A 288,358-nucleotide genomic window follows, 5' to 3' on the forward strand; every position below is an offset into this window, starting at 1 on the left:
TACACCTCTATAAGATCACCCCTCATCCTCCTGTGCTCCAAGGAATAGAGTTCCAGCCTACTCAACTTCTCCGTTTAGCTCAGTCCCTCGAGTCCTGGCAACACCCTCATAAATCTTCTCTGTATCGTTTCCAGCTTGACAACAGTAAAAGTGCGTAATTCCATGAAAGCGGCACCAGAGATAGACAGGGTGGTGAAGAAGGCACATGGCACACTTCATTGGTTAGGACATTGAGTACAAGAGCCGGAACATATTACAACTGTTTGAGACACAGATGAGACCACACCTGGAATTTGTGTGCATTTCTGGTCACTCAGCTGTGGGAAGAATGCCATTAAATTAGAAAAGGTGTGGAAAAGATTAACCAGGATGTTACCAGGACTGAAGAGTTTCAGTTATAAGGGGAGACTGTATAGGCATGGGCTTTCTTCCCTGGAGTGCAGGAGGCTGAGGGCTGACCTTGTCAAGGTAAATAAAATGATGACGGGCATAGTGTTTTGTAATCAATCCATTACGAAATATTCGGTGAACCATAAAACATTTATTAAACCCATGCCGAGTGAACAGCACACCTGTGCGTTTCTTGCTTCAGCTAACAGACTAACCAAACAAGCAACAAACTAACTATGTCAGTGACACCAGTCCTACCTAAATCGTGGACTGGATTACAACGTGGAATGTGTACCATGCATAGGATATGTGGTGAAGGTTATATAGACAGAGATAAATATGATTGATCTACACATAGACACGGTAAATGATCATAGACATTTCCCCCAGGGTAGGGGAGTCTAAAAATAGGGGGCATAGGTTTAACGTGAGAGGGAAAAGATTTAAAGAGTACCTGAGCAGCAACTCTTTCACACTGATTGTGGTGGGTACATGGAATAAGTTGACAGGTAGAATTAGTTTATTGCTTTGTACACTTGGGTGCAATGAAATACCTTGTTCACTTCCAGTCAGAGCAAGTGGGAGAAGGTGGCTACAATTATATCTAGATGATGTTTGGACAGATACAGGGATAGGAAAGGTCCAGAGGGAGTTGGCCATACGCAGGCAAAGTGGTCTAGCTCAGATAGGCAACTTGGTTGGCATGGATGAATTGGGCTTGGGGTTGTTACCTTGCTGTACATCTGACTCTTTAATTTCACAGATGTCCTGAAGTGATAACGGAGTGTACTATAATTGAAGATAGACACAAAAAGCTGGAGTAACTCAGTGGGACTGGCAGCACCTCATGAGAGAAGGAATGGGTGACGTTTTGGGTTGAGACCCTTTTTCAGACTATAATTGAATATCGTTTGTATACATTCACATGGAGTTGTACAGTGTTAATCATATGATGTTAGACATTAAGCTGTCCTGTTGCAGGCAAAAGGGATTTTGTATCTTTTGGCAGCTTCCATTGACTTCAATTTAAACTGTCTTGTTGAATGATTACTCTTCACTTCATAGAATTCTGTATTTAAGAGTATTTAATGATGATTAAAATTATTCATGCAGTGATAGTGTATACAGCATTCAAAGAATATTTAAAAAATATTGCAATTCATGCCATGTTCTCTATGTCATTAATACTTGTAATGGAAGGTAAATATAATGCAAGGGTCCAGGATACCAAAAATGCTGCTCTGAATCTATTTTTTAAATTCTGTTATCCCCTCGACTGTTTGCATTAATAAACATGTATCATCAATACATTTTCACATGCTGAAGTGATTATTCTCCCCAGAGAGTCTTAGAAGATGTATAGCACAAAACAGGCCATTTGGGCCACCTTGTTTATGCCAATCAGGTAGGCATATTGGTCGTCCTATTTGTATGCATTTGATCCAAAGTCCTCTAATCCTTCCTATCCATATATCGGTCAAAAAGTCGTAATTGTATCCACTTAAAACGTTTCCTCTCGCAGTTTTCTTCTTATAAGGGACAACACAGAGAGTGGTGAGTCTGTGGGATTCTCTGCCACAGAAGGTAGTTGAGGCCAGTTCATTGGCTATATTTAAGAGGGAGTTAGATGTGGCCCTTTTTGCTAAAGGGATCAGGGGGTATGGAGAGAAGGCAGGTACAGGTTACTGAGCTGGATGATCAGCCATGATCATATTGAATGGCTGTGCAGGCTCGAAGGGCCGAATGGCCTACTCCTGCACCTATTTTCTATGTTTCTATGAACCTCTAAGTGAAAAAGTTGCCCCGGAGGTTAGTTTTAAATCTCTCTCCTCACATCCGAAACCTATGACATCCAGACTTAGAGTCCTCTATCATGGACAAACGACTGAGCGTTCAGTTCATCCATGTCCATGATCTTGTACGCCGCAATCAGGCCACTTCTCATCCTCCTATACTCCAAAGAAAGTAGTCCCAACCTAGCCACCCTCTCCCTATAATTCAAGCCCCCAAGCCCAGTTAACATCCTGGTGAATCTTCTTCACCCGTTCCAACTTACTAACATCCTTCCTGCAGCTGGGTGATCAGAACTGTCAGTACACGGTACACCAGTGGCTGAGGCACCAACCATTTATACAGCTTTATCATGATGTCCCAACTTGTTTACTTGACACCCTTTCTGATGAAGGCAAGAATGCCAGAGGCCACCTTCACTGCACTCAGAGCCTTGGGAATTGATCCTTTTTCTGATCTCGACTTAATGTTAGCTCACCCTCAGCCCTTTTATTTGTATAGTGAACTATGCAGCTTTCACATCGTGGTTCCACAAATGTCCTGAAGTGACACGATAGTGCCCATAACGATTGAAATACTGAATATCAAATAACATGCATCGAATGTAGGTTTCATCCATTCACAAAGTTGTGCAACATTAATCATACATTGTTAAGGGTTAAGTTGTCAAGTATTACAGTTAAATATCTTTGACTCAGGATATGCATTTTTTATTTATTTCACCATGCTCGAGTTATTCTGTAACTCAATCATCTTTCAATATTGTCAAAACCTTGGCAAAATGTCATCATCTTCCACGTGTCTATGTTGCACATCATTTCACGTGTTCAAGATTTGGAATGATTCTTAAAATTAACTGAGAAAGGTGCATATAATAAATAGAATTCATGGAGTAACTCAGCAGGTCAGGCTGCATCTCTGCAGTAAAGGAATAGGTTGAGACCCTTCTTCAGACTTAAGATGGAACTTAATTTCCAAACTTTTGAGCCCTGCTACATCTATCATATTAACTACGGATGTCTCTGCTGCATATCCTGCTCCCACTATCTTTGTTTGGGTTCTACATTTTTTTTGTCCCCTTTCCAAATAACAGCTCCCATAACAGATGTTGGAATAATTCCTTCATAGATTTATAACATCATTCTGGGATATCAAACTCTGTCAGGTTAAGCACCACCTGAAAGTGATGGTAATAGGGAGCAAGTGTTGCTTTTTCTTCAGTCACGGTCAATACTAGCCTTTGACCACCCACTGCCTTAATATCCTCATGGAGGAGGGAGAGATAGATCAGCCACGATTGAATGATGGAGTAGACTTGATGGGCCGAATGGCCTGATTCTGCTATCACTTATGACTTATGACCTCATTGCAGAGGGTCGAGCTCTCGATATTGGTGGCTAGAGGTGTTTAAGTTGGACACATTTAACTGGCCTATAAGAAAGCTAATGGCATGTTGGCCTTCAGAAAGCTAATGGCATGTTGGCCTTCATGACAAGAGGAGTTGAATATAGAAGCAAAGAGGTCCTTCTGCAGTTGTACAGGGCCCTAGTGAGACCACACCTGGAGTACTGTGCAGTTTTGGTCTCCAAATTTGAGGAAGGACATTCTTGCTATTGAGGGAGTGCAGCAGAGGTTCACTAGGTTAATTCCCTAAATGGTGGAACTGTCGTATGTTGAAAGACTGGAGCGACTGGGCTTGTATACACTGGAATTTAGAAGGATGAGAGGGGATCTTATTGAAACATACAAGATTATTAAGGGATTGGACACGCTAGAGGCAGGAAACATGTCCCCAATTTTGGGGGAGTCCAGAACCAGGGGCCACAGTTTAAGAATAAGGGGTAGGCCATTTGGAACGGAGATGAGGAAAAACCTTTTCACTCAGAGAGTTGTAAATCTGTGGAATTCTCTGCCTCAGAAGGCAGTGGAGGCCAATTCTCTGGATGCTTTCAAGAGAGAGTTAGATAGAGCTCTTAATGATAGTGGAATCAGGAGGTATTGGGAGAAGGCAGGAATGGGGTACTGATTGAGAGTGATCAGCCATGATCGCATTGAATGGCGGTGCTGGCTCGAAGGGCTGAATGGCCTACTCCTGCACCTATTGTCTATTGTCTATTGTCTATTATCTATTGTCTATTGCCAATACAATGTTGATTTCCAGATATTACCATGATGGGGTCTCTGGACTGACCACAATACACATCAAACCATTGGTGTCTCCCCCTTTAGAGCTTCCGACACCACAAACTCTACAACTCCGAAATGTCCAAGTAACATTTTCCCCTTCGCACTGTACCATTTGTCCTGTTGCTAATGTAGCCGCATTGGTGCAGGTAGTTGCATTTCTGCCATCATCTACAATTGAATTTAGTCCTGTTCCTTATTCCATTTAGAATGTCTGATGATTACATGTGGTCTCATTGGAGCACTAGTGATTCGAGTTTGAAGCATATATATATATAATAAATCTTCAGAGACAGGGGAATCTGAATCTTTTGTGAGCACTTACCTTTATCACAGCCATCTCCTCAGGGAGGCTGGATGGTGCCTCGATTTTAACATATTCCTCGTGTTGTCTGTGCCCTCCAGGTTCATCCTCTGTTCACCCTGTCATCAGACAATCCTATATGAGCCCAAAAGTCCATCTGCTGTCGGAAAAACATTTATTGTCTTTCCTATTCCTAACTTGAGGGTCTCCAACAAGGCTATTAATTCTGCCAAAACAAAAACAAAGAGCTAGAGTAGCTCAAAATGTGTAAGAAGGAACTGCAGATACTGGTTTAATCCGAAGATAGACAAAGTCTGAAGAAGGGTCTCGACCCGTTCCTTCTCTCCAGAGATGCTGCCTGTCCTGCCGAGTTACTCCAGCTTTTTGTGTCTAGCTAGAGTAAGTAACTCAGTGGGTCAGCTAACATCTTGTGTGGACATGGATAGGCGATGAAATGGGTTGGGACCCTTCTTCAGACTGCCATTAATTATGCCCCTTGTACACATCCAGCACCTGGGGTTTGTTGGCCTTTCAGCATTTCTCCTTCTCTGTCAACCACAACCTTTAAGGTTCTAGAGGACCCATTATAATATTTCCTTTATCCATCCCCATAAGATTCCTGCAGACCCAGCCTTCCTGACACACTTCGATAATCTTGCTGCTTGCACCTCTGTCTAAGCCCTCGATCCACTCATATTATTTTTCTTCCTTCCTTCATCATTTTGGCCAGATTGACTACACTGCCCTTGACTGTGTATAAGTGCTTGTCAACAGGCAATAACATACTCTCCTGTTTTGCTGTTCGACTATCTGATACTGCTCTTGACTTCCCTGCTTCTATTAGTTGCACCATACTGTGGGGAGAATGTACAACTGTGGTTCCCATCAGTGTAATAGGTCCTAAGACTTCCACTGCCCATATTGCAGTCGAGTGTTTGAGCACATCGGTGCAGCTCAGTTTCCACTGGGCTTTGTTTAGTCGAATAGTGTGTAACTGGCCTCATTATTTCCCCATGCTTTTGTAGCGTCTCATATAGTTACTATGCTGCTCTATGGTAACGTCTCTCATTATCACAGTGCAACTGGAAAGTTTCAGCCAAATCTTGGAGTCCCGGAGATGGGAAGGAGGTCAGGGTCTGCATGATTTTGGCAAATGTCTTACATTTGTTCTCTCCTCTCCCCAACATTTCTCCCTTGAATATTTGCCCCTCACCCCCTCGTGAGGTCCTGTGGAGGTTCGGCCAATTCAGATTTTTTTCCCCAACCATAATTAAATAAATCTTTCTGCATGTCTCACATCTTGCACTGTTATCTGTTGGGGCTAGCTTAGAGTCACCAGTCTGCCCCCCCCCCCCCAAAATGTTTATTTCCCCAATCTTGTTGCCAGTTCCACTTTCAGGTGACTTCAGTCCCATTTCACCACTTCCTAATGCAGTGGTCATTAACTTGGTTTGCTTCTTATGTGGAGAATATAATCTCCACGTTTCCATGGTGGATGAGTAAATGGCGCAGGACTATACATTGGCCCATAGGGTCATTTGCCATCCACACAGAACTCTTTCAGTTTTCTCTTTTTTGTTATTTCAAAATAAAAAAAGAACAATTCCCTCAAACCCCTTTCTTTAAAGTGGTCTGAGGTGATTTGACAGGCAAAGTATTCCATGGACCCTTATTTACATTTGATGTGGTATAGGCTGAATTTCGAGTACATTAGTAGTGTCCGTCGGGGAATGTTGCCGACTGGCCAGCTGCAGACTGCAGGAGTATGTGCTGAGGGACGCACTGAAGCTTGTTGCAGCCTACGCCAAGGCTCTGGGGAGGAGGACCACAGTCCTTCCGCTGCTGGACATGGGGGGCAGGGTGTGGTGGAGACGCCCTTCAAATGAGGGATTCTGTGTAAAATTGGAAATGAATATCTGCATTGAATGTGTAACCTCCGGAAATGTCGGATGGAGTTGTTGAAAAGAAGATGTTTTGTAAATATTTATTACTTGAATAAAGTATTTTTTGAATTGTTCCAATCTCTCTCCCGAAATAAGTGTCAAATTCTCAATTTAAATATACACTGATCACTAATTTCCCCGAATGGCTATTTCTTTCTGAAATGTTGGCAGATAGAACATGGAATATTACAGCACATGCCCTTTGGTCCACAATATCTGTGTCGAACATAATGCCAAGACCAGCCTTTATCTATCAGCACACAATTCAAATCCCTCTCTTCCCTGCCTATGCATATGCCTGGCCTCTTCATGCTGGTGGACCTGACTTTGTGCCTGGCACCTTGCGTAGCACACCGATGTGACTAAGCAAAATCACCACATGTCCTTTTTCCTCCTATTTGTTATTTGAGTACTGCAATTCTCAGTTGCCAGACAACAATAGGGGAACTTCTTCAACAATAGGCGGTAAACTTAAACATACGTGATTAGGAGCCACATCGTTGATGGTCCTTTGTGCAGCACGCTGCTCACATTGCCAATTGGTGGAAGTGATTTGTGTGTTTGATCTTCACCCTGAATACGGCTTTCATATGGGGTCCAGTCACCCTCTTAATCCCGGCTCATCATGACAATGTACAAAGAAAATCTTGTGCACCAGGTGAGTTCTTCAAGCAATTTGGTTTATTCAGGCTGTGACAGTATATATTGGGAAGCACACTAAGAGTGCCCAAAGTGCACCATTGACTGAAAGCATTTATAACATTTTATTATACTACTCTTGTTACAATGGTTATATGTAGATTTACATTTTTGCAGTCATTCACCAAGGCCCACTGATCACAATTGGAGTGGAACCAATTAATTCTCTACCCTGAGCAACGGCTTATGAAGAAAACATATATAATAGTGGCTAATGTGACCTATGTCATTCATGCCCAGCTGTGTTTACTTGAGATTAGACCTATTATTGAAGAGATTGGGCTAGGTTTGCAGCTGATCAAATATTGGTGCTTCAGAAACAACGCTGCTCTTTGTTGACAGTGTCGATCTGATCAAAGTCTTTACAAAATTATTGCAAAATTGTGAAACAATGGGCATAGGTTCCACAATAAGGAATAATTTTGTTTTATTTTAACATTTTATGATCTCTGGATGTTCCGAAGTGTCAGTTGCTTTGATAATGAAAGGGATTATAGCAGGAAATTTACACCAAACTACGTTCTACCAACAGGAATGAAATATTTAACCAATTAATATTTTTGTTGATGTTGACTTAGTGAAAGAGAGAAAAACTAACCTTTCCACTTGAATTGACTGAATAGGATTTCTTGCACCCATTTGATGTGGCAATCCCAGTCATCACTAAGAAGTTGGCCTATATGACACTGTAGCACTCTTACAGTATTGTACTGGGGAATTGGCATATGACATGGATGACCTATTCTGGAATGTGTATTGAATCTAGATCCGAACCTGGGATAGATTACTGTAACTGAACCTAGCTTGACCACCAAGTTGAAGATAAGAATGTTGCTTTCTAAAACCACGTCTATCGTGAGCTCTCCTCAAAGCCGTTGATAATATGTTGATTAATGTGCTTAGAAACACAGAAAAAAAGGTGCAGAAGAGCCATTCGACCCTTTGAGCCAGCATCGTCATTCAATATGATCATGGCTGATCATCCAAAATTGGTACCCTATTCCTGCTTTTTCCCCATATCCCTTGATTCCGTTTCTCTTGAAAACATCCAGTGAATTGGCCTCCACTGCCTTCTGTGGCAGAGAATTCCACAGATTCACAACAGTCTGGGGTGAAAACGTTTTTCTTCATCTCAGTCCTAAAATGGCCTACCTCTTATTCTTAAATTGTGACCCCTGCCCCTTTTGTGTTGGGAGTGGATGAGAAAGTGGGATGACATAGAACTTAGTGTGAATGGGTGGTCGGTGGTCAGCATGGACTTAGTGGACCGAAGGGCATGGTCCCATACTGTATCTCTAAGCTAAAGTAAGTCCACAAAACCAAATAATCTGTTTTGGTGGTTATTTGAGCGATTGATAAAAAAAAACGACTTGTTTTTCTTTGTGTCGTGCCTTGAGATCTTTTGCTTCCATAAGAGAGGACAGATGGGGCCATTGTTTAATATCTTATCTAAAAGATGTTTTCTCTGATGCAGTTTTCCCTCAGTGTAACAATGTAGAGTTGACCTAGTTAATGTGCTCATGCCCCGAGTGTGAATTGTGTCATTCAGATTTGATGACAAAGTTATGAATGCGTGACAGATAGTGGATTCCAAAAAGGAAAATGTCACAATTTCTGTTTGAAAAGTATGAATATATCCCATTAGCAGTGATTGTTCCATAAGGTGTCTCCATTTATTGTCTTTGCTAATAGTTTATTTTGTTAAATCCTTACCTGGGTAATTAGAGATGTAATATCCCCAGGTAAATTGGCCAAAATTCATCTCTGAATCGATGCTGTAAATATAACATGGGCTTCAATTGTGCATAAGTAAGGTAGTTACCTTATAATCCACCTCAGAAGTAATTGATTTACTGTAAGGGAATCTGGAATGTGCTGACAGAGTGTGTATTGAAACTGCTGTAATTCAATGAGTAGCACTGATCATCAGCCAGTGAATTGGGGTCGGAATAGGATTAATAGCAGGATTTGTAGATAACATAGTCTATTTACTTGTCAAACAGGGAATTAAGCAAAGTCTCTTTACAAAGTCCATTTTTTTTAAAACGACGCTGAGAGCTACAGCAAATAGACCTCGGCAACTTCTCTAGCTTAAAGCACTCATTTGCTCAGAAACAGGCAGTGATTGGAAAGTATACCACTTAGCACGATATTATGTGCATAAAATTAGTCCCAGGCAATTACAGCACCAGCACCTTGAAAGAGATGGTTGAATGGGTGAGAGCTGGAATTATCCAGTCATTTTTAGCTGTGAATATGTATCCCATGCACCAAGGATTTGAAAGTTATATCATTGCAAGTTTAGTTTTCTTCTTTCCTACATGTTTTTATTTCTCATTTATCTCCTAAACTAGGCACATGGTATCAATATCACGATGGAAGGGATTGAATTGAATCAGTTTTATTAACATAATTGGTAATCTGTATTAGTTTTTAGTCCAGTTTAAAAAAATAAGTTATTCTTGATCTGTTTTGATAAGATTTTGTTGTGGTATGTCCAGGCCTCAAGGCCACAGACTGCTCTGCCAAATACAAAGTTGGTTTTGCATTGAACCTTTCAAAACCATTTGCAATTTTCCTTCCCCAATCTCACTGAAATTGGCTTTTGAGTGAGCTGAATTGGTGACAGTAAAAGTTGCACTTTTTTTTGCTTCAGTGTAATGTGGATTAGAGGTAGTTAAATGAACGGGGGAAACACAAGAAACAGCAGATGCTGGAATCTTAAGCAAAGTGAATTGGAATTGGTGATTTTCGGCTCTCTCTGATGATGATCATTCAGGTGACAACACAGTTAAAAGGAAAATCTATTTTCCCCCTCTCCCAAAAGACAAGTTGCATATTTTAATGCAGTCCAATAGTGATACTGTCTTTCTCTTCCCCGCCCCCTCTTTTCCCCCACCTTCATTGCTCCTGTTTAAAATATTGGAATGGTTTAATGAGTGCACCATTTTCATTTCACAGGTAGTACATGGACTGTGACGGGATCCTTGGAAGACGAGCTAATGTACTGAAGATAGACACAAGAAGCCGGAGTAAATCAGCGGGACAGGAAGCATCTTTGGACAAGCTAATGTACTCCGCTTATGTGCTGTGTACGGAAAATGACCAGACTGATGTTGGGGAAGAATTTGGAAAGAATATGCAAAGCCGTGCTCTTGCTGTGTCTGGTGCACTTTATCATAATGACGATCTTCTACTTGGATGTCTACACCCAAAGGTTCGACATATTCAGCCGCTTTAACAGTAGGAATTATTCCAAGATGCATCAGTACTTTAATATCTCAAAACCCAATGGAACCTCACTGACCATCCTGGGTGGCGAAGATCATTTTGTGTCGAGCAGGAAGTTGGAGAGTAATCTTACAGTCACAAAGAAGCCTTTACCATTATGTCCTGATGTCCCACAGGGGTTAGGTAGGATGCTGAATTCAACTTTCTTTTCTTTTGAAAGAAAAGGCTTGACATGTGTTGATCTGGAAAAATGTATTATGATTCTGGTTGCCATGGTTATCTGAGTTAGTGGTGTGGCTAATGCTGAGATTTTGTGCCAATAATTTATCGATTTCTCTTTATTACATTCTGGTACCTTGCTGCTGCATTGGTTTGAAAAGAATGTGAAGCAGACTGAGTTTCCCTTTCTGTTTTATTATTTTGTGCTTGATTGTAGAATGACTCGTTTCATTCCAATTGAACATCTGGAAGGCATGACTTAAGCTGAGTTCAAAATGTATTTCACTTGTTCTCACTGCATACTTTATTTCTTTAAAAGAAAACAAGGGTTGCGGAAACAATGTGTCATTTTAAAGGGCAGAAATTGTATAAAGGATCTATAGCAGATTACTGTGTCAAAGATTAGTAGTCAGAAAAACTCTCAATTATATTTCTGTCATTTTAATAACTTTGCTGTAATAATATGCGTTGTTAAAATTTATGTTGTTGGGTCGAAGTCTGCCATTTAAAACGAAATCTTATTGTCTGCACTTGGAATCAGGGGCACCGTCTTTGATCATGTGCAGCCAATGTGATGATGTGAACAGAACTATAATTCAGGATTATTTGGTACTTTTGTAGAGGATATTTAAAGTAAAGAAAAACTTCAAATGGAAATCTTTAAAGAAACACTCAGCACGCCAGACTGTATCAGTGGAGAGAAAAACAGTCAACATTTTGGGTTAAAGATACAAGTGCCAGAGTAACTCAGTGGGTCAGGCAGCATCTCTGGAAAACATGGATAGGCGACGTTTCCATCCAAGTGAAAGGCTTGGATAGAGTGGATGTGGAGAGGATGTTTCCACTCGGAATTTCTTTCGTCAGAGGGTGGTGAATCTGTGGAATTCATTGCCACAGAAGGCTATGGAGGCCAAGTCAATGGATATTTTTAAGGCAGAGATAGATTTCTTGATAAGCACGGGTGTCTGGGTTATGGGGAGAAGGCAAAGGAATAGGGTTAGGAGGGAGAGATAGATCAACCATGATTGAATGGTGGAGTAGACTTCATGGGCTGAATGGCCTAATTCTGCTCCTGTTACTTATGACATTATGTTTTCTTCAGACTGAAGAAGGGTCCTGACCTGAAACGTCATCCATCCATGTTATACAGAGATGATGCCTGTATCCGCTGAGTTACTCCAGAACTTTGTGACTTTTTTATGAACCAGCAGTTCCTTGTGTCAATATCGATTTTGTTGCTGCTAACAATGTCAGAAAACATTAAATACAAATTATAAATTAATGTAGAGAAAAGTTGTGACACAATGTCATTGCAGAAGAGTTTTTGAGGCAAACTATTTACAGACACTGCTTACCTGAAAGCTTTGGTAGAGTAATTCTTAGTTGACATTCAAACAAAGCTGTGTGCAAAAAAACAGTGCTATCTTTAATCAGACTTTATCTTATACTAAATGTTGTACCGTTCATCCTTTACCGATGCACTATGGGCAGCTGATTGTTAACATATATAGTATTTTGTTTGACTGTATAGCATGCAGACAAAAGCTTTTCACTGCACCTTGGTACACATGACAATAGTAAACTAAACTAAAATTAAACTAAACTCTTCAGATTTTATATTGTTGTGATACCAAAGACTTGTTCCTTTTGTGTTATTTCTATAAGTGAAAATTTAAGTGAAAATAAATATTATTGACTTGAAGCCTTAATTTAGTTTCCTCCCTGCAGATGCTGCCTGGCCTACTGAGTATTTCCAGCAATTTCTATTTTTATTTCATTCAAACTGAATATCTTCACCACATCAAGCAGGAAACAGTGCAAGGCAGTACAATTTTTTTTAAAGCTTCTGATTTTTTATAGCCTCATGGTTGAATGTATAGCCTCAACTAAGAGGCTATAAAAATTCAGAAGCTTTTTAAAAAAAAAGTACTGCCTTGCACTGTTTCATCATCATCATATCATATATCTACAGCCGGAAACAGGCCTTTTTCGGCCCTCCAAGTCCGTGCCGCCCAGTGATCCCCGTACATTAACACTATCCTACACCCACTAGGGACAATTTTTACATTTACCCAGCCAATTAACCTACATACCTGTACGTCTTTGGAGTGTGGGAGGAAACCGAAGATCTCGGAGAAAACCCACGTGGTGAAGATATTCAGTGGGAATGAAATAAAAATAGATAATGCTGGAAATACTCAGTAGGCCAGGCAGCATCTGCAGGGAGGAAACAAAATTAAGGCTTCAAGTCAATAATATTTAAATGAAAGAAACACCATCCTTTTTGTTGCCCTTAAACTATCACGATCTAGCTTTCATTGTGCAATGATTCGTCAATGGTATGGGATTGTTGACTGGTTGAAAAAAGGACGTCATGATGTGAGCGATATATTCCACTCTGTATTGTCTTGGGTCTTTTGCGCCATTGTACTATTTTTCACACAAAGATTCCTTATCATAGCTCTGCTCCTGTTAAAATCAATTACTTTTGCGATTTGACTGGATTAACACTATTTTTCACACCACTACCTTTTGGACAGAAATAACGGTGTTTGAGACTTGGCAGCAGAATGATTTATTGCTCCGAGAATAGTTTCCTTTGTCTCAACTTGGTGGAGCTAAAATAAATTTGCAAATATCACCACTTGAATTTTCAGAGAAAGCTGACCTAATATTTCAACAGGCCAAGAAGAAATTGCATTTTGCTTCCTTGAGAATGTTCACAGTTTAATGAGGACCAAAGAATTAAGTTTAATCCACGTAAAAGTGGGAAGAGAAGGGTTTGTTAGGCAAGAAACGGGAAGTGTTCAGGGCTCCAGAAGAAAGTCAGTATTTCATTTTTCGTAAAATATTTACAAAATGTGAAATGCAAAAAGGCTAGTGTCTACACTGGTGGTTTTAATTGAATGCTGAGACAATTGCCTGTTCAAACATATGAAATGGATTATCGGTGAATTGCTTACAATCTTTGGTTACTTGGAGACTCTTAATCCTAACTATACAATATCTGCTATCAATTTTATTCTTGTATCATTATCTATAAGATATTTTGTTCAAAACAAACAGAATGGTGATGGATTTAAAGTGATGTATCCAAAACCAATAGGAAAGCAAATTGGGCAGCACGGTGGCACAGGGGTAGAGTTGCTGCCTTACAGCGCAGAAGATCCGGGTTCTATCCTGACTATGGGTGCTGTCTGTGTGGAGTTTGTACATACTCCCCGTGACTGCATGGGTTTTTCTCCGGGTGCTCAGGATTCCTCCCACACTCTAAACACGTACAGGTTTGTAGGTTAATTGGCTTTGGTAAAAATTGTAAATTGTTCCTCGTGTAAAGGATAGTGCGAATGTATTGGGATTGCTGGTCGGCATGGACTTGGTGGGCCGAAGGGCCTGTTTTCATGTTGTATCTCTAAAACGAAATCTAAGGCTAGATTATGTTGTGCTAAATGTATGTCAATATGCACATTTTCTCAGTAGTTATAATAGCAAATATTCTTGCTGCATTAGCATTAATTTAAGGTGACTGCTAATGGATGGACAATGATTCAGTAACAATGCATATCTTGGATTTTTATTTATGTCATTGGCTTTATTTGAATCATTCCTGTATATTCTCACTAAAAACAGCAAGCGTTGCAATTTTGTGAGATTGACGTAATAAATAACAAAATATATATTCAGCAGGCATCTTGAGCAACTGAACCAAATAGGTATGATGACAGGTGAATGAAACAAACAGTGGATAGACACAAAATGCTGGAGTAACTCAGCGGGACAGGCAGCATCTCTGGAGAGAATGAATGGGTGACATATCGGGTCAAGACCTGAAGAAGGGTCACGACCTGAAACGCCACCCATTCCTTCGCTCCAAAGATGCTGCCTGTCCCGCTGAGTTACTCTAGCTTTTTGTGTCTATCTTCGGTTTAAACCAGCATCTGCAGTTCCTTCCTGCACGAAACAAACAGTGGTCTTTACAAAGTGACCGTATGCAGGGATGTGAGTGATGAAAACCTTAAAGTAAAAACGCTAAAGTTTACCTTTGGTGGCACAGTAAAGTAATTACAATCTTAATGGTGTGAGATGTCTCATGCCAGATTGCCCTGACCATCTTTCACTCGTCTGCAGTTCTCCAAGGGATCCTCCCTTGGTCAGCTCCTGAAGAAAAATATGTAAATTTAGAAATCTGCCAACACCATAATCTGGCATCCTTAAAGCGGGAAGCTTTATGGTGTGGAATGGCACATCAGAAAACTAGCTGCCTGCAAAGCGATGTTTGATGTCATGGGGCTCTCCAGTCTGTATTTTGCCTTTGGAGATCTACAAATTATTTGCTGCTTCGTATTGAATTCTGAGGTGCTTTGAAACCTCAACGAGAATATTATGTTCGACCAGACCTGAAAAAAAAAAACAGGTAGTGTGCAAGTGCCACTGCACCACAGGAAGCCATATCCACCACCTTCAGCGCAACTGTGCCACGGTGGAAAATCCAACCCAGTGTGCCTGCAATGGACATGATTAATTTATCCTGACAGCGTATTTATTTTTGGAGCCTAACTGTCAGCATTAATATTGATGGCTGGCAGCTGCATCTGAAATGTAATTTCTCGTTGAAATATGATTTGAGCCAAGTTTTTGCACAGCAGGTTTCTACCCACTCCAGACACGCGATATATCCCAGTAACACTTACAGCTGTTTTGGGGACTCTGCTGACCGTGAAAGGAATGGGCAGCTCTGTTCTGCAGCGGTCTATGTTGTACAGTAAATTATATGAAAGCAGAGCGAAAAGAAATGAATGAGTGAGGTGACTTCCAATAAGGACTGATGTACATGGGTTTATGTGACATGGCGAGATGGTTTTGTTGATTGCTGTTTTCTTCTGGTTTCATGGTGATTGCCTTGAGACAGTGAAATGACTTCAGGGAGGGAAATTGTTCAGGGTTTTGGATCACTGAGCTGTAAAGAGATATATAAGAACATTTCCTCATTGGAAAAATAATCAAGCGGGGGAATGTTTTTAAATCATGAGATTGATACAGACATTTTGAATTGTGCCAAAAAAGATCAAGAACGTAATAATATGACATGGGATGAGGCACCTGACCAATTGGCTCTAATCATTCACCCATCCTTGTCATAGATTCAATCAGTTTAATCTAATAAGGCACAAGAAAAATAAAATAAAAATCCAGTACGGCCTATTTTCTTGACATGCTGAGGAAATCGATTATAGTTGATCACTTACATTATTCAGCTTCAATAAGCAGTGTTCAACAGATACATTCACATTTCTAACTGCAGAGGAATCATGGAATTATCTCGGAGTGCTTGTTATTCATAAGGTGCACCTCCTATCTGGCTTCACCATTAGCTGATATTGCTGCCTGTTCAAATCTGCCATTATTATCTCTCCTCTTTTAAAAAAAACATAGTTGCTGCATCTCCAACCCCTATTTCCTCTCTCTCCAGTTCTTCAACATTGCATATCGCATCCCATCTTTACTGACTATTCTTGTTTGAATCCAGTCAGCAAAGGTTTTATAAGGTCACAAGAATAGGAGTAGAATTACGCCATTTGGCCCATCAAGTCTACTCTGCCATTCAATCTTGGCTAATCTATCTCTCCCTCCTAACCCCATTCTCCTGCCTTCTGACACCTGTACTAATCAAGAATCTATCTATCTCTGCCTTAAAAATATCCTCTGACTTGGCCTCTACAGCCTTCTGTGGCAAATAATTCCACAGATTCACCACCCTCTGACTAAAGAAATTTCTCCTCATCTCCTTCCTAAAATTACATCCTTTAATTCTGAGGCTATGACTCTCCCACTAGTGGAAGCTTTAGACTCTCCCACTAGTGGAAGCATCCTCTCCGCATCCACTCTCTCCAAGCCTTTCACTATTCTGTACGTTTCAATGAGGTCCCCCTCATTCTTCTAAACTCCAGCGAGTACAGGCCCAGTGCCGACAAACGCTCATCATAGGTTAACCTACTCATTCCTGGGATCATTCTTATAAACCTCCTCTGGACCCTCTCCAGAGCCAGCACATCCTCAGATATGGTGCCCAGAATTTCTCACAATATTCCAACTGCCTTGCCAGCGCCTTATAGAGCCTTAACATTACATCCCTGTTTTTGTATACAAGCCCTCTTGAAATAAATGCTAGATGAACTTTTTGGGAAACCTGCATCAGCACTCCCAAGTCCCTTTGCACCTCTGATGTGTGGACTCTCACCCCATTTAGAAAATTGTCAACGTCTTTATTCCTAATATCAAAATTCATGACTCCAAACTTTGCTACACTATATTGTAACAACTGTTAACATTTTTCCATTTACATCAGACTTAATTTCTGACTGTTATTATCCAACATTCCTCCATCTCCTTAATCTGTTTGGTTTGCTGCGTGAGACTATCCTCATTTGTTTCTATTCTTATCCTTTGAGGGATGGCTAGAGATTCACATGCACCCACATTGCTTCTTGCTTCAGCACCATTACCTCTGTAGTCTTGTAACCATCCACCCATGATCTACCAACATTTCTCTTCCACATGCTGCTTCTCAGTGGGTTCTTCAAAATTGGTCAGGATTCTAATGTACACTGAAACACCCAGGAGTAGCTCACCATGAGGTCTTTAAGACTCTGGCTTGCGTGGTGTCCAATACTGGATGGCAGACATTTCCTCCAAGTCATTTTTTGTGCGGCATGGTGGCGCAGTGGTGGAGTTGCTGCTTTGTAGTGCCAGAGACCCGGGTTCGATCCTGATTACAGGTGCTGTCTGTACAGAGTTTGTACGTTCTGCCCGTGAACGTGTGCGTTTTCCCTGGGTGTTCCGGTTTCCTCCCACACTCCAATGGCATACAGGTTTGTAGGTTAATTTGCTTTGGTAAAAATGGTAAATTGTCCCTAGCATGTAGGACAGTGCAAGTGCATGGGGATTGCTGGTCGGTGTGGACTCGGTGGGCTGTTTCTGCGCTGTATCACTGAACTAGAGCTAAACTATTAGATTGTGATAATGTTCCCCATTGGAAAAAGCTGAGTGTAATTTCTGAGAATTGATGTTTTTTCCAATCAGATTGTGAATTTTGGTGTGGGCAGTCGATCTCTAAGTAGGACATATTCACAAAATGCTGGAGTAACTCAGCAGGTCAGGCAGCATCTCAGGAGAGAAGGAATGGGCGACGTTTCGGGTCGAGACCCTTCTTCAGACTGAACTGAGATGCTGCCTGACCTGCTGAGTTACTCCAGCATTTTGTGAATAAATACCTTCGATTTGTACCAGCATCTGCAGTTATTTTCTTACTCTAAGTAGGACATGCAGTTTTCACATTTCATTTGATTTAAGCAAAAAAAGATTATTGTGTTACTTTATACGAATAGAATGCTATTTTTCATGTCGAGTGATCTTCTGAAATGTAAATGTGCATTCTGTTCACATGGCTTTGTAATGCACTGATTATACACATGCATTCTCTTTTTTAATCAAGGATATGAAAGGTTTCAGTGATAAGCAAACAGGTGCATTATTCTCGGTGAAAAATTGGCAACACGGTGAAATGCAAACTGTTATGATGCGAGTCTTCATTCAGGCATGATTGTTTATCTCCTCGCCTTCAGGAGATAATTTAAAATTGCAAATCAAATTTAAATGCGAAGAATTCTGAAGTAACTACATATTTGGGAAAATAACGTTAATAGTTGGTGGCTTTGATGTCTTTTTCAATTTTCTTTCCTCTTTAAGTTTTGCTTCATCAATGCAGCAGTAGCTGGTGAAAGCCAGTAATTGTAATGCATGAAGGGAATTGATCAGGTGAATGCACAGAAACTTTTACTCAGGGTGGGGGGAATCAAGAACCCGAGGACAAAGGTTTAAGGTGAGAGGGGAAAGATTTAATAGGAGCTAGTGTGGTGACCTCTTCACTCACTGGGCGGTGGGTATATGGAACGAGCTGAAAGAGGAGGTAGTTGAGACAGGTACTAGAACAGCATTTAAAACCTTTGGACAGATTCATGGAGATGAAAGGTTTAGAGGGATATGGGCTAAATGCAGGTAAATTGGACTAGCTAAGATGGGGCATCTTTGTCATCATGGACAAGTTGGGTCTTGGTGCAGCCTTGGGGTATGCTGAATACGGTGGAAGTTTGCAGGATTTTCTTAAGTGGACTAAATGGGTTCAACTCCCATTAGAATTCAACGTTGTTAAGAAAACAAAGAATGACCGGGGTGCTTCCCAGCCTAGCAACCACATTTGTTTCCCCATTTTCAGCAGTGGAACACCCAAACACTGCAAAATAATTGGTCACAGAGCTGGCACAGGAAGTCGTAGAGTGTGGAAACATGGCTTTTGGCTAATTGACCATGCCGATCAAAATGTCGATCTGAGCTGGTCCAATTTATCTGTGTCTGACCCATATCCAACTATATAGTGTAAGACAATAACTGCAGATGCTGGTGCGAATCGAAGGTATTTATTCACAAAATGCTGGAGTAACTCAGCAGGTCAGGCAGCATCTCGGGAGAGAAGGAATGGGCGACGTTTCGGGTCGAGACCCTTCTTCAGACTGATGTCCATCTGATCCTTTTTTATCCATGTACCTATCAAAATGTTTTTTTTACATAGTAATTGTACCATTGTTTACAGGGTTCCTCTGGCACCTCATTCCATATGCCCCCCCCCCCCCCCTCCCCCGTGTGAAAGATTTGCCCCACAGGAGTGTTTTAGTTCCTAATTCATTCCTCTTCCAACTTACCTGTGGAAAATAACTGTGAACACCTTGTCTGTGGTGCTCATGGGGTTGTAAGGTCACCCCTCAGCATCCCATGCTCCAGGAGGGAAAAGGTCCAGCCTCTCATTTGTTCGTCAATCCATCCTCCTGAATCCTCTCTGCATTCTTTCCAGCTTAATGCTATCCTTCATAAAGAAGGACAGGAAGAACTGTACACAATACTCCGTGAGATCTCACCGATGACATTTAAGGGTGATTTATGGAGAGCCAATCTGGTAGGTATTTTGTCACTCAGAAATTCATTCTGACAATTGGAGGTTTTCCCATCCTCCTCTTGAATTATGCCTTTAGATGATGAAAAGCTTTGTGGAGTTAGGATGATTACAACAGGATACTCAGTCTCCGAACAGTGGTGACCTGCCCCGATGTTGATGGTGACGGTCTCAGTGAATGTAATGTCATTGAACAGTAGATGCTGGTGGTTAGAATCTGTTTCAGAAATAGCATTGTGTGGTTCTTGTGTTACTTGCCAGATTAAGCCTGCATGTGTCCCCAAGAGCTGCATCATGTTCTGAAGCGTTACTGATACAGAGTTAGCACAGCTAGGCTCAAGATATGCTGAGCTATTGTTTGGAATGTGCACCTACTTCACTCAATAGTGGGCAGGTCTTATTTTGGTAGTGTTGGCCTGGGGAATTTGCAAGGCTGGACAGGACCATTTCACTCATCTACTACAAACATACTGACTCCCATAGTTATCTAGGCTACACTTCTTCCCACCCTGCTTCCGGTAAAGACTCTATTTTTCTACTCCCAATTCCTCTGTCTACGCCGCATCTGCGTCCAGGATGAGGTTTTCCATACCAGATCTTCGGAGATGTCCTCTTTCTTTAGGAAATGGGGGTTCTCTGCTTCCATTATAGATGAGGCTCTCACTAGTGTCTCCTCGATATCCCGCAGCTCCGCTCGCCCCCCCTCTCCCCATTCGTAACAAGGACAGAGTCCCCCTTGTCCTCACCTTCCACCCCATCAGCCCTCGCATGCAGCATATAATCCTCCAACACTTTTGCCACCTCCAACGGGATCTCACTACCAGCCACATCTTCCCATCTCCACCCCTTTCTGCTTTCCGCAGAGACCGTTCCCTCCGCAACTCCCTGGTCAACTTGTCCCTTCCCATCCAAACCACCCCCTCCCCAGGTACTTTCCCCTGCAACCGCAGGAGATACAACACCTGTCCAATTACCTCCGCCCTCGATTCCATCCAAGGACCCCAACAGTCTTTTCAGGTGAGGCAGAGATTCACTTGCACCTCCTCCAATCTCACCTACTGTATCCGCTGTTTCAGGTGTCAACATCTGTACATCCGCGAGACCAAGCGCAGGCTCAGCGATCGTTTCGCTTCACACCTCCACTCAGTCCGCCGTAATGTACCTGATCTCCCGATTGCTCAGCAATTTAACTCCCACTCCCATTCCCAATCTGACCTTTCTGTCCTGGGCCTCCTCCATTGTCAGAGGCCCAGCGCAAATTGGAGGAACAGCACCTCATATTTCGCTTGGGTAGTTTACACCCCAGCGGGGGTATGAACATTGACTTCTCTAACTTCAAATAGCCTTTGCATTTCCTGTCTCTCCATCCCCTCCCCCTTCCCAGTTCTCCCACCAGTCTTACTGTCTCTGACTACATTGTATCTCTGTCCCACCCACTCCCCTGACATCAGTCTGAAGAAGGGTCACGACCCGAAACGTCACCCATTCCTTCTCTCCTGAGATGCTGCCTGGCCCCCCGCTGAGTTACTCCAGCATTTTGTATCTACCGACCATTTTAGTCATGCTGGCCATTAGATAGCCAAAACATATAAGAGTGGGCATAATGGCTTTGTTTTTATCTTAGCACGCCTGCTTCATGTTTATACAGCCATGCATTCCATGGCTTTATAATGTTAGCAACTGAGATCCTTCTCATTTTAAACATGGGCACTGATATATGCTGTATTTAATTTCCTTCTCTGCTTCACCGATGATATTTTCTTATTGTTCTGTTCATACTTTTTTTAAGGATCTTGACTATCTCATGAAAGTAATAAAAAACACATTTGGTGGAAGTCTGATAAGTTTGGAAGTTCAGGCAGCATTTTGTGCAAATAGATACAAAATTAGCCTTTTATATCAGACCCTTTGTCAGGACTGGCAAGGAGAGAAAACAAGGTTTAAATTGCAGAAGGGCATGGATAGGACAGCAAATATATGTGGTAGGATGAGGCTAGGATTGCCATGGGCATAAGTCGTAGAGAGGTCATAGTTGGTTGAAGGATTAATGATGACAGTTTGAGAAAGTAAATGAACAGACGTAATGCAATGCGGGAGCACTAAGGATTTCAGTTGTCTTTTGCCCCGCAATTTATACAGAGCCCTCCATAATGTTTGGGACAAAGATCCATCATTTATTTATTTGCCTCTCTACTCCACAATTTGAGATTTGTAATAGAAAAAAATCCCGTGGTTAAAGTGCACATTGTCAGATTTTAATAAAGCCCATTTTTATACATTTTGGTTTAACCATATAGAAATTACAGCAGTTACAATAGTGTTTATTGCAGAATTCTCTCTACAATAAAGAAAAATCCCCAAACACCTGTCCGACAGATCAGAAACACTCTTCAGGAGTCAGGTGTGGATTTGTCAATGACCACTGTCTGCAGAAGACTTCATGAACAGAAATACAGAGGCTACACTGCAAGATGCAAACCACTGGTGAGCCGCAAAAATAGGATGGCCAGGTTACAGTTTGCCAAAAAGTACTTAAAAGAGCAACCACAGTTCTGGAAACAGCTCTTATGGACAGATGAGACGACAACGAGTGATGGCAAGAGCAAAGTATGTAGGGCACTGTGTGTAGTGTACTGTATATGGTCTAATATAGGTTTTGACGTCATCTTCCATGTCCAAGAAGAAAATATATATTGTATTAAATCTAAGGAAAAAATTATTAATATTGTAAGAAAAAGCAGTAAATCTGAGAATTGTGGATGTTACAGGCTCGGATAACCAAGAAAGTGAAGAAGAAAGGGGAAATAGAACTTGTGTATAGGACTTTTACTGCCATTATATGGGACCTCGATATGACCACAGAGTATGTATTGTGTAGAATTTTTGTCTTGTTACCTTGGGGTAAAGGAGATACTTAGTAATAGAAGGAGTGTAATAAAATGTTATTAAACTTGTTTGTGGGATGGTAGGTGTGTCATATCGGAGAGATTGAATAGTGTAGGCCTCTGTTCTCTGGAATTTAAAAGAATGAGGGACGTCCTCATTGAAATATCCAAAATATTAGGTGAAAATTGGCTTAGATCTGTGGAGGATGTTTCTCTGCACTTAGCTGTCATGGGGTAGGCCATTATGGACAGACATGAGGAAGCATTTCCTTATTAATGTGATAATGAATTTTTGTAAATCTCTACCCTGGATATCATTGGGGGCTCGACACAATAAACTGAAGTAACTCAGCGGGACAGGGAGCATCTCTGGAGAGAAGGAATGAGTGATGTTTTGGGTTGAGACCCTTCTTCAGACTGGTTAGGGATAAGGGAAACGAGAGATGTAGACGGTGATGTGGAGATAAAGATCAATGGAGGCAGTCATTGATTTCAAGGATCAACAGATATTTGGATATTCAAGGAATCAAGGAATATAGGATAAGTGAAGAAAAGTAGTGTTGAGATACAAGGCTAGCTGTGAGCTTGTTGAATGGTGGAATGGGCTGGAAAGGCCATATGGCCTCCACTGGTCCTACACTGTATATTTTAGCATGTTTACCAAATCTGATGTTTGATTTTTTGTTTGTTTGAAGCCAGCAATCAAAGTTAAGATCACCATTGAGAACCATTGCGCCAGGCAGCATCTCTGGAGAAAAGGAACAGGTGGCGTTTTGGGATCGAGACCTTTCTTTAGACTGCAGAAGGGTTCTGATCCAACACGTCACCTATTCCTTTTCTCCAGAGATGCTGCCTGACCTGCTGAGTTACTCCAACATTTTGTGTCTATTTTCGGTCTAAATCAGCATCTGCTGTTCCTTTCTGCACATTGAGAACCATTTCCTTGCTGACATAACCAAACTCTCCCACCTCTGTGTAACGCCTTGTAAGAGATTATAAATCTAAACTCAATGAGTTTATAATTTCTAGGATTAAACGAATTGCAGCATTTTACTTTAAGTTGCCTCCCATATTGTATTTAAAGTCAAAGTGATGTGTCAAGCAGCATCTAGATGCAAATTATTCTAAACCCTATAACCTTTTCAGTTTTTAAATGGAAAAGTTTTAAAAGGGCAAAATAGACAAGTTGACCTTCCAGTTACTGCTAATAAATTCTCATCAGTTAATTCAACAGTGCCCTGGTCAAATTCACTGAGCTCTTCCTCACTATCCCTTTTTTGAATTGAGATGGCCACCTCGCATATCTATAATCTTTTGCACATCAAGACACACTCGAGGTTGACTAATCCTTGGATTTTTGTTCCATGTCCCTGTGCTTTACTATTTTTTTTGCATGAGATAAGGCACATTTGGAAGATCAACTAATTTTTACTAATTGGCTTTTAACATTATGTTCCAGATATTTTGTCACTTTAGAGTAAAATAGCTCAAAAATGCAGTAATTTGCTTTGCATTCCTAGGTACTTTAAAATGGGTAGATTTGTCACACAGAGGGTGGTGGGTATATGGAATGAGCTGCCAGAGGAGGTAAGTTGAGGCAAATGCTATAGCAACATATAGGACGTTTGGATAGGTACATGAGGGATATGGGCCAAAGACAGATAGGTGGGACTAGTGTAGATATGTTGGGCTAGTTGGGCTGAAGGGCCTGTTTCCATGCTGTATGATTCTATGACTCTAAATTATGCCATTTGACCCATCCTATTAATGATCTTTTGCATTTTCCTTTGGCAGAATATAAAAAACAGTGCTGCTAATAGTTATAGAGTCATATAATCAAAAGTGTGGAAACAGGCCCTTTGGCTCAACTTGCCCATGCCGATCAACATGTCCCATCTACACTGGTCCCATCTGTCTGTGTTTGGTCCATATCCCTCAAAATCTATCCTATCCATGTCTAAATGTCTAAATGTTTCTTAAATGTTGTGATAGTACCAGCCTCCTCTACCTCTTCTGGCAGCTTGTTCCATATACCCACCACGCTTCTTGTGTAAAAAAAAGTTACTCCTCAGGTTCCTATTAAATTCTTCCCTCCCTCACCTTATGGTTCTTGATTCCCCCGCTCTGGGCAAAGGACTCTATGCATTTACTCTATCTATTCCTTGCATGATTTTGTACACCTTTATAAGAATACTCCTCAGCCTCCCTGCACTTGTAAAGCTTAAAGATATCTATATAATAAAACTCTCGTTTGTTTGTTCCTGAACTACAGCCAAAATGGTACATGATAGCGCAACAATTTTAGGCCCACCTCACTCACCGTTGTCCCTTTCTGCTAATGGAAGAAGTTTAATTGAAATCGGTGTTATGTTTTAAAAGTTATTCACATTTTAAAGTTTAAATCTATCTCCTAGGAAGGTAGGGGGGACGGAGGGAGAGAGGGGGTGGAGGGAGGGGGAGGAGGGAGGATAAGGGGGGTTGAGGGTGATGGAGTGGGGGGGAGGGAGTGGGGGGAGGGAGAGGGGGGAAGGGAGAGGGGGGAAGGGAGAGGGGGGAGGGAGAGGGGGGAACGAGGGGGAGGAGAAGGTGCTGCACCAATGCAGGAGAGGCTTGGGCCCAATGGGTCCATTTGGTCTAGTTTTTACTAAAGTGCAAGTCAGCCAAACTATCAAATTCATTTTTGCCAGAGTTATCATTGTTTCTTATCAGATTATGTTCTGACCATATTCGGGTCACACCCAGCATTCGTTGCCTCAATCCTATTTCTTCAGCAATAATTAATCTCCATTATTTTTTTAATTCAATTGGCTTCTGGAAGGATTATTGTTTGAATGCCTCCTTGAAAGCACAAAACCTGGTGTATTGTCAAATACTCCCCAGAATCCCAAAAGTTACGTTGTGAACTTTTTAATCTCTTTAGAATAAAAACTTTTTAATGGGAATCAATTTTTCTGATGGGTTCATGCCACTGTAGGAATGACTGATAGATGCTCTATATAATAAAAGAGTATGTAACACTGTGGAAGATAAGGTTCCCCATGAGGATAATACTTTTGTGCAGTGATTCAATGCATTTTCTCTTTTTTCCTCACAAAGTGCCTGTTAGTGTTGCAGTAAATGTAAAAATAAATTTAAGACATGGTTTTGAAGAATATTTGAGGTTCAAACAAAGCATTTAAGCAAATATATTTCTCCTATTTTCATATCTTCAAGGATGCCGCACATGGGTAACAACTACAAGCATTCCTCAGTTTACAAAGGTTCTGTTTACAAATTTTAAATGTTAACTTTTTAGGATGGGTGGCTTTGATTTATTCATCTATTTATTGGTAAAGTGAACAGCGGTCAACTCTCTGCCACCTTAAATACAATATACCTCCCTACCGTGGATTTCTCCCAGTCTTTCCATTTTGCAAAATTTTGCTGGACATTTTCAAGCAATGCATCCCGAAAATAATTTGTGAATTAGCAGTTATAAATAAAGCAGCCAATCTGAATAGAGAAAGGGTACGAGGAAATCAAATGAAATAAAATGAACTGTCAATTTATTTGGCTGAGGAATAGTTTTGCATTTAGATTGGACCAGGGGATCTTTCATACCCATCTAATTGACAAGGTTCTATTTGAATACACACATCAAATGTAGACATGTTTCTAAAGGAAAATGATGTTGGAATAACATTAACTTAGCAGAAGTTCTGAGTGTCTGAGGATTAAAACTATTTTGCCCTTTCCGTATTTGAGCAGCATATGTGACACAATTGAATAGATTTTGTCCTAATGAGCCGCCCTAAAAAAACATTTTCTTGAATGGAAGTTTTTCTTTGGGACATTTGTGTGGAGGAAATCACATTTTGAAGAATTTGTTGCCATTTTTGTTCTTCTTGGGACATGTCCTGCTTTCTCTCCTTTCCTTATTAGGCGGATCACAAGTTACTTCCAGTTTTAGGGAGTTTTACCTTTTCCTGTCCAATGAAAATGAACCAGTTTTTGGGATGGGAAGGGGTGAAGCAGTTAATAATCCCTGGTCGGCTTGCTCATTGATTTGCCTCGTGCTTTGTGCCAGTTATGATGTTATTCAGCAGTCGTCACCGACTGGAACTGCCAGATGCCCTCTTTAAATATTTAAAAAAATTGAGGTCTTATGACAGAAACAATATTCTTGATCTGAGCTCTGAGTTATCTGGAAAGCCCAGCTTTCTGTTACATCACATGCTAGGGGCCGGTGCAATGCAATCTGATGGGTCTTATGCCAAGAACACAAAATCCTTCTTGATATCCCACAGAGTACCATAGCGTGCAGCTCACTTTTCATTGCCTTCAAATCAAAATAGGAAGCACGTTTGAAGAATAGCAAGAAATTTCATTGGCAACAGTCATCAGGCCGATGTGAATAAGCACATATTATAGATAAAAGAGCCAGAAAGTGGCCAACTTGAAAATTACGCTTTTACCTCTCATGTTCACCAGTGCTTCTTTGGAAGCATGCTCTCACTGTTCATCAAGAGATGGTTGGCGTTTAAAACTGAAGCCTTTTCTTCAGATTTGCTTTGTAACTTCAAAATGCTCAAATAATATATTTAATTGTAATTTGTATTTGTTGCATTGTGGAATGTATACTCAAAGCAAGTTTTGGGTTGGGCATCATGGTATTATCTACTGTTGTGATAGCTTGAAGGTTCATTCTCATAACATTAGGATTAAAGGGAAGATATAGATTCCGAACCAAGCCACAAAAAGTTGGCAGCATCTCTGGAGAGTCTGTCTCTGTCTACCCCATGACAGAAGGGGGAGGAGTTGTAAAGTTTGATAGCTACAGGGAAGAAGGATCTCCTGTTGCATTCTCCCCTGCATCTTGGTGGAACCAGTCTGATTTTTGGCTTCATGTGAGCTTTTGTTTTTTGAGCCTTGGGACTTTACCCCTGGCACTCTGTGCTATCTCCACCCGGTGTAGTATGGCTATCTTGCCTTCTGATTTCTTTTGGAACCCTCTAGGAAGAGGTCCTTCTGTCCAACTTCTTTACGTAAACTTCTGGAATCAGTTGGATAGGTTCTTGATGTTTCCGTTTCACGTAGTCACTTTAACACCTGGCTTGTAAATTGAAAATCTGTTCCCATGTATATTTAATCTGGCATCCTCTTGTGCCGTGCCAAATGATGGAGTTCCCCCAGAAACTGATCAGGTTTAATTAAAAATTGATGAAACAGTTTTTCCTTTAAAAAAAACTATTATTTGTGCATATGAAGGCACTTGAAGGAAATATTTTAGTTTAAAACATGATTTATTGGCAGATAAGAAGAATAATTCAGTGCAGTCCAAGTTTATCAGATCTATCATTTTGCCATGAAGCAAAACAAACTATGTGAAAGGAAGATGTCCTCCCATCAGTACTAGGAAAGCTTCTGTTTTGTCAAGTGGGCTGGTAATGTACCAAATCTGAACCAAAGAAAGCCCCCCAGGTATATGTGTAAGAACACAAAATGCTGGAGTAACTCAGCGGGACAGGCAGCATCTCTGGAGAGAAGGAAGGGTGATGTTTCGGGTCGGGACCCTTCTTCACCCCAGAGATGCTGCCTGTCTCGCTGAGTTCCCCCAGGTATATGTTCAGTCTTTCTTCTTACCTTGAAGTTTCGACCAGTTTGTTGTTTATTGCAGCACTACACTTTGTAATCAATTGAATAATCAGATAATGTCTCAACCTAAAGATGGCAAATGTGGCTCTACCACACTCCTTCAGTATTACACAAGTTTTAATTTGGAATGTAATTTGACATGATCAAGTGGGGAGAGAGTTATGCCTAAGCTTAAATTGGCACACAAACTCACGGAAGTCCTTAGCACTGTATAACGTCCTATATATATTGCATGTGCAGTTCTGATCAGGCGACTTGAATCCAAGGACTCATTTTGGAGATAAACCAGAGTGACACGGTGGTGCGACCGGTAGAGTTGCTGCCTCACAGCACCAGCCACTCGGGTTCAATCCTCACCTCGGGTGCTGTCTGCGTGGAGTTAGTACAGCACTGCATGGGTTTCCTCCGGGTGCTCTGGCTTCCTCCCACATCTCAAAGGTGTGCGGGTTTGTAGGTTAACTGACCCCTGTAAATTGCCCCTTGTGTGTAGGGAGCAGACGGGAATGTGGGATAACATGGAACTAGTGCGAATGGGTGATTGATGGTTGGCCTGTTTCCATGCTGTATCTCTGCACTTTAATTCAGCTGTGAACACCTACCAAGACCTAATACATCCGACTTGCTTCTTGAGCTGCCCCGCTGTGTCTCAAACACCTGCTCATTGTTTTGTCCTTATTCCACAAAGATCCCTCTCCTGTCCATTCAGGTTAATTAACACAACCGGCTTGCCCACTGAAAGACTCTGCCTGCTGATTGTAGAACACCTATCCACATTACTGACTATGTGAGCCTCCTTGCGTTTTCTCGTTGACTTGCTCAAAAGCTGGCAAATTTCGCCAAATCCCATTTCACAGAAATCCTCTGCAAATAAAGTGCCACAGCATGCTCCACATGAGACCCATCCAGTTAGACCCACTTAATATCCACCATTTACAGCTCAATTCTTTGCTACTTTGCTTCCCATTAAGATTTTACAAAATAAATTAATATATTTAATAATTTTATTTTTATCACACTGTGACTCCATCATACTTCAGGATTAAAAATATATCATATATCATATCATATCATATATATACAGCGCGGAAACAGGCCTTTTCGGCCCACCAAGTCCGCGCCGCCCAGCGATCCCCGCACATTAACATTATCCTACACCCACTAGGGACAATTTTTACATTTACCCAGCCAATTAACCTACATACCTGTACAATTTTAATAAGTATGTGGAATCTTTCGAGCTGTGCAGCAGAGGCCCCTGCCTGTGTTACAACTTTTTACCAGCTGGCTACAAGTGCAGGAGCTGGCATAGACTGACTGAAGAGCATTACTGTAACAATGGTGAGTAAAATATCAACTCCTTCGCAGTACAGGAATAAGGAAAATAACATTATTTTTTCAATGAAGCTTGGGGTGAGCCCCTTGATATTACTAGTTTGTTCGATGTAATTGGTACTCGGTACTTCTGTTTGGTAATGCATGAATGTACCTTGGCATGAATAATCTTTGATAAAGTTGTACACTGGTGACTGGCAAGTTAGACCTCTTTCCATTATGGGAGATCTAGGGGATTATTGTCCATGTTGGCACAGTGCAGGAACTGGGTGGTCTATTGTGAGTAGGCGTTGGAGTTTGTGGTTTGTCTTTTATCTGGCAACTGTGCACGATTTATCCTTTATCAACGATCATCATCTTAAAGTAAGGGATTGCTGTATGTTACAGTCAGAGATGCAGCCTGGAAACGGGTCCTTTGGCTTACCAAGTCCATGCAAACCATCGATCACCCGTTCAAACAAGTTCTATGTTATCCCTATTTTTGCAACCACTTCCCGGGGCAATTTACAGAAGCCAATTAACCTACAAACCCACAAGTCTCTGGGATGTGGGAGAAAACCAGTGCTCCTGGAGGAACCCACATAACCACAGGGAAAACATGTAAAACTCCACACAGACAGCATCCGAGGTCAGGATCGAACCCGGGTCTCTGGGGATGTGAGACAGCAGCTCTCTATGCTATGTCTCTGTTCCGCGTCTTGGAATGGTTCAAATATTAATCTAATTGTCTGAATGTCTCAGGACTTCTAAATTTAGCGATGTTAACCCTGAACAGGAAATAAAATGAGAAATGAAGCAGACTGAAGGGAAAATTTTGAGATATGCAGAGGAAAAGACAACAAGAAATAACCAAATGGATCTGCTGCAGGAGAAAACCTTTCTGATATTTCTCGCTCTGATCTAATATGGGTCTCAGGAAGGATTGATTGACTCCTTTTCTGAATCACAAGCAAAATAAACCTGGACATTTCTCAATTTGTTGTACATTTTAGTAGTTTTGTGAAGACATCGCTCAATTAAACAATGATTTCAAAAAGCAGTAAAACTGATTTTCCAAGAACCACTTTCATTGTTTTGTAAATGACTCTATATCAAGTTTTAACTTTTATAGTGGCCATGTTCATTGTAATTATTTCATCCTGGCTATTTCCCATGTGGTTCTCTCCTGCAGTAGATCCATTTGGTTATTTCTTGTTGTCTTTTCCTCTGTATATCTCAGAATTTTCCCTTCAGTGCACCATCTCTGAAGTATACAGGCTTCAGAGTTTCTGTCAAAGGTAACGTGACTAAAGGCGGCACATCGATGCAGCTGCCTTATGGCTCTAGGTTCGATTCTGACTGTGGGTGCTGTTGGTACATTCTCCCTGTGACCACGTGGGTTTTCTCTGGGTGCTGTGGTTTCCTTCCACACTCCAAAGATGTATATATTTGTAGGTTAATTGGCTTGTGTAAATTGTCCCTGGTATGTTGGGTAGTGTTAGTGTATAGGCTGATTGCTGGTTGGTGCGGACTCAGTGGGCCGATGGGCCTGTTTCCACGCTGTATCTCTAAAGTATAAAGACTGCTGAACCATAACCCAAACCAAAGCATTGGTTATATTGATTAAATATTTCAAAGGAATTGAACATTACAGCTTCAGAAGCCTTACCATCCATAACCCAGTCTATTTATTTTGAAAGTGAGTGGGATGAGGTAAAACGGGGGACTTTAGATTAGCCTCCTTCATTAATATGCTTCTAAATTGAATTCCTATTTAAAGGCGATCTTTTGATTCATCGACTTGTTTGTCTAACCTGTATAAGGCAGAAATGATGATCGACACAAAAAGCTGGATTAACTCAGCGGGTCAGACAGCATCTCTGGAGAAAAGGAATAGGTGACGTTTCGGGTCAAGACCCTTCTTCAGCCTGACAGGGAAAGGGGATTGAGAGATATAGATGGTGATATAGAGAGATATAAAACAAATGAATGAAAGATATGCATAAAAGTAACAATGATATAGGAGAGATGAGAGTCTGTCAGATCTTGATTATTGTTCCTATGTGATTTATTTTTCCTTCTGGTGAAAAAATGGTTCATAATTTATTAATAGTCATTTAAATTGATGCTCAGTGTACAAATTTTGTTGTCATTTGGCAATTGTATTGTTTCTATTAGCATATGTAATTTGCCATGACAAAGTTCCATCTTTTAAAAATCTGCACAAATATTCAGGTTTATGCTTATTTGTCTTTCAATGGAAAAGTTAATAAATGTATAATGTTTTGTGGCTTAAACTGAATGGATTTTGTGTAATAATTCGAAGTCCAATTATAAAGCAGTGTTAGCTCCTTTTTAATTTACTTTGGCTTCTCTCCTTTACGATGTTTCTCTGTCTCTTATCTCACCCTTTGTTCCTGCCAGCCATTTTTCCTGCCTTTGAGGCAATACTGTAATTTTATCCCTTTTCTAGAGGACTAAAAGTGAATTGATCCCCTTTTAAAATCTTGTACCAATTTCTTCTCCACAGGCACTCATGAAATTTTAAATGACCCCCCCTGCGTGTAAATAGAGAGTAGAGGCTGAATGTTTTTTAACCTTGCCAAAAGGCACTTCACCTTGAAGCGTTGATTCACAAGTGATGAGTGGCCAACAATTGATTGTAATTGAATTTTGGTTGTGTTGTGTGATGCTGTGCCTAATAGTCCACAGCTGTCTACAAGTAGCAAAGTGAGTGGGAAATGATTACATTGATTAATGTATACCTTAATGAGAGTGTGCTTTGAAATATTGTTGGTCACAACATTGATAAATTTTGCCAAGTGAGGCTTTTTGAAAAAATAGTATTGCCACAAGCAAATGATAGCCAGATTAAAGCCTAATCAGGATTGTGGTGGATATGGAATTCTATTAACTGTGTGTGACTTGCTTGTTGTAATTGTTTAATTAAAAAAAAAATTTAAATAATACATTAGGCACAATTAATGTCAGCATGTTGACATTATTCCATAATTCAGAATTTGCAAATGCAAATATGTCATTAGGTGGATGGTCTCTTATTAAGAGGGGAGATGCTTGCAGTGGAGACCTGTACATTGGCATAGCAGTTGAAGCTGCTTCCACACAGTTCCACCAAACCATGTCCGAACTTAACCCTCTGTTTCCTCAGCTGCTGAGATATCATCTTATGTATCAAAGATGGACACGTTGATAAGTTGTTGTAAAGTATCCCAACTATAGGCAGGTGGCAGGAGAATGGGGAGAAGGAAAGGGGGAGGAAAGGAATTGATGAGCCTGTGAGAGAAAGTAGATTACCCCAGGAGAAAATTGTGGGGAAATGGGATTGACGGGAGCTGGTATGGACCAGGTGAGTTGAGCGGCCTCTTCATGTTGTGAGGAAATATGAGGAGTGAAGGCACGGCAACATTAGGCTCTTCACCAGCATCAAGTCCGAATTGCAGCAATGATGGAGCAGCAAGTAATGGTTATTGTGAGAAACGTGGAACTGCAGATGCTGGCTTACAAAAAGGCACAAAGTGCTGGAGTAACTCAGCAGTTCAGGCAGCATTTCTGGAGAACATGGATAGGGGACGTTTTGGGTCGGAACCTTTTCTGAGACTGTGTTATGAATACTACTGTGCTTCTTCATACACACAAGTCTTGTTCTCAGCAACAATTCATTAGGGAATACGTTTGATGATCAGACTACTTCCTACGAAGTTTCACCGGAATGAGGGAATCTGCCACTGTTTGAATGTAAATATTTCGCAGTAAAATGATGCGAGGTAGAAATCTCAAGAAAAGTTATAAATTCTAAAATGCCTTTTCTTGCATTTGTCCCATTTATAGGTGAAATGCAACTGTACAACCAGGCTATTTGTCACTGTAGAGAGGTTGCAAAACTTGCTGAGAATATTTGGGTCAGCAACCTTCTAATTCATCTTTCTGGACACATTCATTGTATTTTTTTTTGTCAGTTGTGAAGATCATTTACATCATTTACTTTGTCCAATTCCATTTTTCTGCCTTTCATTTTCTCTTTGCCATTCACTCAAAAGGAACAGCATTGATCACTATTGATGGCAATTCACCACCTCATTGTAAATATACTTGACCAAAAGCATGATAGATCGATCCTGTGCGGCTATACAATAAATAGATGTGACCATTTACCAGAACACCGTGTTCATAACCAAAATGTTTCTGTCTCTGTTTTAGAGTTTGTACCAAGTCGTTGAGCTAGTTACAAGCTTGTAACAAACTGCCATGTTGCAAGATTAAGGAGCGGTCAGTTTGTCATAGAGAAGGGAAACAGGCCCTTATGTCCTGATTTGTCTGTGCTGACTGAGATGTCAACCTGACCTAGTCCCATTTGCTTGCTTGCTTGCTCTTGGCCCTTTATCTCTTTAAACCTTTGCTCTCCACAATCTTGTCCAAATATCTTTTAAACATTCAGGCATGTGGGAACTACTGTTCACAGAGGGTGGTGAATCTCTGGAATTCTGTACTCCAGTGGAGACAACATCAGTTAGTGTATTTGGAGATCGGGGAATTGAGGGCTTTGAGGAACTGGCATGGAAGAACCAATGAGTCCTAGGGTGGAGGAGTCAAGTACAGAGGGAATAGTGGGCCAGGCCTAAAGTGTCAAATTGCCTGTTCCTGCTTCTATTTACTTGTATCAAAAATTGTTAAAATTTACATGTTTGAGTTTAAAAAACAAAAAAATCAAAAAATAACAAGCCACTGATTGAATACAAGACATGAAGACGTCTTAATTCCTTGAAAAGTGCGAATCGGGTTTTGTTTTAACATTAATCTGTTGAAGTCATCAGCAGATCTTTTCGATTGTGCAGGTTGGAGTCTGGCAAATACAGCACACAGAATTAATTAATCAAGGAAACCAATTAGGAGTGGGAGGGGAAGGAAAACTGTAACTGGGAATGACTATTCCTAATTAGTAAGTGTATCAATGTATTTGACCAGATCGAAGTCCAATTTAAACCATAAATGTAAAAGCATTAAAATCAGTGCCTGGTAAATGTAGCATGTCGTGCACAGCCATTAGTTATTACTACAATCTTGCAACAAAGGTAAAATGGTCAGATATTAATGTGGTAAGAAGTTAGTGAAATTTATTTTGTGTTGATGTTCCTGCTTTCATTGTGCCAGTTCAGTTGCCATCTTTCTCAGGACTTTCACTCATGAATGGAGCATATGAATTTAGCCCAGAAACAGCTGCTAATGATGAATCAACAATATCTGCCATTATTCTTTTGTAAAATAATACAGCGATATATCAGTCCAAAATGGGTGGCCACGGTGGCGCAGCGGTAGAGTTGCTGCCTTACAGCGCTTGCAGCGCCAGAGACCCTGGTTTGATCCTGACAATGGGTGCTGTCTGTATGGAGTTTGTACGTTCTCTCCGTGACCGTGTGGGTTTTCTCCGAGATCTTTGGTTTCCTCCCACACTCCAAAGACGTACAGGTATGTAGGTTAATTGGCTTGGTATATGCAAATTGTCCTTGGTGTGTGTAGGATAGTGTTAATGTGCGGGGATCGATGGTCGGTGCAGACTCGGTGGGCCGAAGGGCCTATTTCCACACTGTATCTCTAAACTAAAGTAGTTAACTTCTAATTTTTAGACTGTGACTCCTGTTTCTATACACACCGGGCAGGAACGTGTCCATATAGCAGCCACCATCACAACCCCATTGTATGTTTGATGTTTTTACGAACTTTTGTGCGTTTCAGCTGCTCCCTCTCACTCTCAAATCCAGACCGCACCATATTGGCACCTGTATTATTTTAAATACCGTGATTTGATGACCTTCAATCTCCTAAGTGGATCAGCTATGATCTAGTTAATTGCCACGAATCTTATCTGACATGGCTCGTGACTGCAGTGTGCCTTGAAAGCTGTTACTGGCGATCACACTCAATATTTGTTGTCAATAACATCGAGGCCTCGAATCTGTGGCTATCCTGCAAAGCAGAGTGATTCCTGAAGATATGGTGTCTGCAAATGAATGCCATGCTACAGTTGTAGCGTAACCAGTGTTTAACAGGTTCATTATAACTTCCCCTCCCTCTGTACTCTTGCACGGCTGCAATCCATAAGAAATTGCAGTGAATTGTGGATGCATCCCAGGCCATCACACAAACCAACCTCCCTCTGTTGACTCCATTTATACCTCATGCTGCTTCGGCAAGGCCAGCAGCATAATCAAGGAGGGGTCGCACCTTGGCCACTCCCTCTTCTCCCCTCTCCCATCAGGCAAAAGGTGTAGAAGTGTGAAAACGCACACTACCAGATTCGGGGCAGTTTCCTCCCAGCTGTTATCAGGCAACTGAACCATCCTCCCACAACCAGAGAGCAGTGGTGAACCACTATCGACCTCTGATGCCCCTTGGACTATCCTTGACCAGAATGATATATTCATATATTGACCTTCTGCTGACTGGTTAGCACGCAACAAAACGTTTTTCACTGTACTTCGGTACATGGGACAATAAACTAAACTAAACTGAAACACGGCTGTTCATGATACATCGCACTCCCAATGCTTTGCCAACCTGTCCCCAAACATCCCAGACTACTTGTAACAATGCATGCATGTACAAAGCAACATCCCCCTGTTCCTATATTCCTTTTAGAATGGCCTATATTATTTCTCTTTATTCCTGCAGCCAAACTGGAGTGCTGTCACTACATTGTAAACGATCTTTAAAGTAGACTTGTTGAGGGATAATCATTTCTTTTTAATCCTTGAACCTCATCCTCAATTCCTGACACTTTCCATGTAACCTTTAGTTTTGTTGTTTTTATCTAAGTAGCCACACACATATTTTGCTGCCATTCTCTTTCTGGTTATCTTATGTGCTCCCCAAAATCTCTCTCCTTTCCCTCACCAGATCAGAAGTGATAGGAGTATTCAGCCCATCAAGTCTACTCAGTCATTCAATCATGGCTGATCTATCTCTCCCTCCTAACCCTTGCCTTCTCCCCATAACCTCTGACACCTGTGCTAATCAAGAATCTATATATCTCTGCCTTAAATATATCCACTGACTTTGCCTCCACAGCCTTCTATGGCAAAGAATTCCACAGATTCACCACCCTCTGATTAAAGAAATGCCTCCTCATCTCCTTCCTAAAAGAACGTCCTTTATTTCCGAGGCTATGACCTCTCGCCCTAGACTCTCCCACGAGTGGAAATTTCCTCTCCACATCCACTCTATCCAAGCCTTTCACTATTCTGTATGTTTCAAGAATGAGGCCCCCCCTCATTCTTCTGAACTCCAGCGAATATAGGCTCACTGCTGTCAAATGTTATATTTCTCATGAGACATTATATTTCTCTAAATTTCTCAACTCTCATTGTTTTTATAATCACTACCAATTTTCCCATATCTATGAACTATTCCCTCCCATGCCCTGTTGTGTCTCTGTTTTACCACGATTTATCTTACGTCCTTGTGTTTAGCTGTTTGACTGCAATTGTTATTTTTCCATCTGTAAATGTAAAAGGCCGTTTTAAGGAGCGAGAGGTAAAGTGGATTTTTTTCTGTCTAACCTTTAACCCTGCTCAAGTCTTCAATGTTGACGTGATGTTTAGGCCTTTACTCACTGAATACTGATCACTCCCTCGCCTCAGTGCTTCTGGTAAGAGATCATGTGATGTCGCATCTTTGACGGAAGATATTAGGTTGGCGTTGAGATCGATCTTTTTTCTTTCCTTTGTGCATTTGATCCAAACTCTGAAGATTAGACAATTCCCTTTCTCTTCGATGCCTTCCACGAAGGTTTGTGCCCCTCAGTAAATTAAAATCCAGTAACTTAATAAAAAAATGACCATGGGCACCTATTACATGTCTTCTGTCACAATCAGCCATGATCACATTGAATGGTGGTGCTGACTCGAAGGGCCGAATGGCCTACTCCTGCACCTATTGTCTATTGTCTATTGATCAGCCAATCTCCCACAGATCAGGAAGTGGAAAAAGATTATGGAGGTTCTTGCGTAGTGATGGGCAAATCATGCAACTAACTCATGGATGCTTTTTCTTTGGTGGATGTAGTTAGAAAAAAAACTAAGTGAGGGGTTTTCTTCAGAAGTAACAAGGAACTGTAGATGCTAGTTTACCCCAAAAATAAGAATAGAAAGCTCAGTCATTCAGGTTATTCAAGGCAAGCATAAACACATTTTGAATGCCAAGAGATGTAGGAACAGTGCAGAAAGCTGGAGTTGCAATTAAAGATTAGTCAAAATCATACTGAATGGCAGTGGATCGATTTATTGATACTTTATTGTCACATTTACTTGGCACAGTGAAATTCTTTCTTTTGTATGCAGTACACTTTGTAGTAAGTAATACAGTAAACTTAACAAGCAAAGTCAGCACCCTTACTTTGTTTGCTACATGGCTCAATTCTGACTGGATCTCCTGTTCGTGTTAAGTTGGATAGTCTGTGTTGTGCTGATCAAAATCTTTATTTTTGTGTAAATGATTAGTATGAATGCATATGCTCCTCCATCTTGGCCAATATCAGTGTGTGCCTCTTGGCTGGTTTGTGTCAAATTGTGTATTGAAATAATTATTTCATGTACTGGGGATTAGATTGCCATCCAGCAGTTTGGCGATGTTGGGCTGTTCAATCTGACCAAACCTCTATTCCTGTTGTGTAGGAAGGAACTGCAGATGCAATTTTATTCAGAGGATAGGCGCGAAAGGCTGGAGTAACTCAGCAGGACAGGCAGCAACTCTGGAGAAAAGGAACAGGCAAAATGTGCAGGCAGGAAGAGCAGGTGCTGGTTTAAACCGAAGATAGAAGGGTGTCGACCTGAAGGAAAAGGAATTCACCTATTCCTTTTCTCCAGAGCTGCTGCCTGACCCGCTGAGTTACTCCAGCTTTTTGGGTCCATCTCTATGCCTGTTCCTCTTTTTAAATGTTAGGTTGGGCCGTACAGACTTTATCTGATGAGAGATATTCGGCACATATTTCACGAATGATAGATTGGCCTTGGAAGTTCTGTAGTACAATTCTGGTGATCAATGGCTGAAATAAATCATTAATAACAGCATTGCAGAAACGTGGATAGCATATACGTGTGTTTAGGAGTGTAGGGGTCATGAAAGGGCCAGATTTTGAGCACGGGGAAATGGCATATTTGTCCTTGAGTGAGGTCCACAGGTACAGAATGTACTGGAGGTCAAGTGCCAGGGCACGTGGCTCTCACACTGCCCCTGGACTCCCTACCGAATCCTTGCCAATTGACCCGAGCTGATAGACACAATATGCTGGAGTAACTCAGCGGGGACAGGCAACATCTCTGGAGAGAAGAAATGGGTGACGTTTCGGGTCGAGACCCTTCTTCAGACTGACGTCAGGGGAGTGGGTGGTACATAGATAAAATGTAGTCGGAGACAGTAAGACTGTAAGGTGAACTGTGAAGGGGAGGGGATGGAGAGAGAGGGAAAACAAGGGCTACTTGAAGTTAGAGGTCAATGTTCATACCACTGGGGTGTAAGCTACCCAAGCAAGCTGATAGACTGATGCACTTTATGCCTTGACTCTCAGCTTTACATCAGCCATTATTGATGTTCTCGGTGCTGTCCCATATCCAACCTTCACAGAAAGTAAATCAATTTTTTAAATGTTGATTTTGATTGCGTTTTTAATTTGTTTGTTAAATAATTAGTTGTTTTTAACTACATTTATGTGAATTGTTTTATTTTGTTGCATTATAACTTGTTTACTTTGTTTTAATTCAGCTGTTTTTAAAAGTCTGTGATTGTCATCTGAGACATTTAGAAGGTGGAGGGAAGGTTTTGACAGCAAGAGCTGCCAAATCACCATCAGGAGTTATAAGTGGGAATTAGATACACTTTGAGGGAAAATCATGTGGACAATGAGGAAAGAACTAAGGGGAATTGAATTGCCCTCCCCCACCCAAGTCGTACTAGCTTCTCGTTTTCACCCGACAAACAGCTAACAATGGCCTGTTTCCTTTATCATTGTTACTTTTTTTGCATATCTTTTATTCATATTTCTTTATCTCTCCACATCATCGTCTATATCTCTTGTTTCACTTATCCCTAACCAGTCTGAATAAGGGTCTCGACCCAAAACATCACCCATTCCTTCTCTCCAGAGATGCTGCCTGTCCCGCTGAGTTACTCCAGCTTATTGTGTCTATCACTGGAATTGAATAGATGGCTTTCAAGAGAGCAAGCAGAAACCTGATGTGACTTCCTTCTGTGGTCGATCACTTTTATAATTCTATGAAAATGTTAAATGCCAAAAGGTTTGAGTCTAATTATGTCACACATATTTTTTAAATTACATTTTAGGAGGGTCATCTGTCATAATGTTATAAATGGCATTCTTAAATATGTGATATTTTCACTTAGTTTCACAACCTTTCCAAATTTATGATTTTAAGATAAGATAAATCTCTGACAGTAGCATAGATGTTTGCTCCCGTGAGGTCAAGAAGCATTGATTTGCATTTAACTGATGTGACTTTTGTTTTTGAACGGGAAAGTCTCGATGGTGTATTAACTGGAACTAATGACCTTAAAGCGATTAATTTCATTCCCTGTAAGGCTTCTGAGAAGCTTTGCTTAAACTTTGCTTAAACAGTTTATAGAAGGTCAGTCAGGACTATTTTAAAGGTGTAAGTATTAGGTTGGTGCTTAAAGCTCAGGTCTTAAAGACATAAGTATGGCCCTTTGCCCAGCAAGTAGGAGGATCAGAGGAACTAACTTTTGGCCAAATTATGTTTTACTTTTAAGATAATGGGGTAAGCAATTGCTCCCCTTCCTGAGCACCTCCTCAGTGCCTCCCTAGAGCCCCTCCCTTCTTAGAGCCCCACTCCCCTTCTTCGAGCCCCCCCCCCCACCCCCCCGATACTTTGCCCATACCATACCATTGGTTTTATTGAGCTTTAACCTTGGAAGTGGGGAGATAACGACTGATGGTTGAAGCTAATCCCTGACTTCACCTGGTTTCCACACGTGCAATTTTCCAAAGGTGTTGCTCATCAACTACCAGAAGCAGAAGTCCTGGTTCGATTTTCATATCTCGAAAGCAAAGCTAAACCTATAGGAAATGTGCATTACAATAAGGGACCTAGTTTTGATACTGCATGTGTGAAAATTTGCTGAACCGATCGATAAAGTGGCTTGACAATGAAGGAAATGCTTGTTCAAATTAAGCCTGGGGCCCTTCAGTAACCTTTTTCTCTAATTTTGAGTCAATCCATTTGGTTTAATTAGTTATGGGCTGGCATTTTGTTATTGTTACTCAGCCAGTGGTGAGAGGATGCTGATTCTAAATGTTTTGTTTAATTTATGACCATCAATTAATGTCGATTCAGTTCTGTGGCATCATCATTTAGATTTTCTTTTTAGATTTAGAGATACAGCGCTGAAGCAGGCCCTTCGGCCCACCGAGTTCGCGCCGCCCAGCGATCCCCGCACATTAACACTATCCTACACACAATAGGGACAATTTTATTTATTTTTACAATTTACCCAGTCAATTAACCTACACACCTGTACGTCCTTGGCGTGTGGGAGGAAACCGAAGATCTCGGAAAAAACCCACGCAGGTCACGGGGAGAACGTACAAACTCCGTACAGACGGCGCCCGTAGTCAGGATCGAACCTGAGTCTCAGGCGCTGCATTCGCTGTAAGGCAGCAACTCTACCGCTGCGCCACCGTACAGCCACGTCATAACAGTCGTCAGGTGGATTACCCTGGTAAAGCCATCAGCAATTACTGCCACAATGCATTTCTGGGAAAATAAATGATACTGCTGCAATTTAGTTCACTCTTGGTGATTTTGTTGGAGGGACAAGAGTTACGGGGCCACATGCAATCATTCAAAATCGCCAACACTGATGAGAAAATATTTGGATTTATGCTGTGAGTTTAACATCTTGAATATTTTCCAAATCCCGTCACTAAGTTATGTTTCAAGCATAGTGATCAATTAAGGAATTCCATTTGGATCGAGTATCGAGGTCTGAAGAAGGGTCTTGACCCAAAAGGTCACCTTTTCCTTTTCTCCAGAGATGCTGTGTGACCCGCTGAGTTACTCCAGCTTTTTGCGTCCATCTTCGATTTAAACCAGCAACTGCAGTTCCTTCCCACCCAAACTCTTACCCTTTTAAAAATTACTCTGATTTCTGTTCTGCGCAGTGGAGTGGATACTTTCACATTCTATGTTGCATCCACTGTTCCTTATCCACTCACACAGCTTGTCCACAGGCATTTGAAGCCTCTGGAAATCCTCCTCTGTACTCTCCATCTCGCCAATCATTGTATCGCATCATAGAAATACGACATTTAGCCTCTCTGCAAAACTATTGATGGAGATCTTGAATAACTGGGGCACAAGCATTAATCACTGCAGTACTCCACTAGTCACCACCTGCCAACCTGTGAATGATGCATTTGTTCCCACTCTTTGCTTTCCCATCCAACAAACCAATTTTCTCATCAATATTTGTCCATGACTGTCCACTCCATTTATCTGGTCTTATTGACCAACCTCCTGTTTGCAACCTTATTGAAAGCTTTCTGAAAATCCAAACATGCCACATTCACTGCTTCCCATTCACCTATTTTATTAAATGCATTCTCAAAGAACTTCAGGGATTAGTCAATCATCAGTTTATTTTTATAAATAGTGAGTTATATAGAACGAGCTGCCGGAAGAGGTAGTTGAGGCAGGTATTATAACATTTAAAAGACATTTGGACAGGTATACGGATAGCAACAATTTGGAGGGATATGGGACTAGCGTAGGTAGGGCAGGTTGGTCAGCTTGGACAAGTTGGGCTGAAGGGTCTGTGTTTAAGTGCTGTATGACTCTGTCTCTAAATCCATGCTGACTCTACTCAATCTTATTATTCTATTCAAGGAGCTCTGTTATCATATCCTTCACTGCAAATAGATCCCTATTTTCTCTCTGTCTTTCTTAAATATTTGCTCCAGTCCAATTCTCAGTAATATAGAATTTTGGAAGATTATAACCAAAGTGTTTACTATCTCTTTCATCATTATTTACAAACTCTGGAATGTAGATCATTGGGTCTTTAGGATTTGTTGAGTGTGCACTCTTTTCAACTTCTCTATTTACCTTTTTTTTTACTATATTTTCTTTCGCTAATTTCAGTGAAACCATTGGTTCTTTGGTATTTCTGGTTGATTTGTGACAGTCTGCATGAAAGTAGATGCAAAGGAGCTGTTTAATTCCTTTTATGTTTTCTTATTCCCCATTATAAGTTCTCCTTTCTCTCAGGGACCTATGATTGCCATTGATTGCCTTTTCATTTATCCATACTGTAGAAATTCTTCTGATTCAATAAAAAAAATATTTTTTACAGCCTGTTTTTATATTTCCATTAAAAACTATTCCTGACCTAAGTTTGGAATATTTTAAAAAGTTGTTAATATCCAGCGTTTCTTGTCAGGGGTTTTATATTGCCAGTTCCTAAGTTACATCTATGAAGTTTAGTTGAGTTTCGGGATACAGCGTAGAAACAGGGCCTTTGGCCCTCCGAATCTGTGCTGACCAGCTATCTCCACACACTCGCACTATCCTACACACTAGGGGCAAATTATAGCGCCAGAGACCCGGGTTAATTACCCTGGAAACCTGTACGTCTTTGGAGTGTGGGAGGATCTGGGAAAAAGCCAGGCAATTACAGGGAGAACGTACAAACTCCATACAGACATACAGACAGCACCCGTAGTCAGGATCAAGCCCGTTCTCTGGCACTGTAAGGCAGCACTTCGACCGCTGCACCACCATGCTGCCCACAAATTATTCAACTAATGTTGAATTGTAGATTCTCTAACATTGTCCATTCCCAAGATCAACCTGTGTTTTGTTTGGAGATGCAATCATCGATGTAAACTTTTGGTTTTGTTAAACATCAAAATTGAAGATTAATCATTTGCTGGGGGCTGAGTTTAATGATGCATTCTCTCTCTTTTTCTCGCAGAAATTAGAATACATTAAACATGTCGACAGTGGCTTTTCACAGACCTTCGTAAGAGAACTGCTTCTTTCCAGCTGAAACAAATTGTTATCATCATGTCTCTAAAATTAGATGCAAGTGCAGTCACTATAAATGCAAGAATAATTCCAGTTCTCTTCTAAAAGTCTGTGGAAAATCATTATTACCAATATGAACTACTGACTGGTTTAATATTTGCCATTTTCTGGGAAAGAAAACTAAAATCTGTGCAACATCTAACTCGGCCCTAACAAACTGGTCTGAATGCTCTCTCTGTGACTGAAGAAGGGTCTCGACCCAAAACGTCACCTATTCCTTTTCTTCAGAGATGCTGCCTGACCTGCTCCAGCGTTTTGTGTTGATCTCCCTGTGACCAAATGGGTTTCCTCGCACTTCTCAAAGATATGTTGGTAGGTAAATTGGCCGCAATAAATTTTCCTGAGTGTGTAGTTGAGTGGTAGTATCCAGTGGGAGTTGGTGAGAATTGAAGAGTGTCGCACATTAGTTTTTAAAAGATTCCTCCTTCATCTTCCTTTAAAGCAGTGACTTTTAAAATGTAGTACCCTGAGGAAATTATTTTCTTAACTTTTAATCCTACCACCTGTTGACTTAAATACAACCCCTCTAGTTAATGACACATTGGAATGTGAGCCATTATTTGATGATGTACAGGTCACCATTACTGGGGATTTGTATTGAGCCACCTGATATTATTTTAACACTGAAGACATATAAGGTTGATAATTGTTTTCATGAAGTTCCCAGGATTCAATGGAGGGTATTTTTGGCACAGTTAGTGGTTTAACTGAGTATTACTTGAAAACAGCGGAGTTAATGGGGGCCAAGGACGAGGAGCACAAATAATTCCCAACTGGCCAGATTATCTTTTGTAGGAAAGGATATGTGGAGGAGCTTGGGTTTAGATTAAATGTGGTCAAATTGAATAGGCACAGCGGAGTAGATAAGAAAATAAGCACTGGTGAAAGATCGAATAAGGCCTAATTGTCATGTGTAGGAAGGAACTGCAGTTGCTGGTTTAAACCGAAGATAAACACAAAAAGCTGGAGCAACTCAGCGGGACAGGCAGCACCTCTGGAGAGAAGGAATGGGTGATGTTTCGGGTCGAGACCCTTCTTCAAGAATTGTCATGTGCCAGCAATGGAGCAATGAAATTCTTTCTTGCTGCAGCTTTACAGGCACATTAACGCAATTATACACAAATAAATATGCAATAATCAATGATACAATAAACTAATGATCAGTAATACTAGGTAACCAGCCCATAATAGTGCAATCTAAAGTCTCTGGTGCAACCAAAATAAAGTCTATAATATGTCATATTTGCTGAGGTGGGGTTGTTGTCAGTGTTGTGCAGTGTTCATAAGTTTGATGTTTGCTGGGAAGAAATTGTTCTGAACCTGGAGGTCAGGGTTTCAAGGCTCCTGAGGCACCTTTCCGATGGTAGGAGATAGTGATCAACTTCACTTTGCATTTACGGTGCCGAAGTAAAGAGGGTTGAAAACTTTAAATCCCTAGGAGTCAATATCACCAACTACTTCTCCTGGACTACCCATATTGAAGCAATGACCAAGAAAACACACAACTACCTCCACTTCTTTAGAAGGCTGAGTAAGTTTGGCATGTTTACAACTCTCACCGACTTGTAAAGCATTTTATCAGGATGCATTGCAGCTTGGTTTGGGAACAGCTCCATCCAAGACCGCAAGAAATTGCAACGAATTGTAGACGCAGCCCAGACCATCACACAAACCAACCTCCCTTCTATTGACTCCATTTATACCTCACGCTGCCTCGGCAAGGCCAGCAGCATAATCAAGGATGAGTCGCACCCTGGCCACTCCCTCTGGGGAGCTTTGAAGTGCTCCTGTGTTGATGCTCAGTGAGGAGGAAGTGTTGGTGTCACTTCGTACTGATTGTGGTCTGCTGATCAGGATGTTGAAGGTTCAATTATTATGTAGGGACCAGCAGTGCTCCAATTAGAGTCATCGAGTCACACAGAGATGAAACAGGCCCCTTGTGCCAACTGGCCCACACTGACCAATGTGCACTGTCTGATCTAGCTGCCCCATCTACACTAGAATTCTCTGAGTTGAATAAAGGTTTAGGATGATGGTGTTCAATGTCGAACTGTAGTCGATGAACAACAGTCGGGTGTAAGAGTGGAGAGCCAGCAAGGTCACATCCCCTATTGATCTGTGGTGGCAATAGGTGAATTGTAGTGGGTTGAGGTCCTTACAAAGACCGGATTAACTAAATGCAGGAAAAGAATGGAAGTATTTCACTTGGTCTCCTAATTTGAGGAAGGACATCTTTGTAATTGAGGCAGTGCAGCGTAGGTTCACTACGAGATTGATCCCTGGGATGGCGGGACTGTCATATGAGGAAAGATTGAAAAGACTAGGCTTGTATTCACTGGAGTTTAGAAGGATGAGAGGGGATCTTACGGAGACATATAAAATTATAAAAGGACTGGACAAGCTAGATGCAGGAAAAATGATCCCAATGTTGGGGGAGTCCAGAACCAGGGGCCACAGTCTTAGAGTAAAGGGAAGACCATTTAAAACTGAGGTGAGAAAGAACATTTGCACCCAGAGAGTTTTGAATTTATGGAATTCTCTGCCACAGAGGGCAGTGGAGGCCAAATCACTGGATGAATTTAAGAGAGTTAGATAGAGCTCTAGGGGCTAGAGGAATCAAGGGATATGGGGAGAAGGCAGTGTGGGGACTCAACACAGACAGTGGAGCGCATAGTCACCAGTTGCCCCAAATACCGGCCACCGAATGGTGAACGAGGTCTGATTGACCTGGACGATGACACGTTGGCCTGGCTCGCCTCAACGGAGCTGCAGGTCTAAAAGACATACGACAGAAGAAGAAGGGAGAAGGCAGGCACAGGTTACTGATTGTGGATGATCAGCCATGATCACAATGAATGGCAGTGCTGGCTCGAAAGGCCGAATGGCCCCCTCCTGCACCTATTTTCTATGTTTCTATGTTTCTATTAAAGGTATTACGGTTGGGATTAGGACCAGTGTTTAATGATCATTCATAATCATGAAATAATGAATATTTCTTTGTCATTTTGTTCCATACCGTCATTATTTGGACAGGTACAGGCCAGGTGAGGGATGACTGTGAGACATGAACCTTGTACAACTGAGCCTTGATGGTCACCCCACTATCCCAATATTTATCCCGTTCCCGATACTTAATTTCTAGAAGTAACATTCGGATAAGTCCCAACTTATTTAAATTTAGTACAGCAGAACCTTGCAAGCCATGAAAACTAAATTCTGACTTTTCCATTTAGGAATGAATACATTTAGATTGGTTGTATGCACTATGACAATGTAACAATGGAGTGAAAGTCATATTTATTGACAGCAGAATGATTCCCAATTATAAATGGGCCTGCTATCAGAATGATTAATGCTTTCTATCTGACCCAGAAGTGCCACAGTAAATCATTGTGTCAGTGGGTTGAAATTGCCTTGCTTCAGACCTCACTGTCAGATACTCTTCTGCACAATCTCTTTAAATCTATCTCAGTATTTCCGGGTTAGATCGGGAATTAAATCTCTCGAATGGACCTTGCTGCTCCTCTGCCTCCCCTTCCCCGAAGCTTTGAAACTTTGCGATCTAAAGTTGTATCAGGCTTAATTTACTGGCTGAGATTAGTTTACTTGTAACTGATCCAATGTTACGTGATCTGATGCTCAAATTGGCTATTTAAATCTCTAGCCTGGCCAATGTGCAAAGATCTCGTATGTTGAAAGGCTGGAGCGATTGGGCTTGTATACACTGGAATTTAGAAGGATGAGGGGGGATCTTATTGAAACATATAAGATAATTAGGGGATTGGACACATTAGAGGCAGGAAACATGTTCCCAATGTTGGGGGAGTCCAGAACAAGGGGCCACAGTTTAAGAATAAGGGGTAGGCCATTTAGAACGGAGATGAGGAAGAACTTTTTCAGTCAGAGAGTGGTGAAGGTGTGGAATTCTGCCTCAGAAGGCAGTGGAGGCCAGTTCGTTGGATGCTTTCAAGAGAGAGCTGAATAGAGCTCTTAAGGATAGCGGAGTGAGGGGGTATGGGGAGAAAGCAGGAACGGGGTACTGATTGAGAGTGATCAGCCATGATCGCATTGAATGGCGGTGCTGGCTCGAAGGGCTGAATGGCCTACTCCTGCACCTATTGTCTATTGTCTATTGTCTATTGTCTATCTCTGGTTTTATTAAAGCCATACTACTGGCAATAACCCAGCAGCCCCATACTACTGACAATATCTCGGATCTTTTTTTCTCAAGGTACCTTTGCCATCATAAATGAAGCAGGAGAAGTGTTTTAATTGATTCAATACTGGCACTAGACAAGGTTTTTGGATTTAAATTAATCATGCCATGCTCAGTTTGTTTTCTGAATCTGATTGCAAAGGATTTTGCTTCTGCCAGGTTGTAATGTCTCTTACCATCAATGAACACTTTGGAGAAAGCATTGATCTTCAGTTACGTGCTGTAAATCAGTGAAGACTATTGTCTGCCTATTACACTTGTTCCTCTGGGTACAATTGCCTCCTTTTATTCTCATCTTGTTGAGGTTTTTTCTCAAGTGTAAGCTCCTCCAGCAAACCACAGAGTCTAGAACACACATTTGAATGTAGCGCACAGCACCTCAGAATGATCCAAACACCTGATCCCATTTGTAAACGCTATGGTAACTGTTTTTTAGATTTAGAGATACAGCGCGGAAACAGGCCCTTCGGCCCACCGAGTCTGTGCCGCCCAGCGATCCCCGCACATTAACACTATCCTACACACACTAGGGACAATTTTTACATTTACCCAGTCAATTAAACTACAAACCTGTACGTCTTTGGAGTGAGGGAGGAAACCGAAGATCTCGGAGAAAACCCACGCAGGTCACGGGGAGAACGTACAAACTCCGTACAGATGGCGCCCGTAGTCAGGATCGAACCTGAGTCTCCGGCACTGCATTCGCTGTAAGGCCGCACCTCTACCGCTGCGCCACTGTGCCGCCTAGAGAACTATCCGCTATCTATCCGCTATCCGTGTTCTAGAGAACTATCCTCTATCCTCGTAATGAAAGTTCAGATCTAATTAGCATGGCTGCTAATCACTTTCACAGGTTTATAGGAGTAGAATTAGGCTATTTGGTCCATCAAGTCTACTCCGCCATTCAATCATGGCTGATCTCTGCTTCCTAATCCCATTTTCCTGCGTTCTCCCCATAACCCTTAACACCGTTCTAATCAAGAACTTGTCTATCTCTGCCTTACAAATATCCATTGACTTGGCTTCCACAGCCCTATGTGGCAATGAGTTCCACAGATTAACTACCCTCTGACTAAAGAAGTTCCTCCTCACCTCCTTTCTAAAAGAGCACCCTTTAATTCTGAGGCTATGATTGCTGGTCCTAGATTCTCCCACCAGTGGAAACATCCTTTCCACATCCACTGTATCTATGCCTTTCATTATTCTGTAAGTTTCAATGAGGTCCCCCCCTCAACCTTCTAAACTCCAGCGAGTAGAGGCCCAGTGCTGTCAAACGCTCATCGTATATGCTAACCCACTCATTCCTGGAATCATTCTTGTTAACCTCCTCTGCCACCGCATCTTTCCTCGGATATGGGGCCCAAATTTGCTCACAGTACTCCAAATACGTCCTGACCAGCGCCTGAGAGAACCTCAGCATTACATCTCTGTTTTTGTATCACAATCCTCTTGATGTAAATTTACCTTCCTTACTACTGATTCGATTTGCAAATCAACTTTTTGGGAGTCCTGCACCAGCACTCCCAAGTGCTTTTACAACTCTGATTTCTGGATTGTCTCTCCATTTAGAAAATAATCAACGCCTTTAACCTTATTACCAAAATGCATGATTCTGCACTTTGCTATACTGAATTTCACCGCCACTTCTCTGCCCACTCTCCTAACCTGTCCAAGTCCTTCTGCAGAGTCCTTGCTTCCTCTACACTGCCTGCCCCTCCACCTATCTTAGCTTCATCTGCAAACTTAGCCACAAAGCCTTCAATCCCCTTATCCAAATCATTAATATACAATGTGAAGAGAAGCGGCCCCAGCACTGCCCTTTGCGGAACTCCTCTAGTCATTGGCAGCCAGCCTGAAAAAGTGCCTTTTATTGCAACTCTTTGCCTTCTGCCATCCAGCCAACCCGCTATCCATGCTAGTACTCCCCCCTTTAATGCCATGGGCTCTCATCTTCCCTAATAGCAGCCTGGCATGCGGCACCTTATCGAAGGCCTTCTGAAAATCATGGAGGGCGTGCAGCGTAGGTTCACTAGGTTAATTCCCGGAATGGCGGGACTGTCGTATGTTGAAAGGCTGGAGCGATTGGGCTTGTATACACTGGAATTTAGAAGGATGAGGGGGGATCTTATTGAAACATATAAGATAATTAGGGGATTGGACACATTAGAGGCAGATAACATGTTCCCAATGTTGGGGGAGTCCAGAACAAGGGGCCACAGTTTGAGAATAAGGGGTAGGCCATTTAGAACGGAGATGAGGAAGAACTTTTTCAGTCAGAGGGTGGTGAAGGTGTGGAATTCTCTGCCTCAGAAGGCAGTGGAGGCCAGTTCGTTGGATGCTTTCAAGAGAGAGCTGGATAGAGCTCTTAAGGATAGCGGAGTAAGGGGGTATGGGGAGAAGGCAGGAACGGGGTACTGATTGAGAGTGATCAGCCATGATCGCATTGAATGGCGGTGCTGGCTCGAAGGGCTGAATGGCCTACTCCTGCACCTATTGTCTATTGTCTATTGTCATGATCTGAAAAGATTCATAAGTGGTTTGACTTGATCAGAAAAAGATATTGTGTTCGCTGAGAGGGTGATGAGAATTCATTTGTATTTGTGGCAACTGGCGGAATGAGCAAATATGTGGCAGATAAAACTGAGCACCCCAGGAAATTTGAGAAAGGACAACCTTGCTATTGAGGCAGTGCAGCGTAGGTTCACGAGGTTAATCTCCGGGATGGGTGGGACTGTCATATGAGGAAAGATTGGAAAGACTGGGCTTGTATTCACTGGAATTTAGAAGGATGAGAGGGGATCTGAAAGAAACGGATAAAATTATAAAAGGACAGGACAAGCTAGATGCAGGAAAAATGTTCCCAATGTTGGGGGAAGTCCAGAACCAGGGACCACTGTCTAAGAATAAAGGGGAGGCCATTTAAAACTGAGATGAGGAAAAAAAAATCACCCAGAGAGTTGTGAATTTGTGGAATTCTGCCACAGACGGCAGTAGAGGCCAATTCACTGGATGAATTAAAAAGATAGTTAGATAGAGCTCTAGGGGCTAGCGGAATCAAGGGATATGGGGAGAAGGCAGGCATGAATGAATGAATGAATAGGTTTATTGGCCAAGTATGCATATACAAGGAATGTGCCTTGGTGCTCTGCTCACAAATGACAACACAAACATACAGTTTACAATTAAGAATAAAGCATAACCACATCAAAACAATAAGGATACAACATCACGGTCTAAACATGTGGGTGAAAATAAACCAGAACAAAAAAGAGACTTTGGTTATTAAGTAGAACTATCACTCGTGGAAAAAAGCTGTTTTTATGTCTGGCTGTGGCTGCTTTGACAGTCCGGAGTCGCCTTCCAGAGGGAAGTGCTTCGAAGAGTTTGTGGCCAGGGTGAGAGGGCTCAGAGATGATCTTACCTGCTCGCTTCCTGGCCCTTGCAGTGTACAGTACGTCAATGGGGGGAAGGTTGCAGCCAACAACCTTCTCAGCTGGGCGTACGATCCGCTGCAGCCTCCGGATGTCGTGCTTGGTGGCTGAGCCAAACCAGACCATGATGGAGAAGGTGAGGACGGACTCAATGATAGTAGTATAGAATTGGACCATCATTGCCTGTGGCAGATTGTGTTTCTTCAGTTGTCGCAGGAAATGCATCCTCTGTTGGGCCTTTTTGATTGTGGAGTCGATGGTGGCCCCCCATTTAAGGTCCCTGGAGATGATGGTTCCAAGGAACTTAAATGACCACAGATGTGACTATGGTGTTGTTGATGGTGAGTGGGGGGAGGGGAGGGGGATCTCTTCGAAAGTCTACTGATTGTTACTGATTGTGGATGATCAGCCATGATCACAATGAATGATGGTGCTGGCTTGGGGCCAAATGGCCTCCTCCAGCACCTATTTTCTATGTTTCTATGTTTCTATGAAATGTAGAATGAACATTTAGCTGCCAATTGGGGAGAAGTAATGTTGTGAGGTTCAAGTGCTGTATCTGGGGGTAAGTGTTAAGGCTTTGGCGGGAAAGGCTTTGGCCAGCAGGCTGGGCAGAGGGTGACGGCATAAAAATATGAAGTGTTATTTTTGGACGTTCTTCTTTAGTCCAAGTGCAGGCCTGAATAAAGTGAACACCCTTCATTTTTTTTCCCCAGAGTAGAGAATTCTAGAACTACAGCGCCCAGACTAAAGGTGAAAGATATTTAAGAGGGATCTCAGGAGCAATTTCTTCCCCTCAGATGGTCGTCTGTTTCTGGAATGAACTGCCATAGGAATTCTATATATGTGAATACAATTAGGCCTTTTAACAGATACATGGATAGAAAAAGTTTTGAGTGGTATGGGACAAATGCAGACAAATGAGACTAATCCAATATGCCAACTTGGTCAGAATGAACAAGGTGGGTCGAAGGGCCTGTTTCCGTGCTGTACAGCTATATGGATCCAGGACATGCAAGATTTCAAGACATGTGCTACTCAGAGAACTTGGCTGGGTACTTCCTGGTGTAAGATACTCTTGCAACCCCCACACACGTTCTAGCATGTGATGATAAAGTTAATTTGAAGATGCTATTTTGAAACCTAATAAACTTTTTTTTCTCAGCACTCTGTATAAAAATATTTGATATCTGGAGTGAAACATGATCGTGACGAGTTTCACGTACAGCCATCTGAAAATCAACTTCTCCCAACATTGCTGGTTGGACAAAATGCTGGAACTCTTGCCCTCATCGCACTGTGTATTTCAGAGCATTGACTGCTGTGATTCAAAAGGCAGCTCACTCACTGCAGATTCTAAAGGTGGCTCACTACCACCGTCTCAAGGGCAATTAGCGAATAGGCCATAAATGCCAACCTTGCCAACGGTGTCTATGTCTACACTGTGTCTAAAGTTTATTCCTAAACAAAAATCAACTGGTCTGTCATCTCATGTGTCTTAATTGTGACCTTTCTAAAGTTCCACTTATCAGATGTTAAGAAAACTGGGTTGCCGGTCGGGGGAGGAGGCAATAAAGAGTTTATTACAGGATCAAGAACAGAAGTGCTGGAATAATCCTTTACAGAGAGATTTACATGTATATGTGTATATATATTAAACACATATGCACACATTTACTTATACACGCAAGCATGTATATTTTTTGTGTGTGCATATGTATATATACCAATTAAACGTACATAAGGACTGAAATGTGTCAGCGATGTTAACTTTAGGTGGTTGTATATAAATAGCTTGGCCTTTCTTCACTGAACTGTATTATTGGAATTGATGATAAAAGCTGCCGTGGAGCTTTGAGTGCTGAACCCATGAGATACCAGACTGCGCTTCTGTGATTGTTCCTGTTTTATAAACCCTGGCAAACTGACAAAACAAAACACCATCCTCGTGCCATTGAAGCATTTTGCATTTCAGTGAAGTTCTCAACAAGGATGTGGACAGGCATGCGCAAAATGTGCCAGTCCGTGGTGCCATTAGGCTGTGGCCTCTCGGAGGCCAAGCTCGTATTTGCTGGGCAAGTGCTTATAAATATCTCAGTGTGCGATGTTCAGAATTTTCACATCACTTGGCTCCGTTTCATGACAATTCATGTGAGTGCTTCACATTGTGCAGGCAAGCAGCTGTGAGAAAGAGAAGGTGATGTTGCTGATAACTAAGTCTTGGTGGAAGTTTATTTTAGTCCAACTGATTTCAGAACCTGCATGCTAAAAAATTTAATTGGTGCCAAATATCTCTCATAGCTTAGAATAATTACGTCACATGCTTAATTCTGATATAGTTCTCTGGAGAACTATAGGCTTTTGGTAAGTAGTGCCAATTTATAAAAATCTGGCATAACAAACCAGTTATTTGTACCATTATATGCAAGGGCGTTTACCGAAGAGGAATAAATGTGGGAATTGTCCTGAAAATTAATTTTAAAAAAATATCCTTGACTATTTTGCTTTTCTTAAAACTCTGTTGACTGTCATGGTGACAAGCTACACCAGGCCAAAAGTTTGGTTGTGATGCTTCAACAGGAAGATGATGAAGGGGTGATTGTGTACGGGGGCAGTGCACTATTGCTCTGGACTTTAGTTTAGTTTGGAGATCCAGTGTGGAAACAGGCCCTTCGATCCACTGAGTCCACGCCGACCAGCCTTCTGCACATATTAACACTATCCTACACACACTTTACAATTACAATTATACCAAGTCATTTAACCTACAAACTTGTATGCGTTTGGAGTGTGGGATGACACCGGATATCCTGGAGAAAAACCACGTAGGTCACGGGGAGAACGTACAATCTCCGTACAGACAAGCACCTGTGGTCAGGATCGAACCCAGGTCTCTGGTGCTGTAAGGTCACAACTCTACCACTTGTGTTGTTAAAGGAGTGAACAGTGAGGACTCTAATACTTCAACATTTGTTTCTCCAGATTTTTCTGTAAAAATAAAATTACTTTCATAAAATGAACTAAATTGTGTATACATTTTTTTTCTCCAAAGGGAAAATTGAATGGGAAGTATGAGGAGGTATTATTGTTTGTAAGATCCACATTCCCAACTGAAAACCATATTGGTTTGAGGAGAGTGAGATGTGATAACTATAAGTAGATTCTGGGGACTCTGATATCAGTGGGAGTGATGGTGTAGAGGTTAAATTACTAGATTTGACACTTAAGACCTGGAGAGGTTTATAGCACATGGGAAATTGAAATTATTTGAATAATTTTGACAAGTAAAAAAAAATCTGTCTCGTTAACAGTAAACATGAAACCACTGGGATTGTCATTAAAAATCCCTCTGATTCACTAATCCATTTTAGCACACATGCTAACCTGCTTTGACCTACATGTGACTCCAGATCCACAATTTAAGTCTGGATTGTTAACTGCCCTCTGAAATAAACCCTGTACAATCCTGTTACAATCTTAAGACCATAGCGAGACACACAAAATGTTCCTGCCTTAAGGTACCATTCAAGAATGAAGAGAACTTTGCACTAGCTCGAACAATAATTTTCCAATTTTTCACCTCATTAGTCCCTGGAATCCTAGGAATTTTGTCCTGGGGTTTTGTCATTCTGCACTAGCATTATTTTATCCATTAAATGTTATTTTGCTCATGTTATTTTGCTCATGTTATTTTGACATGTTCCAGTCCCTGATTCAATAATATTTTTTTCTGTGTGTCTAGGATGTTATTCTCTTCTTCGATTATGAATTGAACTGTTCTGTAGTTGGTCTGATGCTCATCTTGAGCATCATACCACTGGAACTGAAAAAAATCAGTTTTTTTTTTAGTTTGGAGATACAGTGCAGAAACAGGCCCTTCGGCCCACCGAGTCCGCACCCACCAGCAATCCCGCACACTTGCACTATCCTACACACACTAGGGACAATTTACATTTATAGAAAGTTAATTAATTAGCCTACAAACCTGTACGTCTTTGGGGTGTGGGAGGTAACCGAAGATCTCGGAGAAAACCCACGTGGTCTCAGGGCAAACGTACAGACAGCGCCCGTCGTCGGGATTAAAACCGGGTCTCTGCTGTAAGGCAGCAACTCTACTGTTGTGCCATTGTGCTGCCCCATCAGAGCGGAATCATTAGCTTTTATGAAAATTAAGGCTGATTAGCACATCTCTTGCTCGTCATTGTTCTTCACATGAGTTGAGATTCATGAAATGCATCTGCATGGCAAATGCTTTTTTAATGTCGTTGCTTTGAATCATTAACATGGGAGATTTTTGGTGCTCCTTTCTGTTTGTATGTTCCCCTAGTTCTGTGTGGGGTAATTGAGAGGCGAGATTGGGAAGGTCCAATAGCAATGGTGGGACTAAACCACTCGCAAATTCGAGGCTCCGGCCATAATTTTAGATTTGTCCTTTTAATGCAGGAGAGGAATATCATGTGGGCTTCCACTTTCCTTTCCTCTTGTTATGAGGAGCTATGTGTTATGGATATTTTATTGTGATTTGTTGGAATATTGAACACCATTCTGTGGAATAAACATTCAAGTCATTGATATTTTGGAAAGGTTTCAGGAAATAACACCAATGATAACTGAATGTCAAAACAAACCCAGTGAAATTCGAGAGGGTATAAAAATTAAACTTGATCGGGGAAAAGAGGTGTGAGTGAGAATACAATGAGGATATTGTGAGTGGTTCCCTCGTGCCACGCTGCAGAATCCCAGCAAGATTATGCTCTGCAAAATACAATTAGTTGTTCTTTGTTTAGTTTAGTTTGGAGATACAAGGTGAAAACGGGCCCTTCAACCCACAGAGTCCACACCGAGCAGCGATCCCCGTGCACTATCTGTAATGTCCCGTCAGATCTGTTAGTCTTGTGTCATGTTCTGTGTTTAGATTCTCATTTCAGGTCCTTTGACTTCCTGCCATTGTAATTGTTAGCCCCGCCTTGATTGTTTCCACCTGTGTGCCCTTACCTCATGTATATATAGTCCACGCCTCCCTTTGTCCTGTGCCAGTTCGTATTGTGATTCATGTGCTCTGATTCATGTGCTCTCGGTCGTAGTATAGCTAGTAAGTAATTTTTGTAACTAATGTTTTTGTAGCTGAGTAAGTTTAGAGTTTTTGGTTCGAATCGCAGTGTTCTTTAATGTGAAAATTAAAGAACGCCTTTATTTTCTCCAAATTGACTCTTGTGTGTGAGTCGTGCGTTTGAGTCCAGTTCCTGTGTGCCCCAGAGCATAACAGAACGAACTGGCCTCTGTTATGCTCTGGGGCACACAGGAACTGGACTCAAACGCACGACTCACACACAAGAGTCAATTTGGAGAAAATAAAGGCGTTCTTTAATTTTCACATTAAAGAACACTGCGATTCGAACCAAAAACTCTAAACTTACTCAGCTACAAAAACATTAGTTACAAAAATTACTTACTAGCTATACTACGACCGAGAGCACATGAATCACAATACGAACTGGCACAGGACAAAGGGAGGCGTGGACTATATATACATGAGGTAAGGGCACACAGGTGGAAACAATCAAGGCGGGGCTAACAATTACAATGGCAGGAAGTCAAAGGACCTGAAATGAGAATCTAAACACAGAACATGACACAAGACTAACAGATCTGACGGGACATTACACTATCCTCCGCACTAGGGACAATTTACAATCTTTACCGAAGCCAATTAATCTACAAACCTGTATGTCTTTGGAGTGTGGAAGGAAACCGGGGCACTAGGAGAATACCCATGCGGTCACGGAGAGAACGTACAAGCTCCATACAGACAGCACCCATAGTCAGAATTGAACCCGGGTCTCTGGTGCTGTAAGGCAGCAACTCTATTGCTGTGCCATCGTGCCATCCCATATTTCTCATGTTTTGCTCTCCTGCATGCACATTTGACTCTGTTCAACTAACCTCGGCACCCATGTGGAGTCCAACATCGTAGGTAAACTAGCAAGGTTCGATCCTTGAAACTCAGCTCACTACACTGTTTGATGTTACAATTAAAACTCAGTATAAGCTGTTCTTTATGCTTCATGCCAGATTCCTCCCATCTCGATTCATGCCACCTGACCAACACATATATCTTTTCTTTCCCCTGTAGCTCCAGAGCCTTTCTTTGATATACCGATGTATCATGAGAGAAAAACATTCAGAAATATATCAATAGATGTCAATTTGGTTACCCTTATAATTTGAGAGGAGAATTAATTGGTTGGTGTTCAGAAGGATTGTTATAGACACAGTTGACTAATAATGACAACTGATAGATTTTTCTTTATTTTCAATTTGTATTTCAAGTTCATACTAATTTCAGCTCTGAGCGTTCTTAAAGAAAATCGATACCAGTTTTGACAGTATTCCAACTGTAAAACGTCTTCACTGCAGTCGAAAGGAGCACCAAAAAAAGCATCTCCAAATTAAATCACAAAATTTTGCTGCCGATACTGTTAAGAAATCAGAGGAGAAAAAAATCACCAAAAGAAATTGCAGTACAACAACTGAGCCAATCTCCATTTATACAGCACATTTAATGGAAGACATCAGGGTAATTTGAAGGGGCATTTTTAGGGCAGCGCAGTGGTAGAGTTGCTGCCTTACAGCGCCAGAGAACAGAGTTTGATCGTGCCTGTATAGAGTTTGTTCGTTTTCCCTGTGAATGTGACCGCGTGGGTTTGCTCCGCCCACATTTCAAAGACGTGCAGGTTTGAAGGTTAATTGACTTCTGCAAATTGCCTCTGGCAAGTAGGATAGAACAGGCCCTTTGGCCCACCGGCTAAAGATTAATGGATAATCTTTGGCCAATGTGGATGGTGGGCCAAAGGGCCTGTTTCCACTTGTATCTCTAAATCTAAAAGTAAAACCAGACTAAATTATCTAACAACATTCTGCTTGGGCAGCTTACAGCCCAACGGTATGAACATTCACTTCTTCAACTTTAGATAGCTCCTCTGTCCCTCTCTTCCCCTTCCAAGTTCTACCACTGTCTTCCTGTCTCCACCTATATCCTTTCTTTGTCCTGCCCCCTCCGACATCAGTCTGAAGAAGGGTCTCGACCCGAAACGTCACCCATTCCTTCTCTCCCGAGATGCTGCCTGACCCGCTGAGTTACTCCAGCATTTTGTGATAACAACATTTGAAGTATTGTTGGAATGGCATTTAGTCAGGAGGTAAGAGGTTGTCATTGAAATGTTCAGTGAGACACTGCTTCATTGTTTGAGTTATATTAATCTGGGATTGGACAGAAGGGGAGAAACAATTATCAGTAACATTTAGAGTGGGGGGGAATTTAGGTTAGTTGTGAAATTTATTAATGGTTTATTTAAATTGAAATTGATTTGATTTCTATAGCATTATCCAGACCAAGTTAACATTAAATTACAAAAGTAATACTGCCTCATACTTGGACTCTCCATTATCTGTGAAATATTATTTAGTCCCCAACTCTCATTTTGTGCTGTCTTTCACAAACACGTGACTCTGCCCGTCAGCTCTTCGCCAGCTCAATTCAGCTCATTAACAATAGACAGCTGTAAACTTTAAATAGAAAGCGGTCCAAGCGATTTAAAAAAATAGCTTCCATACTCTTAATTTCTCGTTTCCTTATCCATTCACAGGATTGTGCATAACATGCATTTAAGAACGAAAAGCATTGATATTCATTTGTGATAGTCCAAATTAATTGAATCCAAACTTGTTGGCCTTGAACAGAAAACAGGAAATACATGGGAGTTTTCACCCTTCATCTATTTAGCTTCCCGTCGTAGTTTGCCTTGCTACTCCTGAGAGGGAGTTCTATAATCTAAGGTTATATAATTAGGTTTTGACCTAAATCGTCACCTATTCCTTTTCTCCAAAGATGTTGCCTGTCCCAGTGAGTTACTCCAGCATTTTGTGTCTATCTTCTGTGTAAACCAGCATTCTGCAGTTCCTTCCTACACTCTTTATTCTAACCACTCGCTGCAATAGGTTCCTCCTCAATTGCCTGTTGGATAGGAATAAACTGCAGATGCTGGTTTAGACTAAAGATGGACACAAAAAGCTGGATTAACTCAGTGGGTCTGAAGAGGAACTCCAGTGTGAAGAAGGATCTCGACTGAAACGTCACCTATTCCTTCTCTCTCCAGAGATGCTGCCTGACCCGCTGAGTTACTCCGGCTTCTTGTGCCTGTTGGATACATTGTTTCACACAAGTGGAATTTTTTTCCCAATTATATACCCCATCAAATGTGTTATAATATCAGATTTCAGTCCACCCCTAGGTTGGGTGACACATGTGCTCTTGGTAGTGCTCTTGCCCCACAGTTCCTGAGGCCTGGGTTTATCCCGCTGCAGGTACTGCTTGTGTAGTTTGCATGTTTTCTCTGTGCATCTGGATTTCATCTGGTTTCAATTTTAATTCTATATTCATAAAACGTGTAGATTGTTTACTCTGGTGTAGAGATGCAGCGCAGAAACAGGCCCTTTGGCCCACCGAGTCTGCGTCGACCAGCGATTCTTGTACACTAGCACTATCCTGCACACTTGGGACAATTTGCAATTTCACCAAAGCCAATTAACTGACAAACCTGTACATCTTTGGAGTGTGGGAGAAAACCAATGCAGTCACAGGGAGAACATACATATTCCGAATAGACAGCATCCATAGTCAAGATCGAACCAGTGTCTGTGGCGCTGTAAGGCAGCAACTCTACCACTGCACCACCGTGCAGAAGGCTAATCAGGTAAAGGGTGGAAACGTCCATGCATCCCTGTTCACAATTTTGGACTTTCAAAATTGCAAATCAATGCTTTTAGTTCTTAAATGCATTTTATGTACAATCCTGTGAATGGATTGCTAGAACATCGAACATAAAACCTAGAACAGTGTAGGTCTGGAAGAGTTTTTAGCCTGCCATGTGTGCATGACACTGGTGCCAATCTAACAAGTCCTGTCTATGGTCTGTATCCCTCCTTACCCTGCTTGCTCATATGTGTATCTAAATGTCTTTTAAACATTGCTTCCTTATCTGCAAGGTCACTCTACTGAATGAAATTGGGATAAAGGAATCCTGAGTTGTTGGAATGGTATGTCTTTGTCTTTCCAGTTGGGATTGTTATCCAGGATTGGATTTTTATCCTGGCAAGCATATCCAGTAAGGACTTCAGTCAAATCCTGAAACCATCCTTCTTTGACCCTCATGAAGGAATAGTTTGGAATTTATCACCCGCATACGCCTAATAATTAACGATACTGAAAATGGGCTAACCAAAGTGCATTGCAACAACTACTTGGGAATAAATTATTTTAACCACTCTCTCCGATCAGTAAACATCACACCATTGAGTGATTGATCTTCTGGCAATTATCCATTGTCTACCAAAAAAGCCATGAGCTAACAGTTGTTTATTCATTAGAGAATTATGGTTGGCAGCAGTTAAAATAGTGCGTGTAAATAATTAGAAGGTAAATGCCAGAAGTTCCAAATTTAATCCACTTGCAAGCAGTAGGAAAATATTAGAAGATTTTGTTAAAACGATAACCGAATATCAAAATAATGATTGGATTGGATTAGGCAGAATTGACATGCATTTATGAAAGAGAAATCATGGGTGACGTGTCTATTTGCATTTATGAGGTTATAACCATCACAATAGATTATGGGGATCCAGTAGATGTTTGACAAGACCTTGGACAAATTAAGGCGCTTTGATGAATGGTTTTCAAAATTAAATAACTGTTTTTCATTCCCCATTTGGTAGCTGGTCTGCATTTTCTGTTTTTGTTTCACTTAATGCAATGTTCTCCCAGAATATAACCCTCTCATAAATTGAGAGGTGCTGTGTACACAAATCACTGACCTGATGCAAACAATTAATAAAGCAAACGTTATGCTGACCTTTATCACAAGAGGATTTGAGTTTGAATGTAAAAAACATTCAGCACCAATTATGTTTAGTTTTAGTTTTAGAGATACTCCATGCAAACCAGCCCTTCGGCCCGCCGAGTCCAGGCTGCCCAGCAGTCACCCATTCACTAGTTCTATTCTACGCTTTAGGGACTATTTACAGTAGCCAATTAACCTACAAACCCGCAAGTCTTTGGAAAGTGGGAAGATACTGTAGCACTCAGAGAAGTACCACCCCGTAGCACTAATGGGAAAATTAATGGTCACAGGGAGAACGTGCATACTCCATACAGCCAGCACCCATAGTCGGGATTGAACCTGTGTCTCTAGCACTGTAAGGTAGTAACTCTACCGCTGCGCCACTGTTGAATTGAATACTTTATTGTCATGTGACAAGTCACAGTGAAATTCCTTGCTTCCATACCCAAGGTATGCAAATAGTCGCCCATGAAGGGCGTTTACAAAGTTACAAATCCCCCCCTCCCCCCGCAAGGTCCCCCTTTGTTCTTCACCCCACCTCCGTTCTCCCCCTCCCCCCCTCCCTCATGCTGTTCCCACAAGCCGGGTCCTCCATTGTTCTTTCCCTTCCCTCATGGCGCCCCCCCTCCTCCACACCTTGCTGTCCTGGTTAGGTCCAAGTGAGATTATACCTGAAATATTGTTGGCTGGTCTGGTCTCCCTACCTCACGAAAGATGTACTCGGAATAGAGGAAGGGATGGCTGGCTGGTATTTATAACATATAACATATAACAACTACAGCATGGAAACAGGCCTGTCCGGCCCTACCAGTCCACGCCGACCATTCTCCCTGACCTAGTCTCATCTACCTGCACTCAGACCATAACCCTCCAATCCCCTCCTATCCATATACCTATCCAATTTACTCTTAAATAATAAAATCGAGCCAGCCTCCACCACTTCCACCGGAAGCCCATTCCATACAGCCACAACCCTCTGAGTAAAGAAGTTCCCCCTCATGTTACCCCTAAACCTTTGTCCCTCAATTCTGAAGCTATGTCCCCTTGTTGGAATCTTCCCCACTCTCAAAGGGAAAAGCCTACCCACGTCAACTCTGTCCGTCCCTCTCAAAATTTTAAAAACCTCTATCAAGTCCCCCCTCAACCTTCTACGCTCCAAAGAATAAAGACCCAACCTATTCAACCTCTCTCTGTAGCCTAAGTGCTGAAACCCAGGCAACATTCTAGTGAATCTCCTCTGTACCCTCTCCATTTTGTCGACATCCTTCCTATAATTTGGCGACCAGAACTGCACACCATACTCCAGATTCGGCCTCACCAATGCCCTGTACAATTTCAACATTACATCCCAACTTCTATACTCGATGCTCTGATTTATAAAGGCAAGCATACCAAACGCCTTCTTCACCACCCTATCCACATGAGATTCCACCTTCAGGGAACAATGCACAGTTATTCCCAGATCCCTCTGTTCCACTGCATTCCTCAATTCCCTACCATTTACCCTGTACGTCCTATTTTGATTTGTCCTACCAAAATGCAGCACCTCACACTTATCAGCATTAAACTCCATCTGCCATCTTTCAGCCCACCCTTCCAAAAGGCCCAAGTCTCTCTGTAGACTTTGAAAATCTACCTCACTATCAACTACTCCACCTATCTTAGTATCATCTGCATATTTACTAATCCAATTTGCCACACCATCATCCAGATCATTAATGTAAATGACAAAAAACAGTGGACCCAACACAGATCCTTGGGGCACTCCACTAGACACTGGCCTCCAACCTGACATACAATTGTCAACCATTACCCTCTGGTATCTCCCATTCAGCCATTGTTGAATCCATCTTGCAACCTCACTATTAATACCCAACGATTTAACCTTCTTAATCAACCTTCCATGTGGAACCTTGTCAAATGCCTTACTGAAGTCCATATAGACAACATCCACAGCCTTGCCCTTATCAATTTCCCTGGTAACCTCTTCAAAAAATTCAAGAAGATTAGTCAAACATGACCTTCCAGGCACAAATCCATGTTGACTGTTTCTAATCAGGCCTTGATTATCCAAATAATTATATATATTGTCCCTAAGTATCTTTTCCATTAATTTTCCCACCACAGACGTCAAACTAATAGGTCTATAATTGCTAGGTTTACTTTTAGAACCTTTTTTAAACAAAGGCACAACATGCGCAATGCGCCAATCTTCCGGCACCATCCCTGTTTCTAATGACGTTTGAAATATTTCCGTCATAGCCCATGCTATTTCTGCACTAACTTCCCTCAATGTCCTAGGGAATATCCTATCAGGACCTGGAGACTTATCCACTTTTATATTCTTCAAAAGTGTCCGTACCTCCTCTTCTTTAATCCTCCTAATTTCCATCACTACTCTACTTGTTTCGCTTACCTCACATAATTCAATATCCTTCTCCTCGGTAAATACCGAAGAAAAGAAATTGTTTAATATCTCCCCCATTTCTTCCGGCTCAGCACATAGCTGTCCACTCTGACTCTCTAATGGACCAATTTTATCCCTCACTATCCGTTTGCTATTGACATATCTGTAGAACCCCTTGGGGTTTACTTTTACATTACTTGCCAAAGCAGCCTCATATCTTTTTTTCGCTTTTCTAATTTCCTTTTTAAGATTCCTTTTACATTCTTTATATTCCTCAAAAACCTCATTTACTCCCTGCCGCTTATATTTATTGTATATCTCCCTCTTTTTCCGAACCAAGTGTCCAATTTCCCTGGAAAACCACGGCTCTTTCAAATTATTATTCTTTCCTTTCCACCGAACAGGGACATAAAGACTCTGTACTCTCAAAATTTCACCTTTAAATATCCTCCATTTCTCTATTATATCCTTTTCATAAAACAACAATTTCCATTTCACTCCTTTTAAATCCTTTCTCATCTCCTCAAAATTAGCCTTTCTCCAATCCAAAATCTCAACCCTTGGTCCAGATTTGACCTTCTCCATAATGATATTGAAACTAATGGCATTATGATCACTAGACCCAAAGTGCTCCTCAACACATACCTCCGTCACCTGACCCATCTCATTTCCTAAGAGATTAGAAAGACTGGATCTATCATTAGAAATTGACAGATGATCTCACTGAAACATGTTGGGATGATCTTTCCCGTGGCTAGCGTGGGTGGACTCCTGGAGTCAAAGTTTCGAAATAGCCAATATTTCAGGAGTGAAATGAGAAGAAATTTCTTCAGCCAAAAGGTAATAAATTCAATGGATTCATTCCTTGAGGGATTGATGGCTCATTTTCTGAGTACACTCAAGACAGATTGAAACCACTTTTTGATATTAAGGGAATAGAGGGATATAGATTAGTCTGGCAAAGTGGCATTGAGAGGAAAGATAATTTATAATCTTATTAAAGGGAGAACAGGCAATGACCTACTTCAGCTTCTATTTTTCATACCCTTACATTCTTATATTCTCACTTTCTATAAATTTACATTCTGCATTTATATCTGATGTTTCCAAAGATTTCGACTTTACTTTAGAATTTAGCGATACAGTGTGGAAACAGGCCCTTCATCCCACCTTGTCCACGCCGACCAGTGATCACCGCATGGATTAACACTATCCTACGTACCAGGGATAATTATACAATTTACCCAATTAACTTATAAACTTGCATGCCTTTGTATGTGGGAGGAAACCGGAGCTCCCCGAGAAAACCCACGCTGTCACAGGGAGAATGTGCAAACTCGATACAGACACCACCCATAGTCAGGATCGAACCAAGGACTCTGGCACTGTAAGGCAGCAACTCTACCGCTGTGCCACTGTACCGCTCCTTTACATAGTTCCCTGAAAGTGGCGCCACAGGTAGACTTTACTTTCAACTACCTCAAATCTTTTCAGCAACGAGTGACAGAAATTAGAAATGACAAGTATTTGTTACTGAAGATAGACACAAAAAGCTGGAGTAACTCAGCGGGGCAGGCAGCATCCCTGGAGAGAATAAAAATGGGTGACCAGAAACGTCAACCATTCCTTCTCTCTGGAGATGCTGCCTGACCCACTGAGTTACTCCAGCTTTTTGTGTCTATCTTTGGTGCAAATCAGCATCTGCAGTTCCTTCCTACACATTTTGTCTGTCCTAACCATTGTATTTCGTTAGCTCTTTGCATTTATTGCATGAAGACTGCCTGACTGTTTTAGTAACAAATGTTAAAGCAGATGTTAATACATTTGTGTGACTATACACTCATGCTCCAAGCATTACCGAGTACATACGGCCTGACGTCAAATTTTAATTTACCTTAGGATGAATGTCTTTGAGTTGGTACTTTAGAGAAATTGCTTAACTAACTGAGTGTGTTGTTCAATGTATTATGCACTTTGCTCCGACACACTGAGATTAGAATAGCTTTCTGAACAGCAGAGTCTTTGGTAAATTTCAATAGAAGGAATGGTATTCAGCTTTGACTTGTTTTGCTGATAGTTAATGCGTTATCATGGAATGAAGAGTAGGAGTAGCAGGATTGTAATGAATGTGCCTCTTTGCAATGACATGCTACACGAGTTTTATGTCTCCACATGCTCTCAAAGTGGGTGAAAGGCGAGAGGTTTGAATGCTGATACCTGTTATCTTTTTCTTTTAGATGTTACATGTAGTCTTCTCCATAAAAGTGAATATATAAAAAATGACTATTACCTTTCTGGTGGCATGTATTTGATTAGTTTGGACATAAAGCATGGAAATGCACGGATTCCATACCGACCACTAATCAACAGTTCACACTAGTTCTATGTTACCCCATTTTTTCATGCACTCCCTGCACAATGGGGGCAATCCACAGAGGTCAATTAACCTGGAAACTAGCTGGAAAGGAGCAGAGAATATTTACGAGGATGATGTCAGGACTTGAGGGACTGAGCTATAGGGAGAGGTTGAGCAGGCTACAACTCTATTCCTTGCAGCACAGGAGGATAAAGGGTGATCTTACTGAGGTGCACAAAATCATGAGAGGAATAGATCGGGTAAACGCACGGAGACTATTGCCCAGAGTAGGGGAATAGAGAACCAGAGGACATAGGTTTAAGGTGAGGGGGGAAAGATTTAATTGGAACCTGACTTGTTTGCACAAAAAAGGTAGAGGGTGTATGGAACGAGTTGCTGGGGGAGGTAGTTGAGGCAGGGACTATTGCGACACCTAAGAAGCAATTAGACAGGTACACGGATAGGACAGATTTAGAGAGATATATGGGTCGAACGCAGGCAAGTGGGATGAGTGTAGATGCAGTTGGTCGGCGTGGGCAAGTTGGGATGAAGGGCCTGTTTCCACGCTGTATGACTCTATGACACTCTCAGCTGCATAACTGTGGTGCCTTATGTGGCAATAAAGGCACTGGCAGGGGTGTGACTCATGGTGTCCCTGTTATGGTGCTCAGCGAGGTGAAGGCATCCAAAGATGGGCATGAAGAAATACTCCCTGCTGAAGATTGGAGCTGTGCCCCTTGGTTATTTAGAGAAAACAATTAAAATATTTTTGCTATGTGGAGGAAGGTTATTATAAGTGGCAGATTGACAAAGAGGTGCATTTTTAGAAAGCTTATCTTTGTCGGCTCTGAACGCCGAATGCATTCTATTCCCTGTATGGTATGTTGCAGTTGTCCTTGTGCAACACTTCTTCACCTCTGGCCACACTCTGTGCCAAATGGGTTTATTTATGTTCCTCGGACTAACTTCTCTGTCTCCTTATCTCTTCTGAAACATTGACGAATGTGGGAGGAAAGTGAGGCACCGAGGGATAACTGGGGTACAACCAGTCGTTCTCTATTCCCCAGAGTATTTTTCTTAAATCAAATTCTGTAGCAACATGATGCTTTCCACTTAACTATTCTCGATACTACAAGTTTGAAATCTGTTCCGTTCCCATACTTGGTATACGACTATAAATTTGAGGCCAATTGGAAAATCCAGACTGAAGTGTGTATTTTTATTATAAGAGAGGATTATCCTTTTAAGACTCGGCAGTTTGCTCAATTGATTACCCATCTGTTCCTTAGACAAAGTGGGGGTGGTGTAAAGAGGATGAAAGCATAAGGTTTTGCTGTTCATAGCAGTCAAATGAAATGGGAATAATCTCCCAATATTAACATGAGAACTGTGTATGAATGATAAATGTGAACCTCCACTTTGCACACTCTGTGGTCCAACTCTAAAACATGGCGTCTTGGGTTTAAGGTGAGAGGAAAAAGATTTAATATGAACCTCAGGGGCAACTTTTTCACATAGAGGGCGGTTGGTATATGGAACGCGCTGCCAGTGGAGGTAGCTGAAGCAGGTACTTTTACAGCATTTATAAGATACTAGAACAGGGTGGACCCGTTGGGTCCAAAGCTCTCCTGCATTGGAGTAGCACCCTCCCCTCCCCCACTCCCCCCCATCCCCTCTCCTCCCCCACTCACCCACTCCCCCCCTTTTCCCCCCCTACCACCGCTTCATCCACTCCATACCCCCCCTCCTCCCCTCACCCCCTCCACTCTTAGGGGCTCTCCGGCACTATAACATACATTTTATATTCTTACATTATATTTTAAGTATTATTATATTATGTCATTATTATTTTTATAATTACCCTGGAGGTGTGTGTGTGCGCGTGCGTGTGCCGCGCAGCCTGCTGGGGGTTGTAGTCCGGTGATGGTCCGGGGCGCTGGGGCCGGGTGGGAGCGGGGACTACACCTCCTGGCGGGCAGCGCGACGGGGGGAGGCGCGCGCAAGAAGGCGGTGCGGGAGAAGTAGGAGAAAAAGGAGAGCGGCCGTGGGTGCTGGAGGAGATGGAGGCCGTCGGTTGAAACGGGCGCTGGCCTGTGCTTGGACCCCAGTTATTTACAATATATATGCTGCAGTTGTACAGGGCCCTGGTGAGACCGCACCTGGAGTATTGTGTGCAATTTTGGTCTCCTAATTTGAGGAAGGACATTATTGCTATTGAGGGAGTGCAGCGTAGGTTCACCAGGTTAATTCCCGGGATGGAGGGACTGGCATATAATGAAAGATTGGGTCAACTGGGCTTGTATTCACTGGAATCTGGAAGGATGAGAGGGGATCTTATAGAAACATATCAAATTCTTAAAGGATTGGACAGGCTAGATGCAGGAAAAATGTTCCCCATGTTGGGGGAGTCCAGAACCAGAGGTCACAAATTAAGAATAAGGGGTAGGCCATTTAGGATTGAGATGAGGAAAAACTTCTTCACCCAGAAAGTTGTGAATCTGTGGAATTCTCTGCCACAGAAGGCAGTAGAGGCCACTTCACTGAATGTTTTCAAGAGAGAGTTAAATATAGCTCTTAGGGCTAAAGGAATCAAGGGGAAAAAGCAGGAACGGGATACTGATTTTAGATGATCAGCCATGATCATATTGAATGGCTGTGCTGGCTTGATGGGCCGAATCGCCTACTTCACCTATTTTTCTATGTTTCTATGTATGCTTTTTCAAACTTCTGTACCTCCTGCCCAAGGGGAGAGGGGTGAAGAGTGAGTGAATGGGGTGAGACTGGTGCTGATGTTATGAAACATAGATGGAATCAATGGAAGGGATGCTGGTTTGTGCGATGGTCTGGGCTATGATTGGCTAGGAAAGATATAGAGGGATATGGGCCAAACACAGGCAGGTGGGACCAGTGTAGATGGGGAATCTTGGTTGGCATGGGCAAATTTGGATGAAGGGTCCGTTTCCATGCTGTATGACTCTATGACTCTAAGAATGATTCTTGAATCAGCTAAAGGATGACATCTTGTCTATAAAGTGGCCAAGCTTGCATAGGGAGGTGGCATATTAATAACGGATCTTCCTGATTTGAGAGTGGCTTCTGCATTTAGCAGTTGCTGTCGATCCCCTCCCCATTACTTTATAGTTATCCACAGTGGGGTGAACATGAACGTGTGGAGCTATTTCAATGAGATGTTGACCTGCTTCTGATGGTCAATTTAACTTGTCATTGAGCCATGAACCTGGTTCATCTAGTTTTACCTGCTGGTGTATTGCCCTTCATTTTCCATGTTGCTTGGCCCTCTGACTGGAAATATGGTGTTGAAGTCTTCCAATGCTTTATAGTTTAGCTTAGAGGTACAGAGTGGAAACAGGCCCTTCAGCCCACCGAGTCCGCGCTGACTTGCGATCATCCCATACCTAACACCATCCTACACGCAAGGGACAATTTACAATTTTACCAAAGCCAATTAACATACGATCCTGAACATCTTTGGAGTGTTGGAGGAAACCGGGGCACCCGGGGAAAACCCAGGCAGGCCACGGGGAGAACGTACAAACTCCGTACAGACTCCGTACAGACTCAGGATCGGACCCGGGTCTCTGTCACTGTAAGGCAGTAACTCTACCGCTGCTTCACCTATATTGTCCATCGGTAATTTGGTTGGGAGGAGAGAGGTTGCCAGTGACTGGCAATATTCTTCCTGACATTGATCTGGTGATCATATTTGGGAAGGAGAGAATCTTCTTATCTTGCGGTCCTGTGGTCCAGTATGTAGTTTGAGTGATGGCTCGGTTATCCCATGGTGCTTCACTTTCCTCGCACATCCCAAAGAATCACATCCCAAAGAATCTATTAAATCGATGAGTTAATAGAGTGTCTGATGGGTGGATTGAGGGGTTTATAAGAGAGAATAGGTTGCAGTAAATGTCAATGGGAATGGGACAACTTTGAGGGCAAATGTACACTTGATGGGTGGAATGGCCTTCCCCCATGAAGTATGAATATGAAACATCTGTGCAAGTTTCCTGATTATATCAATGACATGGTGAGATGGTTTGTGGGGTGAAATGCAGACAGAGTCTAGTGTTTTCACATATTTTTGTTCTTCCTTTGTAAAGTATAACAGTATAACAGTATAACAGTGTAACAACACTTTATTGTCACTCGGCACAAACACCGAACGAAATTTCAGCAGTCACAAGACACAGCAAAAAAGAAAAGAACACAGGACACCCGACCCCAACACAAACATCCATCACAGTGACTCCAAACACCCCCTCACTGTGATGGAGGCAACAAAACTTCCCCTCTCTTCCCCCCGCACCCACGGACAGGCAGCTCGACCCCTACCGAGGCAAACGACACGCACAGCCCCCGCAAGGGGATGGAAGGCCCCGTGGCCGAGCCGCCCCGGGCACCGAAACGTCCCACGGCTGAGCCACGCTGGCGATGTTAAGTCCAGCGGCCAAGTCCACACCGGGTGATGTTAAGTTCAGCGGCCGAGCCGCACCGGGCACTGAAACGTCCCGCGGCCGAGCCGCGCTGGCGATGTTAAGTCCAGCGGCCAAGTCCACACCGGGCGATGTTAAGTCCAGCGGCCGAGCAGCACCGGGCACTGAAACGTCCCGCGGCCGAGCCGCACCGGGCACTGAAACGTCCCGCGGCCGAGCCGCGCTGGCGATGTTAAGTCCAGCGGCCAAGCCGCGCCGGGCACTGAAACGTCCCGCAGCCGAGCCGCGCCGGCGATGTTAAGTCCCGCAGCCGAGCCGCGTCGGGCGATGGAAGGCCCCGCGGGCGAGCTGCGCCCCGGGGAAGAGACCTAATAAAAGAAAGGTTTCCCCCCGCCCCACCCCACCCCCCACACCCCACCCCCCTACCACACATACACAGCCAAAAACAGAAACAAAAACCATCCCAACACCGACACAAACAAAAAAAAAGAAAAAAAGACAACAGACTGCCAGAGAGCCGCAGCCGTTAGGCGCAGCCAACTCCTCCCAGCCAACAGGGGGATGGGTTGCAGCCCAATGAAAGGCGAAGCAAGCCTGGCAGCTTATTCCATGGCCGATGAACGATTTCTGGCAGGAGAGATATTAGTGAATGTTCAATCTGTGCAATGAATATGGCAGTGGCACTCTGATCAAATGATGCACAAAGTTCGTGGTACCCTGCTAAATATTCCAGCACAGAATAGCTCCAGAAATGATCTTGCCATGAAAATAATATTTTTGGCTATGTTAATGAGTATTTTTTTTAATTTGTTAAGTCAGCTAGCTTGTGCATTGATTTTCTTTAATTAGGTGCAGACTTGAAGCCCAGTCTCTGAGCCACACACTGAGGCGAGGAAGTCGTGGTTTGAGGCTTATTTCCCGCAATGCAGTTTATCTTTCCTCTGCTATAATACTCATTGGAATCTGCGGAGGAACAGTTTCATTTTAACGGAGCATATTTTTAGTTTTTGTTTGTCTTCTCTTTCCACCCTCTCTTCAACTGTATTCTGCCAGTGCAGTTTTCTCATTGAATGTTATGCCACCTCAGTACAGGTGTCACTTTATATTTCCCAACCCTCCCCAATGGCCGTGCCAATACTACCCTTCTCCGACCTCTCCACCCCTTTCACCCTTCATAGTAAAATGGACTTTTTGCCTTTGCACTCGTTTCCCTGTCTCGTCTTTCTTAGGTTCTGTGACCGATATGCCAAGGTTTCTGATGGGGATTCACTGAATTTGGAAAGTAATAATGAGGGAAGCACCAACAGAGCTAAAACTCAGCAGGTAAAATGAATTGATTTGAACATCTTTGCTCAGTCCGCCTCGGCCGAACTCCTCCGCTCAGCCCGCCAAGGCCTACACGATGTCTCGGTTGCCAAAAAAGTTTAACTCCCCTTCCCATTCCCATTCCCACTTTCTGTTCTGGACCTCAAAGTGAGGCCAAATGCAAATGGGAGGAACAGCACCTCATATTTCGCTTGGGCAGCTCACAACCCTGCGGTATGAATTTGATTTCTCTAACATCAAGTAACCCTTGCATCCCCTTTCTCTCCATCGCTTCCCTCACCCTGGTCGTCGTACTAGTTTCACTGTCGTCCTGCTGAGTTTCACTGTTTGTATTATTTATTATCACCTTTCCCACAGCCAACAATGGACCATTGTGAGCATCGTTGCTGGCTTTGATCTGTCTTTTCATAATCGTAATAATCATAATGGTAATTTGTTAGCCAAGTATGTTTTGCAACATACGAGGAATTTGGTTTGCAATGCAGTCATAACAAGACATACAACTACATAAAAATTGACATAAACAACCACCACAATGGCTCCTCCACATTTCCCACTGTGATGGAAGGCAATAAAGTCTTATCTTCTTTCCTCCTGCGGTCGGGGGAGTCGAACCATCCGTAGCTGGCGATCGAGCGCCCACGTCGGGGCGTTCTATGCTCCTGCATCGGGGCGGTCGAACTCCTGCTTGGAGTACATGAAATCGGTCCCTAACCAGGAACAGCGAGCTTCACGATGTTAGTCCGCAGCTCCCTCAGGTTGGAACACCAAAGGCCGACCCCTGGCAAAGGGATCGCCCGCTCTGAGATGTTAAAGTCCACAGGATCCACGGTTTTGAAGCTCTAGAAGTCCCAAACAAGAGGCCGTCAACTACGAGAAGTTAGGCCGCAGTGCGGACTGAGATACGACACGGAAAAAGTCGCATCTTCATCGAGGAAAGAGATTTTTGCATATCTTTAATTTGTTCTATATACCTTTTCTTATCTCTCGGTTCTCCTCCCTGGCTCTCAACCTGTAAATTTAGATTTAGATTTAGATTTAGAGATACAGCGCAGAAACAGGCCCTTCGGCCCACCGGGTCCGCGCCGCTCAGCGATCCCCGCACATTTGCCCAGCCAATTAACCTACAAACCTGCACGTCTTTGGAGTGTGGGAGGAAACCGAAGATCTCGGAGAAAACCCACGCAGGTCACGGGGAGAAGGTACAAACTCCGTACAGACAGCGCCCGCAGTCAGGATCGAACCTGAGTCTCTGGCGCTGCATTCGCTGTAAGGCAGCAACTCTACCGCTGCGCCACCGTGCGGTAGAAGGGTCTCAGCCTGAAACGTCACCTATTCCTTTTCTCCTGAGATGCTGCCTGACCCGCTGAGTTACTCCAGCTTTTTGAGTCTATCTTTGATTTACTAATTTGTCAGGTGATGGGCTTTAAATTCTTTTTTAGGCAAAAAGATTTTGTTGAACCCGGAAATGTATCCTTTCATTCTAATCTGATATCAGCCTTTGTTAAATGCAGTGTGAACTGAGCCAAATTGCTTCAGAGTAACAGCGATTGATTTGACCTTTCCCTATGTTTAGAGAGATTCACCAACACTGTCAGAAATTATTTATCTTGCTTTTCACGCATGGTTTTGCAGTAATCGGAATGTATTGATCTTTTGCAAATAGCTATTCAAGTATTCTTTTGATGACTGGATTTTTGCCCTGTAGATTAAGTGTGGTAATTTTACATGGTGATAGTTTGTAGCATCGAATGAGTAGGAGACTTCAGCTCTTATTTTTTCCAGCCAGGCACAGACTTTGCCTGAGAGAAAAAAACATCAGCAGAGGCACAAGGAACTGCAGCTGCTGGGTTACTCCACACAAAGTGCTGGGACTTTGGTTCGCTGTAGATGTTTCAGTCCTGTTTCAGCGTGGAGGTGGTTTTGACACCGTGCGCTACACAATGGAGTGGTTGTGTAGGAATAGACAATAGACAATAGGTGCAGGAGTAGGCCATTCGGCCCTTCGAGCCAGCACCGCCATTCAATAGACAATAGACAATAGACAATAGACAATAGGTGCAGGAGTAGGCCATTCAGCCCATTCAATGCGATCATGGCTGATCACTCTCAATCAGTACCCCGTTCCTGCCTTCTCCCCATACCCCCTCACTCCGCTATCCTTAAGAGCTCTATCCAGCTCTCTCTTGAAAGCATCCAACGAACTGGCCTCCACTGCCTTCTGAGGCAGAGAATTCCACACCTTCACCACCCTCTGACTGAAAAAGTTCTTCCTCATCTCCGTTCTAAATGGCCTACCCCTTATTCTCAAACTGTGGCCCCTTGTTCTGGACTCCCCCAACATTGGGAACATGTTATCTGCCTCTAATGTGTCCAATCCCCTAATTATCTTATATGTTTCAATAAGATCCCCCCTCATCCTTCTAAATTCCAGTGTATACAAGCCCAATCGCTCCAGCCTTTCAACATACGACAGTCCCGCCATTCCGGGAATTAACCTAGTGAATTCAATGTGATCATGGCCGATCATTCTCAATCAGTACCCCGTTCCTGCCTTCTCCCCATACCCCCTGACTCCGCTATCCTTCAGAGCTCTATCTAGCTCTCTCGAATGCATTCAGAGAACTGGCCTCCACTGCCTTCTGAGGCAGAGAATTCCACAGATTCACAACTCTCTGACTGAAAGAGTTTTTCCTCATCTCAGTTCTAAATGGCCTACCCCTTATTCTTAAACTGTGGCCCCTTGTTCTGGAAGGAACTGAAGATGCAGGTTTACGCCGAAGACAGTAAAAAAAATCTGGAGTAACTCAGCGGGTCAGGTAGCATCTCTGGAGAAAAGGAATAGGCGGCGTTTCAGTCGAGAACCTTGTTCAGACTGGGAATCAGGGGAGAGGGAAACGAGAAATATGAAAAGGAAGTACATAGAGGTTTGTGAGTGTGACAGATGGAGCGATATGCGGACAAGAGTTCTCTGACCTCGGCTCAGTACAGCAGAGATGTCTAACCCCTGGCTAATTTTGGAAACAGTTTGAGGCTCATTATACTTGTATCAGCCCAGGGACAGGCAGCTTTGCTGAGTAACTGACCCATGCTGTGCTGTGGGAGAATTTGAAGGAAATGTCGAAGGAGCTTTATTTTGTATCTGAAGTATACTGTACAGTATTTGCCCAGGAGTTATTGGATTGGCCTTTACAAAGAGAGCTTAACTCTATATCTAAGGAAACTGGAGCACCCTGAAAAAAACTACATGGTCACAGGAAGAATGTACAAACTCTGTAAGGACAGTACCTGTGGTCAGGATCGAACACGGGTCTCTGGCGCTGTAAGGCAGCAAATCTACAGCTGCGCCACTGTGCAACTTTCCTTAGCTCAGAGATTTTGGTGTGGCAAAAAGCTCAATTGAGAGGAATGGCAGCAATTTCCATTGTATTCAGTGGGGAAAGGCGGTGTTGTGAGGGGGGAGGGGTGAAACCTTTTATCCATTCCGTGTGGTGTATTCTCGTTCATATCAGATTGTAAGCACAGCAAGTGCCAGTAATGCATCTACCATCATATGCAGCTGTTACTGGCAGTGCTAATATGTAACACTAAACTTAATGCTCGAATGACCTCTTTTGGCACCGATTCCTGAGTAATTGATAGTTGGGAATCCATCCTAAGTGCTAACAATAACTCAAAATATTAGTAATTGTTTAATTCTAACTGAACTCCGACAGAATTCTGTTCAGTATGTTTTATCTGTAGCTTCTCTCTCTGTCTCTCCCTCATACTTTTTCCCCCTAAGCCCTCTTTAGTTGTAATTCAAACCTCACACCCGTGCCAATATGATTGATGCATCCCTCTCTTCTGATCTTGTGATTGTACCATTTCCATACTATTTGTCTGCAGCAAGATCGTGAATTGTATGATATTGAAATGTTTGATGTCCAGCCATTAGCACAACAAAGATGCTTTGATGGAGAAAAGATTGAGTTAATGGTAGCCTAACAGTTGTGAACAAGTTTTCATTTCCCCCTGACATTTACACTCATGAATGCTCATTGAGGACACACCCAGTCACATCAAACCTATCTTGATTTTCTTGTTATGACTTGCAACTTTGAAGCACTGTGAAGTACAAGGAGTCCAGATGAAAAGCCTATATATGTGGAAACAACTGTTTGCATGAGTTCATGAATCAAAGCACTGCAGGAACTAAGCAGGTCAGGCTGCAATCATAGAAGGAAGTGGACAGATATCGTTTTTGGTTGAGACTCTTCTTCAGATCTCTCTTTGGATCAGGACCCTTCTACATCTGAAGAAAAGGCCCAACCTGAAACACTGTCTGTCCATTTCCTTCCACAAATGCTGCCTGACCCCAAATTCCTGGAGCAGTTTGTCTTCTGGTTGAGATTCCAGCATCTGCAGTCTCCTGTTTCTTAATGAATTCCTGGCTACCTAACAACCCCTTTGAAAAGTTCACCACTGCCACTGGGTTCCCCCAGTGTCTTGAGTGAGAAATTACAGTCAATTTTGGTTCACTGTGAGTTACACATTGTTCCTGAAGGCATCATTGCATGTGGCCCAGTGGTGTTTGATCGGACAGTACGGAACGGCTTTCACTGAACATCTTATCCATTTTTGTTCTTAATTACTCAAGGAGCTTCTGTTGTGTCAGAACAGTGGAAGATTTACACTTCATCCTATCCATTCTCTTCTCAACCTTAATCCCCAGGCCGACACCTTTTTGTGAAACTGTCCATGAGTTTTATATTGATATTTTTACAAACTTTAAAACAAAATTTAATTTTAAATATCTTTTGATATCTTCCCTCTTGGAGTATAAAGTGAGCTTCATTTGATCTCATTTGATCTCGATCATAAGATTACCAACATTTTCATTCTTGCAGGCAAACTGGAGGTAAAGGGAAACAGTCCTTGCAAGTATAAATGAGTGACAATAGACAATAGACAATAGACAATAGGTGCAGGAGTAGGCCATTCGGCCCTTCGAGCCAGCACCGCCATTCAATGTGATCATGGCTGATCATTCTCAATCAGTACCCCGTTCCTGCTTTCTCCCCCATACCCCCTGACTCCGCTATCCTTAAGAGCTCTATCTAGCTCTCTCTTGAATGTATTCAGAGAATTGGCCTCCACTGCCACCTGAGGCAGAGAATTCCACAGATTCACAACTCTCTGACTAAATTTTTTTTCCTCATCTCTGTTCTAAATGGCCTACCCCTTATTCTTAAACTGTGGCCCCTGGTTCTGGACTCCCCCAACATTGGGAACATGTTTCCTGCCTCTAACATGTCCAACCCCTTAATAATCTTATAAGTTTCGATAAGATCCCCTCTCATCCTTCTAAATTCCAGTGTATACAAACCTAGTCGCTCCAGTCTTTCAACATAGGACAGTCCCGCCATTCCGGGAATTAACCTAGTAAACCTACGCTGCACGCCCTCAATAGCAAGAATATCCTTCCTCAAATTTGGAGACCAAAACTGCACACAGTACTCCAGGTGCGGTCTCACTAGGGCCCTGTACAACTGCAGAAGGACCTCTTTGCTCCTATCACTGTGCCGCTATCACTGAATAATATCAGGAGGAGGGGTGCAGTCAGGTGCTGAGAAAAGGTCTTCCCTCTTTTAAATTACATGCTACTAATCTTGGATGCATGTTCATTTCTAGGTTTCTTAATTGGAAGGTACAGAAGAGATTTTAATGTACTGACAGCTGGTTATTTTCCAATTGATGTATGGAAATATATAATCTTTGAACTCGAATATTATTCTCAAAGTGACACTATTTTCCAGAGATAGACACAAAATGCTGGAATAACTCAGTGGGACAGGCAGCATCTCTGGAGAGATGGGTGACATTTTGGGTTGCGACCCTTCTTTAGACAAGAGTCGGGGGAAAGGGAAATGAGAGATGCAGACGATGATGTAGAGAGATATAGAACAAATGAATGAAAGATATGCAAAAAAGTAACGATGATAAAGGAAACAGGCCATTATTAGCTGTTTGCTAGTTGAGAATGAGAAGCTGGTGCAACATGGGTGGGGGTGGGATGTAGAGAGAGGGAATGCGTTCTTTAATGTCTACTGCCGGACCCTGACGTGAGAGGACGCTGGCGTTGATTATTCGCCGCTTTTCCGTCAGGATAGTTTGTCTGTTTGTCTGTTTGTTTCTATGTTAATTGTATTTGTAAAGCGCTTTGTGCATGTGTTAAGGCGCTATATAAAATAAATATATTATTATTATTATTAATGCAGAGGTTACTTGAAGTTAGAGAGATCAATATTCATACCACTGGGTTGTAAGCAGCCCAAGCGAAATATGAGATGCTGTTCCTCCGTTTCGCGTTTAGCCTCACTTTGACAATGGTGGAGGCCTAGGACAGAAAGGTCAATGTGGGATTGGGAAGGGGAGTTAAAGTGTTTGGCAACTGGGAGATCAGGGAGGTCCAGGCGGACTGAGCGAAGGTGTTCAGCGAAATGATTGCCCAGTCTATGTTTGGTCTCGCTGGTATAAAAGTCCACAACTTGAGAGTTAGATGGAGCTCTGATGGAATCAAGGGATATGGGGAGAAGGCAGGCACAGGTTACTGATTGTGGATGTTCAGTCATGATCACTATGAATGGCGGTGCTGGCTCAAAGGGCCAAATGGCCTCCTCCTGCACCTGTTTTCCATGTTGAACAACGGATACAGTAGATGAAGTTGGAGGAGTTGCAAGTGAACCTCTGCCTAGACTGAAAGGACTGTCGGGGTAACTGGACAGAGTTGAGGCAGGAGTATTGGGACAGGTGTTGCATCTCCTGCATCTGCAGTTCCTTCCTACACTATTTTCCAGACTTGTTCCCAAATAATGTTGGAGATACAGACAGACATATATTCATTGATTAATTTTATGTTCTAGAATTCTAAAAGAGGCAATTGCCCGTTCAAACTAAATAACTTGCAGCTCCTCCAAACCTTTGGCTGTATAAACAGTCAACAGCTGAGCTGCGTAGAATTAGATGACCTGAGTACGGGTTTTGGCGAAGTGGACAACGATTAATATTGGTGCATCCAAGGAGAGATGGAGAGAATAGATAAGGCCCCCATTGTCGGCTATTGTTCTAAGACAGGGGCCTCCAAACTTTTCAGCATGAGGGCCACGTTATATATTTGGCACCTTTTTGCAGGCCATAGAAAAAAATAAAGAAATGTCAGTTTTATCAATTTAATGAGGTTTATACGGCAACAAATAAATAATATTCAATTTTTTAAAAGAGCTTGAAATATTGGAACATATATATACCGTAGGTATACAATTATTTATAAAGCAGAAAAAATACAGTGACCACCAGTGGGCATGCAGACAGTATAGAAATGTCATATGATATAATGGCGGAGTGACCACATGTGTCACCATCGCAGTGATTCACGGGTGGGCACTCCACTAAGAAATCATTAAAATTTAAAATTATTATTAAGTCGGCAGCTGCAGACAAGCCCTCAACTTGATAGCCAACCTGACAGGTAAGTTCAGAAACTGCCGAGATCGGCCCTGAAGACCGGAGAACTGAGGAGGAGGGAGCCGCTGGCGACGACGGACAAGATGAGTGGGCCAGTAGGAGAGGGGTAATGCCTCCAGCGCCTGCAAGGTCGGCTGCAGAAGGCGTTTCCCGGGACATAGAGGCGGTCGGTCGGGTGAGGAGAGGGACATCGATTGATGGGCCGAGACAGTCGAGGGCGATGGAGGAGGCCCTGCGGCAGCCTGGGGCTCGCCTGGATCGGGAGCTTCTCCAGTACATCCAGCGCGCGGACCCGACTTTGAACATTTTGTAAACGGCGCCAAAATATGGTGGTGACTCATGCATGTGTGATCGGCGCTAAAATAATTCCACTGTGCAATGCACACGTGCCAATAAACCACCATTCATATAGGCCGCTAAAAAAAAAGTTCCCGCGCTACCACCGAACCCGCAGCACGGAACGTGCTTGCTGCGGGCCGGATAAATTCCCGTGGCGGGCCGGATGTGGCCTGTGGGCCACAGTTTAGAGACCACTGTTCTAAGACTCACATTGCAAATTTATTTACAAAGCCAGACACAAAGTGCTGGAGTAACTCAGCGGGTTAGGCAGCATCTCTGGAGAAAAAGGATGGGTGACGTTTCGGGTCAGAACCCTTATAGAGAATAGACAATAGGTGCAGAAGTAGGCCATTCAGCCCTTTGAGCCAGCACCACCATTCAATGTGATCATGGCTAATCATTCACAATCAGTACCCCGTTCCTGGCTTCTCCCCAATACCCCCTGACTCCGCTATCTTTAAGAGCTCTTTCTTGAAAGCATCCAGAGAATTGGCCTCCACTGCCTTCTGAGGCAGAGAATTCCACAGATTTACAACTGACTGAAAAAGTTTTTCCTCATCTCCGTTCTAAATGGCCTACCCCTTATTCTTAAACTGTGGCCCCTGGTTCTGGACTCCCCCAACATTGCGAACATATTTCCTACCTCTAATGTGTCCAATCCCTTAATAATCTTATACCTTTCAATAAGAACTCCTCTAATCCTTCTAAATTTCAGTGTATACAAGCCTAGCCGCTCCAGTCTTTCAACATATGACAGTCCCGCCATTCCGGGAATTAACCTAGTAAACCTACGTTGCACACCCTCAATAGCAAGAATATCCTTCCTCAAATTTGGAGACCAAAACTGCACACAGTACTCCAGGTATGGTCTCACTAGGGCTCTGTACAACTGCAGAAGGACCACTTTGCTCCTATACTCAACTCCTCTTGTCATAAAGGCCAACATGCCATTAGCTTTCTTCACTGCCTGCTGTACCTGCATGCTAACTTTAAGTGACTGATGAACAAGGACACCCAGACCTCTTTGTACTTCCCCATTTCCTAACTTGACATCATTCAGATAATAATCTGCCTTCCTGTTCTTTCCAGCAAAGTGGATAACCTCACACTTATCCACATTAAACTGCATCTGCCATGCGTGTGCCCACTCACACAACCTGTCCAAGTCACCCTGCATCCTCATAGCATCCTCCTCACAGTTCACACTGCCACCCAGCTTTGTGTCATCCGCAAATTTACTAATGTTACTTTTAATCCCTTCATCTAAGTCATTAATGTATATTGTAAATAGCTACGGTCCCAGCACCGAGCCTTGCGGTACACCACTAGTCACTCCCTGCCATTCTGAAAGGGACCCTTTAATCCCTACTCTTTGTTTCCTGTCTGCCAACCAATTTTCTATCCATGTCAGCACCCTACCCCCAAAACCATGTGCTCTAATCTTGCCCATCTAACCCTTCTTCAGACATCTCCAGCATCTCTCCAGAGATGCTGCCTGAGCTGCTGAGTTACTCCAGCACTTTGTGCCTATCTCCGGTATGAACCCGCATCAGCAGTTCCTTTCTACACCTATTTACAAAGCTGTCTGAAGAGGATACCAATCGACCAGTCTGTAAATCTTCATGCAGGCCAAAAACCTAATGCCCTGCATCAATGCAGCGAGTGTGAATTTTAGCTATTTGGATAAGTTATTCAAGAATCATTTCAACAACATTTTTAATTATAACTTTGATGATTAAAATCAAAACCAAACCAAGTTAGTTAAGCAAGTTGAATAATATTTGCTCAGGTAATAGCTCAGAGCATGAAAGATTTTGAGAAATGTTGGCTGGAAGGTCATTGATGGAATGTTTTAATTTATTATTAATAAATTAATAAACATAAGTAACAGGATTGAGGCTATTTTTCCTCATTGGTAATGTTATTCATCTGTGAAGTTTCAACAGGATCAGTTTCCAGGTAGATAAAAATTCATGAAATTAAAGCAGTAGGATCACATGAATTGCCAAAGGTCTTTAATGAAACACAACTCACTGTAATGTTTGCTTTTCTTTGTTTTGTGTAATTTTGGAGTTTAATATTTTGATGTAACTAATCATTTAAGCTCTTTCAAACTCTCCGCAGATTGTACATTAATTCCTTTTCCAATTTATTGTATCCTCCTGCAGGATGTACATTTTTCATCAATGGAAAGCAATTCTCTGCTCTTGTTCAATTTGCATTTTGCCCATTCATACACTAATACACTGATGCTTTTGGCTAAATTAAATGATTAATTTTCAGAAAGACATACGGTTGGCAAACGTTGAAATCAATCTTGGCTTCGATACCACACCTCGAACCTCTTGAGTTCCCTGTGGTTCAATTATCTATCAATCTCTATATTGAATACCGCGTTCTGGGAATCATAATCAAAATCTAAGAAATCACTACCTTCATTCCTCCTCATCTCCGTCTTAAATGTGCACCTCTTTATTCTGAAGCGGTTATCCTAGTTTTAAATATTCCCATCGGGGAAACATCCTTTCAGCATTCACTCTTTTAATTCCCTCCAAATCTGGACCGTTTCAAAAGATCATCTCTCATTCTTCTTAAATCTAGATTGCTCATCGTCTCATCATACATCGATCAATTGATCCCAGTAATCAATTGAGTGTGTTGTCTCCTATGCAAGTATATACTTACTTAAAAATGATCAAAACTTGTCTGTAATACTTCAAATGTAATTTCAACAGTGCCCTGTAAATCTTCCTTCCTGTTAAACTCAATGCCCCTTGCAATCTTCCATTAGCTTTCCCAGTTAATTGCTTTATCTACATGCTAACTTTAAGTGTTTCATTTTCTAGGATTCTTAGCTCCCTGGTCCACTCATCCCTTCCCACCCAAACCACCCCCTCCCTAAGTACCTTTTCCCCCTGCAACCGCAGGAGATGCAACACCTATCCTTTTACCTCCCCCCTCGACTCCATCCAAAGACACAAACAGTCTTTCCAGGTGAGGTAGACGTTCACCTCCTCCAACCTCATCTACTGTATCCATTGTTCCAGGTGTCAACTTCTCTACATCGGCGAGACCAAGCGTAGGCTCGGCGATCGTTTCGCTGAACACCATCGATCAGTCCGTTTTAACCTACCTGATCTCCCGGTGGCTCAGCACTTCAACTCCCCATCCCATTCCCAATCTGACCTTTCTGTCCTGGGCCTCCTCCATTGTTAGAGGGAGGCCCAGCGCAAATTGGAGGAACAGCACCTTATATTTCGCTTGGGTAGTTTACACCCCAGCAGTATGAACATTGACCTCTCTAACTTCAGATGGTCCCCTGCTTTCCCTTTCTATCCCCTCCCCTTCCCAGCTCTCCCTCTAGGCTTCCTGTCTCTGACTACATTTTATCTTTGTCCCACCCCCTCTCTTGACATCAGTCTGAAGAATGGTCTCGACCCGAAATGTCACCCATTCCTTCTCTCCAGAGATGCTGCCTGACCCGCTGAGTTACTCCAGCATTTTGTGTCAATCTTCTAAGATTCTTAATCCCTTTCCATCAGAACATTTTGTATTTCAAGACACTTAAATAATAATTTCCTTTCTAGTCTTCTTTACAAAGTAGATAACCTTACAATTCCCTCTGTTAAACTCCATTTGTTAACTTTTGCCTATTCATTTAACCCATCTTTATTCCATTGCAGGTTTTTTTGTTTCCCCCCTCACAACTTGTGAATCCACCTATTGTTTCATTTGCATTGCAAATCTAGCTGCAGCACATTTCATCCGAGACTATTGTGGATATATAGAACTGGTTCAAGCTCTGGGATTGTGGATATATAGAACTGGTTCAAGCTCTGGCATTGATCCCTGTGGTTTGTGGATGTTTAATGATTGCTAATGTGAAAGTGGGCCATTTATCCCAACTTCGAAGTGGATGGATCCCTGACATTTCCGCCACCTTCAACGTGATCCCACCACCAGTCACATCTCCCCATCCTCACTGCTTTCTACATTCTGTCCACCTCTCCTCAGACTCCTGCAACTCGAGTAAGAGGCAACACCTGTTTACATGCCTTGCATCCAGGTGAGACAGAGGTTCACGGGCACCCTCTCTAACCTTATCTACTGCATATTGTGTTCCCAATGTGCCCTCCTCTACATTGGTGATGCCAGACGAATACAATAGACAATAGACAATAGACAATAGGTGCAGGAGTAGACCATTCAGCCCTTCGAGCCAGCACCGCCATTCAATGCGATCATGGCTGATCACTCTCAATCAGTACCCCGTTCCTGCCTTCTCCCCATACCCCCTCACTCCGCCTACTCCGCACGGAACACATGCACTCGTCCACCAAGTCCTGTTGGACCTCCCAGTTATTAACTATTTTATCTCCTCTTCCCATTCCTGTACTGATCTTTGTGTCCTGGGCTCCTCCATAGCCAGAGTGAGGCCACATGCGAACTGGAGGAATAGCACCTCATATTCTGCCTGGGTAGCTTACAACGTAATGGTATGAACATTGAATTCTCTGAATTCTCACATTTTTGATAACTACCCTACAAACAAGAGCACAAAATGGATCCCTGACATTTCTGCCACCTTCAACCTGATCCCACCAGTCACATCTTCCCATCCCCCCCAGCTTTCTGCATTCTGTACCTTTCTCCTCAGATCCTTCTAAATGATCAGTCTGAAGAAGGGTGTCGACCCGAAAGGTCACCCATTCCTTCTCTCCAGAGATGCTGCCTGTCACGCTGAGTTACTCCAGCAGTTTGTGTCTATCTTTGGTTTAAACCAGCATCTGCAGTTCCTTCCTATACAAACAACCTCCTCCTTTTTTGTGTCATCTGTATCTCCTCAGTTTTTGCTCTTACATTCTCCACTCCCTCCAGTCCTTATCATTTCACCTCATGGCATGCGTGACCAACACATCATTCTCCGACATTTCTGTCAGCTTCAATGTGATCCTACCACCAGTCACATCCTCCCCCCACCCCCCACTTCCTCTCTTTGGCTTTTTGCATAGCCCAGATTCATGATTCCCTGGTTTGTTCATCCGTGCTCTTTCAGGTGAGACAGAAGTATACCTGTCCATTCACCAACCTCGTTTGTTGCATTTGGTGCTCTTGATGTGGCTTTCTCTACACGCCTGAGTCTAAGCGTAGACCAGGCAAACGCTTCACCAAACACTTGCGCTCCATCTCTCAGGGCCAGCTGGCACTCCAGATGGGCAGCCATTTCAATTCCCCTTCCTATTCACATCCAACCTGTCTGTCCATGGCCTTCTCTACTGCCAGAGCGAGGCCACATGCAAACTGGAACAATAGCTTCTCATTGGGTAGTCCACAACCCAATGATATGAATATTGAATTTTCCCCTTCTGATCTTCCCAGATCTTCTCATGAAAACCTTTCCACTTTCCTCATCAACCCAATCACTCACATCCTTTCTCCTCCTCCTACTCATCATCTGCCCCTCTGGGTACCTTCCTCCCAGTTTCTATTGAACCACCCCTCCCCCTTTTGGTTCTACATTTCACTCCCCACCTTTCTTTCATATTAGATTCCATCATCTACAGCCCTTTGTCGTCTCCACTTATCACCACCAGCCTTTGTGACCATCTACATCCTTCACTTCCCCCACCAAATTCATCTGCTAAACAACCACTCTTTACTTAGACTCACCTATAACTTGTCAGCTCTTGCCTCACCCCTTCCTCCTTTTACCTGCTATCTCCCCACTATTCCACTGGTCAGAAGAAGTGTCTCAACCTGAAACATCACCTGTCCATTTCCCACCACAGATGCTCTCTGATCTGCTGTGTTTCTCCAGCAAGTTGTTATTTGTTCAAGATTCCAGCATCTGCCGTCTATTGGGTCTCAAGTAGAGAAAAAAACCCCAAATGTAAGTGAGAATTAGGTGCATAGAAACAAAGCAAATGATGGGGATAAATTCAAAACTTATCTATCATGCAGACTTTAGAAAAAAAAGCATATATTATGGAAATAGTGCTTTCAAGTTGGCCTAGCCATCGTGGACCTCTGATGGCCAAAATATTGTTTATTTGCTGCCAGAAAATATAAATGACGTTGGCAATGACCCCTTTTATTTGCTTATTTATAAAATGAACATTGCAATAATGATGCGCAACGCCATACACTGAAATAAACGACAACTTTCTCATGAAAGCAGTGCTCGGTTAAACCAGGCACACAACATTTCAAAAGAATTCCCCTCACGCTTTGCAATATTGTACAAAAGTATCTAACCAGTAAACCTGCACAGAATTACATTATATGCCATTGTTTACTGGAATATGCACATCAAATACTTCATCCAACCTCGTCCAGCATCCAAGGGAGGTCAGAATGGGAACCCATAAGTTATAGCCGTACTTACTTATGGAATAATGATGCTGTAGCACCAACTTCACAAAAGCTTTGTGTAATATATCAGGAGTACCGTGAAGAATATCAATAATGGCACAGAATGTTGTTTCATTTAGCATTCCAAAATTGGAAGTTGCTACTCCTTCCCTCCTGTAAACACTTCCTATCGCTTCCCTTTCCCATCCTACCCCAATCCAAATAATACTGTACTGCTGTCTGTATCCAATCTAGCTTTCAGGAGAGTGGGCAACTTTAACTTCCCCAGTATAGACTGGGATTTTCTCGGGGCAAGAGAGTTAAATGGGGTAGAATTTGTGAGGCACATCCAAGAAGTTTTCCTTGAACAGTATATGGATAGTCTGACTTGGATGGTGACCATACCTGTCCTTAGATTGAGAAACGAGCCTGGCCAGGTGACTGGTGTTGTGGTGGAAGATGAATTTGGGGATAGTGATCATAACTTCACAAGTTTTAAGTTTGGTTTTAATAGGGACAGGTCTGGATGTTGGGGGATGGTACTTAATTGGGGCAAGGCAGATTACAATGTCATTAGACAGGAGATAAGGAGGGTAGATTGGGATCCGTTGTTATGACATGTGGGGGGGGGTCGCATAAAGGGCAGCTGATCAAAGTGTAGGATCAGCATGTACCAGTGAGGAGGAGGAATAAGGACAGCGAGGTAAGGGAACCATGGGTGACCAAGGAGGTTGTAAACACAGTCAGGAAGAAAAAGGAAGTGTCTGTCAGGTTTACGAAGTTGCCATCAGGTGGGGCTTATGAGGAATATAAAGTGAGTCGGAAAGAAAGTAGAAAAATAGTTAAAATCTGATGTGAACCTGCACTGATTTTGAAGATTCGGCAAGATGGTTCCCTGCATTTGGGCATGTACCAAACAGGATTTGTTGTGTGTTTTCATAAGCATGTTATGGAAAGCTTAAACAAGTCGCCATGTTAAGGCCCTTATATTGATTTCCAAAGAATGGAAGGCAGTCACTTCATTGTGTATCATCCAAAATATGGAAGCATTAACAACCTGAGTAAATGTGGGAGGGGGTGGTTTGAGTGGGAAGAAATGAGTGGCTTGAGGATTTGTGGAGGGAGTAGTTCCTGTGGCTTTCCTATCCCCTATCCATATTCTCCAGAAATACTTTGTTTTTCACACTTTATGAATCTTGCGAGTTTGTAAAATTCCAGAACCACCTCACGGTGATGTCATTTCAAGTTACAGGGAAGATGGAAATGCTAGCGCAAGCGACCAATACATCCATCCAAGATTTGCAATCTTGTGCAAATATAAAGTTTGCTGCTCTATTAACCTGTTTGTTAGATGCCATCAGTATTGTTGGTTCACTGCTTACACTGTTGGTTCCACCACACAAGCCCCAAAAGGGCAGCCCAGTGGTGCTGCAGCTAGAGCTGCTGCCTCACAGCGCCAGAGTCCCAGGTTCAATCCTGAGCTCGGGTGTTGTCTGTGTGGAGTTTGCACGTTTTCCCCATGACCACGTGGGTTTCCTCTGGGTGCTCCGGTTTCCTCCCACATCCCAAAAGACGTGCGGGTTTGCGGGTTAGTTGGCCTCCATAAATTGCCACTAATGTGTCGGGAGTGGATGTAAAAGTGGAATAATATAGAACTAGTGTGAACAGATGATCATTGGTTGACATGGTTTTGATAACAGTATAACAGTATAACAGAGCTTTATTTGTCATTCGGTACCGAAGTACCGAACGAAACTACATAGCAGTCATAGAAAAAAAAAAAAAGAACACAAGACACATAACCCCAACACAAACGTCCATCACAGTGACTCCAAACACCCCCTCACTGTGATGGAGGCAACAAAACTTCCACTCTCTTCCCCACGCCCACGGACAGACAGCTCGTCCCTGACCGACCCGCACAGTCCCCGCACCGGGCGCTGAAACGTCTCGCGGCCGAACCGGGCGATGAAAGGCCCGCGACCAAGCCTTGCGCAGCTAAGTCCCGTGGTCGAGCCGCACCGGGCGATGTCAAGTCCGCAGCCGAGCCGCACCAGCGATGAAAAGCCCCGCAGCCGAGCTGCACCGGGCGATGTTAAACCCCGCAGCCGAGCTGCACCGGGCACTGTTAAGTCCAGCGGCCAAGCCGCACCGGGATGTAAAGTCCAGCGGCCAAGCCGCACCGGGTGATGTAAAGTCCAGCGGCCGAGCCGCAGCGGGCGATGTTAGGCCCCGCAGCCGAGCCGCACCCCGCGCCGTGAGGAAGAGAAAAGTCCCCCCCCCCCCCCCACCCACCCACACCACCACCCCCTCCCACACATACACAACCAAAAAAATATATATAAAAACCATCCCAACACCGACACACAACAAAAAAAGGGAAAAAAAGACGGACAGACTGCTAGTCAGCCGCTGCCGTTAGGGATCGAAGGGCCTATTTCTGTACTATATTTCTAAAGTAAACTAAACAACACAGGTCATTTTCAAAAGCTGCGAATGCTTACACAACGATGTACTTTACATTGTTGAACTGCACAGCTCATTCATCTTCGCCCCTTTAAAGCTGTAAACTCCAATTGCACTTGATCCTCGACATATAATTGCTTTCTCGTGCTTGAGGTTATTTCTGTCTCCTGTGTTGAGGAATAATATATAAACCTTAATATGTAATATATATATTCTCCAAGGCTGATTGTAGAGCAAATTTCAAATCATGCCCATCATCCAGGTGGTCGACCCGTGAGGATGTCAGCTGCCAACATCAGAACTTTGAACTTTCACCCAGAATATGGCTCCTGCTGTTACAACATATTTTCTCAGCTGTTCCATTCCTGGTGTTCAATCTGAACATGTGTTTTATGTGAATGGCGATTAGCCGTAATAATTGGTTTGTTTTATCAGCCGCAAACTTCTAATTAATCTTTCAAACGCCAAGTAATAGAATGTTAGTGACATATTGAAGAAAGATCCCTTTCTGCTCCCCATTCAGCTTTAGTTTGAGCATAAAATCAGGATGAATATCCTCCAGTATGTTTAGTGTGTGTAATGCAGCAAAGCTTTATTGCGGAGGCAATTAATGTAAATGCAATGTGTACATTTGAGATGCTCTGTAATGACCGGGTCATTTCCAAGTTATAGAGAACTGAGAACCTCTCCAGATTGACAGACTTGAAGATTAATTTATCTTTACCGCAGCCTGCTGTACGTTATTCATGCAACATTGTAGACCCAAAAACATAAATAGGTTTATGCTCTTTACATATTATATTTGTGTGATAGACATACATCTGGTCAGATAATCTATGTCTAAGGTCAATGCCTGGCTCAATAGGATTTTAAGCCATAATTTAAGAAACAAATTACTTAATTGAAAGGGAGTTTATTGGATCGGGAAAAGAGATATAATGCAGCAATGAGTGTGTACAAATCTTGTATCATTGCTATATTATTCATACAAATTATTCATTTATGGACTTTTTATTATGCTATAGCATTGACATCATGCATTAAATAATAAATGTTATTACAATGGCAAATATTCACTTATGTTGATGGGAATAATTAAATTACAAGGTTCACTGTTCAGCTGTCAAAATTTTGTTTGATATTGTACATTATTTTAGGCAACTGATTGAGATAAAGAGTGAGAGAGCCAAATACTTGCAATTTTATTCACACTTGCATGTATTGAACCAGGCAGCATTTGATGTGTCCATTCCAAACAAGGCCACAGTTTTATAAGGAGTCATCTATGATCAAGAGTGCAGTTCAAAGAAACTGAATGGTCAAAAATAGGGGAATATTCCTTCACTTTTGTACATTAACAGTAAGGCTAAGAATAACTTCACTTACCTTAGGGCTTGTTTTCTAAATGCATTCCAGAATTTATTAATAGAGTAAAATTTGGAATTATGGTGATCATAGAACTGCCAGCCTTTGCCATCATTATATGTCTTGGATGCGTATGCACAGTTGCATATACTTTAGCATGGACTTTAGAGATGACAGTGTGGAAACAGGCCCTTCAGCACACTGAGTCTGTGTCGACCAGCAATTACTATCGATCAGGCATGTGAATTTTCTGCGTTTCCGTGGATTTCTGCGTTTTTAAAATCAATTTTCTGCACTTTTTGTATGATTTCTGCATTTTTCACTTTGCCAAAATTCCACAGATTTACAACTCTCTGAGTGAAAAAGATTTTTCCTCATTAATTATCAATTAATGTGCAAATTTACTTAAAAATATTATTAGTATACAGTGACACATTCACATTATTTTGTAATGTCCATTTTTACTTTGAAATGCACGAAAAGAGGCTTGAAACTAGTAATTTTGTGTGTACATTCTCCAATTTTTTGACCCTGTTGTACCGAGTTGCGCAAGCAACTCTTTCCTCTTTTCCTCTTTTCCTCTTTTTTTTCACCTCACTCACATGCCTGATCTATACACTAGGGATAATTTTACAATTTTACTGGAGCCAATTAACCTGCAACCTGTACGTTTTAGGTATGTGGGAAGAAACTGGAACACCCGGAGAAACCCCACATAGTCACAGGGAGAACACACAAACTCCATACAGACAGCACCCGCAGTCAGGATTGAACCCAGGTGTATGGTGCTGCAAGGTAGCAACTCTACCACTGCACCATAGTGCTGCCCCTCATAGGCATACAAGGGAAATTCAAAAGTTACGGTTTTGCTGACTTGTCCATTGAATTCTTCAGAAACTAGTCAATCGTTGAAATGTTTGGCTTTTACAAATTACTATAGTCTAAAGATGTCGTGCTTGGTTACATGATGTGTAATGTTGGTTTTAATGAAATATAAATCAATGATTCTCGCCGAGCAGGTTCTCTGACTCCAATAAAACTGTTAATGGATGATCCTTTAGATAGATATTTAAAAAATCTGTGGATTTTTAATTTCCCAATGTTCTTTAGGATGATGACAGAAGCCACTGTTGGCCAGGGTAGGTACCTGGATCATAGGATTGTGGGATCATTGTGGGAGCTGTGCTTTACCACTGATCACAAAATGTAGGCCATCCTTTTTCACTTATTAATGGGCTATTTGAGTTTTCGGGTTGGGAAAAATGTCCTGTTTGACCTTCAGGATTTTGATAACGTGTTGGAGCTGAGAGCTTTCCAACAATGTTTACATTTACTTGCAGCTTTAGCATTCAGCTGAGCCCCAGAGCATATTAACCTTGTCTCCTGAGCTTTGAGACCAAATCGCTTTTGCGTTTTCAGTGCAGTAATTTGAACAAGAATCTTTGAGCCGATGTTTTCCTCCTGCAGAATAATGACTGTCAGATGTAAAGAGGAGGAGAGGATGGAGAAGGATAACCCAACCATAGGTTTTTGTCATGTCTAATTAGCTATCCAGGGAGAATGTTTTTCTTTGTTCTCCTCTTGCTCTCTCATATCATTCATATATTTTTTTAGTTTGTAATTAACAAGGATTCATGGGTATGCTAAGATAAGATTTCACGAATGGTTTTCTGAAGCTCCCTGCGCAAAAAGAATATGTGAATTCTATGTGCTTGCTTATGGCTGCAACTAATTAACTTCCATTCCCGATGAACGATATAGCAAGCTGACATTGTTTCAGTGGTATATTCAATTGGAATATTGAATATAATATCAAAGCAACTTTTCGGCTGCTCTTGTTTTCATTCTGTGCCTGAGGGGATTTTATTAGTAACGATGGTATGTAAATGCACATGTTTTTTGGCACAGTTCTGTTTCTGTGTAACTGGTGGGAGCTGTAAATTAATGGGAGGCATTGGGTAAGATAAAGTCTCCCTGCAGAACAGGCCATGTTGGGGAAACCTTCCTCAAATTCTGTCGAAGTGCTTTGCCAAGTATAAATTCTGAGCCAATGTGTATATCCATGGAGTGAAGAAATAATGTTGCAAAACTCTTTGGGATGTAGCAGTGCTCTAACCATGTTTATATATATATTTGTCACAAATCTTTGTTCAGTCATCAATTACTATATTCTCAAAAAATAACTTCTACGATAGTTTATTATAACTAAGTAACATTTTGTCTGGAAAATCTTGCTCACCATCATGCCTGTGTTTAAATAACATTTTTTTAATATCAAAAAATACTTTATTCCAGTAATAAATATTTACAAAAACATTTTCTTTTCAGAAACTCCATCCGACATTCCCGGAGGTTATACATTAAATGCAGATATTTATTGCCAAATTTACACAGAATCCCTTATTTGTAGGGGCGTCTCCACCCTAACATTTAGACAGGTCCAAGCATAGGAAAGGTTTGAAGGGATCTGGGCCAAGAACAGGCATATGGGATTAGCTCAGATAGACATGTTGGTGGGCATGGACGAGTTAGGCGAAGGCCCGATTTCCCTGCTGTACTACTAGAGAGCTGTGACAATCTTGTTGACGATCAATGTTTATTGAAAAATAGATTTATGATTCTAGCCATTGTCATCCAAAACACCTCTGTTTTGCTGACGAGTTTGCATAGGGTGTTGAAGGTTGGCAATTTGCTTGAGGTTGATAACCTGTTGAACCTATGCTGTGCTGGGCTGTTAATCAATAGAAGAGACTGCTTATTTTGAATCTGGGAAAAAAGCTGTTGGAGGAACTCAGTGGGTCAAGCAGCATTTGTGGAGAGAATACTCAGTCAAATGAAACTTAAACTTACCTCGAGACTGTTTAAATCAGTCAGTATTGTAACAAAACAAAAAATTGTTGATGTTATTAATATTGTATGAAGGCAACTTTCCCTTTCTTTCCCTTTACAACAAGAAAATGGAAGACACATAAGTTTGCATTGTCTGCAACTACTTAAGTTACTTCATGAATTGAAAATAAATGAGTTAAATCAGGAATTCTCTATCCCACAGAGTTGTGGAAGTGAAGTCATTGAATACATTTAAGACGGACATTTACATATAATTTAACCTACAAGGAAGGCAGGAAAGGAGCATTGAAGCCGAAATTAGATCAGTCGTGATCTTATTGAATGGTAGAGCAGGCTTGAGGGCCCAAATGGCCTACTTCTGCTCCTGTTTCTCATGTCCTTCTGCTCAAGGTGCTTGAATCATTTGGCTCAAAATTAGATTTAGTACATTTTAACTGCACTTATAATGTTGGCATCTATGTAAAAGGGTTCCTATTACAATGGACCATAATGACTGCACTGCAAAGCAAATTATTTGCACAAGCCGCAGATCATGATCTTTAACACCATGGTAATGAATTCTACTTCTTCCATCAAAAGCTTTGCTCGAACGTTTAGTTAGCTTTCACAGGCACGTTTCTCATCTTTTTTGCCACCACGGCAAGCTTGCAGAACATTTTGTTAAGTGTTGTTATATTGCAGTCTAACACATTTAGCTGTGTAAATGGGGAAAAAAGTAAATAATTTCAACACCAGAACAGAAGCATGAAATGGAGTGTGGAGAAAAGACATTCGAGACATCCAATTCGCTGAGATAGAAATTTGTGTTTTTGGAGCACGAGGATTAAAAAATGCCTTTGGTTGTCAGCACTAAATGAGTGCTGAGTATTGGTTACCTACTCTTCTCAACATATGATTAGAGTCATACAGCATGGAAACAGGCCCTTCGAGCCAACTTGCCCATGCCGACCAAGATATCCCATCTACACTAGTCCCACCTGGTCGTGTTTGCCACATAGACGTACAGGTATGTAGGTTAATTGACTGGGTAAATGTAAAAATTATCCCTAGTGGGTGTAGGATAGTGTTAATGTGTGGGGATCGCTGGGCGGCACGGACTTGGAGGGCCGAAAAGGCCTGTTTCTGGCTGTATATATATGATATATATGATATATATCCCTCTAAACCTTTCCTATCCATGTTCCAGTCCAAATGTCTTTTAAATGTTATATTACCTGCCTCAACAACCCCCTTTGGCAGGTAGTTCCATATACACACCACCCTCTGGGTGGTTGCCCCTCAGGTTCCTATTAAATCTTTCTCCTCTCACCTTAAACCTATGTCCTCTGGTCATTGATTCCCTGACTCTGTTAAAAGACTCTGTGCAACTACCCAATCTATTCCCCTCATGACCTTATACGCCTCTGCAAGATCATCCCACATCCTCCTGCGCTCCAAGCAATAAGGTCCAAGCCTGCTCAACCTCTCCCTCAGGCTGTCAAGTCCTGGCGACATCCACGTAAATCTTCTCTGTACAACCTCCAGCTTAACAACCTCTTTCCAGTAGGAGGGTGACCAAAACTGAACACAAGACTCCAAATGGGGCTGCATCAATGTCTTATACAACTGTAATATAACATCCCAATTTCTAAACTCGAGACCCTGACTAGTGAAGCCCAATGAGTCAATCACCGCCTTGCCCATCCTATCTCACTGTGACGTTACTTTCAAGGAACTATGTACCTACGCTCTGGGATCCCTCTGCTCTACAACACTCCCCAGAGCCCTGCCATTCACCGTATAGGTCCTGCCCTGGTTTGACTTCCCAAAATGCACCACCTTGCGCTTAACTAGATTAAACTCCGTTAACCATTCCACAGCCCACTTGCCCAACTGATCAAGATCCTGCTGTAATTTTTGATAACCTTCCTTGCTTTCTACAATACCACTTTAGTGTCATCTGTAAACTTACTAATAATGCCTTGTACATTCTCATCCAAATCATTGATGTAAACCACAAATAGCAATAGGCCCAGCACCAATCCGTGAGGCACATCACTAGTCACAGGCTTCCAGGCCGAGAAACAACCTTCCACTATCACCCTCTGCTTCCTTCCAATGCAAATGTTCTATCCAGCTGGCTCTCCCTGGATCCCATGTGATCTCAACTTCAGGATGAGAAGATCTCGTCTTGTCATTTCCAGAGAATTGCATCTATTCTCTGGCATTGATAAGGTTCCTGAGCAGCCTTCCATTTGGAACCTTATCAATTGGATAGAGTGGATGTGGGGAGGATGTTTCCACTATGGGAAGGTCTAGGAGTAAAGGTCATAGCCTCAGTATTAAAGGATGTTCTTTTAGAAAGGAGATGAGGGGGAATTTCTTTATTCAGAGGGTGATGAATCTGTGGAATTCTTTGCCACAAAAGGCCGTGTAGCCTAAGTCAGTGGATATATCTATGGCAGAGATAGATAGATTCTTGATTAGTCCAGGTGTCAGAGGTTATGGGGAGAAGGCAGGAGAATGGAGTTAGGAGGGAGAGATAGATCAACCATGATGGGCCGAATGACCTAATTCTGTTCCTATCACATGATCTTGTGAATTGCCTTGCTGAAATCATCTCTTAAAATTGTTGTAAATTTGGATATGCAGGGAATGGAGGGATATGGGTTATGTGCAGGTTGATCAGTGATGGTCTTGGCATTATCATTCAGCACAGGCATTGTGGGCCGAAGGGCCTGTTCTTGTGCAGTACTATTCTAGGTTCTATGATGTAATTAAACAGTATTTTCAGTTTAAATATGGGTATTTCATGATTTACAAAAGTTGTAGTTATAAATTTTCTTATTAATGTCATTGATAGTTGGGGTACATGTATTTGATTTATAAATCTGTTTTTTCACTGTAATGAATAATGAACTACTATCTGACAATAGGAATATAACACACCAAAATATCTACCATACATTTCACCCTGCCTTTTTCATGAAAGTTTACTTCATGAAATGTTTTGCAGGATCTTTTGTCGATTGTGGAATGGCTGCAATAGGAAGGTGCCTAACAGCACCATGAAACATCTTCAATTAATTTTATTTTCAGGGGCAACAAGGAATCTTACCTGACATTGTAACATTGGTTTTGCCCGGCCTTTATAGATACCATTTCTCTAGATATGTACGAAGGAACTGCAGATGCTGGTTTAAACCGAAGATAGACACAAAGTGCTGGAGTAACTCAGCGGGACAGGCAACATCTCCGGAGAGAAGGAATGGGTGACTTTTCGGATCGAGACTCTTGTCGACCCAAACTGTCACCCATTCCTTCTCTCCAGAGATGCTGCCTGTCCCGCTGAGTTACTCCAGCACTTTGTGTCTATCTTCCATTAGTACAGATAGACAGGCTTACTTTGATATTCTGCCTGCATTTATCAGGATGACCTTTTATTCTTTTCAAAAGGTGTATTATTTCATTACATAGTGTAGTCATGAACAAAATGTGACACCACAGATAAGAATGTTGACAGTGATCAGTGAGAGTGAAAGGAAAATTTGTATGTCAAAGCGTACTCTTTTAGGAATAAAATGTAAGGGACAGAACTTGATTGCTATTTACTGTTAACACTGCCTGCTACATTTCCCTTACTGTTGTTTAAGTTGCATGTCAAGTTCCTGTTAACAATTATTTACATAATTGTAAATGTTAAATATGCTCTTAACTTATTCACTTGGACAACAAATATACTGTGATTTTCTTTCTTTCCATTTAAAAATGACTCCTGATGCATTTAGGAATCGTGCAGCTTTATCCACTGGCTCTCCTTCATCCATTTTACATCATATTCTCAAAAAATTCCAGAAGATTAACCAAGCAGGATTTTGCCTTCATACATCCATGCTGACTTGAACCAATCCTTTTGCTGCTATCCAAATGCGCCGTTATTACTTCTTTAATAATTGACTGCAGCATCTTCCCCACCACCGATGTCAGGCAAACTGGTCTATAATTCCCCGTTTTCTCTCTGGTTTCCTTCTTGAAAAGTGGGAAAACATTAGCTACCCTCCAATCCACAGGAACTGATCCTGAATCTATAGAACATTGGAAAATGATCACCAATGCGTCCACGATTTCTAGAGCCACCTGCTTGAGCACCCTGGGATGCAGACCATCAGGCCCTGGGGATTTATCAGCCTTCAGTCCCATCAGTCTACCCAATACTATTTCTCACCTAATGCAAATTTCTTTCAGTTCCTCTGTCTCCCTAAATTCTCTGTCCTCTCAGGGAGATTGTTTGTGTCTTCCTTAGTGAAGACAGATCAGAAGTACCTGTTCAACTCTTCTGCCATTTCCTTGTTCCCCATAATAATTTCACCTGTTTCTGTCTTCAAAGGGACTCACATTTGTCTTTACTAATCCTTTTCTCTTAACATACCTAAAGAAGCTTTTACTATCCTTCTTTATATTCTTGGCGAGCTTACCTTCATACTTCATCTTCTCACCCTGTATTGCCCGTTTTGTTATTTTCTGTTGTCCTTTGAAAGTTGCCCAATCCTCTGGTTTCCCACTACTCTTTGCTATGTTATACACCTTTTCTTTCAGTTTTTATACCATCCCTAACGTCCCTTGTCAGCCACGGTTGCCTCCTACTCCCCTTAGAATCTTACTTCCTCTTCCTGTTGTCCTTCTTTCACATCCACATCCTACACACTTAGGGGCAATTTACAGAGGCCAATTCACCAACAAACCCGCGTGTGGGAGGAAACCGGAGCACTCGGAGGAATCTTGTGTGGTCATAGGGAAATTGTGCAAACTCTGCACAGATAGCTCCTGAGGTTAGGATCGAACCCTGCTGCCCTGGGCCCTGGGCCCTGGGCCCTGAGGCAGCAGCTCTTCCAGCGATCCCATTTATAGCTACAGCACCGTGCTCTGGCTTAATATTATAACAAACATTTTAAAGTTTGTTTGGGTAATAGTGAAATATTTGGATTTGAATATCACACAAGATTTAGGATTATGGTCAAAATCCACTTCCATACATTTTTATGAAGTGTGTTGGTGGATCATGTTGTTTGATGCGACCTATGAGTGCAATTTATGAATCAACCAAATTCAAAGGAAGCAACATTAAGATGATTTTTTAAAGCAGTAACACCCGTCTTTTATTAATAGGTTGCCCCGCATGGATGAACGGTAAGCAGTGAAAACTGCTTAACATGTAAATGGCCAAACCACTGAAATAATTAATCAACTGGCTTTACTTCAATTTTAATTTTGTAATCTTAAGAAGAATGGCAAACAGGGAATAAGGAAAAAGGGATAGAGGGCAAATGGGTGAAAATTAATGCAATTATAAATGATCTGACAGATTGAGAAACACAAGATCAATGATCTGATTGGGGAGTTTGGACCCTGGGATTTTGACCTCTGTGATTTGAATTGAAATCTATCAGACCTGCAGTATTAAAGACTGCCTAATGATTATGGAAGCAATTGTTGAATGCTCTTCCGAATTTGACAGTTGGACCAGGATTTCCTCTCGACAGCTGGCAAATAGCTTCACCTATCTTCGGGAACTAGAGTGCAAGCTTTTCAGTATTTTTCACTCTGTGAATGTGTGTTACTTTTTATGGTAAATTGTCATGTCAAGAAAATTACTCTTCAATTTTCTTCATTCACACCAATGAACCTTCTTCCTATCCTCCACCTTCAAGCTCTTCCTGCCCCTTTCCCATAGCCCTTCCCCCCCCCCCATTAAATTATAAGGCATTACGAGGAAGAGGAAGTTTGTAACAATGCATTTTTTAATTTGCCTTGAAGTAAAAATTAATAATAAATTAATTATTTCCCATATTGCTTGTCTTGAGCGACATCTGGATTCAAGGACATAAGGTCGTCATCTTGAGCAATGGCATATTGGGTTGCATTGGTTTAGCCAGCTGCTTATACAGTACGTAGCATGTAATAATAAATTTTGTTAGAGTCAGGAGCAGTAAATATTAGAAACATGCGTAACAGACCTTTGGCCTGATAATGGGTAAGGCAATTGGACACAAAGTGCTACAATAACTCAGTAAGTCAAGCAGCATGGAACATGGAAAATGGAACATGGATCCATGTTCTCCAGAGATGCTCCCTGACCTGCTGAGATACTCCAACACTTTATGTCCTTTTGTGTAAACCAGCATCTGCAGTTCCTTGTTTCTACGGAGTAAGACAAATTTATGTTTAAAAAGTATAGAAAATCATGATCTCCAATAAAACTGTTCCTTTTCATCGATTACACTTCCATCCAGAAAAATATAATCCTTGAAAAATAATGATTACTTTTATTTTAGTGGCCATCTCCAGTATCATTAGGTTCAAAAAAATTATCCAGTGACCTCCTCACTATCTGCTCGCCTCCTAGTTTCTTCATTTGTGTCTTTGTGATGATTTGTAGCCTGTAACAATGAAGCCAATTTGTTGATTATTTTCCCACTCTTGAAATTAGGTCATCCTGGGTCCGTTTCTAAAGTAATTAATGCCACCCCGTCTAACTGTCTGCAAACATAAAGCCCTGAGAGTAAAGTGGTTGCTAGAAATCTGAAAAAGAAACACCGACTGCTGGAGCAGGTATTTATTCAGGTGGGCAGTATTCTGTGATTACTTAGCTACTGTTTCTTTTCCTTTTAGTCACAAAGTGTGTTCAAGGGCGAGAGAGAGAAAATTCCAAGATCTAGGGAAATGCAGAGATGTAAACATTGAGTGGGAAAGTGGAATTAATGTAAAGCATCATACACAAAATTATTGAAGTGTGGAAGAGGCTCAATATGCCGTACACTCTGCAACCTTTTAAGATCATGACATCTCACCAGCACAGTGGCTCAGCTGGTGGTGCCACTGCCTCACAGCGCCAGAGACCTGGGCTCGATCCTGACCTTGGAAGCTGTCTGTGTGGAGTTGGCTCATTCTCCTTGTGACCGTGTGGGTTTCCTCCGGGTGCTCCGGTTTCCTACCACATCCCAAAGAATGTGGGTTTGGATCTTAATTAATCTCTGACAACATAGGACTACTGTGAACTGGTGATCGATGTGGCAAATGAACCTGTTTCCACACTGTATCTTCAAATCAGAACATTCTGAATTAAAGGACAATATTTTAGAATCATGACAGGCCATCAAATCATTCTGCATTAAAGTCAGTATTAACTATTTTAATCTATCTATGGGTGCTTCCTATTCCATTGAGTACTCTCAGCATTTTCTCATTTTGTTTAAAGTCCTGATAATTGGAATAATCTTTGTGGCTCACATCTTATGCCATCAATGAATCCTGTATCCTCCCTTTGATTCGTGACCAGAAATCCATGGAAGCACCAACCTGCAACATTTAATAACATTACTGTTTACGAGTTTCCGACCATTAACGTCTGTAGGTGATCGCCATTGACCAGAGATTAAGGTGCACGGTAGATTCAAGACCAGAAAAGGGCTGAGTCTCTTTTAGCAAGTGACTCTTCTCCAGAAACCCCAAAGGTTGTCCACTGTAATGGAACAGCTTCAAGTTGCTTAGATGAATGCAGCTTCACCAACCCTCAAGAAAATCAATGCCATCCAGGACAAAGCATCCTGCTGGATTTGATCATAGTTGTGAATGTTCCCCTTGCTCTACTCCCCTTTTCTTCGTACTCTTCCTCTCTTCCATTTCCTTTCTCGCATTTCCCCCTCACTTTCCCTTGTCACTTTTCTCACATTTTTCTTTTTCCCATCTCTGGTCTCCATACCTACCGTATCCTGTGAAATTGCAGCATCCATTCTCCTTGTTTGCCTGTATTTATCACCTGCCCAAACACAACACTGGAAGGGCAGTACAGTGGCACAGCTGATAGATCTGCTGCCTCACAGCACCAAAGACCCATCAGGTTCAATCCTGACCTCAGCTGCTATCTATGTGGAGTTTCCACATTCACCTTGTGACTGTGTGTGTTTCCTCCTGAAACCCACATCCCAAAGATATGCAGATTTGTAGGTTAATTGTAAATTATCCATAGAATGTAGGGAGTGGATGTGAAAGTGGGAAACACGGAATTAGTGTGAATGGGTTTGGTTTAGTTTATTATTGTCATGTGTACCGAGGTGCATACAGTGAAAAGCTTTTGTTTACATGATTGATGGTTGGCATGCACTCGGTGGGCTTAAGGGCCTGTTTCTATGCCATTTCTTTCAGTCAATTCAATCAATTAATTCTGTAACTCAATCACGATGTTTGGATTTTGTAACACTCCAGGTAGGCAACAGTTCCAGCAACAGAAATTCTGGATATATAGACACAAAAAGCTGGAGTAACTCAGCGGGACAGGCAGCGTCTTTGGAGAGAAGGAATGGGTGACACCTCGGGTTGAGACCCTTCTTCAGACTGACGTCAGGGGGGAGGGAGATGGATAGATAAGGAAGTGTGAAGGTGTGAAAACAGGGCAATGGGAATGTAGATCAAGGAAAATGTAGAATAGATCATTGTTAGCTGGGAGAAGGTAACAACAAAGCAGACAGAGATAAAATGTAGTTGGAGACAGTCAGGCTGATGGGAGAACTGGGAAGGGAGTGGGATGGAGAGAGAGAAAAAGCAAGGGTTACGAAGTTAGAGAAGTCAATGTCCATACAACTGGGGTGTAAGCTGCCCGAGCGAAATATGAGGTCCTGTTCCACCAATTTGCACTGGGCCTCACTCTGATAATGGAGGAAGCCCAGGACAGAAAGGTCAATGTGAGAATGGGAGGGGGAGTTAAAGTGTTTTGCAACCGGGAGATCAGGTAGGTTCAGGCGTACTAAGCGGAGGTGTTCAGTGAAATGATCGCCGAGCCTGCACTAGATCTCTACAGGTATCCACACCTGGAACAGCGGATCCAATAGATGAGGTTGGAGGAGGTGCAAGTGAACCTCTGCCTCACCTGAAAAGACTGTCGGTGTCCTACAGAAATTGTGGAGTGGGTACCTGTGATGTTTTCGCTGTAGAATGGTTTGGATTAGGGAGTGAACAAGTGTCAATGGTCTTTGCACAGGCTGAAGATTTCAGGAAATTACATGACTTTTAATATTCCACTTTCCTGATTGCAATCGCCTGCTCCTGCTTTCAGGAAATTAACTTTCTAAAATATTTTCTTTCACCACCTTTTATCAGCGTTGGACATTGTTAGGTGGGGAAATACTGTGCAAAATCTATTTTCCTCCTTTGCCTGCATTGATCATTGGTCCAAACACGATGCCAGAGGATTCAATTGACCACTGTCACTGAAGTGAGAAGCAAGCGTCTACCAATGCCAAGTTTTCAGTACAAGCACTCTATGCAGTGGGGAAAAAAAATCCCGAAGTGTTGGAGTAACTCAGTGGATCAAACAGCATCTCTCGAGGATGTGGACAGGTGACGTGTTGGGTTGGGATCCTTCTTCAGATCCAAAGCATCACCTCTCCTCCATGCTGTTTTTCCTCGATAGAGGAAAAGAATGTTTGAAGATCAAGACCTCAAATTTGTCACAGAGGAAAAGACCCAAACAAGTTTTCAAGGTATTCCTTGTGGGGGGAAAAAAGCAGCATCCATTCTGGCTTGCGTCCACTCTAACGAGAGTTTGGGATGGCATTGAGAACCTTGAGTTCATGGATTGGAAGCAGCCAGAAATGCAACACAAACAGTGGATGGAGAGCCAGATCTCCTAAGTTACCCTCCCATCTGTGGAAGAGTCTGCAGTAAAGGGCCTATCTCACTTAGGCGATTTCTTAGGCGACTGCCAGCGACTGTCATAGTCAGTGACTGGATCCCCCTTACGACAATGTCTATGACAAAGCTACAACAAAATACCACCTAGTCGACGTCAAGCTACCGACAACCGGCGACCCAATTGTCGCGACTTAGGACGTCCACCTGTGACCGCACCTACGACAACCTACGACCACACAGGCGACAACCTACGACAACTGAAGTCAACCTATGTCTACCCGTGACAAGCTATGACCCTGTCTGCGACAACTGAAGACAATTCACGTCATTTTCGCATCCGGTTTTGATGCCGGTATCTGTCGCCGGTTGACGTAGGTCGAAGTAGGTAGTCGCCAATGGAATTCACCGAAGTCAGCACCGGCGACAACCTACGTCACCTGGCGACAACCTACGACAGCACCTACGTCAGGAGACGTCAAGCTACGAATGGTCTCTGCGGAAAGCTGAAAGGGGTGGAGATGGGAAGATGTGGCCTGTAGTGGGATCCCGTTGGAGGTGGAGGAAATGTTGGAGGATTATATATTGTACGCGACAGCTGATGGGGTGGAAGGTGAGGACAAGGCGGACTCTGTCCTTGTTAAGAATGGGGGGAGGGGGAGTAAGAGCAGAGCTGCGGGATATCAAGGAGACTCTAGTGAGCGCCTCATCTATAATGGAAGAGGGGAACCCCCGTTTCCTAAAGAATTAAGACATCTCTGATGCCCTGGTATGGAACACATTGTCTATAGAATTATTGTGCTATAATGCTGAGAACTATATTCTATACTCTGTACCTTGCCCTTTGCTCTACCTATTGTACTTGAGTTTGGTGTGATTGTATTCATGTATAGTATTAACTGATTGGATAGCATGCAAAACAAAGCTTTTCAATGTACCTAAGTGCATGTGACAATAATAATACTAAACCTAAACCTAAAAAGACATCCTCAATCCTGAGGGATACCTGAAGAAAGAGAACGTGCTATCATAATTTGCTTCTGCAAAGTTCAACATTAAGTTGGAAAGTGTACAGAGAAGATTTACGAGGATGACAATAGACAATAGACAATAGACAATAGGTGCAGAAGGAGGCCATTCGGCCCTTCGAGCCAGCACCGCCATTCAATGTGATCATGGCTGATCATTCTCAATCAGTACCCCGTTCCTGCCTTCTCCCCATACCCCATGACTCCGCTATCCTTAAGAACTCTATCTGTTACCAGGACTCGAGGGTCTGAGCTATAGGGAGAGGTTGAGCAGACTGGGACTCTATTCCCTGGAGCGCAGGAGGATGAGGGGTGATTTTATAGAAGTGTTTCAAATCGTGAGAGGAATAGATCAGGTAGACTCATGCCTAGAGTAGGGGAAACGAGAACCAGAGGACATGGGTTTGAGGTGAAAGGGCCAAGATTGAATAGGAATCTGAGGGGTAACTTTTTCACACAAAGTGGGGTGGGTACATGGAACGAAAGCCCCAAGGCATATTTCACTGGGAAAGCATCAAAACAAAACAAAACAAAACAAAACAAGATAAAAGGAGCATGTGCTGTAAATGCATTACTCACTGTGGGTACTGAGATAAATTAAGCTGCTGCTTTAAAGATCACAGCATGATTTGGGTCTTTGAAGAGCTTCAAATTGTATATTTTTCAAATAGACCTCTAACTTGGGCCGATTCTGCTTTTGCTGCTCAAAATGTGTTAACAGTGTTCGTTGCACCTGGCACTTTCCACCACCTCAATTTATAGAGGAGCCACAAGTTATCTACAAGCATAGCCAATCTCAGTGCAGCCGAAATAATCCCCTCACCTCCGTGTAATTGATAAAACTCGCTAATATGGCACACTGGTAAGCTTCTTACTGGAATCATTTTTTGAGCCAAATAATGTTATTTGATTTCAAGGAACCAGAATGGTAGTAAAATACCTCGCTTTGGTCAAACTGGAACAGTTTTCAGGGGTAGGTAGAGGCAAGGGCCTGAGGGAACTCGAGGACAGGCAAGGATTTTAAACTTATTGGGCAGGGTGACAGTGGACAACGGATGATGGGGTGAAGATAGAAATGGAATAATAGAAAATAGGTGCAGGAGTAGGCCATTCGGCCCTTCGAGCCTGCACCGCCATTCAATATGATCATGGCTGATCATTATTGGATTCATTGCAGGACAGAACATGAGCTGTTAAGTGTTGAGCAAGTTGAGAGGTTCAGTTCAGTTTATTTATTGTCACGTGTACCGAGGTACAGTGAAAAGCTTTTGTTGCATGCTAACCAGTCAGTGGAAAGACAATACATGATTATGATCAATCCATTTACAGTGTATAGATACACCGATCAGCCAAAACATTACGATCTGATGAGCCAAAACATGATGAACACCTGCCTAATATGCTGTTGGTCCTCCGTGTGCAGCCCCATACGCAGCAGGGTGCGATGCACTGTGTATTGTGACACATTCCTCCCATGACCACCATTAAAATTTTCTGTGACTTGTGCCATAGTAGACCTTCTGTCGGTTCGGACCAGACGGGATAGCATTCATTGCCCTTGCGCATCGATGAGTCTTGGGCACCCAGCACCTTATAATAATAATAATAATAAGCATTTATTTTATATAGCGCCTTATCAGGTGCTCAAAGCGCTTTACATAAACAATCAAACATAAAAACAAACAGACAAACTATCCTAACGGAGAAGCGGCGAATAAACAACGCCAGCGTCCTCTCACGTCAGGGTCCGGCAGTAGACAACAAAAAGCACAGGACACACAGATACAATTTTTACACAATTTTTACACAATTTTTACACAAACAGCCATCACAGTGATTGCTCTAGGCACACCCTCACTGTGATGGAAGGCAAAGTCTTATCTCCTCCTGATTTCTTCTCCCGTGGTGCCACGAGGCGATCGAGGCTCCCAACTTTTTGAAGCCCCCACCGGGCGATGGAAAGTCCCAGGGCCGAGCCGAGCAGGCCGATGAAAGTCCTGAGCCCCCACCGGGCGATGGAAAGTCCCAGGGCCGAGCCAAGCAGGCCGATGAAAGTCCTGAGCCCCCACCGGGCGATGGAAAGTCCCAGGGCCGAGCCGAGCAGGCCGATGAAGGTCCTGAGCCCCCACCGGGCGATGGAAAGTCCCAGGGCCGAGCCAAGCAGGCCGATGAAAGTCCTGAGCCCCCACCGGGCGATGGAAAGTCCCAGGGCCGAGCCGAGCAGGCCGATGAAGGTCCTGAGCCCCCACCGGGCGATGGAAAGTCCCAGGGCCGAGCCGAGCAGGCCGATGAAGGTCCTGAGCCCCCACCGGGCGATGGAAAGTGCTATGGCCGAGCCACGCAGGGCGATGAGGGGCCTGCGAGTGGGTCGATCATACCTCGCACTTCGGGGCGGTCGAAGCTGCTACGGCTGGAGCTCCCAAAAGCCGGTCGCCAGCCAGGGACCTGCGAGCTCCCGATGTTGCGGTCTGCAGGGCCCACGGCCGAAGCCTCCGAGATGGTAAGTCCAGGCCCTGCGACCGGAGTCTTCAAGGTCGATCCCAGCTGGAGGCCGCCGACTCCACGATGTTAGGCCGTAGCGCGAACGGAGATACGACACGGTAAAGGTCGCATCTCCGTTGAGGAGGAGATTTGAAAAAATGTTTCCCCCAACCCCCCCACCACCCCCCCACATACACAGAGTTAAAAATAAAACAAAACGTACATTAAACGATGACAGACAAAAAAAAGAAAAAAAAAGACAGAGAGACTGCCGGTGAGCCGCAGCTGCAGAACACAGCCACGCCCCACACCTTGTCGCCGGTTTGTGGTTTGTCCCTCCTTGGACCACTGTCGGTAGCTACCCACCACTGCTGACCGGAAGCATCCCACAAGCCTTGCCATTTCAGAGATGCTCTGACCCAGTCGTCTGTCCATAACAATTTGGCCCTTGTCAAAGTCACTCAGGTCTTTACTCCTGCCCATTTCTCCTGCATCCAACACATCAACTTCAAGAACCTACTGTTCACTTGCTGCCTAATATATCCCACCCCTTGACAGGTGTCACTGTAACAAGATAATCAATGTTATTCACTTTGCCTGTCAGTGGTCATAATGTTTTGTCTGATCGGTGTACATGATAAGGGAATAATGTTTAGTGCAAGGTAAAGCCAGCAGAGTCCGGTCAAGGATAGTCCGAGGGACATCGAAGAGGTAGATAATAGTTCAGCACTGCTCTCTGGTTGTGGTAGGATGTTTCGGTTGCCTGATAACAGCTGGGAAGAAACTGTCCCCGAATCTGGTGGTGTGCGTTTTCACACTTTACCTTTTTCCCTGATAGGAGAGGGGAGAGGAGGAAGTGGCTAGGGTGCGACTCGTCCTTGATTATGCTGCTGGCCTTGCCGAGGCAGCGTGGAATCAATAGAAGGGAGCTTGGTTTGTGTGATGACCTGGGCTGTGTCTACAATTCACTGCAATTTCCTACAGTCCTGGATGGAGCTGTTCCCAAACCAGAGCCCTATAAAAAAATCTATAGCGCAGAAACAAGCTGTTGGATCAGAAGTTTCATATTTGTATCAAGGCAGCATCCCTACTGCTATTCCTTATCTAACCCTCTCAGCATAACCTTTTACTCCTTCATTAAGTGCTATCAAATGCCACATTACAATCACTCTCCTCGGTCTCCATTTGGATTTAATAACAATGATCTTTTGCTTGTGACCACTTGTCCTGACTCTACAACATGTAGAGTCACGGTGGCGCAGTGGTAGAGTTGCTGCCTTACAGCAAATGCAGCGCCGGAGACCCGGGTTCGATCCGACTACGGGTTCTGTCTGTACGGAGTTTGTATGTTCTCCCAGTGACCTGCGTGGGTTTTCTCCGAGATCTTCGGTTTCGAACCCCAGGTCAGGAGTAACAGGGTTAGGGTATCAAAGTTTACCGGGTGAGTGAGTCGTGGGATGAGGTGAGGTGGGAGTAGCTCTTACTAGCACCATGAGCAGTTTTGGTTTAGTTTGGAAATCCCCCCCCCTTATCCTGTATCATGCACAAGATTAAGATTTAATAATCTCAGTGAGGCTTCCACGTGTTTTGGTGCTGCTGATTTCAAGGCCAACTCAAACTGTGTCTACCTTCAGTTTTCAGCAGCTGCTCTCCAATTTAAAGGGCAGCAATTTAAAACTGGCCTTTGCAGCTGGATGCTGCGAAAATGAGTTGTAGTTCTGCATGATGTGTGTGAAAGAACCGATACTGCTGTCTCGGGAGACTTGTTACAAAACATAGCTCTTAGCTGGAAGGCATTCATGTGCATCAGCAGGCTGATGATTGACCCCGTGATAGAATGAAGCCTGGTTTGGCATATTGTAATTTTCATTAGGGGCCTTCTGTACACATTTGTGCGTGTGTAAGCTATTTTGGTTAGCTTCAAGTAACTTTGAGTATTCTGTCTCCGACTCTCCCTTCTTGAAGACAGGTGTGTATTTTTAAGCTTCCCTTTAGGTGTAAAATTCATACACTTAGTCATTAGAAGTATCTGTGTGCACCATTGTGACAGTCAGAATTGGGTAGGTATTTGAACGCTGATGATTTTGTCTAATTTTTTGGGGATTCAAGTAAGGAATGTCATGTAATGACAGCCTTTATCTGAAGCAGAATATTACAAGTTCACAAGTTATAAGAGTAGAATTAAGCCATTCGGCCCATCGAGTCTACTCCACCATTCAATCGTGGCTGATCTCTGCCTTCTAATCCCATTTTTCTGCCTTCTCCCCATAACCCTTGACACCCGTTCTAATCAAGAATTTGTCTATCTCTATTACTTGGTTATACATTTAATTCTTTCATAAACTAGTTCAAATTGACCTGAAGAACTAATTGCTTGCTTTTGACAACTCATGAATAAATCGCAGATTTCATCATCTGAGGTGTCAAAATGAACCAATTATGTTTTCCTGCTTTTTTGGTTTTGCTGATATGGTAAAATGCTGACTTTATCGTTTTTGATTAACAAGTGCAGAGGTGCACTCATTGGGCAAGTCATTGTGAATATTAGTATTTCTCGTTAAACGTTTATAAAATAGTTTAAATGCCAAATTGTATCTCTCTTAAAGCAATAGATGATTTTGGCAAAAAGTGTGAAACAAATAACAGAGAATCAACAATCTGAAGACAATGGAGAAATAACTCTCGTGGGGGAGGGGGGGGGGGGGGGGGGGGAGTGGTGTGTAGGGGAGGGATAAAATGTACAAGAGAAGAAAATAATTGAATAGGTTTGCCCAATTTCATTAAAAATCATTTTAAGCACATTATGTCTTCGCGAGAATAATTTGTAAGTCTTTGGAGAAAGAGCAAGGGAATGAGATTGTGACGTTTCTCTGCTAGTTGAGGTAATAAATAAATATTCTGCAGTGGTATTCACCAGGGAGAGTGACACGGAGGATAGTGTGTCCATATGGTGTATACTAAAATGCTAGGACAGTTAGCTCAAGTAGGAGCTGGCGTTGGAGTTAAAGTGGATAAATCCCCAGGGCTGGATGTGATCTATCTTGGGGCTATTGAGAGAGACAGCAAGGAGATTGCAGTTAGACACAAACTGCTGAAGTAACTCAGCGGGACAGGCAGCGTCTCTGGAGAGAAGGAATGGGTGGCGTTTTGGGTCAAGATGCTTCTTCAGGAGATTGCAGTGTGCTTTACAAAGATCTTTGTGTCCTTTCAAGCCACAAGTGAAGTTATGGAAGACTGGAGAATAGCTAATGTTGTTCCTTTATTTAGGAAGGGAAGTAAGGATAACCCCATAAAATATAGGCAAGTGAGCCTCACATCAGTGGTGGGGAAGTTATTGGAGAAGATTCTTGGGGATCAGATTAGCTCACATTTAGAAGAGAATGGGCTAATAAGAGATGGTCAGCATGACTTTGTCCACGGCTGGTCATGTCTAAGGCAAATTCAGATCTTTAAACAGAGGAGCAGGATTAGGCTATTCAGCCCATCGACTCTGCTCCGCCATTCGATCATGGGTGATTTATTTTTCCCTCTCAACCCCATTCTCCTGCTTTCGTCACATAACTTTTTATTATTCAATCTTTGCTTCAAAAATACCCCATGACTTGGCCTCCATTGCCATCTGTGGCAATGAATTCCACAGATTCACCACCCTCTGGCTAAAGAAATTTAATTAAGGCTGTAGTTTTGTAAAGTTGCAGTCTGATTATTTCAGAGAAGACAAAGTGAGTGGCTGGTCTTTGTCCATGGAATTAGATTAGACCGAATCCAATATATGGAGTGAACCAGAACTTTAAAAGCTTTAGAAATTTCAGCTGTTTCTTTGTGACTTTTCATGAGCAATTGCTGTGGTCTGTTAAGCACTGGTCACATTGGATGTCCATGTTACCCACTGGAACTTTACATATTCAGTATTAAATCATGAGAGGATAGGTCGGGTAGGTGCACAGAATCTCTTGGCCAGAGTTGGGGAATCGAGGATCAGAGGACATAGGTTCAAGGTGAAGGGGAAAAGATTTAATTGGAATCAGACGGGTAACTTTTTCACAGAGGGTGGTGGGTGCATGGAACAAGCTGCCAGAGGAGGTAGTTGAGGCTCGAACTATCCCAATGTTTATGAAACAATTAGACAGGTACATGGATAGGACAGGTTTGGAGGGATATGGACCAAGCGCAGGCAGGTGGGACTAGTGTAGCTGGGACACGTTGGCCGGTGTGGGCAAGTTGGGCCAAAGGGCCTGTTTCCACACTGTATCACTCTATGACTCTATCTTCCTTATGATGTGATTGCTAGCACAGCAGTGAATGTATCACAGTAATGAGATTATTGATGATTGCCAGTTGTGCTTACATGAAGATGGATATAACATTCTTAACTAATTTGCAGATTACAAACTCCCATTAGAATTGCACTTTCTTGTTAGTGATAATATGATGAGAATTTGTTGTATGGTGACCTAATAAAACATTACTGCACACCGTGCAAGAGGCAGAAGATTTGGTAGAGGCAGGAAAATTGCCATTCCCCCGACACACTAGGGGCAACTTACAGAGGCCAATGAACCTACAAATCCACACATGTGAGATGTGGGAGGAAACCGGAGCACCCGGAAGAAACCCAACGCGGTCACGAGGAGAACGTGCTAACTCCGCGTAGGCAGCACCCGAGGTCAGGGTCGAACCCGGGTCTCGTGCGCCAAGGCAGCACTCTACCCGGCTGCTCCACTGTGCTGCCCCCAATTATACATGAACTAGTTTGTTTATTTTGCAGCCTTTAAATGTCAGCTGACAAGACGCACTCTCTCTTTCTACATTTCTTAACAGCTAAAAGTTGGTTTTGGAATAATGTTCCCTTTTCTCCGGAAACAGTGTAGCTGCTATTGAAAGGACATTGAAAGATAAATGTTTTTTTGGAAATCTTGGCCAGTTTTATCACCTACCTCATTGACAGCATTAACTAATGGCAGCAGCTGCTGGAACCCTGGAGAATTGCCAGGAAGTTAGGAAATGTACTTGCGGATTGTCTATTTTAATGTGTGTGCAGTGGCATTCTACAGAATCAGTCTCACTCAGACCTCAATTAAATAGAAGGCTTACGAGAGCTCCAGTTCATTAGTCTCACATGGAGGTGAATCCTGTGGGATTTTGATATCCCACGTCCATGCTTGAAGATTATGATAATTCTCTTGTTTCGGTTCCATGGTTCGAGCAAAAATATTGCACTTGTTTTCAGGAATCTGAAGTTAAAGTTGACTTTACTTGTCTGGAGTTAACTTGGCACCCGGAAGAGATGGGCCAAAGGACCTGTTTCCACGCTGGATGACTCCATGACTCCATGGAACAGCACTTCCAGGCGAGGCACTCTGCTTGCGTGTATGGCAGTTGCTTTGTTTTTGAGAAAAAAAAACCATAAATACTCTGACAGAAAGATGGATGGGAAGAAGAGAATGAGATTTAGAAAGAGAGCAGAGATAAATGTTAAAAAGGATAGCGGAGAAAGAGACAGATGGAGAGTGAAGAAAGAGGCGGAGACAGAGAGCAGAGAAAGAAGTGATGGAAATAAATGAGTACAAAAATTGCCAAAGCAGAAAGAATGAAAAACATATTAATTGAGTAACAAATTAATCCTGAAATAAAACCAGGGAATGCTGGAAATACTCAGAACGCCAGTCAGCATCTGTGATGACAGGAACAGGAGTAAATGTTTCAGGCCAATGAACTGCATCAGAGTAACATTGGAAAATGTTGCTGTTGCTTCCAAATGATTTGACTCGTATGTTAGGCCACAAGAGCCGAAGACCTCTACAATCCAGTTTTAATGAAGGTTGCTGTGCACGTTAAAGGAATCCATGCACAAGTATCGTCCACTCCTCAGAAATGGAATTCTGAATTTAGTTCCCAAGCTCCTTGATCTTGGACTGGAGACCTCCATCTGCGGATGGATATTCGATTTCCTGACGGGCAGGCCCCAGGTGGTGAGAATTGGCAGCCACACCTCTTCCTCACTGATCCTCAACACAGGCACACCACAGGGCTGGGTGCCCAGTCCTCTCCTGTACTCCCTGTTCACGCACGACTGTACTGCTAAGCACAGCTCAAACATTATCCTAAAGTTTGCTGACGACACGACCATCTTGGGCCTGATCACAGACAACAATGAGACGGCCTACAGAAAGGCACTAAACAGCTGGTGCCAGGAAAATAACCTCTCTCTCAATGTCAGCAAAACTAAAGAGATGATCGTGGACTGCAGGAGACAGGGGGGGGAGTGGACACCTCCCCATCCACATCGGTGATGCTGAGGTTGAAAGGGTCAGCAGCTTTAGGTTCCTCGGTGTGCACATCACTGAGGACCTTTCCTGGACACCGCACACGGACACAATAACAAAGAAGGGCCACCAGCGGCTCTTTTTCCTGAGAAGACTGAGGAAGTTTGGCATGAACGCCAGCATCCTCGCAAAATTCACCTTGATATCATGATCCAAATTATCTGGAAAGCTCAGTCATGACTTCCTTTGGGAGACACCTCTGTTGTTACAAGTCTAGAAAGTACTTGTAACTTCCTCTACAGTCGTCTCCGATGATAAGCAAATTAGCTAGCTCTGGCTGCTTGAAGTTTTACGCACAGACTTCTGGTGCCAGAATCTAGGAACTGGGGAGATTAAAATAGGTTTGTGTCGGATTAGTGTTAAAATGGGTGCCTTGATGGCCATTTTGGGCTGGAAAGCCTGTTTCGGTGCTTTCCCTCTCAACGAATCTATCTATGCTATAGACGGGCTCAGATGTAGAAAAATATACCATGGATGGGTTTGGCCATGTGATAATCAACAGATATAAATGTTTGATGAAGGAGCAATGCTGTGGCCTGTGCATTTAGCCCAGAGAGAGAGGAGAAAGTGCTGACTAGGCTGAAAATGCAGAAACATAAGAGGTATTTGGAGTGGGAAAATCAGACCAAGGGAAATGAATAGTCCCTGAGGTGAAGGCTAAGAGTAAACATTGTTTTTGGTATAATCATAATAACAGGGCTGTCAGAGAACAGATACAATCCTTAAACGTTATAAAATAAGAATGAAAGTAAAAGTTAGAATAAAATAAAATATATTCTGAAGAACTCTTTCCTCCAAATATCCACATGAGTTGGCTAGCAGTGTAAAATATCAAGTTCAACCACTGACTTAAATGAGATGGAAGGTCATTTGAAACAGTGGAATCAGGGAAACTAAATTTTGGAATTTAATTACACTGTATATAGATTTACTTCTATTCTGGGAATTTAGCACATTTGGAGATTTGTGTAAACAGATTTATTTCTGTTTCTTCAGGAACGATTTTGTGGAATTTTTAATGCATCACGCATTGTCTATTTTTCCTGACTATCTACATTTGCTCCATTTTGCCAGCCTAGATACAAATCTCTTCATTCCCTTCAGGGAGAATAACCTGTTGATCTGAGTTTTGAATTTACCCATTGGTAGAATATCCACACTAGTCTGAGTTGAAGAACCACAAAGGTTCTCAAACCTCTGAGTGGAAAGATATCTCTTTATCTCATCCTTTTAATGGCTATCCCCTTCCCCTCATTAATTGCCCCTAGTTCTGATCTCTTCAAGCAGGCGAAACACTTCCTCAGCTTATTTTCCTGCCAAGCCCGTTCACAAGTTATAGGAGTAGAATTAGGCTATTTGGCCCATCAAGTCTACTTGTCCATTCAATCATGGCTGATCTTTGCCTCCTAATCCCATTTTCCTGCCTTCTCCCTATAACCCTTGGCACCCGTTCTAATCAAGAATTTATCTATCTCTGCCTTAGAAATATCCACTGACTTGGCCTTCACAGTCCTTTGTGGCAATGTTCCACAGATTAACTACCCTCTGACTAAAGAAGTTCCACCTCACTTCCTTTCTAAAAGAGCGCCCTTTAATTCTGAGGCTATGACCTCTAGTCCTAGACTCTCCCACCAGTTGAAACATCCATTCCACATCCACTCATAGCCTTTCATTATTCTGTAAGTTTCAATGAGGTCCCCCCTCAACCTTCTAAACTCCAGCGAGTAGAGGCCCATTGCTGTCAAACGCTTTACATAGAAACATAGAAAATAGGTGCAGGAGGAGGCCATTTGGCCCTTCAAGCCAACACCGCCATTCATTGTGATCATGGCTGATCATCCACAATCAGCAACCCGTGCCTGCCTTCTCCCCATATCCCTTGATTCCACTAGCCCCTAGAGCTCTATCTATCTCTCTTAAATCCATTCAGTGATTTGGCCTCCACTGCCCTCTGTGGCAGAGAATTCCACAAATTCACAACTCTCTGGGTGAAAAAGTTCCTTTTCACCTCATTTCTAAATGGCCTCCCCTTTATTCTAAGACTGTGGCCCCTGGTTCTGGACTCGCCCAACTTTGGGAACATTTTTCCTGCATCTAGCTTGTCCAGTCCTTTTATAATTTTATATGTCTCTATAAGATCCCCTCTCATCCTTCTAAACTCCAGTGAATACAAGCCTAGTCTTTTCAATCTTTCCTCATATGACAATCCCACCATCCCAGGGATCAATCTCGTGAACCTACGCTGCACTGCCTCAATTACAAGGATGTCCTTCCTCAAATTAGGAGAACAAAACTGTACACAATATTCCAGATGTGGTCTTACCGGGGCCCTATACAACTGCAGAAGAACCTCTTTACTCCTATACTGAAATCCTCTCATTATGAAGGCCAACATGCCATTAGCTTTCTTCACTGCCTGCTGTACCTGCACGCCAACTTTCAGTGACTGGTGTACAAGGACACCCAGGTCTCACTGCACTTCCCCCTTACCTAACCTGACACCATTGAGATAATAATCTGCCTCCTTGTTTTTGCCGCCAAAGTGGATAACCTCACATTTATCTATATTATACTGCATCTGCCATGCATCTGCCCACTCACTCAACCTGTCCAGGTTACCCTGCAACCTCCTAACATCCTCTTCGCAGTTCACACGGCCACCCAGCTTTGTGTCATCCCTAAACTTGCTAGTGTTACTTCTAATTCCTTCATCCAAATCATTAATATATATGGTAAACAGTTGTGGCCCCAACACCGAGCCTTGCGGCACTCCACTCGCCGCTGCCTGCCATTCTGAAAAGGGCCTGTTTACTCCTACTCTTTGCTTCCTGTGTGCCAACCAATTCTCTATCCATGTCAACACCCTACCCCCAATTCCATGTGCTCTAATTTTGCTCACCAATCTCCCGTGTGGGACCTATCAAAGACTTTCTGAAAGTCGTGATACACTACCTCCACTGGCTCCCTTTCATCCATTTTACTTGTCACATCCTCAAAATATTCCAGAGGATTAGTCAAGTATGATTTCCCTTTCATAAATCCATGCTGACTTTAATTTAAGTCACTTCTCTTTCTTCCAAGCAGCAGGGGAAAAAACCTTGTTTCCTCCTATTCCTTTCTATGACAGCTCAGGAATCAACCAGATAAACTGTTGTACCCCCTCTGAAGGAAGTCTTTCCATCACAGCCTCGTCTGCTTTCAGCTAAACTCAATTCCTTTAAACCCCTGGCATGGTTTGTTTGATGTACTTTTGAAATCCTTTACAGACTGTGACATTGCTGGCAAAGCTGGTACTTAATTGTCAATCCAGTGGGTACAAGAGAATGCGGAGCCACTATCTTGAACTGCTGCAGTCCATATGATAATGGTATTCCCACACTATGATTAGATGGAGAACTTAAGAATATTATTTGACATTGGTGAAGAACAGCGACATGCTTTCAAACCAAGGTGTCCGTGATTTGAAGATATCAGTGGCCATTGGTGGACACGGTATCCATGGCAAATCAGTGGTGGAAAGGGGTCAAGGAAAGAGCGTTCACGTCGCGACCCTGTTTCCACCAATCTTTCCACCGCCACGCACAAGAAGCAGAAGAGGCCATTGTCTGCAGATGCCGAGAGGTGTGTTGAGCTCTGGCTGTACAATTTCCGATCTTGTGACGTGGACTCGATAAGAAGGAGTGGTGGAAAGAACGAATGATTAAAATGATGAATGCTCTGCTTCATTTCGGGTGTTCATAGAGTCTTACAGCATGGAAACAGGCCCTTTGGCCCAACTTGCCCACAGTGTCCCAGCTACACTAGTCCCACCTGCTTGTATTTGGCCCCAATCCGTCTAAACCTGTCCTATCCATGTACCTGTCTAAATGTTTCTTAAACGTTGCGATTGTTAACCCGTTGTGGGTGGTGTTCAACTTTATTTTTATTGAAGCAGCATTCACACAGGCAAGTGGAGAGTATTCCATCACACCCCTAACTTCTAGGCGGCGGGAATTCTCTGAGGAATCTGGTTGATCGGTTGCCACAACCTTTATGTGGAGGGGCCCTTTAACTTTGTGATCAGAGGTTATTTACCCCAACAACCCCCAAGATGTTGATAATGAGATTGGCTATGGAAATGCTGTTACAAGTGCAGGTGAAGTGGAAAACAGAATGCTATTTTAACGAAAGTATGTTGGGCAGCATGTGTGGAAAGAGAGAGTTAATGCTTTGGATTATAAGCACTTCATCAGGTGCTGCCTGACCTGGTGAGTTTTTCATGCATTTTCTGTTTTTGCATCACATTTCCAGCGTCTGTCATTTTTTCATTTTTATGAAGCATCTCTCTAAATACTACTTTTAATTAGTCTCTCGCCTCTTTAATAAGACAACATACTTTACATGCTTCTAAGGAAAGTGAATGATTTTGCATTTTTACATTACACATAGCCCGTCACCTTATCTCGTCTATTTATATATTTGTACTTTCTTTGTGTCTTCTGCAGAGCTTATTATCCCACCTGCCTATGAATCATCATCCAATGTACAACACATGATCTTGTAGTCATACAGCGCAGAAACAGCCCGACCGTCCCAACATCCATGCCAAGCAAAATGTTGCATACAGGCCAGTTCCATTTGCCTGCATTTGGCTCATATCCCTCTTAAACATTTCCTGCCCATGTACCTGTCCAAGTACCTTTTAAATGCTCTTATATGCTCTCAACTAACTAATCCAGCAGCTAATTCCATACACCTGCCACCCTATTATCACAGTCAATTATATTGATCCTGTCATAGAAAATGACCCATTCATTTCTATCTTCTATTAATCAATGTTGATCCATTTCAATATGTTGTTTCAAATTGGGCTGGATGGTGTAGAGGCAAATGGCCTTTTTCAATTCTGATTATTTTGGAATCTGAGAATAATTTTGCACATTAGCCATTAAGGCTAGCCCATGCTCGCTCTTTGAAAGAATGAACTAACTAACCCCATTCACTGGTCCTTTTCATTCTAACTGCACAATTATTCCCCTTCAAGTACTCACACTAAATATAATTAATAATAATAATAATAATAATAATAATAATAATAATAATAATAATAATAATAATAATAATAATAATAATAATAATAATAATAATAATAATAATAATAATAATAATAATAATAATAATAATAATAATAATAATAATAATAATGATGATGATAATAATAACAACTATTTACATAACACTTTTCATGCAATTGAATGCAGCCCAAAATGCTTTCCACGAAAACAAACACATGTCTAAACAAAAATACGATTTAAAACAGTAAGGACATAGGCTGTTAATAGCATACAAAGCACAGATTTATATAAAAATATAAAATGTAAAATTGAGAGTGTAAAAGGACAAACGAAGTAAAATCAGTTGAAAGCTTGATTAAAAAGATGTGTTTTTAACTGCCGTTTAAAAATGTCAACTGAGTGTGGGCGTCCCTCATAGCCCTGGGTTGGGTATTCCACAGCTTGGGGGTGTAATTGTGTATAGTGCTTTTTTGAGGTGAGCAGAAATGGACAAACAGATTGCCAACATCAGATCACGATGCATCTATCTGAAGTGGAATCTAATTAAAATGATGACTATTCCGTCTTCTTTAACCTCTGCAGAGAACAATGTTTTAGTTGAAGTTTGTAATGTTCAAAAGAGAAACATCTGTATAAAACTCTCGGTTTTGGAAAGGCTAACTAATGGAAATCTGACATTATGCTAATTTTCCCATAAATCTTTACACATTTTTCAAGATAGGAAAGCTAGTTACAGAAATGCGAATATCTTTAGGGGTTATAGAATAAGGGTAGCAGCTAGTTAATTCAAAAGGCAATCAGTTTGCAAGAAAAACTGTTTGCATGTAACTGCCTGCAATAATCAAACATCTTAAAATGGCTTTAAGATTTTCGCTGTCAGTACACTGCAAAAAGCCATTTAAAAGATTTGCTTTGAAAACTGTCAAGGCAATCTCTTCTATTGGCACTTGTTAAAAACAATCTTTATTAATCAATGTAACATCCATTGATACTTTAAGGCCATTGAAACTAGTCATTGGATGAGGGACATTCTGATTCTGTACCATCTATATCCTAAATCACTCGTTTGTTTATTTGTTTATTTGTTTGTTCCTGAACTACAGCCAAAACGGTACACGAATGCGAGACAATTTTAGGCCCACCTTACTCACCGTCGTCCCTTTGGTGCTAATGGAAGAAGTTTCATTGAAATTGGTGTTTTATTTTTTAAGTTATTCACATTTTAAAGTTTAAATCTATCTCCTAGGGTGGGAGGGAGGGAGTGGGGGGGGGGGGGGGGGGGAGGGGGGAGGAGAGGGTGCTGCACCAATGCAGGAGAGGTTTGGGCCCAACGGGTCCACTTGGTCTAGTTGTTACTAAAGGTCGTTCTACTATAACCCGTGCTTCCATCACATGACTTGGATATAATGCATTTGATGACGTAAGGAACACTATTTGTAATACGCGGGCCAAATGGGTTACAGTGTGATTTTGATCAGCTCCGAGCCCCACAGAAATGTTACACCATTGCCCCTTAAGAACACATGCTACTGTTTTCAATGAGAGGCCATTAATGAGGATTACATTGGAAAATGACGCTCATTTTAATTAAGCCAGTGTTTACAGTTCCTTGTTTCTTCACTTATATTGACACATGTGCAACGATATTTTATTAAACAATGCTCCATCTTGTCTTTCATGTTCATAAGTGATAGGAGCAGAATTAGGCCGTTCGGCCCATCAAGTCGACACCGCTATTCAATCATGGCTGATCGATCTTTCCCTCTTAACCCCATTCTCCTGCCTTCTCCCCATAACCCATGACACCTTTAGAACTTTAGCTTGCAGTAACAAAATTAACTTATAGCTATTAAAAACACCTTTATATCTCAAAATCCTGTGGGGAAAAATAACCGCGTTATTGTGAATATAAAACCAGCCTCTAACTCCCCTTTTTCACACTGACAGAACTGTTTTTAAAAAGTGGGATTTATTCGGAATGCAACTATCCTATTATAACAGCACACAGGGAAGGGTAATAAATAAATGTTCATACAATACAATACAATACAATACAATACAATACAATACAATACAATACAATACAATACAATACAATACAATATATCTTTATTGTCATTGTACAGGGGTACAACGAGATTGTTAATTGACCCTCTTTGAATCAAAAAAAAATTTCTGACCTATGGTAAAATTGGTTTACAGACAGCTCTCAGGAATGGAACCTATACTTATCCCAGGAACTGTCGGTTTTGCTAGGATTTGGTGTAGATGTACTGACCATAAATTCAGCGCAAAATAACGACATAAGATGATGCTTTTGGCATCAGGTTCATGAGGAGTTGTAAACAAATAAAAACATAAAGGCAGTTTGTGCTAAAGGATAGCCAGCAATTCCAGTATGAAGCTTTGGCTAGCTGCAGTTCTTGAGAAAACACATTTCAAACTTCCACGTTTTTTCACAGTGAAGTATACAGTGCTGTGGAGGTCAAATGGGCACATTTGACCTCTCATTTCACCACTAGTTTTATTATTATGTACAGGGGAGTTCTGTAACTTCCACAGCTGAGAGGCTGGATACACTTTGTATCTGTCCCCTCAGTCTTACCCAAGCTCAATGGTAAGACCATCAAGCATAGCTCCATTCAAAGGTTCAAAGTTCAGTTTATTGTCTCATGTACCAATTAAGGTACAGTGAAACTCAAATTACCATACAGCCATACTGAAAAAAAGCGACAAGACACACAACTACATAAAGGTTAACATAAACATCCACCACAGCGGATTCCCCACATTTAATGGTAATTAAGATACATATTGATATATTTATTACATTTTTTAATTGATGACATTAATATGTAAAGTAACTGCTCCGGTCCTGTTCCCCTGCCGATATCCTCAGCACTCAGTGTTAAAGCACAAATCAGAACTACAAACCAGAAAATAAAAGTGAGGTTAATAATTTCATAAGTTGGAGACTGTTGCCACCGTTGAAACTGCCAACGGACAGATTCACCGAGAAACCTCTTATTACCGAGAAACCTCTTAACATAACTTTTAAAGTTATATTAAATCAATGCCCACTGCTTTGATGCTTTTGATTGTCAGAGATATTTAATTACAGTGGGAAGCAGTCTTTTGACGGCCATCAGAACTGTGCTGGGAGGTGTAGGTTTGGGCTGTATTGTTTCAGAGTCTTGTTGCCATTCATGCCCTCTTATGCTGGGAGGTGTAGGTTTGGGCTGTATTGTTTCAGAGTCTTGTTGCCATTCATGCCCCCTGTTGCTCACATGCCCAAGGCCTCAAGCAATCTGCAAAAGGTTGGTGGTGTGGTTGGTTGTGAGGTTGGCTTGGGGGCTACCGTGGGCCAGATCATGTGCGATTCAACACAAAGCATGTAAACTGGTGTTTATGCGTCTGCTGATAGTCCGTAGTGACTACAGTCAGAATGAATGGTCCAGAATGAGTAGTTGAAATATTCAATGTTGTTGAACCTTCACATTTTGTCATTGTCAGTGTCTAAGTCAGAGGAGAAAAAACAATTAAATGAAAATTCACCTTGACTCTAATTGGTGTTTATTTTGGAGGTGGTTGTCTATCTCCCTTGCCTATTAAAATTCAATTGTAATCTTTGTTCAGCCTCTTCACTAGTAAGTTACAATTTCCATAAAGCTGCTGCCTGTTCCTGAGAAGCATTTGCACAAAATTCTCCACGTTCAACAAGTTTGACCCTATTTCATATGTGCATTTGTGGATCCTTTTTTTAAACAGCGTCGATGGTATTGAAGTTTCTGGCTCAAAGTTACTGAGCTTGACTATGAGCAGAGGTCAAATTAACATTCAATAGACAGATACTCATTAACCTTTGATTACTGCCGCTGCCATTTCAATTTGAGTCGAACATGATCGTGCTGGGTAACTGCTCCGGTCCTGTTCCCCTGCCGATATCCTCAGCACTCAGTGTTAAAGCACAAATCAGAACTACGAACCAGAAAAAAAAAAGTGAGGTTAATGATTTCATAAGTTGGAGACTGTTGCCACCGTTGAAACTGCACTCGGACAGATTCACCGAGAAATCTCCGTACAGCCCCAGCCACCTCTCATCCCCACTGACCATAATTAGTTCATTCCATGAGTATTGAGGACAGGATCCGAGCTCAGAAAGAGCCACAGGGCTGCGATATGGAGGTCAGAAGAAGAGTCTCGACCCGAAAAACATCACCCATTCTTTCTCTCCAGAGATGTTGCCTGTCCCGCTTCGTTACTCCAGCTTTATTTTGTGTGATGTTTCTACTGTTTCTCCAGTGCTAAATATGTGATGTTTCTAGGGTGGAGTCCAGTCCTTGTTGTGTACTCAGTGCTACACACCAAAAGCCAACTCCTCACCTTGTTATCAGGAGACACTGAATATCATTCTATTCTTAACCCCACTCTCCCCCCCCCCCCCCCCCCCCCCCCCCCCGCCTTCCAAATGTATCATTTTGGATTCAAATTCAAAGGTAATTGCTGCCTTTCCAACTTTACTCTGTATTCACTATTACAGACATCCCCTCTATCACAGACATTCTCTCCACCTCCCTCCCTCTAATTGTATATGGTTTCAGTCTTCCTTATATCCAACTTGAAATGCAGGTCTCTTTTTCAGTGGTGATGAGTGGTCCTTGACCCCAAACATTTACCGTGTTTCTCTTCCCTCTGGGAAGGGAATGGACAGGTGATGTTTTGGGTTGGACCCGGAACGGCACATCTCCAAACCCTCCCCAGATGCTGCCTGACCCACAGGTTCCTCCAGCACTTTGTGTTTTCTTGTGTCTCTAAAAGATCCCTGTAGCTGTGCTTTGAGTCTGTGATCCTCACTTCAACGCATAGCCTAGAGTCTAGTAGTCCACAGCCCACATTCTGCTTTCCAGTCAGGGCAGTCGGCCGGTATGGACAAAATGCAGGTTGTTTTGTCTTGCTCAATATGAACTGGATGCAGCTTGACTGAAATCATTTTATTCAGTGGTGTTAGAAGCAGAGGAATGTACTCGTTCAAAGGGAAAATAGTAGAGAGGCCATGAATCTGAATTTAAAATGCTCCCCAGCCTAGCCAGTGTCTATGGAGTCATAACCAGACTATATTTGAGGCCAATGATCTTTCATTGCAACAGGCTTTCATTGCACCACTTTAAGATGCATTTGAAATGTAGTTGTGGAAGTGAGGAAAGAGCTAATTCTACCAATTCTTCTAGCTGGTGCCAGCAATTCTAAGTGAGTTGATAGCATTGACTATTGGAGACAAAGCTAGATAAACATATAAGTGACCATGTAGATTTGAAGAGTCACAAGAGAATAAAATGGAGTCAGACAAGGACAGTTCTTTGGTCCTGGACCATTGAGAAACAACATCAGTGGATGCATTTTTCAAAAGTTGCTCAAAATTCCAGTCTCCCAAGTAAGTTTCACACACATTCTTTTTGAAATTTGAAGACATTCTTCCATGTTGCCAGTTTACTGTACATATTAGTTTAAAATAGCTTTTCAATTCTACCTCTCCATTAATTATATATCTGCACGTTTTCAGCTCTTACAAACCCACACGATTTCTAAATATATTCGCAATTTGCTTTTCAAAACGCATTGGACATTTTTCCAAATAGTATGTAGCCTTTCTATTCCTCCGACCAAACTACTCGATCCAAAATGTGTACAATAATATATTTATTTTTTCGTCCCACACCGGGGAAATTTACACTGTTACAGCAGCAAAGTGGATAGCAAGAGAGCAAGAGATCATTCATTATAAATAGAAGATACATAAATTGTCGTCAGTGTTCCATGTGTTCTTAGCTGTTATTTGTTGACTCGTCTGCTGGGAGCAGTGCTGGTTGTGCAGTCTCACAGCAGCGGGAAGGAAGGACCTCCTATATCTCTCCTTCACGCACTTGGGGTGAAGGAGTCTGTCACTGAAGGAGCTACTCAGTGCAGTGACAGTGTCCTGCATGGGGTGGGAGTCGTTGTCCAGCAGCAATGTTGGCTTTGCCATCATCCTCCTCTCTCCCACCACCTGCACTGTCAAGGGGGCAAACCAGGACAGAGCTGGCCTTCCTGACCAGCTTGCCGAGTCTTTTCCCTTCCGCCGCTGAGATGCTGCTGCTCCAGCAGACCACTCCATAGAAAATGACCGATGCAACTCCACCGTGTTGTAGAAGGTCCTTAGGAGTGCCCCCTGCACTCCAAAGGACCTGAGTCTCCTTAGCAGATAAAGTCTACTCTGGCCCTTTCTGTATAGCGCATCGGTGTTTTCAGTCCAGTCCAGTTTATTGTTGAGGTAGACACCCAGGTACTTATAGGAATCCACCCTCTCGATGTCCATTCCCTGGATGTTTACCGGTGTCGGGGGGACCTGGCTGCGCCTGCGGAAATCTACCACCATCTCCCTGTTTTTTTCTGCGTTGATCCGCTGGCACCAGTCCGCAAACTGCATATAAAGGAACTGCAGATGCTGGTATATACCAAAGGTAGACACAAAGTGCTGGAGTAACTCTGCGGGTCAGGCAGCATCTCTGGGGGGGAAAAGGATGGGTGATGGTTCGGGTCGGGACCCTTCTTCAGACTGAAAGTAGAGGGGAACGAAGGTAAGAAAAGGCCAGAACAAAGCAAGACCGACCTCCACCTCTCCTTGGTCATCTGTTGCCCGTTCTGCGTTGTTCTGGCCTTTCTTGCTTCCAGATCCTTCACCTCTACTTTCAGTCTGAAGAAGCGTCTCAATCCGAAACGTCACCCACCCTTTTTCTCCAGAGATGCTGCCTGATCCACTGAATTACTCCAGCACTTTGTGTCTGTCTTCAAGATACTGTATCCATACCGAAATTAGTTTGCAATCTACATAAACATTTTGCGAGTTCATTGTAATTTATCACAATTATATTGTCTTTTAACAATACTACTCAATTTGGTGACTTTCATGATTTCTGAATTGGGATCTGAGAATTCAAAATCAAAATTGTCTATTGTCTAAGTGCCTTTTCCTGTCAATTCTAATGCCCTGCACTATTCATACCCCTTTTGTGACCAAGCTTCAATCTATTCTATTTCTGCTGCTTCCGCAAGGTCTGAAGGTTTTGCATATGGTTGGTACTCTTTTGAAGTCTATTTGAAAATTTATGACTAGTGCAAATGTAGGAACTAGAAAATAAATATTGAATGATTAGAATTTGGTCTTGCAAAAGAAATGAGAGAAGTGCACAAGTGTCAATGGAGGAGTTCATCTTGCCGAAGGTAGAATTATTAATTAATGAGAGGAGTTGCAACAGAGTTGTGGAGTGACTTTAGGGAGTGGACAAGGGCAGGCCTGGAGAGGGGAAAGAGACTGAAGATGGAGAATGAAGTAACACGCTAAGTGTTGAATGTGAGCGTAGAAACATAAAGAGCAATGTTTGAGAATTTTGTCGGGGTAGAGGAATGGGAAATGATTTTAACCTGTTAGGAATTCCTGTGAATTGTTCTTGATTCTGAAGATTTTATCTTGTCGATCAGCTGGATATCCTACTGGACTTTGATTACCTTAGATCCAGTGCAATTCTGCATCAATTGGATCATGATTTTCATTAATTTTTATTGTAATCAAATTTTACTCAAACTGGAACTGTGGTATAGTGGTATCTGTGGCCTTTTGTTGGAACCTTAGTCAGATTGTATTTGAAAGACTCGTGTTAATAGTTCATTGAAGCTGGCACTCCACGTCTGAAGAGCTAATTACTGTATTTAGATCAGAGCATATATTTTTTAATGATTTGTCCTTGACACAGATTGATACACTCATTCTATTACCACATAGATTTGGGGCTAAATTTCTCTTTATTTTTGAAAAGAAGTGGATTAGCTTCAGTAGATGTATTGACGGACATCACTGCAAATTGGTGATGGGAGATTCTAAGAGGTGAAAATGGGCAGTGGCACAAATTGAGTGGAGGTTTCAAGGAAAGCAACAGTCCAGTGCAGTGCATATTGTATTGGCGATAAACAGCTGCAAAATGTACCTTATAGTTGGTGCATTTATTCTTGGCATTAATCTGCCATAAACAGACCACGGTTTTTTGTGTTTCATAGAAAAAAAATCAAAAGCATATCCATGGCAAAAGCATATCTCTGTCTGTACACATCCAAGTAATTTCTAATGTTGAGAGGATCATGGCGGCAGAGTGGCGCAGTGATAGAGTTGCTGCCTTACAGCGTCAGAGACCCGGGTTCAATCCTCACTATGGGTGCTGTCCAAACAGAGTTTGAAATGTGATATGAACATAAGAAATAGTAGGAGTAAGTAACTGAATTCTCCACCCATTAGTCTGTCAATAAAAGCTTCTCTTTATCCTTCATACAGCCCACATTAGCAGAGCTCTCTGTCATCAGCAAACTTGGATATGTTACACTTGATTCCTCTCATCCAAAACACTGGATAGACTAGTGAACAGTTGGAACTCCAGCACCAATCCATGCCTTACCTGAACCATTAATTCACAACCTCCTAACCTAACAATGACCTATTTATTTCTACTCTTTGTTTTTCTTTCCGATAAATGAATCCTCAATGCACTTTATTATTTTATGTAATAATGCTCCATGCTCCTTTACCGTCTCTTGTGTGATACATTATCAAAGTATTTCTGAAGGTACAAAAACACAATGTGAATTGGTACATTTTTATCTGAGCTACTAGTCTGAATGTCCAAATTAGTCAAAAATTGATTTCCTTTCCACAAATCCATGTTAACTCTCCCCAGTCCTATTATTATTTTCTCCAAACCACTCCCTGTGACCGCGTGGGTTTTCTCCGGGTGCCTCCTACGCTCTGAAGACAGAGCTAGTGTATGGGGTGATCACTAGTTGGCGCAGACTAGTTGGGATGAAGGGCCTGTTTCCATGCTGTATCTCCAAAGTCTAAGTCTGAAGGATTTCAGTAGTGAGTTCTCAGCCACCAGAAAATGTGTAAACATGTTCCCTCATCTACCATCCAATCCTTCTGTTAATTGCATTAATTCTACATTCCCTGTTTTTTAAATTCTTCTACTTGGGTGCCTTCTGTTTGTTCTATTTCCCTACCTCTATATCCCAATCAAGATTCCCTTCACCCATCTTTGTTACAAAATAATTAACTCTACCTCATCCAATCTTTCTTAGCTAAAATTTGCACCTCTGGTAACATCCTCATGCATCTCCTTTTGATCATCTTCCGTGCAACCACTTATTTCCAGTATTGTGATGAATATTTGCCCCTCTATTCTCTCAAACATCTATCTTTAAAATGCTTTTGATGGACACAAAATGCTGGAGTACCTCAGCGGGACAGGCAGCATCTCTGGATAGAAGGAATAGGTGGCGTTTTGGGTCGAGACCTTGCTTCAGACGTGGGTGGCGTTTTGGTTCGAGACCCTTCTTCAATGGTTTTGTTCACTAGAGATTAAAGAACAGAAGCGGTTAGCTTGATTTAACTCGGGGTGGAAAGCAAATAGAAGAGAGCAAAGATCAACAGTAATAATAATCTTTAAAAAATAAGAAAATAACCCCTGGACTCATGCATGTGTGATCTATGCAAAGAAAATGTCACTGTGCAGTCCACAAGTGATAATATAGCACCATTGAAAGATTGGATACATTGATCAAGAGGAGGCATGGGATACCTGAGAGCGGCGAGCTCCAAACTTGCCTTGTGGATCATGGAGGATTTAAAAAAAAAGATTTGACTTCTTTGTCCTCTTCTGCCATTGATTATTCCAGACCAACTGAGCCAGAAGGCTGCAGCCATTCCCCCAAAGACCTATTGTTGAAATAGCATGAGGTCTCACTGCAGTAATCAAGAGCTCGTTCAGTGCATTTAAGGAAGAACCTGCGGGTTTCCAGGTAATGTATCTCTAGTCTTTGGAGAAAAGGAAGACATAATTGTCGGCTGCAGGATTGTCAGCAAGAGAGTCTTATAGGCAATGTTAACTGCCAGGTTTCTGCAAGCAATTAAAACTGCATAATTACTCGAATAAAGCATGTTTTGTGATAATTTATTTAAGAATTATAACATCATGAATTGACATTTAAAAATTACTATGACAAAGTCAGTAGCAAGAAGTCAGTCCATAATGAAACCAATTCATTTGTCTTAATGGATTTGTCTTGAAGAAGAAAATCTTTTGATTTGCGTTTTATTTAACCGGCCCAATGGGAAACCGATTGGAATGACCACTTGTTTGCACATTGCCCCATATCAATGAAGGTAAAATCACATGGGGGGGGGGGGGGGGGGGTGGGGGGTAGAAGCCAGTTTAGATGCAGTCAGTTTCCCAGCAGGCAGGTTCATTGTAATTATTAATGCCTATCACTAAAGAACAATGCTGTAGCTTTGGGAATCTTTGGAGTCTTTGGAGCCCATTGAAAAGTAAGACAATTTTGATAAGCTGATGGCCAGCATTGCTCAATGGTAATAGGTCACAGTGCGGGAAAGTGATGACACAGTCAATTTGCCAATGTTGGAGAAATTGTTCACAATCACTGCCACAGTCTATTTATGTATCTTACTGCTAAATTTAGGGGAATACTGTCCGACATCTTGACAGATGAAAGGCGACATGTCAAAGACAATCAGCCATTAGCACTTGTGTAAGAAGGAACTGCAGATGCTGGTTTAAACCGGAGGTAGACTCAAAAAGCTGGAGTAACTCAGCGGAACAGGCAGCATCTCTGGAGAGAAGGAATGGGTGATGTTTCGGGGTCGAAAACCGAAACATCGCCAATTCCTTCTCTCCAGAGAAGCTGCCTATCCCGCTGAGTTACTCCAGCTTTTTGTGTCTATCAGCCGTTAGCACTTGCAGTAGAGTGGGAGGCAAGCCCACTGTGCAAGTGGCAGTGTGTGCACTGGCAGCTGGAGCAAACTTTGCTTCCTGGCTTGTCTGTGGGCTTGGGCTGTCTCCAGGCCCTTCGTGGTGAAGAAGGTCTGGTCTCGACCCGAAAAGTCGCCTATTCAGAGATGCAGCCTGACCCGCTGAGTTCCTTGACGCCGCTAGGACTAACAAATTCATCAGGAAGGCTGGCTCCATCCTGGGGGCGGAGTTGGATTCATGGGAGGTGGTCGTGGAGGGGAGGATGCTCCTCGAACTGCGGAGCATCCTGGACAATACAGCTCACCCCCTCCATGACACACTGGTAAACCCGAGAAGTACCTTCAGCAATTGACTGGTTCCACCAAGACGTAGGACAGAACGCCACAGGTGTTCCTTCTTCCCTGTGGCTGTCGAACCGTAAAACTCCTCCCCCTCCTGTCATGGGGTAGACTGAGACTGACTCCCCTCTCTGCCCCCCTCCCCCCCCCCCACAATCTTTGCACATCCCCAATCCTTTCCATTCATCACTTTAATTTCATGTTTCATGCATTTTGTGTTTTTATAACTGTTGGCAGATCAAGTTCCCTTCTGGGATAAATAAAGTATTGAGTTACTCCAGCATTTTGTGTCAATCCTCCATGGTGAAGAACTGGTCGTAATCTGACCTCCTCAAACTGAGCACCTTGGGCGAGGACTTTTTTTTAGATTGAGTTACAGCCTAGAAAACAGGCCCTTCAGCCCACCAAGTTAGTGCTGACTTTAACACATCAGTCTGAAGAAGGGTCTCGACCCGAAACGTCACCCATTCCTTCTTCCTAGATGCTGTCTGACCTGCTGAATTACTCCAGCATTTTGTGATACCTTCAAGTTAGTGCTGACCATCGGTCACCAGTACGCTAATTTTATCCAACACATTAGGGATGATTTACGGAGGCCAATTAATCTACAAATTCGCAGGTCTTTGGAATGAGGGAGGGAACTGGAGCGCCTGGAGAAAACCCACATGGTCACAGGGAGAATTTTCAAACTATATACCGCAGCACCCGTAGTCAGGATCAAACCCGGGTCTCTGGGGCTGTAAGTAAGGCCGCAACTCTACTGCGGTGACACTGTTGCTAGTTTATCAGTGGAATGTCAAATTTCCTGATTGGTTCACAGAAAGTAAAGAATTGAGTTGATTTCTGGGCTGTAATTGGAATTTAATAATAAATTTATGCTTATCCATACATCTGTTAAAAACACAGAGGAATTTTGTTTTCTAGGTGTACCAACGGAAAGGCAGGAATTTTCTCTTAACAATTCTACAAATGTTCTCTGGTTGTGTTTATCTGGTCTTTTAATTGGTTAAATTGTTATGTACTGTCCTCCCTTTGCTTTAAAGGTAAATTACTTTGTTTGTGATATTTTGCTTGTCATTTCTGTAATTTGTCATGAACTATTGTTTTAATGGTAGGTTTGGTCATTGTGAACTGATTTCTAAATAGCACCATTTATATTTGACAGAAATGTTTACAGCAAATAAATGTCTGGCATTACTGTGGCTCCAAAGTTATTTTACTGTGTTGGTGATTCGATTTACAAAACCAGATTCGAGTTAATTGCAAAATTTACATAATGTGCTCAGCAAGCAGCCCGTGAAGCTGTTCCTTCTTGCACGCTGTTGTCAAAATGTAGAAATAAACTGAATATAGTGTCCATAAGATCAAACCATACGACAAAGTCATGATGCCATGTATTCTTAGCTTGAGCGCAAATGTCAGTGCTCAGTCCTACTGCAGTCAGATACCGGAGGTTAATTAGAACACAACTTGCGCAAAAGTGGAAGGAATATAATAATCTTGTTATTATGCGATAGAAATGAATCTCAATGTGTTTAATTCTCAGGAGTATAACATTTCTCGCCCTTGCTTTGAGTTTTGCATCATAATGAATATCCTGTTATGTTTGCATGAAATCGAAATTGAAGAATTGGTAGCCTTGTAGCAGAGAATATGTACGTCCCAAGGGTCTTATAAAGGGGACTAAGTTATGAGATGAGGCACACAAAGCTTGCTAATGACGTTGTGGTATGTGATACATTGCAGGATTCAGATTTTAAGTTGACTCACTACTCTCGAGCTGCTTTTTTAAAACTTTGCAGTTCCTCCATTAAGTATTCATAATGCAACTTGCAAACTTTAATTTGGAGGATCGGGTGCAGAAAGTAAAAAAGTGTTTGTTTTTTTACCTGCAGAATTAGATTGAGCATTTTTATTGGGATTGACAAGCAAAAGAGAGGGCACAGCATCCCCCTTCCTGCTTTCTCTCTAAATGGTTAGTGTAACTGTCAACATAGAGATCCACAAAAAATGTTTTTTGGAGAAACTTATTCTTTTTCAACATACCCTATTGAAGCCTGGCTAGGCAACATTAACCCAGTGAGATCTGACTATGCCCGTTGGGTTTGAATTGGGTCAAGTTTTTCTCCAGGTTGGGATTAGCATGGTACAGATTCAAGATGAAATTTAATATTGCCTCGACACAGACCACAGCTCCCCAGTACCATGGCTGAGATTAGCAGCTTTCATGTCATAGTTACTCAAAGAACTGTGTGTCAATGGTAGCGCTAATGACTTACAAAATATACAGGGTTGATCCCAGTGATTCTTTGTGCTATTTATTGATTTTAATCATGATTTATGCAAAATTACCTCGTAATTTGTAAATGTAGCAAGTTCAGGGAACAGGAATATGATTCTGGATCTATTTACACAGCTGTATTCCAGGTTGCTGTACTGCCCCAATTACCAAAAGGGACTGAGTAAAGGCACAGTGTGGCATAACAACAGCAACAGCACATTTATTTACAATCTTTAATGCAATAAAACTTTCCATATTGCTTCCTGGTGCTTTTTTTAGTTTAGTTTGGTTTAGAGATACAGAGTGGAAACAGGGCTTTCGGCCCACAGAGTCCGCACTGACCAGCGACCCCCCCACATTAACACTACCTTCCACACACTAGGGACTATTTTACATTTGTACCAAGCCAATTAACCTAGAAACCTGTATGTCTGAAGGTGTGGGGTAAACCCGAAGATCTTGGAGAAAACCAACGGGGAGAACGTACAAACTCCGTACAGACAGCACTCTTAGTCAGGATCAAACCTGGGTCTCTGGCGCTGTAAGGCAGTAGCTCTGCCGTTACGCCACCGAGCCCGCCCTTGTCATTAAAATAATATTTTATTATAAAAATTGATGACAAATTATATATGGATGTAAGAAGGCACCTGACCAGATGATTGAGTTAGTTCTGGTTAAGTTAATTCTGACAAGATGCAGAAGTGGCAAGTTTCTGTGGGAAGTCCTAAGGAGGGTGGGTTGGGCCAAATCCACAGTGGAGTTCCTTGGTATCAAATGCATGGCTGATGTGCAGGTAAATCCACAATGGAGGTCTATGGTAACAACTGCATGGCCGATGTGCAGGTAATTTTGAATGGGGATGATCATAGGGCCAGATTCGGAGAACAGAACTTTTGGAGGATTGCAAAGAGATCACAGGGGCACAGAGAGGCCTAATATGTTTAAATAGTTCACATTCCCTTACCGTTCAAAGAACATTGCCTGTAGATAAAGACATTTAAAGACTTATCGCCTACTTACGCCTTCTTTCTAATGGAATGTATTAACAAATTGCTTGTGAGATTAGACGCATTTCTTGTGAGAAAAGAAACATTTCACATCTTTCTTTTAATTTTATTGCAGTTGGAAGACTGTTGATAGAATTCAGCTCCCTGATGACGATGGAGAAAGTTCAAAGAGAGAACCCAGATGTACGAGAGGGAGGCAAATACACACCACCCGACTGTGTAGCTAAGCAAAGAGTTGCCATCATAATTCCATTCAGGCACAGAGAACACCACTTCAAGTTCTGGCTCCATTACTTGCATCCCATTCTCCGTAGACAGAAGATCAACTATGGCATTTATATCATAAACCAGGTGAGTGTTCAACTATACCAACAAAACAACATCAAGTGCTGGAGTAAGTCAGGCTGGTCAGGCAGCATCTTTGGAGTACATGGATAGATGTCGTTCCTCCGAGTCTGAAGAAAGGTGCCTACCCAAAACGTCGCCCAGAGATGCCTGACCCGCTGAGTTACTCCAGCTCTGTTGTGTTGATTTTGTAAACCAGAATCTGCTATTCTTTGTGAGTGCATATTTAACTATGCAATTCTGTTTGAAGCAAGCATAGATTTTTGCTATTGAGGGAGTGCAGAGTAGGTTCACCAGGTTAATTCCTGGGATGGCGGGACTGACATATAATGAGAGAATGGGCCGACTGGGCTTATATTCACTGGAATTTAGGATGAAAGTGGATCTTATAGAAACATATAAAATTCTTCAGGGTTTGGACAGGCTAGATGCGGGAAAAATGTTCCCGATGTTGAGGGAGTCCAGAACTAATGGTCACAATCTAAGAATAAGGGGTAGGCCATTTAGGACTGAAATGAGGGAAAACATTTTCACCCAGAGAGTTGTGAATCTGTGGTATTCTCTGCCACAGAAGGCAGTGGAGGCCAATTCACTGGATGTTTTCAAGGCAGCGTTAAATATAGCTCTTAATGCTAACAAAATCATGGGATATGGTGAGAAAGCAGGAACGGGGTATTGATTTTAGATGATCAGCCATGATTATATTGAATAGTGGTGCTGGCTCGAAGGGCAGAATGGCCTAATCCTGCACCTATTTTTTATGTTTCTATGTAGTTGCAGAAAATAATTGAATAAGATGCTTTTGTAATGTCCTTCCTTATGCTGTCATTATTCTGATCTATATTGTGGTGTTGATAATCAAAGCACTCGTCATCATCTAGATCAGTTAAATTGAAAAGTAACAATCTTTCTTTGTTCGCATTAATCCAAAGGGTCTCTCCAACAAAGCAAATTATGGAATGTTCCCCATTCATTGCATAAGACTTGCTGAGCTACAAGTTTAAAAATCTCTAGACTGGTGGTGTGTTTCTGCGCCGTTCTGAGAGAGTTTACTGCAAAGGAAATTCCTATAAATCTACATCTTTTTTCTTATAATAATTCAAAAAATTCCAGTATAGGGTTTGCAGCAAGGAAACTAAAAATTGCTAATCAGTCAAGACACATCAACGATCAAGGACACTGTCTTTTCATGTAACCTAAATTGGGAGAAAACATTTTATAAGAAAAGAGTATGTACCTTGACTATTATAAAGTTCAGGAACTTAACAATTATTGCTAGATATACACATATTGCACTTATTATCTGTGAGATATATCTGTGAGTATCTTATTAGAGATACAGCGCTGAAACCACAGGCCCGCCAAGTCTGTGATGACCAGCAATCCCCATACACTGGCACTATCCTACACACTAGGGACAATTAGCCTGCACACCTGCACGTCTTTGGGAAATGGGAGGAAGCCAGTGCACCCAGGGAAGACCCACGTGGTCACGGGGATAACGTTCAAACTCGTAGTCAGGATCAAACTCGGGTCTCTGGCGCTGTGAGGCAGCAACTCTACTGCTGCGCCAAAGTGGTTCCACAAAATCTCCATACACAAAGACCATTTCCAGTGAAGGTGGTAAAATGAATCGGTGTGAGCAATGCATCCGTTTTGTTGCATGTACTATCTAGGTATTTAATCTGAATTTCTGATAAGTGATTTTAGTAATTTGCGAAAGTCAGGGGAACATTTAAGCCTCGGGTGGCTATTTGAGAGAATTTCCAAATAAATCACTATGGATCTTCATTGTTTAACTCTGGAAGAATGAGGTTTATTTCTACCTCTGCAATATGAAGAATATTTGGCAATTCTATCGTTAAAGGACAGGCTTGACCTTCACTGGTGGGAAGTATCTTCAATAGAATTTTGTGTGGAAGGAAATGAGCACTGTACTTACAAAAAATATCAGTCAAAGTGACAGTTTGACAGCGAACATCTGTAAAATTTCTGATTGTCTTCACATAACGCTGGCAATTACATGGCTCCTTAAGTGCAATCAGTTCCTTTTGCTTGTCATGGACGTTGAATCATTTAAAAATGTTCTCAGCAGATTCCTGGCAGGTGCAAATCATGCTTTTACTTGATGGGTATTACTTTTTGAGCTAGATTTCCACCCCCTCCTCCATCCCCCCCATTTCCAGATATGCCCATGTTCTCCATGGTTTGATGGGTCATTTGTTGTGGACTTGTGGGCAGTTATCTGTAAAATTCAACTGCCGCCATATTGGAGAGTCAGGTGAATAAAATGGCTGCCTGTTCGGATAGTGTTACGGATCTCTGTTTTAAAACTGCATATTTATGCCACTCATAGTTGGCCTTTTTATAAGTTTCTAAAAGCACATAGGATGAAATAGAATTAGCTGTTCGGTTGGCAGCGATGAGTTACTAAGAATACCCTGATGTATTTACAGATAATCAGTTCTGCAATGGGCTTCATGCCCATTACTTATAAAATATAGTCAGTCTTGTTATTGACCAACATGTAAACAACAGTTATTTTCTCTATAGTAAGGTCAGACACTGCAAACCAGATGGAAACGTTTTTGAGGATGGTGATTGAACGAGCAATATTGATCCGTACATTTCAGAATACCTTGGCATCTTTGACTAATGAAACAAAGTTTATGAAATCCCTCTAAAGAGGCATTTGAGCCCTTGATGTAACATTGCATTTAAAGGTGGAGCTTTGGTGTCACCTGGGTCTCTGGAGCAATAAGGCAGCAGCTCTACTCGATGTGGCATTGTGCTACTGTGCTTTTTCTTGGATGATGTGTTAAACCAAGCATGCGTCTCCTTGTTTGGATGGAAATACGGCATTTTTCAATGATCAGAAAGCCTTCCAAGTATCTTGTCCAAGTTTGTTCCTCGGCAACTTTGCTGAAACAGATTACTTGGTCCTGCATCTCATTGTTATTTGTGGCATCACCCAGGTACATCTGGCTTCTCCCTTGCACAAAGGTGATTACACCTCCACAGGGTTTCATTTGCGCTATCCACTAACTTTCCATACAAAATTAATCACAGCTAATTGAGCCTGTGGACAGATTCCCTGACCCCCACCCCTCTGACAGTTCTGCTCAGTTAACTGTGTAGGAAGGAGCTGCAGATAATGGTTTACAATCAAAGATAGATGCAAAATGCTGGAGTAACTCAGCGGGACAGGCAGCATCTCTGGAGAGAAGGAATGGGTGTCATTTCAGGTTGAGACCCTTCTTCCAGTCTGAAGTGCTCTAATTTGGCCCAGGAGATTAGTGGGCAAAATTGGAGCACATGGTATTGGGGGTAGGGTATTGACATGGATAGAGAATTGGTTGGCAGACACAAAACAAAGAGTAGGAATAAACGTGTCCCTGTCAGAATGGTAGGCAGTGGTGAGTGGAGTGCCGCAAGGCTCGGTGCTGGGGCCGCAACTATTTACAATATATATTAATGATTTGGATAATGGAATTAAAAGTAACACTAGCAAATTTGCAGACGACGCAGAGCTGGGTGGCAGTATGAACTGCGAAGAGGATGCTAGGAGGTTGCAGGGTGACTTGGACAGGTTGAGTGAGTGGGCAGATGCATGGCAGATGCAGTATAATGTAGATAAATGTGAGGTTATCCACTTTGGCGGCAAAAACAAGGAGGCAGATTATTATCTCAATGGTGTCAGATTAGGAAAAAGGGAAGTGCAACGAGACCTGGGTGTCCTTGTACACCAGTCACTGAAAGTAAACATGCAGGTACAGCAGGCAGTGAAGAAAGCTAATGGCATGCTGGCCTTCATAACGAGAGGATTTGAGTATCGGAATAAAGAGGTCCTTCTGCAGTTGTACAGGGCCCTGGTGAGACCACATCTGGAGTATTGTGTGCAGTTTTGTTCTCCTAATTTGAGGAAGGACATCCTTGCTATTGAGGTAGGTTCAGGAGGTTAATCCCCGGGACGGCGGGACTTTCATATGAGGAACGATTGGAAAGACTGGGCTTGTATTCACTGGAATTTAGAAGGGTGAGAGAGGATCTGATGGAAACATACAGAATTATAAAAGGACTGGACAAGCTAGATGCAGGAAAAATGGTCCCAATGTTGGGGGAGTCCAGAAACAGGGGCCACTGTCTAAGAATAAAGGGGAGGCCATTTAAAATTGAGATGAGAAAAATCTTTTTCACCCAGAGAGTTGTGAATTTGTGGAATTCTCTGCCACAGAAGGCAGTAGAGGCCAATTCACTGGATGAATTTAAAAGAAAGTTAGATACTCTAGGGGCTAGCAGAATCAAGGGATATGGGGAGAAGGCAGGCACGGGGTTACTGATTGTGGATGATCAGCCATGATCACAATGAATGGCGGTGCTGGCTCGAAGGGCCGAATGGCCTCCTCCTGCACCTATTTTCTACATTTTTCTATGTTTTCTGCTCAGTTAACTGTCGGCCAGGAGATGATGAAGGAGGTCCCAAGTGACTCATTCCTTATGGGCTACTTTTCCTAAAAGAGATAAAGTTGCCATGTGTGTAAATAGCTCATAAATCTCATCCTATCTCATGAGCTGTTGGAGAAGTGCTAAAATGCTCTGACCAAGTGAGTGACCTGTTTGTGGAGATAATTGTGGTCCATGTGCCTGTGATGCTGCTGGAAGTAAGAATGTCATTGTACCTGTACCTCACTGTACTTGTGCATGTAACAATAAACACGACTTAACATATCCTGGGAAAAATACCGCTCATAGTATTTATTGACCGATTGACCGCACTAGTGAATCAATAATGGGTTTTTATTGGTCAAATTGGGTTTATTGTTTTTTTTATTGTGAAGACAATAGGTTCCTCAATTTCCTGTTAAATTTTTCTCCTCGCACCTTAAATCTATATCCTCTGGTTCTCGATTCCCCAATCCTCTGGGTAAAAGACTCTGTGCATTCACCTTATTTATTATTCTCATGATTTAGTACACCTCTATAAGATCACCTCTCAGCCTCCTGTGCCCAAGGAATAATGTCTTGGTATGCCCAACCTCTGCCCAACACCTTAATTCTTAAGAAGGGCCTGCTTCTGCGCAGTATCTCAAAACTAAAAACTAAACAGCCAACATAATCAAAGACTTGTCCAATCCCTTCTCCTCCCTGCTCCCATCCAGCAGAAGGTACAGAAACTTGAAAGCGTGCACCACAATACTAGGGAACGGCTTCTTTCCTGGTGTTATCAGGCTTCTGAACTCTCCTTCCATAAGATAGGGCACTGTCCGATTCACCTCTACCCCAATGTATACTTTGGACTTTGTCTACCGAACTGATCCGTTACAATGCTCAGAACTATATTCTGCACTCTGTATCTTCTCCTTTGCTCTATTGTACTTGAGTATGACATGATTGTCGTCATGTATAGTATATCTGATCAGCTTGGATAGCATTCAAGACAAAACCTTTCCTGCATTTCGGTAATAAAGCTAAACTTAACATTTGGATGTGGAGGAGATTGAAATGTCCAGGAAATTTTGCAAGAGCAAGTTCCAAATTTCCATTACTCGTATTCCTTTCTGAATAGCCAAAGACTAATTTTCAGATATGGCATTTTCTGCAAAATTACACATAACTGCAAAGACTTAATTCAAAGGAATTTGGCTCAAGTTTTTATAGTTTATTCTTGTAATTCTAGCCGAGGATTATTTATTGAACCTGTACTGTTCACTTTCTAAGCCAACATATATTTCATGTTGAAAAATCAATTTGCTGGAGAATAGACACAAAGTGCTGGAGTAACTCAGTGGGACAGGCAGCATATCTGGAGAGAAGGAAGGGGTGATGTTTTGGGTCGAGACCCATCTTCAGACTGAAGACATCTGAAGAGGGTCTCGACCCGAAACGTCACCCATTCCGTCTCTCCAATTTGTTGGAGGAACTCAGTGGGAAAGAAAGCATCTGTGGAGAGGAATGGGCAGACGATGTTTTGGTTTGGGACCCTTCTTTCGACCCTTGCTCAACATTCTAGTATCTGCAGTCTCTTGTGACTCCACATTTTTAAAATGTGGTTTTGTATGCAAGCTGATCACAATGCTCCAGGACAGGACTTAACATCGTTGTAGCATTTCCATCTATTTGTTGGAAATGTTGTTGGAATTTGATATATAAGTTTAATGTTCCATTCTCCATTGACCCGTCTGCCATTGATTATTGTCTGATTGCTCGTCTGACCTTCACTGCAGGACGAACAGAAATCTCCATATAAATATTGGGAAGATTGGAGCCCTTGTTGTCTGCCACCCTCCTCTCCCATAACACACGGTGATCCCAAATCACTTACTGAACCAGCTCACTGGAAATTGTTGGAAACTGCCTGTGTGTAGCCTTGGTCTTGTGTTAATCCTCCTACATTCACATCCAAGTCATTTATATACATCACAAGCAAAATAAATCCTGGCACCAATCCCTACAGTACATCATTGGTCATAAGCTATTACAAGGTAATTTTGCAACTTACAAATATTGATGCCTAAGCTCTAACACTGCGCCACTGTGCCACCCAAACCAAGCTGTTCTGCCACCCAAACCAAGCTGTTGTGCCACCTAAACCAAGCTGCTGTGCCACCCAAACCAAGCTGTTGTGCCACCCAACGGTATGCTTTCTACAGTGCAACTGTCGAAGTTTGAGAGAGTAATTGAAGACCTGCTGAATTTCCTCAGTCATTTCAGGAAGTAGAAGTGTGGAATATTTTTTTGCACTGTTTCTCCCAGTGTCATCTGGCAGGTACCACCACCCAAAGATTTTCAGTCAGCAATGAACTGGCTGATTCTTCCAATAGCTTGAAACCTGGAATGTAGAACAGTACAGCACCGGATCAGACCCTTTGGCTCGCAACGTCCATGCCAAAACATTGAACAGTCATTCCTGCAAGAACTTCACTGAACTGCCGGGGTCCGTCCAGTGACGCAAGATGTGCCCCATGGCGAGAAGTCTACCCGCAGCCTCTCCCTTTTGTTCAAAGAGCAGCGTTGCCAATCTTGGATCCACATCATCTTTTGCAGCTTCAGCTGTCTTAACACAGCTGTGGCAAAATTTATTTTTCTTCTGAAAATTAGCTTTTGTACTTTCATGATGTTGGGGAAAAAAAATAGTAACTGGCCTTTCGAATCCTGTCAGTTTCACGTTCTTATCAATATGACCTATCTTTGAAATGTCAGCTGAACTGCTTTCAGAGTGAACTGCTTTCTACTAACCACTCACTGCAGCCCTGGGGATATATAATTAAACACATCGGGATTTTTTTCCTTCTTTTCTATCTTGTATCGAATGTCTCGTCAAGCTATTGTCAGAAATAAACTGTTGATAGATCCAACTGTTGCAAGAATGCTTTTGGTATCAATTTAAGATAAATTATTTCGAGCAGTCGAAACCAACAGATGGGCTTATCAAAATTTGAATGGTTGCCTAGCAGCCATTTATCTTAACCATTGCAGATTGAAAAGTAATCCTGAGTATTTAATAATTGCCGCACCGTGCGTGTCTGTTTCTTTGCGATCTTTGCATTTTTCCAAGTGCTGAGAATTTAATTGTGAATCTTATTGTCGTCACCTGTTCAATACCCTCCCTGTTATTCCTGTGAAGCTACTGAAATGAATCGGGCTCCAGCTTAATTACAGCTAACAGTAACTATCAGTTTGATTTTTTTTTCTCAAATGATTTGAAAGCAAGATAGATTTAGCTCTTAGGGCTAAGGGAATCAAGGGACATGGGGAAAAAGACAGAACGGGGCACTGATTTTGGATGATCAGCCATGATCATATTGAATGGCGATGCTGGCTCGAAGGGCCGAATGGCCTACTCCTGCACCTATTTTCTATGTTTTTATGTTTCTAAGATATTTTGGAATATAATTTAACAGAAAAATGACTAAGTTTATTTACTTTACTTCAGGGACAATTGTTCACAAGAGAGATAGATGCCTTTTAACTGAGGCAGGAACTATCGCAACATTTAAGAAACAATTAGAAAGGGACATGGATAGGGGCCAACGCAGGCAGGTGGGACTAGTGTAGCTGGGACATGTTGGCCAGTGTGGGCAAGTTGGGTCAAAGGGCCTGTTTCCACGTTGTATGACTCTATGACTAACTGGCTGACTACAATTTTTCAACCATTTGTGCTTCTTGCCTCAATGGCTTCAGCTGGAAATTGTCCATTTACTAATGAGAAAAGACAAAATAAAAGATCATCTAGTCTCCTCGTCCTATTGCCCTGTAAATTAACTCTTATTCGTGCTGTCTGCAGAGTATAAATCGATGATGTTATATGCTGGTGGCAGCCAGATGGCAATTAAAACAAAATGGATGGATCTCTGTGCGACTGACTTTAAGTAGTATATTCATGCAATAAAAGCCCACGTGATTACCTTGTTTGTTTTTATCAGATGCTGGAGGGAAACCAGATTCAAATACATGCACAATTATGAAGGATTGAAGTAACAAATTATGCGCTTTGTAGTCTTTCAATTTATTTTGAAATACAACAAAAAAGAAAGGGGGATTTCCAATGCTCTAATGATGCATCAACACTTTGTTAACTTTCCAAAGAGGCCTAAACTTACAGCTGTGGAGTCATAGAGATATGCAGCATGTAAGCAGAACCTTCAACCCAATATATGACCAAATAGCCCAACAATCAAGCTAACTCACTTGCATGCATCTGGTTTGCACTCCTCCAAACCTGTTTTATCTATGTACATAAGATAGACACAAAATGCTGGAGTAACTCAGCGGGACAGGCAACATCTCTGGAGAGAAGGAATGGGTGACGTTTCAAGTCAATAGACAATAGGTGCAGAAGTAGGCCATTCGGCCCTTTGAGCCAGCACCGCCATTCAATGTGATAATGGCTGATCATTCACACAGTACCCCGTTCCTGCCCTCTCCCCATGGCCCCTGACTCCGCTATCATTAAGAGACCCTTCTTCAGACTGAGAGTCAGGGGAGAGGGAGACTCGAAATATGAAAGAGTACAAAGAGCATGCAAGGTGTGAAAAGGACAGATCAAAGCAGACAATGCTCAAGGGATTGTACAATGGTTCGTTGTTGGCTGAGGCGATGTGACAAAGACGCATGCAAACCGTAAAATTAGTCAGGAGGACAGTGAAACTAGTAGGAGAACTCGGGTGTGGGAGGGACGGAAGAGAGGGAAAGCAAGGATCACCCATTCCTTCCTTTCAGAGATGCTGCCTGTCCCGCTGAGTTACTCCAGCATTTTGTGTCCAACTTCAGTGTTAACCAGCATCTGCGTGGGTTTTCTCCAGTGTCTTCCCACACTCTAAAGACGCCCACATTTGTAGGTTAATTGGCTTGGTATAATTGTAAATAGTCCCTTGTGTGTGTGGGATAGCATTAGTGTGCAGGGTGCACTGGTTGACGTGGGCCAAAGGGCCTGTTTCTGTGCTCATTCTCTAAACTAAACTAAATTATACCAAGATGAAAATGTCAATGATGTTGCAAGTAGTGTGTGCTGTAATAGTGACCATGCAGATGGGTGTAAATATTTGGTATCAGTGAACATATTTCATTGTTTTCTCTGCTGGAAAGCATTGAATTGAATAAATTTTATTAGCCAAGTATGAAACTATACAAGGAATTTGGCTTGGTGCTTTGCTCGCAAGTAACAACACGACATACAGTAAGCAATTAAGAATAAAACATTATAATTTATACATGTGAAGAATGAAATAAAATACCGGAGCAAAAGGAGGCTACAGATCTTCCCCATAACATTTGACACCCGTACTAATCAAGAATCTATCTATATCTGCCTTAAATATATCTACTGACTTTGCCTCCACAGCCTTCTGTGGCAATGAATTCCACAGATTCACCACCCCCACCCACAATATTATTCCTCTTTTCAAATACATGTCCAACTCCACTCAGAGAGTACCCACTGATAAATGGAAGCTTTTTTTTCCAGCTGCATTGGTCTTAGGCTGAAGACAGCTTTGGGCAAATTTCCCATCGGATATGAGTTTCACCCAGAGAGTTGTGAATCCGTGGAATCCTCAGAAGGCAGTGGAGGCCAATTCACTGGATGTTTTCAAGAGTGAGTTAGATTTAGCTCTTAGAGCTAATGGAATCAAGGGATATGGGGAAAAAGCAGGAACGGGGTACTGATTTTGGATGATCGGCCATGATCATATTGAATGGTGCTGGCTCGAAGGGCTGAATGGCCTACTCCTGCACCTATTTTCTATGATTCTAGGAGTTCCTGGCAACAGATGAACTCTTCCAACATTCCACAAGGTCACAAGACCTCCATGTTGATTGAGATGCTTGATTTATTCAGCAGGAGTTGCAGTCGTATTAGATCAAAATTGTGTTTGACGGCCAGAAGTAATTCCAAACTCAGCCAGGATTGCTCTGCTTCTGACCTGGATAGAGTTCTCGACATGACATTGTGTGACAAAAGTTTCAATTTTCGGCGGATGAATACGTTTGTGTTTATTCCCTGCAGGGCATGGTATATGTGATAATGATCATCTGGCATCAGGAGTGCCAGCTGTCGGCACATTCCTTTCCTTTGCTCTGTGCTCAGACTTGGCAAGGCTTTTGCAGACTGTGTGTAATAGAGGCAGAACCGGAGGCTGAACAAGCAGATATTATGTGGCACTGTCAGCAATTGTGTCCTGTTCAGTAGAATCTGCATGATCTGCCTGCCCTGCAGCCAGTTACATTGGCGACATCGATCCTCCCTCAAAGTGCAGATGATGGTCATCGGAAAAAACTTGGGATCAATGAGGTTTAATCCATTCTATTAAGTAAGATTATATTTTTGGCATTTGAAGTCGTCAGGAGTAAAAAAAAAAGCACACGCAATGCATTCTTATGATGTATCAAGGAATTTATGAATGGATTTGTAACAATTTAAATACATGTGAATTGCACATGATCCACTGGAGATTGGTCAGGGAGTTCATCGTCCCCTCTCTGTGCTAGCTACACTGAGTGAGCTTTGCCAACTAAGACCTGTGATTCTGAAGAATGTGCAGATATGATTTTGCTCAAATGCCTCTGTGATTTGAATCTGATTCCTTTTTCACTTCTTTATTATAGTTACAGTTATTAAACTTCAAATGCTCACAAAACTCACCTTTGCATGCTGCAGGGTGCAGAATTTTAATTGTTTCTTTTTCATCAGTTGATGCCTGACTTTCTGAGTGTTTCCAGAATTTTCTATTTTTATCAAGTGCGCCTAGTTGGTAACTCTCCACTCTTTGGAGAAAGGTTTGTGTATTTATTGGTAAACTCCATGTTGCATATGGTCTGATGTGAGTTGGGAGTTGGCTTTGGTGTGCAGTAGGTGTCACACTTGTTACAGACAAGGCAGTGAGCAGAGAAGGTTCAATAGACAATAGACAATAGGTGCAGGAGTAGGCCATTCAGCCCTTCGAGCCAGCACCGCCATTCAATGCGATCATGGCTGATCACTCTCAATCAGTACCCCGTTCCTGCCTTCTCCCCATACCCCCTCACTCCGCTATCCTTAAGAGCTCTATCCAGCTCTCTCTTGAAAGCATCCAACGAACTGGCCTCCACTGCCTTCTGAGGCAGAGAATTCCACACCTTCACCACTCTCTGACTGAAAAAGTTCTTCCTCATCTCTGTCCTAAATGGCCTACCCCTTATTCTTAAACTGTGGCCCCTTGTTCTGGACTCCCCCAACATTGGGAACATGTTTCCTGCCTCTAATGTGTCCAATCCCCTAATTATCTTATGTTTCAATAAGATCCCCCCTCATCCTTCTAAATTCCAGTGTATACAAGCCTAATTGCTCCAGCCTTTCAACATACGACAGTCCCGCCATTCCGGGAATTAACCTAGTGAACCTACACTGCACGCCCTCAATAGCAAGAATATCCTTCCTCAAATTTGGAGACCAAAACTGCACACAGTACTCCAGGTGCGGTCCCACTGGTTTCTTTTCTCAAGGCTCTTCTCAACCAGCTGAGCTTTCCATTTCCCCTCTCTGTGCCTCCTCCCAAACTTGCATTGTTTATCTCCTGCTTATCTGCGAGAGCACTTGCAAACTTTATATTGCACGTTGTTCTGCCACAAAGCCAGTTGTAAGAATGTACAGCAAGTCATGACTAATAGCCTGTTCATCATGCAGAATGTCCCTGGGAATAAGATCCATCCATTACATGCATTGTTGGCTTGGTGAAGTGTAATCTAATGGACTGAGCATGTCTCCAATTTACATGTCCTTGACTCCGTGACCTGCCAGGGGATTTCTGCAGCACCTTTAGTTTAGTGGGGAAACAGACCCTTCGGCCTACTGAGTCCGTGCCGACCGGCGATCCCCGTACACTAGTCCCATCCTACAATCTTGGGACAATTTACAATTTTTATCGAAGCCAATTAACCTACAAACCTGTACGTCTTTGGAATGTGGGAGTAAACTGGAACACCCAGGAAAAACTTACGGGGAGAACGTACAAACTCCATACAGACAGCACCCGTAGTCAGGATTGAACCTGGGTCTCTGTAAGGCAACAATTCTACCACTGAGCCACCATGCCACCTTAAGTAATCTTTTCTCCTGTCTTTCAATATTCTTCAAGTCTCATCTCTGTAGATGCTTGGTAGACTCTTCGTCTGGCATTCTCTAACAGATTGCTGTTGGTTCACACTCTGTTTTTCAGATGACACCTAACTGCTGCAGCTTTTACTTTGTGTTGACTTCAGCACCAAATGAATGTAGAGCCTCGATGTGTGAAGTTGTCAAAAGCTTTCAGTAAAAGACTTTCAGTTCTAATTGACGGTGGAAATGCAGCACCCTAGGTATTTTGCTTTAAAAAAAATACTTTTAATGCCAATGCCTCTAAGTGAATCTATCAAACGGTAAAGCTTGGCCTTTTTGTTTCTCTTCAAGAATGGTTGTGTCTTCTCTGGTATTTCCAACCAACTTCATGGCCGACAAGAGCAGACTTGTGAGTTGGTTTCAAATGTACAATCTGCAGCGCTGCTAATACGCCTATGTGAGAGGAAACCCATGCAATAAACATCAGCCTGTCCAAGACAGCTTGACCTCTCTTTGTCTTGCGTGGCGACAACATACCTCTTACAGTCCTCCAGAAGATCCAGCTTGGTGCTCTGAAGTGATATGGGACACGAGAAGGATCAGAATCATCCACTTGCATTAAAATAAGCAAAATACTTCAGCCTGCTTTGGTACAGATTCCCAGACATGTTGATCCCTTCACACCTCACTGCTGCCACACTGTGGCCTAATTAGACCTATTTGGCCACGATAGTAGCCAGCTGATCAAGGAAGTGTCCTTGTCCATCGAGGAGCTGGACCTTATTGAAGTTGTCTGCCATGGCCTGACGATGACGACCAGCTTTACGGGTATGATAGAGTATGTCCATTAGATACTGCAGGTATTCCTTGGTGTGGGATGCTTGTATGGCATTATTGGCATGGAAGAACTCACTGGTGAGGACCTGCCACACCAAAGAGGATCATCGAGTTTAATGTGGTAAATAGATGGCTTCAATGCATGAGTTGAAGTCAAATGACAACAGTAATGAGAGGATATACAAAAGAGTGTTGGGTAGGCTGAAAGTAATTTGTAGATGGAACACATTGATCCCTCCCACAACGACAGGGGCCCATTGACTGTCCCAGTCATTTTGGACTTATCACTTGTAAATGGCATCTCCCATGTTGAATCAATGCTCTGCTCTGAAATGGGAGTGCACTGTTTATGGTGCACGCTTGGACTCTACACTCACTCTACACTCAGTCTGAAGAAGGGTCTTGACCCGCAACGTGACCCATTCCTTCTCTCCAGAGATTCTGCCTGAGTTACTCCAGCATTTTTGTGTCTACCTTGGACTTTACACTTGTCAGCTTCCACGTCTTGATCTCACTAGTCAGGTATAAATGATCGCAGAGCTCTACGTTGTACCGCATTTGGTTGCAGGAAAGACGACCCAGTTAGGCACCAGCCTACCCTTCAACTCCATTTCAGGTCCTCGCCCGAGTTTACACTGAGGCTGCAAGAGCTCCAGTTTCCATGTTTCATCATTTACGGGCACAACAGGGGGGTTGGCTGAAGGAGAGACGATGAACTGACAGGAGAAACGTGGTCTCTTGACTATTCTTTTTTTGATTTCTGCCAAAGATAAGAAATGCACAAAAGTGAACAGCATGGCCTCTCTCTCATCCTTACCCGGGATGCATTATGTTAGCCGGTGATTCTTTAACATTGGAATGCAGCTATTTCACCACAGAATAGAGTAACTAATTCTGACCTGATTTGAGACTGTTTGGGAATTCACCTATAGTTTCCTCTTGGTTCTTCCACCTCCTCTGGAATATTTATCGAATTGAATGGCAGAGTGCAGACCTGCATGATCCATATTTGAACCCATTCAGCGTAAATCCGGAACTGTGAATTTGACAAATAAATACTCACTGGTTTCAAAATGGGAATTCCTCGGAAACCACAAGGTCAATTGCTTTTGGGAGCAATTACTCATCCACACGCTGAAAGAACAGCAGCTTGCATATTCGGGCAAAAACTCACACTGAAGTGGCTAATTGCCACCAAGCCTACAAGCATTGTACACACGGGCCAGCATTAATGACAATGCTGGAAATAACAGGGAGATAGCCAATTATTCTCAATGATCTCTGAGACATTTTATCTCACTTACTTGATGAATTTTGAGTGCTGCTACAGTAAGGCTTCTGGAAAGAGAACCGAGGTGGAAAATGAAGTAAGCATTTTCATGGCAATGCCCATTGGCTTCAGTGAAATTTTAATTATGCTTTGTATAAAAACACTTGGATTATTCAATTTAAAATTTAGTCAAACTACAAATTAAGTTAGTTGCTACAAATTAGTATCATTCTGCAAACAGTGTGTGGGCCATTTATTTATATTCTTCATCTCTTTCGCATCAGTTCCTATTGTGCAAGTCTCCATGGATACTTGTTCATATACTTGTGGCCTCAAGAAATAAGGACAGCAGAAGGTGGTAATCGGGATGAATTTTAAAACCAGATAGAAGATTGCAAATGTATATAGTATTGTGCACAAACTCAAGGGCCCGCATTGGGTTTTATAGCCATTGAAATATTTTGAATGCTTACATTTTATACTGTCAGTTTTTTGGCAGGTTCATTAGTTTTTTTAATTTCCCGGGCTTGCAGGAATTACAAATTTCATATTTTTTTGTCAAAACTGTATACTACATCATGAAAGGACTGTACTCAATAACTTGTATGCAGTACAATTTTTTTAGTTTAGTTTAGATAGAGAGTGGAAACAAGCCCTTTGGCCCACCAATTCTGCGCCGACCAGCTTACACCATCCAACACACGAGGGGCCATTTACAATTATACCAAGCCAATTAACCCACAAACCTATAGATCTTTGCAGTGTGGGAGGACACCAGAGAATGTGCAAAAAACCCACGCAGGTCACGGGGGGACTCCGTTCAGACAAGCACCCATAGTCAGGATCGAACCCGGGTAAAAGGTAGCAACTCTACCGCTGCGCCACCGTACTGAATTTTTTGGGCTGTTGCTGATTTTTTTTGCTGTCAGGATATTACTAAAGATGAAGTTCACGTCCTCGTCTGGAGTTACAAGATATCTTAATAAGATTTTCATTGCATGGGTTCATGCCCATCAATTTAATTAGTCGGTAATAGTTGTCACTGTAAGTGATGTATGACTCGCTATTTCAAATGATCAGTCTGCAAGCCTGACTGAATACTTAGCTCTGAGCCAAAGGTCGCAGTTTGAAATCTCAGAACTTCCTGTCATCCTGACTCGTTTGTCTGGCCAGGCAAATTGCATCATCTCAGTGTGGGGTAGCACAAGATGGTGAGTGAATAAGTAAGGGGAAGACATCTTTGAAATACAAACTCATATGGTTAAAAATGACGCATGGATGCATTTTATAGAAGATGGAGCCACTTTTCATTTTCAAGACCCAGTTCCTGCTTGTCCTAATTTGGATTTTGAATGCTGAGAACCTAGATTGTCCCATCCCTTGTTTCTGGGTCTTTAACGTTGCACAATGCTATTAAGACTAGCCAGCATTATTACAGTCTACCCTTGTTATTACAGACCTCTTTATAATGGATTTTGTTTTTAGTAGACAAAGGTCTCTGTTCGTATCAAGAACAAAGAATGTGCAGCCTTATTATAAATATTTTATAGCATTTGGAGAAATTATTGTAATTACGGTATGTTCCTTTTTATTTATTTACTATGTTTAAAGTACTATATATGGTGTGCCCTTTACTATTTATTGTGTGTCTTGTTTAGTGTAGGTAACTGGCTGTTTTTTCAATACTCTACATATTTACCCCACTTACATGGTTATAGGGGATCCCCCCCCTATATGGTCCATTATAACGAGGATTATCGGTACCTCTTTATAATGGATTTCGATGATTTGTAAATCATCTAGTCTGTAGTGACTTCTAGTGACCGAAACCGAGAGGTTCAGTCACATTATTATCAAAGGTGGCCAGACCCTTACTGATTCTGCATTATTTCCTCGCAGTAACTGCATTTGTGATTTTTTATTGCTTAAAGTAATGCATTTGAAGATGAAGTCGCGGAATCACGGTCCAGTTTGTTAGCATGTCAGAGGCTGAATGTCGGCAACATAAAATAGCAGTGCAGACAGAGAGAGATTGACAATAACTCTGCAGAACAATTAATGCTGCAACAAGAACGCTACAAAATAAATATATTAAATTTTAACATAGTTTCCCAGAGAATTTATTTTAACATTATTTTTTTTTAAATGACTGAATTTACATGTACCTGTGGAAAGATTGAAGAAAAATGCAGGTGGATTGGATAAGATCATTAAAATCGGAAGGACACGACCTTGGTATTAAGTTGTTTTTTTCAAAACTCATACTTAAGACGCAAGAGTTTCACTGAATGCATTTATTGTCCACCATCAGTTGTCCTTAAAGAAGTGGTAAGGAACAGACATCTTAAACCAGTATCATCCATTTCGTGAAGGTACACCCTTGCTGTTGTGAAGTTCCAAGATTGTTTCCTGACATTACTGAAGGGTCTCTGATTGATATTACGATTGCTGGACAGATACATCCTTTCTCCTGAAGCTAGTGAGTGACTTGGAGAGGAATCTGTAAGTGGCGGTGTTCCAGTACGCCTGCTGTGCTTGTTTTTTGTGGCGGTAACGTGCACAGGTTTGGGAGATACTGCAGGAAAAATCTGAGTCATTAATGAATGAAATGCGTGAGAGGAAACCGTGGAGGCCTCTTGTGGCCCTAGAAAGAAATGGGGAAAAAAATTACTTTATTTGGAATCTCTTCATGAAGCTCCCATTTGGTGAAAAGAACATGGCGCATGCACCAACCAGTTAACATGTAAAACGGCAGGTGGGATCATAAACAAGATATAAGATCTGATTTATTTCCAGTAGAATAACAGCCAAGAACAGGTAAGCATAATGCCCATCTACTCCCCCACCCCCACTCATTTTAAGGTAACAAGGATAGACACAAAATGCTGTAGTAATTCAGCGGGACAGGCAGCATCTCTGGAGAGGAATGGGTAATGTTTCGGGTTGAGACCCTTCTTCAAACTAGTCTGAAGTCTAAAGAAGGGTCACGACCCGAAACATCTCCCATTCCTTCTCTCCAGAGATGCTGCATGTCCTGCTGAGTTACCTCAGCTTTTGTGTCTATCTTCAGTTTAAACCAGCATCTGCAGTTCGATTAAGATAACAAGGTAAAGTGATGACTGTCCTAATCAGGCTGGGAAGCTTAGAGATCTTATTTTTAGGCCATCAACACTGAGTTTGCATTGTTAAGTTATTTCTGTGATGTCTCCATTTGCAGTTGAACTGACAATGATATTTACAAATTAGTAAACATTTAGCAATTCAACCCATTTTACTACAGACGTATTTAGTGCATGATGGCCATGTCATTATCATTCTGTTAGCAACTGGATTATTAAGACAACTTGGCATATGAAGAAAAAATCATTCCCAATAGTCTTTGAAGGGGGATTGGTGTGATTTAAGAATGTCATGCACATTTCATTGAGACATTTCTGTTTTGCTTGTTCAAGGTCGTATTTCTTTTCAAGAGCTCTAAGAGATTTACCTTGGTTTTATACCACTAGAGCATTCTCGTACTACCCTCTGCATTTCATGCATTTTCTCAACAAACAGGCCTTTCAACATAGATTGTAACATAGATAGGCAGTGTCTGTGAACAATAACTATCGTTTGACTTGTGTGTCCAGCTGTTTCTGTTTATGGTAGAGATAAGATGAGGTGAGTCTTTTGAATTTAATGAGAACTTTTATGCTTTCCTTTATATGTAATAGCATTATTTATTACTCTGTGTTGAGTACCAAAGAAGTCGTGTTACTGGATTAGCAAGCAAGCTAAAGGCTTGTGGTTAATTGAGATACAAATTCATTATTTGAAAAATTTGAAAAATTTGCACTACAGTAATGAAATGAATGTGGAGTAAAAAATTCAATCTTTTGCTGAATTGTTTTAAGAACCCGTTAGGTTCTCAAAGCGTAAGAAGACATACAACTGGTACAGTGGTGGTAGAGAGGTACAGCTAGTCGAGCTGTTGGCTGACAATTCTGGCGACCTGGGTTTAGTCCTGAACGTCTAGTGCTACTTGTGTGGAGGCTCCATCTTCTCCCTGTCACCGTGTGGACTTTTTTCTGGGTGCTCAGATTCTTTCCCATTAGAATGTTGCTTGGTGAGCTGCTTTAAATTCCCTCCAGTGTGAGATGAGTGATGGTAATCTGGGGGGGGGGGGGGGGGGGAATAAAATGCAATTGACGTACGATTAGTATAAATGGGTAGTTGATACTTGGCATGAACTCAATGAACAGAAGGGCCTGTTTCCATGCTGTGTGATTTTGTGAATTTGCACTCTGCCCTTGTTTAGTGCATACGTAACTCCAAGTCCACAGCCCTATGGCTGACATTAATTATTTTCTACGTCGCCCATTCCTTTTCTCCAGAGATGCTGTCTGTCCCGCTGAGTTACTCCAGCATTTTGGGTCTATCTTTGGTGGGAAGCTTTGTTTCTGTATTCGTACAGAGTACTGAAAATAGAAACTAATGTTAAAAAAAGATTCTTTAGCATCAAAGTGATTTTAAATGCGACAGAAAACTTCAATAAGATTAATGACTTGCATTTGAAATTTGCCAGTTAAAGTAGTTGCCACCTTTGAAGTCACTATTATAACATGGAAAGTGTTCTGGACTGTGTCCTTGAATATGTACCACAATCTTTTGTTTTTGCGTTGGAACAGCAGTTGCAGGACAGTCTGACGTAGTCTTAAAAGTATGGACTCCAATTACAAGGTTCACAGAGCAACATTGTCAGGTTTGACTGGCTGATGCAGAGCTGAAACCTACAGTGTCATCACGCCATGGGTGTTCGACGATTCACATCTCCCACACTTGTCAGCATACAGCCCAACACTTGCCCCTTCTGAAGTCAGCTCATCAAGGGATATCCATGATACAAGCAGCAGTCCTCTAAATACTGGTGTGCAAGAGAGTAGGAAAATAACTGCAGATGCTGGTACAAATCGATGGTATCACAAAATGCTGGAGTAACTCAGCGGGCCAGGCAGCATCTCTGGAGAGAAGGAATGCGTGACGTTTCGGGTCGAGACCCTTCTTCAGACTGATGTCAGGGGGGGCGGGACAAAGAAAGGATATAGGTGGTGGCAGAAAGAAAGTGGGAGAACTGGGAAGGGGGGGAAAAGAGGGACAGAGGAACTATCTAAAGTTAGAGGTCAATGTTCATACCGCTGGGCTGTAAGCTGCCCAAGTGAAATATAAGGTGCTACTCCTCCAATTTGCGGTGGGCCTCCTATGACACTGGAGGATGCCCATGACAGAAAGGTCAGACTGGGAGTGGGAGGGGGAGTTGAAGTGCTCAGCCACCGGGAGATCAGGTTAAGCAAAAGTGTTGAGCGAAACGATCGCCGAGTCTGCGTTTGGTCTCACCGATGTAGAGAAGTTAACATATGGAACAGCGGATACAATAGATGAGGTTGGACGAGGTGCAGGTGAACCTCTGCCACACCTGGAAAGACTGTTTGGGTCCTTGGATGGAGTCGAGGGGGGAGGTAAAGGGACAGGTGTTGCATCTCCTGCGGTTGCTGGGGAAAGTGCCTGGGGAGGGGGTGGTTTGGGTGGGAAGGGACGAGTGGACCAGGGAGTTACGGTGGGAACGGTCTCTGCGGAACGCAGAAAGGGGAGGAGATGGGAAGATGTGGCCAGTAGTGGGATTCCGTTGGAGGTGACGGAAATGTTGGAGGATAATTTGTTGTATACGTGGGCTGATGGGGTGGAAGGTGAGGACAAGGGGGACTCTATCCTTGTTACGAATGGGGGGAGGGGGAGCAAGAGTGGAGCTGCGGGATATAGAGGAGGCCCTAGTGAAAGCCTCATCTATAATGGAAGAGGGGAAGCCCCGTTTCCTAAAGAATGAGGACATCTCTGATGGCCTAGTGTGAAACACCTCATCCTGGGCGCAGATGCGGTGTAGACGGAGGAATTGGGAGTAGGGGAATGTCTCCTGCAAATTGGGAGTAGGGGAATGTCTCCTGCAAAAAGTATGGAGAATGTACAAGCTCCATACAGACAGCACCCAGAGTCACGATCGAACCTGGGTCTCTGGCATTGTAAGGCAGCAACTCTACCTCTATGCCAGTCTGCCCCCGCTTAAGTTTTTTTTTAAAATTGGCAGCGTATAATTGTGCAGTTGGTTTATTGCCCATTTCCCAGCACAACTAGTTTCACATCATGGTGATGCGGTAAGATAATTGTCTTATTGCATCACCAATGTTAGGAGTGTAGTGTTCATGAATGAACTCATTGAGCTCTTTTTACATGAGGTTCAGTCCAGTGCATGGTTAACTCCCTATCGAAAGATTATCAACAACTATGAAATCTTGATAAGAGACAATGCTGAAAATCAAAGCTTTTAAAGAAGATGTGCGAGGCACAATTTCTACACAGAGTGGTGAGGCCTGGAAGGCACTGCCACAGATGGTGGTGGAGACGAATACAATAAGTGTGTTTAAGAGGCTTTTGGAAAGGGACAGATATGCAGAGAAAGAAGGGATGTTGATCATTTGCAGGCAGATAAAAATAGTTTATTTTGATATCATGTTCGGGACAGATCTGTGGGCAAAGAGCCTGGTCCTGTCATGTTCCATGGCTCTATCAAAAGAACTGCTGTTGCTGGAAATCTGAAATAAAAATTAAAAAAATTCTGACGGTCAAGAAAGAGAAACAAAGTTAATATTTATGGTTAAACACCCTTTGGTCAAATGAAATTGGTTTTTAGTGAGCAGATTGCTGTCAGTTCAAATCAAGGCAGTCTGCATCTCATCATCAGTCAGCAATGAATAGATCTGGAGGGAGTAAAACACCAGAGGAAAGGGTCCAGGTGATTGGGAATTCATGTGGCAGGAGAAAGGGTCTGCAATCTTAGATTAAAACTCCTGGCCACAGAAATGGGCAGGGAGTATGTGTGGTGAAGAAGAATTCAATGTCAAATCAGTTTAAAATTCATTAAGATAAGGGACAAAACTCAGGTCACCTCTGGGGAGTAATTGTTTGGGATTAGCGAGGGGCAGATCGGAAGGACTAGTTAAAACTGAAGAGTAGAAACATGGGCCTGCAGATGCCGGGTTCACAAAAGAATACAAAGTGTTGGAGTTAATCAGCGGGTCAGGCAGCATCTCAGGAGAGCATAGATAGGTCAAGTTTCAGACGGAGTTGGGGGTGATATGGGAACAGCCAAAGGTGAATGAAGGGAAAGATTTAGAGAGGTATTAGAATTCAAGAGCTACTTGTGTTCAAGAGTTTTCATGTCAGGAAGGAAGGAATAAAATCGATGAAGAATAAAGGGGAACTGTGGATCAGGGCAGGAATGAGATAGTGAGTCAAGATTATTGTCGAGAGTGTTTAAGGGATTGCATATACTGATGCATGACATTAAATGTGAATCTTGGGATGCAATGAGAACACTGGCTCAACAAATACTGAATGTACCTGTGGTCCTGGGCGGTTCTGAATTGTGAGGGATGGAGTTTCATTCAGAAACCCACGTGGGATGATATGACCTGGAGACATTTACTAGGGAAGAGGTGACACAAATGGAAATCCAGCCAGAGAGCAGAGAAGAACGTCATCAATGTTGTCAGTGCCAGAAGAGAAGAGGCAGTGAAATCAACAGTAAGTAAAAATCAAACATCTAAAAATGCTGGAAACCTGAAATAACAACAACAAATACTGGAAACCCTCTGCAGGGCAGGTGAAGGATTGCTGAGTGGAGGCGGTTAAATAGACGAAACAAATAACTAGTAAATAAAATAAGGCACAGTGTTTGAGTAACTCAGCGGGTCAGGCAGCATCTCAGGAGAAGATGGACAGGTGACGTTTTGGCTCATTAAGATACTCTTCTTCAGACTGCTGTGGTAAATGATTGGTAATGATGCTGAAGGTTGCTTCTGATTCTATCAGATATTTGGGCAACACTAGCACAGCTGGTAGAGATACTGACTCACAGTGGCAAAAACTCGCATTCGATCTTTACCCTGGGTGTTGCTGGTGTGGAGTTTGCACATTCTCCCTGTGTTTGCATGGGTTTCCAAATAGCTGTTTACACATTGTGTTGTGCTGCCGCAAGTAATAATTTCATTGTTCTATCTGGAACATATGACAATAAAACACCCTTGACTCTTGAGGTGCAGGTTTGTAGCCTAATTGGCCTCTGTAAATTGCCGTCTGTTGAGGGAGTAGATGTAAAAGTGAGATGACGTAGAACTCATGTGAATGGTTGATGATTGATGGTGAACTGAAGGGCCCGTTTCCCTGCTGTGTCTCTAAACTAAAAGTTATTGACATTTATCTCCATGGGTTGATGATCACATCTGATTTATGCTGAAGCAAGAAAATATGGGAAGATAATGAGAAAGGTTAGCAGCGATATTGTAATTCTGAAAATTACAGCTTGCTAAAGTTGGCAACGTTACTGATGGTATTACGTTGGACGCACTGGAGCTCCAGCAATCTCAACCTATATGTTAAAGGTTGTTAATATTAACTGAAAGCAGAATAGTACCACCATAAAAAGGTCCAAGATGCTACGTGTTTTGATGAGAGAGGCTACCTCTATCTGGACAAGTACTATCATTGCTTCATTAAAATACTTTGCTCAATATAGATTGGAGTTAGAAAGGTAAAAAATACTACAATGTTTGAGAAATTCATATGGTCTATCACATTGCCTAAAATCCCATTATGAAACGGTTTAATGGTTATTTACTTAAATGCTATAACTAATTGATGGTGGAAGTGGTAAAGAATATGGCAAATGAAGAGCATAATGTTCTTTTCATATTCCAGATTACATTTGCAGTAACCATGGTAATACAAATTAGTCACTTGTCTCCGCCTGGCTGCAGCACAACTGTAGTTTGAGAAAGAAGACAGCTAATCAGGTTATCAAAAACAATAATCGATGTATACTCTGCTGGAAAATAAATTTATCCCTTGATAAAATTCAGTGGCATTACATGTCTTTTTTTGGAGTGATTGCGTATTGGTAAGCCGTCTATTCAAATGACTAAACACAACAACTTTGTGGAAATCTAAATTAAGCGCTTTGCTGTTGAGTTGGAAAAAAATTATGCAGAATCAGATGAAGCTAAAGCTGAAATGCATGCCAAACCCGATGGTGTGAACATATGGAGGAGGGAGATTACAATGGCGTCGAGGTATGCGTTAAACACTGTTTACATTGTTAGAACATTGTTTCGCTACAATCGAGCATTTAGTTTAAGAAAAGCAGTGAAATTGTTCTCATTAACACTCAATATTTCGAAAGGAGCCGAAGCTAACTGTTTTTTTTTTAATGGACTGTAAGAGGTAAGCACATGATATCCCTTCATCCCCTTGTAATAATGAGCTGGTCAGATTTAATTCCTTCCCTCGAGAAGACAAGGAGTAAAACACATTTACAATAGACAATAGACAATAGACAGTAGGTGCCAGGAGTAGGCCATTCAGCCCTTCGAGCCAGCACCGCCATTCAATGCGATCATGGCTGATCACTCTCAATCAGTACCCCGTTCCTGTCTTCTCCCCATACCCCCTCACTCCGCTATCCTTAAGAGCTCTATCCAGCTCTCTCTTGAAAGCATCCAACGAACTGGCCTCCACTGCCTTCTGAGGCAGAGAATTCCACACCTTCACCACTCTCTGACTGAAAAAGTTCTTCCTCATCTCCGTTCTAAATGGCCTACCCCTTATTCTTAAACTGTGGCCCCTTGTTCTGGACTCCCCCAACATTGGGAACATGTTCGCTGCCTCTAATGTGTCCAATCCCCTAATTATCTTATATGTTTCAATAAGATCCCCCTCATCCTTCTAAATTCCAGTGTATACAAGCCTAATTGCTCCAGCCTTTCAACATACCACAGTCCTGCCATTCCGGGAATTAACCTAGTGAACCTACGCTGCACGCCCTCAATAGCAAGAATATCCTTCCTCAAATTTGGAGACCAAAACTGCACACAATACTCCAGGTGTGGTCTCACCAGGGCCCGGTACAACTGTAGAAGGACCTCTTTGCTCCTATACTCAACTCCTCTTGTTATGAAGGCCAACATTCCATTGGCTTTCTTCACTGCCTGCTGTACCTGCATGCTTCCTTTCAGTGACTGATGCACTAGGACACCCAGATCTCGTTGAACATCCCCTCTTCCTAACTTGACACCATTCAGATAATAATCTGCCTTTCTATTCTTACTTCCACTTATCTACATTAAACTGCATCTGCCATGTATCCGCCCACTCACACAACCTGTCCAAGTCACCCTGCAGCCTTATTGCATCTTCCACACAATTCACACTACCCCCCAGCTTAGTATCATCTGCAAATTTGCTAATGGTACTTTTAATCCCTTCATCTAAGTCATTAATGTATATCGTAAATAGCTGGGGTCCCAGCACCGAACCTTGTGGTACCCCACTGGTCACTGCCTGCCATTCCGAAAGGGACCCATTTATTCCCACTCTTTGCTTTCTGTCTGTCAACCAATTTTCTATCCATGTCAGTACCCTACCCCAATACCATGTGCTCTAATTTTGCCCACTAATCTCCTATGTGGGACCTTGTCGAAGGCTTTCTGAAAGTCGAGGTACACCACATCCACTGACTCTCCCCTGTCAATTTTCCTAGTTACATCCTCAAAAAATTCCAGTAGATTTGTCAAGCATGATTTCCCCTTCGTAAATCCATGCTGACTCGGAATGATCCTGTTACTGCTATCCAAATGCTCAGCAATTTCGCCTTTTATAATTGACTCCAGCATCTTCCCCACCACTGATGTCAGACTAACTGGTCTATAATTACCCATTTTCTCTCTCCCTCCTTTCTTAAAAAGTGGGATAACATTTGCTATCCTCCAATCCACAGGAACTGATCCTGAATCTATAGAACATTGAAAAATGATCTCCAATGCTTCCACTATTTCTAGAGCCACCTCCTTAAGTACCCTGGGATGCAGACCATCAGGCCCTGGGGATTTATCAACCTTCAGTCCCATCAGTCTACCCAAAACCATTTCCTGCCTAATGTGGATTTCCTTCAGTTCCTCCATCACCCTAGGTTCTCCGGCCCCTAGAACATTTGGGAGATTGTGTGTATCCTCCTCAGTAAACACAGATCCAAAGTAACGGTTTAACTCGTCTGCCATTTCTTTGTTCCCCATAATAAATTCCCCTGCTTCTGTCTTCAAGGGACCCACATTTGCCTTGACTATTTTTTTCCTCTTCACGTACCTAAAAAAACTTTTGCTATCCTCCTTTATATTATTGGCTAGTTTACCCTCGTACCTCATCTTTTCTCCCCGTATTGCCTTTTTAGTTAACTTTTGTTGCTCTTTAAAAGAGTCCCAATCCTCTGTCTTCCCACTCTTCTTTGCTATGTTATACTTCCTCTCCTTAATTTTTATCCTGTCCTTGACTTCCCTCGTCAGCCACAGGTGTCTCTTACTCCCCTTAGAGTCTTTCCGCCTCTTTGGGATAAATTGATCCTGCAACCTCTGCATTATTCCCAGGAATACCTGCCATTGCTGTTCTACCGTCTTCCCTGCTAGGGCCTCCTTCCAGTCAATTTTGTCCAGCTCCTGCCTCATGCCTCTGTAATCCCCTTTGCTATACTGTAATACCGACACTTCCGATTTTCCCTTCTGCCTTTCCATTTGCAGAGTAAAACTTATCATGTTGTGATCACTGCCTCCTAATGGCTCTTTTACCTCTAGTCCCCTTATCAGATCAGGATCATTACACAACACTAAATCTTAGTACTGCAAGCCATTGCAAACCTTGACATCTATTTAGGATTTTTTTTCTGCAGGTGATATAATGGTCATTGGGAAATGTATAAACAGTTCCCCCCAACCATTGCCTTGCCCTGTAAACTTGTAGTGCTTATGTATGTGTCTCTAGCCAAGCTATTCCCATTCATTTACAGCACTGGCTTGAAACATAGAACAGTGCAGCACAGAAACAGGCCCTACGACCACTCTCTGTGCCGAAAATGATACCCAGTTAAATGAATCTCCCCGGCCTGCACATGATCCATATCGCTCCTTTATCTGCTATCCCTGTGCCGATCCAAAAGACTCTTAAATACCAATATCGTATCTATCTCCACCACTACCCCAGGCACCCAGCACTATCTGTGTAAACAAAACAACTTGCCCCACACATCCCCTTTAAATTTTTCACCTCTCAACTTAAAGCTGTGGCATCCAGTCTTTGACATTTTCACCCTGATAAAAAGGGTCTGACTGTCTCCGGTATTAATGCCTCTCATTATATTATATACTTCTATCAGGTCTCCCCTCATTTTTTGACATTCCAGAGAAAGCAATCCACATTTGTCCGACCACTTCTTATATGTAATACCCTCTAATCCAACTTCTAAACAATCGATTGAAAAGTGTCTTGTTCACTGAATGAATTTACAAATCCAATTTGGCTAGTTACTACTCAAGCAATCTACATTCAATCATCTGCAAAATGATGTAAGATGCTGTTTGTTGTTACTGTGTTTACAAATAGAATCCGCTCATCAATAGCCAGCTCACTGATGCTCAGTTTATCTTTCACCAGAACCTTTCATGGACCAAAGAGCTGAATTGCTCAGATTACCTGTAACTGAGTGACCTTGTTTTTTTTCTGCTTCTGCTGTCTCTGTTGTCGTTCGCCTGACTGGGGTCAGTTGACAGGGCTCACCACGAGGAGGTCGACAACATGAGCCCCAGACCTCAACGCCTGTCATCTCGTCACCTTCTCTCCCATCATGCAGCGACCCTCTGTGGCTCCGGTTTCAACATACTAAGAGCATGGAGAACCAGCTGGGAACAGACATCGCGACCTCCTCAATTCACTGTTGCACCGAACACCACAGCCCCACCCGGCTCGGACACGCCCCGCAAAGAGTGGGTCGCCCTGAACCGGCTCTGCACAGGGGTCGGCCGGTTCAACGCCAACATGCATCGTTGGGGGTTGCGTCCATCAGCAGCCTGCATGTGTGGAGCAGACCAGCAAACAGCGCAGAACGTCATTTTCGACTGCACTGTCCTCCATCCCGCTGGTGGAGGGGTAGACCTCACGGCCCTTGACAACAGCACATTGCACTGGCTACAGCGCCTGGAGGGCGTTACATAATTTCTGCTGCCTCAAACGGAAGAAGAAGAAGTGACCTTGTCACCATTTGACTCTGTGGGATCAAAGAATCCCAATAAAACAAAGTCATTGAGCACAAAGGAAGATGGTAGTCAACAATGCACCTTCAACATCCCAGCTCCATGATATCATTGCATGAACTCCTCAGGGCATGGACCTTGGCTCAACCAGTGCTGAAAGCTGCATCATTGGCTTTTATCCATCAGGTGTAAAATGGTGATGATCACAAACGATTCCACAATGTTTAATTCCATTCGCAACTTCTGAACAAGGAAGCAGTCCATTGAGGAAATTCCCTGCGATTGAGGGAAAAACCTACGGTGCGTTCAGATATGATTTGGTTAGAGGAAAGTAACATTCATGCACAAAAGTGCTAGCCAATGATCATTGCTGTGAAGAGACTCCGACCATCTGTTGTGACATTCTATGGCATTGCCATTGCCAATGCACCAATGACTAGAAACTAAAGCGGAGCAGCAACATAAACAAGAATGGGTGAAATGTTGGGCCACCTTCAGCAAATTATTCGCCACCTGACACAAAGTCTTTCCAACATCCATTAGACAAAAGCTATGAGTATAATGGAATGGTTTCCTCTTGCCTGGGTGAGTGCGGGTCCAAAGAAGCTCAAGCAACTGAACACCATCCAGGACAAAGCCACCGGCTCGATCGCTAGCCCCCATTCAGTGTGCACTGCCATCAGAAGCGCTGATGTTACTTGACTAGCTTACTCCTACACCATCTCCCAAACTTGCATCCTGTATTGGGCTTCAGGTGCAGAGGAACACCATCGCATGTGTGTTCCCTTCCAAGTTGCACACTATCTGTAATTGAAAATATAGCGCCGTTCCTTCATCATAATTGGGTCTAAATCCTGGAATTCCCTCCCCTACAGTGTTGTGGGAGTAGCTTCATCAGGAGCACTGCAGCGATGGCAAAAGTGGCTCATCAGGACTTTGCGATATGAAATACATGCTGGTCTTCCCACCAATGTCCATTTCCTGAAAAAATGATTAAAAAAAAATCCCAATATTCAATGCCCAATCGAAATATGTCTTGCCTGTAGAAGGATTTGGATGAACTTCATTCCACAATAAGCATTGGTGCGATCTCTGGAATATTCCATGCACTATGCACATAGTTAGCCAAGATCTGGATTGACAAACAGGTATTTGAAAGGTGTTGAAGAATCCTGTGTGATCAGAGATCAGGGAAGGCATTGAATTCTCAGTTGCATTACGGACTCAGGAGAGCATGGGATTGTGTGTGTAAATGCTCCTGTGCACACTTCCGAAAGGATATAAATTGCATGGAATTCAACACAACGTCAGAAATGTGATTACATCAATTCTGGATAAAAGATCTCTGTTGGTCTCAACAAAACCCCAGTGGCATGCCAGATGCGAGATGTTAACATTGAGTGTCTGGAGAAACTGCAGATGCCGGTTTATACCGAAAATTGACACAATATGCTGGAGTATCGCAGTGGGTCATGCAGCACCTCAGGAGAAGACGAATAGGTGACATTTTGGGTTGGAACCCTTCTTCGGGTTCCGACCCAAAGCATCACCTGTTCCTTTTTGCCAGAGATGCTGCCTGACCTGCTGAGTTACTCCAGCATTTTGTGTCAATCCAGCATCTGCAGTTTTTTCCTATACAACTTACTTCCATTACCCTGCAAGATCACAGTCTACGTTTTCTAATTCCATCTGCTCAGATTTAGCTACCTACCCCTTGACAAGCAGAAATATGTTGATTTCTGAATTAAGACAAATAATTGAGCTAACATCTTTAACTTTGCGGGAGAGAGATTCGAGGGTGTTCCCCTTGATTCACATTGACTCCAGTTTAGCCAGAGCTCGTGATGCCATACTTGTATCAAATGCTCTGCTGGTGCCAAGGGCAGTTACATTCACTTCACATCTTGGATGCCTTTTCTGACTCTGAAGAAATTCTAGGCCAAAGTGTTTTTTTCTGTCAGGTGGCACACCAATCTTGGACATTCTCACCATTCTAATGTTCACTTTATGTGCAAAGAGTAACTTGATCTTGAGATTTTGAAGGTAATGCCACATGATGTAGGATTGATGACTGCGTCCAAAGAACAGCTAATTTTCAGAAAGATGGAAATGTGATAATTTTACATCTAATTGAAAATTAATATTTTAAAACCAAGTGGATCTGGTGTCATTGTCAAGGAGCATAAAATCAGGGATTATTATCCAAAAATTAATATCTGTGAAGAATTTGGGGAAATATAATGCAGGATGTTGAAATCATATTGCATTTGTAATTAGGACGGCAGTGCGTAACATTGGATAGATTGGATTTAAATCAGGATAGATAATTAGTTGAAGGAAGTAGATTGTAATCTGTTCCACATTATAGGCAATAGTTGGCATTATGCCAGATTGAAGTCTTGTCTTCCAGGATATTTTGAAGAGGGCACATAGTCTAGAGCACATTGCTAATTACTGCACTCTGGTCTGTTAATCAAAAACTACATGTAGGTTATTCTCACTAGAACATTGGTCAAACTGTAAGGTAGAAATGACCAGAAATAAACAATATTTACATTTAAATCTACAGGAGGAATTCATTAATATATAAATGTCCTACTATTGAGGGTGTGCAGCGTAGGTTTACCAGGTTAATTCCCGGAATGACAGGACTGTCATATGCTGAAAGACTGGAGCGACTAGGCTTGTATACACTGGAATTTAGAAGGATGAGAGGGGATCTTATCGAAACATATAAGATTATTAAGGGGTTGGACACGTTAGAGGCAGGAAACATGTTCCCAATGTTGGGGGAGTCCAGAACAAGGGGCCACAGTTTAAGAATAAGGGGTAGGCCATTTAGAACGGAGATGAGGAAAAACTTTTTCAGTCAGAGAGCTGTAAATCTGTGGAATTCTCTGCCTCAGAAGGCAGTGGAGGCCAATTCTCTGAATGCATTCAAGAGAGAGCTAGATAGAGCTCTTAAGGATAGTAGAGTCAGGGGGTATGGAGAGAAGGCAGGAACGGGGTACTGATTGAGAATGATCAACCATGATCACATTGATTGGTGGTGCTAGCTCAAAGGGCCGAATGGCCTACTCCAGCATCTATTGTCTATTGTCTATTGCATCTTGCAGTGTAACCTCTGTATTTCTGTTCATTAAGTCTTCTGCGGACAGTGGTCATTGACAAATCCACACCTGACTCCTGAAGAATGTTTCTGATCTGTCGGACAGGTGTTTGGGGATATTTCTTTAATATAGAGAGAATTCTTCTGTCATCAACTGTGGAGGTCTTCCTTGGCCTGCCAGTCCCTTTGTGATTAGTAAGCTCACCAGTGCTCTCTTTCTTCTTAATGATGTTCCAAACAGTTGATTTTGGTAAGCCTGAAGTTTGGCTGATGTCCTAACAGTTTTATTCTTGTTTCTCAGTCTCATAATGGCTTCTTTGACTTTCATTGGCACAACTTTGGTCCTCATGTTGATAAACAGCAATAAAAGTTTCCAAAGGTGATGGAAAGATTGGAGGAAAGACTAGGTGATGAGAGCTCTCTTATACCTGCATTAAGGAGGTAATTAAACACACCTGAGCAATTACAAATGCCTGTGAAGCCATGTGTCCCAAACATTATGGTGCCCTGAAATGGGGGGACTATGTATAAACACAGCTGTAATTTCCACATGGTGAAACCAAAATGTATAAAAATAGACCATTAAAATCTGACAATGTGCACTTTAACCACATGTGATTTTTTTCTATTACAAACTCAAATTGTGGAGCACAGAGGCAAATAAATAAATGATGGGTCTTTGTTCCAAACATTATGGAGGGCACTGTAGATAAGATGGTCTCTATTCCATGGAGCACAGGAGGATGAGAGGAGATCTTATAGAGGTATACTAAATCATGAGAGGAATAGATTGGGTAGATGCACGGGTGTCTTTTGCCCAGAGTTGGGAAATCGAGGACCAGAGGACATAGGTTCACGGTGAAGGGGAAAAATTTAATAGGAATCGGAGGGGTAACTTTTTCACACAAAGGGTTGTGGGTGTATGGAACAAACTGCCAGATGAGGTAGTTGAGGCTGGGACTATCCCATCGTTTAAGAAACAATGACAGGTACATGGAAATGTGGGTGATTTCAATTTTCCGTATATAGACTGGGAATCACATTCTGTTAAAGGGCTGGATGGTTTGGAGTTTGTAAAATGTGTGCAGGATAGTTTTTTGCAGCAATACGTAGAGGTGCCTACCAGAGAAGGGGCAGTGTTGGACCTCCTGTTAGGAAATGAGATGGGTCAGGTGACGGAGGTATGTGTTGAGGAGCACTTTGGGTCTAGTGATCATAATGCCATTAGTTTCAATATCATTATGGAGAAGGTCAAATCTGGACCAAGGGTTGAGATTTTGGATTGGAGAAAGGCTAATTTTGAGGAGATGAGAAAGGATTTAAAAGGAGTGAAATGGAAATTGTTGTTTTATGAAAAGGATATAATAGAGAAATGGAGGATATTTAAAGGTGAAATTTTGAGAGTACAGAGTCTTTATGTCCCTGTTCGGTGGAAAGGAAAGAATAATAATTTGAAAGAGCCGTGGTTTTCCAAGGAAATTGGACACTTGGTTCGGAAAAAGAGGGAGATATACAATAAATATAAGCGGCAGGGAGTAAATGAGGTTTTTGAGGAATATAAAGAATGTAAAAGGAATCTTAAAAAGGAAATTAGAAAAGCGAAAAAAAGATATGAGGCTGCTTTGGCAAGTAATGTAAAAGTAAACCCCAAGGGGTTCTACAGATATGTCAATAGCAAAAGGATAGTGAGGGATAAAAATTGGTCCATTAGAGAGTCAGAGTGGACAGCTATGTGCTGAGCCGGAAGAAATGGGGGAGATATTAAACAATTTCTTTTCTTCGGTATTTACCGAGGAGAAGGATATTGAATTATGTGAGGTAAGCGAAACAAGTAGAGTAGTGATGGAAATTAGGAGGATTAAAGAAGAGGAGGTACGGACACTTTTGAAGAATATAAAAGTGGATAAGTCTCCAGGTCCTGATAGGATATTCCCTAGGACATTGAGGGAAGTTAGTGCAGAAATAGCAGGGGCTATGACGGAAATATTTCAAACATCATTAGAAACAGGGATGGTGCCGGAAGATTGGCGCATTGCGCATGTTGTGCCTTTGTTTAAAAAAGGTTCTAAAAGTAAACCTAGCAATTATAGACCTATTAGTTTGACGTCTGTGGTGGGAAAATTAATGGAAAAGATACTTAGGGACAATATATATAATTATTTGGATAATCAAGGCCTGATTAGAAACAGTCAACATGGATTTGTGCCTGGAAGGTCATGTTTGACTAATCTTCTTGAATTTTTTGAAGAGGTTACCAGGGAAATTGATAAGGGCAAGGCTGTGGATGTTGTCTATATGGACTTCAGTAAGGCATTTGACAAGGTTCCACATGGAAGGTTGATTAAGAAGGTTAAATCGTTGGGTATTAATAGTGAGGTTGCAAGATGGATTCAACAATGGCTGAATGGGAGATACCAGAGGGTAATGGTTGACAATTGTATGTCAGGTTGGAGGCCAGTGTCTAGTGGAGTGCCCCAAGGATCTGTGTTGGGTCCACTGTTGTTTGTCATTTACATTAATGATCTGGATGATGGTGTGGCAAATTGGATTAGTAAATATGCAGATGATACTAAGATAGGTGGAGTAGTTGATAGTGAGGTAGATTTTCAAAGTCTACAGAGAGACTTGGGCCTTTTGGAAGGGTGGGCTGAAAGATGGCAGATGGAGTTTAATGCTGATAAGTGTGAGGTGCTGCATTTTGGTAGGACAAATCAAAATAGGACGTACAGGGTAAATGGTAGGGAATTGAGGAATGCAGTGGAACAGAGGGATCTGGGAATAACTGTGCATTGTTCCCTGAAGGTGGAATCTCATGTGGATAGGGTGGTGAAGAAGGCGTTTGGTATGCTTGCCTTTATAAATCAGAGCATCGAGTATAGAAGTTGGGATGTAATGTTGAAATTGTACAGGGCATTGGTGAGGCCGAATCTGGAATATGGTGTGCAGTTCTGGTCGCCAAATTATAGGAAGGATGTCGACAAAATGGAGAGGGTACAGAGGAGATTTACTAGAATGTTGCCTGGGTTTCAGCACTTAGGCTACAGAGAGAGGTTGAATAGGTTGGGTCTTTATTCTTTGGAGCGTAGAAGGTTGAGGGGGGACTTGATAGAGGTTTTTTAAATTTTGAGAGGGATGGACAGAGTTGACGTGGGTAGGCTTTTCCCTTTGAGAGTGGGGAAGATTCCAACAAGGGGACATAGCTTCAGAATTGAGGGACAAAGGTTTAGGGGTAACATGAGGGGGAACTTCTTTACTCAGAGGGTTGTGGCTGTATGGAATGGGCTTCCGGTGGAAGTGGTGGAGGCTGGCTCGATTTTATTATTTAAGAGTAAATTGGATAGGTATATGGATAGGAGGGGATTGGAGGGTTATGGTCTGAGTGCAGGTAGATGAGACTAGGTCAGGGAGAATGGTCGGCGTGGACTGGTAGGGCCGGACAGGCCTGTTTCCATGCTGTAGTTGTTATATGTTATATATGTTAGGACAGGTTTGGAGGGATATGGACCAAGCGCAGGCAAATGGGACTAGTGTAGCTCGGACATTGTTGGCCGTTGTGGGCATGTTGGGCCAAAGGGCCTGTTTCCACACTGTATCACTCTATGACTCTAAACCAGTTTTTATTATAAAGCGCATTTGCCCAAATTTTAATACCATAAATGATCAGGTGCGTATCCTTCCGGAAAAATTGAAGAGATCGTCAATCAAGCATGAAGAAAAAAGATGGAGGAGAGATTGGATATGTGTACACATAATCACAAAAGGCTTACAAAGGGTAGATAAAGGAAAGTTATTCCTTTTGTCAGAGTGCAAATTTAAAACTTTGAAAAAATATGAAGGTTTTGAGAGAAGAAAATCTACTCAGAGTTAGGTATGATCTGGAAGTCGCAGCTGCAATTGTGGAAGATTCAAGATTCAAGATAGCTTTATTTGTCATCCAAATTGGACGAAATTCAGTCACCCACAGTCCAACAACAAAAGCATTAAATAGGCATTAAAATTACACAACCCCAAAAACACACAAAAAAAGAAACATCCATCAAAGAAACATCCATCACAGTGAGTCTCCTCCAGTCCTCTCCTCACTGTGATGGAAGGCCACAATGTCTTTCCCTTCTCCTGCCGTCTTCTCCCACAGTCAGGCTGTTGTGGTTGCAGGCCGCGCCGGACGGTCCGCAGCGGCCCGAGCCTAAGGCGAGTCGCAGCCGCTCCCGCAGCCTCCGAAGACGGCCGGCTCTGCCGATGATAAGTCCGATCCGGGGCGGGCGAACACGCTGCTGCTGTTGCTGCACGTTGGGGCGGTCATGGAAACAGCATCAATCATCACAGGACAAAGAGAATTGGACAGATGTGAAGAAGGATTGTTTCCTCAGATGGAGGAAAGTGTTGGAATGGGACTGATGGGATTATTCAAAAAGAAGGCAGCATACACCTCATGGAACTAAGTTCTCCTTCTGTGCCACAACAGTTCTGTGATTCAATGTAAAGTAAATCCCAGCTTCATCTAAAGATGGGGACTGAGCTACCGTAAAGGAAGGGTTTCATTTCTGCCAACTAATGTCATGTGATGTAATGGTTCCAGGTTTTTTTTAAATCTTGGGTAAAAAGAATAGAGTAAGTTGGAGCACATGTCTTCCATGTTGCCTCTCCATTCTCCAGGGTGGGCAGAAGTCCCATGAATATCTTGAGAAAGTTGGCAAAGTATGTTACATCGCAAGACGCCAAAGCATCACAAGGCACTTTACAGAAATTTGTGTGTAACGTGTTCAGTAAATTACCATTGTCTTGCACCTATTGATGCGGTGTTGCATTAAGACGGTGTATGGCAACTGAACCATCCTACCAACAACCAGAGGGCAGGCCTGAACGACTGTCTACCAAATTGGAGACCCTTGGACTACTCTGATCTGTCTTTACTTGCTTTATCTTGCAGTAAACATTATTCATGGATTTCCCTTTATCCTGCACACTGTGGATGGCCCGATTGTGATTATGTATTTTATTGCCTTTCCCCTGACTGGTTAGCATGCAACAAATGCTTTTCACTGTACCCAAAAACTGCTAATTGTGGAACTCCCGTCAGAGTTTAAATATCATATAACTTGGAAGCTCTTCCCTTCCCTGTATGAATATCTGTCAGACGGGAATAGAAGACAAGAGAATAGAGCATCATTTCCCCCTTGTTTTAATAAAATAACAACTGGAATGAAGTTTGGGGATTTTGTGTCTCATAGATGCTCATGGATTGTGCTCACTGCTGTACTTTCAGATGATGTGTACACGTGGAATGTGTTAATGCAGAATAGTTTTTGTCCAATACAATGTATATTTCAAATTTGTATATTATCTCCAGGCCGTTCAAGTTTTTTTTTCTGCTTCTGTGTTTTTAAGCAAGGTGAAGGCATGTTCAACCGAGCAAAGTTACTGAACATTGGCTACATGGAGGTACTGAAGGATGAAGAGTATGACTGCTTTGTATTCAGTGATGTTGACTTGATCCCGATGGATGACCGTAATCTCTACCATTGTTATGACCAGCCGCGTCACTTTGCAATTGCGATGGATAAATTTGGATTCAGGTGAGATCATTGTTAAATTCTGTGACTGAAAACCAGTTGCTCCTAATATGAAATCAATTTAAAGAACATTTTCGTAACAATCATTGAAGGTGCTCACTGTAATGTCTTGAATCTAAGAACGCCCAGCAAAGTTAAGTTAATGGCATAAGCAGAAATATCAAACTTCTTGAACGGATGTACCTCATTGCAGAGTTGTGAATCTGCATGTATTTTAAATACACACACACACACACACACACACACACACACACACACACACACACACACACACACACACACACACACACACACACACACACATGTATATATATATGTGTGCATATTTATGTGTGTGTGTTTATATGTATATATATATTATACGTATATATTTGTGTTATGATTATAATACCAAAACTTGATGAACTTGTATCTTCTACCATTCTGCAAGCACATATTCTCAAGAATATTCACAGAGGATTAATGAATGATTAAGCGAGAAGCAGCTTATTTTTTTCCTCTTTGTATGCGCACAAAGGATCTGTCAATTATTTCAAACTAAGACATTGATATCTTCCTGACCAGCCATTACTCTGCATTTAATTTCATTGTTGCAAATAATTATTTCCAAAGGGCAAACATTATGGCCCATTAAGTGCACCATAATGTGTAGATTAGAGAGAAGTACAAGGCCATTAAAATTTTTAGGAGATATCATCAATAATGAATGATCAAATTTATTCCAATTGTCTACATGGGCACTTTGAAATTTATTCCAGTTGACTAAATCCTCCGTTTATCTGACTGCCTTGCTCTCCTTTATCATCTCAATGCCATTGTAGTTTTTCTAAATTGTTTCTGTGCTTATTTCAAGGAAGCTTTTCCTCACAGCATAATTCTGATGCTCCGCTTATGTTTCTGACACCACTTCTTATTTTCTTCATTTACCCGCCTGTTACTGAATTTCATTTATTCCCTTTGTGCGTAAAGGACTTCAAATAGTTCTACCTTAAAAATGCAGTCTTGGAGGGAGGTGGCTGGGGAAACACATCTGTGCAGGGAAATCTCAGCAAAGCTACCGTCCCTTGCTGTTTGGTTATTGTCTCACACAGGGGATGTGATTTCCTTTCTTCTTGCCTGAAGGCTATGCATTGATGTTATAAATGTTAGTTAGTCTGCTTGGGGATTTTCCCAGTTTACTTTGCTCTAACCACAGCAGAAACCTCATTCTAAACTTGGGAAGTAGTCATATAGCTTGGGAACAGGCCCTTTGGCTCACCACATCCATAACAAACACTTATCTACATCTACATTGTTTTTTCTCATGTCTCCTTCAACTCAACCCCTTACCCCCCCCCCCCCCCCCCTCCCCAATTCTCTTGCCATCCATCTACATTATTGGCAACTAACAGTGGACAATTAACCCACCACTCGCATATCTTTGGTATGTAGGAGAGAGGCAGTGCACCTGATGGGAATCCCATGTCGTTATAGGGAATGCACAAACTCCACACAGACAACACCTGAGGCCTGGAGTTGAGAGATCGCAGTGTTAACCCCTGCACCATGGAGCCTTTCTATACTTCTGTAGGAACAAGCTGCTTTATTTGTCATCAATAGACAAATGCTACTTATTTGCCCACTCCTCAAATCTTTCATTTAAAAATCTATCAGTCAGAACCTTAAGATCATTCTTTGTTAAAAGAGCCATGTGAATCCATAAGGGTAATCAAATGCAAAGATTAATTCGGCTGAGTGAAAAAAAATGTAACCTCCTTTCCAATCTAAATAATCTACCGCTTACTGTTGTCCATAGATCTAGACTCACCAGCCCAGAACAACAACCTCCCAGCATCTATTCTGTGAAGTAACCTCAATCTTGTACATTCCACGGAAATTGCAACTCCGTGGGAGGGGGAAGAGGAGGATAAGGGGGTTGAGGGGGATGGATGGGGGGGAGGGAGAGGGAGGGGAGGGGAGGGGAGGAGGGGAAGGGGAGGGTAGGAAGGGGAGGGGGAGGGGATGGAGGGGGAGGGGGGAGAGGGGTGGGGGAGGGGGGAGGAGAGGGTGCTGCACCAATGCAAGAGAGGTTTGGGTCCTAGTTACTTGGTCTAGTTATTTATAAAACAGAAAAAATACAGTGAGCACCAGTGGGCATGCAAACAGTATAGAAATGTCATATGATATAATGGCGGAGTGACCGCATGTGTGTCACCGTCGCAGTGACTCACGGGTGGGCACTCCGCTATGAAATCATTAAAATGTAAAATTACTATTAAGTCGGCAGTTCTATACAAACTCTCAACTTGATAGCCAACCTGACAGGTAAGTTCGGAAACTGCCGAGATCGGCCCTGAAGACCGGAGAACCAGGGAGGAGGGAGCCGCTGGCGACGATGGACACAATGAGTGGGCCAGGAGGAGAGGGGTAATGCCTCCAGCGCCTGCAAGGTCGGCTGCAGAAGGCGTTTCCCCCGGGACACAGAGGCGGTCGGTCGGGCGAGGAGAGGGACGTTGATTGACGGGCCGAGCCAGTCGAGGGCGACGGAGGAGGCCCTGCGGCAGCCTGGGGCTCGCCTGGATCGGGAGCTGCTCCAGTACATCCAGCGCGCGGACCCGACTTTGGACATTTTGTTAACGGCGCCAAAATATGGTGGTGACTCGTGCACGTGTGATCTACGCTAAAATAATTCCACTGTGCAATGCACACGTGCCAATAAACCACCATTCATATAGGCCACAAAAAAAAAGTTCCCGCGCTACCACAGAACCCGCAGCACGGAACGTGCTTGCTGCGGGCTGGATAAATTCCCGTGGCGGGCCGGATGTGGCCCGCGGGCCACAGTTTGGAGACCGCTGATCTAAACCATTAATATTGTTGGTGAATAACTGAAACCCCAGTACTGTTTTTTGTTAATTATCGCCTGCTAACCTGAAAATTACCCTTTTATTCCCGCAGTCTGCTTTTTGGCCTTCAGTAAACCACATCCATGCTGATATATTCTTGTCCCCATCCCTGTGACATTTTAAATCTGAAAAACAACCTTTTGTTTGACACATCAACCTTTTCAAAATGCGGATAATCTACAGTACATCCATTAGTTTCCCCCTTAAATCCATGCCAGTTACATTGATTTAGGTTTATTATTGTCACGTATACTGAGGTACAGTGAAAAGCTTTGTTTTGCATGCTATCCAAACAGATTGGAAATAACATACCTAGATACAATCAGTTCAAACTCAAGAACAATAGATCGAGCAAAGGAGAAGATACAGAGTGCAGAATTAAGTTCTCAGCATTATGGCACATTGTAGTGTATTAGTTCACTAGATTGTCCAATGTCCTTAATAGGGTAGAGGTGAATCAAACAGTACCTTAGCTTATGGAAAGACTCATCAGAAGCTTGATAACAGAGAGGAAGCAGCTGTTTCTGAGTCTGGCATAATCAGGGTCATAAATAGGGCTTTAAACTAAATAGTTGGGGGGGGGGGGTGAGTTCAACAAATTGGAAATGTATGGGTGACGTTAAAGGGGGGGGTGGGGGGGGAGTGCACGAGAAGTTACTGAAGTCTCCAGCAGAAGTAATAGGAGAGAAAGTTTAAAAAGGGATAAGAGTCTAAGGTCAGATGGCCAACCAGAGAGAGCTCCATTTATTCCCACTCTTTGCCTATCTGCTATTCAGCCAACCTTCTATCCATGCATTTATTCACAAAGTGCTGGAGTAACTCAGCAGGTCAGGCAGCATCTCGGGAGAGAAGGAATGGGTGACTTTTCGGGTCGAGACCCTTCTTCAGACTGATTTTTAGTCACCCATTCCTTCTCTCCCGAGATGCTGCCGGACCTGCTGAGTTACTCCAGCACTTTGTGAATAAATACCTTCGATTTGTACCAGCATCTGCAGTTATTTTCTTATACTTCTATCCATGCATGTATCTTCCCTCTAAAATCATCGGCTCTCATTTTGTTTTGCAGCCTCACATGCAGCACCTTATCAAAGGCCTTCTGAAACCAATTTCTAACTAAGCAAAAAGCTCATCCACCTTGTTCGGTATACTGCGGGTTTTCAAATATAACACCTTTAGTTCAGTATTCACCACCCCTCATCTCAAATTTGTCCCCATTTTGCCTGACCTTAGACTTATGATGAGCGTTTGACAGCAATGGACCTGTACTTACTGGAGTTTAGAAGGATGAGGGGGAGATCTCATTGAAACTTAAAGAATAGTGAAAGGCCTGGATTGAGTGGATGTCGAGAGGATATTTCCACTAGTGGGAGAGTCTAGGACCAGAGGATAAAGCCTCAGAATGAAAGGATATTCCTTTAGAAAGATGAGGAGGAATATCTTTAGTCAGATGGTGGTGAATCTATGGAATTAATTGCCACAGACAGCTGTGGAGGCCGTCATTGGGTATTTTTAAGGTGGAGATTGACAGATACTTGATTGGTAAGGGTGTCAAGGGTTATGGGGAGAAGGCAAGAGAATGGGGTTGCAAGGGAAAGATAGATTCGCTAATGATTGAATGGTGGAGTAGACCGGATGGGGCGAATGGCCTAATTCTGCTCCTGTCACATATGACCTATGAGATAGCTCTGGCAGATACTACTAAGGGAAATCCAAAGAGATTTTATATTTAGGGAAAGAAGGTTACTAGAGAGCGAACAAGGCATCTTAGAAGCCAAAACAGTCTGTGTAGAGCTGAAGAAGATGGGTGAGGTTCTTTGTGAGTATTTCCTCACTCCTCTTTATTTACCGTGGAGAAAGATGGGGTTGAGAAGGAAAGATAGATCTCCCACGTTTGAATGGCAGAGTTGACTCGATGGGCCAAATGGCCTAATTCTGCTCCCTTGACCTATGAACTTATCAACTTATGATACTACACGCCATCGTTTTGTAGCCCGCAAGCCTTGCCACAATCACCGGGTATTGATGTCATTGCCTCGAGGCTCCAACTCAGTCTGGAATTCCCTTAGGGTGCTCTTAATGACTCTGTGAAGATCCGAGATGGATATCATGTTCTGCTCTGGATCATTTGACTTGAATGCTGCAGACATGGATATCACCTTGCGAGTGGACCTTGTGGTTCATGTACGGTTTCTGGTTTAGGAACATATGCATTGCCTTCTGTGGAAGATAGTCCTCTACACACTTACTGATAAAGTCTGTGACAGTCGTCTGTGACAGTAGTGGGATATTCATCTAGGTCAGCCGCAGGCTCCTTGAGTCCACCAACTCAAAGCTGTCGCGAAGGGTGTCATCTGTTTCCTCCGACCTTCACTACACGACTCTCTGTAACTTTGTTTATCGCATCATTCACCTGACGAGAATCTTGGTATGTTTCAAGGAGAAAGAAAACTAGGCTAGTGAAGTACAGGACAAATGCCCTGGAGAAAAAAATCCCTGTCTCTTTCAGAGAGTAATGATCAGTTAAATAAATGAGCTGAATATTTTATGCTTTAAAACATACCTACACTATCCAATAGCCGATTGTAGAATAGTGTAATGTAAGAATGTAAAGTAGGATTTCTTTGTGATCTGCACTGAATTTATACGCTTAACTTAGAATTTGTTAGTCTTGCTGATGGTGGATTAAACAACTGGTGAGAGGAGACCAGGTTAGAAACAATAAATGTTTTATTTCACAATGAATGAAAACAGTAGAGCTTGCTTTACATAAATGTGAAGAGCCATGGACGTGTTATAACCCCTTCCAGCATTGAGCTATTTATCCTGACTCAAAAATACCCTAGCTATCCTTTTATATTCGGACTTTTCCAGGGGCTTTTGACTGCCATTATAGATTTTTCTTCTCTTTCTTGCAGCTGAAATCCTACCCAGGACCAGTAACTTCCCATGCCCGGGCATGCTTTGCAACTCCGCCACTGTCTGTCTCACACCTCCTGCTTTTATCTCTGCCATTTGTTCCAGCCATCTGCCTATCAAAAAAGCCCTCTCCTGTGCCCTCCTGCCATGCTTTGTCCTGCCTCTCATCTCTTCAAGCTTTCTTCCCCCTGCCCTCTCCCCTCGTCCAATCAGTCTGAAGAAGGGTCCAGACCTGAAACGTCATCTATCCATGTTCTCCTGAGAAGCTGCTTGACCTGCTGAGTTACTCCTGTACTCTTTGTCCTTTCCCACCAATTGTTCCATGTTCACATCTTTTGGAGGAACAGAAATTTCTTAAGTATTTGAGCTGTTGTTTATTGATGTTCTTTTCTAAACAAATCCGACTCCTTTTGGCCAATAAGGGGATCCAACTTTTGTAAGGAAAACATTTCCTCCTGGCCTGCAGGCACCAACATCCAGTTCATGGTCCATGAGAAGCTTGAGAGGAAATTGCAGGTGCCCTGTCGGAGATTTGTGTCGTCATTAAATACTGGTGAGGTGCTGGAAGGCTGGAGGAGGCAAAAGTTGTGCCTCTATTCAAGAAGAGCTGCAGCGAAAAGCCTGGGAACTACAGGCCACTGAGCCTAACATGTGTGGTTGGAAAGTTACCAGAGAGTATTCTGAAGGATAAGTTATACATGCATTTAGATGGACAGGGGCTGATTAGGGATAGCCAGCATTGTTTTGAACTTGGGAGGTCGTGTTTCATAAATCTGATTGAGATTTTTGATGATGCGACCAAAATGGTTGATGAGGGCAGAGCTATAGACATTGTATATATGGACTTCAGTAAAGCATTCAACAAGGCTCTGCGTGGTAGGCTGCTGTGGAAGGTTGGATCGCATGGGATCCAAGGAGAGATGGCTGATTGGCTAGAAAATTAGCTTCATGGAAGGAAGCAGAGGGTGATGGTAGAAGATGAAAAAATGGTCTCAACCCGAAACGTCACCTTCTCTCCAGAGATGCTGCCTGTCCCGCAGAGTTACTCCAACATTTTGCGTCTGTCGTGTGATGGTAGAAAGTTCCATTTTGGACTTGAGGCCTATGACTAGTGGTGCGCTTCAGGGTTGGTGTTTGTCATCCATATCAATAATTTGGATGAGAATGTACATGGCATGATTGGCAAGTGGTTACCATGACTAGCATGATTAGGAATTGATTGGATCAGGCATCGCTGGAGGTCCCACAGAGGCCGAGCGCGTGGATCAGACGTGGCCTGCAGCTGCACGGAGCGACAGAGCAGTGGTGGAAGACATCAGCAACATTCCTTGGCCAGTCTAACCACTACATCCCTGACCCTATGCCGCCAACAGGACAATGGGCCTTTAAGGCCAAGTTAAGACACTACATTTGTAACATCTTTGCCAGATAAGTGCCAACGCTCAAGTATTACCTCAGTGTAATCTACTGTTCTCACACTCTTGTACCTAAATATTCTTGTGATTTTTACTGAACTGAATGCAGAAAAGGAATCTCACCGTATCTGGGAGAACGTGTGACAATAGTGTGTCATTGAACTATTGAATGACTGTGCAGTAAATTGTGTTACAAATAGTTTCCAGCATTAAAGATTTCAAGTGGTTCAGACAATTCTACAAGCCAAGAGCACTTAATGCCCTGAGAATGGGAATCATATATCTGAAACTTCAGTATGTCTAAACTTATCCATATTGCAAGGTGGAGTTCAGCTGACTTGAGGAACCAGGAGCATAACAGCAAAATGTAAATTGGGTAGATCAGGGCATACAGACACTCTTTGCAGACTGAAAGCACGAAAAAATGATATATAAACAGAGACAAAAAAGTGTAAATGCTGGTATCTGGAACAAAATACAATGTGCTGGAGGAATTCAGTGGGTCAAGCAACATTTGAGCACTTGGGAGAGTGTGGTTGGGGGTGGGAAGGTAGGAATTGCCGATGATTCCGGCCGAAACCCTGTAACAGGGCTGAAATGTATACAGAACACTGCAATTGGAGTCATAGAGTCATGTAGCATGAAAACTGTCCCTTCAGCCGAATTTGTCCATGCCGATCCAGATGCCCATCTCTGCTGGTCCCATTTGCCTGGATTTAAAAACAATTAGTTTAGAGATACAACGCAGAAACATCCCCATCGGCCGACCGAATCCATGCCAACCAGTGATCCCTGTATACTAGCACTATCCTGCACACAAGGGACAATTTACAATTCTTACCGAAGCCAATTAACCTACAAACCTGTATGTCTTTGGATTGTGGGAGGAAACCAGTTCACCCGTGGAAAACCTATGCAGTCACGGGGAGAATGTACAATCTCCGTAAAGACCGCACCCACAGTCAGGATCGAACCTTGATCTCTGGCGCTGTACGGCAGCAGCTCTACCGCTGTGCCACCCTGCCGCCTACTGCCCAACCCATATCTGCCCAACCCATATCTGCCTAAACCCATATTTGGCCCATAGCAATTCCAAACCTTTACCTATCCTGTACCTGTCCACGTATCTCCTCTGGGAAATAGGGAAGGGAAATAGGGAACCTGGAGTGTTGGGAGATGTCGATGGAGGCGGGGAAAGAAACTTTACTGATATAATGCCATTGTAATGGTTAACCTCCTTTACAATGGCATCATATCAGTAAAGGAGCCAGGTGCATGTATAGGGATACTCATTCCTCAAACCACACTATTTTCTGGAGATAAACTGAATGAAATAAGTGATTGATTGTGTCTTTGCGCTTAAGGTGGGGCACCCACTGTAGCTCTGATAAGAATATTGAATGTACAAGTGACAAGAGCTTCACCGGGACTCTTTTACAATTGGATCCTTGTTCACTGCGGATTATTATTCAAATCAAGCTATGGCTGCGATCTGCCTCTTGAAGTGATTAATATTCCTGGCTGTATTCTGTTCCCTCTGAAGGATATCTTACTCGCAGATGGTCCCATGGTAAGGAAGGCTTCTTAAGAGAGATTTAAAGCAAACTGAAACCATTTGATCCTGTAAATGCATCTTTAAAGCTTAATATTACAAGCCAAGTTGGCAGAAAAAAACCAAAAGATGAATAATTTAAAAACGGATATAAGAGTTGAGGTGAGAGCAACATTTTGATAAAGTCTATCCCGTAGAATTGTGTTGTAGGTTCTGCCCCCTATTGTTTTTAATGTCATCGAAGGAAACGACATTAATTTGGTAAATATAATGTGTTCTTTTATTTGAAGGACATGAGGAGTATTTATGTTATTTGAAAAATGTTATATCCTTATCAACAACACTTGGACAACGTGAGTGACACTAAAAGGTCACTTTAATCATTTTACACCATTACAAAATTAATGCTAGAATGGACAGATCAAATCCACTCTTATTTATTTCAAATATAAAGTGATGACCAGGCAGGTTTCTAACAGGATGTAATATTGCATTTGGTGACATCCCTGATTGTCAGTCATTTGATTAACTCCAGCTAACTTATTAGACTCGGCTTACGCTAATACCCGTAACAGGAGAATTGCATTCCGTTGTTTTCCACTGCATGCAGGCAAGAGCATAGTTACTGATTACAGGGTTAGAATTTCATGAGTTACAAACTCAATTGTATTTCATCTACTCAGGGGGTAACAGCATTCGCAGAGAGTTGCCAGCTACTTTAGGACGTTGTCTTTTAATATTTTTGTGACTTCTGCGATATGTGGGAAGATTTTTATTTCCATTTGTGGAAACGACCCAATTTTCCTAGTCGGGCATTTCGTTACAACGGTGACAATTTTTACGCCTAGGCGGCAAATACAAGGTTTGTTACTGAATGGCTGATTGCGATCCCCTTTCATTTGTGTCTGAAAATGTTTTTTGTTTTAAATTATGAAGGTGGTGCTGCGGTCTAATGGTGGGTAGCTCAGATTCCCATTGGAAATGTAACCGATCTCAGATGTATAGTTTGCAGAAAGGGAGTGTTGCTGATTGTATCTTGCTAATTGTAATATGCCCCAATTAAATTAACAAATAACAGCGCGTGCACCTTTTCTCCATGGAGCCCTCTAGTTCTTAGTGGGATAAACCAAAGAATTCTCTTGAATCTTATCTCTAAATCCAGTGAGTCTTTCATTGCCCCCATTGCTGGCAAGTTCTTAATATGTCGCTGCAAACAGTTGGCTGAAGAAGAAAGGATGCCTGAAAGTATGCTGATCACGCAAAGAAATGGCCCTGCTTGAGTAGCTCCATAGTGTCGCTTCCTCACTGCCAGACAATCCTCCTATTATACACGACTGAAAACCACAGTTCAGCTCAAACAAGTTGTACATCAAAACACATTTTTTCATGGTTGTTTGAGTGAAATATTGATTAAGGGCTGATACAAAATTTAATCCGTCTTATTTTCAACTAGCAAATTGCCTTGAACTTTGACAGTTAAGGTGAGTAATTGAGTGCTTCCCAAGATTTGTAATGAAGATGAAACAGTTTATGCCTGTTCAATTCTCTATTCTAAACTGTGAAAAACCGTTTCCCACTGGCTGTATAAACTAGCTATTTCCTTGTTGCGTTGTTTAATCAATCAATAAAATAAAATAACTTGCAAAACTTTTACATGCCTTTCAACTTTGACTCGTAATCCACAGGTTTAGTTGAGTTTATTGTCACGAGGTACATTGAAAAGCCTTTTTGTTGCGTGTTCTCCAGTCAGCGGAAAGACTACACATGATTACAATCAAGCCGTCCACAGTGTACAGATACAGGATAAAGGGAATAATGTTTAGTGCAAAATAAAATCCAGAAATGTCCGATCAAAGTTAGTCCAAGGATCTCCAGTGAGGTAGATGGTAGCTCAGGACCGCTTTCTAGTTGGTGTTAGGATGGTTCAGTTGCCTGATAACCGCAGGGAAGAAAATGTCCCTGAATCTGGAGGTGTGCGTTTTCATACTTCTATACCTCTTGCCTGATGGAAGAGGGGAGAAGAGGGAATGGCTGGGTTGCGATTCATCCTTGATTACGCTGGTGGCCTTACCGAGGCAGCGTGTAGTAAAGATGAAATCAATGGAAGGGAGGATGGTTTGCGTGATGGTCTGGGCTGTGTCCACAATTCTCTGCAATTTCTTGCGGTTCAGAATTCCCAATGAAATCAGTGGGGGTCTCACTGATACGTCTGGTCTGACCTATCTCGAGAATCCCAGTAGGACCTATCACTGAACCCTACATGGTGTTCCACAGCTGAACATGGTAAAATTGCAACATCATTGTCATTCACACGGGTCTCGGGCATCCACATTTAGCAGTTGCTCATCGATTGAAGTTTGAGATGTTGCCCTTTCCCATTTAGAAGTCTTGACATCCACATGAATGTCACCCTCATTTTTCTTTTGCAAAGCCACAGAAGTAGTTCATTTGACGTTATTCATCAGATTGTGAAATACCCATTTCTGGATGTACCAGAGCTAACAATTCCAGCCCTCTTGTGAAACATCTAGTGAGCTTACCGTCTACGGATCTTGCCATTGCAGTAATTTTGCTGCTGTGTCTATTGGAAGCTTTGTTGGATCTCCCTTTGGAGGGTCTCTTGACAGCGATTTCTGGATTTAGCATGGTCACCAAAAATTGTACAGTTTACTCAATAATGATGAGTGCTGATAGCCTAACATTATTATTCCCACAGAATCTGAGCTATTTATCTCTATCAGAACAAATATCTTCACTAATTACTGTCTTTCGACAGCAAATGCATGTAAAAAGTACTTTAATGACTGAATCTGAGAATGATTTATAGTGGTTGGGAATTGTGAATTGCATGTACAGGGAGTTGTCAAAAATTGTTAATGGATGCTCAAGTCAAGATTATTGCAGAGTCCTGTCCAGGGATATTTGCTCTATGTTTGGATTAAGTATTATTAAAGGCATTTAGACTAGTTTTTAAAATGTTCCAAGAGAGCCGAAATGACTCCAATGCAGTAAAAACCGAAACCTCATAAATCAGTTATGACGTGGGGCACAGAACCTTGACATCCCATGTACATTTCTTAAGATGTGTACTCCCAATGGTCTTGCACCATTTGCAAAAAGGCTGTTGAATGATTAAGGTTTTTAAGCTATATGTGCAAGAAATAAGTATGGACAATTTGCCTTGAGGAAATAGCATTATAAATCAATATGAAGGCAGAATGAATACAGATGCACCAAAAAGAAAGCGTTTCAACACTTGCCTTTGCGAAACACAAAAAGACTGTCAAAATGCAATGCATGATCCTTAAATTAGTACAGTCGGTGAACTGCTTTTCAATGCTAGTTTGCTTTCTCCACTGAGACATTTGCAACTGCACATCTGGAGAAAACTGGTTGATTTTAGGCGTGCTAACCTTGATCATCTTTACAGCAAGTCAGACTTGAAGATGATTTTCACTCTCTGAATTAAGAGAAAGCAACAAGTTAGTTTAGTTTACAGATACAGTGTAGAGACATGCCTTTCGGCCCATGCTGACCAGCGATCCGAGCGCACTAACACTATCCCATACACACTAGGGACAATTGACTATTTTACCAAGCCAATTAGCCTACAAACCGGTATGTCTTTGGAGTGTGGAAGGAAACCGGAGCTCCAGGAGAAAACCCACGCAGGTGGGAGAATGTACAAACTCCGTACAGACAGCAGCCATAGTCAGGATTGAACCCGGGTCTCAGGCACTGTAAGGCAGCAATGCACCAATCTTTATGGTTGGAGTCAAAGAGTCATACTGCACAGAAACAGGTGCTTTGGCTTAACTCTTCCATGCCAACCAAAATGCCCTATTTGAGCTAGTCCCATTTATCTGCATTTGGCTTGTATCCCTCTGAACCTTTCCATGTATCTGTTCAAATGTCTTTTAAATGATCTTATTGTACCTGCCTCAACTACTTCCTCTGGCAGCACATTCCATATACACCTCAGGTACCTGTTAAATCTCTCCCCCTCACCTTAAACTTATGCTCCATCGTTCTTGATTCTACTACCCTGGAAAAATGACTGTTCATTCATTCCATAGATTCCCCTCATGATTTTATACACCTCTATACAATCACCCTCTATACAACATCAATTCACTCTGAATTAATGTAGGTTCAGAATTAATACTCTTGAATGTAACAGAGTTCAGAAGTCCAGATTATAATTTGTTGTATCCCTGTTAATGGAAGATGACTTGCCTGTAAACTGCTAGTTATTACATTTTTGGCATAGAAAAATGAGATAAGAAATTGCTGTAATTATATATCTCATTATAACTGTTTCCCATTGTTTCCAGGCTGGTAGCAGCTCCCAAAATTGTTGTCTTCCTTCTATTTTCCCTCTATTCTATTCCATCCACGTAACTATTTTCCTCTTGAACTGAATGCTAAAATACTGAACTCGGCTTGATCCTTGCTGACATGCGATTTTCTAAGTCTTAAGATTCCCTATGCAATGGTGCTGATACAAGAACCACCTGACACGGTGTGAAACTAGATTGGGTCAAACGCTGTTGTGAAGTAATGAAGAGTATAAACTGCATAGCTTTATTAAAGTATAAATCAGGCAGAAAATTCAAACCAATGAATCAGTATGACTTGCTGGTTGATTTACATTGCTCCACCATTGATATAACAGGGGCCAAGTTTCTCTCAGCCTCCCCACTGAATTGTTAAAGTTCTTTGATTTGCACATTAAATTCATCTCAGACAGTTGGAGCTGATATTTTATAATGTGATAGAAATTGCTGACTGGATTGGATGTGTTTCACAGTGGGCAGCATGTGTGCTGCTCAAAAGCAAACTGCAGGAGAGGTCAGTGCTGTTTCTTAACAGCTCCAGAGATTTAGGTTCGACCCTGACCTTGTGTGTTGTCTGTGTGGAGTTTGCACCATTTCCCTGGGACCATGAGTGTTTCTCCAGCCACGCCTGGTTCTTTCCACGTCCCATAAATTTGCCGGTGGATTAACTGACTACTTTAAATTATCCCTTTGGAGTTAACGCCAAAGAGAATCAAAGGGCAATTGTCGGGCAAGTGTTAGGAAGAGAATAGGTTGCAGGAGTTAATGGAAAGGAGAGTGAAGGAGGCTGATCGGGTTCACTAGGAGCTGCCAAGGACCTGATGGATCAAATGACCTCCTCCTATTGTTATAGGTATTGTGATGTCTTGAGAGGTCGGGAGCTTTTCTCTTGAAGGTTGGGAGGTGTGGGTGCCGGAAATGAAGACAGAAAAGTTCTTGTTTTCAAACTTAAATTCCATATATTTAGTATTTTCCAAAAACAGGTAAACTTAATTGTTTGCAGACAGGTACACAAAACCAAAACAGGTAGTTAAATCAAAACTGTAGCTCGCTGCCTTCTTACAAAATATAACTCAGACTCTCCCTCTCTCCCTCTCTCCCTCTCTCCCTCTCTCCCTCTCTCCCTCTCTCCCTCTCTCCCTCTCTCCCTCTCTCCCTCTCTCCCTCTCTCCCTCTCTCCCTCTCTCCCTCTCTCCCTCTCTCCCTCTCGTCATTGTCTCTCTCTTTAAATACACTGCTTCCCTTCCCTTTTAGCTCTCTCACTGAGGCAATCAGCTCATCTGGTTTAGCTGGGCAGCAATCAGTGTCAGCAGCAATCAGTGTCAGCAGCAATCAGTATCAGCAGCAATCAATGTCAGCAGCAATCAGTGTCAGCAGCAATCAGTGTCAGCAGCAATCAGTGTCAGCAGCAATCAGTGTCAGCAGCAATCAGTGTCAGCAGGGCAGGCAGCCCTGCTGACTATGGGTTTTGTAGTCTTTTGCTGGCAGCCATGATGGTTTGTAGTCCTTGTTGCATCCACCGGGAGGAAATGTATCTCCCCTCTATGACTCTACCTCTCATGATATCACAGTATCCTATGCAAGTAATATGTTAACATTATTATATTGTTCATGCAACATCAATCAGGCTCAGTCTGAAGAAGGGTCTTGACCCGAAACGTCACCCATTCCTTCTCTCCTGAGATGCTGCCTGACCCACTGAGTTACTCCAGCATTTTGTGTCAACCAGGCTCAGAAGAGGAACAATTTGAACTTCAAAAGCAAAACAAAAACTACAAATGCTGGAAAATCCATATTATTACTTTCTTTTATTCTTCTCATTTTCTACCTCTGTTCAGTCATTCTTTTCCTCTTTTTTATTTTTGAAATCTACCTGATTTGCCACTCATTCACCCTTCTCTTCTATAATTCCGCTATTGGTTTTTCTCTCAATCTTTAAATCTCTTCATTTACTGTGATATCCTGTTGCGCCATCAGTGGCAGTCCCAGATGCATCTCTGCCTTGGGATTGCCACGATCTGCTCACAGCCCCAGTACATTACAGGTCAAAACATTCTGAGTTTGGAAATGCAGAAAAATGTGCAATGCTTAGCACAAATCAAAAATAAAATACCCACTATAACAGGATTTGGCTCAATATGGATTCATTTCGCTGCCAGTTATAGGAAAAAGAAGTCAACATGATATGAATATTTCTGGAGTGAAGGATGACATAAATCAGAGAAGTCTCTCCAGGTTCAACACGCTGTGCCATGCATTGGTGGGATGCAAGGCCAACCTAGTGATTGTCAGCATCTTGGCTGGCTGTCAGTAGCAGATGTAACCTGACAGCATAGACTCGTTTGTGCATCTGCCAGGGTACCATTGCACAGTGTGTCTGGGTCACATCTGGAGATTTAAAAAAAAATATTGTGGTTCGTCAAAAGAAGAAATAAGCAATAATTTTGTATTCAAAAATGACAAATGTCAAGCTTTGAAATTTGGGCAGATATTTCTTAAATGGTTATCATGAATATATCATTACAGACATTGCAAATCCATTTGACGAAGGTGTTCTGTGCACATTGGACGGCGGTTCCTTCTAACCTTCTGCTTTCTCCCTTTAGGCTCCCGTACAATGGATATTTTGGTGGTGTCTCAGGCCTGAGCAAGGAACAGTTTTTAAAAATAAATGGCTTCCCAAATGAATACTGGGGCTGGGGCGGTGAGGATGACGATATTTATAACAGGTATGGTGGTATTTAAATCATTAATATCTCTGACTTATGCCAGAAATATTTAAACCATGCCATAAATGAGGATTTTTTGTTGCCATAAATGAGGATTTTGTTGTGTTCTTTTGATTCTTAATCAAGCGTTTAATTGTTCTCTCTCTCTCTCTCTCTCTCTCTCTCTCTCTCTCTCTCTCTCTCTCTCTCTCTCTCTCTCTCTCTCTCTCTCTCTCTCTCTCTCTCTCTCTCTCTCTCTCTCTCTCTCTCTCTCTCTCTCTCTGTCTCTCTGTGTGTCTCTGTCTCTCTCTCTCTCTCTCTCTCTCTGTCTCTCTGTCTCTGTCTCTCTCTGTGTCTGTCTCTCTGTGTGTCTCTGTCTCTCTCTGTCTCTCTCTGTCTCTCTCTGTCTCTCTCTGTCTCTCTGTCTCTCTTGTCACTTATGAGCAACTAGCTACAGAGCAATGACTCAAGAAATAATGCCTCAGAGTTTGCAGGGTGAATGACAACGAGACTATTAACTCTCATTGTTATGACAAGAGAAATCTGCCAGCAACCTTTGAAGGGTACATGTAATATGGAAATTAAATGTGGAAAACCAAAAGTTGTTGTCACTGACACTCTGATACTGTACAAGGTGCCCTGTTGCAACTTCCTCCTGTATAATCAGTGAAAACCAGCAAACTGATGAGAAACTATTGGCAAGACAATCTTGCTCAGGAAAGACTGTGAAAATGAACAGATTAGGGACATCGTCTGAAGAAACGTCACCCATTCCTTCTCTCCCGAGATGCTGCCTGACCTGCTGAGTTACTCCAGCATTTTGTGAATAAATCGCCTCATCATAACTTCTGGATTCAGCAACAACTTCAAAATAATTTCAGTTAATCACCTATTCCAGTCTTGTATCTTGCATTTCCAACCTTTTTATTCTCCTCCTTCTCCTGTATTACAGATTTTATTCATCTGTTCCAATTTAAATTATACAGTCAAACAGCCCAGAAACAGGCCCTTCAAGTCAACTCATCTATGCCGACTAAGATGACCTAACTAGTCCTATTTGTCCTATATCCCTCTAAATATTTCTTGCGCGTTACCGGCCCAAGTATCTTTTAAATGTTGTTACCGTACCTGCCTCAACTAGCTCCTCAGGCAACTCATTCCTTAAACCCACCACCCTCAAAACTGCCCCTCGGGTTCTTATTAAATCTTTTCCTTCTCGCCATAAAACTATGCCCTCTGGTTCATGATTCCACCACCCTGGGGAAAAGATTCTGGGCATTAATCTTATCAACTCCCCTCATGATCTTGTACATATATAAAAGATCACCGCTTAGCCTCATGCGCTCCAAGGAATAAAGTCCTAGCTTGCGCAATCTCTCCCTAGAGTCCCTCGAGTCCTCGCAACATCCTCGTAAATCTTCTCTGTACTCCTTCCAGCTCACTGCCAGGCATACCTCCAACAACCTCTCTCAGATGGCACCACATCACCATCATTCACTCTCTCCTCGACTCCCCCCATTGAACACTTTCCCTTTTCTCCATCCCTCTCCCCAGTCCCTTCAACTTTAAACTGTTTTCTTCCCTCCACAGATGTTTGCCTAACCCACTGAGCAATTTTATCATTTTCTATTTTTATCCTGCATCCATGAAGCTGAATGGTTTCTCTCAGTTTTTAACAATGTAGTAAGCCATAACTACTGCTGAAGAAACTCCTCATTCATTTTTTAAAAAAGGCATTGAATGTGTGGGCAATCGTTTCTTGGAATATTACAATTCCATGCCTTACTAAACTAAAATTATTGCTCGTTTTACTGGAACAATTGCATTCGATATTTTAGATCCCATCCTAATTTCGTTCGAACTTTGCAATCTTTATTTTACTCTCCTTAAAATGTTTAGGAATGTTGCTTGCAAGAGTTCTTCAACGTTCTTGGCTGCTCAGCCAGGCTGGTGACATCTCTGTGAAGCCAGTGAGGCCCAAGAGCTGGTGCCTGATGACAACTGGTCAGTACGGTGGTGCAGCGGTAGAGTTGCTGCCTTACAGCGCTTACAGTGCTAGAGACCTGGGTTCAATCCCGCGTACGGGTGCTACCTGTGCAGAGTTTGTATGTTCTCCGCGTGGGTTTTCTCCGAGATCTTTGGTTTGCTCCCACACTCCAAAGACGTACAAGTTTGTCGGTTAATTGGCTCGGTATAAGTATAAATTGTCCCTCGTGTGTGTGTCGGATAGTGTTAACGTGTGGGGGTCGCTGATCGGTGCAGACTCGGTGGGTGGAAGGGCCCATTTCCGTGGTGTTTCTCCAAACTAAAGTAAAACTGACTGACTGCATGAAGTGTGTAACATAGATATTTGTAGATTTCTCGGTAGCTTTCATTCAAGGTCAGCAGTGAGCACTGCTGTTTACATTACAGTAAACCATCGTTACAAAAGACCACAGGAGGAGGAGGGGGGGAATGGTGTCCGTTATTGCCAATTGTCCACTATAACTGAGTAAGGTATTATCGTTGTATGTAGTTGAAACAGAGAACTGCAGATGACAGTTAATACACAAAAGGAAACAAAGTGCTGGAGTAACTCAGCAGGTCAGGCAGTGTCTCTGGAGAACATGGATAGGTGACGTCGTGACCCTTCTTCAGAGTGATTCAGCCTGCTGAGTTACTCCAGCACTAGGTGTCATTTCACCAGCAAGCTCTTCTACACCCACCGCATGGTCTGGCAAACGCGGCTGTGGTTGCGGCTCACGTTGTAGCCCCTGGGAGCAGCACATTCTGCAGGCTGCCGCCACCGACAGGGCGCTGGTGGTCGCCGTGGGGCTTCCTCCCCTCTCGCCCACTGCCGTTTCTTCCTGACACCCATCGCTGTGTCCACTCCCTGCTCCATTGCCCACCCCCCCCTCCTCCTCCCGCTCCTCCTCGCCATAGTCACTGACATCTTTCACGGTGGATATGTTGGCGACTCCGGCGGGGGTGGGGGGAGGGGGGGAGGATGAGGGAGTGACTGAGTGGACAGAATGACAGGAGATGGAGGAGGAGGAGGTGGCGGTGGAGTGGGGAACGGACAAAGCAGCAGCTTACAAGAAGTGGCAGCTGGTGAGAGGGGAGGTGGCTCCGTGATGACAGCGGCCTGTTGGAGCCTGCGGCTTGAAGAAGACACTGTCCCCAGGGGCTACAGTGTGAGCCCCATCAACTGGACCATGCGGCGGGTGCAGGTGGTCTCGTTGATACACCTTGCGAGCCTGGGATGGAGTCGGAAGCCAGGGCTGTAAGTGGGCAGGGAGGTGGTGTGAGCAGGGGGTGGCAAGGTCCGTCTGCTCGAACTGAAATCCATTCTACAGGGGTCCAGTAAAATGAGAGTTTACTGTACTTGGTGCACTGGAACACTCACCCATCTCAGGCTAGAATATGAGTTTCACAATGAAAAAAATGGAGAGTGTGGCATTGACATGCGCGCTCTAATGGGATGAAAGCTGGCAGAAGTATTTCTGACCGTGAGTACAGTGCTATCAACAATAAGCAATTGATTATTGTTAAACTGTGGCGGCTCCCAAAGGTCGGGCCATACTACTACCGACCCCTCGGCACGGGAATGGACCAGTCCCGGGAGGCGGTCCTGGACTCAGGAATATAAGGACAAGGTTTGGGCGCCAAGCCATTCCGGCAGACTAGACCCGTCTGAGACCCACGAACCAATAAATATACCTTCCCGAAATACCTGGCTCCTTGCCTTTATCAACACGCTACATTGGTGACCTCGACGGTCCATTCATTAGGATGGACAGAAAAGCAAAAGCCGACCGCCCGTCCGGCTCGCAGGCCGACCAGGCCCCAGCTGTCGACGCGGTAGGGATTAAGCTCCCGACCTTCTGGACCACCCGGGCTCGCATTTGGTTTTACCAAGCGGAGGCCCAGTTCCAGCTGCAGGGCATCACAGTGGATAACACCCGGTTTTTCCACCTGGTGGGAGCCCTTGACCAGGACGCGGCCGAAGAGGTAACGGAGTTCCTCCAGGACCCACCGGCCGACGGTAAATATGAAGCCCTTAAGGAGCTGCTGCTCCAAACCTACGGGCTAACCCGAATGGAGCGGGCCGAAAGGCTCCTCCACATGCCAGGCCTCGGTGACCGGCGCCCATCTAGCCTCCTGAAGGAGATGGTCGCGCTGCTCGACGGGCACAGACCGTGCCTGATGTTTGAATATACTTACCTGCACCTGCTGCCGGCCGACATTCGCCTGCAGCTCACCGACGCCTCCTTTGCAGACACCCGGGCCCTCGGCAGGCGCGCGGACGCGCTGTGGGCGGCGCGCCGTGATGACGTCAGTGCGCTTAACGTCACTCGAGAAGCGCCCGATTTTCTCCGGTCGGGCGGGGGAGCTGTGGAAGGAGTGACAGCTACGTCCCGGAGGCCTGCGAGATCGCCCCCGGTGGCCATTGCGGGTCGTGCACCTGCAGTCCCACACCAGCAGGCTCCAGCCAGCACCAGCAAGAGGTACTGGTGTTATTACCACCAGCGCTGGGGTGCGGCAGCCCGACAATGCCGCCAGCCGTGCACATTTCCGGAAAACGCCCGGGCCGGCTACCAATAGTCCCTGCGGTGGCCGGCCAGATTCACCGCCTCTTCGCCTGGGATCGGCGGTCCGGGAGCCGCTTCCTCGTGGATACCGGGGCGGAGCTGAGCGTCCTGCCCCCTTCGCCGCTGGACATTCGTTCTGGGAAGCGGGGGCCCATCCTCACCGCGGCAAATGGGAGCATTATTCACACATATGGCGTCCGCACGGTCCACATCGTTTTCGGTGCCAGTCATTTTACGTGGCTGTTTACGATCGCCGACGTCTCCCAGCCGTTGCTCGGGGCCGATTTTCTGCGGGCGCATTCTCTCCTCGTGGACGTCAGGCAGCAGCGCTTGGTCCACTCCGCCACGATGGAGCCCATCGCGTTGCGGCTGAATGACCCCATTATACGCCCGCTGTCGTCCGTGGACTCCCATTTCGCTCGGGTGCTGGCGGACTTTCCGGATATTATGGCCCCGCAATTCCGGTCGTCGACCCCCAAGCATGGGGTGTACCATTATATCACAACTACCGGCCCACCCCTCCACGCACGAGCACGCCGACTCCCGCCTGAGAAACTACGCCTGGCACGACAGGAGTTCCGCACGATGGAGTCCTTGGGGATCGTCCGCCCTTCCAACAGCCCATGGGCATCTCCACTCCACATGGTCCCCAAGGCAAACGGGGGCTGGAGGCCTTGCGGGGATTATCGGCGGCTGAACGTCGCTACCGCCGAGGACCGATACCCCGTGCCCCACATCCAGGACTTCAACGCCCATTTGGCTGGGGCCACGATATTTTCAAAGGTGGATCTGGTGCGAGGTTACAACCAGATCCCGGTCCACCCGGAGGATGTACCCAAGACGGCAATCATCACGCCGTTCGGACTCTACGAGTTCGTACGAATGCCGTTCGGCCTCAAGAACGCCGCGCAGTCATTTCAGCGGTTAATGAACGGCGTGTGTCGCGGGCTGGATTTCCTATTTGTCTACCTTGACGACATATTGGTAGCCAGCCGCTCGCGGCAGGAGCACTGTGCCCACCTCCGGCAGCTTTTCCAGCGGCTCAGCGAACACGGGTTGGCCATAAACCTCGCCAAGTGCCGCTTTGGCGTGGCCACAATCGACTTTCTCGGCCACCGTGTGTCCTCGCAAGGAGCGGTTCCCCTGCCGGACAAAGTAGACGCCATCTGCCGGTTTCCCCGTCCATCCTCGGTGCGTGGCCTGCAGGAGTTCGTCGGCATGGTGGCATTTTATCACCGGTTCCTGCCATCCGCGGCCCACATCATGCGGCCGCTATACGAGCTGCTGGCGGGCAAGCGTAAGAACGTTGTGTGGACCGACGAGTCCGTGACAGCCTTTGACGGCGCGAAGGAGGCCCTGGCTCGGGCTGTGCTGCTGGTTCACCCACGGGAGGATGCCCCGACAGCCCTTACGGTGGACGCCTCAGAGTTGGCGGTTGGTGCCGTACTGGAGCAACTCACGGACGGGGGTTGGCGCCCCCTGGCCTTCTTCAGCCGGCACCGCAACAACGCCCAGAGGAAGTACAGCGCTTTCGACCGCGAGCTCCTCGCCCTGTACCTGGCCGTTCGTCACTTCCGCTATTTTCTGGAGGGCCGCCCGTTCACCGCTTACACGGACCACAAGCCGCTCACTTTCGCCCTGGCAAAGGTCTCCGACCCATGGTCCGCCCGACAGCAGCGCCAGTTGGCCTACATATCAGAATTTACCACCTCCATCCGCTTTATCGAGGGAAAGGAAAACCGGGTGGCCGACGCATTGTCTCGCCCCGCCATCAATGCCGTGTTAGAAGTGGCACCCGGCATTGATTATTCTGCCCTGGCGGAGGCCCAACTAACGGACGGGGAGATGCCCGCCTACCGGACTGCCATCTCTGGCCTCCGCCTTGAGGATGTTCCCCTCGGCCCTGGTGCGACGACGATACTTTGCGATGTGTCGGCAGGTCAGCCGCGCCCCATCGTCCCGGCCGCGTGGCGCAGGAGGGTTTTCGACGTGGTCCACGGGCTGGCTCACCCATCCATCCGGGCAACGATCTCGTTGGTAGCTGCGCGGTTCATGTGGCATGGTCTGCGCAAGCAGGTTGGCCAATGGGCCCGCACCTGCATTCCGTGCCAGACATCAAAAATTCAACGCCACGTCCGGGCGCCACTCCAAGGGATCGGTCTACCCTGCCGCCGTTTCGACCACCTGCACGTGGACATTGTGGGCCCCCTCCCGCCGTCCCGGGGCATCACCCACCTCTTCACGGTGGTGGACCGCTTCACGCGGTGGCCGGAGGCCATACCATTGGCTGATACGTCTACAGCCACATGCGCTCGTGCGTTGGCCGCGCACTGGATTGCTCGCTTTGGTGTGCCGGTGGTCATCTCATCGGACCGGGGGCCACAGTTCACCTCCGAGCTGTGGTCGGCCATGGCCCACCTGTTGGGCGTGCGGCTGCACCACACCACGGCCTATCACCCGCAGGCAAACGGCTTGGTGGAGAGGTTCCACCGGCAGCTGAAGGCAGCGCTGAAGGCGCGACTCGCCGGCCCCGACTGGATGGACGAGCTACCATGGGTTTTGCTGGGCATCCGGACTGCCCCCAAGGAAGACCTGGCTTCATCCTCAGCGGAGCTCGTATACGGGTCTCCGCTCACGGTGCCCGGGGAGTTCGTGCCCTCGTTGCCGGGCCGAGAGGAACCGCCCTCATCCACCCTGCATCGCCTCCGAGAGCGAGTTGGCAAGCTCGCACCCGTGCCGACGTCCCGCCATGGGACATTCCGCCCTTACGTGCCATCGGCCCTCCAGGACTGCGCCTTTGTTTTCCTGCGCCGTGACGCCCACCAGGCGCCACTCCAGAGGACGTATGAAGGCCCGTACCGGGTGCTGGAGCACGGACAGACAACCTTTGTTTTGGACATGGGGGGCCGGCCGGAGGCCGTGTCAATTGACCGCCTGAAGCCGGCCCACTTAGACATCGACCAACCGGTGCGGGTGGCCCAGCCTCGGCCAAGAGGTCGCCCCCCTTTGCGGGTCCCACCGCCTGTCCCTCCAACTGTGCCTCCGCCGGCCCCTCTGTCGACCGATTACCGTACGCGGTCAGGTCGGGTTGTGCGACCACCAGTGCGTTTCGTGCCTCCGGATCTGGGGGGGGGTACTGTGGCGGCTCCCAAAGGTCGGGCCATACTACTACCGACCCCTCGGCACGGGAATGGACCAGTCCCGGGAGGCGGTCCTGGACTCAGGAATATAAGGACAAGGTTTGGGCGCCAAGCCATTCCGGCAGACTAGACCCGTCTGAGACCCACGAACCAATAAATATACCTTCCCGAAATACCTGGCTCCTTGCCTTTATCAACACGCTACAAAACATCAATTGCTTATTGCTGAGAACACTGTACTCACGGCGCAGGGCGGCACGGTGGCGCAGCAGTAGAGCTGCTGCCTTGCAGCGAATGCAGCGCCGGAGACCCGGGTTCGATCCTGACTACGGGTGCTGTCTACGGAGTTTGTACGTTCTCCCCGTGACCTGCGTGGGTTTTCTTCGAGTTTTTTGGTTTCTTCCCACACTCCAAAGACATACAGGTACGTAGGTTAATTGTCTTGGTAAATGTAAAAATTGTCCCTAGTGGGTATAGGATAGTGTTAATGTGCGGGGATCGCAGGTCGGCATGGACCCAGTGGGCCGAAGGGGCCTGTTTCCGCATTGTATCTGTAAACTAAACTAAACTAAATTTTCTGGAAATCTGAAGATGCTGAAGCCAACAGCCCTTGCCACAGATACCAATTAGAGGACATGTACTTCTAATCATAAATTGGTGACAGCTTCTGAGAAGAGTATGTAGCCAGTTGGCCTCTTGGGACTAGAATCATCTATAATTATGAATGATTGCAGCTGATGCACAAATTCGTCTCAGTTCAGTGAAGTATAATATCGTCCAATTAGCCAATATGTACAAATTTCAGTAATTGTAGTTATTTTTGTCTTGCATTGATTATTTATGTTTTTGAAAAGCCTTCACTAATGTGTTATTTGAAACAGTTTAAACGAATTAGTACTCACGCCCACGCTTCAATTCCACAAGAACTTTTCTTCTCATCCCAGTCCTGAATTGGCCATGAAATCACCCCCACTCAATGATCTAGATGGTTAACTATGTCAAACAGAGTACATAAAACATCAGATTGAAAAGGAAGATCTTTCTGGTCTATTTAGACCAGGTCCATCTGAACAATCTTTCTGGTCCATAGGGAGTGGTAGAGTTGCTGCCTTACAGCATCAAGGACCCGGGTTCGATACTGATTGGATGCTTTCAAGAGAGAGTTAGATAGAGCTCTTAAAGATAGTGGAGTCAAGGGATATGGGGAGAAGGCTAGAACGGGGTGCTGATTGTGGATGATCAGCTGCGATCACAGTGAATGGCAGTGCTGGCTCGAAGGGCCGATTGGTTTACCCCTGCACCTATTGTCTATTGTCTAAATATATAACCAGATTATCTATTTTAATGATGTTGGTGGAGAGCGGTTTCTAGGAGGATTCAACATCTGAATGGAGAGAGTTTGCTAATGAGTGATAAACAGATAAATCCTGGTAATAGTATTGAGTCATAGAGTCATAGAATGATACAGTGTGGAAACAGGCCTTCAGCCTAACTTGCCCACACCGGTCCACATGTCCCAGCTAAACTAGTCCCACCTGCCTGCGTTTGGTCCATATCCCTCCAAGCCTGTCCAATCCATGTACCTGTCTAACTAGTTTCTTAAATATTGGGATAGTCCCAGCCTCAACTACCTCCTCTGGCAGCTTGTTCCATACACTCGTCACCCTTTGTGCGAAAAAGGTACTTCTTAGATTCCTATTAAATCGTTACCCCTTCACCTGAAACCTATGTCTTCTGGTCCTCGATTCACCTACTCTGGGCAAGAGATTCTGTGCATCTACCCAATCTATTCCTCTCATAATTTTATACACCTCTATAAGATCCCTCATCCTCCTGACCTCTAGGGAATAGAGTCCCAGTCTACTCAACCTCCCCCTGTAGCTCAGACCCTCTAGTCCTGGCAACATCCTCATAAATCTTCTCAGTACCCTTTCCAGCTTGACAATATCTTTCCTATAACATGGTGCCCAGAACTGAACACAATACTCTAAATGCAGTCTTACCAATGTCTTATACATTGCAACATGACTGCAACATGACTGCCCAACTTCTATTCTCAATACTCTGACTGATGAAGGACAACGTACCAAAAGCCTTTTTGTCCGCCCTATCTACCTGCAACTCGACATTCAAGGAACCGTGCACCTGCACTCTACAACACACTCCAGAGCCCTATCATTCACTGTGTAGGTCCTGCCCATGTTAGACTTCCCAAAATGCAACAACTCACATTTCTCTGTCTTAAATTCCATCAACCATTCCTCAGCCCACCTGGCCATTCGATCAAGATCCTGCTGCAATTTTTCACAGCCATCTTCATTATCTGCAAAACCACCCACTTTGGTATCATCAGCAAACTTGCTAATCTTGCCATGTAGGTCCTCATCCAAATCATTGATGTGGATGACAAACAGTAACGGGCCCAGCACCGAACCCTGAAGCACACCACTAGTCACAGGCCTCCAGTCCGAGAAGCAACCTTCCACCATCAACCTCTGCTTCCTTCCATGAAGCCAATTTTCTATCCATTCTGCTATTTCTTCTTGGATCCCATGCGATCTGACCTTCCAGAGCAGATTACCATGCGGAACCTAGTCAAATGCCTTACTGAAATCCATGTATATATTGCACAATGAAAACCTTAGTTTGCATGCTGTATAGGCAGATCATTGTACACATGAATACAACAGGTAGTGCCAAAGAGAGAATAAACAACGTGCAAAATAAAGTGTTGCACCTGCAGAGCAAGAGCAGATAAAAAATAAAGTGTTACGAATTGGATAGGAGGTTAAATCCTTTGCATGGCAGTGATCTGTTCAAGAGCCTGATACCAGCGAGAAAGAAGCTGTTCTTGAATTTGGTGGTACATGCTTTTCAAGCTTTTGCCCAAATGCAAAGTGTAGAAGAGAGAATGACGGGGTATGAGTAGTCACAAAATGCTGGATTAACTCAGCGGGACAGGCAGCATCTCTGGAGAGAAGGAATGGGTGATGTTTTGGGTCGACACCCTTCTTCAGACTGATCCTTCAGACAGACCAACAGTCTGAAGAAGGGTCTCGACCCGAAACATCACCCATTTCTTCTCTTCAGAGATGCTGGGTGTCCCGCTGAGTTACTCCAGCATTTTGTGTCTACCTTTGATTTAAACCAGCATCTGCCGTTCTTTCCTACACATGGGGTATGAGTAGTCCTTGATTATGTTCGTTACTTATTTGAGGTGGTGTGAAGTGTGGATGGAGTTGATGAGAGTGGAGTGAGGGCTTGTTTGCATGATGGGCTGGGCTGCCCCATGGCAGTCCAGTTTCTTACGACCTTGGGCAGAGCAAGGTCAACATACCAAGCTGTGATGCATCTGGATAAGATGCAAATGAGAAATTGGTAAGAATCACTGGGAACATGAATTTCCTCAGTTTTCTGAGAAAGTGGAGGCATTGATATGCATTCTTTAAAACTGAGGTGTGTAGCAATTTCTAACTGCTGCAATGATTTCTACCCCAAACCTGTGGAGGTATTTAAATAGAAGGTAGTTTCAAAGATCAGGGTATTGAGGGATTCGTGCAGCAGAAGAAGGATCAGGTAGATCAGCCATGATTGTATTGAATAGCATTGTAGGCTTGAGGGGCTAGGTGGTCTGCTCCTGTTCCTACCTCTTGCATTCTTTTGAAACATGAACACTATTTCGGAAGAAGGGTCCTAACCCGAAGTGTCACCTATCCATATTCTCCAGGGATGCCACTTGTCCCGCTGAGTTACTCCAGCATTTTGTGTCTTTCCTTGGTAAACCAGCACCTGCAGTTCCTTGTTTCTACTCTATGTTTCAATACGATGGAGCTATATGGTTGATTAAACATTTCAGTTCCAGGACGTGCAATTGATTGTGTCGGCACCATTCCTTCCTTGTGATAATACACCAAATTATACAACCAGTGCCAAAAAAATGCATTTTTGTCATTTGTCCCAAGTGCTTTCCTGAAATAATTTAAAAAGAGCGTTTGAGAATATAAATAACCAGTGTGCAACTAGTGCTCCGGAGGGAGTTGGGAACTTTGTATGTGCGAAAACGGGCATAAATCTGTTGTAGTTTATAATGTCTCTGTGATCTGCAAAATCGCAATTCTTCCACTCAGCCTCTACATTCGAATTGGAACTCTTCTGTTGCAGTTCGGTGAATGAATTGAAGTTTATTATGAGTTATTTCTCTCTCTCTTTTCTAACATTAAACGTTTCATTTACCTGAATTAACGCCAGGTGGTTGTAGGTGGTTTCAATTTCAGTGAAAGTATTTGAACTTTTTCAGCATAAAACCTGTGGCAGAAATAGGGCATCAGGAGATCAATGAGTGCATACAGAAAATCTGTAACGTTTTAATGTGATTTAAATAATATATACCCATTAAAATGACATTATTTTACTTTCTCTGAAGTTGAACATGAAGTCTAATTACACTGATTAACTATGATTTATTTTTACCATCTCTAACTCTGTATATATTTTAATATAACCTTTCTTGAAGAAACTATTATTTTCAAAGATTGCTTATCATTCACGACAATTCATTCATTCATTCATTCCCCGAACCGAATTGCTTATAGTTTCTGTTAGGATCCGTGTGTCATTTGATGAATGCAATGGGTCAGTATTTGTGATCAAGTGAGCTACGGTGTGATTTATCTATGTTAGAAGCAGTGCTTGTGTGGAATAGCAATGGCACTTCACTGCATCACACAATGCACAAAGCAGTAATGAACCTTGCAAGCCAATTCTCTTCTCAGTGAGTCTTGGAATGGAGCATTTGAATCTCCCAGAGGGTTTTTTTTCCTTTCAGCTACTGATTAAGGACACAGAAGGCTTTATATTTCAAGCATGCGCTTCTACTAGATCTATAGACTAATTCAGTAAAACTGACACCATAGTAATTTTTAATGTCGCTTATGTTTTAAAAATACAGTTTATTGGTAATTTCCTGTTGAGTGCGTCCAGAGAGGAAGGCTTATTGCGTATACAATTATTCTTTGGTGAAGCAGAGTTCAAATGTTTGTAGTAGAAATGTGCATGAAGGAACTGCAGTTGCTAGTTTAAGTCAAAGATAGACACAAAATGCTGGAGTAACTCAGCGGGACAGGCAGCATCTCTGGAAAGAAGGAATGGGTGACGTTTCGGGTCGAGACCCTTCTTCAGACCCGAAACGTCACCCATTCCTTCTCTCCAGAGATGCTGCCTGTGCCGCTGAGTTACTCCAGCATTTTGTGTCTATGTTTGTGGTGCATACTGTTTAGGGACAGGAGTGAAGTATTTTTATTCAAACTTGCAGAGCATACAGTAAATGAAGCTCGGACAAAGGGTTGAAAACAATATTGGGGTAGAAACTGATTGCCTAAAAGAAAAGAGTAATTTTTCGGCATATGAATAATAATGGGGAATAAATATTGTAAAAGTTAAACAGTGCCAGATTTTTGCTTCAAAATAAATAATCGTGAAAGAGGGAAAGCTACAAAGAAGCTCAGTTAGGGAAATTTGAATAATTTACTCAAATGTGATGTTACCCTAAGATAGCTAAAGCTAGGAAAGGATGGGGAATTAAACATTCCGAGGTATAATGTCTTCAGGAAGAGTGACAAGGTGCAGGGATAATGGCATTAATTATTTGTTGTTAGATTCAAACGGAATCTTTAATTTAGTTTAGAGATACAGCGTGGGAACAGACCCTTCAGTCCACCGAGTCCGCGCCAATCAAATGGCCACCCATATACTAACTCTATCCTACACACTAAAGACAATTTACAGAAGCCAATTGACCTACAAGCCTGCACGTCTTTGGAATGTGTGAGGAAACCGGAGCACCTGGGGAAAACCCACGTGGTCACAGGGAGAACGTACAAATTCCTTCGCCTAGCAGAGCTAGTTCTTACCTTCAACAACTTCTCCTTTGACTCCTACCACTTCCTCCTAACCCAAGGCTTAGCTATGGGCACTCGCATGGGCCCTAGCTATGCCTGCCTCTTTGTCGGGTGCGTCGAACAATCCCTGTTCCAGACCTATACTGGCCCCATCTCCGAACTCTGCCTCCACTACATTGACGACTGTATTGGTGCTACCTCTTGTACCCATGCAGAACTCACTGGCTTCATACATTTCACCACCAATTAACATCCTGCTCTTAAATATTCTTGGACCATCTCTGACATCTCCCTACCGTTTCTGGACCTCACCATCTCCATCACAGGAGACAGACTAGTGACTGACATCTACTACAAACCCACTGACTCGCACAGCTATCTGGACTACACTTCTTCCCACCCTGTCTCCTGCAAAAAGTCTATCCCCTACTCCCAATTCCTCCGTCTACGCCGCATCTGCGCCCGGGATCAGGTGTTCCATACTCGGGCATCAGAGATGCCCTCATTCTTTAGGAAACGGGGCTTCCCCTCTTCTATTATAAATGAGGCTCTCACTAGGGCCTCCTCTATATCCTGCAGCTCCGCTCTTGCTCCCCCTCCCCCATCCGTAACAAGGACAGAATCCTCCTTGTCCTTACCTTCCACCCCATCAGCCAGCGCATCCAACAAATCATCTTCCACCATTTCCGTCACCTCCAATGGGACCCCACTACTGGCCACATCATCCCATCGCCTCCCTGTTCTGCGTTCCGCATAGACCGTTCCCTCCGTAACTCCCTGGTCCACTCGTCCCTTCCTACCTAAACCACCCCCTCCCCAGGCACTTTCCCCTGCAACCACAGGAGATGCAACACCTGTCCCTTTCCCTCCCCCTTGACTCCATCCAAGGACCCAAACAGTCTTTCCAGGTGAGACAGAGGTTCACCAGCACCTCCTCCAACGTCATCTATTGTATCCGCTGTTCCAGATGTCAACTTCTCTACATCGGCGAGACCAAACGCAGGCTCGGCGATCGTTTCGCTCAACACCGCTCAGTCCATCTTAACCAACCTGATCTCCCGGTGGCCGAGTACTTCAACTCCCCCTCCCACTCCTAGTCTGACCTTCCTGTCATGGGCCTCCTCCAGTGTCATAGTGAGGCCCACCGGAAATTGGAGGAACAGCACCTCATATTTCACTTGGGCAGCTTACAGCCTAGCAGTATGAACATTGACTTCTCTAACTTTAGATAGTTCCTCTGTCCCTCTCTTCTCCTCCCCCACTGTCTTCCTGTCTCCACCTATATCCTTTCTTTGTCCCTCCCCCCCGACATCAGTCTGAAGAAGGGTCTCGACCTGAAATGTCACCCATTCCTTCTCTCCTAGATGCTGCCTGACCTGCTGAGTTACTCCAGCATTTTGTGATAACTCCATACAGATATCACCCATAGTCAGGATCGAACCCAGGTCTCTGGCACTGTAAGACAGCAATTCTACTGCTGCGCCACAGTACCGCCCTCTAGAATCTCTAGATATACTTTGGGATGTATACGTTACTGCAATGGCTCAGGTACGTTACTGTGTAGGCACTGAATGAGGTATCAAAATTGAGGAAGACACGAGGAAAAGATGTAAAGTAAATTGTACTCGTGAAATGTTCTATCCAATTTCAGTCAGAGAGTTGTGAATCTGTGGAATTCTCTGCCTCAGAAGGCAGTGGAGGCCAATTCTCTGAATGCATTCAAGAGAGAGCTGGATAGAGCTCTTAAGGATAGCGGAGTCAGGGGGTATGGGGAGAAGGCATGAACGGGGTACTGATTGAGAATGATCAGCCATGATCACATTGAATGGCGGTGCTGGCTCAAAGGGCCGAATGGCCTCCTCCTGCACCTATTGTCTATTGTCTATTGTCAAAACAAACTCCAATAAGAAAATGTTACGTGGTTCTTTACCCTGAAAATATTAACACTTAAAATAAAAAAAGTTTATTTGTTTTAGAATAATGTAGCATAGCAAGTTATTTGATAAGAAGCAGCTCAAATGTAGCAGGATTGAGTCAAAAATATCATCCTCAGTTAATGAGGCAGTGAAAGCACAAATTGAATTTTGTGGCATGGTTCGGGTATTCCATTTCAGGAACCAAAAGATGTTCATGAAACAAAGGAATTTTCAAGCAGTTTGCCAATGTGTAAGTAACTAACATTAGCCACTAAAGACCTATTAATTCTACCATTTGACATGTTAGCATTCTGCCAGCCTTGTGCAAGAGTTTGTGCGAGCATTTTGACAGTCTGCTCTCTTGACTTTCCTTGAAGCATTATTTGATTAAACTTTACTCCATACAATCACACATGTTTGCTTTTATTGGAGGAACAAGGTGTAGTTTGTAGTTTATTGGAACAAATTTTGTGAACAAAATATTTATTCACTGCAACTTACACCACTGATGTACATTATGTTTAATAGTACCAACTAACTAGGTGTGTCATTTTTGAAGAGATGATGCACTTATGCAGTACATATTTCCAGTTTGCTACTCAATTAGGTAATCGCTTGATCTGAACTGAAAAACATTTTGTTCCAAATCACAGGAATAAAAACGCTGGGGCATTAATTTCTTTATGTAAAGTTCCTTTCTCATATTCACAGCTACTAAAGTAGTTATTTGACTCCATGGTAAGAGCAGTGGGTGTTTTCAATGGTTGATGCATTGAAAATATTGATGGTCTAACAAATCATCATGTTGTGATGATATGAAGTGATCTGGAAATGGTGTTATGGCCTTTCTCTCCAGGAACATTAGCAATCACATAATACTGAGACAAACAGCATTCTGCAATCCAAATTCCAGGAAGTATTAAGGTAGACACAAAATGCTGGAGTAACTCAACGGGTCAGGCAGCATCTCAGGAGAGAAGGAATGGGTGATGTTTCGGGTCGAAACCCTTCTTCAGACTGATGGAAGTATTTCCTGAGATACAAGGATTGCGTACCCAATGTTCCAGGTTTAGAGTAATCAAATATTTCTACCATTTTAGTAAGGCTTCCTTACAGCAAAGGGGAATGTAAATTATCGACCTGAATTTGCATTGTGTCACTGTTACCTTTTTATAAACATATTTAAATTGCAAAAGCATTTCCAGTGTCCTAATGTAATTTCTGATTGAAACTTCCATTTTGCATGATGCTTAGGTTTATTATTGTTATCTGTATTGAGGTACAGTGAAAAGCTTTAGTTTGCGTGCCATCAATCAAATTTTAAAAAACTTTCCACGAATACAATCAAGCCAAACACAAATACAACAGGTAGAGTGAAGGGGTAACATTCAGAATGCAGAGTGTAGTTCTCAGCATTACAGTATGAGAGTTCCAGAGACAAAGTCTAATGATAGTAATGAGGTAGAGGGGAATCGGACTGTACTCCAGTTAAAGATAAACACACAAAGCTGGAGTAACTCAGCGGGACAGGCAGCATCTCTGGAGAGAAGGAATAGGTGATGTTTTGGGTTGAGATACTTCTTCTGAAGAAGGGTCTCGACCCAAAACGTCATCCATTCCTTCTCTCCAGAGATGCTGACTGTCCCGCTGAGTTACTCCAGCTTTTTGTGTATATCTTCAGTTTAATCCAGCATCTGCAGTTCCTTCCTACACATTTTGTCTGTACACCAGCTTATGGAAGGACTGAACAGAAGGGAAGAAGCTGTTCTTGAGTAGCGTGTCATGCGCTTTCAGGCTTCTGAAACAGGAGAAGGGAGAAGAAGGAATGACGAGGGGCAAAAGCCCTTGATTATGTTGGTTGCTTCCCCGAGAAGGCGAGAAGCGTAGATGACTTCAACGGTAGGGATTCTGGTCCATGTGATGGACTGGGCAACATCCACAGCCCTCTTCAACGTCTTGCGATCTTGGACAGAGATTTTCTCAAACCAGGCAGTAATGCAACCCGACAGTATGCTTTCTACAGTGAATTACTTAACTGATTATTATTAGTCAGTCTTTATAGCATCAAGTATAAATAGCGAGCTTGAGAGTTTAAAAGCTGGGTCGTGGTTTCCAGAGAATATAGGAGATTGGCAGGCTCAGAATATTATTCTGACAGTCTGAAGATCTGTCAGTTGCTAAAATATTGGTGAAGCTGAATAGAAATGCTTTTATTGAACAAAAATTGCTGACAGTTGTGAAAATCAGGACAAGGCAAAGTAAACTTCAGATAAAAGATAACCGTTAGGATGGCCTGGGGGATGGAAAATAATTATTGCACAAAAAAATTAAACCTAAAAAGAATAAAATGAGAAATTATTTCATATTACAGTACAGTATAATTCAAAGTGCTCGGTGCTCATGATCAAGATAAATGAGGATAGATTCAGGTCTTGAGAGTGTCTTTTTTCACTAAATTCTGCACAGTCCCTGAGAGATGTTGGCAGGTATGAGAAATTACCGAAGTGCCACATTATTCTGATTTTTGAGAAAACCAAAGATGGGATGTGCGCAGACTATTGCAGGCAAGAAATAGGTGGCTTGCTCCTGTAGTGCAAACTGACACCACCAATAGAAGATGTAACTGGTGCATTTTATCGGAGTAAAGTGAAAGCTTCCCGGCTGAAAAGACAAATCCTGTTATTTCACTGAATGACCCACAATAACTCCTGCTCCAACCTGCTGTTGATCTGCTGTGCCCCTGTACAGGGATTGAGATTTCTCATGAAGAGTCTTTTTCTGGGTACGTGAGACCATTTTGTGGAAGGTATTGGGGACTGGGCATTGATTTTGGGAATGTGCGTGCACACGTGTTCTTTGGGTTTGTCCAAATTGCCATGTTTTTCAGCATTCTAAATAAAAAAGAGTCTCAGAAACCTGATCAACTATCAATGATATACAGCTATCTCAACTTTGACTCTTTTTGTCCTTCCTCTCACATTTCACAACTCTTCAATCCTTTTGTGTCGCACCTTCTGTCTTGTCATCACTGGCCTTTGTCCAACCCATGCCAAGCTTTGCCCTGCCTCTCCTCTCATCCAGCTTTTTTCCTCCTCCACCCCAACTCCCACCCACCACAATCAGTCTGAAGAAGGGTCCCGACCCGAAACGTCACCTGTCCATGTTTTCCAACGATGTTGCCTGACCAGCTAAGTCACTCCAGCGCTTGTGTCTTTTTTTTTCCAGTAGAAATTAAAGTCTGGACTACTTCTCCATTATTTAAATAGAAAAATAAAGCAATTTATTAGAGCAATTTATTAACCCTGTGGCTTACAAACATCGGGATGTGGAGGCGGCTGGGCAGACTGTCCACAATGATGGTCAGTCATGACTGTCCCTGGCTCACTGCACGGTGCTGATTTTCTAAGGCAGATCACAAGAAACCCAATCAGCAGGGAAAAGCAGATGTCGACTCAGCCTGATAGATAGAAACTGTCAGTTTTGTCACAGTTGAAGCATTAAAAGCTGTCAACTAGGAACCTCCCCTGCAGATTGCAAATTTGTATCTTGTGAAGTTGAAGATAAATTACAAGCGTTACCTGATTTATTACCCATTATATCCCGTTCACCCTTCATCTTCTTTAGGATGCGCAACCTAAAAATGCTTGCACTGGAGAATTTGAATCATAATTCCAATAAACATGTTTAGAAAATAATATGTTTTTATATGCTTAACCTTGAGAATGTTTCTTTGCAAGGGCCAGCCATGTTTTATATGGATATCCAGTCACAAACTGTGATCGTAAAATCTTTTGTATTACTGTGGTAATGCCACTGAGATATCAAGGGGTCCTTAATACCGGAATAATAATATGGCACTGAACAGATATTTATAAACAACTAGATGACCCGTTGGGTCCCGTTGTTACTAAAGGTTCTTTAGTAACTTGTCAGTTTCTTTGTTGAACTCCAAAATCAGTCAGATCCCCACATCCCCCTCCCCTGCAATGCACAGCAAGATCCCACTCACATTATACTCAAATATCCCTTGCATTTGAACCACAAGCCCAATGGACTCCAAACCCCTCCTGCATTGGTCTCGCACCCTCCCCGTCCCCAATAATCAGTCAGACCCCCCCCCACATCCCCCTCCCTTGCAATGCACAGCAAGATCCCACAGTTTATATTTAAATAACCCTTGCATTTGAACCACAACGCCAATCAGCTCCAAACCTCTCCTCCATTGGTTTAGCAACCTCCCCTCCCCCATTCCAAAAGCGCACAGCAAGGTCCCAGGGTATATTCGAGGCTGTGGTAGCCGGAGAGTCTACCCTGGTGCTGGGGGCAGGAGAGGAAAGGGGAGAGGGAGCCACTCACCCCGGCCCCAGGTGGCCATCGCGGCGGCCAGCAGTAGGAGAACGGCCGCAAGGCGCTGTCCCATGTTCGTCCTTCCGGCAGCCATCTTCTTTGACCTTCTCTCTGACGCCGCGCTGCACCACGGGAAGAAGGTCAGGCGCAGGGCACAATGGGATGGGCGCAGGTCTTCCCAGGCAAGCCTCCCCCAACTGCGCACGCTCGGATCCGGCGGCCATCTTACCATTGTGATGGACACGTATTAGATCAACGGCCCCAACTGCGCAGGGGAAAGGGGGAGGAGGGAGGGGGGTAGGGGGGGAGGGGGAGGGAGGGGGAGGGAGGGGGGAGGGGAGGGGGGAGGGGGAGGGAGGGGGGGGAGGGAGGGTGACCTCCCCTTTTCCCAGTACCCCTCTTTCCCCGTTGGGCCCGTCCTCGTAGGGTTTCCATTGTAACTGGGAGGGGAGTGGGGGGAGGGAAGGGGAGAGAGGGAAGAGGGGAGGGGGAGGGAGGGGGGAGGGGGGAAGGGGGGGAAAAGGGGAGGGAGGGGGGTGGGGGAGGGAGGGGGAAGGGAGGGGGGAAGGGGGGAGTGAGGGGGACCTCCCCTTTTCCCAGTACCCCTCTTTCCCCGTTGGGCCCATCCTCGTAGGGTTTCCATTGTAACCGGGAGGAGGGGAGGGAGGAGGGAGGTGTGGAGGGAGGAGGGGAGGGGGGTAGGGGAGGGGGGGGAGGGAGAGGGGAGGGAGTGTGGTAGGGGGGGAGGGGGAGGGAGGGGGGAGGGAGGGGGACCTCCCCTTTTCCCAGTACCCCTCTTTCCCCGTTGGGCCCGTCCTCGTAGGGTTTCCATTGTAACCGGGAGGGGGGGAGGGAGGGTGGAAGGAGGGGGGAGGGGGAGAGGGATGGAAGGGTGGAGGGAGGGGGGGATGGAGTGGGGGAGGGAGGGAAGGAGGGAGGGGGGGTTAGGGGGGGAGGGGTGAAGGAGGTGGGGAGGGAGGGGGGAGGGAGTTGGGGAGAGAGGGGGAGGAGGGGGTGAGGGAGTGGGGATGGAGGTGGGAAGGAGGGGGGGAGGAAGGGGTTGAGGGGGGAAGGGGGACCTCCCCTTTTCCCAGTACCCCTCTTTCCCCCACCACCAAGCCCCCTCCGCAACGACCCCTGTTGTCCCCCTCTCCAGTCCCCATTCTCAGACCCTCCCCATTCTCTCTCGCCCAGACACACTCTCAGTGTCTTTTCGCAACATTTCCGGTCACTAAGCTTCCAGTCTTAAGCTCAGGGGTGACCGCGCTTTTGCGGTGGCAGCTCCTAGACTGTGGAACAGCATCCCTCTCCCCATCAGAACTGCCCCCTCCATCGACTCCTTTAAGTCCAGGCTCAAAACCTATTTCTACTCCCTAGCGTTTGAGGCTCATTGAGGAGGCGCTGTGAACTGTTTGCGTGTACTGTATGTTTCATTTTTTTCCTTAGTACCTAATCAGATGTACAGCACTTTGGTCAACGTGGGTTGTTTTATAATGTGCTATACAAATAAAATTGACTTGACTTGACAGCTTTTCGCAACAATGTAGCACAGGGGCATTGTGACGTCACACGCTGAATACCGCGGGGGGGGGGGGAAGGGGGGTCAGCTCGAGTTCATCTCACAGGGGCATTGTGACATCACAATGAAGATTAATCCGCACCGCAGCGCCCCCCTTCTGTTAAAACTTCGATAAATGAGGGGGGGCAGCGCTTTAAAACCTCTGTAACTTAAAAAATATGCGACCGAATTAAATAAAAATATCATTTTCCAGCAGCGAACCGCGTGGTGATTAAGGTGGTATAAAAATCGTGGCGCTACGGTTCACCGTTTTGCCGAAATCAGCCAACATCAGTGAAATATATATACATACATACAAGATCTGAGTTTTAATAGTATACTAGACCGAGTGGGCCCGTTGGGCCCGTCCTCGTAGGGTTTCCATTGTAACCGGGAGGGGAGGAAAGGGGGAGGGTTGGGGGAGGGAAGGGGGAGGGAGGAGGGGAGGGAGGGGGGAGGAGAGGGGGGGGGAGGGAGAGGGGAGGGAGGGAGAGGGGAGGGAGGGGGGTAGGGGGAGGGAGGGGGGAGAGGGGGGGATGGGAGGGGGGAGGGGTGAAGGGAGGAGGGAAGGGGGGGAGGGAGAGGGGAGGGAGGTGGGTAGGGGGGAGGGAGGGAGGGGGACCTCCCCTTTTCCCAGTACCCCTCTTTCCCCGTTGGGCCCGTCCTCGTAGGGTTTCCATTGTAACCGGGAGGAGGGGAGGGCGGGAAGGGGGAGGGAGGGAGGAGGGAGGTGTGGAGGGAGGAGGGGAGGGGAGGGAGGGGGGAGGGGGGGAGGGGGAGGGAGGGGGAGGGAGAGGGGAGGGAGGAGGGGATTGAGGGGGACCTCCCCTTTTCCCAGTACTCCTCTTTCCCCGTTGGGCCCGTCCTCGTAGGGTTTCAATTGTAACCGGGAGGGGGGGAGGGAGGGTGGAAGGAGGGGGGAGAGGGATGGAAGGGTGGAGGGAGGGGGGGAGGGATTGGGGAGGGAGGGATGGAGGGAAGGAGGGAGGGGGGAGTTAGGGGGGAGGGGGGAGGGAGGGGGAGGGAGTTGGGGAGGGGGAGGAGGGGGGGAGGGAGTGGGGATGGAGGTGGGAAGGAGGGGGGATGAAGGGGTTGAGGGGGGAAGGAGGACCTCCCCTTTTCCCAGTACCCCTCTTTCCCCGTTGAGCCCGTCCTCATAGGGTTTCCATTGTAACCGGGAGGGGGGGAGGGAGGGAGGAGGGAGGTGTGGAGGGAGGAGGGGAGGGGGAGGGAGGGGGGGAGGGGAGGGGGGAAGGGGAGGGGGAAGGGGGGAGGGGGGAGGGGAGGGAGGGGGATCTCCCCTTTTCCCAGTACCCCTCTTTCCCCGTTGGGCCCGTCCCCGTAGGGTTTCCATTGTAACCGGGAGGGGGGAGGGAGGGTGGAAGGAGGGGGGAGGGGGAGAGGGATGGAAGGGTGGAGGGAGGGGGGAGGGAGTGCGGGAGGGTGGGATGGAGGGAAGGAGGGAGGGGGGGAGTTAGGGGCTGAGTGGTGATGGAGGTTGGGATTGAGGGGGGAGGGAGGGGGGGAGCGAGTGGGGATGGAGGTGGGAAGGAGGGGGGAGGAAGGGGTTGAGGGGGGAAGTGGAACCTCCCCTTTTCCCAGTACCCCTCTTTCCCCCACCACCAAGCCCCCTCCGCAACGACCCCTGTTGTCCCCCTCCCCAGTCCCCATTCTCAGACCCCCCCCCCCATTCTCTCTCTCCCCCAGACACACTCTCAGTGCTTTTTTCGAAACACTTGCCCCGGTGGCCCACGAGCATAGGGGCCCAATGCTGATCTGTGTATGTTAAGTGACTTGCAATTAAAAAAAATACTTTAAAAAAAGATAAGTGCTTTTTAAGTGCTTGTTTTGAAACATTCGCGGTCGCATAGTGCTTCTCACTGCGATCTGTTAGTGGTGCTTTTCGAAACAATGTAGCACCCATCTCAAACAAGCATTGGGAGGATGGGAGGGAGGGAAGGGGAGGGAGGGAGGAGAGAGGTGTGGAGGGAGGGGGGAAGGGGAGGGGGAACGGGGGGGAGGGAGAGGGGAGGGAGGGGGGATGGGATGGGGGAAGGGGGGAGGGAGGGGGACCTCCCCTTTTCCCAGTACCCCTCTTTCCCCGTTGGGCCCGTCCTCGTAGGGTTTCCATTGTAACCGGGAGGAGGGGAGGGAGGGAGGAGGGAGGTGTGGAGGGAGGAGGGGAGGGGGGGAGGGGAGGAGGGGGAGGGAGAGGGTTAGGGGGGAGGGGGAGGGGGGAGGGGAGGGGGGAAGGGGAGGGAGGGGAACCTCCCCTTTTCCCAGTACCCCTCTTTCCCCGTTGGGCCCGAACTCGTAGGGTTTCCATTGTAACCGGGAGGAGGGGAGGGTGGGAAGGGGGAGGGAGGGAGGAGGGAGGTGTGGAGGGAGGAGTGGAGGGGAGGGAGGGGGGAGGGGAGGGAGGGGGGTAGGGGGAGGGAGGGGGAGGGAGAGGGGGGAGGGGAGGGGGAAGGGGGGAGGGAGGGGGGAGGGAGGGGGACCTCCCCTTTTCCCAGTACCCCTCTTTCCCCGTTGGGCCCGTCCCCGTAGGGTTTCCATTGTAACCGGGAGGGGGGGGAGGGAGGGTGGAAGGAGGGGGGAGGGGGAGAGGGGTGGAAGGGTGGAGGGAGGGGGGGAGGGAGGGAGGGAGTGGGGGAGGGTCGGATGGAGGGAAGGAGGGACGGGTGAGTTAGGGGCTGAGTGGTGATGGAGGTTGGGATTGAGGGGGGAGAGAGTGGGGATGGAGGTGGGAAGGAGGGGGGAGGAAGAGGTTGAGGGGGGAAGTGGGACCTCCCCTTTTCCCAGTACCCCTCTTTCCCCCACCACCAAGCCCCCACCGCAACGACCCCTGTTGTCCCCCTCCCCAGTCCCTATTCTCAGACCCCCCCCATTCTCTTGGAATAAAAAAAAATACTTTAAAAAAAATAAGTGCTTTTTAATTGCTTGTTTTGAAACATTCGCGGTTAAGTGCTTTTTTAAAAAACATTCGCGGTTAAGTGCTGGTTTTGAAACATTCGCGGCTACTTAGTGCTTCTGTCAGCTGCTTTTCGAAACAATGTTGCAACCATCTCACACAAGCATTGGGAGGATGGGAGGGAGGGAAGGGGAGGGAGGGAGGAGGGAGGTGTGGAGGGAGGAGGGGAGGGAGGGGGGAAGGGGAGGGGGGGAAGGGGGCGGGAGAGGGGAGGGAGGGGGGATGGGATGGGGAAGGGGGGAGTGAGGGGGACCTCCCCTTTTCCCAGTACCCCTCTTTCCCCGTTGTGCCCGTCCTCGTAGGGTTTCCATTGTAACCGGGAGGAGGGGAGGGAGGGAAGGGGGAGGGAGGGAGGAGGGAGGTGTGGAGGGAGGGGAGGGGGAGGGAGGGGGGAGGGGAGGGGGGAAGGGGGGGAGGGGGGAGGGAGGGGGGAGGGGAGGGGGGAAGGGGGGGGAGGGGGGAGGGAGAGGGGGAGGGAGGGGGGAGGGGGGAGGGAGAGGGGTAGGGGGGGGAGGGGAGGGGGAAGGGGAGGGAGGGGGACCTCCCCTTTTCCCAGTACCCCTCTTTCCCCGTTGGGCCCGTCCTCGTAGGGTTTCCATTGTAACCGGGAGGAGGGGAGGGAGGGAAGGGGGAGGGAGGGAGGTGTGGAGGGGGAGGGAGGGGGGAGGGGAGGGGGGAAGGGGGGAGGGAGGGGGGGTGGAGGTGGGAAGGAGTGGGGAGGAAGGGGTTGAGGGGGGAAGGGGGGGGGAGGGAGGGAATAGGGGCCCCATGCTGATCTGTGTATGTTAAGTGACTCGCACAACTTTAAAAAACTGGCAGTTGCTTTTCGCAACAATGTTGCAACCATCTCACACAAGCATTGTGACGTCACAAGCTGAAGACCTTGAAAAAAAAGGTCAGAAAAAAAATTATGTAAATTTAAAGTAGTAAACACCCAATAGCAGCCGCTTGTCCATCGCGAGCTGATCTCTCATTGGTGCACGGGTGCCATTGTGACATCACGCGCTGAAGCCCCTTCAAGAAAAGGGTTAGAAATGAAAAATTTAAACTTTAATATCTCTCTAGCTTTAAAAAGGTAGCTTCAATTTGAACGAAAGTACTTACAATAGTTGCCCATGTTAATGGTGAATACGGCGGTACAAAAATCGTAGCGCTTTGGTGTACCGTCTGGGAGGAGTAGGGTTTGGCCCCTTCAAGAAAAGTGTTAGAAATGAAAATTTAAACTTTAATATCTCTCTAGCTTTAAAAAGGTAGCTTCAATTTGAACGAAAGTACTTACAATAGTTGCCCAGGTTAATGGTGAATATGGCGGTACAAAAATCGTAGCGCTTTGGTGTACCGTCTGGGAGGAGCAGGGTTTGTAAGTTATGGACAGAAATCTTCGGAATCTTCCGTATATACACACATACATACGGAATGTTGGACCGCAGAGTTTTAGTAGTATATAGATAGATAATAATAGATGTCATATAATATTTTTAAGTCTTTACTTCTACTCTGCTAGCCTTATCTTCATAGAACTGAACAGTGGGAGGTAATTTGGTTCATTGTAGCTGTGTCTGCTCTTTAAAAGAGATTTTTTTAAAAGGGAATTTCACTCCCTTATTTTATCCTTTGCCCTTTGAATTTTTCCTATTCATCCAAACATCTTAATTTCCTTTCAAGCATTGCCATAGATTTGCTTCTTTTGCCTTTTCGCACACTTAATTCTTCTTTTATTGACTTTGTTTTACCTGTTTTCTTTTCCTTTGGTGTTTACTTTCACTCAAGTGATTTTTTTTAAACCAAGCTACTTTTTGATGTTTTCTCTTGCCCATCTGCTCGGGTTGAGCCTGGGACTCATCGAAGTGAACCTCACTCAGCCTGTTTCGACCATGTCTGGGTGCGATAGCTCAGCCTCGGGTGTCTACCTACCTCTGCCATCATGAACCATCTGCTAAGATGTTTACAAGCACAACCTGGAAGTGGCTCTGACTGACTTTCAGCATCCCGGTGGAGAAGTGAATGCTTAGCATAATATCCTACCTCATAGCTATGCAGCTGCATCTCAAGCAAGACTCCCACCTCTGATGGGTCACATGAGTATTGCATACCATTACCTCAATGAATTCACTAACGTCCTCTGCTCTATGAGGAGGAAATGCATATAGAACAAAATTACCTTTTGAGTCACGAATCTAACTCTGCAGATTTTGCTGGAGAATGAATTCCCTCTGCTGTGTTGCCACACTGCTGACAAACATACAGTAATCAGCATTATTACAGCCACAAACATCCCAGGGAATTGTTACTTCAGTGCAGGTTCCTCCAAGATTAGAATTTTGTAAAGTCATGCAGCACAGAAACAGGCCTTTCAACACACCGTGTCTTTGCTGACTATCTAATGCAATACTAGATGTGACCCAATAGAGATGGGCGTCGTGCTCATGATCCTTGGCATATCAGGACTCAGCTGATTACCCATGTGCAACAATCCCAGTAATCAGTACATTGCCTTGCCTTCTATACCTTGGCATTTCAAGTGCGTGGCTGGAATCTTGAATGTTGAGAGAGTACCCAATTCCACCAGTCACTCGGGCAGTGAAATCATGATTCCAATGACTGTGGATGAAAAATGTCTTTCTCACAACAATCCTCTCTCCCTCCCCCCCCCGCCCCCACTTCCCCTTACTGCACACCCATGTCCTGTTATTTTTGACATCGCTGTTAGGAGGAGGCTTCTTACATTCTTTCCTTTCCTCACATTTATGCACTACTTTGCCAAAACTATAGTGAAGATCCTTAGAAATTGATTCACATTGTGCATCTTGAATGAGCTCAACGTCAGCGCATTGTGAGCTGGCCTCCACCTCCCACTTGACTACTGTGCCGAGTTAGAGCTTTATACCAATGCAGCAGAAGGAGCCACAGAAGGCTGGAGAGGCCAAGTCAGTGGATATTTTTAAGGCAAAGATAGATAGATTCTTGATTAGTACGGGTGTCGGAGGTTATGGGGAGAAGGCAGGAGAATGGGGTTAGGAGGGGGAGATAGATCAGCCATGATTAAATGGCGGAGTAGACGATGGGCCGAATGGCCTAATTCTACTCCTATTTCTTATGAGCTTATGAACCCTGGTCCAGGGACATGGGTGTTCTGCTGGATTTCACGTGCAGTCCACCAGCTCAGCACCATCCCCTGGAGATTAACACTGTCTCAGGCTTGGAAATCAGCCACTGAACCTGCACCACAACAGTGTTTACATTAAAATGCATGGGAGAAATGCAGCTAAGTAAGTGGAGCTTTTTATTTAAAATAAAACCAGAAAATATTGTGAATATTCAGCAGGTCATGCAATATCATGGGAAAGGAAACAGGTCAACATTTTTGGCTCTGATGGAAAACTGTGCGTGGAACCAGGTGAGGCAGCCAGCTATCCCAGGGCAAGACATGAGGTGTCCAAACACATTATGTTTGGCCCTGGTGCTGCTAAACAAATAGCCAAATCCCAACTGCGACCCATTACTCAGCAGCCTCTTACTGCACTGTAATAATCCTGGTTCATTGGAACAACTCTTGTCTCCCTGAGACAACTTGACCCTGAGCTTCCTGCTGTCTGTCACTTTAATTCCCCACCCCATTCCCCATCCTGAGAGGACGAGGGTGATAATTGACTGGTGGAAACAGATAAGGTGTGATCAAGAGCAGATGGATTAAGGGACAGGGGGGGGGGGGGGGAGTGATGAAACAGTGTTGAGCGTTGGAAATATGTAGATGTAGATTTGTTACCTCCTCCCTCTCCAAATGTCCATCATCAATATACCACTCCACCTCAGTCCCTCCTCCTGTCCCTCCCCCTCCTGGGTTCCATCTGTGCACCATCCCTCACTCAACGGTTCCACCTATCACTCCTCAGCCTCGGTTTCTACCCTCCCTTACCTGGTTCCATCTGCCCAAGCCTTGTCCCCCTCCCCACCTCTTTCCAACTATCACCTTCCAGCCTCTGCCTCACCCCTCCCTCTCACTTGTATATATTGGAGATCTTCCCTCCACACTCCCAGTCCTGGTACAGGGTCTCGACCCAACCGTTGACCACTCACTCTGTTGGCTCCACAGATGTTGCTTGACCTGATGAGTTTATTTTTGAAGCAAACTACAACAAAGTTATATTTTTAACCATTTTGCCCACCAAGATAATATGAAAGCAAAACTAATACCTGAAGAATTTGTTTCACCTTCACAGCCATGTTTGTGATACCTCCATGTAGGTATGTCACCCATATGTCAGTGCATTCATTGGTGGAAGCTGTTAGTTGGCAGGTAGCACTTGGTCATGCTGAAAAGGAGATATTTTCTGCTCTTCCTAAGCATCTTAAACATAGAATAGTACAGCACTGTAAATGGTACCTTGGCCTTGCATGTCTGACCAAACCATGAGACAAATCTAACTAATCCTATCTGCCTGTACATGGTTGGTGTCTTTCTATTCCCTGTCGATTCATGTGCCTCTCTAAATGCTTCTCGAATGTTGCAATGGCTTCTGCTTCTACCACCTCCCTTGGCAGCATGTTCCTGGTACCCACCATTCTGCGTGTCCAAACATAAAACTTGCCTTGCACATCTCCTTTAAGATAGCAGATTTTTATTTTTTTTGTATTGTTTTTGTATTCATGAGCTGAAAACAATAGTCCGTGTAGTACAACAATCTAAACATCAAAAACATATCCACTGCTCCCGAACCAGAGTCTTTAATTGCTTTGTGATCATTTAGTGCAGGGAAGTTTGACTGATCAAAATCAACCTGGGATCTGATTTTGTTCCCAGATCACCAGATTCAAAGGTGCTGTTGAGTGATCTTGGTATTACTGACAGAGATCATTGAACCTTCGCCATTCCAGTGAACAGGGGAAATCATATGTTATGCCGCAGATGATAGATTCCAACATTTTGTTTCATTTTGCTTCGCATGCTTTTCCCATCTGCCCTTGAGAGCTGAGCATACAGTATTTGAACCTGAACAAAGCAATTGTTCCTGACACTGATTCCATTTTCTTCTTGGATGATTCAAAGTAAACCAAATGTCATTATGATGCAGATTGCTGGAAGTAAACAAGTACCTTTCAAACTGCTACAGCGTTGTTCACAATTCAATATAAAAGTGCACACGGAGACACACGGACTGCGAATGCTGGTTTGCAACAAAAAAAAGCCATTAAAAAAACTGGAGTAAATCAGTGGGTCAGGCAGCATCTCTGGAGAACATGGGTAGATGACGTTTCGGGTCTGGATCTTTCTTCAGGCTGATTGTAGTAGAGGGGAGACGGGGGGGGGGGGGGGAGGGGAGAAAGCTGGAAGAGAGGTGAGGGGCAGAACAAAGCCTGATAAATGAGATGTGTAGGAAGGAACTGCAGATGCTGGCATATACCAAAGATAGACACAAGGTGCTAGAGTAACTCAGCGGGTCTTCTTCTTCAACCCTTCTTCAGTCTGTAGAAGGGTTCCGACCAGAAACGTCACCCATCCTTTTTCTCCAGAGATGCTGCTTGACCTGCTGACTTACTCCTGTACTTTGTGTCTATCCTGACAGATGAGAGATGGATACAGGTAAGACAGGTTTTGACACGTAGATGATTGGACAAAGGTCAGAGACGAAGAGACCAGGCACTGTTGAGTGTCAAAATGGAATAGGAAAGTATGCAGATAATGCTAGGAGTTTTCTGGTAGAAGGGTCTCGACCTGAAACATCAGCTATTCCTTCTCTCCAGAGATGCTGCCAGTCCCGCTGAGTTACTCCAGCAATTTGTGTCTATCTTCAGTGTAAACCAGCATCTGCAGTTCATTCACAGACATAATTTTGGGAAAATTGCACTGTGTTGAATTTCTCTCAAAATGAGTTCTGGTCCTTATTGTATGAGTTTAAAAACAGCATCAGTGTCTCAGATTAATATTTGAGTATTTGGCTGCCTTGGCATCATGGATGACTACATTGTTAATCCATGGATGAAAATCTGATGTTCAAGAATTCTAAGTCCCATATCCTTTGCGAGTGAGTTGTCAGCTGAGTGTGGTGTGTTGTAACTTTGCAGTGTTTGTGTCCAGCTAATTGTGTGTGACATACGATTTACAATTCGGTCGATGTAAAAAACAATTGTGTGAATATGATTTACAATTCAGTTAATGTAAAAAAAGCTGGCTGTACAGTGTCCTCCATGTTTGGGACAAAGACCCATGTATTTATTTATTTGCCTCTACACTGCACAATTTGAGATTTGTAATAGAAAAAATCACAAGTGGTTAAAGTGCACATTGTCAGATTTTAATAAAGGGTATTTTTATACATTTTGGTTTCACCATGTAGAAATTACAACAGTGTTTATACATAATCCTCCCATTTCAGGGCACCATAATGTTTGGGGCACAACAATGTCAGGTAAATGAAAGTAGTTATATTTAGTATTTGTTGCATTTCCAGTCTGTTATTCATGGACATCACCATTTGCTGGGTGTCTTCTCTGGTGATGCTCTGCCAGGCCTGTATTGCAGCCATATTTAACTTATCCTTGTTTTGGGATCTGGTCCCCTTCAGTTTTCTCTTCAGCATTTAAAAGGCATGCTCAATTGGGTTCAGATTGGGTGATTGACTTGGCCACTCAAGAATTGACCATTTTTTAGCTTTGAAAAACTTCTTTGTTGCTTTAGCCATATGTTTGGGATCATTGTCTTGCTGTAGAATGAACTGCCGGCCAATGAGTTTTGAGGCATTTGTTTGAACTTGAACAGATAGGATGTGTCTATACACTTCAGAATTCATTATGCTATTACCATCAGCAGTTGTATCATAAATGAAGATAAGTGAGAGAGTACCTTCAGCAGCTATACATGCCCAGGCCATAACACCCCACCACCGTGTTTCACAGATGAGGTGGTATGCTTTGGATCTTGGGCAGTTCCTTCTCTCCTCCATACTTTGGTCTTGCCATCACTCTGATATAAGTTAATCTGTCCACAAGACCTTTTTCCAGAACTGTGGTTGCTCTTTTAAGTGAATCTTGGCAAATTGTAACCTGGCTATCCTATTTTTGTGGCTCACCAGTGGTTTGCATCTTGCAGTGTAGCCTCTGTATTTCTGTTCATGAAGTCTTCTGTGGACAGTGGTCATTGACAAATGCACACCTGACTCCTGAAGAGTCTTTCTGATCTGTGGGAGAGGTGTTTGGGGATTTTTCTTTATTATAGCTTCTGTCATCAGCTATAGAGGTCTTCCTTGGCCTGCCAGTCCCTTTGCGATTAGTAAGCTCTCGTTCTTCTTAATGATGTTCCAAACAGCTGATTTTGGTAAGCCTAAGGTTTGGCTGATGTCTCTCAGTTTTATTCTTGTTTCTCAGTTTCACAACGGCTTCTTTGACTTTCATTGGCACAACTTTGGTCCTCATGTTGATAAACAGCAATAAAAGTTTCCAAAGGTGATGGAAAGACTGGAGGAAAGACTAGGTGCTGTGAGCTCTCATACCTGCATTAAGGAGGCAATTAAACATACCTGAGCAATTACAAACGCCTGTGAAGCCATGTGTCCCAACCATTGTGTTACCCTGAAATGGGGGGGAGTATGTGTTAACACAGCTGTAATTTCTACATAGTGAAACCAAAATGTACAAAAACACCCTTTAATAAAATCTGACAATGTGCACTTTAACCACATGTGATATTTTTCTATTACAAATCACAAATTGTGGAGTACAGAGGCAAATAAATAAATAATGGGTTTTTGTCCCAAACATTATGGAGGGCACTGTATGTTTAGAGTTGCTTTTAGATCCTAGAATACACGAGCAGGGCTAAAGGGTAGAAGTGTTGGGCCGGGTGATGTTTTTGGCCCAACACCTTATTAAAAGGCATTTGCAGATGTTTTTTGCTTTGATTCTTTGGGATGGTGGTGCCAAATGGTGGATGCCACCTCCCTCTTCACTCCTTCCCCAGACTGAAAAATAGGAGAAAGTGTAAAATTGTCCATTTTGACAAGAAATAAAAGTACGCGATCAATATGATGAAAAAGTGCAGAGCTCTGTGGCGCGGAGGGGTCTGCATGTCCCTGCGCTGCAAGTAATTAGGCAAATTAACAATGCTATCGCTAATAGCGAAGGGAAATCATATCATATCATATATATACAGCCGGAAACAGGTCTTTTCGGCCCACCAAGTCCGTGCCGCCCAGCGATCCCCGTACATTAACACTATCCTACACCCACTAGGGACAATTTTTTTAACATTTACCCAGCCAATTAACCTACATACCTGTACGTCTTTGGAGTGTGGTAGGAAACCGAAGATCTCGGAGAAAACCCACGCAAGTCACGGGGAGAACGTACAAACTCCTTACAGTGCAGCACCCGTAGTCAGGATCGAACCTGAGTCTCTGGCGCTGCATTCGCTGTAAAGCAGCAACTCTACCGCTGCACTACCGTGCCGCCCAATGAAGATAGAGAGGCTGTGCTTCAGTGGTATAAGGCATTGATGGGACCACATCTGGAGCACTGTGTACGATATTGGTCTCCTTGTTTATGGAAGTATGTTAATGCATTTGAAGTAGCTCAGTGAATGTTTACTAGGCTGATCCTTGACATTGTCAGCTTGTTTTATGAGAAAAGGCTGGACAGCTGGGCTTAGGATATGCTGGAGTTTAGAAGTGTGAGAAAGGACTTGATTGGAACATATTAGATCCTGAGAGGTCTTGACGATATGCTCGCGTAATAGGAGCAGAATTAGGCCAATTGGCCCATCAAATCTACTCCACCATCAATCATGGCTGATCTCTCAGTGGATAGTGGATTTAGAGAGCATGTTTCCTCTTGCAGGGGAATCAGAAACTGGTCACTTTTTAATGGGATTTTCCATTTTAAGGCAGATAAGGTGATTTTTTATTTCCCTGTGAGTACTGATTCTTTGCAACGTTGCTCACCAAAGGACAGTAAAGCAAGAAGCCTGGGAGCTTTTACAGAATATAAAGCAATCTGCATGCAGGTAGAACTGGGCAATATTCAGAGTTGGGCTGTGAAGCAGCAAAAAGGATGAATGTTATACAAATGACAAGTAATAACCAGATCTGACAGGGCAGCATCTTACCAGCCACCCTGGGCATTCAACGCCATTGTTGGGTATCCTATGACAGGTCTCACAGCTCCTGACATCCCAGAACTTTTTCAATATCCGGATGCAGTATTCTTCACTTGTTTGCATGTGTGCTTCTCCAACAACTCTCAAGATGCTCTACATTATCAAGGACAAAACAGTTTGCTTGATTAACACTCCTTTAAGATGATAAGTGATAGGAGCAGAATGAGGCCATTTGGCCCATTAAGTCTACTCCGCCATTCAATCATGGCTGATCTAATCTCTCCCTCCTAACCCCATTCTCCTGCCTTCTCCCCATAACCTCTGACACTCGTACTAATCAAAAATCGATCTATCTCTGGCTTAAATATATCCACTGACTTTGCCTCCGCAGCCTTCTATGGCAAAGAATTCCACAGATTCACCACCCTCTGACTAAAGAAATTCCTCCTCATCTCCTTCCTAAAAGGATGTCCTTTAAATCTGAGGCTATGACCTCTAGTCCTAGACTCTCCCACTGGTGGAAACATCCTCTCCACATCCACTCTATCCAAGCATCCTTTAGCACTCTCAACATGTATTCTATCCACCACCAGTGCATTGCGGCTGCAGTGTGAAGCTTCTACAAAATGCACTGCAGATATTCCTTGTCTGCTCTGTCAGCACCTCCAAAAGTCATAGCCGCTGTCTCCAAAGTGGATGAAGCTAGCCAATGCTAGGGAACATTTACAGGTTAGCTCCAAGTCGCATACCATCCTGACTTGGAAAATCATTGCCCTTTCTTCATTCCCTGAAACCTAAAGCCAGCAGCAATCTTGGAAATACCTTCTCAAGAAGGACAGAGGCAGTTCAAGGCAGCAACTCCCCCTAACCTTCTTGAAGGGCATGAGGGATGGGCAGTAAATGCTGGTCATGCTGGCAAAGGCAACACACAAAAAAAGACTTTACAAAAAATAAATGGTTTTGCACGCACTGCCTACCTCCCTCCATAACCACAATAACCACAAGCACCATCTATCTCCGTAACCACAACCACCACTTCCCCTCCTGATATTTCATGCTGGATGGGATTAGATGTCATACACATACTTGGTATACTTACAGTGAGTGAAAGACACTGCATGGGCAGCAAGTCAGCCACTGATCCATTTCTCAAGAAGATGCTGCCCTCTGCATTCATCGATTTACTTTCAACTTTGGTGAGATGAGAATACACCCCATCTGGAGTACTCCTGACCTGTGCAGGCTTAGGAGCAAAATAAGTGGCAAGGAGACTCTTGCATGTGGACTTGTTTTGCCAGATGTGTGATCAGGCACTTGGCATCATGGTACACATGATGCAGCGTACCATGTGTGGATGGCACATCCTCCACCGCCTACTCTTTCTTGAGGCTCCACTTTCCTAGCCCTGGGGCAGCTCTCAACCTCGAGGCCCGGTTGTCATAGGTGTTCTACAAGGGGGAATTGTCCTTGGAAGATGGCCAGCTCTTCCTGAGGCTCTTGGATCGCTCGGTTGACCTTTTAACAGCTTGATTGCCAAAGTCCTTCAAACACTATCCCAATGTTTAAGAAACAGTTAGACAGGTACATGGATAGGACAGTTTTGGAGGGCCAAGCACAGGCAGGTGGGACTAGTGAAGCTGGGACATGTTGGCCGGAGCGGGCAAGTTGGGCCGAAGGGCCTGTTTCCACACTGTATCACTCTATGATTCTATGACTCCTTAATGTCTCTGCTCGTTGGAGACATTTAAAAACCGTTAAAACAAATGTATATAATTTCATTTAAATGCCCAAAATACATTTACTCAGACTTCCAAGTGGTGGAAACTATTTAACATTAAAGTTCTTAATGAAAATAATCAAAAAGTGCAAACCACTTGCTTGCACAAGCTTTTCACTCCAGCGAATGGGTTGGCACCAATACTTAAACCACTCTCGGCATAAAGCAGAGAGTTGAGCATTGGTTTTCACCATTACTTAAACCACTCTCGGCATAAAGCAGAGAGTTGAGTACTGTGTATCCTGATCCTCAGCTTTGCACTTTTATGCTCTTCCCCTAAAGTCTGTGTGGAGAGGAAGTACAGGTGTGCTGGCATTTAACTTCCAGCTCCCATAGAAACATAGAAAATAGGTGCAGGAGTAGGCCATTTGGCCCTTCGAGCTAGCACTGCCATTCAATATGATCATGGCTGATCATCCAAAATCAGTACCCCGTTCTGGCTTTTTCCCCATATCCCTTGATTCCCTTAACCCTAAGTGCTAAATCTAACACTCTCTATGATCCAGCTCGATATTTTGCCCAGTTTGCACAGAGCCCGTCACACATCTGCAATGAATTCAATGAACAGGAGTTATTTCATGGAGTATATTTACACATTGCATGTTTACATGTTTTCACTTTTTAATGAAAATACTGTAAACACTGACTACTTTAAAGGGGTAAAAGCCACAATATGATATTTCTGCCTAAATATGCAATAGGGGATATGTCATTTAACATAAGCCGAGCATCTTTATCTGTATTTATTTCTCAGGAAAACACCCTGAATATGTTCAGCAATTGAGGCTTGCTCTTTGCTTTCATTATGAAAGTGGTGTGTCATTGTATTGATTCAGTCAACATAGTCAATGGATGTGACAGCAGTCAGAAAAGCAAAACAGATGGCCTCTGTCAAGAGAATTCAACTCCCATCAGATGAGACTGAACCTTTGCATTTACAACTAGATCACATCTGGACTATTCATAGATGTGACATGAATGTGTCATTAATATGCTGAAGGCAGGTGCAACAAAAACTTTTATTTTTAATGTGGAAAGACATCTCACCTTGAGGAGAAATAGCATGAGTGTGCGTTCAAAGAGGCCCAGAAATAGAGTCACGGAGGAGTTCTTAGCGTTTTAACATCAGAGATCGACAGCTGTAGAAGTATTGGGAGCTGAAGTGTTTGCAATCGAGAAATATTTCCGATAGTTCCAGATGAGGAGTGGCCCAGTTTCATAGGAACAGGTCTGTGCAAATAAACTAGAGGAAAATATAGTCGTGAATGAGGCAATGGATTAGTTTACCTTTTACAGGGAGCTTTAATAGGACGATGGAGCTGGACTTTGTGCAAGCAGGAAAGTATCCTAAGAAAGAGTTTTACAAGAGGTTGAAGGTAAATGGTATTAACATTAATAGAATGAGGACACGGGTCTTAGATGACATTAGGGTTGCTAACTTTCTGACTCCCAAATAAGGGACAAAAGGTGACGTTCCACCCTGCACTCCATGTGACCCCACCCAGCGGCTACGTGCTCCCCCTCCACCAATGGTGGCCACCCAGGCCGGGAGGCAGGTTGCGACGCAACCTCCGTTATGCGGCGCCCGGGCCTACAGTGGCCCCCGGGCCTACAGTGTCCGGGCCTACAGCAGCTCCCGGGCCTAATATGGGACAAGGGCGGTTCCGTACGGGACAAACCAATTTAGCCCAATATACGGGATGTCCTGGCTAATACGGGACAGTTGGCAACCCTAGGTGACAAGGATGTCCTTTGACCTAGCATTTTGCATGGCTTCATATAGAAGAGGAATATACTACTGGAACTGATTCAAAGCATTAAACAAGGTAGACAAATTTTATGTAATGTTACAAAATGCTTAATCTTACAGGAAATTGCTGTATGCTTATGCAGATTCTCTTTACGATACAGTGCCCTCCATAATGTTTGTAACAAAGACCCATCATTTATTTATTTGCCTCTGTACTCCACAATTTGAAATTTATAGTAGAAAAAATCACATGTGGTTAAAGTGCACATTGTCAGATTTTAATAAAGGCCATGTTTATACATTTTGGTTTCACCATGTAGAAATTACAGCAGTGTGTATACATAGGCTCTCCATTTCAGGGCACCATAATGTTTGGGACACAGCAATGTCAAATAAATAAAAGTAGTCGTGTTTAGTATTTTGTTGCATCACTAGTAGCTGAGTGTCTTCTCTGGTGATGCTCTGCCAGGCCTGTATTGCAGCCATTTTTAGCTTATGCTCGTTTTGGGGCCTAGTCCCCTTCAGTTTTCTCTTCAGCATATAAAAGGCATGCTCAATTAGGTTCAGATTGGGCGATTTACTTGGCCACTCAAGAATTTACCATTTTTTTAGCTTTGAAAAACTCCTTTGTTGCTTTAGTAGTATGTTTAGGATCATTGTCTTGATGTAGAATGAACTGGCCAATGAGTTTTGAGGCATTTGTTTGAACTTGAGCAGATAGGATGTGTCTATACACTTCAGAATTCATTATGCTACTACCATCAGCAGTTGTATCATCAATGAAGATAAGTGAGCCAGTACCTCCAGCACCCAGACATGCCCAGGCCATAACACCCCTCCACCGTCTTTCACAGATGAGGTGGTATGCTTTGGATCTTGGGCAGTTCCTTCTCTCCTCAATACTTTGGTCTTGCCATCACTCTGATATGTTAATCTTCATCTCATCTGTCCACAAAACCTTTTTCCAGAACTGTGGTTGCTCCTTTAAGTACTTCTTGGCAAGCTGTAACCTGGCCATCCTATTTTTGCGGCTAACCAGTGGTTTGCATCTTGCAGTGTAGCCTCATGAAGTCTTCTGTGGACAATGGTCATTGAGAAATCCGCACCTGACTCTTGAAGAATGTTTCTAATCTGTCGGACAGGTTTTTGGGGATTTTTCTTTATTATAGAGAGAATTCTTGTCATCAGCTGTGGAGGTCTTCCTTGGCCTGCCAGTCCCTTTGTGATTAGTAAGCTCACCAGTGCTCTCATTCTTCTTAATGATGTTCCAAACAGTTGATTTTGGTAAGCCTAAGGTTTGGTTGTTGTCTCTAACAGTTTTATTCTTGTTTCCCAGTTTCACAATGGCTTCTTTGACTTTCATTGGCAGAACTTTGGTCCTGCCAAATAAACGTTTCCAAAGGTGATGGAAAGACTGGAGGAAAGACTAGGTGCTGAGAGCTCTCTTATACCTGCATTAAGGAGCCAATTAAACACACCTGAGCAATTACAAACAACTGTGAAGCCATGTTTCCCAAACATTATGGTGCCCTGAAATGGGGGGACTATGTATAAACATAGCTGTAATTTCTACATGGTGAAACCAATATGTATAAAAATGGCCTATAATAAAATCTGACAATGTGCACTTTAACCACATGTGATTTTTTTCTATTACAAATCTCAAATTGTGGAGTACAGAGGCAAATAAATAAATGATGGGTCTTTGTCCTGAACATTATGGAGGGCACTGTGTGTACCTGTTCTTGCTCACGTATCATGCTCCTCTTCCTCTCAAGGAACTTCAGTATGCCTTGGTTCCACCCCCAATGCCTTTGATGTTTTATTGCTCCCCTCTCTGAATCTCCCTTCATATTCACTCTCAGTGTTGAAGACAATCAGTATTAAGAGGAATTGAAATGTAACTCAAGGGATTCATTGTTCATTCAATTATAACCATCATCTGAATCCAGAGATTATGGTCCTACATCTGAACTGGTTTCAATAGTTCTGCTATGTATGTTTTTCAGTTTAAACATACATTGGAATGGAACGCAGGGAAATTTTGCCTGTTGTGTGCCAAGTTGACCCTGGGACTGTCAGGAAGTTTGGAGCTCCCAGGCAAACCATGACAAAGCAGACCTTTTGACTCAGTTTCCTAGTAATTCCTCTGCTACCCACCAATCTGAGCTGGAATGTAAACTTAATATAATTCCCCAGCAGAAGCATTGAAGAATCTATCTACTAAACATGTACCTAGTCAAACCTCGTGCAGAAAGAGTTAGCTAATTCAACCACGAGGAACAACTGAGATTTAAAGGTAAGGTTGAGGTGATTCATTTTTGTATTTGATTGTTTACAGATGTAACTGAGGGATTTGATTTTTAAAATTGTTTCAAAACTGCTCAATGGATTTTTAATCTTTCAGAAACATTCATCGTATCGACAGCAATAACAACTGGTAAAGCTTAATCTTTACCAGCTGTCTTAAGTTTAGGTTTATTATTGTACTCTGCCAATTTTGTTATTCAATGAAGATATTCCATCCACAATAGATGCAGAGTGCAGAATATAGTTCTCGGCATCATAGCGCAACAGTTCCAGAGACAAGGTCCAGTGTCCACAATGAGGCAGGAGAATCAGACAGTATCCTAGCTTATGGAAAAGCCTTTCAGAAGTCTGATAACCAAGGAGAAATGTGTTTCCATCATTTCATGGACTTATTCCTCCCCCCCTCCCCCCCCCCCCCCCCCACCCCGCCCCTTCTGTTACAAGGTTGATCATCATGCTGCGTCTTGCCATTTTGTACAAGGACAGATTTGAGCAGTAACTCAACATCAGTGTAAAGTTAGAAATCTGTAGTGGAGATAAATATTGTGGACAGTAAATTCTGGCCTGCAGCACAACACCACAGATGTCATTGATATTGCAAGAAAATAACTGCAGATGCTGGTACAAATCGAAGGTATTTATTCACAAAATGCTGGAGTAACTCAGCAGATCGGGCAGCATCTCAGGAGAGAAGGAATGGGTGACTTTTCGGGTCGAGACCCTTCTTCATGTTGATCATTGATATTGCTGTGATCTGACTGTTGCGCTAATGAGTTAATGCTTCTTGTGTCATCTGCCGCAACGCATTGAAGTGATTCTGAGTCATTTACCAGGAAGTTCTCTGCATCCTAATATGATGATTCTCAAATTAATTATTCTTTGTGTGGGTATTTGTTATATGCATTTAAAAAAAAATTGCTGGATGCATCAACTATCCTGTGACGTTATTGATACATCTGTCATTGTTTTCCAGAATAACACTGAAAGGTATGAAAGTATCCCGACCAGACTCCAGGATTGGAAAATACCGAATGATAAAGCATGAACGAGACAAGCACAATGAACCCAACCCCCAGAGGTAGGTTTGACACAGACATTTACACCCACTTACCCAAAGACTCCATAACAGTGAGCTGTTGATCTAATAGTTGTTGAGCATTTCCAACTATCAGTTCCTCTGATTCAGTGCTTCTTAAACTGGTGAATGGTTCACCCAAGGGTGAATGAAACTAGAGGGGTACATGAAGGGTGAATGACTTAATATATATAAAATGATACACAAGGGAGAATAAGACGAAATTTACCAAAAAACATAAGAAAATTTAGTCGAGGGTGAATTAAATTTTGAGATAAAGACTCATGGGTGAATGAGTTTTAGAAGCACTGCTCTGATTGACCGGGAAGCAGAAAAACTAAGCTGGCATCAAGCCCTCTGAGTGATGATGGTGTGAGGTGTTAGTTTCAGACTGTGATTTGCATAGAGTAGAAAAATATGTCTCATTATTGTCCTCATCCGTAAAACCTTTGGTAAATTATTAAACTCTTCTTTAATAATTTACTGGAAATATTTTAAAGGATTTTTTAAAACTTAGAACAGACCATGCAGAGATTTTTTGTAGACTACCAAACCGTGGGCGTAGGTTTAAACCAGTGTGGAGATAGTTCAGATGGACATAATGGAAGCTCCAACATTCATTGAGATCAGAGCTGTTTTAACAGCTGTTCTCCACGGGTCCTCCTACTCACCTAACCGGACAAGTTGGGGGCAGTCAACACATGCGAGGAACAAACTTCAGTCACCAAGTGCAACTGAAGGGACATGTAAACAGCTGGCCAGAGATTTTGGAGGGTGTCGGGGGAGGAATCTCATGCTCTGCAATAAGGGAGCCCAGTAGAGATGAGGCCAAAATCTTCCCGCTGGTTCATGGACTTTTAATGGAGGAAGAGGTGAGGGGAGGAAGGTGTTTGGAGAAGTTACTTAAAATTCAACATGCATACCGTTAGGTTGTAAGCTGTCAAGGGAAATATGAGGTGCTCTTCCTCCAATTTGTGTGTGGCTTCATTCTTACACTGGAGGATGCCCAGGACAGGGATATTAAAGTGGTAAGCAAGTGGACCGAGCGTAAGTGTTCAGCAAAACGGTCGCCGTGTCTACACTTTGTCTCACCTTTGTACAGGGGCCCACATTGGGAACATCGGATGCAGTCGATGAAGTTTTATTACATTTCCATCAGTTCACCCAGGTTCTATACCTCTCCAAGCACTAGGGAAAATTTAGAATGGCCAATTAACCTGTCAACCTCTTTAGGAAGTGCAGCACTGGAATGAAACTCGCATGGTTAATGGGAGAACGTGCGAACTCCACACACATAGCATCAGAAAGCAGCATTGAAACCCTGTCAGAGCAGTCATGAGATGGCAGCTCCACTAGATGCACCACTGTGCTGTCCCAAAGATGAGTGCTAAAGTGGATATAAAAATTGTAACTGTCCGGGTTTGTTCCGGCCCCAGATTTCTTACAAAGCTACAAAGACTGCCTAACCTGGCCGTCAGTTATAAAGGTAACGGGGCCTCTTGGGCTGCGATCTACCTGCTCAAAGATGGATCTCCACCACCTTTCCGTAAAAAAACAGATTATTGAGTTTGGAGTAGAACATACCGCTTCCGCGTTTGGATCAGCGGTGTGTAGGGTCCCGCCACTCAGCATGGATTTGTCTAGGCCCGGGGCAAGTGTGATCCTTTCTCGTGGGGGCAATGCCGAACACGGGAAGCTCACCACTGAACACAAAATCTGGCTGTTTTTGTACAAGATGCAAAGAGCGCCTGTCAGCAGCTTCACGCTGCAACTGTCTTTTTCTATATCCCTCTCTAGGAGTTCTCGGCAAAGGATTTAATGATCGATGTATGTGGTCTCTTTTAGGTCAGTGCAGTAGGGGATTGTGATTTACATTGTCTTCTTGCATTGACAGGCGAGCTTCAGTGCATTACTAATGATTGTAATGAACTTTTCTAGTCTCTGTCAGACCCAAATATGCAGCAGTGTATGGAACAAATATGTTGTTAACTGAGCAGAACATCAAATCAGATCACGTATGGGCAAAGGTCTCTGGGTATCTGGAAAGGCAAATCGAGGCATGAAGCTGTTTTCTAAAATTAGTGCACCGTAATGGGAATTCAGATGGCCATTGGACTCTGTGATCTACGGACTGTTCCCAGGGACGCATTCAGAGACTGACATCGAGTGCTGCTGGAAGGTCATCAACTCCGTGAAAGACACTCTTTGGTCTGCCCGAGCTTTGTTGACCTCCCAGCGGAACGAGCTGTCCGTCAGGGAATGTTGCCGACTGGCCCACTGCAGACTGCAGGAGTACGTGCTGAGGGACGCACTGAAGCTTGGTGCAGCCAACGCCAAGGCTCTGTGGGGGAGGACCACAGTCTAGGGTCCTTCCGCTGCTGGGCATGGGGCGCAGGGTGTGGTGGAGACGCCCCTCCAAATAAGGGAAGTGATTCTGTGTAAATCTGGCAATGAATACCTGTATTGAATGTATAACCTCCGGGAATGTCGGATGGAGTTTTTGAAAAGAAAATGTTTTGTAAATATTTATTACTGGAATAAAGTATTTTTTGATATATAAAAGAAAGTAGGCAAACATGGCGGAACAAAAATCTTGAGCCTTGCAGTCAGGCTTGCCGACAGTTAAGTGAGTGAGCCAGGCATTGTTAATTGAAGAACAACATTGCAGATGCTGTAAATCCACGACAGAAAATGCCAAAGACGTTCAACAAGTCAGTCAGCATTCATCAAGGAAATGCAAAGCAGACAGTTCTCAGCAAGGAGCTGAACTCGAAACATCTGCTTAATTTCTCCAGCATTTTCTGTGCCCGTTTTTGTTAATGTTTTACCGAGGGAACCTCCGTGCAGCAGGTGCATACTTCAGCTCAAAGGCTTCTCATCGTCCTCCCTTGGCATTTCTCCACTGTTGCATGCCCCAGTAGACTGCACCTGCATTATATGGGCCTTGCAGCATTCCCTGCCCAATAGATATTCAGATATGCTGATGCAAGGATCTTTTGTGTAAATACGTGCGCAACATTAATGCAAAAGTGTGTAAAAGGAACAGCAGTTGCTGGTTTACACCGAAGATAGGCACAAAATCGGGGGTGGGGGGGGGGGAGGCTGTTTCTGTTATTGCCGATAGTCCTCTATAACCAAGTGAGGTGGGTAAAGTTCAACCCAAGGCTGGGAGGGAAGAAATGCAGCATTGGGGGGGGGGGGGGGATTACACAAGCGGGAATTCACAGGCCGGGGAGCTGAAGAGCCCCCAGATGCGGTGCTCCAGGAAGTGTCCGGTACATGTGGCCCCTTTATGCTCCCGCGACTGTAATCATGCTATGTGGCACCAGCTCAGTGGGTAACTGGCAGAGGAGGGGGGTGGGGGGTGATGCAATGGGGGTCTTGGTCCGGTATAACTAATCCGCTATACAGGGGTCCATTATTGCTGGGGTTTGCTCTATACATAAACGGTAACACTATACATTATCAGTTACCAGACCGTGACGATGCAAGATGAAGTACATAGTGCAATGTATTGAAGGTCCATTGTAGTTGTGGCTGAGATAAGGTTGTGCAGGATGTTTCAAGAGCCTGGTGGTTGATCAGAAGCTGTAATTTGGACCTGGAGGCAATGGTTCTCGAGCTCCTGTACTTTCTTCCCAATAGTAGCAACGAGATGAGAGCATGGCCAAGGTCATTGTACTTACCATCGATCGTGGGACTGATGGTAGGGGCAGTGGATTTTGGAGCAGGCTGATAAGGGAAGAGTGAGATCAGGGAGAAGGATGCATGTGACCTGTAGAGTTCAGGGTGTGGAGAATTGACAAAGGGCATTGGTAGCAGGTGGTCAAGAGGGGAGTGAGGAAACACGTTTTGAGATTTGGAGGTTGATCACAGATGGCGTGTAATATTAGGCAAGCTGGGAAGTTTTTGTTTTTAATTTAGTTTAGAGATACAGCACGGAAACAGGCACTTCAGCCCACTGAGTCCGCAATGACCAGCGATTCCTCCACATTAACACTATCCTACACACATTAGGGACACTTTTTTACATTTATACCAAGGCAATAAACCTACAAACCTGCACATCTTTGGAGTGTGGGAGGAAACCGCGAAAACCCATGCGGTCACAGGGAGAATGTACAAATTCCGTATAGGCAGCACCCCTAGTTGGGATCGAACCTGGGTCTCTGGCGCTGTAAGGCAGCAACTCTACCGCTGCGCCACCATGCCGCCCCACCAGGTTTAATTGACAGCCCAAGTCTGGGGGAAGCATTCCTTCTTGATCTGATCCATTAGCAGTACTCAAAGCATGTGGGACGGTGGTGGAGACAAAAACATCACATTCCTGACCGTCCTGGACCCAGCACATTGATGCAGTCATAAAGAAAGCCCATCAACGTCTCTACTCCCGTGGAAGACTGCGCAGATTCGATATATCGACGAACACTCTCTTGAACCTCCACAGATGCACATTCGAGGGCATATTGACTGGTTGCATCTTGGTCTAGTTCGGCAACTTGAACACCCAGGAAAGAAGAAGGCTGCAAAAAGTGTTGAACGCTGCCCAGTCCATCAGGACCTCCTCACCATCGAAGGGATCGGATAGAGTCGCGCTGCGTCAAAAAGGCAGCCAGCAGAGACCCACACCACCCTGGCCACACTCTCATTTCACTCCTGCCATCGAGAAGAAGGTGTAGGGACCTGCAAACAGTAGCATAAGGAGAGGCTTCTGCCCAACAACCATCAGGCTTTTAAATACTACAACACCCAAATAAGCTCTGAAGTACATACTAGGCGGCACACTGTCACAGCGGTAGAGTTGCTGCCTTAAACCCCTGTCCCACTTAGGTGATTTTTTAGGCGACTACAGGCGACTAGGCTGTTGCCACATGGTGTCACCTGTATGGTCGTGAGTCGTCTACAAAGAGTTGTAGCGTTTTTCTGGTCGCCGTTGGATTTTGAAATGTTTAAAAGATTTTGGCGACTGTTGGTTTGACGCCAATGAGCGTAGCTTGACGTCTCCTGACGTAGGTGCTGTCGTAGGTTGTTGCCAGGTTGTTGCCAGGTGACGTAGGTTGTTGCCGGTGCTGACTTCGTTGAATTCCATTGGCGACTACCTACGTCAACCGGCGACAGGTACCGGCGTCAAAACCGGAGGCCAAAATGACGTGAATTGTCTTCAGTTGTCGCCGACACGGTCGTAGCTTGTCGTAGCTTGTCGCGGGTAGAAGTGGGTTGACTTGGGTTGTCGTAGGTTGCCGCCTGTGTGGTCGTAGGTTGTCGTAGGTGGACGTCCTAAGTCGTGATGATAGGATTGCCGGTTGTCGGTAGCTTGCTGTAGCTTGACGTCAACTAGGTGGTAGGTTGTTGTAGCTTGTCGTAGACATTGTCTTAGGGGGCCAGTCGCCATTTTTTTTGGCGAACTGCTACGACTATGACAGTCGCCTAAAAAAATGCCTACGTGGGACAGGCCCCTTACAGTGCCAGAGACCTGGGTTCAATCCTGACTATGGGCGCTGTCTATACAGAGTTTGTACGTTCTCCATGTAACCGCGTGGGCTTTCACCGGGGTGCATAGAGGACTATGTTTACATATCTGTTGCCTGCCGCAAGTAAGAATCTCATAGTTCAGTTTCAGGACGAATAACAATAAAACACTCTTGACTTGGGGCTTTGATCCCTCTTCAATGTCTGCCTTCTCAAACCTTGCTGGAGGCATTTACTCCATATCTCACTCCCATTCTCACTCCCAGTCTCACTCCCATTTAAGTACAACAATAATCAGTGAGTTATTAATCAGATTGCGGGAGGCTGAACTGTTCTTTTCCCCATTTTCAACAATGCATTCCCCATTACCCTCCCACTTTATCCCAACAGTCTCTTGCTGATCCAAGGCCTATAAATGACCCCCATTGCACTTAAGTTGTCATTAAACCTATAGAGGTAGTTAGTGAAATGTACCTGCTTTTAACACAACCTTTTAAAAAACACTGAAGTAATGTTGTGACTTTTTTGAGAAATCTTAGTGTTGAGAAAGCAGTGCATCTTCGTGTTGAGAATGGGGCGTCTTTCAGCTACAATGCAGCAGCGCCATCTGCTGCTGCGCTGAGGTACTGACTCAGAATCTGTTTCAGGTCTCCTTGGAGCAATCGGAAACATTGGCTGCAATGAAAAATTGTTGAATGAGAGGGAGAGTGTGTTTCTTACAATTCTAAGTTACCACAGCAAATCATCAAACCATTTTAAAAAAAAGAAACTTGGAAATGAGGAAATATTTGTATCTGTATAAACTTATTCTCTCCACCAATCTTAGTGGTTAAAATGTGTTTATTCTTTCAGATGAATTGTAGTTAGTAAACGTTTGACGCTTTCTCTGACTGTCCTTAATTCCTCAGTGAATCATGGGATTACGTTAAGTGAAGACCTGGAGATCAGCTACAAATTTTGGATTCTCCTTTTTTTCCCCCTAATTTTGAGCACGATATTATGGAGACTTGCCATATTGACTTGAGTAACAGATTAAAATACCCTTTAGGTGCCACTAATTTTTGTGCCTCCTGTTTAGATTTACAAATAGACCAAGGTTGCTATTAAAACCTTGCTGCGACTATCTCGGTCTGCATATCCTTTCATCTCCAGGCTGCTGCAGGTTCCGTTGCTTTTCACTCCCATCTCGTCATTATTGTGCTATGGATCGGAATTTGGAGAAAAGTGGAAATGCAAAATTGGAAAAGAACAGGAAGACGGATTTTATTAAGGAACGACCGATAAGAATAAGACAACTAGAGACAGAAAACAACAACTGAGATTTTAGTTAAAAAATGACAAGAGAAGGAAGTAGTGGGTAAGCGAGCTCAATTTCCATAAAGGTCACAATACGCAACAAACATTCATTTTGATGAATGAGGGAAGGAGAGAAGAGATAAAACCTAGGACAATGGGATATCATTTTAATGTGAGAGGGATTTAAGCTTCTTAAAAATCAATGATTTATAGAGGTCTTTAATATGCAGATAGCTCTGCACAACTACCTTATCCTTCTCTTAGATCCCTTCAGGAGATGGTAGAAGAGGGGATGATAAATTAAAATAGTGGACTGAGGGTGGGATTTGTTCTAAGATCTCGCTTTTAATCTTCCGTCACATCTATTAATGCATCATCCCGGAAGTGGCGGCGCCTAACGGCTGCGGCTCGCTAGCAGTCTGTTCGTCTTTTTTCCTTTTTTTTTGTTGTGTGTCGGTGTTGGGATGGTTTTTGTATTTTTTTTTTTTGGTTGTGTATGTGTGGGGGGTGGTGGTGTGGTGGGGGTGGGTGGTGGGGGAAACTTTTCTCTTCCTCACGGCGCGGGGTGCGGCTCGGCTGCGGGGCCTAACATCGCCCGGTGCGGCTCGGCCGCGGGACTTTACATCGCCCGTTGCGGCTTGGCTGCTGGACTTAACAGTGCCCGGTGCGGCTCGGCCGCGGGACTTTTCATCGCCCGGTGCGGCTCGGCCGCGGGACTTTACATCGCTGGTGCGGCTTGGCTGCTGGACTTAACAGTGCCCGGTGCAGCTCGGCCGTGGGACTTTACATCGCCCGGTGCAGCTCGGCCGCGGGACTTTTCATCGCTGGTGCGGCTCGGCCGCGGGACTTAACATCGCCCGGTGCGGCTCGGCCGCGGGTCTTAACATCGCCCGGTGCGGCTCGGCCACGGGACTTAGCTGCGCAAGGCTTGGTCGTGGGGCCTTTCATCGCCCGGCTCGGCCGCGAGACGTTTCAGTGCCCAGTGCGACTCGGCCGCGGGGACTGTGCGGGTTGGTCGGGGACGAGCTGTCTGTCCGTGGGCGTGGGGAAGAGAGTGGAAGTTTTGTTGCCTCCATCACAGTGAGGGGGTGTTTGGAGTCACTGTGATGGACGTTTGTGTTGGGGTTATGTGTCTTGTGTTCTTTTTTTCTATGACTGCTATGTAGTTTCGTTCGGTACTTCGGTACCGAATGACAAATAAAGCTCTGTTATACTGTTATACTGTTATACCTCATTCATTCTGCATAATGTGTTCCTGTGGTGTGTATGATTGGCCAATCTGGAACATTCTCTGTATATAATAACTAGTAACCATTGAAAAAAACACCGCTGGGATTGTTGTACTTCGTGGTCCAGTACCTGTTGTACCTTTAGTGACTCTGGAAGGACCACAAGTACACTTGTGTAAAAGGTTACATTGCTGGAGCTCAACTCCAGGCTGTTTATTCCGTGGCCACCTGCATCCAGAGTGGCCGCCTAATCACACCAATCACTTATATACACAGGCATACAAAGTAGTCCTTGTATACACAAAGTAGTCCCAGCAATATCACAACATCCCCCTTCTCTTATATATTACAACAGGGACAGGTAACCATGATCTCAGTGAGTTTTTGAATTTATGTTTCTTTTATTTAATGAAAGTCAGTTTTACAATCTAGGAAATATAGGATATTTTCTCAACAGTATACAATAAATGTTGGTAACATAGGATTTCTGTGGTGTATAAAGGATATGCAGATGCTGGTATATACTGAAGATAGACACAAAATGCTAGAGTAATTCAGCAGGTGAGGCAGCATCTCTGGAGAAAAAGGATGGATCAGGATCGGAAGGTAGACACAAAATGCTGGAGTAACTCACCGGGGCAAGCAGCATCTCTGGAGAGAATGAATGGGTGACGTTTCGGGTCGAGACAACTTCTTCAGACTTAGGATTTCTATTGCTATTTTTGCCACTTGTTACCCAGGCTCAGACTCAAGTTCACACAATCAGGTCCTAACTGCAGAGTTGAGAACTGCTGTTAAGTTGGGTAAAGGGAACCATCCTTACCTAGTCCATAATTTTGAACTCTGATGCATCATTTTTTGTACTGCAGATTCTGCTTTAATAATTTTACTTGAATCATACTCCTCATCTCTACCTGTCAATGTTGGTTTGTCTGTTGAACTCCTGATCCATATTCAATCACATCCCCAACTCCTATCCCCAGACCCCACACCTTCATCCCCACACTAGATTCTGGCATGATTGCATTTTGCTGCTCCAGTCCTCCACCTACCCCAGTTAAAGGTCCAGTTCTTCCTAAGTCATACTTATTGGTGACCTTTCAACCAACCCCCATTATCCCAAATGGTTCAACAAGTCATAAAGTCATAGATGGACACAGCACAGAAACAGATATTTAGACCAACTCGTCCATCCTGACCAAGTTGCCCAACTGACTATTCATGGACCAACTCATCCATGCTGACCAGGTTGCCCAACAAACCTGTCCATGTACTTGTCTAAATGTCTTTTAAAGGTCATAATTGTACCTGCCTCTACCACTTCCTTTGAAAGCTCATCCATGTATACACCTCCATCTGTGTGTAAATGTTGCCCCTCAGGTTCCTTTTAAATCTTTTCCCCTCTTACCTTAAATCTGAAGAAGGGTCTCGACCCGAAACGTCACCCATTCCTTCTCTCCAGAGATGCTGCCTGACCCGCTGAGTTACTCCAGCATTTTTTGTCTACCTTCGATTTATACCAGCATCTGCAGTTTTTTTCCTACACATATTAAATCCATGTGCTCTACTTTTTGACTCTCCGATTCTGGGGAAGGGAATGTGGCCATTCATCTTATGTATATCACTCATGACTTTATAAACCTCCATTGGTCTATCTTATCGGTAGAACTACTAGTGGTATGTACACACATATGTACGTGCAAGGCCCAGCTTTCATTCATCAGTTTTAAAGAACTGTAAGCTCATTAGAACTTAACAGCGTGGTTGGTATGCATCCTCATAGAACACTGGCTCAGTCTGTTTTTTGGGGGATTATGGAATTTCCTGGCCCAGGTCCTTCATGACTATCTCGTAGATTCGTAGAATATTGCCTCTCCTAATTAAAAAATCCAGCCCCGCGCAAAGAAAAGTATCTCATTGATAATAATGTCAGACAGTTGGAGAAAACAAACAAATATAAAAATCAGAAGCATGACAATCATTATCCCATCTAATATGCTTTTAAAAAGTGCTTCACTTTTAAAATATATCAAAATGGATTATGCTTCAAGCAGAAGTTAGGCTCAAAGAGCAATTGGTTATTCTCAAAAGATATCTGGCTTCAAAAAAGGTTTTGTGGAGGAATTTAATTGCAAAGGCGACTTGAACAAAATCCGTTGGAAATTATCTGATACAGTCAGTCTCTGCTATCATTCCAGAATTTAGGCACGGATTTAATTTCTAGAAGAGGGAAGAATAGAAAATGAAACTATAAGTTTACACTATTTCCAACAGAGAGAGATCTTCATTCATAGGTTGCAAGGGGCAATTAGACGTAGCTTAGGCTGGTGGAAGATTGGGGCAATGGCTTGCAGGGTCTAATATAGGGGTGAGGACATGGGCCATGGAGATGTGACATGGCTCAGGGTCGGTCCGCAGTGGGGATTGGCTTGGGAATCAGGATTTGAATTGGAGATGATATTGAGGGAGAGGTGTTAAACCGACATGGACAGACTGAGCAGGAATGAGAACCGAGGGAAATTGTATTTAAAGATTGCTCTATCGTGAAACTTAAACCTTGACACAAATATTTCCAGTTAATATGCTGTTTTTCACATCCAGTCAGATGATCAGCAGTGGTTTGAATGTGGCCTTTTGAAGTTTCACTCTTGGATGTCATTCAGAAACATCTGACCAGGGGCAGAACAGCTGAATTAGACATGCATCTTTGTTGGAGGTTGACTTGAGAGTTCAGTGTGGCTGATGACTTTTGTGCTTTGAATGTCTGGGCCATGCTGCATTGGCAATAAGAGGAATCATACAGCCACAGAACCTGGAGCCAGGTTATTATTGCTGCCAATAGAACAGTTGGTGTGGCCAATAATTCCCTAGCTTTGCCAAACGCAAAGAAATTGAGACTGAAGCAGTCCAGCTATTCATTTACTCAACAATCATGTAAAGGGTATAATAGCAATTAAGCAAAGCCCATTAAATCCCACTTGACATATCATCAGAACATTCAAAAATGGTATGAATTAGAAATGTTCAGAGGCCAGCAGAGTCAATAATGCTATTACAGAAGACTTAGCATAAAATTGCTTTCCTTGCAGCGAGTCTGTCATTAATCATGATCCAAAGGACTCCTCTAAAATGCTGCCACTGACTAACACAGTTGGTGCTTTCCAATAAACTCAGTACTGTTAGACTCGGAGAATAGATGCCTGATTTTATAGATGCCTGGTTTGGCAGATGACATGACAATGAGAAATGCTGATGAAGATTCTCCTGTGGGTTCTGGCGAGACTGGGAATGGTAATTGTGCAGCATTGCTAAAAGCAAATGTAGGTCTATGAGGTGTGGATTGAAAGTGTCAATAATCTTGAAGAACAACATTCAGAAGCAATACTTAGATTGTTCCTGATCCTCCAGGGCAGATGGATGAGTTTGATTTTGCTTGTTGCACATCCAATTTTTGGTGTTTTCACAGCTTTAGATAGCACATGTACAGAGAAAATCTAAGTAGAAACAAAATCTTCTGAGGAATAACATGATGCGGTCTGAAGACGGGTCCTGACCAGAAATGTCATCCTGTCCATGTTTTCCAGAGATGCTGCATTGCTCAGCCACTTTGTCTTTTTTTGTAAACGAGCATCTTCTGCACCATGTCTCTGCACCATGATGCCGATATCTGTTGAACTGTTTTGTTAGGTTGTCCTGGCTTGCATTTTGATGTTGGCAAAGAAAGTGACCATATAGATTTGACTCTTGTGTAGAAGCAAGAGAGCATTGTTATTTTATACAGATTGCAGTTGGTAGTAATAATTTTTGTGAGGCTTTCAAGCTAGTGGCATGGTATCTGATGATTAAGTAGCACGTTGTGGCCACATCTTGTATTTTATCCAAGGTGTGTATCCAAGATCTTTCAGGTGGTGGTGTTTCCACTGAAATTACCTCAGGGAGTTTCTGCAATCGTATATTCCAACGCAATCACTCGTCCTGAATCACCATATAGGCTGGTTGGAGTTTGTGACTGTCCATTTCTCTCATAGGAAGTGAGTAGTGAGTGCCTATAACTACTCACATGACTCCTTTTTAAGTTAAAGAGGCCAAATGGGTGCTGAATGATGAGGTACGAGTCTGCTGTTTCAGACAGAAGAACAATGCAATGATCATTCTGAAGAAGGGTCACCCATTCCTTCTCTCCACAGATGCTGCCTGTCCCGCTGAGTTACTCCAGCAGTTTTTGTCTATCTTCGATTTTAAACCAGCATCTGCAATCCCTTCCTACACAATGCATTGATTGCTTGATCCAGGGAATCAATGCCTATTTTTTTTTCTGTTTATGTATAGTAATTTGATCTCTGCCACTTATCCATTATTTCCTCTGTAATCATTTGCTCTGCCACTTACTATGACTGCATCTTTAAAACATCCAATGTTATTATTTTCTGGCAAATGACTGTAATTTATCATTAAAGGAAAGCGGTATAGTTTGATTATCTTCACTCGGATGCCCGTCACAAAGAACAAAAAGGCAAAATTAATGCGACATTGGCTATAATAACAGAAACATGTAATTGAGAAGATGTATTTTGAATCATCTAATTTTTCAATACAACATATTTGAATGGAAGCCTATAGCTTTACAAGATAAAAGGACACCATTTATTTATGTTTACAGTTATTTTGAATGCAATCCCAAACTAATTTACTTCCTTGAACTGTCTTTGTGGATCGAGTGCTTCAAATATTTATTCTCTTCGGAGCTGCAGTAGCTCCCCATCTTCGCACATAAACCATGACACACTCTGATAATCTCTCCAAAATGATTCCTAATCCCTCATTTATTACTAAGTTAAAAATTCCAATTTGATATTGATTCTACAACATGGCTGTAGCATGGTGGGTGATTTTCTGGGCTAGTTTCCTGGAGCCTGGACTATTGATCAAGAGAAGTCAGATTGAAGCCCATTGTGGTTCTATTGAATTAAAATTTGGATATTGAGTAATTTTGGAATAAAGGATTTTTTAAACTAATAATGGTAAACAGCTGATTATGGTTTAAAAAAATGGCCCATCAGGGAAGGGAACTTTCCAGCCTTAGGTAGACACAAAATGCTGGAGTAACTCAGCGGGTCAGGCAGCATCTCAGGAGAGAAGGAATGGGTGACGTTTGGGGTCGAGACCCTTCTTCAGACTGAAGAAGGATCCCCCTTTCTGATACCGAATGGTCTGTCCTCAGCAGAGGCCTCACCTTTGTTCCCCTCCGCCCCCATATTGAATGGTGGGATAGGTTTGAGCATCAAGTAACTTACTTTTATTTTCCAATGTTATTATGTGAGAATTAATTGGTAAGTACTGATAAATGTGTATATATTTTTTAAATATCTTGGATCTTGTTTGTTGCAATTAAAATACCTCAGTTGCTCAAGACCCCTCTCATAACTATAACTGCCTACATAATGCAGTTGCCCTTTCTTTAATTAGAAGCTGTATCTGTACAGGGAATCTTTGCCAAACTACAGTATGATAAGGATTTATCACACCTTGTCAGCTCTTGTATTCTTCAACTTAAGAAAACACACATTGTTCAGATTTTTTTTAGCTTTATTGCACATTCAAGGAATTATTTATTAGACCTGGGAAATCTCTTCCACGTCTTTTTTGCATCTTTCCACTGAGTTTCTGCTCCCTTTTGGCATTTCCTTCCAAAATTCACTGCTTGACATCCGATTTAATGTGCTGTCTTAGATAATTCCGCTGATCTATAATACATACTTAAGCTCTTTTTATGGTCTTATGGTTAACAAGACCTTTTTTGTATAATTCTGTTTCCTAAGATTCGCCTATCGATCGTTCCACTATCTCACATGCCTATCTTTTTATCTCCACCTTAATTTGCAATTATCTGTGCATTGTGGTTATTTAATATCTGCTCCCAAGCTAAATTCCCTTTGAATAAATAACAAAAAAGAATCATACAGAAGTGATAAAAGGGAATTTAGCCTGGGAGTAGATATTAAATAACCACAATGGACATATTATTATGTACATCGGCTAGCCTTATTTAAATTTCCTTTATAATAATTCTACTGATCTATTTTCCACCTCTCCAATGCATTATTAAAATTAATCAAAAGTTAAAGAGCAAAGTTAGTGTCAGTTTCATCATATGATTATTTCCAATTGGATTTACATGTAGTATTAATCCCTTCGCCCATTGAAGCTCTCTTTCTCTTTTGAAAGGTGCCTTTCACCTTGCAAACATTTGTTCTCTATTCTTCTCAAATTTCCCACTGCTAATTTTGCCGACAAGTTAATTGGGGCCATTGTCACTTGTTCTGCAGCCTTCCAGAGAAACACTGCTAGGTATTTTTGGTATCTTTGATATTTCCAAAAAGATGCAACTCTTCCGTTCTTACCGAAGATAGACACACAGAGTGTTGGAGTAATTCAGCGGGTCAGGCAGCATCTCTGGATAAAAAGGATGGGTGACGTTTCTGGTCGGGTCCCTTCCTCGAACCTGGCTGGCACTTCCGGCTGTGTGTTCCCAGCAGCCTCCAACCTTAGCGTTCCCCAGCCTCGCGAGGCCCTATTTTACCTTCTTCCCCCAAAATTACCTGCTTTCCTGTTCTTAAATTGCTTATTTGTCCTGGACCCCAACCAAGTATTTCTGGAAGTGCACTAATCCAGGAAATTATCCTATTTAAGCAGAATAACTTTCTGAGATATCAATTTTAATGCAAGCTATATTTAAGAAATGTCTTTTAAATTAAAATGGGTTTAACGACACTTTAACAGTCTTGTGGCACAATATCATAGAAAAGAGTCATAATTACCCAGTAATTGCCAGGGCTGGGCACAAACATGCATCCAGATATATATCCTGCTGCCAAATGCAGGTGACCGCCATTGTGACATTCAGACCTCAATTAGCTGAGACTGGTCACACAAGGATGTCGCTGTGCCTTCCAAGGTGGCTCATCATCAAAGAGGTTTTGAATTTTGTGGTATGTGGAATTATGTGGCGTATAGTCCTGGTCACTAGTACTGGTCTTTCACCAGTGGTGAGGCAGGGTGGGCAGCACCTGGGGGCTGCAGGGCTAATTGGTGTCCAGTCTTTGCAAGTTTGGTGGTAATTAGGCCATTGCTTCAAAAATCACCTTTCACCAATGTTCACCAATGAAACTTCCATGTTGCAACCCCCCCTTATCCTCCCTCCTCCCCCCTCCCCCCCTCCCGACTCCCTCCCTACCCCCTCCTCCCTCCCTAGGAGATAGATTTAAACTTTGAAATGTGAATAACTTAAAAAATATAACACCGATTTCAATGAAACTTCCTCAACATGTTCACCTGCACAGCCTGTCATTTGGTTTACCCTAAAGTGGAAAGTAAGGCCAATGACTGTGCCTTGGGGTTACATCAAAAAATCCGCTTGACACATTCCACTCTGAGCATCCTTTCCATCATGGTTATGTGCTTGCAATTGCTGCCCACCCCTGGTGTCAACTAGAACTTGGCTTAATTTCACATTGGACAGAACATTTGGCACAGTTATTTTGAGCAGTGAATGAATTGCTATCTATCATTCGTTAACTAGCTCACATGTTTAGACTTTAAACTTTAGAGATACAACTAGACCAAGTGGACCCATTGGGCCCAAACCTCTCCTGCATTGGTGCAGCACCCTCTCCTCCCCCCTCCCCTCTCCCCCTCCCCCCTCCCCTCTCCCCCTCCCCTCTCCCCCCTCCCTCCCTTCCCCCCTCCCTCCCTCCCTCCCTTCCCCCCTCCCTCCCCCCCTCCCTTCCCCCCTCCCTTCCCCCTCCCTTCCCTCCACCCTTCCCCCTCCCTCCCCCCTCCCTTCCCTCCTCCCTTCCCCCCTCCCTTCCCCCTCCCTTCCCCCCTCCTCCGTTTCCCCCTCCCTCCCCCTCCCCATCCCTCCCTCCCCCTCCCTCCTCTCCCCCTCCCCCCTCTCCCCCTCCCCTCCCCCTCCAGCCCTCCCTCCCCCCTCCCTCCACCCCCCTCCCCGCCACCTCCTTCCCCTCTCCTCCCACCATCCCCCTCAACCCCCCCATATCCTTCCTCCTCCCCCCTCCCTCCACCCCCCTCCATCCCTCCCTCTCCCCTCCTCCCTCCCTAGGAGATAGATTTAAACTTTAAAATGTGAATAACTTTAAAAATATAATGCCGATTTCAATGAAACCATTAGCACCAAAGTGACGACGGTGAGTAAGGTGGGCCTAAAATTGTAGCGCTATTGTGTTCTGTTTTGGCTGTAGTTCAGAAACAAACAAACAAATTAGAGTTTTAGTATATAGATGTGAAAACTGGCCCTTTGGCCCACCAATCTGCACACTATGGACAATTTACAGAAGCTAATTAACCTAAAACCCTGCACATTTCTGGAGAGTGGAAGGAAACCAGAGCTCCTGATGAAACCCCTGCGGCCACGGGGAGAATGTACAAACTCAGTACAGACAGCGCCCATAATCAGGATCGAACCGGGGTCTCTGGCACTGTAAGGCAGCAACTTTATTGCTGTGCCAGTGTGCCACACCTCATCATCTTCCTAAACTTTGTAAATAAGACTGATTCCTATTGAGGTATCAGTTAGTTGAAGTACAGGTGTGTTTTTGAGCACTGTAACAACATTGGCCTAGCTTTTCATGGAAATCAAGATCAGACATTAGGTCTCAAGATTTGGGGATGGCTCTGATAGTTCAATTGAATGTGGGAAAGTCACATGAAAGTCACCATAAATGGAATTGGTCTGCATACCAGTTTGCCTTGACCTTATATTGAAATGTAGACCACTTTCTCTTCCAGGTTTACAAAAATCCAGAACACAAAGTTAACCATGAAGCAAGACGGGATCAGCACCTTGAAATACAAACTGGTGAACATAACCAAGTACCCGATGTACACAAACATCACAGTGGACATTGGAACACCGCCACCTCGGGTTTCAAGGGGATAACAGGTTGTGAGCAAAGATAGTTTTCCTGTTGCTCCTTGCCTCATTGTAGGCAGGTCTTTCCGTCTGTCATTCTCTGTCTTTCTCTTTCTGTCTCTCCAAAGAATTACAGTGAATACAAGATAAAATAAAGAAAACTAACAAAGCATGTGGAAGTGAGAGGAAATAAAAAAATCCTCTTGCTCTGTAAGACTGCTGAAGTGCTGCCTTCTGGAATTGAGAGATGTAAACCAGACAAGACCAGGTTGACATGATCTGGGAGGATTATTCTTTTTAAGCTCTTTTATTTGTGTGAAATCAAGTGGAAAATGAAGTTCCGTACAATCTCTTTAGTACTGTTAATAAAATCCTTGGTCTCTCTGAAAGTGACTTCCTCTAACAAAAGACAACCTTGCTCTGTTTGAATCTGGCTCACTGGAGTATTATTGCCTCAAAATCTTGGGGCAGATTCCTTTAGTTGCCAGTGAGACCGTATCTTACAAGAAAATGTGCCTGCAAGGTCATTATGGGTCACAGCTATTTTAACTCTTTGAGTGTTGAATAATCTTTGCAGCTTTCAGAATCACTGTATGCTCATGTTTTCTACCATATAACATAAGGGGTTTCTTGTAAATTTCTAATATTGAATGTTATTAAAAATAAAAAAATCATGAAAGGAAAACACAAGAAAAATCTCCGGATTTACAGAATTTGTTAAATAAATAGAAAGAAATTTCAGTTGTGTGATTTATTTCTTCCTTCCAGGTCGGAACCTTTCTTCAGGCGATTATGTTGTGTAGATTATGTTTAATCATGTAGATTATGTTTAATGTGCCAGGGGCAGTCATCTGAAATCTTCTACGGTGTTATCCAGGAATCAAACATGACTTGCTTTCAGTTTGGTTCTGTGGCATCTGAGGTGACTGATGAGGTCACAGATGGGATTGGAGGTGCCAGGTGGGACAGGCAGGTGGGTAATTTGGGAAGTGTTCTGCCATTTTCTGGTCTTTCATTGGACCTCTGTGTGCGCACAATGCCTGAAATTGAGGTCCTGAATGCTCTGATAAAGTGATTTAAATGGTCCTTCTGCTGCCTGCAGATGTCTAAACTGAACTGGGATAATGTGAGATAAATCTGTGTTGGTTCACAGAGGAAAGCTGCCAATTCTAATTTTAATTGTAAGTTCCGAAGCAATAGCTGACGGGGAGAATTAGGTATGACACATCTACTGTGAAACTGTGCTACAAAAGCAGATGGAAATATGGACCTCCATCTTAGCGCGCACTGAAATAGCAGAATCTGGTGTTTCTCGGTTGCATTTCCTTCTCTGATGGAAATAATCACTTGTTATTTGGCCCTCTTCATGAAACCAAATACAGTTTGCAGCCAAATGTGTACTTTTTTAATTAAATTGCTTGAAATGTTGGAAGTGCAACAGCTATTTGCTGCACTCTAAATTCCCATAAATATGACCGGAACAAAATAAACTGCTCTACTAATGCCGACTAATGGTAACTAATCCCCAGACTTCTTGGATGTGAAACCATGGGATATTTTCCATGATATGAAGGGTAGCAGATGTAACCCTTATCTACCATCCCACAACAGTCTAGGGCTATCTCAGAATACAGTGGAATGTCAATCGAGTCACTTTATGGTTCAAATCTGCGGAGTTGGATTTGAGCCAACAAACCTCAGACTCGAATTCTGTGGAATCTTTGTTTTCGCAAGGAGAGAATGCAGAAGCGAAAAGAATCAGAATGGCAATTGTACTGTGTCCAGATGCCTCCAGCTAATCTCATGATTCAACAGTAATTCAAATGTATTGATCCACATGGTTGGTGTTGGGTATGCTTTCACTGATGACAACCAAGGAATGAGCATTAAAAGTCAAAAATAGCAATGCCAACCTGACCTGTAGTTGTACTCTTTTTAGTTCATTAAAATATTGATGTCTCTGCCTCTCTCTCTTAGCCTCTCGCTTCCTGCCTCTCTCTCTTTGCCTCTCTCCCTCTGCCTCTCTCTGCCCCTCTGTCTCTCTGTCTCTGCGCTGCTCTCTGCCTCTCTCTGTGCTGCTCTCTGCCTCTCTCTCTCTCTGCCTCTCTCTCCCTCCCTCTCTCTGTCTCTCTCTCTCTCTGTGTCTGTCTGTCTCTCTCTGCCTCCCTCTCTCTGTCTCTGTCTCTCTTCTCTGTGTGTGTGTCTGTCTGTCACTGTCTCTCAGTGTCTCTGCCTCCCTGTATCTCTCTGTCTCTGCCTCTCTCTGCTGCCGTCTCTACCTCTCTGCATCTCTGTGTCCCCGTCTCTGTCTCTCTGACTGTCTCTCTGTCTGCCTCTGCCTCTCTCTCGCTCTCTCCCTCACTCCCTTTTGCTTGCTCCCTCTCCCTCTGCCTCTCTCTCTGCCTCTGAGTGTGTGTCTGTGTCTCTGTGTGTCTCTCTCTCTCTCTCTCCCTCGCTCTCCCTCTACCTCTTTGCCTCTGTGTGTGTGTGTCTCTCTCTCTCTCTCTCTCTCTGTCTATCTCTCTCTCTCTCTGCCTCAATCTTATCGAAACGTATAAGATTATTAAGGGGTTGGACACGTTAGAGGCAGGAAACATGTTCCCAATGTTGGGGGAGTCCAGAACAAGGGGCCACAGTTTAAGAATAAGGGGTAGGCCATTTAGAACGGAGATGAGGAAAAACTTTTTCAGTCAGAGAGTTGTGAATCTGTGGAATTCTCTGCCTCAGAAGGCAGTGGAGGCCAATTCTCTGAATGCATTCAAGAGAGAGCTAGATAGAGCTCTTAAGGATAGCGGAGTCAGGGGGTATGGGAGAAGGCAGGAACAAGGTACTGATTGTGAATGATCAGCCATGATCACATTGAATGGCGGTGCTGGCTCGAAGGGCCGGATGGCCTCCTCCTGCACCTATTGTCTATTGTCTCTCTCTGTGCTTCTCTGTCAGTCTCTGCCTCTCTCTCTGTCTCTGTGTCGCTCTCTCTGTGTCTCTCTGTCTGTGCCTCTCTCTCCCTGTCTCTATCTGTGTCTCTGTCTGCCTCTGCCTCTCTCTCTGCCTCTCCCTCCCTCTCTCTGCCTCTCTCTCTGTCTCTCTGTGTCTGTCTCTCTGCTTCTCTCTGTCTCAGTCTCTGCCTCTCTTTGTCTCTGTCGCTCTCTGTCTGTGCCTCTCTGTCTCTGCCTCTGCATCTCTCCCTGCCTCTGTCTCTGTATCTATCTCTCCGTCTCTTTTAGCTCTCTGCCTCTCTCTCTCTCTCTGCCTCTCTCTCTCTGCCTCTCTCTCTCTGCGCCTCTCTCTCTGCCTCTCTCTCTCTGCCTCTCTCTCTCTGCCTCTCTCTCTCTGCCTCTCTCTCTCTGCCTCTGCCTCTCTCTCTGCCTCTCTCACTCTCTCCCCCCTCCCCTTCTCCCCTTCTCCCTCTCTCTCTCTCTGCATCTCTCCCTGCCTCTCGCCCTCTGTCTCCGTCTCCCTGTCTCTCTCTTTCTGTCTCACTGTGTCTCACTGTTTCCCTCTCTGTCTCCCCTTCTCTCTCTCTCTCTCCCCCCTCTCTCTCCCCCCACTCTCTCTCCCCCTCTCTCTCTCCTCTCTCTCTCCCCCTCTCTCCCTCTCCCCCTCTCTCTCTCTCTCCCCCTCTCTCTCTCCCCCCCTCTCTCCCTCCCCCTCTCTCTCCCCCTCTCTCCTCTCTCTCTCTCTCTCTCCCCTCTTTGCCACTCTCTCCCTCTCCCCCTCTCCCTAACAGCACAAGTTATGTAGAGAATTTTAAATGTAAGTAAAAATGCTTGAAATTGTTGCATAAATTAATTTGATTTGTATTCTAAAAGTTACAAACCTGGATTATTGATGTTGCACTTTGGATTGCAGAGGGAAAGATATATGAGTCAGTAAGTATTTATAACATCATTATTGTTGTGCCAGTTTATTGTGAAGAGGATGATTAATGATGGTTATTAACAATCTGTTGGGGGAATATGGTGGGTCAGACAGCATCTATGGAGGGAAATGGGCAGTTGACGTTTTGGGTTGGGACTTTTCATCTGGACTGGAAGAGTAATGGAGAAACAGCTAGTATAAAGAGGTGAAATGGACTAGTAAAGTGTATTGTTTAGTTTAGAGATACAGCGCGGAAACAGGCCCTTCGGCCCACAGAGTCTGTGCCGACCAGTAATCCCTGCACATTAACAATATCCTACACACACACCAGGGACAATTTACAGAAGCCAATTAACCTACATCTTTGGCGTGTGGGAGGAAACTGGAGATCCCGGAGAAAACCCAGGCGGTCACGGAGAGAATGTACAAACTCCATACAGACAAGCACCCGTAGTCAGGATTAAACCCAGGTCTGTGGCGCTGTAAGGCAGCAACTCCACTGCAGAGCCACCCTGCCGCCCAATGATGCCCTATGGTGCTAAAGGGTGTTCCATTATGTGGAGTGAAGTTTATTTTGAAATATATGATCCAAATGATCTGTGCCACTGTTTTTAATGGGTCTTAACAAATGTGTAAGGTAAATGGTAATTTGTTTATCATGTTAGGGCACAACTCTGGTATGGCTCAGTTCTAACTGTTGATTTCCAACAGGTCAAGTTGCATCGGTGTGTTAAACGTTGGTGACCTTTTACCCGCACTGGAAAAGGTTAGCCGTAGTTTGCCTATATATAAGCGCCTGTCCCACTTAGGCGATTTTAAGGCGACTGCTGGCGACTACGCTGTCGCCGAACGTTCGCCGGGGTGTCGCGGGCACGATCGTGAGGAGTCTTCAATGAATCGTAGCGGATCTCGGCGCGTCGCGGAAAAAAATTCCAGATAGAAATTTCTTGGCGACAGCTGGCTTGTCGCCAGGTATCGTAGCTTATTGCGGGCGCTGTCGCATGCTGTCCCCAGGTTTGCTAGGTTGTCGCAGATGCATTTAGAAGCACGTAATATTAAATTAAGAAAAGGCATTTGAAGATACCAGTAGTTTTGTTTAACCAATTTATTTGCCGTCAGGACATTTGACAGGTAGATTGGAGGCGACAGTTTGACGGTCAGGTAAGCGGGGGAATTTCGCGATGTTTCCGAAGACGGTGTAATCTCTTAGCCAGGTGCTAGTTTCACAAAAAAGTCACTTGTATCGACCTGGCTCGGCATTGTCGTGGTCATTGTCGTCGGGTAAAAGAGAATTTTGGCGATCTGCTACGACTTTGACAGTCGCTGGCAGTCGCCTAAAAAAATCGCCTATGTGGGACAGGTCCTTTATTATGACACAACAGGATGGCATTGGGTACATGCCAGTTCCAAACAGAGCAGCTCAATCACTCCCATGCTGCTTCGTTATCAGAACCTGTGAAAGGCAAGGGTTCCACGACCTGCAGTGAAAGAACTGTGACGTGGTTTGTGAGGTGTAAATACCCACTTGTTTAACATTGATACAGCTGTTTCACATTAAAACAGCAACTCCTGGAATAGCAAAGTTTATATGATTAGATCTGATCTGTTCCTCACATTATAAACAGGCAGAACAAGAAAAAAAAGCCTCATGCCTTTTTGAGAATTGTCCAGGTCTATGTAAAACTTCAATTTAATTACTCCATGGATTCTGTCACATGGTTTCAGCTCCAATATACAATTTTATGAAACTGATTGCACTTTTTTATTTTACCTTTCAAACTAATTAAGCTGGGAATTTGATCTTTCACCAGACACCTTGTTTTGTTACAACAGAAAATCCTTTAGAAAATGACAGGTGGATTCTCCCTCCATATGTTAATTCCCATTATGTTAATGTTCAAGTAATGACAGAAAATGCACTGATCCAACTTCTCTTTCTGGTGTCGTATGACAATTCATTTTTCTTTATGAAGGATCCGCTATTTATTGCATTGTGACAAATGTGCCACAGGTAAGAAATAAAGTCATCCCTTTTGGTCTGAAGAAGGGTCTCGACCCGACATTCTCTCCACAGATGCTGCCTGTCCCGCTGAGTTACTCCAGCTTTTTGTGTCTAACTTCTTTTCATTAAGTATGCTTGTTTATAACAGGCAAAATAATCAAGATGCATAAAGAATTGAAAAAACTAGGAAAATCAGTAAGTAGTAACATAGACACTTGATAATCGCCTGTGTGTTAAAATGTACCAAATCAATGCTAATTGTCATTATTGTAAAGAACGCAAGGGGAAAATGAAGAGTGATGAGCAATGGCACAGTTTTGAATCTAGGGAATCTATCCTTGTAATAAGGATTCATTTCAAAGAATGAATGCACAGAAAAGAGGACCAACCACATGATGAGGTTGAGCAAAGCTTCGATTTTAGGATTCCCATCCATGTTTTAACCCACCCGTTCCTGTTTATTGCAATCTTTTCCAGGTTGGAACTTCCATAGATCTCTGTTTTTCTTCACATCTGGCCACTAATGTGTTCACATTTTGTGGTGGGTTTAGTACCACGGGTCGGCGGCAGCTGTGAACAGAACCAGCAGCATCGCACTAGGCTTGGCCAACCCTATAATAGTTGATCTCCCTACAGAGCCGCCGGGGCACCAGGCCTTAAAGTGCGAAAATAAGAAATGCATATTGCCTTAGAAATTTTGACTAACTTGACATTTTCAGAGACACGAGGCTTGATAGATGCAAGATTGTGCCAGAGCATGGAGACTCCTTGCATGCAATCCCAGAGGAGAATCCACTGTAATCATTCTACTCTTTTACTTGCATGTGAATACAGACCAGCACAGCACTGTTACAGGCCCTTCGGCCCACCAGTGTCTGCACCGAACATAATGCCAAGCTAAAGTAATCTCCACCTTCACACGATCCATATCCTTCTCTTCCCTGTAGATTCATGTGACTCTCAAAAAGCCTCTTAAATGCCACTATTGTTGTTCAATCAGACCCATACCCTTGAGGAAGGATTTAGATTAACCATGTTAGATCGCCTTCACTATATCTATCACCACACTTATTATGCATGCTGCACAGTCCACATGTGGTCCAGTCCGGATTTTCATCCCTACCTGGACTATGTAAACAGCCTTCCACTGTCTCACAGGGGGACTTGATGCTGACTATGGAGATGATAGCATGTAATGTTTCCTACAATAAAGACTACGAGATGTTACTTCGCTATGGCTGCTGCGTTTCGCAAGCCCGATCCGCTTGTAATTGATGGCGACCTGCACGTGTATGGTACAGTCCCTACTGTACACGTGCAGGTCACCATCAAATACAAGTGGATCGGGCTTGTGAAACGCAGCAGCCATAGCGAGGTAACAAACAGAATGAAAAAAACTAACTAAAATAAACCGGAACCAAACTAGGCGAGTAGGGGGTATCCCACTTCTGACACCATGTTGTTTAATCAGACCCATACACAGAAGTAACAACTCATAGTCTTTATTGAAGGAAACATTACATGCTATCGTCTCCATAGTCAGCATCAAGTCTCCCTGTGAGACGGTGGAAGGCTGTTTACATAGTCCAGGTGGGGATGAAGATCCTGACTGGACCACATGTGGAATGTGCAGCATGCATAATAAGTGTAGTGATAGATATAGTGAAGGTGATCTAATATGGTTAATCTACAACTATCATGTCTCCCTCCACCACCACCGCTGATAGCATGTCCCAGGCGCCCACCGCTGTGTATGGGGCAAAAAAAACTTGCCCAGCACGTCTTTAAACTTTACCCCTCTCACCTGACAAGTATGCTCCCTCGCCCTTGACATTTCCTCCCTGGGAGAAAGGTTTTGTCTGCCCACCCTATCTATACCCATAATTTTTATGAAGTTCTATCAGGTCTCTCCGCAGGCTCTGACGTTCTAGCAAAAACAATCCACGTTTATCCACCCACTCGTGCATGATTGTACTCATGGTATGATTTGACGGCAGAGCAAGCAAACCAAAGCTTTTCTCCATGTCTCAGTACACATGATAATAATAAACTAAATTAAATTTAACCAAACTAATGAGTTAATTTCATTTCAATTCCGTTGATCCTTCTTATTGACTTTCTGTTTTCCATACAGCATTTTGTTGAATGTCGTTCTCCTGCTTTGCAGATCGTATATATTTTTAAGTTGACAGGCACAGAAGACTGAAAAAGTAAGTGAGTTGCCAGCAACCAAGTGCATGTGCCAATCTGTACCTTGCACAGCAAATGCAAATTTAGAACAGGACAACCAGCTGTCAGAAAAGGATATCATTTTCAGAGAAAACCGAAGGGCAATATTTCGAGGCCAATTGTTCCATTTAATTTTCTTGTCTCTCCAACACAGCATTACCTGAACCTTACAGTCCCTGTCTCATCACAGTCACAGCATCTTTGGTGGAGGTAGAAAAAAAACCAGGAGCAAATATAGGACTTTAATCTAATGTGATGAATGAGTAAATCGACGTTGAAATATACCTGATTTCCTTTCTCAGAAAGAAGCAGGATCTACTTCACTTCATAAATGGACATGCTTACATATTTTCTTGCGACATAGAAGGAGATAATTTTGGTCTTTGGAATCTAAGTTGGTTGATGGAGCAATTCTATTCCCCATTAATTTCCCCTGCGTCATGTTCATCCCATATTTCCATCAACAAACCCCCAGCCTACATATTCGACCTCTCATCAATACATTTGATCAGTCTGAAAAAGGGACTCGACCCGAAACGTCACCCATTCCTTCTCTCCTGAGATGCTGCCTGACCCGCTGAGTTACTCCAACATTTTGTGTCTACCTTCAATTTGAATCAGCATCTGCAGCTATTTTCCTAATGCATTTAATAACGTGCATATCTTTGAAATGTGGGGGGAAACTAGAGTGCCAGAGGAAACCCCATGTGGTCACAAGGAGAATAGGCAAACCCTACATAGTCCACTGTGATCCTAATACAATTTGCTACTCTTGGATAACCTGGGAGAAAATGCTGTATCTAAAGTAGTATCCAAATGGCTCGTATGGTTCACAATCTAAGATAATAACCTGGATAAAATTTAGTTACACCCAACAGTAGCAGTGCAGGTGCATGTAGGATATTACAGTTGGTTTTCCTTTCTAATGACATTAAGAGAGTTGCTACTGCTTGTGCCTGCTGGTTTCTATAGCCACGAACCATTGCACCTGCTCTCCCATCCCCCCAACTCTAACACTTGCTCCCCCTCTAAAGTTAAATTTCCACCCTGAAGTTTTCAAACCATGCAGCCTACCCATATAATGAATAACAGGCTACACAGCTTTGATGTAACATCTCACGCACACACATAAAAGCTAATAGAAGACAACCAGATGTGGAATATTACTGCATGAACCTACTCCCGTTACAACTCCTTACATCTTTTTATTGGACATCTTGAAGCTAAATGTGGAATCTCACTTGATTTGCGGATTATAAATTATTTAATGGGTTGACCGCTAGTCATCCATTTGAAGTACCTCCGCTGCTACTTTGAAGGGTTCTCTATTATTTTATTACCTACTCTGGTTTATCTGATTTAAGCAAATGTTAAGGATGATTTGTGGACCTTTTTTCTTTCTACCATTCCACTTTTTCCCAATTCATTACAGAATTATGTTATGCTACAAAATTTAAAGAAACCATACTGTCCCTGTTAGAGCTTCACTCGGTCACTTTGTATGAAATCAATGCCAGTGAGTTGCATATTATTCTGTCATACAATTTGTATCAGATTATTACAACCCCTTCAAACTTAAAAAGAGTAATCTACTTGTAAAGATACAAAGTGCTGGAGTAACTCAGCAGGTGAGGCAGCATCTCTGGAGAATATGGATTGGTGATGTTTTTGAGACTGATGGTGGGGGGGGGGGGGGGGGGAGAAAGCTGGAAGAGAGGTGGGGCAAATTAAAGTATGGCACGTAATGTCATTTACTCCATCTATCTTCCACCTACCTATTTCCAGGCTTTGTTCTGCCCCCACCTCTCTTACTGTCTAATACCACCCCCACCCCACCCCCCCCCCAGATCCACTGCCACCACCCCAATCAGACTGGTCTCAAAATATTGCCTACCCATGTCCTCCAGAGATGCTCCCTGACCTGCTGTACTTCAGTACTTTGTGTCTATTTTAGTAAACCGGCATCTGTAGTCCCTTATGTCTACAGAAACTTACTCGTTTACGTCAGTGGTATTCTAACTACTCTAAACATTTCCCATCAACGTACCTGCCCATATGTCTATTAAATGTTATTTAGTTAATCCATGTTAATCCATATTGATACTTCCTTAATCATGTAGCTATTTAATGGCACAGCTGGCAGAGCCTCTGCCTCACAGCGCCAGTGACCCAGGTTTGATCCTGACTACTGTCCATGTGGAACTTGCATGTTCTCCCTGTGACCGTGTGAGTTTCCTCCAGGTTTAGTTTAGAGATACAGCATGGAAACAGGCCCTTTGGCCCATCGATTCCATGCTGACCATCAATCACCCATTCAAGCTAGTTCTATGTTATCCCACTTTCAGCATGGAATCAGGCTTTTCGGCCCACCCAGACCATCAATAAATCTGTTCACACCAGCTCCATGTTATTTCATTTTTTTCACCCACTCCCTGTGCATGAGGGCCAATTTACAGAGGCCAAATAACCTACAAACCAGCATGTGTTTGGGATGGGGTAGGGAAGCATACCACCCAGCGGAATCCCACCCAGCCAGTTAAAGGAATATCATGCAAACTCCACACCTGCAGCACACGTCAAGATCAAACCCGGGTCTCTGGCACTGTGAGCAGCAGCCCGACCAGCTGCGCCTCTGTGACATCCTAATATGGGATCCGCTCCGGCTTCCACACACATGTACAGGTCTGCAGGTTAATTAACCGCCTACGTGTAGGGAGGGGATAACTAAGAACGATTGTGTACAGGTGATTGATGGTCAGCATGGACGGTGGGCCGAAGGGCCTGTTTCCAAGCTGTTTCTCTAAACATCACTGAGTATCACCAGAGATGATTTCGAATAATCATTCTCAAAGAATAGTAGCACCATCATTGGAAAGCCACATTTTTAAGCATTGCGCATGTCAGTGTGTTGCAAAGATAGAGGATGATTTCATTGTAGATCTATATGTAGCTCAAATATATCTTGAAACATGACTCACCGAGAATCAACACAATGTGACAAGGTATGCTCTATCAAAAGAATGAACAAACTAATGGTGACAACATAACATAGCATGTTATAAAAAGATTGTGTAGATTTGCTTGGAACAGTTACTTAATTTTGAAAAAATGGTATTAAGGTCCCTAAAGGAGGTGAAAGAAGGTGTATGTGGGATTTGAAAGAGATAGATTATGCATTCACCTGCTGCAATGGAGTGCTGATGGTCTTGTGACTGGATACCAGATGGATTTATTTCATTGAGAGTGTACATTGCAGACATTCAGCCGAGTTACTGGCACTGCAGTATTGATTTCCTTCATTATGCCGTACATCATTCAGCTGCATATATAGAAGGATGGAGTGGATAAGCTCACTGCAGTAGCTGGACTTCGAGTTAGCAAATTGGCAAAAGAGTAAATGCGGTTGAAGGAAAAAATATATCTCATTCAAGTTGCCAACAATTTTAAAAGGGAAAGAAAACTGAGGATGCTGTTCTATCTGGTTGGTTACCAAACCAGGAGGCTGGACCACACATGTGGATGTTCTCAAAACCTTTCAAAATGACTACAAATGAAGTTGTGAACAGATTCAAGTTTTTCTGGAGATATCACGTGAATGAGAAGATATTCTACATCTACTTGACTGAAGTTGCGGGCTGTAACTAAGAGGAACTGGTTGATTTGTGAAATAATTATCTGTAAAAGTTGAGGTGTAGAATAGGGGGAGTGGCCGCTGAGGGCAGCAGATGTAGACTGGCCAAGTCGGACATGTCCATGTAGGGTCTCAGAATTGTCCAAAGCAGGAGCTGATGAGTTGGGAAGCAGATAATAAACTCCTATCCACACGATGAAACCAAAGCACAGGAAGAAAAAAAAAGCAAGAGTGGGATGTTTACTAAAAATTGTACCAAGCAGCACGAATAGCAGACAGAGAATTGTCTTGAAACGGATTGCATTAAATGCAAAACGATGAATTACCTTCCATCCCAGTGCAGAAGCAGAGGTTAGCATCAAGCAAAAGAGTACCATAAAAGCGGTCACAGTCCACACAGGCTAATGGGCAATTCCTAGGGAGAACAAACTTGGGGCAGTGAATCTGGTCAGACCTTAAATTGTACAAGTGAACAGAGTCCAAGTGACCAAAACAGATGGTTGTCAGTAAAAAGCAGGGAGTTACACCTCTGAAGCTTGCAATAACATTCCCAAGAAGTTTGCAAGGAAACTTTGATGTGACACATCATGTGCTAATGATGTATATTCACACGACTGTAGTCTCCCTGGGAAAATACAAGCTGTAAACAAAACTACAAAGTATAGAGGAAAGTACAAAACAGGGTTTTTTTCTGGAAGTGGGCAATGTGCCAAGTTTCTGCGCTGGTGCAACCCTGCAAATGGAACTGATAACAGTGCAGATGGAGATCCTGCTGAGCACAGGCTTCTGCAGAGGCAAATTCTGTGTTCAACATGAAACAGCTGTGAGGGGATTTTGCAGATGTGTTTGAAGTAATTTGAGAAAAAAAACATCACTGAGAGTTACATAAGGGGTATCAGGCAGCAGTATATCATCCGAGAAGTGGTCCAACGACTGTCAATGAGAAAAGGAAATCTGAGTTTTGAAAGATTGGCAGAGGCTGAGATCACCATGGCAGTAGGCACACCTATTCCAAGGGTATCAAATTTGATATACATGCACTGTCTGAAAATCTGTTTGGATCCACATAATCTGAACAAGACACTGAGGGGGAACCATTATTCAATGAAGACAGTTGAAGATTTTCTGCTGGGTCTGAGCAGAGGGACTTCAGCCACAGACTGATAACACCCAAGCATCATGAGAAATGAACTCACACCATCAAGCAATGATTTTGGGATGTCAAGCTTGAGGGTGTGAGTACATTTTTGATGAAACTTGGGAGTTATCAGTGGCGGTGGGAACCATTTGGGATCAACATCACACCCTAAGATTTTCCACAAAAACAAGATCAGGCTTATGGAAGACCTGCTGGTATAAAACCCCTTGGTGGATCATACTTTTGTCTTTAGAGAAGAGATGTTGCATATGTAGACTGTGGCAGAAAGATAAGACCCTTAGATAGAGACAAAAAGCTGGAGTAACTCAATGGGTCAGACAGCATCTCTGGAGAAAAGGAATAAGTGGTGTCACCTATTCCTTTTCTCCAGAGATGCTGTCTGACCCACAGAGTTACTCCAGCTTTTTGTGTCTGTCTTCAGTTTAAACCAGCATCTGCAATTCCTTCCTACTCAGATAAGAACCTTAGTTTAGTTTATTGTGTCGTGTACCGAGGTACAGTGAAAAGCTTTTGTTGTGTGCAAATCAGACAGCGGAAAGACATACATGATTACAATCGAGCCATCCACAGTGTACTGATACATAATTAAAGGGAATAATGTGAACAACGTTTAGTGGAAGATAAAGCCATTAAAGTCCGATCAAAGATAGTCCGAGGGTCTCCAATGAGGTAGATAGTAATTCAGAACTGCTCTTCAGTTATGGTAGGATGGTTCAGTTGCCTGATAACAGCTGAGAAGAAACTGTTCCTGAATCTGGAGATGTGCGTTTTCACACTTCTATACCTTTTGCCCAATCGGAGAGGGAAGTAGATGGATTGGCCTTGATGCGACTCGTCCTTGATTATGCTGGTGACCTTGTTGAGGCAGCATGAGGTATAAATGAAGTCAATGGAAGGGAGGTTGGTTTGTGTGATGGTCTGGGCTGTGTTCACAATTCTCTGCAATTTCTTGTAGTCTTGGATGGAGTTGTTCCCAAACCAAGCTGTGATGCATCCTGATAAAATGCTTTCTATGGTGCATCTGTAGAAGTTGTTGCTCATATTTACTCCTAGGAATTTGAAGCTTCCAATCATCTCTGCTTTGGCAATGTCAACACAAACCGGGGACAGATTTAGAGAGAAGCTGTTGAAATGAAACATAGAAATTAAAGTACAAACAGAACTAATCCAATAAAGAGCAAAACTTAAAAGATTAAAACACAAAAGTGCCGGAGTAACTACGTGGGTCAGGCAGCATCTCTGGAGGCCATGGGTCGGGATCCTTCTTCATACTGAAGTTACTCCAGTACTTTGTGTTTTGCTCCAGTATCTACATTTTCTTGTGAATGATGATGTTGCTTAAATCCAGTATTTCCTAAGATTTGCAAATTCCCTGCCCCACTTGGGTGAGCTGTGTAAACCACTGGGGCAAAAGGACTAAGGGAAAAACATTGAACAGTGCTGGATGGATATCAATCAACAAGCAGCCAATGAATTCTAGAGGTGATTACAGCAGCTTTGCAGCTTTGATGACAGAAAAGAGCTGATATGGAAAGCAGATGATTCAGGAAGGATTTTGGAGCAAATTTCACCAGTGCCAAAACATGTTACACTCAAATTGAAAAGGAGCTGTAGTATGTTACATTTGGGCTTGAGAAGCTCGACTACCACACTGATGACAAACTTCCTGCAGTGATTATGATGAAGCATCTTCACCAAGCCCCAAACAGACTGCACTGATTGATTCTGCACATGCAGGTAAATGCCATACAATCTGTCCATCATTGAGATAATAAAGCATACTTTCCAAAAACATTTCTCTCCACAGGACAGACAGATGACAGACTCACTGGGTTGTAAAAAGTGAAAATGCTGAAGAATAAGCCTCCATAAAGCAATTGATGAAGAATTTTTGCAGAGCACATTATTTGTAAGAAAGCCACAAGATTTGGGTCACCATTTTGAGAAGATAACGAGAGAACAGAAAAAGTAGCAAGTCTTAACCCCTTGCTTTTTTGTCCAAGGTGAGTAATGAACTTCTGATATTGGTTTATTAATGTCACCCGTACGGAGATACAGTGAAAATCTTCTACACATCTAGGCAAGTCATACCATACATGAGGTGGCACATTAGCGCAACGGTAGAGTTGCTGCCTTACAGTGCCAGAGACCCAGATTTGATCCTGATTATGGGTGCTATCTCAACGCAGTTTGTACATTCTCCCTGTGATCGCATGGGTTTTCTCCAGATGCTCTGGTTTCTTTCCACCTTCCAAAAATATGCAGGTTTTTAAAAAAAAATTGTACTAATGTAACCTCCTCCACAGACACACTCCCACCCGTACCCTCCGCTCTGCTGCTGCTAACCTCCTGTCCCCCCCCCCCCCCCATCCGGACCAAACTCAGATCCTGGGGGGACAGGGCTTTCTCCATCGCTGCTCCCACACTCTGGAACTCACTACCTCAGACCATCAGAGACTCCTCCTCACTCACCACATTCAAAACATCACTGAAGTCTCACCTGTTCAGCACTGCCTTCAACCACTGACCGTCACCTCACCTTATTTTTCCTTTTCTGTTCGTTTACTCATTTATCTATTTATTTATTTATTTTTCTATGTTTTAGTAAACCCTGTAAAGCGTCTTTGAGTGTTTAGAAAAGCGCTATACAAATGTAATGCATTATTAAAGGACAGAACTAGTGTACGAGTGTTTGTGGGTCGGCTCAGACTCAGTGGGCCGAAGGGCCTGTTTCCATGCTACTTCACAAAAACTAATAAGATTTTAAATTTATTTTTATGTATCATTGGTAATTTTGTAGAAATGTGATTATTAGCCCATTCATAATCAACCTAGGTATCAGAGTTTCATGAAGAGCTTAAACATTTGAGGTCATTTCAGAAACATTCATGTACGTTTATGCAGGAAGGAACAGCAGATGCTGGTTTAAAGCGAAGATAGACACAATGTGCTGGAGTAACTCAGCGATGCTGCCTGTCCCGCTGAGTTACTCCAGCATTTTGTGTAATTATTTTTAGCTATTTCTGTATAGCTCAATATTGAACTTATAGCGTGGAAGACAGCAATTTTTAGCAGGTAGGGATTTTTACTTTAACAAGGATGGCTAGAAAATGACATCTGGTTAGGCACATATTTTAAAGATGAAAAAATTGGATTTTGAGAGTAGGAAATAGGATTTATAGTACCGGATTGCTAAGATGTTTAATATTTCACATTTATGGTTTCATGGAGTCTTTCCACAGATGTACTGCAATGAGTCAAAAGGCTGAACTTTGTCTAATATCCTTGAAACTTTTTGTTTATAATTCTATTTATTCCGGGTGTACTCCCATGCTGTTGTTATAGCAACATGCCTCTGTGACCTTCTAACCTAAACTGTGAATCAAGGCAGCTATCATTGGATCTGCTATTTAAATCCATTTTATGTTGCATTCTTTTAAAATAGCTCCGGAAATTGATAGGCATCAGGTCACGTCACTGCCGTCTCATTTCAGCACATTATAAGAAACATTCTTTTCAAAATTGCACCAATGAATGTGTGCAATTTAAATTGATGGTAAAATGGTCTCTGCAGTCTTGGACATTATCACACAATGTTCATAAAATAACAGATTGAATTAGAGAAAAAGATATATGTGGCTGCTTTTCCATGAATGTTGTCACTGAGTTTGAACTGCTTGATGAAAGATTGGGGGTGTGTTCATTCTGAAACATGACTTTTCTGCATGTTAACTGGGATACCACCAGGTTCAAAACTGTTATTGATAGCATGTTGTTAACCATGCCATGAATGAATCACAAATGTCCATGAATACAGAATACAGAATAGCTTTATTGTCATTCGATACCGAACGAAATTCATTTGCCAGCAGTCACAGAGCAAAAAAACAAAAAACACAAGACACACAACCCCAACACAAACATCCATCACAGTGACTCCAAACACCCCCTCACTGTGATGGAGACAAAAAAACTTCCTCTCTCTTCCCCCATGCCCCTCCCACGGACAGACAGCTCGACCCCTACCGAGGCGACCGACCTGCACAGCCCCCGCAAGGAGATGGAAGGTCCCGCGGCCGAGCCGCACCGGGCGCTGGAAAGTCCCGCGGCCATACCGGGCGATGGAAGGCCCTGTGGCCGAGCCGTGTCAGGCGATGGAAGGCCCCGCGGTTGAGCCGCGCCGGGCGATGGAAGGCCCCGCGGCCGAGCCGCACCGGGCGCCCCGAGGAAGAGACTTAAAAAAAGAAAGATTTCCCCCACCCCACACACATACACAGCCAAAAACAAACCACCCCAACACCAACACACAAACAAAAAAGGAAAAAGGACAAACAGACTGCCAGCGAGCCGCAGCCGTTAGGCGCCGCCACACGTGAACATCTGCACTCTGATTTTATTATGAAATATTGCATTTACACCATTATAATGGTGTTTGCAAAAGTAGAAGTGAATTCCTAATGAATGCTGCAGGGCAGCACAGTGGTGCAATGGTAGAATTGCTCCCCTACAGCACCAGAAACCCGGGTTCAATCCTGACTACAGGTGCTGTCTGTGCGGTGTTCGTACATTCTCCCTGTGTCCGTGAGGGTTTTCTCCAGGTGTTCCGGTTTCCTCCCACACTCCAAAGATGTGCAGATTTGTAGGTTAATTGACCAGTAAATTGTCCCTGTGTGTAGGATAGTGCTAGTGTACGGGTTGATCATTGGTTGGCGCGGGCTCGGTGGTTTAAAGGGCAGGTTTCCATGCTGTATCTCTAAAGTCTACTTCTAAAGAATAATTTCAATGATTGAGATTCTAGATTGGAACTGAACACCAAGTACAGGTACTGGAAAGTTTCCAAGAGGTCATTCTAATAACTGACATTATGAATGGAAAACTAGGGTGTAGCAGCAACTTAGTCCTTCTCAATAAAGTCCCAAAGCTTACCGTTGATGAAGGAGGGGAGCGATGGTTCTTGATGCAAATAACAAGAACAGAGAGATCTTCACGACGTTGCAGTTAGTTTGTCGTTTATTGAAGCAAAATTACAAAACAGATTAGTATATCTCCCGTTGTTAACTTGTTTGTTTGACTTGTTTGTTCGGTAAGAACAGTATCTCAGCGCCACTCCTTCGTTTCCTGTTACTGGCTTGCTAAAACCCTATTATCTTCGCAAGCTCCTGTTGTTACTTGTATGGTTCGCCAAATCCCTTTGTTCAGCAGACTCCAGGTGTCACACTGAAGCATTACGTCAGTGCTGGGCAAATTATACTCATAATTCTGACTCCTCCCATGGCTCCTCCCAGTCCATATGCACAAGACTCCAACATTCATCTCAGGACAATCCCCTGGTGTACAAAAATAATACAGCAGGATACAAAGTAATATGATAATATGCTAAGATAGCTAATAAACACAAAATGGCTCCAACATAGGGTCTGGGTCTTATTAGTCAATTGGTTGTGCCAGACATAGATTGAATCAGCCTTGACATGTTTTTAAACTAATCAAGTATTTTGTTGCTCTGGACATTGATGTGGAATTGTTGAATGGTGACGATGTTTTAACATAAAGCTTATGAACGTATGAACTTTTTCAAAAGATGAACCGCTGCCTGAAGATGGGCAATAAAATTACACTCTAATGAATGGGATCAACCATTTACTTTCCTCTGGAATCATTGTTTGTATTGGTTGAGTTGAAGTCACGAACATTAAAACAATAACTACAATTTTGCAAACTGTGGCAAAAATTTTTTTTAACTAAAACCTACAGATACCGATTTTTAATAGAAGCGACCTAAAGTAAACATTTCCTATACAAATTCATATATAACAACAAACACAGATCATGATTAGAATTGTGATTTTTATAGTTTATAACCAGAACAGTAAACTCAATAGCTTTACACCCAATAATTTCATGATGCACTATTACAAGATATGAATACATTAAAAAAAAGTACTTTAGCTATCTTGTGAATTGTTAAATTAAATACCTTTATGAAAATAGGGAAGATAATTTTAAGTAGGGCATTGGATTCCATTCTCTCTCAAGACTTTAGATAACTTGAGATTCGCTTTATTTGTTCTTGTTAGCTTCAGCACTGTTGGAAATAAGAACTAATATCAATTGCAGATCCATCCAAATTTTAATTCCAGCAAGTTGTCTAATGGCATTAAGCAAAACAGAAGACTTTAATCGCTTCAAATATCATTTATAAAGAAGAAAAACAAAAACAAATACTGAACAAGGGACATAACAATGAACTAACCATTAGCATGTTGTAAAATTATCAATCAATTATGCACAAGGATGTAGAAATCTACCAATAAGAGCCCATCAAACAGAATTACCCAATAAGAAGTGAAGCCAATGAATACAACCCCTCTGACAACTATCTTATTTAATAAGTATCCTCAGGATATAATGTGTTTTTAACGCAAATAAAAACATTACAATGAATAAAGTAATTAAACTATTCTCTGGAAGGCTTTTCTCTTGCCCTTTGAAATCTTTCCACACAGATTTCTCCATAAGGATTTAGCTTTTTGGATGCTTACTTCATGGAGTTTTTGGCAACAATTAACGTCAGCTGCAACCAACACTGATCAAATTTGTTTAATCAGAAAATAAACGATAACTTGCAGAATAAACCCATACCACTTTTGTAAGAAAACTATGCATTGCAACTCCCGGAATATAAGCAAGGACTACTTTGTTCGGGGTCTCCCATTTCACATACTCCAACATTTTTTTAAATGGCAAATTTCCAGAAAGAATAACTACTAACAATACAAATTGAAACGTCCAAAACCCCTGTTATCAAGCAAAGGGAAAGAGCCAAAGACATTAATAAACCCAGTAAATAATTAAAAATAGTTCCTCCCACCATCCTCTACAATGGGCAGACCACAGTTGTGACTGTATCAACTATCAGTAAATGTGCTAAAGGCATTTAATCAGTAGGTAAATAATCTTTGAAGGCCACTATTAGTTTTGGCCTTCCGACAAAAGCAGTAAAAACCATTTGCTTTTAAACAACTCTTTGGAGACAGGAGCTGCAACGTAACTTACTACATTACGCTCTAAATCAATATCTGGAAATACTGGAAACACATTTAATAGTCAGAAGGAAATAAATCTGCTACAATTACTCAGTCTGAAGAAGGACCCCGGCCTAAAAAGTTGTCCATCCAGTCCCTCCACAGATGCTGCCTGACCCGCTGAGTTCCTCCGGGATTTTGTTTTTTACTCAAGATTTAAGCTTTATACTTTAGAGATACAGCATGGGAAAATGCTCTTTGGCCCACCGAGTCCATGGTGACCCTCAACACTATCACTATCCTACACAATAGGGACAATTTACAATTTTACCAAAGCTAATTAACCTAGAAACCTGTATGTTTTTGGAGAGTGGGAGGAAACCGGAGCATCCGGTGAAAACTCACGTGGTCACAGGGAGAACGTATAAACTCTGTACAGACAGCACCTGTAGTCAGGATCGAACCCAGGTCTCTGGTACTGTAAAGCAGCAACTCTACCCTGTGCCAAGCTCAAGATGTCTGCAGTTACAGTCTCTTCTGCCTCCAATTCCTGCTACTCTTAGTGGCTCCATCCCTGATTCATACCAATAAATGGCTTAACCTCCAGTAGCTCTCTGTGAGTCGGACAATTATGGGTTCACATCCAGCTCCATATCCTTAAGTGAGAACCTTAGACTCAATTTATCTCCACAGAGACTGTCTGACCAGCTGAGTATTTCCCACATTTTCTGTATTTACTTAAATGTAAAAAATGTATTTGATCAAAGAAACCTGTTTGTATAATGTTTTCAAAAAGAGAAAACGCCTTACAATTGAGGATATTTCAGAATTCAGCCATGGAATACTACATGATAAGCAAAGTTAAAAATTAATCAGAGTAGATAGTAAAATGGAAAAGTACTGGAAGTTAATATGCGTCCCTTACAGGCCTAGACTGGAAAAAAATACATTGGGGAATAAGGAAATGCCAGGGAAATTAAGTAATTTGTATCTGCCTTCACAGAAGAAGATTTTTGGAAAATATACTGGAAACAATGGCGAGCATAAGGTCGAGAGAATCAGAAGCTAAAAGAAACCTGCATTAGTGACAACAAGTTATTGGAGAAAGTAATGGGACTAAAAGTAAATAATCATTGGGATCTCATGACCTGCCTGAAAAAGTTGAAAAAAAAATGCACCTATGGAAATTGTAGATACACTAGATGTAATTTTTCAGAATTCTACAGATTTTAGAACATTTCCTACAGATAGGAAAATTACAAATGTAAATCCAATATTTAAGAAGGTAAAATAAAACAGGGAAACACAGACAATTAGTCTGAACATAAGTAGTAGGAAAATGCTACGATCTTTTTAACAGGGCCCGTTAAATACAGTAACCCCTCGTTATAACAGAACCATGGGGGGTGCATGGTGTCTGTTATTGCCGATTGCTATAACCAAAGTAGGTATTATAGACAATAGACAATAGGTGCAGGAGGAGGCCATTCAGCCCTTCGAGCCAGCACCGCCATTCAATGCGATCATGGCTGATCACTCTCAATCAGTACCCCGTTCCTGCCTTCTCCCCATACCCCCTCACTCCGCTATCCTTAAGAGCTCTATCCAGCTCTCTCTTGAAAACATCCAACGAACTGGCCTCCACTGCCTTCTGAGGCAGAGAATTCCACACCTTCACCACTCTCTGACTGAAAAAGTTCTTCCTCATCTCCGTTCTAAATGGCCTTCCCCTTATTCTTAAACTGTGGCCCCTTGTTCTGGACTCCCCCAACATTGGGAACATGTTTCCTACCTCTAATGTGCCCAATCCCCTAATTATCTTATATGTTTCAATAAGATCCCCCCTCATCCTTCTAAATTCCAGTGTATACAAGCCCAATCGCTCCAGCCTTTCAACATACGACAGTCCCGCCATTCCGGGAATTAACCTAGTGAACCTACGCTGCACGCCCTCCATAGCAAGAATATCCTTCCTCAAATTTGGAGACCAAAACTGCACACAGTACTCCAGGTGCGGTCTCACCAGGGCCCGGTACAACTGTAGAAGGACCTCTTTGCTCCTATACTCAACTCCTCTTGTTACGAAGGCCAACATTCCATTGGCTTTCTTCACTGCCTGCTGTACCTGCATGCTTCCTTTCATTGACTGATGCACTAGGACACCCAGATCTCGTTGAACTCCCCCTCCTCCTAACTTGACACCATTCAGATAATAATCTGCCTTTCTATTCTTACTTCCAAAGTGAATAACCTCACACTTATCTACATTAAACTGCATCTGCCATGTATCCGCCCACTCACACAACCTGTCCAAGTCACCCTGCAGCCTTATTGCATCTTCCTCACAATTCACACCAGCCCCCAGCTTAGTATCATCTGCAAATTTGCTAATGGTACTTTTAATCCCTTCGTCTAAGTCATTAATGTATATCGTAAATAGCTGGGGTCCCAGCACCGAACCTTGCGGTACCCCACTGGTCACTGCCTGCCATTCCGAAAGGGACCCATTTATCCCCACTCTTTGCTTTCTGTCTGTCAACCAATTTTCTATCCATGTCAGTACCCTACCCTCAATACCATGTGCCCTAATTTTGCCCACTAATCTCCTATGTGGGACCTTGTCGAAGGCTTTCTGAAAGTCGAGGTACACCACATCCACTGACTCTCCCCTGTCAATTTTCCTAGTTACATCCTCAAAAAATTCCAGTAGATTTGTCAAGCATGATTTCCCCTTCGTAAATCCATGCTGACTCGGAATGATCCTGTTACTGCTATCCAAATGCTCAGCAATTTCGTCTTTTATAATTGACTCCAGCATCTTCCCCACCACTGATGTCAGACTAACTGGTCTATAATTACCCGTTTTCTTTCTCCCTCCTTTCTTAAAAAGTGGGATAACATTTGCTATCCTCCAATCCACAGGAACTGATCCTGAATCTATAGAACATTGAAAAATGATCTCCAATGCTTCCACTATTTCTAGAGCCACCTCCTTAAGTACCCTGGGATGCAGACCATCAGGCCCTGGGGATTTATCAGCCTTCAGTCCCATCAGTCTACCCAAAACCATTTCCTGCCTAATGTGGATTTCCTTCAGTTCCTCCATCACCCTAGGTTCTCCGGCCCCTAGAACATTTGGGAGATTGTGTGTATCTTCCTCAGTGAAGACAGATCCAAAGTAACGGTTTAACTCGTCTGCCATTTCTTTGTTCCCCATAATAAATTCCCCTGCTTCTGTCTTCAAGGGACCCACATTTGCCTTGACTATTTTTTTCCTCTTCACGTACCTAAAAAAACTTTTGCTATCCTCCTTTATATTATTGGCTAGTTTACCCTCGTACCTCATCTTTTCTCCCCGTATTGCCTTTTTAGTTAACTTTTGTTGCTCTTTAAAAGAGTCCCAATCCTCTGTCTTCCCGCTCTTCTTTGCTATGTTATACTTCCTCTCCTTAATTTTTATGCTGCCCCTGACTTCCCTTGTCAGCCACAGGTGTCTCTTACTCCCCTTAGAGTCTTTCCACCTCTTTGGAATAAATTGATCCTGCAACCTCTGCATTATTCCCAGGAATACCTGCCATTGCTGTTCTACCGTCTTCCCTGCTAGGGCCTCCTTCCAGTCAATTTTGGCCAGCTCCTGCCTCATGCCTCTGTAATCCCCTTTGCTATACTGTAATACCGACACTTCCGATTTTCCCTTCTGCCTTTCCATTTGCAGAGTAAAACTTATCATGTTGTGATCACTGCCTCCTAATGGCTCTTTTACCTCTAGTCCCCTTATCAGATCAGGATCATTACACAACACTAAATCCAGAATTGCCTTCTCCCTGGTAGGCTCCAGTACAAGCTGTTCTAAGAATCCATCTCGAAGGCACTCTACAAACTCTCTTTCCTGGGATCCATTTCCAACCTGATTTTCCCAGTCTACCTGCATGTTGAAATCTCCCATAACCACTGTAGCATTACATTTTTGACACACCAATTTTATCTCCTGATTCAACTTGCACCCTATGTCGAGGCTACTGTTTGGGGGCCTATAGATAACTCCCATTAGGGTCTTTTTACCCTTACAATTTCTCATTTCTATCCATACTGATTCAACATCTCCTGATTCTATGTCACCCCTTGCAAGGGAATGAATATCATTCCTTACCATCAGAGCAACCCCACCCCCTCTGCCCACCTGTCTGTCTTTTCTATACGTTGTGTACCCCTGAATATTCAGTTCCCAGCCCTGGTCCTCTTGTAGCCATGTCTCAGTGATCCCTACAACATCATACTTGCCCATGACTAACTGAGCCTCAAGCTCATCCACTTTATTTTTTATACTACGCGCATTTAAGTACAACACTTTAACTTTTGTATTTACCTCCACTCTCACATCGGTCACAATTGGCCCTGCCCTTAATTTCTTTTCCCCTCTAGAACTTCTGTTCCCATTCTTCCGAGAGTCTTTTGCAATATCTCCTGTATTCCCTTTTACCTCATCTTCATATTCACAATTTGTTAACCCCTCCACCCCACTACTTAGTTTAAAGCCACAGGTGTCACACTAGCAAACCTGCCTGCCAGAATGTTTGTCCCCCTGCTGTTAAGATGTAACCCGTCCCTTTTGTACAAGTTACCCCTAGCCCAGAAGAGATCCCAGTGGTCCAGAAATCTAAATCCCTGCTCTCTGCACCAGCCTCTCAGCCATAAATTCATACCCTCTATCTCTCTGTTCCTGGCCTCACCAGCACGAGGTACCGGTAGCAGTCCAGAGATAACCACCTTCGACGTCCTACTTCTCAGTGTTTTTCCCAACTCTCTAAACTCCCGCTGTAGCACCTCCTTCCTCTTCCGCCCGACGTCATTCATGCCCACGTGCATAACGACTTCAGGTTGATCGCCTTCCCTCACTAGGATTTTCTGAAGCCGGTCCGTGATGTGTTGAACCCTGGCACCAGGGAGGCAACAGACCATCCTCAAGTCCCTCCTGCTGCCACAGAATCTTCTGTCCGTCCCTCGGACTATGGAGTCACCGACCACTACGGCTCTTCCTGACTTCGGTCTCCCCTGTCGAGTATCCTTGCCAACAGGTCCGCCACTCGGACTGGAAACGTCTTCTGCCCCGACAGTTCCCAAGAGGGTATACCTATTTGCAATAGGCACAGCCACTGGGGTCTCCTGTAGTCCTCGTCCACTCCCCCCTGAAACAGTCTCCCACCTTCGCTCGACCTGGACCCTTGGCGTGACAGCCTCACAATAGGTCCTGTCGAGGAAACTCTCGCATTCCCGGATGGCCCTGAGGTCATCCAACTGCCTCTCCAACTCCACCACACGTCCATTCAGGAGCTGCACCTGGACACAGTTCTTGCAGGTGTAGCTCCCAGAAGCTCCAGCGACGTCCCTGTCTTCCCACATCCTGCAGGAAACACACTGCACCAACTTTTCCGCCATTACCTTGTGTCTATAACCAGTTCTGGCTTAAAACAATTGTATCCTCCTCACCTCAGCAAAAGGGTGCAGCCCTGTTCGGGTGCAGCCCAGTGAGGGAAGTGCCCAGTGAGAAAAGTTCGAGTCTTTGGCTGCAAGTCTTGCTTATATCACCAATTAAATTGCCTGATTGTCCAATTTACCTGACTTCTCACTTAAATCAGCACTTACTTTTCTTCTCAGCCAACGGGCGTCCTTGCTCTGCTCCCGGACTTTTCAAACTGACTACTAGCGTCCTCTTGGCGCTCTTTTTAAACTGCCTTTTCCACTGTAATTAGCACTTACTTTTCTTCTCAGCCAACGGGCGTCCTTGCTCTGCTCCCGGACTTTTCAAACTGACTACTAGCATCCTCTTGGCGCTCTTTTTAAACTGCCTTTTCCACTGCAATTTTATCATTTTAAAAAGTAGAAACAAAAAATTGCAGATGCTGGTTAATCCACAAAAGGACGCAGAGTGCTCGTGTAACTCAGCAGGTCAGGCTGCATCTCTGTAGAACATGGATAGGTGATGTTTTGGGTTAGGACCCTTCTTCAGACTGATTCAGTCTGCTGAGTTATTCCACCACTTTGTGTATTTTCACCTAAAAACTATATGCTGAAGCTGCACCAGCAAGCCCTTCTTCACCAGCTGCCACATGGTCCGGTTGACACGGCTGATGTTGCGGCTCACGTTGTAGACCTTGGCCAGCAGTACTTTCTTCAGGACGCTGCCACCAACAGGGCACGCTCAGCCACCGTGGGGCTCACTCCCCACTCAACCAGCTGCCGCATCTTCCTGTCGGCCATCGCTTTGTCTGCTCCCCTCTCCACCACCACCTCCTCCTTCCCCTGTCACTTTGTCCACTCCACTGCTCCCCCATCCACCGCCGTCTCTTCCCCCTTCTCCTCCTCCTCCCCCATAGTCACTGACATCTTCCAAGGTGGAGTATGTCAGAGACTGTGGGGGAGGAAGAGGAGGAGACGATAGGCGGCACGGTAGCGCAGCGGTAGAGTTGCTGCTTTACAGCGAATGCATCGCCGGAGACTCAGGTTCGATCCTGACTACGGGTGCTGCACTGTAAGGAGTTTGTACGTTCTCCCCGTGACCTGCGTGGGTTTTCTCCGAGATCTTCGGTTTCCTCCCACACTCCAAAGACGTACAGGTATGTAGGTTAATTGGCTGGGTAAAATGTAAAAATTGTCCCTAGTGGGTGTAGGATAGTGTTAATGTACGGGGATCGCTGGGCGGCACGGACTTGGTGGGCCGAAAAGGCCTGTTTCCGGCTGTATATATATGATGATATGATGATGATGATAGTGGAGCAGGGAGCGGATAAGGCGACGGATAACATGCAGAAGTGGCAGAAGTTTGTCATTGTAATGCTTTTCAAACTACAGGCCTTTTTCTAAAGAACATTTCATATTACATCTAATGCATTCCATTCAGAAGGTTTGTTCTTAATTTTACACTCAACAAAACATTTGTCGTCTTCCACGATCACAACCAGTGTGATGCACAATAGATATATGTGCCAATTTGGAATATAGCATTTAAAAAGCACAAAGAATAATGAAATGGTGTAATAAATGAAAGCGTGTCATGAAAAAAACTATTGCTGTGCGCAGCTGTTTATTTCAAAGCTGTATCATAATAGAGTCACTGTATATCTGACATCCAAATAGATTGCCCAGCAATATGCATCAGAGAAGTGTTGCGTAGGTATCTGCTGCAATCTCATGGCTAGTGACTGCGATCATCATTTAGAGTGCAATGGTGAACTTTCACGCACTTGGCGATGTGATTGCCTTCCCAGTATCCGGCATCTTGTCCATCGTGGCAGTGGCAGTAGGTGCATTTGTCAACCCACATGGTGCTCCCTCCTGGGATCACTTGACTTTGGGTGAAGTCACTGTAACAATTTGGACCTTAAATTTGCAACACAATTTTTAAAAAATCATTATTCCATTTCTATTTATAAATCGGAGATGATTCTACAAATCTATCAGATCAAAATTAAAGAAAGATTATGTCAAATCTGTAAAACTAAAAAATGCTAAAAAGACACAGAAGGCTCAGCAATTCTCTCTGGTGAGATTAATGTTTTGGGCAGGACATTTCTTCACAACTAGTGAATGAACAAATAAGCATTTCATTAAAATAACTATAGGAAAGTTGGAAAGGTAGGGAATTGTTAAGCGATTGTTAAGAATCAGTTCATCCAGCTGTAAAGTATTAACATTAATGAAAATTGCATAGTTCACTATTAAGCTGTGTGTTTCCTGCTCCTCCCTTCTTGAAATTAACTCAATAATTGGCCAATGCAAGGGAGTTTCAAAAAGAAAGGAACGAGAAACCCATCGCCTGGTGGTGTACTTTCTAATTAATATTGAGCCTTTGTGAGTGGCAGTAACAAAAATAACAACATTAAAATACATCCCAAACCTTCAACTGTTGTTATGTTCTGAAAAATTAGCTCCATCCCAATTGCCTACTTAATCATTCCTCCCATTGATCAATTAAGATTGTGTAGGAAGGAACTGCAGATGTTGGTTTAAACCAAAGATAGATACAAAAACCTGGAGTAACTCAACGGGTCACATGGCATCGCTGGAGTAAAGGAATAAGTGACGTTTCGGATCGAGACTCTTCAGGAAGAAAGTGCAAAATCTCATGCAGCTAAAGTCTATATTCAGGTCAGAAGAAAGAAGATAATATTCCAGATGCTGGTATAGAGCTTGTGAAACAGTGCAAGTTGCAGAGCCTGCATTTAATTTTACCAAACTGTATGGCATGAGAGGTAAGTTCACTAAGCTTCTGTGATGTCTTGAGAGGTCGGGAGCTTTTCTCTTAAAGGTTGGGAGGTGTGGGTGCCGGAAATGAAGACAGAAAAGTTCTTGTTTTCAAACTTAAATTCCATATATTTAGTCTTTTCCAAAAACAGGTAAACTTAATTGTTTGCAGACAGGTACACAAAACCAAAAAAGGTAGTTAAATCAAAACTGTAGCTTGCTGCCTTCTTACAGAATATAACTCAAACACTGCTTCTCTCCCTGTCTACTCCAGTCGTTGTCTCTCTTTATAAATACACTGCTTCCCTTCCCTTTTAGCTCTCTCACTGAGGCAATCAGCTCATCTGGTTCAGCTGGGCAGCAATCCGTGTCAGCAGCAATCAGTGTCACCAGCAATCAGTCAGCAGCAATCAGTGTCAGCAGCAATCAGTGTCAGCAGCAATCAGTGTTTGCTGCTGACTATGGGTTTTGTAGTCTTTTGCTGGCAGCCATGATGGTTTGTAGTCCTTGTTGCATCCACCGGGAGGAAATGTATCTCCCCTCTATGACTCTACCTTTCATGATATCACACTACATTTTAAGTAATTACAGGTAAAAATAGTTTTAGTAATTGGACAATGGTGTGGCATCAGGACACAACTTTATATCATCTACATTTGCACTAGATGTTGTCATATAAAGACCACTGGGCATCATTGTGTTAGAAAATGAACCGAGGAATCCACCCTCTTTCTAAAATGGTCCAAGAACTGAAAGACGAGAAATGGGAAGTGATTGAAGTGACCATAAAACAATAGATTTTTTTAATTCTGGAAAAATAATCCCCACCTTATTATAACTGGATAATTTTTTTTTCATTGCGATCTGCATTGATATTAAGTTCTTACCATCCTTGCACTCAGGGCAACACTTTCCTTTTGCATAAATTGGATTAACGCACAAAGGTGGAGCACAATCGGCGATTAGGCAGTGTGCCCTCCCATCCATATCACAGGTACACTGTTCACACTCTGATGGCTGAAATGCAGGAGGAAAAATTGCTTACTGGTATGAAGGCTCTGCAAGAAATTCATCTTAAAATAAATTCCTGTAAAGCAACATGGAACAGTAGTTTAGTTTATTATCACCTGTGCAGAGGTACAGTGGAAAGCTTTTGTTGTGTGCTAACCAGTCAGCGAAAGACAATACATGATTAAAATCATTCCATCCACAGTGTACCATGTACAGTAGGCCTGTCAGCTCATTTTATTGCTCAGTTGGACATAACCTATCAGTCACTCCATTCACCCATTAATGCTGCTTATACTTTTACATCATTTCCCAACAAAACTTTCCTCAATCTTAGTCCTGCTGGGTTCAATTACCTTGGATCCACAGATTACTGGATGGTCCGAGTTACGGATTCTATTTAATGCTGAATGGAAAATGCGCTTCCCAATTCTTACCAACTCCAATAATAAAAATAGGCTTCATTTTCTAGAACTCCCCCAAGCAGAAGAAATAGGTTTCTCATTATCAAATCTCTTTGGCATTCAGAGACCTCAAACAGATTACTCAATTGATTAAATTCAAAGGAATAACAAACCACGTTTGTGTAATCTGTCCTCTAATGTTGTCTTGGTCTAGTAGCTTCTCTGCATTTTCTGAGGTTCTGTGCTCAAAAAACAGTACACCAGATGGAGTCTGATCATGGCTCTGTGTAACTATAAGTCTTTTCTGAACAAAGGGATAGTAGAGTTTTACGGTAAATGGGTATTGATCTGGATGACGGCATTCAAGGTATTTGCTAACGAAAAGAATTGGGCTGTAATTATGTGTGCAATGGACCAAGAATGGAAAATCACAAAGTGTATTAAAGGCACTTTGCAAGTACAGGTAATATTATTTGCATCAACATGCTTGGGTTGTTGGGGATTGCTAGCCATATTACATTCTTTAGGAGCTCTATGGATAGCAGACATTAATACAGATGAGAACCAGTCCTCAAAAAATATGTTCAAATGTATACTATTAGTAGTAATCCATTTTGAAATTAAATGGATAGATTGGTGAACAATCTTACCTTCTATTATCTTTATTCTGAAGTGTAAAACCTTGATGTACTTTGAGTTCAGAGAGACTCTGCTGAGAGTCTCAAAGTAAATGCCTACTTGTGATGAATAAAGACCTTTTACATCGGCCAGTTTCAATCTCAGTGTGGTTAAGTCACAGTCATAACATAGGCCTGCTAGTTCTTTGTTGGCCTTTTAAGTTTGGAGACTAAACAATACATGCCACTATTTTAGCATTTGCAGTTAATTCGATTATGATGAACGGTTTAAACATCTGTTTTGGAAATTCTGTGGGAGGTCGTTATATAAAACAGAACAGAATCTTGAAAAGAAGTGGCGACATTCAAATTGCTTCCTTACGTGTACACATGTTTTAGCCACCAAACAGAAGGAGAAAGTGAAGGAGACATGAAAGAGAGAACTTTAGTGTAGTTTAATTTAAAGATACAGCGTGGAACCAGGGCCACCAGCCCACCTGGTCCGTTGATCACCCTTACACTAGAACTATGTTATCACACTTTCGCATCCTACACAATAAGGGCAATTTACAGAAGCCCAATTATCCTTTTAACACACACACCCACACACACACCCACACACACACACACACACACACCATCACCCCCCTTTTTGGAATGTGGGAGGAAACTGGAGTACCTGGAGAAAACCCATGCAGTCACAGGGAAAACGTACAAGCTCCACACACACAGCACCCACAGTCAAGATCGACCCTGGGTCTTGGCCCCGTGAGGCAGCAGCTCTACCACTGCGTGACTGTGCTGCCAAGTGGGGATGGAGACAAGAATGAAAAGGCGGCCAAAAAGGGTGAAAGCAGATTAAATATCCAAGGGTATAGACAATAGACAATAGGTGCATGAGTAGGCCATTCGGCCCTTCGAGCCAGCACCACTATTCAATGTGATCATGGCTGATCATTCTCAATCAGTACCCCATTCCTGCCTTCTCCCTATACCCCCTGACTCCGCTATCTTTAAGAGCTCTTTCTTGAATGCATTCAGAGAATTGGCCTCCACTGCCTGCTGAGGCAGTGAATTCCACAGATTTACAACTCTCTGACTGAAAACGTTTTTCCTCATCTCTGTTTTAAATGGCCTACCCCTTATTCTTAAACTGTGGCACATGGTTCTGGACTCCCCCAACATTGGGAACATGTTTCCTGCCTCTAACGTGTCCAACCCCATAATAATCTTATATGTTTCGATAAGATCCCCTCTCATCCTAAATTCCAGTGCATACAAGCCTAGCCGCTCCAGTCTTTCAACATATGACAGTCCCGCCATTCCGGGAATTAACCTTGTAAACCTATGCTGCACGCCCTCAATAGCAAGAATATCCTTCCTCAAATTTGGAGACCAAAACTGCACACAGTACTCCAGGTGCGGTCTCACTAGGGCCCTATACAACTGCAGAAGGACCTCTTTGCTCCTATACTCAACTCCTCTTGTTATGAAGGCCAACATTCCATTGGTTTTCTTCACTGCCTGCTGTACCTTCATGATTCCTTTCAGTGACTGATGCACTAGGACACCCAGATCTCGTTGTACGTCCCCTTTTCCTAACATGACACCATTCAGATAATAATCTGCCTTCTTATTCTTACCACCAAAGTGGATAACCTCACACTTATCCACATTAAACTGCATCTGCCATGCATCCGCCCACTCACACAACCTGTCCAAGTCACCCTGCAACATCATAGCATCTTCCTCACAGCTCACACTACCACCCAGGTTTGTATCATCTGCAAATTTGCTAATGGTACTTTTAATTCCATCATCCAAATCATTAATGTATATTGTAAATAGCTGCGGTCCCAGCACTGAGCCTTGCGGTTCCCCACTAGTCACTGCCTGCCATTCTGAAAGGGACCCATTTATCTCTTTGCTTGCTGTCTGTCAACCAATTTTCTATCCATGTCAGTACCCTACCCCCAATACCATGTGCTCTAATTTTGCCCACTAATCTCCTATGTGGGACCTTGTCGAAGGCTTTCTGAAAGTCAAGGTAAACCACACCCACCGGCTCTCCCCTGTCAATTTTCCTAGTTAGATCCTCAAAAATTTCCAGAAGATTAGTCAAGCATGATTTCCCCTTCGTAAATCCATGCTGACTCGGAACGATCCTGTTACTGCTATCCAAATGCTCCGCAATTTTGTCTTTTATAATTGACTCCAGCATCTTCCCCACCACTGATGTCAGGTATAAATGTCAAAGGCTCGAGGGTATTGGCACTCGCCACACTCTAACTTACATCACACACACTCTAAATCCAAATCAAACACACTCTAAACTCAATTACAAATATTCTAATTCCCATCACGTACACTCCAACTCCCTATCGCACACACACGCACCACAAATACCATCACATTGGCACTTCAATTCCCATCTCATTCACACACAGCCTCGTCACCCACATACTCCAACTCCTATCACACGAACTCCAAGCCCCATTGCAAGCACACACTCCAATCCCCATTACACACACACGCAGTACAACCCCAACACATTACAGTCACTCCAACACCAATCACACTCCAACCGCCCAACATACTCACGCAAAAACCTCAACGCACGTCACACACCTCCAATACACACCACCCAACTACCCCATCATGCACACACACTCCAACAACCCCGCTCCCCAATGTCTCCACCCCACCCCACCCACCGCTCTCCACTACCACTGCCCCCTCCCGACATAGTGCCTTTACCTGGAACTGCTGCCCGAGCTCATAGACCTGTCCCCGGTGTTCGCAGCCGATCTTTTCACAGCGGGGGCAGCAATCGTTGGGGTAGTGGCTGACATGGATACAAGGCGGCGGCAGGGCCGGGCAGGCGGTGCGGCCACACACTGGTCCATTGGCGGTGCACTCACACTGCGTGCAGTGGTCCGAGTCCAGGTAGTACCACTCGCCCACATAGTACACGCTGTCGTTAGTCTTGCATACGATGGGCGCCAGGGTCCCTCTGACCAACACTGACAGCAGCAGGGACAGTGGCAGCAGCCAGCCGGCCTGGGCTGACATGCTTCCTCCTGGCTGTGTTGCCGCTGCCATCCGGATATTCCAATTCTGTTTGATAATCTGCAAATGAGACACTTTCAAGCGAAATCCCAGCGATTTAAACAGGGGGGGGGGGGACTAGCTGCCTTGTTTCAGTTTTCGGACATTTGATGCAGCGGTTTGAACTCTCCAAAAACGTTGCTGTGATATTGTTTTTCAATACAATGCTTCCAGAGACGGTGTAGAAATTAAACCTCGCCAAAAGAGCTTGGGGGCTCTATCTTGCAAGGAGAGGGAGGTTGGAGCCGAAGAAATAAAGGCAGGGCTGTAAAACCATCCGATCCCAGCTCCGCACAAATGCAAACTCCGGCTTGGCGTGATGGATTTTAGTTGCTTTAAGCGTTGGGAGGGGTTGTCTATTTGGGAATGTCCAGATGCCAGGCTTTTGATTTTCCAAATGGACTTTATCTGACGCTGCAGCTTACTTTAATACTTCAGAGCCGCCCAATGCACGTGATCCGACCAGCAGAACGGGCGAACCGTCCCAGACTGATGTCAGTGAATCGCGGGTCGATTGGAACATGTCAAACTACGGAGCTTTTCATTACACACCTCAACCACATTCAAATGTACTCTGCGCAACTATTTCGAGAAATAGCAGCACGCTATTCCGAACAAGGCAATTGTTGTATTCCTTACGTATTTGTTATTTGTTCGTGAAACGCGAGTCCAGTCTCAACCAGGGGACTGTGTTTAATTGTGACAAGGAACTGTGCAGATGCTGGAACCTTGCGCATAACACGGAGTAACTCCGAGGGTCAGGCAGCATTTCTGCAGAGAGAAAACAAAACCCGGAAAGTGCTGGAGTAATTCAGAGAGTCAGGCAGTATCTCTGGAGAACATGGATAGATGATGTTTCGGGTCGGGACCCTTCTTCAGACTGAATTCACACGTTCAATTGTGCTCTACGCTGTTCAATTCAAGTTGTTTCGTTGTAGTGTGATAGGCATTCGAGAGGGTCCAGAAAAGATTTACACGAATGGATCCTGGGATGAGGGATTGCAGTTACAAGATCGATTTGAGTCTGGGATTGTTCAGAGAAGAAAAAGCCGATGAGGGATGTGATCAAATGATGAGACGTTTGTAAAGGGGGAATGGTGGGAAATTGTTTCCTTTGGTGGAGGAGTCGAGGTCCTAAGGTCACAGGTAGAAAATCAAGGGGAAGAGAATTACGTGTGAAATGAGAAACCATTTTTGTAAAACATGATATATGTTGGAATATTATGTGATGGAGGCAGGTTGGATTGTGGCCTTCAAGCGGAAAGTGGATAAATACACTGTCAGAAAAATGACCAGAGAGCAGAATTAGTGAGTTGCTCCGGGAGAAAGTGGGCGTGGACAGGATGGCTAAAATGGATTTTATCTATGCTCCAATCGCTATGATTCTATAATTGAGGTGAATTTCCATGTTTGCACAAATTCATACTTTACTCTATGGTTCATTTTCAGCTGGGCGAAGAGCTGGCAAGACAGATAAAACTAGATTGTTCATTTCAGCCAGCATGTACATATTAGGCAGGAGATTTCAATGCCTCTCAAATATCTTTGTCTTTGATCTGAAGGTCATTCTCTTGATCATCATTAGTCAATTAAATTATTCATCAGCACAGAAGCCAGGACTCATTTATTCCGATTGCCAGTAAATAAAGGACTTGCTTGTCCAAAAAGCTGAATCTGGACTTCATTGCTCAGATGGAGTTCATTGACACTCCCAGTATCTAAATAAATATCTAGATTAATATTGGAAAGGTTAGCAGAGACTGCAGATCTTGAGCAAAACAAAAATTAATTTGCTGGAGCAAGTCAGAGAGTCAGGCAGCAGCTGTGGAGGGAAATGGACAGTTGACATTTCAGGTGAGGAAATGTCTTGGCTCGAAGGGTCGATGGTCCATTTACCTCCACATTTACTGCCTGACCCGCTGGGAGTTCCTCCAGCAACGTGTTTTACGGTAAAGTTAGCTCTACTTGCTGAGATCGGAAGTTTTATCTTCAAAACATAAACAACATTGCTCCATTTCTGGAATTCAATGTTGAAACAATTTTTAAGAAGGATATTTTTAAAGGTTTAAAAACGTTGATGCACACCGCTGTAGGATTATTTCTTCATTAAGTCAGCAAATGAATGGAATGACCAATGACAAAGAGTCCATCTAGCCCACACTGGTGTTTACACTCCAGCCAAGTCTCACCTCTTTCCATTTACCTCAGTTTTCCATTGCAGGGAGACTGGCAGCTACTATTCTTTCTAATTTGATTGATAAATACATCTCTTGATGCTCCTGAACACATCGTCAGTGATGTAATCTGGGGTCATTGGATGTTTCGGGTCTTTCAACATCAGATACCCTCGTGTTCAGGTGGCATTCACTCCTCCCCATGAATCTCCTCTCCTGATCCAGAGCCATCTCAAGGCTTTCTCCGCTGCCTTCGTGGTGTTCTTGATGGCTCTTTTCCTCTAAAAATACAGCATTCACCAATCGGAGAAATGATAGATAATCTGTACATGTGTTGTCTAAGAAGCTAAGGAAAAAATACTTAAAATCGGTATGAAATAGTGTACATGTTTCAGCTGGAAAGCAGAAAACATTCAGGAGGTCTGGCAACAGCTACAGAACGAGAAATAGAATTGATGTTGCAGCTGAAGACCTTCCTTCAGATCTGCAAGGAATTATAGAATAAAAGCAGATTTTGAAATGCAGAAAAAGTGGGGGGAAGAGAGAGTTAAAGGGAAGATCTTTGACAGAGTTAGAGTGGAAGAATTTAAATGAAATGGTTGTACTTTGGTAAAAGAGGGTGATAATAGTACTGGTAAAAGAAAGATCAATCAAGAAAAGGAAATAATTATTAAAATTTAAAAAGAAATCCATCGTGAAGGCTGGAAATTTTAAATGCCACCAGAAAATACTATACAGTGCCCTCCATAATGTTTGGGACAAAGACCCATCAGTTATTTATTTGCCTCTGTAATCCACAACTTGAGATTTGTAATAGAAAACAATCACATGTGGTTAAAGTGCACATTGTCAGATTTTAATAAAGGCCATTTTTATACATTTTGGTTTCACCATGTAGAAATTACAGCAGTGTTTATACATCGTCCCCCCATTTCAGGGCACCGTAATGTTTGGGACACAGCAATGTCATGTAAATGAAAGTAGTCATGTTTAATATTTTGTTGCATATCCTTTGCATGCAATGACTGCTGGAAGTCTGCGATTCATGGAAATCACCAGTAGCTGGGTGTCTTCTCTTGTGATGCTAAGTATTGATTGTGTATTGCAGCCAACTTTAGCTTATGCTTGTTTTGGGGGCTAGTCCCCTTCAGTTTTCTCTTCAGCATATAAAAGGCATGCTCAATTGGGTTCAGATCAAGCGATGGACTTGGTCACTCAAGAATTGACAATTTTTTAGCTTTGAAAAACTCCTTTGTTGCTTGAGCAGTATGTTTGGGATCATTGTCTTGCTGTAGAATGAACCGATGGCCAATGAGTTTTGAGGCATTTGTTTGAACTTGAGCAGATAGGATTTGTCTATACTCTTCAGAATTCATTCTGCTACTACCATCAGCAGTTGTATCATCAATGAAGATAGGTGAGCCAGTACCTTCAGCAGCCATACATGCTCAGGCCATAACACCCCCACTACCGTGTTTCACAGATGAGGTGGTATGCTTTGGGTCTTGGGCAGTTCCTTCTCTCCTCCATACTTTGCTCTTGCCATCACTCTGATATAAGTTAATTTTCGTCTCATCGGACCACAAGACCTTTTTCCAGAATTGTGGTTGCTCTTTTAAGTACTTCTGGCAAACTGTAACCTGGCCATCCTATTTTTGCGGCTAACCAGTGGTTTGCATCTTGCAGTGTAGCCTCTGTATTTTTGTTGATGAAGTCTTCTGCGGACAGTGGTTATTGACAAATCCACACCTGACTCCTGAAGAGTGTTTCTGATCTGTCGGACAGGTGTTTGGGGATTTTTCTTTATGATAGAGAGAATTCTTCTGTCATCAGCTGTGGAGGTGTTCCTTGGCCTGCCAGTCACTTTGCGATTAGTAAGCTCACCAGTGATCTCTTCTTAGTGATGTTCCAAACAGTTGATTTTGGTAAGCCTGAGGTTTGGCTGATGTCTCTAACAGTTTTATTCTTGTTTCTCAGTCTCATAACGGCTTCTTTGACTTTCATTGGCACAACTTTGGTCCTCATGTTGATAAACAGCAATAAAAGTTTCCAAAGGTGATGGAAAGACTGGAGGAAAGACTAGGAGGAAAGATAAATGGGTCCCTTTCAGAATGGCAGGCAGTGACTAGTGGGGTACTGCAAGGCTCGGTGCTGGGACCGCAGCTATTTACAATATACATCAATGACTTGGATAAAGGGATTAAAAGTACCATTTGCAAATTTGCAGATGATACAAAGCTGGGTGGCAGTGTGAACTGTGAGGAAGATGCTATGAGGTTGCAGGGTGACTTGGACAGGTTGTGTGAGTATGAGCTGCGGGAGGCTGCGGGACTTTAAAATCGGAGAGCTTGCGATCCTTTGTTGGGGATCGAAGTTCCAATCTCGGGGCCTGTGGAATTTAACATTGTGAAGCCCGCAGTTTCTGGTAAGAAGAGGCCGACTCTGGAGCTCCATGCCATGGGGAGAGTTTCAACCGCCGCAACACGGGAGTTTCGATCACCCCGACGGGGGCTTAGATTGTCGGCTGCGGGGGCTTTGATCACCCCAACTGCAGATGGTTTGACTGCCCCGACCGCGGGAGAACAAGAGGAAGAAGATTGAACTTTATTGCCTTCCATCACAGTGAGGAATGTGGAATCCACTGTGATGGATGTTTATGTTAACTTTTATGTGGTTGTGTGTCTTGTTGCTTTTCACTTAGTATGGCTGTATGCTAACTCAAATTTCATTGTACCTTAATTGGAACAAGTGACAATAAACTGAGCTTGAAACCCTTGAAACCTTGTTCTGGGCCTCCTCCACTGTCAGAATGAGGCCCAAAGCAAATTGTAGGAACAGCACCTCATATTTCGTTTGAGCAGCTTACAATTTGGTATAAATTTGATCTCTCTAACCAAGTAACCCCTTGCTTTCCCTCACTCCCCACCCCTCCCCCACCCTAGTTCTCCGACTAGTTTCACTGTCCTCCTGATTAATTTTTTTGATTGTATGCCTTCTTGTCACCTTCCCCTCAGTTAACAATGATCCATTCTACATTTCCTTGATCATCGTCTGCTTTGATTCCTTCTCTCCAGAGATGCTGCCTGTCCCACTGAGATACTCCAGCATTTAGTGTCTACCTTCTGTTTTGATCTGTCATTTTCACACCTTACTCTTCCACATGTCTCTCGTCTCTCTCTCCTGACTCTGTCTGAAGGTCTCAACTCAAAATGTCACCCATTCCTTCTCCCCAGAGATGCTGCCTGTCCCGCTGAGTTACACTAGCATTTTGTGCCGACCTTCCGCGTATAATTGAGCAATGGATTGATAGGCTTTGTTAGCGGATGCCAATTACTCTGCGTGTTTGTCTACAAAGTGCTGGAGTGAGCACCTGGCTTCAGGAAGGGTGTTCCCGCGAGACCGGCTCCTTGGAGATGAGAGTTTGTGATGGCGACGGCCGGGGTGAGCGGCGGCGGCGACAACAACAACAATAACGACAGCGGCGACCGCAGAGGTGAAGCTCAGGCAGCGCCGGGCAGCGCGCTGTCCCGTTCACGGGGCGGCCGAGGAAGCGTCACTTGTCAGGGAACCTTTGCCTGGGCAAACAGCCGGGGCCGGGCGGTGAAGCGGTTACTCGGGCTGGACAATGGCTGCCCGGCCCCGGGCAACACCGGGCGGGCGGGATACCGGTGACACTGACCATCCCTGACCTCGGGCAACACCGAGCGGGCTGGTCCCGGTGACACTGACCCTCCCTGACCTCGGGCAACACCGAGCGGGCTGGTCCCGGTGACACTGACCCTCCCTGACCTCGGGCAACACCGAGCTGGTTCCTGGTGATCCGGGCAACACGGAGCGGGTTACTGGTGACCCCGGCAACACCGAGCGGCCCAGACCCCGGGTAATGCCCAGTGGCCCAGGTAATGCCCAGTGGCCCGGGCCCAGGGTAATGCCCAGTGGCACAGGCCCCGGGTAATGCCCAGTGGCCCAGGTAATGCCCAGTGGCCCAGGTAATGCCCAGTGGCCCAGGTAATGCCCAGTGGCCCAGGTAATGCCCAGTGGCCCAGGTAATGCCCAGTGGCCCGGGCCCAGGGTAATGCCCAGTGGCACAGGCCCCGGGTAATGCCCAGTGGCCCAGGTAATGCCCAGTGGCCCAGGTAATGCCCAGAGGCCCATGCCCCGGGTAATGCCCGGCGGCCCAGGCCCCGCGTAATGCCCGGCGGCCCAGGCCCCGGGTAATGCCCGGCGGCCCAGGCCTCGGGTAATGCCCAGCGGCACAGGCCTCGGGTAATGCCCAGCGGCACAGGCCCCGGGTAACACCGAGCAGCTTATCGGTGACCCTGACCTTGACCGCTCGGGCAATACCGAGCAGGTGACCTTGTCCTTGGCAATACCGGGTGTGTTCCCTGTGACCCGGGCAACACGGAGCAGGTTATCAGTGACCCTGACCTTGACCTCGGGCAACACCGAGCAGGTGACCTTGTCCTTGGCAATACCGGGTGTGTTCCCGGTGACCCGGGCCACCGGTTTCCCCAGGCCCCGAGTAATACTGAGTGGCCCAGATCCCGGGACCCGTACTGTCGCCACGCAACGCCTTCTGGAGGGCAAGCCGTACACTGCTGGCAATCACTTACTATGGCTTTCAGTGCAGCTGGCCCTCTTTGCTTAGCCTTTTTCTACACTACACAACCCTAGTCAGGTCTTGACATGAAACATCACTTGTGCATGTTCTCCAGGGATGCCGCTGTTACTTCAGCACTTTGTATCCTTTTGTGTACCATAGTTATACCTCAGCAGCTAACTTCTATAAACTTTTTTGTAGATTACACTATGTTCTTCAGTTAGCACTATTATTGTTTGGTTACCCAGTACAACTGATAAATGATTGTATTACTGTTTTTTTGCATTTTTATCCATTTGTTGTGTTACATCAATGTACCTCTAAAGTTGTAGCATGTAAGAATTGCATTGTTCTGTTTCTGGTGCAAATGTCAATTAAACGCTCTTGAGTCTTGACCCTGACTTTTAACTCATTCCTATTTTGTTAGTTATATATCCTAAACAAGTGTTTTTAAATTGACTGTTAGCTTTCTTTTGAACTAGTATTTGCTCAAACATTCTCGGCACACATTTTTATTCATTCATTTATCTCACCATTTATTTGCAGGTTCTCCCTGGGTATTAATTGACCAGCATTTATTCAATCATCAGCGGGCCAGTCTCCTCGATCTAATGCCTCTGGATTTGGCACACAACTATGAGTCTGAAGTGTAAGGATGAAGACAGCCTATTTACTGATAACTACGAACAACCGTTATCACTGTGGAAACTAATAGAGGAATGTGTTCCTCCATGTGAGAGAGATGAAATCAGGCTAATTCTGGGAGAATCGGCAGTGGACCTCACCCTGGATTTGCATGGAGAGGCAAGAAATATTATCTTGTTATCAATGCTATCGTACTCTAGATAACATTATGCCTAAATGATTAAGTATTTCAAATGTAGAATCGCAAAAGTGGGCCATTCATTCTGTTCTGCTTGTGTTTGCCCCATATGTTTCTTTTTAATTCCTAACTGTAAAGTTCCTTATCCTCATTCCTTTATTCTTATTTCGAATAATTTGTAATATTACTTTTTTGTCATGTTTTAAGCTTGTTTCTTCCACCTTTCTGACTGAGCGGGAAAAAAAAGTCTCACCTTTCACAATATTACCTAATGGCTTTAAACCCATGACCTAAAGCAAAGGAATCATCTTTATTTTGTTTAGAATCCAGCCATTGGATATTTCACAGTTTAGTTTCACTTCTTTCCGAGTAAAAGAAAAGTAAAATTCAAAATCATTTAATAGTTTGGAATGTTATATTGAAAAGTATGGAATTAGAAGCATCGTGCCTGTTTTTTAAAAAAAAGGTCAAAATATGATAATTTGCTGAAATAAGTACTTGGACATTTAGTTGATTAGGGAATGTGTGATTTAACTGGATCTGAAAGACAAAAAGGACAAGTAATGGGCAGAAAAATGACCGTCAAATCCACGAGTTTATCAGTAGGAAAGAACCGTTCTAACTAAATAACTAAACAATTCTAAAAAAATGACTAAATATCCTAATAAAATAGTTGTGCGATATTTGGAATGTGCAATAATTTTAATCCCATTGACTGATGTTTCAACCAGACTCTTGATTCAAAAATAATTTATCCAGATGGAGATCAACAACTATATAATGGAAATTGTATGAGAGAAATGCACTGTCAGAGCTGTACAGTGTACTCGTTATTATGGACCTTTAGCAGTGGGGAGAGAGTAAGCAGTAAGGCACTCTTGAAGAACATTGCGTTGGGCAGGGGTTTGCAGCGGCTGCAATAAAGCGAGGTCTCAGGGTGTTGGATGCAGATGCAGCGCGTGTCACTGCTCCTGTGTCACCCTGACATTGTGTGCCTTGGTCTCCTGGTAATGGCGCGAGGCTGCTGTTGCACCGTCTCCCTCTTCCGCCTGGTTAACCTATGAGCTGGCACCATGTGGCATGGTTTTGGTCGCAACACCAGAGAGCGAGCAGTATGAAGATGGCACGAGTACCGAGCCCATCCCTGACGCACTGTGTGTGGGGCCGGGGGCTGTGTGGCTTACCGGCCTGTGAATTCTCCCTGCTTTAACCTCCCCTGTGTCATGCTTCTTCCCACCCAGCCTTGGGTTAAATTTAAGTTAATATTTACCCCCCCTTACTCGGTTATTGTGGGCAATCGGCAATAACGGACACCATTTCCCCCCCCATGATTCATTATAATGTGGGCTTACTGTAATTCCTTAACTCCACTTGTATTTATAATGCACTGTGATAATCGGGTGGAAAAACTTTTATCAAAAAAATTCTTGTGGAAAAGGAAATATGTTCTAGGACTTTGCTATGGTATTCGTTGCACGATCTACCTTCATAAACTGTTCCAAATAGCTGAACTATGTGTTTCATGTGTGAGGAAAACAATATCTTTAATTCTTTACAAAATATTAAGATTAAATTTGTCATTCAATGAAAATGGTTAATGTAAACTTCATGGGGCCATATATTTTTGGGTACTTTTTAAGTTCACATATGTCAAATAAAATGTTCTAGTATTTATCATTGTAAGCTTGACAATGGAGGGGGTAGGAGCCATCATTGGAAGTACAGTTGCAAACGTAGATTTAAGAACAAAATTGATTAAGTGAAACAAAATTAAGCATAGGTATGTTATAATTAAATGATAAATTGAAAGGCAGGTGAGAAAGTAATGGTGCATGCAACGTGGCCACTATTAACAAAAATAATAAATTTGCGATAATGGAAAATGATCAAATTAAAAACTAGCATAATACTGTAATTTAGTTTTAATTTCTTTCATCTTCCATACGTATGAGATGTGCAATAGAAATTTAAAACCTAACCCCACTTTAGGCAGCAATCTTCAGACCCTTTGGCGAGAACGATCTTTACATTGATTCCCCTCTGGCCGTATTAATTACTTTAAACTTCTGCCCCAATTTTTTTTATGCCCCATCTGCTAAAGAAAATAGGTCCTTTTAATTCTTTCATTTAAATTGTTCTCCTATGTTCCTAAGAAAATAAAATTATCCCAGCTTATTTATTTAATCGCAGCTACAATTTCACAACATATCTGATAAATGTCTTTTGCAGTAACATCTTTCGATAACGTAACCAGAACTCTGAACTGTATTGTACGCTATTTGGGGCCGGAAAAGTGATGTATGCATTTACAACTAAACTTTTCTACTCGTATATTCATGCCTCAGCTAATACAAGAAAAGTGATCCAGATAATTGCTATGCCTGGATTTTATCACCAGGAAAATTTATTGCTAAATGCCCTACTTTGGAGAGATCTATATTCTTTTTTACACCCATGAGACAAGAGAAAAGAGATTCCTCTTCATAGTTTTGGAGGGGGGGAAATAAAAGGGAAAACGGTAGAAGCTTAACTGCGGCACAGGAAAGGTTACATGAGGGTTTCAATTAGTGGAGGCAATCATTTTCCACAGACCTAGAATCACATGAGTAGGAATAGTGTCTACATTTTCCTGAAGGATATCAATGAGTTAACTGAATTTTTTCCCCCTTAGCATCAGCCCGCATCTTATCGGAGTTGTTTGATTGGCAGTATAACAATATATGAAATAATAGCAGGAATAAGTCATTTGAGGGAGGAGGGGGGGGGGGGGGGGGTCAGGGGTCAGGGAAAGTCATGTCTTTGGGGAGAAGGCATGAGAATGGTGTTGAGAGGGAAAGATCGATCAGCCGTGACTGAATGGTGGAATAGACTTGACGGGCTGAATGGTCTAATTCTGCTCCTATAACTTATGAACGTATGGATGAATGAATACTTTATTGTCACGTGACAAGTCACAGTGAAATTCTTTGTTTTGCATACTGTATCCAAGGTATGTAAAGAGTTGCCACGTAAAGGGCACCGGCAAAGTATCCTGTGCCAAATCCAACTTTGTTCTCCTCACCCTCCCTCCATCCCAGCGGTTCCCCCCACGCCGGGTACTCCTTTGTTCTTCCTTTCCCCCCCCTCACGACATGACCCCTTGTGCCTTGCTAATCATTTAATTTAGTCATGGTCGATCTTTTATCTTCCACTATTTTTCTGCATTAAGATCCACGTTCATTAATTTCCTGACTTCTGTCTCCTGATTTCTGACTTGAATGTATTCTTAGCAACTGATCCTCCAAGGAGTTCTTGAGAAGAAAATTCAAAAGTTTCGCTACCCTCTGGGTGAAGAATTTTTTTTGTTCCTTTGCTCTCCAGAATGACCAATTCCTTATTTTAACAATGCACCCCTGTTTCTAGACAACTCCAGCTAGTGGGGAACATCCACTTTGCATCAACCTTGTCAGCTCACTTAAGTGTTATGTATATTTTATTATGATTACTTCTCATACACTTAAGCTTAGGAGGGCAGACTTAGACTACTTAATCTTTCTTCTTATGCCAAACCCATTATCCTAGAAACCAATCTGGTAAACTCTCACAGCAATCTCTCCATCACAAGCATGTCCTACCTTGGGTTGGGAGAGCAGAACTGTACATAATAATTCAGATGTAGTCTCACGAGGGCCTTATATAATTGGAGAAGACACCCATTTTCTTTCAATAAAGGGAATTGTGTAATTTGCTTTCATTAGTTGTTGAACATGGTGGAAATTGGCAACAAAGTTGATGAGACTCTTTTGTTATTTAAGAATGTATAAAATCATTTGAGGAGACCCAAACTCAGCCAGGTGAAGGAGGAGGTTAGTGAGGAAGCAAAAGGCTTTCCGTGGGATGGAAGTTTGCAGTCATGTTAACTTCTATAAATGCTGTTATCTTTGTCTCTACAAAGCATGATGGAAAAATAACCCAATGATGCATGAGCAACAGGTTATCATGAGAAGAGAAATACAACACTACAAAGGTGACTTCGAAAGAATTATTTTGGAACTAGGTTGGCCAAGCCGTGCACACGAGTAATTTATGCTCTGGGAATGCTCAAGATGTTGATAACAAATTAATTTGAAAAATGTTCTCCAGTATTTGACCACAGACTAATGAATTGGGAATTGTTTTGAGAGACTATTTGTGGTAATTAAACTGTAAAATACAGACTGAAAGTAGGTCACCGTGTGATTAAAAAAGCAAAGTAGCTTTCTTTAAGTTCATTAATTTCAGTTGGGAGTTGGCTGTCTTTAATAAACTGTAAAACCAAAACAGCAGCCTTCTGGTGGCCATGAGATACGAAACAATGACAATAGACAATAGGTGCAGGAGGAGGCCATTCGGCCCTTCAAGCCAGCACCGCCATTCAATGTGATCATGGCTGATCATTCTCAATCAGTACCCCGTTCCTGCCTTCTCCCCATACCCCATGACTCCGCTATCCTTAAAAGCTCTATCTAGCTCTCTCTTGAATGCCTTCAGAGAATTGGCCTCCACTGCCTTCTGAGGCAGAGAATTCCACAGATTCACAACTCTCTGACTGAAAAAGTTTTTCCTCATCTCAGTTCTAAATGGCCTACCCCTTATTCTTAAATGAGTCCCCTATGAAACATTTCCCTTGCCATTCCAAGGCCTCAACAGTGCGCAGAGGTGTTAGTTGTTAAGATGGTAAAAAGAGATGAGAACCCATGTTAAAAATAGTAATACCTACATGGTGATGCGACCCACATAGGGACACTGTCAGGAGCAACTTCATGCAACAAACAAATGCACGAGGAATTCAGTAGTTTAAGTAACATCTGTTGAGGGGGGAAAGCAATGGACTACGTTTCAAGTTGAAACTCTGCAAGAGGACTCGAGCGGGGTCTCAATCTGAAATGTTGATGCAGGGTTTTGACCTGAAATGCCAACCATTCCTTTCCTTTCACAGATGCTGCTCGATCCACTGAGTTCCTCCAACAGTTTATTTGATGCTCCAGGTTCCAGCATTCACAGTCTCTTGGATCACCAGGAGCAATTTCATACTCCCCTGTGTCTCATTGGTTTAGTTGAGATTTGGAGAGTCCCAACATTCTGAAAGACAGGTATGAAAACATAGAAATAAATCATCGACTACCTTGGCAATGACAACTCCAGAGGCCAACAGTTGATAATAAGGAAGAAGAGGAGTCTCTGGCCTGGGATACAACCAACAGTCAGAATCTCTTCAGTACAGAGCCTGGCCAGCTTGGAAACCTGGCTGGTAATAGTTAACCCTTAACACATAGAAGCATAGATGCAGGAGAAGGTAATTTGGCCCTTCAAGCCAGCACCACCATTCATTGTGATAATGGCTGTTTATCCATCATCAGTAACCCATGTTGCCTGCTCTCCATATCCCTTGACTCTGCTAGTCCCTAGAGCTCTATCTAACTACTCTTTTAAATTCATCCAGTGAATTGGCCTCTACTGCCTTCTGTGGCAGAGAATTCCACAAATTCACAACTCTGGGTGAAAAGTTTTTTCTCATCTCAGTTTCAAATAGCCTCCCTGTTATCAGTCTGTGACCCCTGGTTCTCGACTCTCCCAACATTAGGACCATTTTTCCTGCATCTAGCTTGTCCAGTCCTTTTATAATTTTATACGTTTCTATAAGATCCCCTTTCATCCTTCTAAATTCCAGTGAATACCAGTCTTTCCAATCTTTCCTCCTATGACAGTCCCGCCATCCCGGGGGTTAACCTCGTGAACCTATGCTGC

The 288,358-nt window shown here is 43.4% G+C and overlaps 3 protein-coding genes and 1 pseudogene across 4 annotated transcripts in view; 2 read left to right on the plus strand and 2 right to left on the minus strand.

The window, feature by feature from the left end:
* The first annotated feature begins 9,396 nt into the window (after positions 1-9,396).
* b4galt2 (UDP-Gal:betaGlcNAc beta 1,4- galactosyltransferase, polypeptide 2) lies at positions 9,397-242,686 on the plus strand. Of its 2 annotated transcripts, none has more exons than XM_078408438.1 (7): positions 9,397-9,528; positions 10,273-10,725; positions 131,825-132,060; positions 168,390-168,577; positions 184,286-184,408; positions 224,686-224,790; positions 241,587-242,686. In XM_078408438.1, exons 2-7 carry the CDS (start codon positions 10,395-10,397, stop codon positions 241,735-241,737), a joined length of 1,134 nt encoding a protein of 377 aa, XP_078264564.1. In that variant the 5' UTR covers positions 9,397-9,528; positions 10,273-10,394; the 3' UTR covers positions 241,738-242,686. The 2 variants fall into 2 exon arrangements, with proteins under 2 accessions (XP_078264564.1, XP_078264565.1); XM_078408439.1 differs by lacking the exon at positions 9,397-9,528 and adding an exon at positions 9,962-10,090.
* LOC144598171 (large ribosomal subunit protein uL13 pseudogene) lies at positions 144,926-145,425 on the minus strand (annotated as a pseudogene).
* Positions 242,687-268,650: 25,964 nt separating the features above from the next.
* LOC144598064 (von Willebrand factor C domain-containing protein 2-like) lies at positions 268,651-275,470 on the minus strand. Its single transcript, XM_078407945.1, has 3 exons — positions 274,645-275,470; positions 270,746-270,875; positions 268,651-268,994 (listed from the first exon to the last, which is right to left on the minus strand). Exons 1-3 carry the CDS (start codon positions 274,987-274,989, stop codon positions 268,810-268,812), a joined length of 660 nt encoding a protein of 219 aa, XP_078264071.1. The 5' UTR covers positions 274,990-275,470; the 3' UTR covers positions 268,651-268,809.
* Positions 275,471-280,557: 5,087 nt separating this feature from the next.
* Positions 280,558-288,358, plus strand: part of ccdc24 (coiled-coil domain containing 24) — a 29,595-nt gene continuing 21,794 nt past the window's right edge. The window contains exons 1-2 of the mRNA XM_078407946.1: positions 280,558-280,662; positions 282,316-282,573. Coding sequence (XP_078264072.1) covers positions 282,406-282,573 — 168 coding nt within the window. The 5' untranslated portion in view covers positions 280,558-280,662; positions 282,316-282,405. The remainder of the gene's footprint in view (positions 280,663-282,315; positions 282,574-288,358) is intronic.

The sequence above is a fragment of the Rhinoraja longicauda genome, chromosome 11 (genome assembly GCF_053455715.1).
Source record: "Rhinoraja longicauda isolate Sanriku21f chromosome 11, sRhiLon1.1, whole genome shotgun sequence".
In the NCBI taxonomy this organism is placed as follows: Eukaryota; Metazoa; Chordata; class Chondrichthyes; order Rajiformes; family Arhynchobatidae; genus Rhinoraja; species Rhinoraja longicauda.

Bases quoted from the DNA above. Each gene is read 5' to 3' on its own strand.
- b4galt2 (XM_078408438.1), top strand. From the start codon at position 10,395: ATGTGCTGTGTACGGAAAATGACCAGACTGATGTTGGGGAAGAATTTG. The intron at 132,061-168,389 runs GTGAGTGTTCAA...TGTGTTTTTAAG, and splicing joins GCATTTATATCATAAACCAG to CAAGGTGAAGGCATGTTCAA. The intron at 184,409-224,685 runs GTATGGTGGTAT...ATTGTTTTCCAG, and splicing joins GATGACGATATTTATAACAG to AATAACACTGAAAGGTATGA.
- LOC144598064 (XM_078407945.1), bottom strand. From the start codon at position 274,989: ATGGCAGCGGCAACACAGCCAGGAGGAAGCATGTCAGCCCAGGCCGGC. The intron at 270,876-274,644 runs GTAAAGGCACTA...CCTGCATTTCAG, and splicing joins AGCTCGGGCAGCAGTTCCAG to CCATCAGAGTGTGAACAGTG. The intron at 268,995-270,745 runs GTAAGAACTTAA...TGCAAATTTAAG, and splicing joins TTGCCCTGAGTGCAAGGATG to GTCCAAATTGTTACAGTGAC.